The following is a 256,610-nucleotide window of genomic DNA, read 5'->3' as shown; positions in this document are numbered from 1 at the left end:
GACCAGCAGAGATATGAGGCCCTGGTTCCACCTGTCTCTGTTTCCATGAGCCATCCCTGTCATTTCTACAGTTTGGTCATTGAGCCATTGAGTTCCTCGTTCTGTCTAAACTGCTTTAAGTTGGGCTTCTGACACTTAAAACCAAGAGCTCTGAGCAGTATAACCTATAAATACTTGACACCTTTACAGATAATCAAACAAATGGCTGTGATTGGAAGTTTTATGGTAACATGCATGTTTCAGGGTCGGCTGGGCAGGAGCTGCCCTTCCCCTGACTCAGGACTGTGAAGTTCGAGCCTCCTCTCTCTGCAAGGAGCCATTTGTATCTGCTGATTGGCACTGAAACGGAGATGAAGCCCAAGAAAATGCTTTGAACCCTGTCCACTGTTGGGTTCAGGTGTTTCAGGTGGTGGAGGTGGGGGGACTTTGGAGGCCAGGCTGTGTGCATCTGTGTGTGTGTGTGTGATATGCGGACACCCAAGAGGGCTTCCTGAGAACTCACCATAAAAGAAGGAGACAGGCAGAGTGGGCTGGGCTTTGCAAGGGCCTCATACCAGAGAGGCTAGTGGCTGTGATCTGATGTGGGAGCTCATCCTGACTGAGACCCCCTCCCAAATGCGTGCACTCCTGGGGAACTAAAAATGCTCTGACATGAAACACTGTTATAGCACTCCTGCTGTGAAGCCTCCTTGCTAAGCATGTCCTCACTTCCATAACTGATGACATATTCTGGAGCCTGATTGCTGGGTTCTGGCTCTGACACTGCCACTTCCAAGCTGGATGACTTAGGGTAAGTTATTCAACCTCTCTGTGCCTCACCTTTTTCACCTGTAACCTAGTTTATTTTAATGATTAGGTGAATTAAAATATATGAAGTAGGACTCCCCTGGTGGCACAGTGGTTAAGAATCCACCTGCCAATGCAGGGGACAAGGGTTCAAGCCCTGGTCCAGGAAGATCCGACATGCCACGGAGCAACTAAGCCCATGTGCCACAACTACTGAGCCTGTGCTCTACAGCCCACTAACCACAATTACTAAGCCCGCGTGCCGCAACTACTGAAGCCCGCGCGCCTAGAGCCCATGCTCTGCAACGAGAGAAGCCACTGCAACAAGAAGCCCACGCACCACAACAAAGAGTAGCCCCTGCTCGCCACAACTAGAGAAAGCCCGCGCACAGCAACCAAGACCGAGCGCAGCCAAAAAATATAAATTTATTAAAATATATATATATATATATATGAAGTGTTTGAACAGTGTCTGGCACATAGTAAACATTAAATAAATTAGCTCCCACCACCACCCCTTCTCTCTCTCACCAAGTGATTGAGGCCTGTGACTGACAGACCCAGACCACACTCTAGTCAAGCTCCTCTGATCTGTTGCACCTGATACCTGGACATATAATCTGGGCATGGACTCCTGTCTTTGCATCACAGCATCACTTCTACCTTCGAGATTTCAGAAGATATCAGGGCCCTGCAGAGTTACCCAGCCTGACCCCTTAATTTTTGCAGATGAAGAAACTGATGCCCAGAGAAGAGTCCTGGAGGAAAAGTGGAAACAGCGAGAGTGTGTCATGGTGGGGAGGATTCCTTCCAGAGAGGGAGCAGCATGCAAAAAGGAACCTGGGGAGAGGGTACAGTGGGGACTGTCCTTTTTCTGCTGCTCTGATCCCAACTCTGTGAGCCTGGATAGTGGAATTACCTTGAGAACAGAGGAGAAAGGACCCACGCCTTGGAGAACTCTCCCTGCCTGTGGTCATTTGGAGAATTCCCAGGCTACTTCTAGAGCAGCCACAGATCTTAGCCTCCCTCAGAACTCTGAGCAAGGATCTCCAGGGCTCAGAATGTGGGCACCAGGCTGATTTACTAACCCAGTGCACTCCTGTCAGTCCTTCTCTCTCTAGGGGGAGAACATAAAGTGATGGCACCTCCTTACCTTTGAAATGCATCTTCTCACTCTCTGAAGCAATGTCCTCAGCGTCATCACTGTACAACTATGATTAGAAGCCAAGCTTGATTAGACATCCATGTCGACCTTCTAATAAAGGATGGAGCTTATCTATCAGTGAAAAGTTAGCACATTTCTGGTCCTGCTTAAGGACCTTAAAATTCCTTTCACCCCCATATATCTACCATCAGCAATGTTCTTCCCAATCGCTCTTCTCTCCTGCTATAATTTTGGGTCCAGGGAAGGTTGGAGGCAAATATATTAACTGTATATTCCCAACCTGTCTATCATAACCTGTAGTCTCTTGTTCATCTCTCTGTTATGGGGAAAACCCTTACTGACTATTTTTTTTCTTCCCACCACTACCTTAAGTTACCCGGTCTTCTATTAATTTCCACTTTTATTTTTAGCTTCTAGCATTAGGCCTTTCCAGGGATCCTAAACATCTAAAATGTTCAGTTCTCAGAGATCGCTGAAGAGTGAGAAGAGATCTTAACTCAGTTCTACAACTATTTCTTGAGTGTCTGATCTATGATGGAATCATGGGGCAGTCGACACATGGGGATAAATTAATCCTGGTTGCTTTCTTTAAGGATCTTCCGATCTGGTGGGCACATAGGCACTTAACTTATGGGGAGGCTCTCCTAACAATGTTTTAGTTGTCTGGGCAAGAGAATGGTACATAGAAGATGAGACAAGATGGCTCTTTTTTTAAAAAGGGAAGGGGGAAAAAAGGGTTTGATCCTACCAAACATGCCATACATTGATAAGCTTATTCAAGCTTTTGTGCATGAGAAAGGACTTGCCTCAGGGCCACCATCATGGACATCTGTAGTGTGGTTAGCCCAGCACAACTTTTCTCTTGGGAACTGTCTCCTCCATCCAAACATCCTCCTCCAAACATGGCTACCCACGGAACCATTGTTCTTACATAATCCTACCCTCAGCCATAACTGGTCCAGGTGTGGGTACCTGTTTGAAGATGGGTCAATAAAACCCTTTCTCATCATTTTTTTCTTATTTGAATTGAGAAACCAGTCATTCTCTTTTGAATGGTGAAAACTATAAATGTAAAGCTCAGGAAATATTTGCAGCCATGTTCCCCAACATGAAGAGAAGGAAGGTGGTTGGAGTGAAGAAAGAATAAATAAGAAGCTGAGGCAAAAGATATAGAGACTTATGTTAGAATTTAAGAGCCTAGTTCCAGTTATTCCTGAGACATCCTTACTCTTTTTGCAAATTAGTTCTTCAGCCCTTTATTGAATTTTGTTACCCAATACAGTCTTCTTTATGTTTAATCTATTTCAAGTTGGATTTCTGTCACTTCCAAACAAAGAGATTCAAATAAAAAATAGGTATAAGGTATGCAGTGATGCAAACAGCAGACCCTAAAAAAGGAACTGGCCTTGTTGATATAGGGTGGGATGCAATGAGAATCCCTCCATTCTGAGCCTGGAAATGAGATGTCCTTGTTAGGTGATAATGAAGTAACTGGGAAAACTACTGCATGTTGTCTCTTAGAGCTTGACCTCAACTTTCCCCATTGCCCTGTGGTTGTAACTGCAGAGGATTAAGTAGAAAAGTGGTAAAATAATTCACATCTGGCAACCTTGGGAAGGGGTTTAAGAGGGGACAAGCAGATGAGGAACAGCATGACAATTTGTAACTCTGGTAAGGAAGCCTCTGCCCACGGCCAGCAATCTGAGGCTGCCGCAGGATGATAGCCATGTGGTCTGCAGATTGGTTATAGCCAAGTTCTCTGCCACATTCTAGAGTGAATGCATTGATTAGGAAACATTGACTGTTTGACAGGTGATAATGGGAATATTTTGGAAGATCTAGAGAAATTAGGAAAGTGTGATTCTCCCAGTCCTTCTTGGCACCCTGGCCTGAGAGTAGGAAAAAGTTGGCATTTTTTTTGACATCTGGCATCTGAAACCACTTCCTATGTTAGGGGAATTCCCTACCTAATAGATGCCAGATACTCTCTGAACTTCCCTTAAACCAGAGTGCAGACACCTGACCTATTCTCAGCCAAGCATGTACCTTGATCACAGCCTAAGCTAATGACTCTGTAGCTAAGGAAGTGAGCACTCAGTGACCAAAAGAATTCTCTCCAGGGGAAATGGCTTTACAGCAAGATCTAGTTCTAGGTGCAGCAGGGCCCCGACATAGCTTGTTTTGGGCAGCATTGAGGGTTCAGTGCCAACCATGCCAGCTGTGCAAGGGGCAGTGGTGATGGGGCTGTCCTCATGGAGACAACAATGCAGCTTAATTTAGGGCATTGTTTCTAGTTGTGTGGCTCTGTATTTGGTCCTCCAGTCATTTCAGCAATCCCCTGAGATATGCTTTATAAATGTAATATGTTTAACATAAAATTTTATTTTGCTTAAATAAGATGAAGTTAGTTTCTGTTGCTTGTAACTAATGACTGATTGATAAAGAAATTGGTACTAGATTGGCTGAGGGCATCAAACTCTCAGGGTACTAGTTGGAATCTGGGAATAGTTGTGTGGCTTTTTTGGGACTAGAGTTAGTGGAAATCCAGAGATGGAGTGGCATTCAGGGGCAAAACAGCTCATCAGTTTATTACTAGTGGCACCTGGAATGAAGTGTCCATTGAGAGCACAGACTTGGGGGACTGTCAGAGATCAGTATAAAGAGGATGAGGAATGCAAGGATTGTGAGGAGGTGTGGAAAGCTTAAAGAGATTGAAAAATGTAAAAATCAAACTCAAAGATTGCTCCTGTGTGAGAGTTTGAGTATTGTTTGGAAGAGGGACATGGGTTGGTGATAAATGAGAGGATGTGCATGGCTAAGAGAGCCCTGAGTCCTCTACGAGTTAGGGTTATTTTGGGTGCACATAAGGGAAAATCCAAAATAACAATAGTGTAAACAAGATAACAGATTATTTCTTCTTCACTTAAAGTAAGTCTGGAGGTAAGGAGTCCAGTGTTGATATGGCTGCTGAGTGCACATCAGGGACTCATATTCCTTCTTCCTTTCTGTTTCCTAGAGTATGATTTCTAACCTCAAAGTTACTTCATGTTCTAAGATGGCTGCAGGAATTCCAGTCATCACATCCACCTTCTAGGCGGCAAGAATGAGGAAGAAGGAAAACAAAAGGTACATTTCTCAGTGAGATATCTCCCTATAAGGAACGTTCCAGAAGTTCCATGCAACACTTCTGCTTACTTCTTTTCTGCCTGAACTCAGTCATATGGTCACATCAGACTTAATGAGAGATTAGAAACAGCATGATTTTAGCTGGGCATGTTAGTATCCCAAATAAAATAGAGTCTCTGTTGCTGAGGAATAAGGAGAGAATGGATATTAGGCAAGTGTATTAGTTATCCATTGCTGCATAACAAATTACCCCAAACTTACTAGCTTAAAACAACACACACTTGGCTTCCCTGGTGGCGCAGTGGTTGAGAGTCCGCCTGCCGATGCATGGGACATGGGTTCGTGCCCGGGTCCGGGAGGATCCCACATGCCGCGGAGCGGCTAGGCCCGTGAGCCATGGCCGCTGAGCTTGCGCGTCCGGAGCCTGTGCTCTGCAACGGGAGAGGCCACAACAGTGAGAGGCCCGCGTACCGCAAAGCAAAACAAAAAAACCCCAAAGAAACCACATACTTATAAAGTCACAGTTTCTGTGGGTAAGAAATCTGGGTGTGGCTAACCTGAGTCTTCTGCTTCAAGGGCCTCGCCCAAGGATGCAATCGAGGTGCTAGTTCTGCAGTCTCAAATGAAGGCTTGACTAAGGAATGATTTCCCCCAAGCTCACTCACATGGTTGTTGCCAGGACTCAGTTCCTCCAGGGCTGTTAGTCTGAAAGGCTCAGTCCTTATCAGATGTTTGCCAGTGGTTACCCTCATTCCCTTGGCCTATGGGCCTCTCCATCAGGGCAAGCATGTAGGAAGAGCCAGAGAGAATGCCAGCAAGACTGAAGTCAGCCTTTTATAACCTATCCTTGGAAATGACATTCTGTCACTTTTGCCATTTCTATTCCTTAGAAGCAAGTTACTATGTCTTCCTGCTCACACCCAGGGAGAGGGGATTACACAGGGCATGAGCATCAGGAGGCAGGGATCTCTGGGAGTCATGTCAGAAGCTGTCTACCACAGCAGGCAATTGGTGATCTCTCTTACAACCCCAACCTACCACTGAAAATAGCCAGAGACTATAGCACCCTCTCCCTGTCCAATGGGGTTGCTTCCCTCTGGTGTGAAGACTATATGTAGACTTCCCAGGGGGAATTATGTGGCAAGAGGAAGCCAAGTCTCCTCATGCCCCATCCCACTGACTTAATCGTCTCCATACTCATTATCAAAATCAGACCCCAACATGCATCAGGGTCAAATAGGAGCTCAAATTCACAAGAAGGCCTTCTCACTAAAAGAATTAAAAGATTTTTCAAATTTATATCAATAAAATTTGGCAAATATATGTGGGAATGGATTCTGAGGGTTCAGGACTAAGGAGGAGGAACATAATTTAAAATTAGAATGAAATGACCAATATGAGTGCACTTACCAGAGAGCCTGGATTCCATGTGCCGATTTTAAGAGCTGGGAGTTCTAATCACCTTTTTGTACAAAAGAGATGAGTTTATTTTTTCTTAGAGTCTAACATCTTATTATATTCACTTGATCACATATCCACCCATCTATGCATTTTTCTGTCAATTCATTGTATTTTTTTTCAGATTATTTTTTTAATTAATAGATTTTAGTATTTAGGACAATTTTGGATTAACATAGAAAACGAGCAGATAATAGAGAAAGTTCTCATATACTCCCCTCCCCCACCCTAGTCTCTCCTATTATCAACATCTTACATTAGTGTTGTATATCTGTTACTATTAATGAACCAGTATTGATATATTATTATTAACTAAAGTCCATAGTTTACATTAAGGTTTACTCTTTGTGTTATATGTTTCTATAGTTTTTGACAAATACATGTCTTTATTCACCATTACAGTGTCATACAGAATAGTTTCACTGCCCCTGTGTTTCAACTATTAATCCCTCTCCCCTTTCCAATACTGTCTCTATATTTTTGCCTTTTCCAGAATAGAATCACAGAGCATGTAGATTTTTCAGACTGTATTTTTGATGCATTCACAGTAAGTTGCAGACATCCATACACTTGGCCCCTAACACTTCAGTGTGCATATCATTAAGTAGAGAAAATTATTGTTAATTTTTCAGGTAAAATTTTCATATAGTGAAATGAATAAATCTAAGTGTACCATTCAATGAGTTTGACACATGCATATATCTGTGCAACCCTACCCCTTACCATCACCCCAGAAAGTTCTTTCATGCCTCTTCCCAATCAATCCCAAGCCCGCTCCCTCAGAGGCAACCACTCTTCTGATTCTTTTCCACTACAGACTAATGTTGCCTGTTCTTGAATTCCTCTGAGTACTCTTTGTGTAAGCCTTCTTTTTTACTCAGCATAATATTTTTGAGATTCATCCATGTTGTGTGTATCAATAGTTCACTACTTTTTATTGCTGAGTAGTGTTTCAGTGAATGAATATACCTGTGTAGGCAGAATTCTAAGATGTCCCCCAAGATTCCTGCTTCCTGGTGCACATGGCCTGTACAATCCCCAATTCTGTGAATATGATGGGATAGCACTCCCATGATTAGGTTATGTCATATAGCACAGGGGTCCCCAGCCCCCAGGCCACGGACTGGTACCGGTCTGTGGCCTGTTAGCAACTGGGCCACACAGCAGGAGGTGAGAGGCAGGTGAGGGAGCGAAGCTTCATCTGTATTTACAGCCACTCCCCATCACTTGCATTACTGCCTGAGCTCTGCCTTCTGTCAGATCAGCGGTGGCATTAGATTCTCATAGGAGTGCGAACCTTACTGTGAACTGTGCATGCGAGGGATCCAGGTTGTGCACTCCTTATGAGAATCTAATGCTGGATGATCTGAGGTGGAGCTGAGGTGGTGATGCCAGCGCTGGGGAGCGGCTGCAAATACAGATTATTATTAGCAGAGAGGTTTGACTGCACAGAAACCATAATAAATCAATGCGCTTGAATCATCCCCAAACCATCCTCCCTGCCTCCAGTCCGTGGAAAAATTGTCTTCCATGAAACTAGTCCCTGGTGTCAAAAAGTTGGGGACCACTTATATAGCACATTTGACTTTAAAAAAAAATTTTTTTTTCTGTTTTTTAATTATTTTTTGGCTGCACTGGGTCTTTGTTGCTGGGCACGGGCTTTCTCTAGTTGCAGCGAGCAGGGGCTACTCTTCATTGTGGTGCTCAGGCTTCTCATTGTGGTGGCTTCTCTTGTTGTGGAGCACAGGCTCTAGGTGCGCGGGCTTCAGTAGTTGTGGCACGTGGGCTCAGTAGTTGTGGCTCACAGGCTCTAGAGCGCAGGCTCGGTAGTTGTGGCACATGGGCTTCGTTGCTCCGCGGCATGTGGGAACTTCCCGGACCAGGGCTTGAACCCGCATCCCCTGACTCGGCAGGCGGATTCTTAACCACAGCGCCACCAGGGAAGTCCCACACATTTGACTTTTAGAAAGGGGCATTATCTGGGTGGATCTAACCTAATGACATGAACCGTTTACATTTGGTTCAAGAGGTCATAAACAGTGAAGTCAGAGAGATGTGAAGCATGAGAGACACTCAACAGGAGGATGATTCTTCATTGCTGGATGGAGAGGCCACATTGCAAAGAATGTGGGTGACCTCTAGGAGTTGAAAGTGATTTCCAGCTGACAGCCAGTAAGAAAACAGGACCTCAGTCCTACAGCCACAAGGATCTGAAGTCAGCTAAGAACCTGAATAAACCTAAGAGTGGATTCTTCCTCAGAGCCCCCAGAAAGGAATGCAGCTCAACTGACACCCTGAGATCCAGAGCAGATGATAGTCCAGCCATGTTCTGAGTAGATGAGAACTGTGCCAGACTTTGAAATACAAACTTGTGAGCTGAAATGAACATTGTTTTCAGCTGCTAAGTTGTGGGGTTATTTGTTACACAGCAATAACAAACTAATATAATACCGCAGTTTGCTTAGCCATTCTCTTTTGATGGACATATGGGTTATTTCTAGTTTTAGACTATTATCAATCATGCTGCTATGAACATTTATGTACAAGACTTTTTTTTGTGGTTATATGTTTTCATTTCTCTTGGGTCATAGGGTAGATGTGTATTTAGTTTTCTAAGAAACTGCCAGAGCTTTTCCTAAAGTAGTTGTGCCATTTTACACTCTCACCAATAACGTATGTGAACTCTGGTTGTTCCACATACTCTTGAAAGTCAAATAGTGTCAGTCTTTTTAATATTTTCCATCCTGGTGGGTGTATAATAGATTTAATTGCCTTTTTTTTCAGTTGGTTGACTGACACCTGGATTCACTGATGAAGTTAAATGAAATTGAGAATCCTTTGGTATAATGAAGAAGAAATAATTAAAACACTTAAGGAGATGAGAATGTTGGTTTATAAACCTCTCCTTCTAGGTTTATAAGTGTGATTCATCTACACCCAATTCCACCCCCTGAGAGGGCCCAGATGACATTCTCTTCACCAAGGTGTTGAGAAATACATTTGTGAGAGGGTGATGGCATTTTTGGAAAGTGCTGTAGCAACTGGTTTCTGCAGGCCAGTGATGCTGGAGGAAGACACTACAGATGGGACTAAAGAATATGGGTAGTTCACTAATATCCTAATTTGTAAAACCAAAGTCCTCTGGAACTGGTGAACAGAGGGTGAACTTAAGACAAGATAGTTATGATATTTAACCCAATTTCCAGGCCTGGGTTAGTTCACAGATTTCAAGTACCTTGAATGAAGTGAAAGCAAGTACACTTATGGAAGATGTATATAAATATCTGTCTATATATTCCTTGTAGATTTCCCTGATGGGACCTGTAGTCATTTCTCAGGGTAAATTATGGGTTGAATTATGTCTCCCAAAAAGATATGTTGAAGTCCTCACCCAGGTACCTTTGGAATAGGTGACCTTATTTGGAAATATGTTCTTTACAGATGTAATCAAGTTAAGATGAGGTCATATGGAATTAGTGTGGGTCCTAATCCAATGACTGATGTCCTTATAAGAAGAGGGAATTTTGGACACACACACAGAGAACACCATGTGAGGATGGAGGCAGAGGTTGGAGTGATGCAACTGCAAGGCGAGGAATGCCAAGGTCTGCTGGTAACCACCAGAAGCTAGGAGAGAGGCATGGAATAGATGCCCCTCAAAGCCTCAGAAGGAACCAGCCGTGGCAACACTTTGACTTTGGACTTCTGTTCTCCAGAACCGCAAGAGAATAAACTTCTGTTGTTTTAAGTCACCCAGTTTGTGGTACTTTGTTATGGCAGCCCTGGAAAATGAATAGAATAACTGTGATACTGGGATTGTTGACACTGGCTGTAATGCTAATTGGGGCTGTAGTTGGCACAGTGGTCCACCATTCAGAGTGGAGTCAAGTGATAAATTGACTTGATTCTAATCTACTTCAACATCAGTCCAGTCCTTAAACCTCTTTCCCCATGATTTCTCTAGTTCCAGAGTGTATAGACTAGGGATAGTAAGCAGTTGGCAGAATATGTCTCTCTAATACAGGGAATACAGCTATTATGGTTGAAAGGGCTAAGTGGAAGCCCTAGGGCTTCCTTCCTATCAAAATTATAAACAACAAATAATAACACATCATTGGGGGGAAATGCAAGACTTGGTAACCATCAAATACCTGAAAATTCAGAGGTGGTGATTCCTGTTACTTACCCACTTGACTCACCTCTCTGGCTCATGATGAAGTCAGAAGAGCCTTGGAGAATGACAGTGGATTATTGAAAGGTTAAGACAGGTGATGACTCCAATTGTACTGCTGTTCCAGATATGGTTTCTTTACTAGAGCAAAACAATAGAGCCTCTGCCACCTATAATAAAGTTATTAACTTGTGACTGTTTTTTCTTTATTTCAATAGCAAAGAAGGCCAAAAGTAGTTTTGTTTAACCTGTCAAGGGCAGAAGTACATCTTCACCATTTTGCTTCAGGACCAAGTTAACTTTGCCTCTGGGCCACAATTTAGTCCACAGGGACTTTGATCACCTTAGCATCCCATAAGACAACACATTGGTCCACTATGATTATGACAAAATGCTGATAAAACCTAAATAGCAGGAAGTATCAGGTACCCTGCATGTCTTAGTGAGTTGGTGTTGTCAGTGTTTGGAATTTTAGTCATTCTAGTAAGTGTGTAGTGGTGTCTCATCGTTTTACACTGCAATTCTCTGATAACATATTATGTGGAACATTTTTTCATGTGCTTATTTGATATCTGTATATCATTTTGGTGAGGCGCTGTTCAGATCTTTTGCCTATTTTAAAATGAGGTGTTTTTTTTTTTTATTGTTGAGTTTTAAGGGTTCTTCGTGTATGTTGAATACTAGTCAGATATGTGTTTCGCAAATATTTTCTCCCAGGCTGTGGCTTGTTCTTCCATTCTCTTAACAGTGTCTTTTGCAGAACAGAAGTTTCTAATTTTAATCAAGTCCTACTTATCTGTTTCTTCTTTCATGGATCTTGCTTTTGGTGTTATATCTAAAGAGCTATTTGGGAGTTCCCTGGTGGTCCAGTGGTTAGGACTCGGCACTTTCACTGCCGGGGCCCAGGTTCAATCCCTGGTCAGAAAACTAAGATCCTGCAAGCCCTGCAGCATGGCCAAAAACAGACAAACAGCCATTGCTAAACCAAAGATCACCTCAGTTTTCTCCTATGTTATCTTCTATGAGTTTTATAGTTTTGCATTTTACATTTAGGTCTATGACCCACTAACATGTGTATTTTATTATTATTGTTTTAAATTAATTAATTTTTGGCTGTGTCGGGTCTTCATTGCTGTGTGTGGGCTTTCTCTAGTTGTGGCGAGCGGGGGCTACTCTTCATTGTGGTGCGTGGGCTTCTCATGTGGTGGCTTCTCTTGTTGTGGAGCACGGGCTCTAGGCGCGCGGGCTTCAGTAGTTGTGGCACGCGGGCTCAGTAGTTGTGGTGCACGGGCTTAGTTGCTCTGCAGCATGTGGGATCTTCCCGGACCAGGACTCGAACCTGTGTCTCCTGCACTGGCAGGTAGATTCTTAACCACTGCACCACCAGGGAAGTCCCTACGTGTGTATTTTAAATAATTATTTTATCAAAAAGAAACAAATAAAAAAAGAAAAATTTTAAATCAAATTAAAAGTACAGAATTTAAAAACAATCAAGACATAATGAAAAACATCAGTCCTCTTCTCTCCCCACTTTTATTCTCAGAACCCAGAACCTACTCTCTAAACCATTCTAGCTGTTTCTTTTGGTATTTATCTCCATACATTTAGATAAATCATAATTTTAGGTAACATTTACAATGTGTCAGGCTCTATCTTAAGTGCTTTGCATGCATTGTCTAATCCTCTCAATCACCTTATATTGTAGGCACTATTTCTATTCCTATTTTAGAGATGAGAAAAATCGAGTCACAGAGGGATCAAGTAATTACGTAAAGTCACATTGTTAGCAAATGGCAGAGCTGGGATTTAATCTCAGGCAGTGTATTATTCTTCCAGTATAATGTTTACCCTGTGATTTCTTGATTGACTGATTTTAGACTCCTGGCATCCTAATATGAATAATTATAACTCACACCACCCAAGGCCCCGCCGTGTCTCTATTATCTCAATATTCCACATTTCATTGATCTAAGACATCACTGATTGTAAGCCACACTTCTGTATACCGCTAAAAAAGAAAAAAATAACCAAAATAACCACAATGCTTTCTTATCCCTTAGCATTTTTATATTTATTGAAATAGATCCTTTATACTTTAGATGTATAATTTATTATATACTTTGGTGCTTGCAAGCAATAAAAAGAAAAATATAAGGGACTTCCCTGGCTGTCCAGTGGTTAAGACTCCGCACTTCCACTGCAAGGGGCATGGGTTCGATCCCTGGTTGGAGAGCTAAGATCCCGCATGCAGTGCTGAGCGGCCAAAAAATTCAAAAGAAAGAAAAAGAAAAAGAAAAATATAAGCAAATAAGTTGGTTTAAGTATTTCTAAAACTTCTTTATATTCAGAGTCCCATTTTTTGAATCATTTTTTGCCTCAAAGATGTCAATGCCCACATTTAATTAATTTAAACACAATATCATACTCTGAAACTTCAAAAGTATTGGTGATACAGCATTTTAAAAAAGAGGGATCTGATCTGCAATCATGAATAGAATTTTCTTCCAAACCATTGATATTCATTCTGCGAGTTTTGATACTAGCACTTCCTTGTTTTTTCCAGAAAGTATAAATGAAAACTTCTTAGACAAAACCTGGACTTATATTCATTCCTCAAATGACACTTAAATGGTTTGTGGACTGAAATCTCCAGGAGTGGCAGTTATCCAGTCATGCCAATAGAAATAGCAATCATGTTTGCACATGGCAGTTGCATCTATGTCACAACCATTGCCTGGCTGACGATGATTGTGATGGATCTTGATTTCACATTTTCAGATTCCAGTTTTTTTTTTTTGGCTGTGTTGGGTCTTCGTTTTTTTTTTTTTTTTTTTTTTTTTTGTGGTACGCAGGCCTCTCACTGCTGTAGCCTCTCCCGCTGCAGAGCACAGGCTCCGGAGGCGCAGGCTCAGTGGCCATGGCTTACGGGCCCAGCTGCTCTGCGGCATGTGGGATCTTCCCGGACCGGGGCACGAACCCGCGTCCCCTGCATCAGCAGGCGGACTCTCAACCACTGCGCCACCAGGGAAGCCCGGGTCTTCGTTTTTGCACGTGGGCTTTCTCTAGTTGCATCGAGTGGGGGCTATTCCTCTTTGCAGTGCACGGGCTTCTCATTGCGGTGGCTTCTCTTTTGCAGAACACGGGCTCTAGGCGAGCGGGCTTCAGTAGTTGTGGTGCGTGGGCTCAGTAGTTGTGGCTCATGGGCTCTAGAGTGCAGGCTCAGTAGTTGTGGCGCACGGGCTTAGTTGCTCCGTGGCATGTGGGATCTTCCCGGACCAGGGCTCGCACCCGTGTCCCCTGCCTTGCCAGGCGGATTCTTAACCACTGTGCCACCAGGGAAGTCCTTAATTTCCTTGTATGAATTTTCATAGAAGTAATAATTACCTATTTTTCATTTGCTTAGTTTCCTAAGCCTCTATCACTGTCACTCTCCTAAGGAACTGTAAAATTCTTGGAGATAGTCTTTTCCACACAGTCGGATATATCAAGTCTTCTATCAGTCCCATATTTTTTTTCCTGGAGACATCTTTCCTGGAGCTTTCTGGGGTAGATTGGATTATTGTTCCCAGTGCTTCACTTCTTTCCAGTTAAGAGAATTATACACCCCTGATTTTTGCCATGTGACTTTGCAGTATCTCTCCCTAGAGTAGGGGGAGTATATTTTCCTGTCCCACTGATGTTGAGCATGGCCCTGTGACCTGCTTTGGCTCAAGAATTTTAACAGACGTGAGAGGAAAAGAGATTTCAATGTGCTTGTGTAATCTGGCTTGCTTCTTGAGCCTCTGCAATCCACCGTGAAAAGGACATGGCTTGGATAGCTGTTGGTTCAAGGAGAACGAGAAAACATGGGGAGAAGACCTGAACTGAAACCTCAGTCTAGAGGCAAGTCCAGCTGAGTGCAGCTGTATTGATTGAACTCTAGCCCGTATGCAGACCCATGAACATGAAAAATATTGTTGTAAGCTCCCGAGGTTTTGAGATTTTCTTTTATTACACAGAAAATACTAATATACCTTCTGTCCTCCTTCATGAATCTGGACTAGCTGTTGCTCTATAGAGCTATTGTCCTGGGATATGCCTTTGTGTATCTATTGGGCCAGATACCCCATTTATTGAATTCTGTGACTTTCTTTTTCTTGGTTTATTTCCTTGTTTTAAAGGAGCACATCCTCAAGTAGCTACCTGAGAATGGGCGCAAGATAGGAATATCTTTTGAGACCCATGCATATCTGAACACATTTATTGGGCCATTACATTTGATTAATAATTTGGCTAGGTTTGTATTTCTAGGTTGAAAATAATTTTCTCTCATAATTTCACCATTTTCTTTCAGCTTCCTATGTTGCTTTTGAGGGATATCATTATGACTCCTTATTCTTTGTACATGACTTTAGTTTTCCTTTGGAAGCTTTTAGAATCTTCTTTACATCCTGAGGGTTTTGATATTTCAATATGATATGACTGGGTAGGAATCTGCTTTCAACCAATGGGCATTTGGTGGGTCCTTTCAGTCTGAAAAATTCATGTCCTTTAGCGATGGAAAATTTCTTCTATACTAATTATTTGATAATATTTTCTGCCTCACTTAATCCTTTTTTTTTTTTTTCTGGCTGCATGGCTTGCAGGATCTTAGCTCCCTGACCAGGGATTGAACCCGGGCCCTCAGCAGTGAAAGCGTGGAGTCCTAACCACTGGACAACCCAGGGAGTTACCTCTTCTTTCTTTTAAAAACCCCTACTAGGTGGATGTTGGGCATTCTTAATTGATTTTTCTAACTTTATCTGGTCTCTCACATTTTTCATTTCTTTTTGTTTTACTTCTTGGGAGATTTTCTCAAGTTTATCTTCCAATTATTTTATGGATTAAAAAAATTAACTACCATATCTTAAAATTCTAAAAGTTATTCTCTTCTGTTATTACTTTTTTTAATATAAATTTATTTAATTTATTTATCTTTGGCTGCGTTGGGTCTTCGTTGCTGCGTGCAGGCTTTCTCTGGTTGTGGCGAGCGGGGGCTACTCTTCGTTGCGGTGCACAGGCTTCTCATTGTGGTGGCTTCTCTTGTTGTGGAGCATGGGCTCTAGGCACGTGGGCTCAGTAGTTGTGGCTCGAGGGCTCTAGAGTGCGCGGGCTTCAGTAGTTGTGGCACACAGGCTTAGTTGCTCCGCAGCATGTGGGATCTTCCGGACCAGGGCTCGAACCTATGTCCCCTGCACTGGTAGGCAGATTCTTAACCCCTGCTCCACCAGGGAAGCCCCTCTGTTATTACTTTTAAAAGAAGGATCTTGTTTTTCTTTCATGGCTATATTATTTTCTCTTTTTTCTCTATGGATATCATAGATTTGGGGGGAAGTTTTCCTGTATTGCTTCTGCTTCTTCTAGGGGTCTGCCATTACTGAATCTTTTAATTCTTTGATGAGACTTCCTGGAAGGGGTAAGATTTCAGTGATGCCGTCATTCAAAGGGAATTCAAGTCCTTAGAGAAGCTTTTATAATGACCATGCCAAAGGTTCCCTGGGTCACAGAGAAGAGATCCTACCCAATCAAAGATGCCTTTACCAGTTTGGAACCCATCAGCACAACCTTCTCTTTGGGCCTCCAAAGCTGTGTGGTCCTTTCAAGCGAAAGTGAAAAGCAGTAGTAATTATTGTTCAAACAAGGCCAGGACTTGCCTACAAAAGTCTTCATTTTAACCATTTATGGAGATATACATTTCTTTATGTAGATCCAAGTTTCTCTCTGATATCACATTCCATCATCCTGAAGGAGTTTCTGTAATATTTCTTGTAATGCATGTCTGATGAAAATGAATTCTCTCAACTTGTATTTGTCTGAAAAAGTACTTAATTTTTATTTTTGAAATATTTTCATTGGGTTTAGAATGCTGAGTTGACAGTTTCTTCCTTTAGCACTTCAAAGATGTCACTCTACTGTCTTCTAGCTTACAGAGTTTCTGGTGAGAAGTGTGCTTTTTTCCTCTGTATAATGTCTTTTTTCTCTGGCTGCTTTCAAGATTGTCTCTTTATCTTTGGTTTTTGGAATCTAAATATAAGTCCAGGCGTGTGTAGTAGTTTAAAAATATGCATACAGGTCTTCCCTGGTGGTGCAGTGGTTGAGAATCTGCCTGCCAATGCAGGGGACAGGGGTTCGAGCCCTGGTCTGGGAAGATCCCACATGCCGCGGAGCAACTAGGCCCATGAGCCACAACTACTGAGCCTGCGCGTCTGGAGCTTGTGCTACGCAACAAGAGAGGCCACGACAGTGAGAGGCCCGCGCACCGCGATGAAGAGTGGCCCCCGCTCGCCGCAACTAGAGAAAGCCCACGCACAGAAACGAAGACCCAACACAGCCAAAAATAAATAAATAAATAAAAAAAATATGCATACAAAGTCTTTGATGTTTTAGAAGGTGGAGCTTAATTCCCCTCCTCTTAAGTTTGGGATGGACTTAGAGACTTGCTTCTTTTTTTCCAGGTATAAGGTGGAATTTTTAAAATTTCTGTCTTTTTTTTTTGGATTGAGATTTAATTGACATATAACATTGTGTTAGTTTCAGGTGTGCAACATGATTCAATTGTATGTATTGCAGAAGTGATCAATGTCTCGTTAATTGTCACCATACATAGTTCCAATTTTTTTTTTTCATATTACATCCCTATGACTTATTTTATAACCTGAACCTTACTTTGTTCCTTTTGACCCCCTTAACCCATTTCACCCACCTCCCCACCTGGCCCTGCCTCTGGCAACAACCAAATTATTTTCTGTAGCTATAGCTTTTTTTTTTTTTTTTTAAGATTCCACATATAAGTGTGATCCTCAAGGTCCATCCATGTCCCAAACGGCAAGATTTCATTTTTTTAATGGCTGAATAATATTCCAGTGTGTGTTTATATCTCACATTTTCTTTACCCATTCATCCATCAATGGACTCTTAGGTTGTTTCCAAACTTTGGCTATTGTAAATAATGTTGCAATGAACATGGGGATGCATATATCTTTCTGAGTTAGTGTTTTCATTTTCTTCGGATAAATACCCAGAAGTGGAACTGCTGGATCATAGGTAGTTCTATTTTTAATTTTTTGAGGCAACTCCATATTGTTTTCCATAGGAAACTCACTTTTAATGGAGAGACTATGGTGGGAATAATGGTGTGGTACCTCTGAGACCTAGATCATACAAGACAGTGCTGCTTCTGCCTGACTCTAAGATTGCTCTGGGAATGCTAACTGCCACATTGTGAGGACTTTAAGCTGGTATGCTTTAGTCATCAGGAAATTATAATTATTTTATATATTTAATTGTCAGAAAAAGGCAGCTGGATGAGGAGTTACTGTAATGGGAAGAAACTGTCAAAGATAAAATTCCAAATCATGAAATTATGCCATAGAAAGCATATTGAGGAATTTGCTCTTCCAGCAAGCACTAGGTAAGCATCTACTCTGTGTCTGAGTATGCCCAGAGAAGCCACAGAAATCAAGCAGAGGAAGACCCTAAGACAGTTTTGTAATTTTAACCTGTTAAAATATGAACCTTGACTTCTTTGATACAGCTCTATTAAAATGTAGTTTTACTTTTTAAAATTGATAAGACTTTTTTAGAGCAGCTTTAGGTTCACAGCAAAACTGGGTGGAAAATATAGAGTTCCCGTATTTCACACCTGCCCCAAAGTCTCCCCACTATCAACATCAGCATCGGAATGGCACCTTTATTACAACTGATGAACCAATATTGACACATCATTATCAACCGAATTCCATAGTTTACATTAGGGTTCACTGTTGTCCATTCCATGGGTTTTGACAAATGTATAATGTCACATACCCACCATTATCATACAGAATAGTTTCACTGTTCTAAAAATCCCCTGTTCTCTACCTGTTCATCTCTGCCCCCCACTCAAGTTCCTAGCAACCACTGATGTTTCTTACTCTCTCCATAGTTTTGCCTTTTCCAGAATGGAATCATATAGTATGTAGCCTTTGTAGATTGGTTTCTTTCACTTATGGTTTCTCCATGTCTTTTTCTAGCTTGATAGCTTATTTCTTTTTAGTGCTAAATAATATTCCATTGTCTGGATGTACCAGAGTTTGCTTATGCACTTGCTAATCAAAGAATATCTTGGTTGTTTCCAAGTTTTGGCAACTTGAATGTGAATAAAGCTGCTACAAACATTTGTGTATAGGTTTTTGTGTGGACATCCATTTTCAGCTTCTTTGGGCAAATGCCAATGAGTACGATTACAGGATTGCATGGTAAGAGTATATTTAGTTTTTTAAGAAACCGTCAAATTGTCTTCCAGTTTGTGCATTCCCACCAGCAATGAATGAAAGTGCCTGTTGCTCTGTGTCAGCATTTCTTGCTGTCAGTGTTCCAGATTTTGGCCATTCTAATAGGTGTGTAGTGGTATCTCGTTTGTTAATCTGTATTTCCCTGATGACATATGATGTTGAACATCTTTTCATATGCTTATTTGCCATCTGTAGGTCTTCTTTGGAGAAGTTATCTGTTCAGATCTTTTGCCCAGTTTGTAATCTGGTTGTTCATTTTGTTATTGTTGAGTTTTAAGAGTTCTTTGTATATTTTGGCTATCAGTCCTTCATCAGATACTATGTTTTTGCAAATATTTTCTCTCAGTCTATGGCTTGTCTTCCCATTCTCTTGATATTTAACTTCGATACATTAAAAAAAAAGCCTTATTTTTAAAGAAAATTTTCTTACATTTGATGTATAATTTTTTGATATAAAAAATTGAGGTAACTCACATCATAAAATTTACCCTTTGAAGTACAATTGCGTGACTGCACAAAGTTGTGCAACCATCACCACTATGTAATTCTATAACATTTTCATCATTCCAAAAGAAGCCCATTATCAGTTGTTCCCATTCCCCTCTTCCCTCAGCCGCTGACAACCACTAATCTACTTTCTGTCTCTATTGATTTGCCTATCTAGACATTTCCATATAAAAGGAATCATAATATGTATTCTTTTGTAACTGGCTTCTTTCATTTAGCATGTTTTCAAGGTTCATCCATGTTGTAGCATGAGTCATTACTTCATTCTTTTTATGGATAAATAATATTCTATTGTATGGATATACCAAGTTTTGTTTATTCATTCATTAGTTTGATGGGCATTTGGGTTGTTTCTACTTTCTGAACATTTGTGCAACAAGTTTTTGTGTGGGTGTATGTTTTCATGTCTCTTAGATATACTTAGGAATGGAATTGCTGGGACATGGAAATGCTATGTTTAATCTTTTAAGGGACTGCTAGACTCTTTTCCAAAGTGGTTGCATCATTTTACACTCCCAGTTTCTCAGCATCCTCACCAACACTTGCTATTGTCTATCTTTTTGATTATAGCCATTCTAGTGGGTGTGCAGTTTTGGTTTGCATTTCCCTGATGGCTAAGGATGTGCTTATTGGCCATTTGTATACCTTCTTTGGAGATATGTTTACTCAGATGCTTTTCCTATTTAAATTGTCTTTTTATTGTTGAATTGTAAAAGTTTTTCATTTACTCAGTATACTAGACTGGCCAGAGAAGGATCGGGGTTTTGGAGGAAGTACAGTTATTGTTGATAAAATTTAGATGTGACCATGATACAGGTGGCTAAGGTGGGCAGGGACATAAAAAGGTCACTAAATGTAAGCAAAGTAGGGTATTGGATAAGTCATTCATGGGAAGTTGAAGCCACCAAGAATGATGGCATGTGTTGAGGAAGGGAGAAAGTGATATGGGGCCTAAGATCTTCCTTGTGTGAGGGAAGTTGCTGAGAGATCAGTAGATAGGGCAATGACAGAGGGCTGGAATAGTCAAACTGCTGAACTTAAAAAAGCTAAGAGGAAAGATGAGCAATAATCACAGAGAAGCAGTGGGGGCTCACTTCCTGGGTCTGACAATAAAAGCAGCTGCCACCTAAGAGGACTACAGGGGAAGAAGCATCTTAAGGGACAGCCAGAGTAAACGATACCTTCAGGAGACAGTTAAGGTGAAAAATATTCTCTAACATAAATCATAGCAATGTTTTCTTAGGTCAGTCTCCCAACACAATAGAAATAAAAGCAAAAATAAACAAATGGGACCTAATCAATCTTATAAGCTTTTGCACAGCAAAGGAAACCATAAACAAAATGAAAAGACAACCTATGGACTGGGAGAAAATATTTGCAAATCATGTGACTGACAAGGGCTTAACTTCCAAAATATACAAACGGCTCATATAATGCAATAACAAAAAAACAATCAAAAAATGGGCAGAAGACTGAAATAGATATTCCTCCAAAGACATACAGATGGCCAACAAGCACATGAAAGGATGCTCAACATCACTAATTATTAGAGAAAAGCAAATCAAAACTACAATAAGGTATCACCTCACACCAGTCACAATGGGCAACATCAAAAAGTCTACAAATAACAAACGCTGGAGAGGGTGTGGAGAAAAGGGATCCCTCCTACACTGCTGGGGGGAACGTAAATTGGTACAGCCACTATGGAGAACAGTATGGAGGTTCCTTAAAAAACTAAAAATAGAACTACCATATGATCCATCAATCCCACTACTGGGCATATATGCAAAAAAGACGAAAGCTCTAATTCCAAAAGACACATGCACCCCAATGTTCATAGCAGCATTATTTACAATAGCCAAGACATGGAAGAAACCTAAGGGTCCATGAACAGATGAATGGATAAAGAAGATGTGGTATATATACACAATAAAATATTACTCAGCCATAAAAAAAATGAAGTAATGTCATTTGCAGCAACATGGATGGACCTAGAGATCATCATACTAAGTAAGAAAGAGAAAGACAAATATTATATCACTCATATGTGTAATCTAAAAAGCAGTACAAACGAATTTACAAAACAAAAACAGGCTCATGGACATAGAAAATAAACTCATGGTTACCAAAAGGTAAGAGGTGGGGAGGGATAAATTGGGGAGTATGGGATTAACAGATGCATACTACCATATATAAAATAAACAACAAGGATTTACTGTATAGCACAGAGAACTATATTCAAAATCTTGTAATAAACTATAATGGAAAAGAATTGGAAAATAAGAATATACATATCTACACATATAACCGGATCACTTTGCTGTACACTTGAAACTAACACAATATTGTAAATCAACTATACTTCAGTAACAGAAAAAAAAAAGAAAAAAATGGTGAAGAGATGGAGCAAACATTCCAACAAGATGCTTATATAGAAAAATTTGTTGATTATTGAAGGAAGAACTGGGGGCACAGGGAAGTGTTGGGAACACTATGTGATGAGGCGATGGTAGATGACCACTGACGTTCAGACCTCTTGAAATTACTTTGACAAACCTGTGAGGAATGCTGGGATTAGACTGGAATGACTCTTGCAGGATGGTGGGCAAAGAGTTCCAGGATTGTGCTGGCAGGTACATTCCTTATTTCTGCAACTGATCATGGCCCTGGGGGTGGCACACTGGTGACTGCCCTCTTCCCCCAACCCTAGGGGGTATTTCCCTTGTCCTAGGTCAGCTCCTTGGAGCCCAGTGGGTGACCCAAATCTTTATCCTTTAAAGAATACGAGTACTTAGTGGTTCTGTTATTTAATACCTAAATCAGTTAAGACCACAGTAGAGAAAATTGTTCAGGGGAAAAAAAAAAAAAAGGAAATAAATCTAAAGAAACCACCTAGAACAAAGGTTCTTTTTTCAAGTTCACCTATTCTTTTTTCATACTGTCCTTTCTTGCCTTATGGTTTCTAGTCCTCCCTTTATTTCTCTGAATATTTTAAACATACTTTATTTTTCATTTATTAAAATTTATTTATTTTTGGCTGTGTTGGGTCTTTGCTGCTGCGTGCGGGCTTTCTCTAGTTGTGCCGAGTGGGGGCTACTCTTCCTTGTGGTACATGGGCTTCTCTTGTTGCAGAGCACAGGCTCTAGGCACGTGGGCTTCAGTAGTTTTAGCATGTGGGCTCAGTAGTTGTGGCTCACGGGCTCTAGAGCACAGGCTCAGTAGTTGTGGTGCACAGGATTACTTGCTCCGCGGCATGCAGGATCCTCCCAGACCAGGGCTCGAACCCATGTCCCCTGCATTGGCAGGCAGATTCTTAACCACTGCACCACCAGGTAAGTCCCTAAACATACTTTTATTTTTAATTTTTAAAAAATTTATTTATTTATTTATGGCTGCATTTGGTCTTCGCTGCTGTGTGTGGGCTTTCTCTAGTTGCGGCGAGTGGGGGCTACTCTTTGTTGCAGTACGTGAGCTTCTCATTGCAGTGGCTTCTCTTGTTGCGGAGGACAGGCTCTAGGTGCACAGGCTTCAGTAGTTGTGGCACGTGGGCTCAGTAGTTGTGGCTCACGGGCTCCAGAGCACAGGCTCAGTAGTTGTGGCGCACGGGCTTAGTTGCTCCACGGCATGTGGGATCTTCCCGGACCAGGGATCGAACCCGTGTCCCCTGCATTGGCAGGCGGATTCTTAACCACTGCACCACCAGGGAAGTGCCAACATACTTCTTTTAAATTCAGATTCTTCTACTACAATTCTTGGAGTGCAAATTCTCCCACTTGTTGCATCTGCTGAGTTTGCTCTCCTTCATGGTGGTTTGCTGCTTCTTCTTTCGTTTTCTCTTCTCCTCCTCCTTTATTTAGGGTAAGTTTTCCTGTAAGCTCATTTCAATAGGACTTGTTTTTCCAAAGGTTCCTTTGTGAAAACTTGGTTACAAGAATATCCTTACAGAACAGTTTTGTGTTTGCTTCTAAGGGATCCTACGGCCCAGGACCAGTTTTTTGTTAGTTTTTCATCTTGACATTCCAGTAACATTTGGGTACTGTGAATTTAGACCACACTCTCACAAACAGCAAATGTCTTAGTTTCTTTGTAGCTGACTCTTTCTACTTACATCTCTCAGTGATGTTAGACTTTTTTGTATTTCCCTACTGATTCCCAGGTTAAGGAGCAGTGTTTTTCTAGTCTTCATTTCACAAGGAAGTAGTCCTTTGAGACTCCTGTTTCAGTGTTGAAGGCCTAGCACTCAGCCATTAGGCCTGTATCTGAGTCCCAAGTCTCCATGAACTCTTTGACCTCCACTCTCACAAACCCTCTGACTTTTGGGTTCCCATTCATTTCTGGAACCCTGGGATTTCCCATTTTTAGGTTTAAGTCCAGTTGTGTGTCAAACTTTTTTTTTTGGCTACATAATATTCAATATTTCTATATTTGAGGTAGGAAGTGAGTTTGCCCGGAACTACTGTCTGTTGTATTGATATATTGGTCAGAAGTCACCCCCAAACATTCTGCATATTGCAATCAAGGGGCTTTTTTTTTTTTTTGGCGGTACGCGGGCCTCTCACTGTTCTGGCCTCTCCTGTTGCGGAGCACAGGCTCCGGACGCGCAGGCTCAGCGGCCATGGCTCACGGGCCCAGCCGCTCCGTGGCATATGGGATCTTCCTGGACCGGGGCAGAACCCGTGTCCCCTGCATCGGCAGGCAGACTCTCAACCACTGTGCCACCAGGGAAGCCCCAAAGGGTCTTTTAAAGACACAAATATGGCCATTTCATCCTCTCACCATGGCATTCAAGACACTATGAAGTACAGAAACTCACCTCTCTAGCTTCATTTCGCACCACTTTCTCCTCTTCTTCACACTCACATACACTCTCTACACTCCAGTCACAGACATTAATTCTTCTCTTTCTATTCTCTCATAATTTTATTTAGGGTGTACATTGATAGTAGTTACATTTACTTATTCTCTAGTTTGCGTGCTATCAAGATGGAATTGTAGTAACTGACAGCAGTAGTAACTCATTATCTCCCTAACCCAGAAAACAGTAGCTCCGTATGGTGAAGCTACTAGACACTTCAGTATAACATGATTTTAATTTTATTAAATTAAAGATGTTCGAGTCTAACTATGCTTGCACTGAATTGTATATTAAAGAATTGACACTTTAATGATATCAAGTCACCCTTCCAAGAACCTGGTATGTCTTTTCACTTGTCAGATCTTGTTCTATGCCCTTCAATATGATTTTTTGTTTATTCTTAGTATTTTATAATTTTGAATAGGTATCACATTAATATGGTTCAAAACTTTAAATTATAAAAATGAATACAGTGAATTTACCCTTCCATTGCAGTCTCCTCTCTGCCCAATTCTTCTCTCTTCCAGAGATATTTTATATTTATATGAGCAAATACATACACCTATTTATTTCAATTGTGAATGGAATACTTTTGTTATTGTTTCTAGCTGATTATTGCTGGAATAGAAAAAAGCAACTGATTTTTGTACATTTATCTTTTACTCACTTACCAAATTTCCTTATTAATGCTAATAGGTTTTACTTATAGCCTCTTAGATCTCCTAAAAGCACAGTCACATATCAACAAAACAAGATCATTTATTATTTTCCAATAGATACCAATTACTCACTTTTCTTGCCTAATTATTTACACCTAAATTTTCAAAGGAGTGTTGACTCTTGTCTTATTTCAGACTTTAACAGAAGTAGCTTTAGTATTTATAATTAAAAATGTTTGCTATTGGCTTTTGATGGTTTCTTTTACTTGGAGTTTATCAAATCATACTTAAAGCTGTAATATTTTATCAAATGCTTTTTCAGCATATACTGATAAAATGTTCATCTCCTTTCATTAAAAAAACTTTATTCTGAAATAATTTTAGACTTACAGAAAAGTTGCAAAAACAATACAAAGAGTTCCTGTATACCCTTCACTCAGATTTCCTCCATGTAAATACTTTACTTTTGTTTTATCATTCTGTATGTATACTTTTGTATGTGTGTGTATGTATAATTTAGCTTCCTGAAACATTTGCCAACTGTCTTTATCTTTAAATATTTCAATGTATATTTTCTAAAAACAAGGATATTCTCTTACATAATCATAAGAACTATTATCAAAATAAGAAAATTAATATTAATCTATAGACATATAAATAATCTTCAAGTTCTTGATGTAATGGATTATATTAATAAATTTCCTGATACTGAGGCTTGTATTGCTGAAATAAAACTTACGTAATTATGTTGTATAATTCAACTTAGTTTTATTTGGAAGTTTTGCCTCTATAGTCGTAGATGAGATTAAGCTATGGCATTCTTTTTGGCAGTTTAGCAGGTTTGAGTATTAATCTTACGCTGGCCTTTAAAAATCAACTGAGCATCTTTCCATCTTTTCCCATGATCTGAATCAGTTTTTATAGTAATTAAAAATTACTCTGGTCTATTTTTTGGGCTGGATGATGGCTATTCACTTTGTGGATTCACTTTGTGGATATTCACTTTGTGGTATTCACTTTGTGGTATTCACTTTGTGGATAACTCATTGAATTGTATACTTGTGATTTGTGTACTTTTCCATGTATATGTCAATTTAAAAAGTTTAAAGAAAACAATCTTTTAAAAAGATAAAATTTTAATGACCTTTCCAATCTCTTCTTTTGGTAACTAATTGGCGTATTCAAACCACTGACTTGGGTCAGTGTTTGCTAGGAAACGATCTATCTGCTCTGTTTTCAAAATTGTGGCCACAGACTTCTCCTAAAATTATTTTAAATACTTTCATATATGTGGTTATGTCTGATTTCTCATTCCTAATCTTGGTTTTTTTTTTTTTGTTTTTTTTTTTTTGCTTTTTCCCTATATCAGGCTGAGGAGATTTTATCTATTTTATTGGTGTTTTCAAAAAGAATAGTTTTCTTATCCTTTCTCCTTTTTTTGTTTTTTGAATTCCTACTTAACTTCAGGTTTTATCTTTAATTGATCCATTTTCTATTTTCCTATGCTTTAAATGTGTTTTTTTCTAAATTCCTAAAACTATCACTACATATCTTTGAATTTTTCCTTTTGAACAATAAAGATATTACATTTTCATTTGCAAGTCCAGCCTCATGTATTTCTGGATACTCAGTAAGTATCTGGGGTCTTACTTTGCCCCATTCACTAAGGGTCTAGCAGGTTCTACTGCCTGGCCACAAACACATGACAAATGTGTGCTCCATGAACATATGATACTGTTCTGTCCTGGGACTCACTATGAAGGTCTATGCTTGCTGCAGGGCCCACCCATCCATCCAAATACCTGGAGCAGCCATCATGTGATGGCTCTGTGCCAGCTTCTATGAATAGGATAGTGAGTGGAATAACTGGGTATCTGCCCTCTTGGATCTTACACTCTATTTGTTCTTACATAGAACAAATAATGCAAGTGAGCTGAATACTGCCTAGGATGCTATGGTCCAACATCACCTATGAGGTCTAGCTAAGATTCCCTACAAGTGATACTTCAGTTCCTCAGAATCTGAGGGTCTACCCTGTCCCCTACCCTCTTCTCAGAAAGGTGGCCATTGGGTTTTCTTGTACAAAAATTATCTGGTTTTGAGTTATATGTCTGCTGCTCCTGGCCGCAGCTGACTAAACCAAGGGACTGACAGCCAAGCATAAGAACTTTATCCAATAGGAATGTTCCATATAGGATGGTCACCGACTGACTTAATTAGAGCCTCTAAGGGAAGTCTGAACAAAAAACAGAGTGAGAGGAGAAGAAACAGAGATAGCAGGAGAGGAAGAAGCAGAAAAAGAATAGTAAAGTCATAATAATAAGGGCAAATTGCAAACCTTGTGGTGTTGGATTAGAACTGTAGGCATCAATACGGACTCAGTTTTTAATAATATACAGATGGACAGATACAGTAATAAATTCAGTTGTGTGTGATACATGTGTTAACATACACACATATATTTCCTAGCTTTGTGTGCTGAAAAGGCCTAGAAGCAACAACACTCCAGTAGCAATGAATATACCACCTTAGTTTCTAAGTACCATTCTCAAATAAAAGGAACCAGGAGCTGCTTAGAGAAATGGCTGATGCCAGGGCTGGGACAAGAAAAGTGTGAGTGAGCCTGGAATATCCTGTGGTACCAGAAAGTACGGCAATACTAAAAAAAATGATGGGGCAATGTTGAAACAACACAGGAGCCAATTTAGGAGCTACCAATGGCCAAATCTAGGCCAAATGAGCAAAAAAAAAAACTATGTTAGTATTAGGTTATAACCCATAGACTAAAACAAATATCCATTAGTTTATACTAATATAAATAAATTACTGAATAAATAAATGGGGGAAAAGAGACAGCTGTTCCTTACAGTAGAATACCAATTAATAAACATAGATGGAATAAGAAAAGAGAAAGTCATCATTAGGCAAATACAATATTAATGCTTGTTATAAGTAAGAACCATTGATGGATGCTAAAAATCAATAGGCAAAATTCTAAGGATAAATAAGACATCTATACAGCTCCTATCTTTCCATGAGATTCTTATTAATTTCAAAAGGGAAATTAGTAAACCTACAGTGGAGAAACTGGCACACACAACCTCAGCCATGTGCTGCCACTATGAGGCACTAAGAAGGGCACAGCATCACTTGTGGGCTAGTCTTGCCCAAAATGTAGACCCTCGATCTAATCATGTGAAAACAGCAGGCAAACCCAAATTAAGGGACATTCTACAAATTAACTGATCTGGACATTTCAAAAGTGTCAAGGTCATAAAAGGCAAAGAAAGCCAGAGGAACTGTCACAGGCTGAAGGAGATGAAGAAAACATAACAAAATGCAATGTGGGCTCCTCGATTGGATTCTGGACCAGAAAAAGGACATCAGTGGGGAACATGGCAAAATTTGAATGTCTACAGATTAGTTAGTAGTACTGTATCATGTTAATTTCCTGGTTTTACTAATTATACTGTAATTTAATAATTTTTAAAGATGTTAATATTAGGAGAAGCTGGTGAAGGGTGCATGGGAACTCTATTATTTTGGCAACTACCTGTAAGTCTAAAATTATTTCAGAGCAAGAAGTAAAATAATAATAATAATAATAACACACAAAAAAGAATGGCACGTGAGCTACAACTACTGAGCCCACGTGCCACAACTACTGAAGCCTGTGCACCTAGAGCTCATGCTCTGCAACAAGAGAAGCCACAGCAATGAGAAGCCCACACACCGCAACGAAGAGTAGCCCCCACTCGCTGCAACTACAGAAAGCCCGCGTGCAGCAACAAAGACCCAACGCAGCCAAAAATAAGTAAATAAAATAAATTAAAAAAAAAAAGAATGGCAGTCACTGAGGTTAAGAAGCAGCAGACAACTCCTTGAGGGGCTGGACAGTGATTGCTGGAGCATCTGCTGGAGCCCACGTTCTGGCTTCTGACTGCCTCACACCCGCCATGTTGTCATCACCCAAGGGATTTTGATTCCTGTCCCCATTTTCTGCTTCCTGAAAGAGACTTTGTAACACCAAAGGAAGGTTCCAAAATGGCCCTGCAGGGGGAGGGTGATGACATGGTCATTGATGGTGGCTATTGCAGATGGTTCCCAAGGTGTACCAAGCCTTGCTGTGCCCTGCTAAGCTGAGGCTGGAACATGTCTGGTCTGTGGAATGCCTTGGGGGATGGTGTGCAGTCCCTCTGCTTAGTGACTAACATGCAGACTGCAGAGGGGAGCTGTTTATTCCAGGTTCACTTAGCTGGGACCATAGTATAGACGGGGCTGAGGCAGGCTCCATGGCCATATGGGCAGAGCCCGACCCCATGATTCTTCCTCCTGCAGTTCCCCAATGTCTACGTAGTTGGTCTCCTGAAGGAGGCCCTGTAGAGCTGACCTTGCTTGGTCATTTGGTAACTTCTGTCCAGTCTCCGTGTAGGGCAGGGTAGTGCCCAGTCAGCCTTCCTCCTAAAGATGCCCTATGCTGGCTTAGTTCCAAGGCTGGAGAGACATGCTCTGGTCTGACCTCTGAACATGGGGTGGGGAGCAACAGTAGCTATGACACAGTAGTGTCCCTGAGAGTCCCTTTCCCTTGGAATTTTAGAGCTTGGGAAAGAGGAAGCTACGGCCTAAATGCAGAACCTCTGTGCCTGGGCCCCTGCATTCTTCTCCATTCCCAGTGGAGACATTCTGGGGACTCAGCTGCATGAGAGCCAGTAAAGGGTGGCAGGTCACAGCCTGGTCCCTGTCTCTTTCCAGCCAGATCTGTTCTCAGCTGCCATACTTCTGAGTTTCCAGGAAACATGATAAAGTTCCAGAGACGCTGGGACATGGGGATCACGCTGAAGGACAGAGATAAGAGACCTCCCTCTTCCCCCTGCCTTGAAGGGGATGGAGGAGCAGCTCCTCTCCCAGAGACCTGTTAGCACATGTGGGGCCCACAGGAAGGGATCAGGGTAGGGCAAAATTCCTGCTTTTGACTTTGGAGAGGAGTGAGAGGCAGGAGGAGAAGGTAGGTCGTTACCATGCCACAGCCAAGGGGGCTTTATTAGGTGTTCAGGGCACGTATAGGCAGGTAGGTAGACACTAGAGGGTGTGGCACACCTTCTCAGGGTTTAGTGGTGCCTGGATGTCCAATCTGTGGGTCTTGCTGTCCTTATCGATGATCTCCAGCCGCAGCTTGGGTGGACGCTTCTCAGCCTGGGGTGAGGGCAGTTCAGGACTCTTGAGTAGCTGCTTGTCTGAGTCCTCCACAGTGATGCGCAGAGTGCAGCCCCCTGGCAGCAGGTCCTGCTCGTAGGCGGCCGCCAGCTGGTTTACCACACGGCGCTCCACCTGCAGGTGGTAGGTGAAGTGGTTGGTCTTCACTGCCAAAGCCTGGAGTCCTGGCTCTATCACTTACTGCTCAGGCAAGTACTTACTCAAAGCTTCAGCTTTTTCATCTGCAAAAGGCTAACAACGCAAGCTTGCAGGACAGTGCTAATGACACAGTAATGTCAGTTTCTGAGGTTCTCAGCCCAGTTTCTCACACTGGTAGGGGTTCAAACTCAGTTACCCTTTAGGATAGGGGTTTTACTTGATTATATTGTTTTTGGTTCTGAAGAGGCATCTGCTCTAAGAACAATTCCTGCCTGTCTGGACAGACTGGGAGCCCAGGGAATGCGTCTGGGGGCACCAGGGAGGGAGGTGTGGAGGTGCCTCACTTCTCTCAGGCTCCTGTGCTCACCTCATGCTTAATGGAGCGGGCGCCATAGTGCACGTTGTAGCCGTCAACCAACACGTCTGCCACCTCACGGTCCCAGAGCAGTGTGATGTTGTGCCTTTGCTTGGCCTGGGACAGGTCAGATAGGAGCATGCCTGAATGTGGGCCAGGGCTTTCTATCTCTCAGCGCTCTGGCCTGAGGCCTGGGCCTGTGAGAGACTGTGTGCCCTATAGCCACTGGACCCCTCTGTGCTCCTTCTTCTGGGGGTGGCGCTCCCAGCCCAGTGTTCCCTGACTTCCAGTGGGCATATATCCCACCCCCACCCACAGGCAGTCCCCGCTCTTACTCTCTTGGCCCAGAAATTCAGCTCCTTGTTGACGAGTTGGATGAGCTCCGAGTGGCAGAAGGGGAGGAAGTAGACGATCTCATTGATTCGTCCCAGAAACTCATCTCTCCTGAAGTGAGCCTATAGGGCCAGGTTAGGGATGGGGTGAACTCAGTGACCCAGAGGGTATAAAGGAATTACTGGACCCTACTGGGGAAGATGGGTGTGGGAGGGTTTCCGTATCTTCACGATGGCTAAGGGGATCCCCCCCAACCCGAGGCTCCAGCAGGAATGACAAAGAACTCTTACTTTTAGGATGGGGCGAATCACATTTTCCTTGAAGTTCTTAGAGATGGTGATCTTGTCACTAGTCTGGACATCCCCTGTAGAGACAGAATCATAAACCCAGGACCTTTGGGAGCTGTGCCTGCTCCTTCGCTCTATCCATGAAAAAAGCCCTGGTCCTGACCCTTATGGTCTGTGTGTTCCTGGTCAAGGTCTCAGGCTGTCTGGGCCTCAGCCTTCTCCTCACCTGCACAATGAGAGGCCTGGACTGGGTACCTCCTAGGCCCTTCCACTGCTCATGTACTGGTAGGAACTGTATGAAGGAGGGGAGGGGAGAGGAGAAGAGTCAGGACCAAGACTGGGCTGGAGAGTTCAATCCTAAATAGAAAGGTGACAGATGTGGCCTCCTGCCTGACATGCTCCTCCTTTCCTCCTATGCAGGAAGGCTCCCTGGCTGAAAAAGGCTGTGTCACCTCCATACGGTTTCTGATCTGCTATCCCCTCATTGCACCGAAGTGTCTCCATCTGTTGAGTGTGCATCCCTTTAGTCCCCTTAGGCCCTGGCCTCTTCCTGGCCCCATGCCCTGGTGTGGCTCTGTCTATTACTCTGTCTGGAGCCCTCCTGTCACCCAAGAGACTTGGGGATTTCTTGAGGAAGTAGGGGCACCGTCTGTCTGCCTCCCTCCACTATCTAGTAGGGTGCTTGGTGTCTGGTCAGGACCAGCTAGGAACAAAGATGCTACCAGGGCCCTCATCTGGCCCCAGGACACCAATGCCATCCTGCCATCCTTGCCCCCAGGAGATGCGCTGGCAGCCTGGTCACTTGACCAGTTGCCCAGAGAGCTCGGGCCACGTGCTGTACCAAGGTTCTCGGCGATCCGGTTATGGCTCATCTCCAAAGCTTCCTGCCTCAGCTGCAGCGCGTGCTGTGCTATCTCGTCACTGCCCACGTTGGAGGTCATGATGAAGATGGCGTCCTTGCAGTCGATGGTCTTCCCTTTTCCATCTGTCAGCCGGCCCTGGGAAGGAACCGTGACTGCATGGTCAGGGAGTGGTAAGGCTGGGCCCCTCTCCCAGGAGCTCTCTCCAGAACCCCTGTGCCTCCCCCTCCTCCAGCAGAGTCAGCACTCCCTCCTCTGGGGTCTCTGAGCACTGTTCTCACACCTCGGCTACAGTGCTCACCTGCTGGGAGTGCCCCAGGTTGAGACTGCACCTGCTGTCTGGCATCTCTGAGGGCACCCAGAAGCCAGCCTGACTGTACATGCATCCATCCAACACACTCTCCTGGAGGCCCAGTCTGGGCCAGGCTCTGTGTTGGGGCACTGGGGACTCACTGAGCCTCTGACATGCTCCCAGTCTAGAGAAGGAGTGAGGTCAGGAAACAAGGAGTCACAGTTCAGTGGTTAAATGTTATGATAAAGGGAAGGCCACGCTGCTGTAGGAGGTCAGAGGAGGGTATTCTACAGGGTCATTGTGAGGACCAGGTAAATGAACTGAAACAGGTATAATCTCTGCATCTTTAGAGCCATCCTCTGGCCTGGTTAATGTCCCTCCTTTAACCAACTTGGGAAATTGCCTTGGAATCTTTAGCTTTTTCTAGAGGTGACACAGAAGAAAGCATCTTTACTAGAAACAGATGCACAAGGAAAGAGAAAAGGGGCAACAGTAGAGGGAGGAGACAGAAGAATGAGAAAATTGTAGCTGTCCAGGGCCATTCAGTTCAAGGGCAAGGAACTCTGCCCACTCAGCAAACCTCAAGGCTAGCATGGTACAACAGCACTTTGCAGTCATTTATAAAAAAGCACTAATCAGGGTCCCATTGAGAGGAACTGATGGAGTCTGACTTTGATGGGCACATCTACTTCCACTGCCGGTGCCCTGCTTAGTGCTTTCCGTGCACTGTTGCACTCTGCCCACTAGAAGGTCGCTTTATGAGGGCAGAGGCTGGGTCTTGCTCTCACTGGGTCCTAGAACAGTGTCTGGCATATAGCATGTGCTCAACACTTGCTTGCTGAATGCTTGAATCCTCACCACCCCTACAAAGAAGCTGAGGCTCAGAGAGGTTAAGTAATTTGTACAAGGTCTCACAGCTAGAATACAGTAGAGCTGAGGCTCTATTGAACTGTCTGACCCCAGAACCCATATCCTTCACTGTACACCAGGCTACTGGGGTCATACCAACAGTGTGGGATAAAATGAGGCCTCATGCAATTTTCTTTCCCTAAATAAAAATTTCTCAGAATTCTGCCAAATTCAGTTTGCATCCTTTGATCCTGACAGGAAACAAGCTACCGGGACAGGTGTGGGGAGAGGCAGACCTTCCTGGGAACTCATCTGGGTTGCAGGCAAAAGCATAACTCCTGCCAAGTTTGAGAACATGGCTTTGGGGAAAGGCCACTGACCTCAGCCTGTTGGCACCTGCCCAAGCCAGTGATGCTGGGCCCTGCCCCAGCCTCAGGTTAACCAATCCTCCTCAAGTGTTCCCCTTTCCCTGGTGGCGAGGGCCTCACTCAAGGTCAGCCCTTGGTTCTAAAGCCAATGCAAAGGCAGACCAGCCCTGGCCCTCAGAGGTAAAAAAGGAATGTGCATTAACTGAGCGCCTACTGTGTACTGGGCACAGTACCAAGTGCTTTTCTGCCTCACTTTACATGGGACCTTGGCACAGGCCTCAGAAAGTGTTAGTTCCAAGGGGGTCTATTTAACGGGGGTCTCGAGATCCAAATCCTGGTCACTCTCCCGTCCCAGCCTTGGGAGGGACGAAGAGAAGGCAAGGGTGCAAGCAGATGTTCCTGAGCTTGGCCATTAGCTTCCTACTTCACCCCCTGCTTATGGGTTACAACACGACAGAATCCACTAAGGGCAACTCTAGTTTTGGGGACCATGTCTGCGTGCATGTGTGATGTGCCCAAGTGCGTGCAGATCACCCTGTGTGTGTTCGCAGAGCTCATCCCTGAGGACTGAGCACACACACTGCTGTACTGGCCAGAGCAATAACCAGTGGCCATTTCTTTCTGAGAGATCAAAGCTCTGCTCATAACTGGGCCTGAGGATGGGTCCCAGGTGGGTGAGGGGAGCAGGTGCAGTGTATTACTGACCCAAGGGATGACCTTCACACTGTTCACGTCTCCTTCTCCTCAGAGTCCCTGGCAAGAAAATGTGTCCCAAAGAGGGAGCTGTTGCTGTCCTGCCTCTCAGCAACGACTGGAGTGCACGCATCCTGGGTGCCGCGTGAATGCTCACCTCAGGGTTATAGGGGCTGCTTTCCCCCGTTTCTGTCCTTGAAGGGAGGAGCAGTGGGTGGGCTTCCTAGGACTTCTGCCCTGTGCTACAGACTCTGGGGTCAACAGAGAAGTGACCTGCTTTAGCTCTGCTTGGTGTTTTGGTGAGAGCATTAGGGCTTCTGCTTTTCTGGGTCCAAGCTTGGGAGGTCTGGGCTGGGTGGATATGGGGGTGGGGGCTTCCCTATTCCCCCAGACTGGATCAGGTGCCCTTATAACTCCTCCTTATCCTAGCACACCACTCACCACAGTGGCTGGACTGCTCTTTGCTGCCTGTCTCCCCCTCGCTCAGAAACACTGAGGCAGGGACTGTCTGTTCTCCCTCTGTCCTCTCTGCCCCGCACTGAACCACCTTCTCCTGGTTTGCCTCTTACTCTCTGGCAATTCTGCCTTTGACTCTTTTTGGAGAGGTTGCAAGGCTGTTCTTACCTCTCTTCTCTGCACACCATACTCTCACTAGGTCAGAGATCTCACCCCTTCCTGTGGCTTCTGGTACTCTCTCTGTGCTGAAGCATTCCTGAGTCTCTGCTTCCGGTGCAGGCCTCTCTTACACTCCAGACCGCTCAAACTGATGAGCGACTTCTTGGACATACCCATCTGGCTGTGGCATTTCATTTTCAACAATTTCAAACCTTAGCTCCTTACCTTCCTCATCAATCTGTTGCTCATCCCCTTGTGTTCCCTGCCGCAGGTTGATGGCAGCAGCACCCATGGGTCACCCAGGCCAGAAATCCTGCCGCTGGTCATCCTTGGTCCCTCCCTCTCTCCCTCACATCCAACCACCGAGCCCTGCACAGCGGACTTCCCGGGAGCTCTCCCCATCTCACAGCCCTGCTTGAGAGCAGGCCTCCCAAGCTCTCGCCTGGACTCTTCAACAGTCTCCTCACTGGTCTCTCTTCTTCCTTCTAGTCCATTTGCTCACTGCTGCCTATAGGATCTTTATAAAGTGAAAACCTGATCATATTTCTCTCTTGCCTGAAGTCTTTAAAGGCTTCTTACTATTCACCAAAAAAGTCCACACTCCTCTGCCTGGCATTCTAACCTGCCCCTGTCTACCTTATCCACCTATCTCCACCATTCTCTCCCTTTCCCTCTGCAGTCGATCAATACTGAACAGCTGTAGTTCTCTGCATATACCAGGCTGCCTCATGCCCCTGTGCTTCTGCACACTGGGTGTCTACTGCCAGCCCTTCTCCACTCTGTTCACCTGGCAAATACTTATTCATCCTTGGAAGGTTTGCTGAATTACTACTGAATTAAGTTAGTCAACAGGGCATTTCTCCTGGCGCTGTGGGTTCTGGGAATGGTTGGAGTGAGACAAGGTCTCTGTCCTCAAGAAGCAAACATGCATAAATCTGGCTAAGTAAGCTCAGATGGCAGCTTTGGTCAATGGAAGCAAGGGCATAAACATCAGAAACTGTAGCAGGTTGTCGGGAGCTGTAGGAAGGAGTTATTATCAACTCCCCAAGGTAGTCAGTGGAGTGACAGCAGCAGTGGGTGGGGTGGACAGGGCTTACACACGGGAGTGGTAAGCATTTTCCAGGTGGGGTTGGTTGTATTTCAGTCAGCAGTTGCCTTCCCTCTTTCTGGACCTCTCCAGGAAAGTGAGAGGCCAACCAGGCTGCTGTGCTCACCTTCCCTAAGCCGGCTCTCCCTTCCTGTGAATGCTTCATTCCAGATCTACTGTTCTCTTTTGGCCTTGGCTGCATGGTAGTTACTATTTTAGCTGCAGGCTCTGGAACTGGACTGCCTGGGTTCAAATCCTGGATTTCCTCTTCCCAACTGTGTGACCATGGGTGAATAAATCGTCTCACTTTACTTCAGTTTCTACATTTGTTACATGGAGTCAGTAATAATAACCATCTTCTGGGAACCAATCCTCCTTCTGGGAGGATTAAAGGAGTTCATACATGCAATAACAGTGCCCTGCACACAAAGTACAAAAATGTCAACTTTATCATATCTCCTTTCTGCTGTCTACTAGGTAGGGAGTTCCCAGAGGGCAGGTTTGGGTCTGGTCCACAGCTGTGTACCTGAATCCCATCAAGAGGCTAGAAGGCGGCAGCGGGGGTCGGGGTTGGGGTGGTCTCAGAGCACAGGTGCAGGAAACAGAATATGTGACCTTTGAAGGCTTGGCCTTCATTCCTCAGTGGGGGTGGGGGGTGGGTCTCGAGACAGGGAGCAGATGAGAGCCTAGGAAGAGAGCAATAAACTGGGGCAGGGGCAAGGATGCTGGGCCAGGTGGGACAGGCAGTGGGCAGCTGTGAGGACATTTGGATCTGGTTCTTCCTGGCTTGGTACCTGATGTGCTATTTGGTCCACGGGTATCCATTCCTGCATTTTGTTAGTGCACTTTGACATGGGCAGCAAACCTCTTTCCATTTTCCCAGGGCTGGAGGGAAAATGGGGCTGGACATTTTCCCTGGACTGGACTCCATCCGGCCATGTGCTGGCTAATATAGTCCCTGCATGGGAGCAGATGGGAGGCCTCATCCCCAGTTCTGCAGGACCCCTGGAAAAGGTGGATGGCAGCCCCTCCCACGATCATAAGCTCTCCCTCCGCTGCTCAAGATAAGGACTGGTACAGATGGGGAGAACTGGGGCTCTGGGACCAGATGTATCTGCAGCCCATTTCTGGCTCTTCCACACAGTAGCTCTGTGGCCTTGGGCAAGTCATTTATAACCTTGCTGAACCTCAGTTTCTTCATCTGTAACAAATGATTGGTACCTTGCCTGGCTATTGTGATGATTAGCAAGAACATCTGTAAAGTCTTTAGCACAGGCCTATTACATAGACTGTGCTGAAAAAGAGGAAGTTGTTCTCATTTAGAGCTCATTTCACCAGTTAAGAGGGAGACTGTCCTTGCTTGTGACCAGCCTGGAGCTCCTCAGGAGAAGACGGTTCCATGAACCAGGGCACCACCATTCCATCATCATGGTCACCATCACAGACAGCAGCAACGTCCCTGGCGTTTTAAAGAACTGGTGAAAATGATGGCTGACATGGGGAGGAGCAGGAGCTGTCTGAGCCAGAAAGGTTCTTGGAGCTTACTGGATCCAGCCTCCTTGTTTGTCAAACGAGGTCCCTGATGCCGAGAGATGGGGCAGAGCTAGAACTAAAAATTCAGCTCTCTCTCTCTCTCTCCCCCCTGGCACCCCTGTCCCATTCTGTCCCTTTCGAAGGTAGTCTGGACAGCCACAACATTTCAACTGTTGGGCAGTGCTGGTCTTCCTTGGGTGCCCAGTCTGGGCCCCGGTCCAGAGAGGGGGTGAAGCCACACCTGCTAAGTGACTGAACGTACACACGAGGAAGCAGCAACTTGAGGAATGATCGATTCTGGGCCCCTGGGTCCTGCTGTTCACAGCCCCCCATACCTACAGGTGTCCCCAACTCCATCCCGGCCCAAGCTGACTGGCACCTCATCAAACAGCTGCAGCATGATGGTGAGCACATCCGGATGGGCTTTGTCCACCTCATCGAAGAGCACCACAGCGTTGGGGCACTGCTTCAGCTTCTTGGTCAGCTGGCCACCCTCCTCATGGCCGATGTAGCCTGGTGGGGACCCAATAAATTTGGCCACCTGATGGAAGGAAGGAAATAAGTTAGGAAGGCCTTTCTATGCTTTTAGTTTCCAATATGGGACATGCAACGGTAAGATGGCTTTATATACTGTGTTAAGATTGCCTGTCTCAACAAGGACAATCAGGTTGTCTCTTCGGGTGGAAGGAATCCTGCTGTGATGGGAGAGCAGATGATCTTTTCTGTGTTTACTCTTCAGAGCAAATCGTATGCAAAACAGATCAGTGACCCTGCTGTGTACATATGCTCCCCACAAAGGACAAATCCCAAGGCTCTGGAATTATCTCAGGCCTAATCGACAAGTCACATCAAAATAGCCAGGCAGAGCCCTGTTGACAGGCTCTCCAAACCACACTTCACCAAGGACTCTCACTCACCTCATGCCTCTCCTGGAACTCAGACATGTCAAGCCTGATGAAACCCTGTGTGGAAACAAGCAGGAGTCCATTTGAAGAAGGCAGGGGGAAGGGTTAAGGAGGAGAGATCTCAAATATATTTCGGCTTTTAAGCCACACCAAGCCAAGATTTTCTATCCCATTTTCATGATATAGTTTTTTCTGGCTCCTTGCCTCCTTTTTCTGTCCACTCATCCCCCACGATTCCCTCATGCCCTACCTTAATAAACCCAAGTCGTGTTCCTGCCTTAAATCTGGCTTGGAATGTCTCTTTTTTCAGGCTTCTACTGGGTCTGATCACCACATCATCCACTCATCCCACATTTCCTGAGGGCATACTGTGTGTGCCAAGCACTGGAGCTATGTCTCTGGTCTCTAGCAGCACCTGAGTGGGGCAGGCTGACATGGACAAAGTCAGTCACCATCAGCGTGGGATCATGATGAGATGGAGGGGAGCAACAAGCACCCAGACAGCTCCATGGTGCCCTCAACCTTGCAAGTCTATGTGGGCACATGCCCCTTTTTCTTTTTTTTTAAGTATAGTTGATTTACAAAGTTGTGTTAGTTTCAGGTGTACAGCAAAGTGATTCAGTTATACATACACACACCCACATATATACATATATATATTCTTTTTCAGATTCTTTTCCATTATAGATTATTACAAGATATTGAATACAGTTCCCCGTGCTATAAGTAGGTCCTTATTACTTACCTTTTTAATATATAGTAGTGTGTATATGTTAATCCCAAACTACTAACTTATCCTCTCCCCCTTCTCCCTTTGTTAACCATGAGTTTGTTTTCTACGTCTGAGAGTCTATTTCTGTTTCATAAATAAGTTCATCTGTATCATTCTTTTAGTGTCCACATATAAGTGTACGATACAATATTTGTCTTTCTCTGTCTTACTTCACTTAGTATGATAATCTCTAGGTCCATCCATGTTGCTGCAAATGGCATTATTTCATTCTTTTTTTATGGCTGAGTAGTATTCCATTGTATATATGTACCACATTTTCTTTATCCATTCATCTGTCGATGGACATTTAGGTTGTTTCCATGTCCTGGCTATTGTAAATAGTGCTGCAATGATCACTGGGCTGCATGTATCTTTTCAAATTGGAGTTTTCATCTTTTCTGGATATGTGCCCAGGAGAGGGATTGCTGCGACATACGGTAACTCTATTTTTAGTTTTTCAAGGAACCTCCATACTGCTCTCCACAGTGGCTGCACCAATTTATTTTTATATTATTTATTAAAAAATTTTTTATCACAGTTTTTTAAAAAAAATAAATTTATTTTATTTATTTTTTGGCTGCGTTGGGCCTTCGTTGCTGTGCGCAGGCTTTCTCTAGTTGCAGCGAGCAGGGGCTACTCTGTTGCGGTGTGCAGGTTTCTTATTGCAGTGGCTTCTCTTGTTGTGGAGCATGGGCTCTAGGCACATGGGCTTCAGTAGTTGTGGCTCGTGGCCTCTAGAGTGCAGGCTAATTGTGGCACACGGGCCCAGGTGCTCCGCGGCATGTGGGATCTTCCCAGGCCAGGGATCAAACCCGTGTCCCCTGCATTGGCAGGCGGATTCTTAACCACTGCGCCACCAGGGAAGTCCCTACTTTTCTTTTTTTCTTCTTTTTTTTTTTTTTGCGGTACGCGGGCCTCTCAGTGTTGTGGCCTCTCCCGTTGCGGAGCACAGGCTCCGGACGCACAGGCTCAGCGGCCATGGCTCATGGGCCCAGCCGCTCTGTGGCATGTGGGATCTTCCCGGACCGGGGCACGAACCCGTGTCCCCTGCATTGGCAGGCAGACTCTCAACCACTGCGCCACCAGGGAAGCCCCCTACTTTTCTTTTAAACTAATAAATCTTTCTCATTTATTTATATGTTTTCACTTAAGAGCTATCTAGAATGTAGCTTGCAGCCCTTCTCTCTCCATGGTTGGGCCTAGGGCTGATTTCCAGGGAACTGGCCCCCTGGGGTGAGGCCCGACCATAATTAGCCCCAGGGGAAGAGCACACCCTCTGGAGTGGGATTTGCGAGTTAAAACAAGCAGAATGCCCATGACTTTTCATGAAGAATTTAGGGATTTAGGGCATTATAAGGGCATTCAGAGGCCCTGTCTCTCCACCCAGATCAGGGTTCCCCAGAGACTCCTCAGGCTCCTCTCCTACTGGCACATGCTTCCATCTAAGAGAATGCACCCACTGCCTATGCTTCTCCTGAGAGCTGGGGTTGAGGGAGGGCGTGCCAAGACCCTGAGAGGGAGGTAGCTATGTCTGAAATCCAGGCTATACTCTAGTTCGGTTGCTGGCCAGAAATTCAGTCTGTGATGTATTCTATTTTTTTCTCTGTCCTGTCACTCTGTACGTGAGGTATAGGGTGGCAGAAAGAGCCCAAGGCTTGGCTTCCAGCCCCACTTCTCCACTATCTGTGTGGCCTTGGCTGCTTTCCCTTTTGGAGCTGCAGTTTCTTCCTATATACTCAGGCCCTTATGCCCTCTCGCTGTTTCTCCTTTATGTTATGGCCTGAGGAGAGGACCTAATCCAAGAGGTTGGAAAGGCCTTGGAGAAGTTCTTAAGGTCATGAGGGTGTGTTATCAGAGGACATGGAGCATTAGCCAGCAAGCATCTTCAGAGGGACCCAGGCAGCTTGGCCAAGAGAAACACTGGCTTCAGGAAGTGTGGGAAGATAGACATGGGGAAGCTGGGAGTGCTGCCCAGAGGGAGCAATGAGCTGGAAGCCACGAGATGGGTATCTGGATAATAGGTGACACTCACTGGGCGCTTACTATGTGTCTGGCGATGTTCTAAATAAGCTATAAAGGGCTTAGAATGTGTGTAAGTCTATGAGATAAAAGTAGTATTATCATTCCCACCTTACAGATGAGAAAACCGAGCCACAGATTAAAGTAACTTGCCCAAGGTCACTCAAGCTTGACAATCTGGCTCCAAGCCTGTGCTCTTAGCCACTCTACCCTCCTGCCTCATATTTCCCACTCCATCAATCAGCTGGGCTCTTGGCATCTTCATTTGAAGGGTTCTGAGCTTTGTGTCCAGAACCAGTGTCAATCAATGCCCCAAGATAACAAGGAGTACAGACTTCAGTGCTCACTTACGCTTATGTCAAATTACCTGGGTTCTTATCCTAGTCCTACTGATTTGTTGAGTAACTCTCAACAAATCTAAGGGCTTGATTTTCTTGGCTAGAATAATTTTGGTTTCAAATGATCTTACCTTAGGGTTATCTAGAAGTGAGGCAACAATAATAACAATTATATCTAACATGTACTGATTGCTTACTATGTGCCAAGAATGGTGTTTAGCATTTTACATCATTATCTCACTTAACCTTCATAACAATCCAGTGAGACAGGCACCATTATTGAATCCATTTTACAGATGAGAAAACTGATGTAAACAGAGATCTCAGCCAACTCCACAGAGTAGTTTAGCATTGGACCCAGAGCCCTGCTCTTGATCCCTTCATCATACTGCCACTATAACTGCAGTCGTTAGGGCTTCACCACCCTACTTCAGGATGAAATCACGGAATGCCATTAAGGTTTCTTCTCAAGGATTATTAACCCTAATAATGGGAGTTAAAGCTGCTCAATTTGGGAGAAATAGTAGAGGTTAATGAGAGAAAAATAATAAGCTCACAAGTCTGTTAAACAAATTACAGGACTTCCCTGGTGGCGCAGTGGTTAAGAATCCACCTGCCAAGGCAGGGGACACAGGTTTGAGCCCTGGTCTGGGAACATCTCACATGCCATGGAGCAACTGAGCCCATATGCCACAACTACTGAGCCTTCGAGCCACAACTACTGAGCCCGTGTGCCACAACTACTGAAGCCCGCGTGCCTAGAGCCCGTGCTCCGCAACAAGAGAAGCCACCGCGATGAGAAGCCCGCACACTGCAACGAAGAGTAGGCCCCGCACGCAGCAATGAAGACCCAACACAGCCAAACATAAATAAATTAATAATAAAAAAGAAATTATAAAAATGTGCAAACAAGTCCTTGAGAGGCAGCCAGGTCTGGAGGTATTGTGACTCTTTACAAATGAGGAAACTAAGGATCAGAGAGCCAGAACTTGAATTCAAGTCACCAACTCCCAGGTCAGTGCTCAGTCCTCCTTTACACTGGGCCCTGTACATGACACTTCCCACACATCACTCCGTGGGTCCTGGTGATGTCAGGTACCCTGGTTAGACAGCTTACAGTCCAGAACCCTCAGATTTTGTTTTATTTTTCAATTTTATTTATTTATTTATTTATTTTTGGCTGCGTTGGGTCTTCCCTGCTGCGTGCATGCTTTCTCTAGTTGCCGTGAGCGGGGGCTACTCTTGGTTGCGGTACGTGGGCTTCTCATTGCGGTGGCTTCTCTTGTTGCGGAGCACAGGCTCCAGGCACGTGGGCTTCCATAGTTGTGGCTCGTGGGCTCCAGAGTGCAGGACCAGTAGTTGTGGCGCACGGGTGTCGCTGCTCTGCGGCGTGTGGGAACCTCCTGGACCAGGGCTTGAACCCTTGTCTCCTGCATTGGCAGGCGGATCCCCAACCACTGTGCCACCAGGGAAGCCCAGAACCCTCAGATTTTGAAGGCAGGTTTCAAACATGCCTGTTACATGTCCAGAGAATGTCTATGCTAGACATAGATGCTGTAATGAGTTGGTCCTCAGGGCTGGTGAAGGTAGAAGTTTTATAGAAGCAACAATTATGATTTAAAAATAAAATACATGGTTATATTGGGCTTCTCATGCCTCTCATCTCCCTATGTGACATGGGGACAAATGGACAAGTTTATAATCTAGCCTCCTCTTGTGGCTGAGAACAACAGTTCTGAGAGAAGAGTTGAGAGACTGGATTCTGATTTTACTTCTTCCCCTAACAGGTGACTCTGGATGCTTAACGCTGTAGGGTCTCAGTTCTCTCATCTAAAAAGTGGGTCTAATTTAGCATTTATGCTATCTTCCTTATAGGATCAAATAAGACAATGGATGGGAGTACTGCTGTGGAAAGTACAGAGTGATGAATAAATATAAGACAAGGGATCAGGCACTTACTGGGTGGTAGAACCTGTGTTCTCTGTGATTCATAGTATCTCACTTGATGCTCACGACAACCTTAGACACAGGACTGATTAGCTTCACTTTGAGGCAAGAGCTGAAACTTAAGAGGGGTAAAGCAACCCGACTAGGACCAGTAGAACCTGTGCCAAGGAATGGCTGACTCCAGAGCCTGGATCATCCAGGCCACTGACTCCAAGTGGTGACGGTGTTAACTCCGTCTCCTAGGTGAGGCATGTACTGAAGGATGCTATCATCAGCTTTCAGGACACACTGCACTGATGGAAATCTGCCTCTTGTTTAGATGCTCCAACTGAAAAATGACCTGCATCATCAGTCTTTTATCAAGCCCCTTCTCCTTTCTACACCAGCAAGTCAGCAGATACCTTCCTTCTACTTCCACTGTGTATGAAGACATATTAAGACAGCTTGGATAAGGAGATTATGATTTGTAATTAAATATTAACCTTTCTGACAGTATTAAAATTAAACCACTCGGAATTCTTCATCCCTAATCAGGTGGTTCCTGCCCATAACTGCATCTTCCCTAATAGTCTTGCTAGTTTATGGCCCTTTCCAGAGTGCTAATTGTTTCAATCGCTGCCAACCTGATGAATTGTCTTAAAAACGCTATTTCGGTTGGAGCATATTAGCATGCCATGTGCTGCTTCTTGCCTGCCTGCCTGCCTGCCTGTTGAGTGGGTCTGCTCTAGCTTTGGTTGAGACAGCTCACAGACAGCTACTGGCAGAGTCAGTAGAAGGGGGCTATGAATGCAGCTCAGAAGGACACAGCCTGAGCTACCTTGTTTCTGTGGCTGCCAGGCCCTCAGGGAGGTGGTGAAGGGGGAGCTAGGCAAAAGCAGGAAAGGAGGTGGCCAGGACTCTGTTGCTGGCAGTTTGGCTGGCGGAGGCCTGGGCAATTCCTCATCACCTCAGCTGGGGAGGCTTTCCACAGAAAGTAGGCAAGGGCATCCAGGGTCATGGGCAACCTGTGATGCCTCCACACTGGGAAGGCCAGTAGGAAGAAGAATGTGTGGCTTTAAGTTGAAATGTTTCTGCAATCTCCAAGGACTGCTCTGACATTTCTGTCTGTGTGAAAGTATTTCCTGTCAGTCTAGAAAGTCAAACTGAGCAGGCCTTGGAAAGCCAGAGTCTGAATAAGGGGATGGGCACAGCCCTGTCCTATGGAGAATCCAGGCCTCTGGGTCATGGGAAAAAGGAGACTGACCACCTCATAGCTTAGGGCATTAAGAAATCATGTTTAAAAGCTCATGTAGAATGGGGCTTCCCTGGTGGCGCAGTGGTTGAGAGTCCGCATGCCGATGTGGGGGACGCGGGTTTGTGTCCCGGTCCGGGAGGATCCCACATGCCGCGGAGCGGCTGGGCCCGTGAGCCATGGCCGCTGGGCCTGCGCGTCCGGAGCCTGTGCTCCGCAACGGGAGAGGCCCCAGCAGTGAGAGGGCCGCATACCGCAAAAAAAAAAAAAAAAAAAAAAAAAAAGCTCATGTAGAAAAGCAAATCCTCTTATTTCTACTTTTCTCCTACAGGTCTGAGACTCCCTCTAGCATGGCCTTGATGGCACTGGACAGTAGTGATATGTTTCTAAAGCTGTCTCCCCCTCAATACTGAGCTCCTCAGGGCAGGGGAGTGTCTTAATGAACGCTGTATTATCAGGATCTAGTACAATACCCGGCACAGAGTAGATGCTTAGAAATGTTGTATAAATGAATCTCACTGGGTTCTCCCAAGTGCCTCAAGAGTCAGGCAGGGCAAGGATTATTCATCCTATTTCACAGATGAAGAAATTGAGGCACAAAGAGGTTGAATAACTTGCCCAAATTCCTGGAGCAACTGGTGGCCAAGTTGGGGCCATAGCTGAGGCCTGCTTCCTGGGCCAGGGCCCATCTTTTTGATTGGCTATTGCCAGATTCAGGGAGCCTAGGATTTTTTGGGCTAGCAGGAGTGGTGAGCTCTCCATGGCCTGCCAATTGGGCGTAGATCCCAGCCCTTACCTTTTTGGCATCTTTGTGCATATATTTGGCTGTCTGCTTGGCCAGTTCTGTTTTTCCTAATAAGAAGGAAAAGAGAAGTGTTGGGTTAGGACCAGATGACTATCTCCTGTGATGAAAGCATATTAGAAATGCATGGATGCTGGAAATAATGTATGTTATGGATGGGAATGTTGAGGCTCAGAGAGGGTCAGTGACTCTCTCAAAGTCACCAAGGGAATTAATGGTAAAACTGGGACCAGAAACAAAGTCTGCATTGCATCTTGATTTTTTGTGGATGGGGATTGAAGCCTTTTCTCTACAGCAGCATCCTAAGAGTGAGAGGTTGACTCCTACAATCCAGAGCCATCCTGTCCTTTGAAGCCCAGCATAAACCTTGCCTGTCCTAGGAGCACCCTGACTTCCTGGCTCACTGCACTGTATCTCTCTGGACACCCAAGGTCTTGCCATCCAGCCAGGCCCTGGAGCCACAGGCCAAATAGAGGCTGGGAGAGGATAAAAAGCACCTCTCCTTGGCTTCACAGCCTTGCTTTGTAACATAAAGAAGGAATGATAATACCGAAGTGGTGGCTCTGAAGGGCCATTTGGCATGATGGTCAAGCCTTTGGAAGTCACTATCCGGTATGGGTCAAGTTCTATAGTATCATGTGAGGTAATGGTAACCCTTTGGGACCCTACATCTGAGGGAGCACCCATGAAGATGCTGAGAGGGGAAGAGGAGGCAACAGATGCATGAAATTCCCTATCAAGACAATGGGAGAGAGAAAAACAAAAAGACAACGGGAGGTGGTGGTGGTGTGGTGGTGGCAGTGGGAAGTATCTGTGAGGGCAGAGAGTGAGGGGGTGAGAATGCCTCAGATAATCCAGCCCAAATGGCTATAAAAATCCCCGACCCATTTCACTGCAACCAATTTTGCTATGCACTTAGCACTGTGCTGGCCATCAAGGGCTTTCTTTAGCTTCCTAGAGGGTTATGTCCCAGGCTACACTAGATAAGGCTGGTGCACTGGGCAGTGGAGGTGGTTCAGTTCCTAAAGGGCAGCCTCTGGGGTTGCAGAGTGGCTGGACCAGGACTCACAGGACCCCAAGGGCCTGGCCTTCCAGGTGAAGTAGGTCCTGCACCACAGCTTCCAGAGGGAGGGGCATAATTCCAGCTGTTCCTAATGTGACAGATGATCCTCTTGCTGGCTCTGTAATTTGGAGGAAGTTGTTCTGGGAGCTAGATTTGAATGAGAGGTGGGTCGTGTGACTCTGGCCCATAGCAGCTGGGGCTCCCCCAGCTCTCCTTCCCCACAGGCTGATCTACTTCCAGTTACCTATTCCAGATGATCCCAGGAAGAGGAAGACCAGAGGGTGTTCTTCGTCGTACCAGCCATTCTCCTTCCTCCGGATCGCTATGGCCAAACACATAAGACGGGAGGACAGGGAGGGAGGCAGATAAATCAATGACACAAAAGGCAGGATAATTATCACTAAGTATACAATATGTTTTACTGCTCTGCGCCCACTCAAAGTCCTCACTACCATTAGTGCTGCCTAATCTGATTAGCTGGCAAGGCCCCTAGAGACACCTAATCAGGTTAGCATGGATTTGGAAAGCTGCCCAGAGCAGATTTCGGATAAAGTTTTCCAGGATGAGCACTCAGCGTTGCCAAGGAAACTGAAAGGCGGGTGGATGGTGAATGGAGGTGAAGGGGGTGGGGGGGTGGTGAAGGAGAATTCGAGAGGAACTTTAGCTCTCCACTGGTAACCCATCTACTCACCACTGGCAGGAGTCTGAGCCTGCCCCTATGCAAATAGGAGAGGCAGAAGCCCATGTCAGGCCCTTGGGGATCTGGGGTGTGAGCTCTGAACTCTTTCCCATTTGGGGGAACTAAGGTCTCATCTGCTGTTAGGAAATACAGCCAAATGCACTTTCTGGAAGCCAATGAAGGGTAGTGTGGAGCTCAGGGCATGGAAGGGTGAGCCACCTGGTTAGCACCTCCACCAACATGGCCTCCACTGGGCAGAGGTAGGGGAACGGGAATAAACATGTACTAGGTTCCCCAGGGCTCAGCTCTGCTAGAGTGAGTGCTAACCTCTCCTCTTCAAGGGTTCTATGTGCAAGATGAGGAAATTAAGTGCCCAACCACAGAGTGGGAGAGTCAGGCTCAGAAGCATCACTCAAGTGTAAGAGTAGGAACAGAATGAGGCAGAACAATCAGAAGAATCATTTATTAAACATGCTATCTGCTAGGCCCAATGGAAAAATCGCCAACATTTTATTACTCAAGACCCATACCCTGAGTGGAAAATATTATTTTCAACTCCATCATACTGAACAGGAAACTGAAACAAGAGATAAAGAGATCTGCCCAAGTCACACAACTAGTAGATTACCAGCTGACTGGTGGAGATGTTAGAGTTGCATCTCTAAATGTGTCTTCTTTTTTTGTCACATATGGTTACTTACAAAAGCTAGTATCAATTTGGGTTGCCATAAACGGAAACACGGCCGTCAGAAGAAGGAAGGAGAGAGACCATTGTGCAATGTCAAGGTCATCCTGCAGATGGAACAGCATATATGGTCTGGTCCCCAGAGCGTTAAGGGGAGATGAGCAAAAGGATATATGTCAGAGGACAAGGCATGGAAACCAAGTCAATGGAGGAAGAGTTGACAGTCTTAGGGAAGCATCGTCCATTCTTGAGGTGCAAAGATCCTAAATGCTATACTGTGTGGTATAATCTGTGTGGTTGGGTTTCAAAGAAGCGGCTGGAGAGATCAGGGAAGGCTTTTGGAAGAAGTGGGACTGATGACAGATCACAGAGACTGGGTGGGATCTGGAGGGGGCAAATGCAGCAGCATGACAGAGGTGGAGAGACAGGAATGAACATGAGTACTTGTGGGTGGGATCAGATCAAAGAGGTCTCGAATCCCTGTCTTAGGAGTTCAGGTCCACACTGTGGGCTTTGTCACCTCAATCTCTAATGCTTCTACCTAAGATACTTTCTAGTTCTGGCCTCAGCAGAAAAAAAAAACTGTGCAACCTCATGGACACCAGACTAGCCACTCTGCCTGCTCGGGAGATACTCCCTGAGACTCCTGAGAGGGGCCTGAGAAAACACTGTCTAACCTCTCCCTTGGGCTAGGTCTCAGATCATCTCTAAACTGACTGGCTTGGTCCTCTGGAAGGCCTGGCCATGATGGGAATCCACAGACCTCATAGGTATCTGAAGGCTGGGGATGAAGATGGAGAAGTCCCAGCCTGGTGAGAGGGAGCCCCCAGTGTCCTGACAGAAACAAGACCCTGTGGGTGAGGGTATTTGGGGAGGTGGAGATACTGTAAAATGGCAAAGGCTAGACTTCTGTGAACATTATGTGTGGATGTGTGTTGAGGCAAGGGTGACAGAAGGGGTTATATGAAAGGAGTCACACTCTTCCAAAAGTTGGCTAAGTTGAGAATCTAGGTTGGAAAGAAGCTGAGCAAAAACTGGATTCAGGCTTCATGGGGGTATTTGGGGAGGCAAAAGTATCCAGGCATCACTCAGACAGGTGGCCTGGGGGACCAGGGTTCCCCAGGTGTCATGAACCTGAGGTTCTGATCTTGACTTCTCTTTCAGGAAGCTTCCCAGCCCACCAAGAGCTGCATGCCTCTGGGCTATGCAGTTCAAAAACACCATGGAGAATGCGGAATTGGATTACGCCAGGGGCCATCTTTTCCCCCTTCTTTTCTAATAATGCACCTGGGAGAGAGCTCTTTATAATGCCAAGCAGACTCCACTGCACAGCTGTCCCTGGTCAATTCTGCCAGACCCAGGGCATGAGTCTGGGGTGGGCTTGATCTGGGCTCCCCGTGAAACAGGCAAAATGCCAACCATTAAACAATTACAACTCTGGATATTTCTAATAATATCTGAAGAGAAAAATGGCCAAGCAGATGGCGTCCGACAGAATGAAAAATGGAAGCAGCTACGAAAGACCGGGGAAGGCGGGCCCTGGGGTGTGTGGTTGGCAGGGTGGGTGAGGACCAAGGCTGGGTGCCTCAGGGTTCTGTCAGGCTGGGGCAGAGGCTGGGACAGACAGAGACCTGGATAGGCCCATTTGGGATGTGGCCACAGGTATTGGTGCTCTGTGGACAAGCAAATGCAGCAACTTCCTCTGCTAGCACTTCAGAGTCTGTAAAGAACTTCTGTAGACATAACTTCATTTGAGGCTGGTTATGAACCCATGAGGTTGGCAGGGCAGGTAACCTGATTCCCATTTTACAGACGAGGAAATATATATAAAGAAGTTAGGTGACCTGCTCAAGACTACACAGGTAAATAAATGAACCTGGGCTTTAACCCTGGCTCTGGCTAGCTCCTGAGCATGAACTGGTGCTTCAGGAGTTTAGAGAAAGGAGTTGGCTCTCCCCTACCACAACATCTCCTCATTCCCTCGCCTCACCTGGAAAGCCACCGCACTGCAGTCTTCCAGTCTGGCTGTCTCAGCCATTCCATACATGGTCTCAGGAGCCCCTGCCCCTGACCATATCCTGACCACTGCTCTCTGGGCTTGAGATGGTGTCAGGTTCCCTGAGCAGGCAGCTCAGCCCCTTCTCTGGCCAGTCCCATCTCTGAAAGCTCCAACAGGTTTGGCAGCCTCTCCACATGCTGAGCCAGCTCCAGGGCCTCCTTGCTGGGTTCTTCCCCTTACCAGAACGTCTTCTCCTAACCATGTCAACCACTACCAGACCATCCTAAGTCTCACCTGCAACAACTCTTTCCTGTTTATTCCACCACATCACATCTGTTCCATTAACTCCTATGTTCATCTATGGGGCAGTATGATGGAGAGGGCAGGAGTTACAGGACCTAGTTTGGAGTCCTGGCTCTGCCACTTATTAGTTGATTGACTTTGAGTAAAACACTTACTGATTTAGAGGCTTGGTTTCTTCATTTATAAAATGGGAAGAGCCATACATGCTCAGTCAGCCCCACGTGAAGATTAAAATGAGTTAATGGCTATAGTATAGTATAGTTAATGGCTATAAGTTGCAAAGAATGGAATAATAATAAAAATAATGGTAGTCATAGCAGCAGTAGTGGCAGCTGCCATTAGCTTTGCTATTTTACAGATCTCTCTTTCATCCTTACAATAATTCAGAGAAGCAGACATTACCTCCATTTTACAGAAGAAGAGACTGAGGCTCAAAGGGGGGCAGTGGAACAGGTTTCATCTGTCTCTGCCCTCGTATCAGGGGGAGGGTGTGCCTCAACCTGTGTATTCCGTGGGTGCATGTGCTAGGCATTCTATTTCCTGAGGGACTCTTGCCCATCACTGGTTTAATGTGTGCTGACTAAATGAATTAATTCTTGGTTTTTCTGGAATCACAAGGGGAAAAGAACAGACACTTCAACTCCCAATTTACAGAGAAGAGTGAGGCCTGGACCCAACAGTCTCTTATGGCTTCAACTGGTTACTACTACTACTACTACTACTACTACTACTACTACTACTACTACCCTTGGGTGAATAAGGTTTCCACTCTCTTCTTAACCTCTCTCCAGGGAGCCTTATTCATTTGCTCAGCAAAAAAGCTCTGTGTTGAGTGCTGGGGCACCTACAAAGAAGCCTAAAACAAGGTTTGTGCCTTTTGGTTGAACGCTGCTATGAAAACTGTGGGTTCCAAGTGGGATGGGAGCAACTGGGAGAAGTGTGGGAAGAGCCATTTGTGCCTGAAGTATGAGGGAGAGATGGCCAGGCAGTCTGGGTATGAAGGGACATTCCAGAGGAAAGCCCTGGTGTGTGCAAAACCAAAGTGAGACAAAAGTACTGCCTCCTCCTCCCATGCCAGGCCTCTGCCTCCATCTAGCTCAAGGTTCTGGGGGAGTCTGGGCAGGCTGACTCTTCTTTCCTGTAAGTTCTGGTGATGCAGTGGGAGAGATTTTTTTAACCTAACTGGAACATGTTTGTTCCATGCTTGTGCCACCTCCTAGGGAAACCTGTCCTTCAGAGGGACTCCACGGCTGAGTCATCTAAATGTCTATTAGCAATTTCCTAGCTAAGCTTATAGGTTCGAGGAGCACAGCTCAAGAAGTATCTGCTGACTGAGTGGATACTGGTGCCTTGGGTTTGGTGGATGATGAGAGAGAGTTCTCTTCTTAGTCTGTAAGGATTAGTCTTTCTGAAGACAAACTATTGCTACTAAGGGGTTACGTATTAAAATTGCAAAAAACAGCTTTTGTGGAGCCCACCCATTCTATGTGCCTATGTGCATGCTGTGAGGTAAGGGATCCCTGAAGGGAAGATTGACACCCTTCCAGAAAGAGGCTGAGATCAGAATTTGTGCTGAGGAGAGGTAGAACGTCAAGATGGTCTCAGACTTTGTTCATTTGAGTTCACTTGAGTTCAACCTTTTACACACCTGTGTACCAACCCTGGGGAAACAGACCTGAATGAGAGGTAGTTCCTGACCTTGGGAGGGAGAAAGACCACTGATGCCATGTGGTAAGTTCAGTTTTAAAACATGTCCACGGGAAGCCCAGAGAAAGGGCCCTGCACCCAGGTGGAGGGCTAAGGAAGGCTTCCTGGAGAAGGCCTCGGTGTTGAGGGTCCCGGCAGGTGAGTGGAAGGGCAGGGCAGTCCAGACAATAAGAATGGCAGGCGCACAGGAGGGACACCTGAAGTGGTGAGGTGGGGAAGTGGAACTGTAAGAAGTTTTCTAAATCAGTCACTGCCTCTCTACAACTCAGGGATGACCTGGATGCATTTCTCAGATTAGAAACAGGACTCCAAGGGAGGGTCCAGAAAGGTGCAGTGCTTAGGAAGATTACATTTTTGGATTAGTCAAAGAGGGACGTGGAGCACAAGACAGGATGGTGCGCCTACTGTGTGCACATGGCTGATGTTGAGATTCTGAATTCGGGACAGACCTTGGAAGAGCAGTCAAGGTGGTAGAGCTTCTCGGGGGAGTTCATGGGCTTGAGTCAACTGGGACCAGATGCAATGGGTTCTGGGGACAGGCCCCTGGTCAGAGGGAGCGACAGGGTGTGCAGGATGACCTGCTGCCCAGAAAAAGCTTCTTGGAGCAGGTCTGGGGAAAAGGGGTCAAAGGCTGAGTAGTATGGGTGTTGTAATTAACTATTTCGCTACAGTCACATTCCTAGTATGCTTGTGAACAACTAGAAAGCAGGCTTACAGCTTCTCTTCTTTCCTCAGAGCACATCAGAGATGGACAAAGGGCCATACCAAAATAATTAATCTGACAAACTTCACTAAGCATCTACTTCGAGCAGAGCGCTGTGCCAGGACATGGGAAAACAAAAATGATTCAGTCATGGTCTCTGCCCTCAGGAGTCTACAGTCTATTGCTCCTGAACTGAGTTAGGCTAAGTAAAAACCAGCCCGAGTATGGGAGGCGGGCAGGGCTGGGGTGGGGAAGGGGCCAGAAGAAAGGGAATTACAAGTAGAGGGGGCAGAATCAACAAATGCAGGCAGGAGATCAACACAGCACATGCGGGGTAGCAGAAGCAGCCGTTTTGTGCAGTGCCAGGTGGGGATGGGTGGGGGCAACCTAGGAGGGGGAGCAGCAGGGGTAGGCCCTGTGTGCCAGGCTAGGGCAGCCACTCAAAGATTTTAAATGGGTTTTTTTTTTCCCCCCTACACTTTACAAAGCTCACTCTAGCTGGGGAGAAGTGATTACAGGGAAAGAAAAGGAGGCAGAGACACCAGTGAGGAGGCCACTGCTTGGTTCACATGGGAGATACTGAGGTCCTGAGCTGGGGCAGCAGTATTAGGAACAGAGGGGAGAAGAACAGAGAGTTACAATGATAGAACTTGATGGGCTGTGAGGGGTGAGGGGGAGGGAAGGACCAAGGAAACACCTAAGTTTCTATTTAGGAGACCAGGGAACGGTAGTGCCTTTACTGAGACAGGAACATGGGAGGAGGGTGGGTTGGAGGAGGGGGGCGGAGTCTAGCTCTGAATGGGCTGAATAGACAACTGCTTGCGTTTCTGAGGATGGTGGGACACAGAGGCTCTGAGCTCCCAGGAGGTCTGCCCAGTAGAACAGGCATCCTCCCCTTCCCCATGTTCAAGAACGGCTCTGCATTCTGGATAGAGAGCCTCACTTTCAATGTCAGTGCTCTGGCTTGTGGTCTGTAGGTTGGTCCTGCTTTGGCTCCAGTGACCCCAGAAGACCAGAGAGGCCATGGGGGCCTGGGCTGTGGGGCTGGTGCTTTATCTCCTCCATTTGTAAGGCGGTAACTGTGCGCCAGCCTTGCTAGAAGCCCTGCAGCTGGGGATCACACTGATAAATTCACTGTATTACTTTGCACAAATCAATATCCCAGCACTTACCAGGGGTTGATGTGACCGAAATTGGTTTCAGTCAATTCGTGAGGGTAATAAATGGCCATTTATCAAATCAATTCATTCTGCGGCACTTCTCTGCCTGCCCATCCTCGTGGTACCCCTGGGGTGCCAGGCTCCATCCATCCAGCCCCCAGCACATATCTGACACTAGCCTAGAGGACTCAGGGAGGTCTGGCCTACCCTCTAGATCCGCCTCCCTCTCCTGCACCTACTTCAGTCTTGAGGTCCTGAGGCACTGGCTGCTGCTTACCTGCCACAAATTCCAACCCAAAGAGTGCCTCATGCTTCACCTGAGTTTGTAGCTGAACACAATCTATTATCAGTGTGATCCTGGCTGCAGGGCCTCTAGCAAGGTGGGTGCACAGTTACTGCTTTACAAATGGAAGAGAACATACCAACCCCTCAGCCCAGGCCATCCACGGCCTCTGTATCTTTTCCAGCATCACTGGAGCCATAGCAGGGTCAACCTACATACCACAGGACAAAGATCTGCCTCCAGATCTGAGGCAGTTCGGGTGACAGAATGGAGCTTTGGATAGAAGGAAGCACTCGGGGCAGACATTTTGACAGGTCCTAGGAGGTGGGGAGTGGAATCATCTACTCCTGCTCTGGGCCAAGGGCAGGGACAGACAAGGTGATGTAGGACCTGGGGAAGAGACCAGTCTGGGGCTGGGACTAGGGATAAGTCCCGGGTTGAAGGAAATAACTGTGGGCCTGACCTGTAGAGCACAGTACCCAACCCTAGGTGGTAAACATCTTGAGGAAGGGGACTAGATTTTGTTGAGTGCTATCTGGTACACGCTGGAAGAAGCATGTGCTTTACAGTCCGACAGTCCTGGATTTGGCTCCCCGGTACAGAGATGAGGAAACTGATGCTCAAAGAAGCTGAATGACCAGCCTGAGCTGCACAGCTGGTAAGTGGCCCACCTATGATTTGAGCCCTGGTTGATCCTCCCTCTCCCCCCAGCTACTTCTGGGAGCTTCATAGCTTATGGGCTTGAGAAGCTGGTGAGTAGCAGGAGGTAAGAGGAGCAGGCAACCTGCTGGGAAAGGGCTGTGTAAGAAGTGGGGGGAAAATATCATGATGGCAGCTGCAGTTCTGGCCCAAGTGGACATGGGACTCCAGCAGGATATGCTTTCTCAGATCTCTGCTAGGTCACCTGTCTCTCCCATGGGCTCCTCCTCCTCTCTTCTTCAACTCAAGAGTTCCCAGGTCTCCTTCCCCTCCACCTCAGACACAGAGTGCGGTGTTGCCACCTCCAAGGTGGTGGCTGAGGGTGGCTGTCTGTATCCAGACCCAAAAGGGCAGCCTGGTGTGGTCTGGGCCTGAGTAGCAGGAACTTGTGTATTCATAAAAGCTTTCCCTGGCTCCTGTGTGTGCCTGCAGGCAGCTTTCTGACCTCTAGCTGGTGAGGCAGCTCTGGTCTATGGGCTCCTCTTTTTTTTTTTTTTAAATTAATTAATTAATTTTGGTTGTACTGGGTCTTCTTAGTTGCGGCAGGTGGGCTCCTTAGTTGCAGCTCGCCAGCTCCTTAGTTGCAGCATGTGGACTCCTTAGTTGTGGCAGGCATGCTCCTTAGTTGCAGCTCCAGGGCTCCTTAGTTGCAGCTTGCTGGCTCCTTAGTTGTGGCAAGTGTGCTCCTTAGTTGCGGCATGTGAATTCTTAGTTGCGGCATGCATGTGGGCTCTAGTTCCCTGACCAGGGATTGAACCTGGGCCCCCTGCATTGGGAGCGCGGAGTCTTACCCACTGTGCCACCAGGGAAGTCCCTATGGGCTCCTCTTATTCACTGATGGTCAGGCCCCTGATGAGGGGCTCACGAGCCTACTGGTGTGTGAGGCATCTGGTGAATACTTGCAAAAACGACGTTGATGACAGATATAATGAGAAATTAACAGTCCCACTGGTGTGTGAGGATGATGGAGATTGGGCTGGGCTTAGTGTGTCACAGGGGTGACTGCCTTCATTGTTCAATGACTCCTCTAATAGGTTTCCTAGGGCTGACAAAGCCACTCCAGAATGTTCCAGAGGGGCACCACAATTTCAGACTCATTTCTCCTTTTACTGGCGAGAACTGGTGCTGGCCTTGGCAGTCGCTGGGCTGCATCTGGTGGGACTAGATGCAGCATCAGATGCAACATGTGAGTGGGACTGACCACGACATCACAGGGAAGAGGTTTTTAATTTTCTTTTTTTTTTTTTTGGCCAAGCCACGTGGCACGCGGGATCCCAGTCCCTGACCAGGGATTGAACCTGCACCCTCTGCAGTGGAAGCGCAGAGTCCTAACCACTGGACCTCCAGGGAAGTACCGGAAAGAAGTTTTTAAACTTGAGCTGAGCATCAGATTGCCTGCAGGGCCTGTTAAAACACAGATTTCTGGGGAATTCCCTGGGGGCCCAGTGGTTAGGACTCTGCTTTCACTGCCGAGGGCATGGGTTCAATCCTTGGTTGGAGAACTAAGATCCCATAAGCTGCATGGCATGGCCAAAAAAATAAATTAAAAAATAACCCCCAAAAACAAAACCCACAGATTTCTGGGGCCCCCTGCGAGAACTTCTTATTCCATAGGTCTGGGCTGAGGCCTCAGATCTACATTTCCAACGAGTTCCCAGAGGATGCTGGTGCTGCTGGTCCAGAGAGCACTTTGAGAACCAATGCCCTGGGGGATACCCCTTGTCTAGGCCAGGCATAGAGTTCCACTGACCTTACCTCACCTGTCTGAGGTCACCCTCAGGGAGTCATGCACCTGAGTAGAGGAACAATAGTGAGGCCACCATCCTGAGCAGAATCTCAGTTTGATATATCTCTCTAGTGGGATCTGCATGGGGAGGAGGGCCATTAGATTAGGAGTTACACCAGCAGGCAGTGTAGCTCCCAGGGGTCAAAGTATCGGACATAAAGAACTTCTGAGGTGGAGAAGAAGGCACTCAAGACTTGTTCAGAATATTTTCCCCAAAATTGAACCAGCTGCTGACAAATTATACTGAAGTGTGGCAGAGTCCTGTGCTGGGAGACAGAAGATAAAAGTTCTAGTTCTGGCTCAACTGCTACATTACTAGTGATGGACAAACTCTTGTTCCTCTCTGGGTCTCAGTTTCCCTACCTGAAAAATGGGGGTGGGGTGGGGGCAGTAGACCAGATGAAGGTTAGAGTTAAATTCAAAGCATACGAAGGCAGCCTTGAGCAAATTACTGAAGTGCTCTGTCTCAGCTTCCTCATCTGTAAAAGAGGAATTTAATGGCACCAACCTCATAGGGTTGCTGTAAAGATTAAATGACACAACATATGCAGAGAGCTTAGAACACTGCCTGGAACATAGGAAGTATTCAACAAATGTTATGTTGTAATATTATTAGCCACTTCTCCCCAGCATGGAGACAGCAGGACTACAGCTCACTAGGGCAGACCGCGAGCTTCCTTGCCCTTTTGGTGCAGGCCAGCATCTCGCATACTCACCAGCACCTACTGTGGCGATGGCACTCTCCTGGCCAATGATGTGCTCCTTCAGCCGCTGCTCCAGGGGAAAGCGGCGCCGTTCCTCGGCCTCACGTTTCCGCTGCTTCTCTTGGTACTGTGGGGAGAGAGGGAAGCTGGCTCAGGAGTGCTGGGCCCAGGAGGATCCTAGTTTCATTCTATCCTCCAACCCAGGAGGGAAAAACACAGGGTTTTTTCTCTGAGGGTCCTGATGCACAGCTCTGGCTCATGACCACTGGAGGCTGGCCCAGTCCTCCCCCTGCCCCTCGACCTAGGCCTCACCTCATCTCCCTACCTCGGGTGGCCACTGCTCAGGGGTCCTGCCTCACCCTGCTAGTAAGTACTGCTAGTAAATTAACCCTTGACTCTGGCGTCTGACAGAAGATTTGGTTCGAATCTCACCTCTATCACTTACAAGATGTGCTCATTACCTGGGGCAAGTTACTTTGCCCCAGTTTTCTCCTCCGTAAATTGGGGATTAAATATGATAATGTATATAGAATGTGCCTAGCATCATGGCTGATGTGCACTGAGTGCTTACAAATATAGGTTCCTTTCCTTTTCCACTTATCCTCTTTTTCTATAAATTTATTTATTTATTTATTTTATTTTTGGCTGTGTTGGGTCCTTGTTGCTGCACGCGGGCTTTCTTTTAGTTGTGGTGAGTGAGGGCTACTCTTTGTTGCGGTGCGTGGGCTTCTCACTGTGGTGGCTTCTCTTGTTGCAGAGCACGGGCTCTAGGCGTGCAGGCTTCAGTAGTTGTGGTCCACGGGCTCTAGAGTGCAGGCTCAGTAGTGGTGGCGCACAGGCTTAGTTGTTCCACGACATGTGGGATCTTTCCAGACCAGGGATGGACCCGTGTCCCCTGCATTGGCAGGCGGATTCTTAACCACTGCACCACCAGGGAAGTCCTCCACTTAACCTCTTGGAAACCATTTTGGTTTTTAAACCAGAGCTACGAACACCCTCTACTTCAATGATACTGCATTTCAATTAAACACAACTATTCAGCAATTGCTGTGTGCCTGGCCCTGTGCATGCAATGATGGAAAGGTGGGGCAGGGGGAAGGAGGAGGATTATACCCTGCCCCCTGGGAGGTTTAGATGATGCTGAGTGCCTGGCATGTGTCTGGCCTCCGGCTTGGTCCATTTCAGAAAAGGCAGATGGAGGAGGCCCGAGCTTGGTCCTGCTGCGAGGGAGAAGAGAAGAGCCAGGCCTTGCTCTCAGGAAGCTCAAAGTTGTGCAGGGGAGGTGAGGCAGGGTCTGTACACAAATACTACTCAGGCAGAATTAGCCATTTCCCTCATGGTTCCAAAGCATGTGTGCCTATTTCTAGTCTTGTACCTATCACTAAAAAAAAAAAATTACTTGAAAACCAGTTTGTTGCATGTGTGTGATTCTGTCTTCCAAATCAATTATGAGCCCCCTGAGGGTAGGCACTGCCTTTTACTCACTGCTATTCCCGGCACGGGTCCTGGCACAGTGGAGGCATCTGGTGAATATTTGCAAAAATGAAGTTGATGACAGATATAAAGAGAAATTAACAGCTAGACTGGGTGATGTAGGAGTACAGAGAAGGGAAGGATACATAAAGCACGGAATAATTCTGGGAGACAGGAGGCTTGAAGGAGCTGGAATACTGGGCTAGGTGGGAGCTGTGGGACTATCTGGAGACTGGGCAAGGAGGGGTGAGTGTGTGGGTCTGATGATAAAGCATTTATGGAGGCCAGGGGATGGAGGGTGGGGGAAGGAAACAGGTCTTGAAGTGGGATGGAAAGACCTGGGTCTTCAGGAGGCTTCTTTCCCCTAGGGGCCCTGTAATACTGACAGCTTTCTAGAAAGCGAGCTGCCAAGGTATGGCCCTGTCACAAAAGTTGTGGCTGCAGATTGCTCTTGCAGGGAGAGTGGATGAAAAATACCTGCTGCTTGGGCAGTGTTTTCCTGTTAAGGTAGTGACCTTGACAGAAGTTAAAAAAAATAAATAGCAAACAATCCAATTTCGGCTGTTGCTATCAGTCTGTAACTGAAAGCTCCCATCAGTTCCGGGGTTTCATACGGAGCAATAATTCGGCGCTGATCCCAGCGGAGCAACACTTGCTGGTTGGAATCCAGCGTGTCATCGTGCAGCTCCCTCAGGCGCCACATACATCACCTGGCTCTGCCGACTCCAGGCATATATCTGCTTCCTCCTCCCTGTCCACTCAGCCCCTCTCAGCACTCGAGTCCACTGGGGTGGAAGGCTCTGATGGTGAGATGCACACATACCTGCTGGTACAGCACTGGCCAGCGGCCTGGCCAGCTCACAGTCAGTCTGGCTGCAGAAGGAAGTTGGCCTCGGAGGGTTTGTTAGGTCTGTTTCGTCACTTCCCCTCAGGGATGGGTATTCCTGCCTCTGGGCCTTTTGCTCACACTGCTCCCTCAGCACAAAAGTCTTCTCTATTCCCACCTACCTCTAAGTGATCTCAGTTTAAATACCAAATTGCCTAAGGAGCCTGTTGCCCTGGCCCCGGGACCTCCAGAGCACTTATTTAACTGACTGTTTATGTCTCCTTACTCCACACATGAGGTCCGTAGTGACAAAGCCCATGTTTTATTCATTGCTATAGCTCCAGTGCCTAGCATAGGGCCCTACTCACAGAAGAAGTCAATACATGTTGCTAACCGAATGAGGTAACTACCGTTTGTGGAACAGCTGCTGTGTGAAAGGCACGGTACACAGCACTTTATATGTAGTGTCTCACTGAATTCTTATAGTAGTCCCCATCTGGAGTTTGACTCCTCTTCTGGCTCACAGTGGGGCACACAGTGTGGCAGAAAGAAGCAGCTTTGCTCCACAAAGATGTGAATTTAGACCTCGCCTAATCCAGTTACTAGTTAGCTGACCTTGGGGAAGTTAATTCACCTCCCTGAATTTCAGTTTCCGCATCTCTAACACAGTGATGGTACTCACACCTACCTTGCAGGATCCTTGTGAGGATTAAGTGAGGTGATGTATATGAAACAACTGATAGGTCTCTGGCATACAACAAATGTGTACGTAGAAGTCGCTATGTGAGAGACTCAAGTGGCCAGCATAGTACCTGGCCCGTGGCAGGCCTCTGATAAATGTAACTTCTCCTTTGCTGCATTTTGATAACTGATTATCTAAACCAGTGCCTTTTTTGTTTGTTTGTTTTTGTTTTGGTGCTGGAACCCTTTTAACTAATTTAATCTGCACGGAGCCCACAGATAAGGGGAACAGTTGCTCCGGCTTAAGCAGAAGCCAGAGGCCAAGTCCACGTGGATGCCCCCACTTGCCCCAGTGTGGCTCCTGAGGCTTCTCCTCCTAGGAACCCTGGGTCTGCAGGGTACAGTCTCAACACCAACTGAGTTCTCAGGACGCCTCTACTGTCTGGGGTGGCTCAGCTCTGCCTGTCAATTTTCCTTACGCGGTAGAGAACTCCATATCTAGGTACTTTTCATCTATTAGTTTGTGGGGCCTCACAAAACATATCTTCTTTCCTTTGCTACAGGCAAAGCCTAACATGACATTTCCCGCCACTTTGTTGGTTTGGGTACGGCCACCATGGCCTCCTTAAGTCTTTTTCAGGGAAATATTTCTACCTCCTATAACTCGACTTCACTGTCATGATTTTAGGTTATCTTAGTATTCCTATTATTTTCTTGGGCAATGGGAAAGGGTTCTTGACTTTTATGGGGGTGAGCATGGGGGAAAGGTTGCACTGTGATCTGGCTGGTTTCTCAGGAGCTTTCTAGATGGTACTGGGAAAGATTCAACCTATGGCTTAAATCTGAGCACATCCTGATTCTAGCATACTCCCTCCCAGCCTGAAGCCCTATATATCTCCTCAGAGAAACTTCTGAAACTGGATCAGACTTTTTGATAAAAATGTACAGGACAATGGGATTAAACCAGGTAGAAGGTTACTGCTTCATGCTCTTTTCCTAATGCTTATTAGCACAGAGTTTATATTAAAAAATATGCTGAATGAATGAATGACTTTTTAAGGCATGAGCTATGAGTTCAGGCTTGTGGAAAACTAACCAGTGGAAGAACCTAGGAAAGGAAAACATTTGGTCTGTATATATTCTATTTGGGGGAGAGGAGAGAGAAGGATGGGAGAAGGCACTTGGTAAGGGTCTATGAATGTGGGCTACTGCTGTTCCCGGCTTTCTGAGGAAATGGGGAGGAAGGCTACAGGGACTGAGGTCAAGGCCCTGCTTTGACAGGATTCCACTGGAGGAGAAGACAGGTTAGATGACCCAGCCTGCAAAAGTAGGGGGCACTGGGCTGAGAGGCCCAAGAAGCTACCCAGGAGAGCAAGAGCGGGGGAGTGATCATCTTCTTAATAAAAGCCACATGCAATTAGCTTCAGAAGCCCTCACCTGGAGCTAGCAGCAACCAGCTCCCAATGCTTCATCTCAGCTGGATAATCATGGCCACTGGTTTCCATCATTCTTGATTTAATATGGCACCCCTCCTGGCTCTGAGTGCATTTACAGGAAAGGCCTGGGAGGCCGAGGCGAAGCCTAGCTGGGCTCTCGCTAGGAAGTGGGTGGCTGGGCAGAGAGGATCTGTGGAGGAGGGTTACAGGGAGAAGGGGTATGGCAGCACACCTACTGTTGGGCATTCCTCAGGAACAGGTCTGATAATAAACCTGGTAGTACATTCACTGAGAGAGGAGCTAGGTTAGGGGTGGTAGGCAGAATGAGACCCTGGACAAGAACAGGATAAGCATGGAAGAGGGAAGAGAAGAGAGGCCAAGCTGCAGTTTGTCTCTTGTGGGAGGTCAGGGCAGAGCCCACTGGCTGCTCACACACTCAGATATGCCCCATCCTCCTGACTCCCTGATCCAACCCCAACTTACATCACAGTCAGGGCTTCTACCATGCCCTGAAGCTGTGGGGGACAGAGAGGACTGGGTGCAGAGGCCAACAAAGGGGACCATGGGGCAACAGATGAGACTGGAGGGGTGTGGGATGATGGAAAGAGTCCTGAGAAGGGGGGTGATGACAAGAGGAGCCTAGGGGTCCAACAAAGGAGCCTGGGAAATACAGCACAGACAGGAGAGGAGACTGGGGGACAAGAGGGGCATCTAAGGGACTTCAAAGTCTCTTGAACTAGCTCAGAATCCACATCCTTGTAGAGGAAAGCTGGGTACAGAGCAGGCATCAGTCCCATCAGACTTGAGAACCACTATGTCAGCATCCCAGATTCCATTCTCCTCTCCTCCAGTCGATCCTCCTTTTGCTGCCAGAGCCATATTTTTAACATGTAAATCAGATCATGTCATTCCTTTGCAAATAGCTGGGTTAATCCAGAGACAAGAGTGGTGAGAGAAGGTTAAGAGGCGCAAGGAGTGGCTAAGGTGAGAAAATGGGTTATGTTCTCCTCAGTCCATCACATCAGGAGGCACGTGATGCTCCTGTACCTGTGGCTGGGGATGTTAATTTTGATCACTTGGTTAAGGTGGTCTGTGCTAAGTTTCTCCAAAATTTTTCCCTTTGTAATTAATAAGTACCTTGTGGGGTGGGACTCAGTGACTGTGAAAATATCCTGTTACTCCTCAAACTTCCACTCACTAGTTTGAACATGGACTGATGAGTCTTGCTTGATTTAGAACCAACTGTTCTAAGTCTCACAGCCCTGTGGAGTTCAGAGGATCTCCTCCTTCCTCACTGTTCAGAGATGAAGTAATTAAAGCAGGGTCCCACTGGTAGCAAGTAATAAAGGCAGAACACTAACCCTTGTAGTCTAACTCCAGTGCCTGCACTTTCCACCCTGGAGATAAGAAAAGACCTGTTCTTGCCTTCAGGAAGTTCAGAGCCTGTTTAGGAAGATGAGACTTAAAACACAAATTTCATATTCCTACTTTTAGCATGGGGTTACCTAACGAATTTATTGAAAATAAGCACCAGAGGGTGTTCTTGCCAGAAATGCATAATCTGAGTTGAATCATAGGAAACATTAGACAAACCCAAATTGAGGACGGTCTACAAAATAACCAGCTTGTACTCCTTAGAATGTCAAGGTCATGAAAGACAGACTGAGGAATTGTTCCAGATTAAAGGAGATCAGGGCTTCCCTGGTGGCGCAGTTGTTAAGAATCTGTCTGCCAATGCAGGAGACACGGGTTCGAGCCCTGGTCCGGGAAGATCCCACATGCCGCGGAGCAATGAAGCCCGTGTGCCACAACTACTGAGCCTGCGCTCTAGAGCCCGTGAACCGCAAAACTACTGAGGCTGTGTGCCACAACTACTGTAGCTAGCGCACCTAGAGCCCATGCTCCACAGCAAGAGAAGCCACCGCAATGAGAAGCCCCGCGCACCGCAACGAAGAGTAGCTCCCGCTCGCTGCAACTAGAGAAAGCCACGTGCGACAACAAAGACCCAACACAGCCAAAAAAAAAAAAAAAAAAAAAAATTAAAAATAATTAAAAAATAAAGGAGACCAAAGAGACATGAAAACTGAATCTAGCTTCAGATCCAGAATTTTCTTTTCTTGTAAAGAGAATTATTGGGACAACTGGTGAAATCTGAATAACATCTATAGACTAGTTAATATCAATATTAATGCTCTGATTTTAAGGATTATACTGAGATTATATAAGAAAATTGCCCTTTATTTTTTAGGAAATTCATACAAGTATTTAGGGGTAAAGGGGTATCGAGTATATAACTTAACCCTCAAATGGTTCAGAAAAAATTATACATATCTCTCTCTATATATTATTTATATATACATAAGTAATAAAGCAAGTGCAATAAAATGTTAACAATTGGTATTATGGGTGAAGGTTTATGGGAATTTGCTGTACTATCTTTGAAATTATGTAAAAGTAAAAGTGAAACAAATCAGGACAATGCTTACCCTTAGGGATGGGTAGTGACTGGAGGGGAGTATGATGCAAATGAGTACTTGTAATAGTCTATTTCTTGATCAGGTATATTCAGCTTGTAAAAATACAGTGAGCTGTATACTTATGCATACTTTATACAAATATGTTTCAACAAACAGTTTTTGAGAAGTTAAAAGAAGGGACTTCCCTGGTGGCGCAGTTGTTAAGAATCCGCCTGCCAATGCAGGCGACACGGGTTCGAGCCCTGGTCCGGGAAGATCCCATATGCAGCAGAGCAACTAAGCCCTGTGTGCCACAATGTGCGCCTGCGCTCTAGAGCCCGCGAGCCACAACTACTGAGCCCACGTGCCACAACTACTGAAGCCCATGCACATAGAGCCTGTGCTCTGCAACAAGAGAAGCCACCGTAATGAGAAGCCCGCGCACCACAATGAAGAGTAGCCCCTGCTCACCGCAACTAGAGAAAGCCTGCGCGCAGCAACGAAGACCCAACGCAGCCACACACACAAAAAAAAGAAGCAAAAAGAAAAAGAAAGAAAGCAAAAGCCTGTCCCTGTAAAGCATGGAGTGCTGTTCTTGGCCCATGGAGAACCTGTAACGAAGGTCAGATGGTGCTGTCTGGGCCATCTGGGCCAAGCACAGAGCCAGGCATGCGGCACAGTGGCTCTCGAAATGAGATGCGAAGCAGGGAGCAGGTTGAGCAAGGCAGGGAAGGGATAGCTCTTCACCCTAAGCCAGGAGGAACATAACTCTCTTACCCTCCTGTATACCTCACCTGTTCTCTCCTGATAGCTTCCTTCAGATCTGACGGGAGCACCCAGGCTTGCAGCCCAGAATGAGGGGCTCAGGGGAGCACTGCATCCCCAGCTACCCCTGAAGCAAATGAAAAAATACAGAGATAGGAAATGTGCTTGTGATTCTGTCACTGGGATATGCAAATAAAATATATATGATAGGCCTATCTGCCTAATATTCCTGCCAATTCATTCTCTGGATGTGATTAAAATGAGCAATAAATTCCTCGTGAGTCTCGGTGGAGTGAGGATCTGGGAGTGGAGATGTCCCCCTCAGCTGAATATTCATCATGGAATAGCTCCCTATATTTTTGTTTTATCTGCCATCGTGTGCACAGAGATAGATTTCTACCTCTCCTTCATCTCTTACTTAAGATGTGGAAATGGTCTAAGCTTTAAGTATTAAACTCTCCAGCTACTGAAATCCTTCAAAGTGAGATCACAGTTATCTTCTCTATGAAGCCTGCCCTGCTTATTCTGTCTGGAGGTGATCCATGCTTTCCTGGGGCCCCCACAAACTCTGTATGGACCCCTCCTAAGGCACAAGTCAGTCTGTGCGTATCAGAGCTAAGAGCGCCTGCCTCTCCCCATCTTCCTCTCCCAACAGCCAGCTCAGGAGACAGGAGCTGGGCTTCATCCACCTCTGGATCTTCTCAGGGGGCCCAAGGGGGCTTCTGCACACAGAGAATGCTGAGAGAACTGAGCAAACCAGCCATGAGGAGAAACTTATTTAAGCCACCTAAGGTGACAGAGATTCTTAGATAAGTGAGTGACACATTTTAAAAGGCAGAAGAAAATTAAAAATTAGGCTTATGGATAATTCTAAAATGAGAAAATCATCAAGAAATAATAAGTGAAAAAAGCAGATTCCAAATATGGAACTAGGATCATAACTCACAACACCTTCAGGACCAAGTAGGAAATACAAATGTCTGACAGGCAAGCACATAATAGGAAATAGGTGCCTGTGGCTGGACAGTCCACGCTCCAACCTCTAAGGCATTATACTCACATTTAAAAAGAAAAAAAGTTGGCAAAATAAAACATGGCTGCCAGTTTGAGACCCCCTGGGGTTTATACAGTAGGCTACTAACCAGGTTAAAAAAAAAAGACCACTTATATAAATATATATAGATATGGTTCAGAAAAGGCAAATGTAGTATCATAAGAAGAAATCTCTGATTCCTATCCCAATAGTTGCTAATAATAGCTTGATTTTCTAAAGTCACATGCTTTATTTCAGCTTCAGATTTCTCATTTGTAAAATGTGGGGAATAAGAGCTACTTCATGGCTTTGTTACAGGATTAGAAAAAATATATATTAGAACACCTGGCAGAGTGCCTAGATGCACTTGATAAATGGTACCTACAATTATTATAAATAATTAAAAACATTAATAGCAATTATGTACAGGTAGTCAAGCTATCAGGCTAAAACGTTTTTAACTGAGATTCAGTTCAGTTGACATCTCTTCCAGGAAGCCTTCCTTGATCTCCCAGGCAGTATTAGAAGCCACCTTGGCTTTCCATAGTCCCTGTCCCTGGCCTTCCCTGGGACTGATGAGTTGGTGGTATCATGCTTTACTTGCCTGTCTCCTCACCAGAGTGGGACTTCCTTGAGGGTTTCACCCAGCTGTCTTCTTCCCATCTAGCTGAGAGCCTGGCACACAGATGTCATTCATAAATATGTACTGACTTATTTAATTCTCTTCATTTTACTCTCCAAATTTTCCATAATGGGAAAGATGACTTTTATAATTACAAATTTTCTATAAAGAGCCCATAACTGACTATAGAGGTAGGTGAAGGTGGAACAGGCTGAGCTGGGTGGCAGGGGGATGCCGGATGGAAAGCAGGGGAGGAAGATAAGATCAGAGTGGTGGTAACCTATGTCTAGACAAAGAGCCAGGAGATGAGGTCTCAGGTTGGAGCCTCAGCACCCTCCAGGCCTGAATCATTATGTTACTGACATGGGGCCTGAACTCAGAAAGGAGCAGCTGCTGCTTACTTACTGGCAGAGGGAGACAGAACCCAGTCTAAAGCAGTGTTCTTCCCCTGAAACTCTTCAGCACAATTTTGAAAAGGCAGTTTTTTGCAGCTTGGAGGAAAAAAGCAGAGCGGAAAGAATGGGTGACCATGGAGATGCTGAGCAACTAAGAGAAAGACAACGCTGCTGACATCCAGGGAGAGGAGAGGGTGGTTCACGTGGGTAGAATTTGAGGGGACTGCAGAGCAATCAAGTGGAAGTGCTCAGCAGACAGGTGAACATTTCGGAAGGAGGAAATCCAGACTGGGTAAAGGGGTCAAGTGCAGAGAGATGACGACAGAGAAAGTCTTCCAGCTGAGAGGTGACAGAACCCCTGGGCTGGCTCTGAGTGGTCTTCTAGCCTCTAAAGGCAGTCCCTGCCTGGGGTCACAGCTCTGTGAGGAAGCTCCTCCTGCAGCAGCCATCCGTTAGGCCTGGCTCTGTCCTAGTCCTAATACTGAATTAATTTCCTCTCCTCCCATCCCGCCCCCCCCAGTCGTCCCTGTGTCTACGTGCATCTCTCCTTTCCGGGCCAGACGCCCCATTGCCTTCGGCCTTTTCTCATGGCACAGTTCTGCTTGCCTCCTTACTGCCCCCCTCTGCACAGATTCTAAGAGCTCAGTCTACTCAGAAGGTAGCATCTCCAATTGCCCTCTGTGGTCCAGAAGGATCTGACTGGCACAGAGGACGCAACTGCCACGTATTCACTCGGGACACCAGCTTTGTACTGATGTGGCTGACATCAGGCCATTTCTTGGGCAGCCAAATTTTGTTAAGGGTCCCTCTGCAGCCCTAACCCTTCCACCCTCTCTGGCACTAAGTGGCCTGTTCTCCTGCTTTACGTGACTAGACCAGGGCCTGCCCTATGTCACACCACCTGACAAATATGGGTACTTTTGGCCAAGTGCAGCGCTTGCTCTCAGGGGACAGTGGTTTGGCCTGAAAAGGGAGACAATGATGGGGAGGCAGTCCCTGAGGTGACTTGAAACAGTGCTCAGGGAGTTCCTTATGGCATGGGGGAAGCTGACCCAACTACAGGACAGGAACATGGGATTAGTTCCAGTGAGCTGTGAGTGGAAGTAAAGGGTCCTACTTCCAGGCCGAGCAGTTAGCTGCAGATGCAAGGCCCTTCAGAGCACTCTCTCCTCTCTGTAAGCAAGCAGCAGTATTTCACAGGGTGGCTGCTCTGCCAGTCAGGTCCCTGAGGACCTAGGATGAGCACAACCCGCCTCTGCTGACGTTCATGTGTAGCATGAGGTAAAAATGAATCTTTGCTGTTTTAAGCCTCCGAAATTGTGGGTTGTTACAATACCATGACCTAGTTTATCCTGACTGCTACACAGACAATGGTATTTTGAATGGAACCTTAGAAACCACTTAGTCACAATGTTTTCATAAAGGTAAACTGATCTTCAAGAGGGGAAGCGCTCACCCGAGGTCACCCAGTCAGTGAGTGGGGGAGCTGGGATCACAACCCCTGTCTTGTCTGTCTTAGTCCGGTGACCTAAGTGCGCTTACTCAAGACACAGAGAATATGTGCCACTAGGTGGGACCTGTCACTCTTAATCATCTCAAAGCACTTCGGCCAGTTTGCCAATGAGAGACTCCACGATGCTGGAAAGAGCTCAAGACTGAGAGTCAGAAACCAAGCCTTCCAGTTCCAGTCCTGCCAGTGAACCTACTATATGACCCCCTGTCCAAGTCTTAGTTACGGTTTTGACAGTAACTCACTCTGGGACCAAATGCAAGTCACACCACATCCCTGGGGTCCAGTCTCCCCAGGAGGAAAAGAAGTCATTTGATTTAGGTTTCAGAGATTTAAAATGTGTGCCCACAGCACAGCCTTCAGGGAGGTTACCTGGGGGGTAGGGACAGTCCGGTGGGCGGGGCACTGGGCCACCTCTCCTTCAACAAGAACAGCTCTCTTTTCCTCTGACTTATTTGTTTAGACTTCGATAAGATTTCCCATCACCAGACTTGATGACTTCTCAGGTCCCTGCCAGCTCTGAGATTTGTGATTCTAGTTCTTGGATTCTGCCAAGCACTTTCTGAGATATAATTGGGTGGCTGAGAGGAGCAGAAGGCAGCCTGTTTTCAGAAGGTTCAAAAGTCTGGTTGAGAAGATCAAATGAAGATGGAGATTGTTTTGGCTCAGATTCCATACAAGGCTCTCTGGAGTGTGTGTGGAGGGAAGAGGTCAGGGAATAGCTCTAGAAGGAGTGATGATGGGAAAGGATTACTTGATGAGGCTAAAGAATACATGAGGCCTGAGGAAATAGTACTTAGGCTGAGATTTATGTCTTGCTGTCCTTCCTCCTATGAAAAGGAGCTGGAAGGTCCATTACCTCAAAAACTGAATTTGAAAGTCCTCAGAAGACAGAAGTGGCCCAGGCCTCTTCCTGGTCAGGAAGAGGGGCGGCTTCCTATTCTTGATGAGAGTGGGGGTTGGATTTCAATTTAAATAGACAATAATCCCCTAAGGAGAAGTGGCCCTTGGTGTGGAGCCTGACATAATTTAATGAGTGAAAGACCAAATGCAGCATGGAGTGCCCACTGGCCTTCTCCTTTCTTTGAGACTTACCTTGGCCTCAGAAGTCCTTAAGAGCTTCATCACCTCCCCTTCTCGAGCATAATCCAAGGGTGTGTGTCCCATTTCATTCCTCTGCAGGGGGTTAGCTCCTGGCAGGAGGAGAAGGAGAAATAGAGCCTCTATGAGTGATCAGTGGGCTCTCGGCCTTCCCTCAGAGGTGGCTTGTGCCTTGATTTCAGTGTAAGGAATGCCCACAGAAATATGGAGCAACAGAAACCTAAGAGATTGAAATACATGTTAAGCTACTCTGAGAGAGGAGTTCTCAGTCCTCTCTGACACAGTGGTCAGGGTACTGAGGCTCCTACATGGGCATGCACACGTGCAGAAACACACCACCCATGCAGAGAGGTGCCACCCACACAGATATGCTATACACACACACAGGTGTACTGTGCATACAAAAATACACACAGCCAAACATGCTAAAAAATACACCAAACACGCACATAGATTAATACACCCCAACACCAATGCGTTATTCATTAAAATGCCCGCATTATCAAATTCGTTTGTACACAGATGAATATTCATTCATCAAAATCATATAAAAATCTAAAGCACAGAATATACGAAATAACCGTGAAAAGGCCCCCTTCTTTCTGCTCTCTGCCTCTCCCTCTCCTTTAATGCTCTCTTCCTTCTGGACACTTCCTGCCTACCAGAGTCAGCTGAGTCCTCTGGTCATCATCAGCAACCTGGCTGTGCCAGCCCTCACCGGTGCTACTTGTTGGTGAGTTTGTGCACTCAGGCAGGCATTTCCTCCAATCATTAGTTCCTATGATTTGAAGACAAAGAACTTTAAGTATAACAAAAAGAAGAGGCTTGCTGGGGGCCATGCATCTACCTTCTCTCACTTTTAAGTGCCGGCAGCTGATGAGCCCTGAATAAAGTGTCCACTTGGTGCAAAGCCTTGTGGACAGGCAGTCGTGGAGGAAAGGCTACTCTAACCCCCATGCTATCAGAATCTCCTTCCCAAAGCCTAGGTCTGAGCACCTCACTCTCCTCTTCAAAAACTGTCCATTCCATTCAATTTGCCAAATCTTGAATGAGTGGGGCCTGGGAACATGGAAGACTCAGATCTGGCCCTGCTCTAAAAGCACTTCTCTCAAGAACTATGTGTTAAATGGAACATTAAGGTAGTGGTCAACTAGTATTCCTTGATCTTCTTTTTTGCTAGGGAAGTGTTGTCTAGAAGTAAAGAAGGGTTAAGACACAGTCCCTGCCACAGGATATAATAAGTTGGCTGGGGACACTAAATACACAGGTAAGGCCGTGTCACCACGAGGCCTGGCTCGGGGGGATGTCCAGCCACTGTTTGTTGATGGACAGTAAAAATCAGTGTTTCTCAATCCCAGGCTGAGGAAACATTTATATCATGATATAAAATCATTCCTATAGAAACTCTCTGCTTCTTCTTTTTTTTTTTTTTGCGGTATGCGGGCCTCTCACTGTTGTGGCCTCTCCCGTTGCGGAGCACAGGCTCCGGATGCGCAGGCTCAGCGGCCATGGCTCACGGGCCCAGCCGCTCCGTGGCATGTGGGATCTTCCCGGACCAGGGCACGAACCCGTGTCCCCTGCATCGGCAGGCAGACTCTCAACCACTGCGCCACCAGGGAAGCCCAACTCTCTGCTTCTTAAAGGACTATATACTTACTGACAATGGCAAACATTCATTAAGCTTACAAGTGGCTGTCTGCCTGCGCTGCAGAGAAGAGGTGTGGGAGGATGAGGGGAAAGGAACAGAGAGCAGAAAGTATGATCCAGGCCAAGGAAACTTACTGTCAATAAGAAAAATTAATACTTTTATATACGATCCTATTTTCTAATAGAAATCTGGTATAAAATATTAATATAAATAATCTTTACTACAATATAATTCACATACCATTTAAAGTATATAATTCAAAAAAATAAATATACAATTCAGTGGTTTTAAATGCACTTACAACATCATACATCATCAGCACTATCTAATTCCAGATCACTTTCATCATCCTGAAAGGAAACCCCGTCACCATTATCAGAGACACTCCTCATTCCCCTCAACCCCAGCAACCATTAGCCTACTTTCTGTTCCTGTATTTGCCTACACTTGACATTTCATATAAATGGCATCATACAACATGTGGTCTTTTCAGTCTGGCTTTTTAAATTTAGCATGTTTTCAAGGTTCATCCATGTTGCAGCACATGTCATTCATGCTACAACATGAATGTAGGAATATAGCACGTACTTCTTTCTTTTATGGTTGGATAATATTCCATTCTATGGACGTACCCCATTTTGTTTACCTATTCACCAGCTGATGAACATTTGAGTTGTTCCCCCCTTTTGGCTATTATGAATATGCTGCTACGAACATCTGTGTACAAGTCTTTGCATGGACGTATGTTTTCATGTCTCGGGTATATATCTAGAAGTGGTGATGATAATAAGAATAATAGCCACGGGTATTTACTTACTATGTGCTAGGCACGGCACTCTGTACTTTATATACGTTATATCATTAAATCCTTACAACCATCCTGAGGGGCAGGAATTAAATTACCATGCTACAGACATGGAAACTGGGCTCAGAGGAGTGAGACAACTAGCCAAGGTCACAAAGTCATTTGTTTGGAGCAGGAGTCGAACTCTGGTCGACTACAATTCTCCACACTCCCACCAGGACAGCCATGACACACCACTGGTGAAAAATCATTCTGTGGTTTTTTACTGTTTACAGGATAAAATACAACCTTCCTAATAAGGAGGGTGCCTGGGTTCTTCCTAACTAGCAGGCAAGTCCTCAGATGCTCAGTTGGAGCCTCCTTTTTTCTTTCAATTCTGTTGGTGCTTACTGGGCACTGTGTATCAGGGCCCTGTATATAGGAAGATGGGGGACTGCCAAAGCCAATGAAGAGTTTTCTTTTTTACATTTCTTGACCACTCTGTAGAAACTGATACCTTGGCCACTCTCTCCTTTGAGTTCTAAAAACCACTTTTCAGGTTTTCCTCACACCCTGTGACTGTTCCTTCTCTCTTCTGCAGGCTCCTCTTCCTGTCTTTAAGATGAGGTCGGGCTTCCCTGGTGGCGCGGTGGATAAGAATCTGCCTGCCAATGCAGGGGACACGGGTTCGATCCCTGGTCTGGGAAGATCCCACATGCTGTGGAGCAACTAAGCCCGTGCGCCACAACTACTGAGCCTGCACTCTAGAGTTCACAATCCACAACCACTGAAGCCCGCACGCCTAGAGCCCATGCTCCGCAACAAGGGAAGACACCGCAATGAGAAGCCTGTGCACTGCAACAGAGTAGCCCCCGCTCGCTGCAACTAGAGAAAGCCCGCGCTCAGCAACGAATACCCAACACAGCCAAAAATTAAAAAAAAAAAAAAAAAAAAAGATTAGGTGCCATCTAGAGTTCGAGTCTAGGCACAATTCCAGCTCTCCAGAAGCTAACGGGGACCAGAGGTGACCATGCAACTACAACTCAGGCCAAGTGTGATCAGTGTGCTGAAGGAGGGATAGCAGGACTGTGGAGGCTCAGGAAGGAACACAGCGCTAAGGGGCTTGTTCGCCTGGCCCAGTTTTCCCAGCCCAGCCCTGTTCTCTCTGGTGCTCAGCACTGAGAACTCGACGGGCAGTGGCAGACATCATCTTCCCCTTTCCCAAAGCTCCTGGACCACAGTTAGGGAGGGCCGAAAGAGAGCTACAGTCATGCAGTGGAAAGGCCTCTCCTTTCTCAGGTAGCCTCAGGGGGAGCTCTGTCACTAAATATGGGCTAGAGTGGAAGGGGGATGAGGGAGAGACCTCTGGAAGGGAAAGAAGAGAAGAACAAAGAGAAAAGATAAATGGTTAAGAGAGGAAAAAAAAATTGGGAGAGAGAAGGGGAGGGGGAGAGGAAGAGAGGTGAGAGAAGAAGATAGTGGAAGACCAGAGGGTGAGATTAGAAGCTTCAAACAAGTGCTGTCAGTGATCTATATTTGCTTACAGAATGAAAAATGTGTGCCATAAACACTGGCCACTGAGTAGTTTCTAGTAGGAGTCATGTCACTTCTCATAAAGGATGGGATGGGGATAGGTAGGGCATCTCTGCACCGGGGCCAGCCAGCACAGGGATGCCTTTTAAAGTAGGGCTGGGCCTGTCACCAGCCCAGGAGGCTCTCAGCTAGGCCCCACCCCAGCCACCCCGAGCGGGAAAGCCAGCCAGGCTCCCCAAGGTTCTGGAGCCTCAGGGCAGCACGGCTGCTCCCACTTTAGGAAGGCTGAGGCAGGGGCATCATGGATAATGTCCATCTAATATTAGTCCCCCAGCCCCTGCACCCTCGCTCTGATGCTCTGGCTTGACTAATTGCTGTAATAATTGATGGAACCTGACTTCTACAACTGATCGATTTCACCTCCACGACCAACGGCCACAAACCATTACACTCCAATAAATAACCACGTTGGGCCTCACCCGCCTGCCCTCTCCAGGGGCATCAGGATGGCCCATGCCCTGGCCTGACCTCCCCTTGCCTCCCACCCAGGGCCCCTCCGGGCCAAGCAGCTGGTCTAGAGGGTCAGGCTTCTGGAAGTAAGTCAGAGGGCTGGGCGGAGGTGGGGAGCGCTAATCGCAGGCCATCCGTCACCTCCCACTGGCTGTCTGGGGCTCAGGCCAACACCTGGAGCACCCCAGGCAGTATAGTGCAGGACCCCTCCCCTCCTCTCCCTGCTTCAGATTAGTGTGTCCCAGCTTATAATATTTGATAAACAGCAGATTGGCTCCCTGGCAGCACTGCTGCGGCTGCGCCTGCCCCCTACAGCTGTGGAAGGTCACTCATTGGGGAAATATGTTTCTGTCAGTGGTATTGAAAAAAGTTTAGTGGAGTGACAGGCCTCAATTTTTCAAATTTTATTAACTCCATCCTCTTAACCATTTGTCTTGAATTCCTTCAGATTCTGGGGGATCTGTCAATAGGGCTCAGGCCAGGAAAGTAGGATGGGGGTGGATGGTCCTGGACCGGTCCTGGCTGGTGCCAAGAACAGGCTTGGGTCTCAACACCCAGGGCAGGATAAGGTAGTGGAAATGGTATTCATGGGAGAGGAGGCCTGGCCCACGGGGGCTCAGGGAGCCTGCTGCTCTTCTCTGGTACAGCACCTGCTTTAGGTTTGACATAATCATAGGCTTTCTGAGTGGAAAAAGACCTTAATGATGAGCTCTTCCAATTCCTTAAGAAGAGACTCCCCTCTACTACATTCGAAATAGGTGGGTCATTCTGGCTTCCCTGAACATGCCCAGAACCCAGTCCCAAGCTCATGGCCTACCAAGGGGTTCCTGCCACTAAACTGAGGGAAGATTCTTTTCACATGAGCCCCAACCTCTCTTTCCAACCCCACTCCCACCTTGGACTTCCTGTAAACACCTGTTCATCTTTTAAGACTCAGTTCAGGCTTCTTCTCCAGGAAATCTTCCTTGTTTCCCTACCACCCCAGGCTTGGTACCATCCTTTGTGCTCCCACAGGCCCATCTGCTTCTATCTTACTACACTGATCCCTGTGTTAAAACAGTCTGTCTCCATCCAAGATTGAGAACCCTCAGAAGTCAGGGACCATGGCTGATCCACTGCTATATCCTGACTACCCAGCACAGGGCCCGGCACAGAACAGGTGTTCAATGAGATTTACCAAATGAACGGACTTCTTTCCATGTGCTATCTTCTGAGGGCACACACAACATGGCTGTTCTTCCTGACCCAGAAAAGCCCTTCTCACAGCAAGTGTGTGACCATGTTCTTTGCTCCTGTGGGCCAAAGCCCCCAGTCTCTTTGCTGGTTCTAGACACCTCTTTGTCTGGGTGACAGATCAGGTCAGGTCAGGCTCCGACACCCTCAGTGCTCTGTGGGTGGGAAGTGGGGAGGAAGTGGTTGGAGAGAGAGGCCCACTTGCCCTTCCTGGGGAGAGTGCTAAAATCAGAGTGGGAGATGGGATTCAGATCTTCTCTGTGCTGACAGCAAGCCTAAGGTGGGGAGGGGAGGAGGCATGTTACTCCCTCCTCCCTTGACACCACTCTGTTCTGGCCCTCTGCTATCTCTGTGACTATCTAAGAAGATGATGCGTATGAGACAGCTTAAAAAAACCCCAGTAACTGTCCTATACAAATGTGTGAGGCTATATTATCAATAATATTGACATGCTCACCCACTCCCTCCCACCCCCCACAGTTCTATCAGCTGTTGGGGCCTTCTAGTGACCCAGATCTACCACCACTGCAGTTTCCATGATTCACCCCTTCCCCTAACTGCAGCTGGCTCCCTGCCCCCTAAAAGGGCACACAGCCTGGGAGCCAGTAGGGATGGGGATCACCACTCCCTGGCTGTATGACTGGGGTCCTGCTTCATTTCTCTGGTGGTAATGACTGCTGCCCTGCCTACCTCTAGGGGTTCTGTTTGAACTAAATAAGATAAAAAGCTTGAAAACTATTGGTGGGGAGAAAGATTGTACTGGCTGTACAATGCTCTTTGTAATAACTTCTGCATTCACTCTTCCTTTCCATTTTTACTGCTGGCTCCTTTAGCACCTTCATCCTGATTTTCACTATTTTAACAGTCTGTTTACTATTTCCAGTTAGAAGGTTTTGTTGAATATAAGGGAAATCTTTCCCATGATCAGAGACATCAATATGGAGCCATCCATTCTTTTTGGTTGCGAGCTCCCCATCAAGGAAGCGCTCCAAGAGAGACAGGACGACCACATGAGAGATGCCGTGCACCTGTCCCATCTCCACACTCACCTTCACTCACCTCCACACTGTTGTCTGGGACACTCCTCATGCCTGGAACCCCACTCCTTGTCTCCCTGACTATCCAGACCCTACCCCCTTTTCAAGGGCCCTTCTCTGGGAAGCCTCCTCGCCCTTCCAGTTCTCAATGCTCATCATCTATGGGCTCCTATTATCCTCCCACTCCTCCCTTTTCTGGGAGTCCATCTCTATTTAATCTTCAGAGTTAGTCTGTGTGTAGCTCCTCAGGTCAGAGATGGACTGATTCTTCTGTGTGTTCCCAGAGGCTGAAGGTGAGAGAGAGGAGCCCTGTCCAGAATGCTGCAGGCAGCACAGCAGCACTGGGAACAGAGCTGAGGTTCCTGAGCTTTTCCCCTAAACCAACCACTGAGCATTCTCAAGAGAATGCATACACCCGCGTACATGTGCACCTGCAGATCAGCCTCCCTGGTAACCGAGAACATTTACTGAGTTCTTATTATGTGCCATACCCTGTGCCAACTACTTCCTTCTATTTAATTCTTAATAAGAATTTGATGAAGAAAGAGGAGAGGTATAATTTTTTTCCATTTCACAGATAACTGAGTCCAGTGGAAGAGCAAGGTGAAAGGAGACTGGCTAACATTTGTTGGGTGTTACGGCCTTTATATACAGTTTTCATCATACAAAGACTGAGAAAACAGAAGCGGGGAGAACTGAAATAATCTGCCCACAGTCATGGGACTTATTATACTATTTTTCTCTTTTGTATATGTTTGAAATTTTCCATAATAAAAATTTTTTTTTTTTTTAAAGAAGACAGGTCTGGTTTTCCACCACACAGTGCTACCTTCCAAAGGCCTGATGACTCAAAAAGAGCTAAAAATCATCTTTCCTCTTCCCTTCCAATGTGTTCAGATGATCCAAAACCAAGATGGGGGTGGGTCTCCAGAGGCAGGTTTGGGACAGGCAGGTTTGGGACAGACAGCTTTGTAGAAGGGTACGAAATGGAACTCCTTTTCCTCCCATTCAGGGCTCCCCTGTCTGGGGTGACAGGGGAGCCCCCAAACAGGTCATTTAGAAGTCCTGGCTGGCCCCCAGAATGTCATTTGGAAGTCCTAATTCTCTGACACACACAGTCTGGTTGGGAACCCTTGCCTTCAGGGAGGTGGATTTCTAAAATTCATGGAACAGAGAGCTACTGCCTCATGGCTCCATCATTAAAATTCACTGAGTACTGACTTTGGGCCAGGAGCTGGGCACGCAGTGGAATCAAACTTGTTCTTGCCCTGGGGGAGAACCCAGACTGGTAGGAGACAGACAGGTACAGAAACAATGACAATATAGTGTGGTGTCAGGATGAGAAGAGGATGATGAATCCCTCCCCCGACTCAGAGGGAGCCATACACAGTGTAGCTGGGGAGATGGAAAAAAAGAGTACCAGCTTTAGAGCAGAAGGTGCTATAATAAGAACTAAGGGAAAAAAAGACTGGAGAAAGCCTGGAGAGGGGAAAGTCAGAGCTCAAGGTCATGGAGAATGAGTGGGAGAGTGTAAGCTAGAACCCAGGCCTTCCAGTCCAGGGCTCCTTCTGCTTGCCTCGAGCCCTACCCCATGAGCTTTCAGTTCCAGCACTGATCAGAGGGACTAGACTACACTGGGTTTTCACCATTCTCTTCAGTGTGTCAAACGCCTCTTTGCCTACCACTCAGACCCAACATTCTGCAAAGACCAGCTCCATCTCCCCTGCCTTGAAGCCTTCTCAGACCACTGCAGCCTACATGGACAACTTCCTCCTTTGAAGCCCTAGAGTACTTATCTGATCACACACTTTTCACCCATATGTGTCTTGTCTCCAGAAGCAGATGCATTACTAAAGGGATGCTTTGTGACGGCCTAGAAAAGGAAATGGTGATGATCCCTAGGCATCAGGATGGGTTCACAGAAACCCAGTCATGCCAGACTAACCTCATTTCCTTTCTTCACCAGGATTACATGTGTTTGCTTAAGCAGGTACAGTTAGGGCATATGTAGACTTCTTCAGACACGTGCTGGGGTGTCTCAGGACAACACTGAGGACACAATGCAGAAATGTGTGCTCCATGTCACTACAGTGTGGAGGGTTAGTCAGTGACTGGTGGACTAACCAGACGCAAGCAGCAGGGTGGAGTGACTGACAGATCAGAGGTGAAGAAAAAGCAAGTTTCCAGTGGCAGCAAAAAGGCTTGGTCCTGGTTCAGCATGTTGACCCCTGACATGGGGATGGCCTGTTCATCATATCTATGGATGTCAGATTAGGGTGGGAAGAGTACCAAATACATGTGTGGAAGATGGACATTAAGAGCTAAAACACATGAGATGAAAATTAATGGAGATAAATGGGAAGTCATGGGTTTTGGATGACAGACAAAGTGGAGACTGTTCTGGGAAGAGTGATCAAGATAAGAAAGGGTTTAGAAGCCAAGTGAGAAACACGGTTTAAGGAATTGGAGGTTTAGGCTGGAGGAAAGATAGCTCAGGAGAACATGCCTGAATTTTCAGGTATTTGAAGGGCCATCATGTGGAACAGGAATTAGATTTATTCTACATGAACCCAACAGTAAAATTAAGACCCTTGGAAGCAGATTTTGGCTCAATATTAGAAAATTCTAACCATCAGAAAATCCAAAGATAGAATGTGAGCAGCCTCAGGAACAAATGAGTTCCCCAGCACTGGAGATGTTCAAGCTCTGAATGGGTAACAATGTGGTAGGTCTGCTACCTACACATCAGTTGACAGAGGTTTTTTTTTTCGAGATTGTTAATTTGTGTTTATTCATTCATTCAGAGATATCTTCGGAGAGCCTTCTATGCATCTGGCACCATGCCGGTGCCAGGGACAGAAAGGTGAATAAGAAGACACTGTCCTTGCTCTCAGGGAGCTCTTGATCCTGCTGAAAGCAGATGGACAAGTTTATTTCAATAGTATCTTATGCCTTGATTACAGGCCTCAGGACAGGGAAGGCTGACTTCAGCTCAGGTTAATTCAAAGAGTTCCTATGGAAATTCAAACACACGTTTGGTTACTAAAGGTCATAGTTTAATCAAGGCCAAATCATTTGTGTAAACCAACTACTGGCTGTGGGAATAGAAGTGTACACTGAAGCACAATTTGTGAATTTTTGTGCATGGTATTTTGCTCTTACAGTCCAAATTGGTCTTTGGCTGGGACTTGTTTATGTATCTACAGATTGTCTTACAAGTGGCTGTGGTGTCAGGGCAAAGTGATTTAGCCAGCGGGGCTACCCAACTTTCCATTTCTTACCCACCCTATGGGGACTGCTTCAGCACAGACATAAACATGCTCCTGCTGTTACCTTATTGCACTCATCACATGGGGAGGCTAGAAGGCTTGATTCAGGGATATGATTGGATTTTAAATCCCAGTCTCCCAGGATTTTAATTACTGGTCTGGGGCAGCAGGGCTAGGCACTGGCTGCCTTTGGATGGAGGAGGTCGATACGCCACTCCACAACATATTGAGCCACAATGCCTGAAGACTCTATTTCTCTATTTAATCATCTTTTGCAAAATTTACAGTGGAACAGGAGGGATCAATACTGAATTTATCACATTCTCTTGTAAATATGAGCCAGGAAAGAGTTCCAGGCAGTTTGTTACTGAATGGGAGGGAACACGTCTGTGTATAGCTGGGCATTAGGAAATGAGACAAAAATCCATACTTCTTGGCATAAGCTACAGATGCTCAGCCAGTCTCTAAAAGCCTGAAGACAAGTTCAATGGGAAGAACACTGATCCATTCATTCATGTGATCAACCAACCAACATTCCAGAGCACCTATTTTATGCTGAACCCTGTATACTCTCCAGGAACATAACTGGAGCTCTGCTCTTGAGATCATAATCACAGATACCACAGTGGCTCTGCCACTTACTAGTGGTGGAGCTTGGGCAAGTTACTTAACAGCCTAATGCCTTTGAGTATGCATATGGAAAATGTAGGTAATAAGAGTATTAAACTTGCAAAGATATTTTAAGTACTGAAAGAGAGAAAAGCCTTAGTCTAGAGCTTGGTACAAAGTAAGAACTCAATAAATGACAGCTATTGTTATTTTTACTACAATTACCATTATTAAGCATTCCTTCCTATAATATTTCTCACTAATGGTGTATGTGTAGAGATGGAGGTGTCGAGGAGGGAGCCAGCCACCCCAACTCTTTAGCAGATGGAAGGGAGACTGAGTGGCCTTCCACAGGTTAGAGACCTACTCAGGGCTACTGGCAGCAGAATCAGAGGAACAGAAGGAAGAGGATATATGAGGAGACACATGCTGAGCTCTGTTTTTTCAAACTTCAGTTGTAATCTTTAAAGCAATAAAATTCCCTGGCTGTCCAGCGGTAGGGGCTCCATGCTTCCAATGCAGGGGGCAGGGGTTCAATCCCTGGTTGGGGAACTAAGACCCCACATGCCACGCGGCTCGGCCAAAAATAAGCTTCCTAAAATTGCTGTGGGGTAATAGAGTGAGAAGTGATTCACTTCAGGTAGGCGAACCAGGAAAAGTGACAAAAAGAGACATAAATGAGTTGGCTCTTGAAGGCTAAGTAGGGGTTTGATAGGTGGTGAAGTGGGGAAAGGGCATCCCAGGCACAGAAAAGGTGAATGAGCAAAGGTTTGGAGGCAGGAAAGACTCCATGCTAGGGAATGAGTAGTTGAATGGGCCTATGGCAGAGACAGTTCCTGTGTCCCCAGGCCCACCTGGCTGCAGGCATGCCCCTGGTAAGCCTATCAAGCTCTGGTCCCAATCCTGAAGCAAACAACTGTCCCCTGCCCCTCTTGGAGATAGGGTGGTAGAAGATTCCTGGTGGACTGCAGAAAGACTTGCAGGCTGGGTTAGGCATGTGAGCTTAACTCACAAGCATTAGAAATTACTGAAGGTTTCAAAACAGGGGAGTGGTAGGGTTTTGCAGGGTAAAGGTTTGGAAAGGAGCCTAGAGGTAGGGAGACCAACAAAAAGTCTCTTACAATAGTCCAGGTGAGAGTGATGAAGTCTGAACTAGGATAGTGGGGACAGAGGAGAGAGGACAAACTTGAGAGAAAACTCTAAGAAAGATGGGCTTGGTGGAAAGTGAGGGTGAAGTCATCAGACACTTATAAACACTTTCTTGTTTGGGTGACCAGTAATGATGATGCCATTCACCAACTAGGGAATACAGAAGAAAGTATGAGGAGGGCTGGGTTTGGATACATTGAGCATGAGATGTCTACAGAATATGAAGCATCAGCAGAGCTACTAGAGACATGAAAATGCCTGATGTGTTCTAAGGAAGGCAAATATGCAGGTTGGTCTGGTTAGAAAAGAGGTGATACAAAAGCATGGAAATGAACACTCAAACATATCGAATATTTCACATACAGAGTTAGGTGAGGAAAAGGGCAAAAGCAAAAACTCCTGCCAAAGATTTCTGTTCAAGGCAAACCTAAGGTAGGGGTTTTCTAGATGAGGGATAATGCTCTGAATAGCATGTGACATATACGTTGGAAGTATGGGGATCCTTAGTTCATTTTCATTTGGGGCAAGTTTCCTGTATGTTGTGGGCTTTCAGTAGGCCAGCCCCTGTGCTCCCTACAATCCAGCACAGACTATGCTCAGAAGTGGCAGCAGGCTCTGTGACCAGAAAGCAGCTGGGAGCAATTGTCAGTAAGGAGGGAGAGACTCTGGATAAAGCAGAGTTCAAAGTGAACTATAATAAGAGCCTGGGTCCCCGGGCTTCAGCGCCCCTCCTCCCCTTCCTGCAAATGACAGCTGAGACCAAGGCAGCCAAGCCTGGGGTCTGGGCTGAATTTAGCAGTCATAATTATACTGCTGACGTCTGGGGCAGAGCCACAGTCTCTGCAGAAGGCAGCAGCTTTTGTTCGTGCGCTAAAAGCACACCATCTTCAAACATGCTAATCGCATGTCTGCTTCCATCTAACAACACTGAAGGAGGCTGAGGAAAGGGCACACAATGCCCACACATCTGGCTAATTCAGTTACGAGGCCAATCAATCTTGATGGGTTGTCTATAAAATACCAACCACCCCAAAGGACTGAGCTGACCAGATGTTTAAGCTTCTGTTGACCAATCCCAGCCTAATGTCCATAGCAGGGAAGAGGGGGTTATCAAGAGATGGCTTAGGCTTCCACTCACATGTCTATTCCCAAAGCTAAGTAAAGCCTTCTGCTTGAATGAGAAGTACCAGCATGTCAGAGTGGTGACTGAGCCAGGCTAACTGGAATGAAGTATACTCAAATATACAGACTTTCACTCAGACCTTAAAGGAAGACAGGAGGCCCTATTTACAGTTGTCTTTGAGAAGAGCGACAGAAACAGAAACCGATGAAATAGTTTTGCTAACTGCACTTCCCAGAATGGAGAGAATCAGGAATACAGAGGCAAGTATCTTTAACTATGATATTAAATGCCACAGGCTGCAGTTCTGGGCACAGGAACTGTTCACCACTGATGTCTATTTTTCAACCCCCCATCAAGGTTGAAAGGAATTACTCATCTCCCTCATAAAACTGTTGCCAAAAAAATCTGAAACAAACAAACAAACAAAAAACCAGGAGCCACTGCCAAACGGACTCTTCCAGTTAATACTCCTTCCTTCATACCCAACCACAGTCACCAGGCAATAGTCACTGAAAGTATAAGTGGAAGGGTAGTGGGGAGATTAGGAAAAGGAGAAGATGGGGAATAGACTTGAAATCTATACCAAGAGGACCATTTTCAACCCAGAGCTTCTTGCTGGTGCTAATGATTCCACTGTTTCTCAAAAGTGCTTTTCCCTAATTAATTCTAAGGACTTTACCAAGTCTGTCTCAGAGTTGAAGCTTCATGACAAACCAGATGGATGGACTTGGGGAAAGGAAACCTCCAACTTTTTAGAAAGTGGTGAGAGAGAAGCACATTAAAAATGAGGGTTTATTGTGATAGCCCATGCCCAGAACAGTACCTGGCACTCAGTGGGAATTTAATAAATATTTGCTGACTGAATAATTATGCCCTAGTTATGATGCAACTGAGCTATGTTCCTTCAATGTGTTTGTCAGGAGAGGCCTCCTGTAGTCCCTGGTAATGCTGAACAAAATCACTCACAGAGATCCGGGGCATCTTCTCTCAGCCTGAACGAGAAGGGATGAAGTGGTATTGGGAGGTAAGGGTATGGACCTCATTACCACCCACACCCAGAAACCTCTTCTTCCTCTGCCCATGGCTGTAGTAACCAATGATGCTGACCAATCCTGCCCCCTTTGGATTCTTTTCTACCTTGATTTATATGATACACAATACCTAAATCTTTGTCTCCTTTGCAGGTTCCTGTCCATTCTTCTATCCCAAGTCATGGGTGACACCCAAGGCTGAGTCCTCAGCCCCTGTCCCTTTCTCTCTGTATCCATTCTCCTTTAAAAAGAAATAGTTCCAATTTGCACAAACTATCCCAGTGGTTCTCAGTCCTGGCTGTACATTTAGGACTATATGAGAAGTATTAAAACCATATCAATCCAAAATGGGAGAAAATATCTGCAATATATATCACAGATAAATAGCTAATATTCTTAACATACAAAGAACTTTTAAAAATCAAGAGGAAAACAAAGACCAAAAGTCCTAGAGAAAAATGGGCAAAAGACATGAATAGGCAATTGACAAATGGAGAAAAAATGGCTCTTAAACATTTGAAATGATGCTCACTTCAGTCATAATAAGAGAATCAAACTAAAACTATACCAAAATACTGTATCTCACCTATTAGACTGGCAAAAATTCAAAAGCTTGGCAATATACGATGTTGACAAGGCTGTGAGAAAACAGCCACTTTCATACATTACTAGTGGGAATGCAAAATGGCACAACTTCTATGGAGGAGAATTTGCAATATTAACCAAGGGCATACATTTATCCTTTGACCCAGCAATACCACTTCTAGAACTTTACTGTAGAGACGCACCTCCCACAATCCCCAAATGTATGTGCAAGAGGTTATTCACATAGCATTATTTGTAATTGTAAAATAATGGAAATCAAGCATAGGATATATAGCACATACACACAATGGGTTACTACGCAGCTGTAAAAAATAAGGAAGATTTCTGTGAAATGATACCGAGTGAATTTTAGGAAATATGGTTAAGTAAAAAAAAGCAAACTTCAGAAGAGCATATATAGTATGCTTTTATGTAGGAAAAAGGAGAAACAAGAAAACACACATATATTTGCTTATACGAAGAAATACAGGAAGAATAAACCAGAAAACAATCAAAACTGGTTATCTACAAGGGCTCAGGGCTTACTAAGGAGAGCAGAAAAAAGTTGAAAGGGACACAGGAGGGAGTTTTACTTCTCTGAGTATACCTTTTTGTACAGTTTTTAGAAAAACGTTAATGTTCTACATGTTCAAACAACAAAATTAAAACAAGGAGAGGTAGAGGAGAAAAATCCTAAAACTGAAAGAATATTGAAAAAATTAACCCAACTGTATTTCAAACGAACAACATAAACACCCTGAAGGGTAAAACACCCACCTAAGTAACTGAGGAACCAGTATTTGACTATATACCCTTAGCCTTGGATGGAGTAGCTGTGAGAACTGTAAACAAATTCTGACCTGAACTCTTTTAGTAGTTTGTTTCCTATAGTGGTTTAGCTGAAGTAGGTCTAAAGATTGTTTTAGATGTATTATAGGATTAAGCAAATGAGTACATGTACCAGTGCTGTTTGCAGCCAGAATTCTCACTACAGAAGAAGGGGCATAGAAATATGAAATGTGTGAAGACAAGGAAGAATGCTGTAACAATGGACTGGAATGGGAGGCATCAGTGTTCTCAGGACCTCTAAAACAGGTATGTGCATATGCATATATGTGTGTATATGTCTATGCATGTGTGTAATAAGCACACCTATTACTCATGTTTCAGTCTCTAATACAACTGCCCACTAAAAAGTTGTAGGGCTTTCAGAGAAATGGCTGATTCCAGGGCAATGGCAAGGTGGATCCAAGGTAAGACTGAAACATCTTGCTATGCCAGAAAATATGGAAATTAAAAAAAAAAAAGATGGGGGTATGGCACCCTGGCCAAATCTGAGACAATTTTAGCACCAATTTAACAACTAAGGTCAGTAATTAATTCTAGAACATTAAAGCAAGAGTATCCACAAGCACATTTTGACAATAAAGAGATAAATGGGAGAAAAGGGGTTCTTGTTGACCATAGAATGCCAGGTGCTGACTCGTCAACTGTGGAGTGAGCACTGGAGTTGGGAAAGATGTAAAATATTCATTTTGCAACCATCATATAACCATCATTATTCAGGAAAGAACCATCAGTGGATGCTAAGTCTAGGGGGGAAATTTTGATGAAAAGGATAGTTGCATGGCCTTCAAAATGTCTCCCCATAGACTTTATTAATTTCAAGGGAAAAACTAATAATGATACAGTGGAGAAACTGGACAATACTTGGGTTAGAGATGGGGTGTGAGTAAGACTTTTCACTGAAAACCCTTTTGAATTTGGTACTGTGTACAAGTTAACTATTCAAAACTATTAACTATTCAAAAACAGGAAGAAAAATAAAACATTTATAAAATATCTCTGATAGTGTGGTAGGTAAAATAATGGCCCCCAATTATGTCCACATTCTAATCCCTGGAACCTGTGAATATATAAAGTTAACTTGGCAACGGGGAATTAAGGTTTCTTATCAGTGACTTTGAGATGGAAAGAGTAGCCTGGATTATCCAGGTGGGCCCAATGTAATCACAAGGGTCCTTTACAAGTAAAAGAGGGAAGCAGAAGAGTCACTGTCAGCGTGATGAAATGTGAGAAAGACTCGAGGGACTGTGGCTGGCTTGAGGATGGAAGGGGACTGAGACAAGGAATGTGGGCTGCCTCAAGAAGCTGGAAAAGGCAAGAAAACAGATTCTGAGTCTCCAAAAAGGAACGCAACTCTGCTGACACCTTGATTTTCGTCCAGTGAGATTCATTTCAGACTTATCTCCAGGACTATAAGATAATAAATTTGGTTTGTTTTAAGCTGCTAAATTTGTGATAATCTGTTTACAGCAGCATTAAGGAGGATACATAGGAAAAGCTACAGTGGTTGCCTCTGAGGAGGAAGACCAGGCATGTGGAAGGCAGACTTCCTTCTCACTATACATCCTCTGGTACTTCTTGAAATTTTTATTTTCTACCTTATTTTGAAGTAAAAATCACTACAGTTGCTAAACCAGCCAACAATAGACAATCACTTCAGGGGCTATCCACTGACTTCAAAGTTGAGTACAAGTCCTCTGGCTCACCCGCAAGGCCCTCCACACTCAGGCCTCCCTACCCACCATCCGATAGGTGGCCAGTTTCTTCCAGGTCTTGAACATGCAAGGCTCATCTCTGCACATCCCACACCTGACAAGCTTCCCTCCTCCCCCCGCTGGTTTGAATTCTGCCTGTCCTTCAGGATCTGCCTCTAGGCGCCCTCCTCCATGAAGCTTTCTACAATGCCAACACTCATCATTCCCCTCCTCACCTCATTCATTATACTGTTTTTTCTGACCTTTGCTTACATTTAATTTAGTCCTGTTACCTACTGTCATGGTGTTTTCAGTGTGCTTTGTGTCTGGGCCTTTTCACCAAACCAGCACTCTACAGGGTGTGTAGTCTGAAGGAAGGGCCTGTATCTTTTCTTTCTATTCCTGTAATGCCTAGTGCCCATTTATACATGAACTTAGCAAACATTCAGTGAGCATCTACATGTGCTAAGGACAGTGCGAGGTGCTGGGGATGTAAGCCCTGCAGATCCAGACCCTACCTTGTGTAATGAAGGTGAGATCTATTAATCAGATAACTGAATAGCTACATGCTGTGGTAAGTGAGATAAAGAAATTATACAGGCTGCTTTAAGAGCAGAGGAACCTAGAAGAGGGATGCCAGTGGTCACCTGCAGGAAAATAATTAATAGTTGCTGAATAAATATGAATACTTAGAGTTGCAGTTAGATAAATCAAAGAGCAATTATTCATCAGAATCACAAAATTTGAAAACGGAAGGGAGCTTTGAGATCGCCAACTAATAATCACCAACTTAGACCAACTAATTTTATAGATGGGGATAATGAGGCCCAGTGAGGGGAAAGGGACTTATTCAAGGGCCCACCACAAGGTCAAGTTAGTGCAGGTCACCGGACGCCCAGTCAGCACTTCCCACTGCACAGGGTTCATTACTTCAAAGGGAGTTTCTGAAGGATTCCTGAAGTGGCAGGCTCCTTTCTTCTGCTACACTTATAAGAATTCATTTCCAAAATGATGTTCAGGAAGGAGTCTGTAGGATCAACCTACAGAGAGCACCTCTGCTGTGTTCTCCCTGGGACACTTCTAGGCCTCTGTGTAGAGGAAGAGAGCATGTGAATACTAGAAGCAAACTCTTTTTGGGAAGGGGACCTCAGTTCTGACCCATCTGACCCTGGGATGGGCCTCTGTTGCTATTTTGCAGGCTCTGACCTTCAGACTGATGTTCCCCTTCTTAAAACACAGTGCTGCCCTTTCTCTGTGCATTCTGCCCAAGAGCACAATCACTGGAGGGGCACGAGTGGGCTGGCAAAGGGCAGTTGGCCCTGCCTTGGGAAATCGGAATCCTACTCAGATGTTTCCAGGCCCAGTGCAGGTGGAGGAAAGCACAGAACGCAGAACAGACCTGGCCCAACTGACGCTGACCTCTCCCTCACCCAAGGGAGTCTTGGCCTCCAGCTGCCACTGTTGGCGGTGATGAGCTCATGCCGGATACCAGCCAGGCTCATCTGAGGACTGCTTGGAGCCGATTAAAGCCTTGATGAAATGCGGGTGCCTGGATGGCAGGTGGCTCTGGAGAGCTTGGGGCTCTGGTGCCCAGGCGCTCTCATCTCTAACTCAACTATGCAGTGACTCCTCTGTGTCCATAGGATCTGGGATACAGAAACACCTTTCCCTGGGGACAGCAAGGACAGTTCATCATTCTGCACTGAATAGGCCAAGGGCAGAGGACAGGACTCAGGGTCATTGAGGGCCCCTTTTAGCCCTGACCTACCATATGAACTGCAGTAATACCACAGAATTCCTCCATTCCCCAAAATGCTCCTGACTGGACTGCTGGGTCCTTCTGGATGACTAATGGCCATCACTCTCCACAGGCTTTTCTCAAGTCAAGTGACAGGCTAACATCTACACTTCAGGTCTCCATGTATATGCTATTTGCTCAGGGAAGACCTCCCTCACCTTCTTCAGACTAGATTAGGTCTCCATTACACTCTCCTAGTACCCTTTACTTTTCATTAATACTACTTCTCTCCGTGGTAATTACCTAATAATTTTGTGATTATTTGCCTAATGTCTATACTCTGCCAGACTTAAAGCTTCATAAGAATGGGGAGTGCAGGAATTCCCTGGCAGTCCAGTGGTTAGGATTCCACACTTTCACTGCCAAGGGCACAGGTTCGATCCCTGGTCAGGGAACTAAGATCTCGCAAGCTGCGTGAAGCGGCCAAAAAAAAAAAAAAAAAAAAAAGGGGGGGGAGTGCTATACTTGTTAAGGTAATAACTGGAAATCAATAAAAAAGACCAGTATGGGCAAGAGAAAGTTTTACAGGTAAGTTTTTTTTTTTGTATTTATATTTATTTTTTTTTTTGCGGTACATGGGCCTCTCACTGTTGTGGCCTCTCCCGTTGCGGAGCACAGGCTCCGGACGCGCAGGCTCAGCGGCCATGGCTCACGGGCCTAGCCGCTCCGTGGCATGTGGGATCTTCCCGGACCGGGGCACGAACCTGTGTCCCCTGCATCGGCAGGCAGACTCTCAACCACTGCGCCACCAGGGAAGCCCTACAGGTAAGTTTTTAATAGTATTCTTTAAAAAGAAACTTTTATATACAACAGAGGGGCCCCTCCTATACACCACATTAGCTATGGGACCAACTGGCTTTACAGCCTGCAACCAGTTACCCATCTAAGCCAATCTTTTCTGGTTTTGAGTGGCATGGAGGATTTTCTTTCTTTTTGTTTAAAATAGCATTATATACTATAAAGCTCACCTATTTAAAGTATACAATTTAATGGGTTTTTTTTAAAGTATATTTACAGAGTTGTGCGACCATCACCATAATCTGATTTTAGAATACCTTCATCACCCCCAAAAGAAACCCTGCACCCATTAGAAGTCACTCCCCAACGCTCCCACAGAAAACTGCTGGCATGGAGGGTTTTTAGCTCTGTGTCCAAACAACCAGAAGAAAACTTATCATCCAATCATCTGACATGATTTCTTCACCATACAGATGAAAAAAGTGATGCTACAGAGGGGCTGTGATCTGCCAGAGGCCCTACAAGGGTGAGATGGTGGCAGAGCTGGGGCAGATCATGGTCCCCAGTGCCTGCATCCTAATGGCATTGCTTTGATATCTCTGCCATGCAGTGTGTCTGTCTATCCCAAACTGTTTACCCCACTGGACTTTAAGCTACTTGAGGGCAGAGGCTATGTTCTGTTCATTTGTCTTCCCCTCCTGCCCAGGAGTACCATTAGAGCAATGATGCTTAAAGTGTAGTCCACATACTTGTGCTGGTCTGTGAACTTGGTTATTAGTCATCGGTGAGACAAGCACAGTAAGTAAGAGTAAGTGTCTGGAAACTTTTATAGCAACTTAAGAGTAATTTTGTCTGTTGAACCTAATGACAAATTTGGGCCTGTATTTTATATGCCTTTTCAAAATATATTTTTTCTAATAATTTGTTTTAATCATATTTTACAAAAAAGAAAACCTGCAGAAGACAGGTTTTTCAGATAGTTTGAGAAGCACTGCCTTAAAGCAACCCCTTCCCCACTCTCCTCTGCTTCTCCTTTTCCCTGTTTCCTTGAATCTCTTGCACTGGCTCCTCTTCTCATGCTCACATCTGAAATGTAGGTTCTCTCAGTTGTGTCCTTGGGCCTCTTTAGCTCTACAACTTTCCATGGACAACTCAGACTAAGCCAGCTTCTACCACCCCCAAGAGACTGACAACTCTCGAATCTTCTCGCCCAACTTACAGTCCTTTCTCTCCTGACCTTCAGACTCATTGTCCAACTGCCTGCCTCACATCTCTACAAGAGTGTCCCACAGGTTCCCCGGCTGGTCAACAGCTATTTATTAGTCACCTACTATATGCCAGCTGTGAGGTTTTTTCCTAGGAGCCGTGAATATGGCAGTGAAATAAAGAGACAAGGTCTTTGTGATTACAAGGCTTACATCCTAGTGGTGGGGAGAGACAGATGATAAACATGCAAACAAACATGATCATTTTAGGGACTGATAAGTACCATGAAGAAGATAAAATAAGGTAATATGACAGAAAGTGACTGAGGGGGATTCCCTGGTGGTGCAATGGTTAAGAATCCTCCTGCCAATGCAGGGGACACGGATTCGAGCCCTGGTCCGGGAAGATCCCACATGCTGCAGAGCAACTAAGCCCGTGCGCCACAACTACTGAGCCTACGTGTCACAACAACTGAAGCCCGGGCGCCTAGAGCCCGTGCTCCGCAACAAGAGAAGCCACCGCAATGAAAAGCCCGCACACCACAACGAAGAGGAGCCCCCGCTCGCTGCAGCTAGAGAAAGCTCGCGCACAGCAACAAAGACCCAACGCAGCCAAAAATAAAATAAATTAATTTAAAAAAAAAAAGTGACTGGGGGAGCTATTTTACTAGGGTGGTCAGGAAGGCCTCTCTGAGGAAGGGGCATTTGAGTTGAGATCTGAATTCCCAAGGGGGAGAGTGTTCCCATCACTGGGAGAGGTTGGTACAGAGGCCCCGAGATGGAAAGGAGCTCAGTGTGCCTGAAGGGCGAAAGAAGGTCAGTGTCACTGAAGAACCGTGAACAAGCGGGGTGAGGGAGTGGCTAGAGATGAGGTCACAGAGACAGGAAGGGTCTAGATAACATAGAGCCTTGTAGGCTCTGGTAAAGGATTTGGATTTCATTTTGATTTCACTGGTATGCCAACAGAAGATTTTAAATAGCAGAAAGACAGGGTTTATATTTTAAAAAGATCCTCCTGGCAGTTTTGTGGAGGATGGATTCATGGAGACACAAGTGGAAATGGTGAGACTAGCCAGGAAGCTGTGGTGATCATCCAGGAGAACTGCATCGTGGTCCTGAACTGGGACTAGAGTTTGACTAGAGGCAAAAAAGGGATGGTTCAAGATGTACTTTAGAGGTACAGCTGACAGGACTTACTGAAGGACTTGATAGGCAGTGTAAGGGAGAAAGAGAATTCAAGGATAACTCTAAGATTTGTGGCCCGAAAACTAGGTAAATGACAGTTATCATTTATTGAGATGGAGAAGACTTGGGGGATACCAATTTTGGGAGAAAAATAGAAGTATATTTTGGCCATGATGGCACTGAGACTGAGGAAACAACTGGAGCCGGAGAAGTGAATTAAGTGGCTAGCTATCATTTCTTTTTGAGGACTTTTAACCATGAAGGGATGCAGAGAAATGAGGTGGCAGCTGGAGGTAGATATGGGGGTCAAGGGAAGTTTTTAGTTTGCTTTGTTGTTTAAGATGGGTGATATTAAGGCATATTTTTATGCCGATGGGAATGAGCCAGCAGAAAGGAGAAAAACGATAATGTAGGAAAGACGGGATCACCGGAGGAGCAAAGTAATTGAGAAAGAGAGAGGAAATAGGAGTCTGAGACCAAAAGCAGAGGTGATCTTAGGAACTTCTTCCATTGCAGAGAAGGAAGGCAGCATACAGGAGTATAGATGCAGGTAGGCTGGTGGAAGTGGTGGTGGGAAGATAAGGTAGTTTCCTTATGACTGCAATTTATTTTCTCTATGAAGTGTGAAGTGAGATCATTAGTTTGGGAGTTGGGGAAGGCGAGTGCTAGAGGTTTGAGGAGAAAGAAGGTATATAAAAGTGTTCATGATCCAGAACAAGACTGTGATTTTACTCAAGAAGTGTAGTGGGGTGGCTGGCAGTATTGAGTGTCTGAAATTCATGGACATAAATGTAAAGTGAGTCAAGTTAGCATGGTTGTGTGATATTTTTTCCTCCAGCAATATTCAGCTCTTCAGATACAGACATGAAGTAAAAAGAAATGGGGTTTAACTAGGGCTAGTGTTTCATCAGGTGGTTACAAAGAAGGGAGAGAGAAGCAAGGGAATAGTTAGAACACTGGACCATGGAATCTAAAAGTGGGAAGGAGGGAGGAAGAAAATGTTCAAAACCGAACTGGTCATTCCTCTGCACATCCAATCCACCCATACCTCCTTCCAGTATTCCTTACCTCAGTACAAGCACATAGCATCTACTCGGCCATCCAGTCCAGGATCTGGACCTGATCTTGACTACTCCTTCTCTCTCACCATCTGATCCTAATGATTCTACTCCTAAATCTTTCTGGGATCAATCTTTCTCTCCTTTCTCACTGCAACTGCCTTGCTGTAGGTCTCACCTAGACAATTAAAATAGCTTTCAAATGAAATATTTTCCCTTTCTCCAATCATGCCCCTCCTAATATATTTTTCCCCTATTTTCTCTAATCTTTCTTTCAAGTATAACATATATACAGAAAAGTACAAAGAAGGCATAAGGATACAGCTCAAAGAATTTTCACAAGGTGGATGCATAACTAGCACCTAGATAAAGAAGCAGAACATTATGCACCTCTGAAGCCCTCATGTGCCCTTCCCCAGTCACTACCTACCCTCTTGAGGGTAACCACCATCCTGACTTCTTACACATTGGGTGATTTGTCTATTTTGAACTTTATATATTACAGTCCAGTCATATAGTTAGTACTCTTCCATGTCTGGCTTGTGTCCAGAAATGTTAGGTTGTTGAGATTCATCCAAGTCTTGTATACAGCAAGAGTTCATTCGTTCGTTTGTTCATTCTATTATTCCATTGCGTGTCCATAATTTATTTATCCATTCAACTACTGATACACATTTTTGAAACTTCTAAACCATCTTTCACATTAAACATAAATCTGATCCTTCCCTACCCTTAATCTTAATGGTTTCTCACTGGAGGATAAAGTTTTATGTCCTTAGCAGATCTTATGTTACAGGCCTTCATTATTGGTTCCTGCTTTCCATCCTTCAATTCATACCCCATAAATTCAGCTCTTCTGAACTACCTGCCGTGTACTGAATAAAGTATGCTGCTTTCTACTCCATACCTCTGAACATGCTGTTTCCTCTGCCTTTCTTCCTCATCCACCCAGTAAACTCACATGCATCCTTTAAGACTTAGTATAAACACCATCTCCTATACCATGCTTTCCCTGCTCTCCCCAGAGATTTAAAAGGTCTTTTCTTTGTGATCCATCAGCACCTTCTATACATCTCCATTAATACATCAGATAGCAATTTTTTGCTAAAATGTCTGATTTCCTCACTGACCTATGAGTTCCTTAAGGGTAAAGACCATGTCTGGATCATCTTTTATTACCCAGGTGCCTAGGCACATGGGTGCCTATGACAGGAGAGATGCTCAATAAGTGCTTGAAAAATAAGTAAGAAGACTCGCCCAGGGGTTACATAGTACCGTATGCGGGAGCTGGAAGGGGTCCTTGGAATCAGCCACACAATTTCTCCATTTTACTATGGAGGAGAAAGGTTTTGCCTAAAGCAGATAGGGTTTGCTGGTGGCAGAGCCAGAAGGTCTGATCTTCAGCCCAGGGCTCATCCCCCTTCCCTGCACTGCTGGCAAGAATCAGAGGGTGACATTTCCATAGAGGACAGCCTGGGGCAAAACCAATCCCCTCAACATCTGGCAGTGCAGCCAGATGGGCAGACAGTGAAGTGGAACAAGGAATGGAGCTCTAAGTTTCTAGCCCCGACAACAAAATAACAGGCTGTTAAAGGGAAGATATCAGCACTGGAAAGCTTCCTTGCCTCAGGCAGCAATGGTTGGGAATTTAAGGACAGCTGGTTAACACTGACAACTGAGCCCTGTACTTGGGCAGAGGGACATGGAAGGGCAAGAAAGTAGGTAGGAAAGAGGCTAAGGGAAGCCCTGGGGAAGATGCTATTAGGTTTCATAAAGCCCAGTGTTTCTGAGGTGATGAGCACTAGTGGCTGAAAAGGCAGGGGCACTGTGACTAAAAGAAGGAAGATAGCTTCATACATGAAGCTCTAAAAAGCCAGATATATTATGACACTCAGAGCAAGTGGGCCAGGAAGCAAAGACACCACATCTCCAGTGGCATCCAAATCTACAGTGGCTCTGGAGATTCCGGCACATCCAAATATGTACTAAACTATGTGCAGGGCATTGTGGCAAAGGAGGCAGGGAAAGTAAGGCCCTCAAATGACCTCAGTCTAGCAGTGGGGACTGGACCCAAATCACAGGGAACAGGGAAGACTTTAGAAGGGAGGTGGCATGAGAGCTGCGGACTGGCTGGTAGAAAGCATTCCACTAGGCTGAGAAACAAAGTCTTGAAGGGAAATGAGAGGCAGAAAGACCTGCATGAGTAAAGGCACTGAGGTAGGAACACAGAAGCGACGTTACGCTGTAGCTGGAGTATTAGGGCAGCAGTGGGAAAAAAAAGCTAAGTGAGGGTCAGACTAGAACAACTCTAAAACCAGGTTAATAAATTAGGATGGGTAGGATTCCTTTTTTTAAAAAAAAAATACATGAGCACTGGGTGCTTTTCAAGTTAATAACAGATATTATATGTAGAGTGCTTACTCTGTAGAACCTACACACGCCCATTCCTACAAAACCTTAGATGGTAGGTGGCATGCTCCCATTTCCATATGAGGAAAGAGAACTGCAGAGCGGTCACAGCTTAGCCAGGACACACAGCTATTAAGGGCAAGGCTGGATTCAGATCCTAACTCCACAGTTTATGCTCCCTCTTTGTGGTCTTTCTCACCTGGGGTTTCTCCTTTGAACCACAACTGGGAAATTATTTGAGTAATGATTTTCTCAATTCTCTCAAGAATGGTACATAACTCGTACCACTTTAGATGCCTGGGAGAGAAGTTAATTCCTTGTGTGCAACAGACGCCTTAAAACATTAGAGCTTAATTTTCCAAGGAACCCTGGTTGAGACAGGCTGCGTGACAAGAGATATGTTTTAGGAAAATCAATCTGGCAGTGGGATCACATCCCTGGGAGGAAAAAGCTGCAAAAGCACCTAAACAGCCTCGGAACTACTGGGATGAGTCAGCTCCAGGGGCTTGAGGAAGGAGGCCCCCATCTTCTCTAATTACTTGTCTTCTCAGTTGTCCTGCCCTTCCTTCATTCCTCCAACCTTTTCTTGTACTTGGCAGTCAAGTACTGAAGCAGAGCCTTCCTGCTCATAAGCCAGCAACCCAGGCAGAAGCAGCATCTTCAGAGATGAAAACCACAGAAGCCAGTGCACCCACTTTTCTGTGGAGGCTGGGGGTAGAAAACTGGCACTACTGAACTCAGAACTCTTCCACAGAAATCCATCTGGCAAACTCCTATTACTCTCCCTGATAAGGCTGAAGCACGCCATCCTCTGGGAAGCTTTCTGTAACTGATTCCACCTCCCTGCTCACCAGGCAGAAGCAGGTATTTCCTCCTTGGTATCCCCACAGCCCCTTGTCCAGGACCCTGCTCGAGCATCTGCCTGCTGTCACTGCCTGTTTCCATTTCTGTCTCCTCTACCAGTCTGAGACTCTCTCAGGGTCAGGGACAGTTTGCCAGATCCATCTTAGGATGCCCTGAGGTCCATGGTCTCAAAGATGGCAACTGGCTTACCCAGAGTCACACTACAGAGCTGAGATCAGACACACTACAGGTCTGTCTGATCCCCAAGACTGTGTTCTTTTCACTATGTTTCAGGGTCTCCCAAAGATGAAGAAGGGCCTTTCTGTGCTAAGCACCCAGCTCAACACTGAAGAGTTCAGAGGTGGTGCTATCAGAGTAGACCAGACCACCTGGAGAGGCTTCCTTAGAGGTAGATCCTTGAAGAGTCTGAGGATCTAGCTGAGAAGAGAGGGAACATGATGGTGTTTTAGGCAAGGTGGGGAAGTTGAGGGGCAGAAACAGAATTAAGAAGCCGTTAGGTAGGAGTACAGGTTTCACGGGGGAGGAATGGGATTACAGCTGCCAGGTGAGAGTTTGATTTCTTTATACAATCGTGGAGCACCTACCTGTACTAGGAGCTTTTATAGATGTCATCACTAATCCTTATGCCCACTAATCACTGTGATATTTCCCAGGTGTTACTTTACAGACAAGAAAACTGAGGCTTAGAGAGTTAAAGTAACATGTCCAAGCCAACAGAGCTAGTAGCTGGGGAAGCTGGGATTCAAACCCAGGTTGGTCTGACTCTGAAGCCTAAAGTCCTTTTTATTACTCCATGCTGCCTCTTAAGAGGTCAGAGAACTTCCCACATTACCAGACTGATGCTGCTGCCTGGACCACCCCCCACCCCCAGCTCTCACGTGGGGACTGCTGATTAGAGGGCGAGCGCGGTTGCCCCCTCCAGCTCTAACCCTCTAAGATCTGGGGGCCCTAAATCCCTGTGGACTAAGCAATTTCAAGGACAAGGGTTCGGTGTTGACCTCGTGAGCACAGGCTGGCCCTGTGTCTAAACCTGCCTTGGATCTCACAGAGAAAGCCTCTAAGGTGCTGTAGCAAAGCCGGTGGCAAATATAGGCTAAAAAAACTGGATGGTCAGGAAGGCAGGGCCTGTATTCCCTGAAACCTTCTGGACGAGGTCAGCTGAGGTCAGAAAACTTCGGAAATGTCACTGACAAGAGCCCCTAGGACAAGGGAGCAGGATCCTGCCTCTCGGTTGGCTGGTCACACACACAGGCAGACCAAGAGAGGTCAAGGGGGGAGGGAGGTCAGAAGTTGGCAAGCCTGCAGGCCCTGAGTGATGGCCACTTGTTCAGGTCAGGAAGGGAGAAATAAGTGGGTTAATGGTTTTGGCCCTTGAGGCTGGGAGGCTAGGGCAGGGGGTGTAAATGGATTCTGGGTAAAAAGGCAGGTGGGTGAACTGTAAAGGTGGGGGCTAAGGGCATCTGTTCCAAGTCAACAAGCAAGAACCATGTCCCTGGAATGGCTCAAAGGGCCAGCCTTGGCCTGGGGGGTGAGGGTGGAGGGGTGCTTCATAAAAGGCCTGTGTTTCTTCATTTCAAAGGTGTTCGATCTGGAAGGCTGGGGAGAAGGACTCTTTTTAGAGTGAATTCCCTGTCTGCTTAGGGGCTGAGGGGAAGCAGGGAATGTAAACCACTGGACAATAGCTGGGGGTATTGATTGATTTTAAGGCATGGCAGAGAGAAGCTCCATGGTGAACACTGCAATTCCTAGCTACAGATGTCTCATCGGAGAGCTTTCCAAAGGACAAAGTGAGTAGCATCTTGCTTGGGGACATTTTCTAAGTCTCTGCTTCTGAGAGCAATGAGTTCTTGCTCCAAAAGCATCAGTCATCCCAGGCGCCGTCACCACATCTGTGAGCAGTCCTGCGCCTCACAATGTACATGCCCCAGATCAAGGCACACTCTGGCTGCTCTGGGGCAGGTAGGTCCCTTGTAGGCTGGGGATATGGGCCAGGCCTGAGTCTTAAGTGAGTGTGGCTGGGGCTGATGGAAGGTGGCAGGATTTGAGGGTTACTGAGAAATCCTTCCAGTCCAATCACATGACAAGGACTAGAAAATGATCTGGGGAGGTTGGGCCAGGGAGGCAAAGGCTCTGGGACTTAAAGAACTTTCGTTGAAGACTGGGTTTTGAAAAAGTGATTGGCTGCAAAGGACAGGTGGCAGAAGATACAGAGAAGAAAATCACACCTCATTTAAAAGAATCTATTTCAACCAGTCAGAGAAGAACTAAAATGGAATGGACTCCTAGGGAAGAAGTAGGATTCCCTGAGTCCCTGAGAGAATCCAAGGAAATGCCAGTCAGCCAGCTGTTGGAGAGGTTTCTGCCAGGAGAAGAGAAGTCAGGCAATCAGGGTAACCCAGAGGACTTCTGAGGATCCTTCTAGCTCCCAGGTTCTATGAAGAATGACCACTGACAAGGAATACCCTGGCGTCCAGGCCCAAGTGAGGTTCCCTAAACCTTTAAGAAGTGTAAGTGAGGGCATAAACAGGCAGTCAATGCCTTACTCACTCTGGGGCCTGGGCACCACACATCCTGGCAAGATGCTTCCCTCCCTATTCCAAGGAGAGGCTGGAGTGGGATGAGGGAAAGTGACTGCGTGGGAGGCATCTGACAGGGTGGCAGGTAACTCTGTAGCGGGCCTGGACAGGACCAGACTAGCCTGAGTCTGGGGATGGTATGTATTATTCCTCCAATTAAATCAATGCTCTCTAAAGGAAGGGTATTCAATCATTCAACAAAGAGTTACTGAGTGCTTACTGTGTGCCAGGTACTTTACCAGGTGCTGGGAATGAATCAGCCATGGTTCTTGCCTTTGCTTTCAGGGAGCTCAGAGTCAGGTTAGAGAAAAGGCTACTGAACACACAAAAATAATTCCAGATTGCAACAAGTGCGATGACAGAAAAGAGTAGGGTACCATGACCCAGAGTAACAGAAGGAGCCTAATTTAGACTGGGGTGGAGGTGGGATCAAGGAAGATGTCTTTGAGACTGGGGTTAGTAGAGATTTGAAGGGTCTCCCCCTTGGTCCACCAGCCCTGCTCTGGAGGTCACAGGGAAGAAGACAGGACACTTTGGAGGAGAGCAACAATCAAGAAAACTCTCAGAGCATGTGCAGACAGGCAGGATGGCATGGTACCTCACACAATCACAGGCAAAGAATGCACTCCAGCCACATGAGGGCATATCACACATGCACACGGCCACTCTCATGAAGTGCAGGCATCCTCGAGGCATTTCCAGCTCTAAGAGGGTAACAAGGCTCTGGGGAAGCATGGCATTTCCAGGGTAGAAAGGTTGCTAAGTCCTTACCCTCTTTCCCTGTCCCCCCGCCCCGCCCCATTCACCCATGACCTCACCTCCACCAAGCAGCTCCCTGACGGTGCGGTAGTCGTCGGCAAGGACAGCATAGTGCAGGGCTGTGCAGCCCTTGAAGCTGGCACGGTTGTTCAGCCGGTTGTTGAAGTCATCCTCTCGGGTGACCAGGACTAGAGGGACAGCAACACAAATCCTTCCATTAGCAACAAATGCCATGAGCTGCCAACCTCGTCTTCTTTCTCTTGGCATTTTAATTCCCTCATTCACTAATCTACCTACTTACTAAACATATAATGGCACCTACTATGTGCCTGGCCATCTGTGCTGGGAAAGAGGAGGTAAAACAGAGCCCATCCACAAATGTTTACTGACATCCATTATGTTGATAGGATTCACTTGGGGACACGGAAATGAATCAGACATGGTCCCTGACCTAATCTGACAAAGGAGGCAGACAGTAGACAGATGTTTACAGTATTGAGATAAATGCCATTATAGGTATAACGGGATGATATAGAAAGCCAGAAGGGAGCTTAGCTCAATTTGGGCATGGAGAGGATCTCAAAAGAGGACAGTCTTGAAGGGTGAAGAGAAGTTATCCAGGTGAAGAAAAGAAGGCTAGGGTAAGACTCGGGACAAGGGACTTCCCTGGTGGCACAGTGGTTAAGAATCCGCCTACCAATGCAGGGGACATGGGTTCGAGCCCTGGTCCGGGAAGATCACACATACTGCAGAGCAGCTGGGCCCGTGCACCGCAACTACTGAGCCCATGGCGCTGGAGCCCGTGAGCCACAAGTACTGAGCCTGCGTGCTGCAACTACTGAAGCCTGCGCACCTAGAGCCCATGCTCTGCAATGGGAGAAGCCACTGCAATGAGAAGCCCGTGCACCACAACGAAGAGCAGCCCCCACTCGCTGCAACTAGAGAAAGCTCACGCACAGCAGCAAAGACCAAATGCAGCCAAAAATAAATTAAAAAAAAAAAAGAAAAAAGACATGGGACAAGTCAGGAAAGAGACAGAGGCTGTTCTTAGCAGAACAGTAACATACCTCCTCTGTGCTCTAAAGACGTCTACAATCTAGTGAGTATTTAATATTTCGTAAAGAACTTTTAAAATTTATAAAAGCCATTAAAAATTTGAAAGTACAAAGAAGAAAAAGCATCATTATCTCTGCAACTTGAGAAACTGCATTTAGTATTTTGGTACATGTCCTCTGATATCTATATCTACATCTATATCTATAGGTATAGCTATACCTGCATATATATCCTACAAAACTGGAATTTACTATATTGCAATTTTGTAATCTGCTTTTTTTCCCTTAATAAATGTACTGTGAACATTGTTTTTGAAGGTAGGAAGAATAAGCATTTCATGTGTCAAAGAACCAAAAACCCCCAGGCTCACTCTAGTGCTAATATTAGTGACTCTCTCTCTCCAAATTGATACAAAAGAACCTAAAACCAGTTGCATCACTCTAGGTTAGGTGACCACACACGTCCTTGTTCACCTGGGACAGTCATGACTTATGCTTTTTGTCCTGAATGGTCCCACTCTGGACAATATTTGGAAGGCTACCCAACCTCTGGGTCCTCCCTTGGGAACTGAGCCCCCGTGGAACGATACCTATGCTGCTTAGGTGATGGGGTTTCTTTCTGCCTCATGCAGAAATTATTGGAGTTCTTGCCTTATGTTCCCTCCTGAGCTTAGTTCATTGGAGGAGGAATTTGGTTCCTACCTACCTGTACCCACTCCTCCCCGAGTCCAGGGCATAGGGCCTGCAGAGGGCAGGCTCCTCCTACCTCCCACTGGATAAAGGCGTGTAATTCATAACCTTGCCTATGTAGTCAAAAGCACCAGACAATTCTGAAACCATTCTTTTCCAACCTGTCTTGGAATGGAATCTATGCATTTTCCCCTCCTACAAAACTGAACTTGCTATTTAAAGTCCCAAAAGCCAGAAGACTGTCATGCCTTTTCCTAATCCTAATAGATTTCACTTACTGACCTTCCTCTACTCTGGCTGACATGGTCATTTCACACAATCTATTTAATTCTCCTAACTACCTTATATAGTAGGTATTATAATTCCCATTTTATAGATGAAAGCTAAAGCACAGAGATCATAGAGCTAATAAGTGGTTAAGTGAGGATTAGAACCCAGGTCTAATCTGAGTCCTCACCCTTTTTCCCCATCACAGCATGCTGTCACTCTCATTTTGCAAATGAGGGAATCAGAGCCCAGATCCCAGATGTTCTGGTCCCAGCCTTGGCTCCTACTCCCTCTTCTTTCCCTGCTCAAGTGAAGGTGCCAGCACACTCTCTGTGGAACTTGCCCTAACAAAGATCAGCCTGAGGTTTGTAGCTAATACCGGATAAGCTTACTTAGGTGGAAGCATTTCAAATGTTTGGTCAAAATGAAGTTGTTGGAGTGTGTAACTGGGGAACAGACCACACTTTCTTGTGGTCTGGTGAATCAATGGTCCATCAGCTCTTCTGTAGCAGTCAGAGGCTCTCCTGACTGATGACCCCCACCCCTGGAGTGTTATCTGACCTTTCCTGGAGCAGGGAAAACAGGAAGAAGGCCTCTGATTAGCTAACGTGTAAGTCTGTTGTGCAATGGCATCTGCATTTTTCTCATAAGAGCCCTTTAGGATCTAACTCAGAGATTAACTCTTGGTCACGAACAGTCTCATCAAATCATGGTAAGGGATCTTGTTTCCAGCCCACTGCAGATTAGAAGAAGCAAACTAGAAGGCTAGGGAGAAGTCTTCAGAATCAAGTACGCTGATTACAATCAAGTGCTGACCTGGCAGGGAGGGAAAAGAACAGCACAATATAAAGCTGAAAGAGGAAGCCACAGAATACAGTGCCTCAAGAGCCCCTAGGGCACCACTGAATTGCCACGTAGGACATTAACTGCTAGATATAATGATGAACCTGACGAAAAGTGATAGCTGGTTCAAGAAAGCAGGAAGGGTATAATCCATTTTACAAAGAAAATATATCATTCATTCAAAATATATCATTAATGAACACCAATGCATGGTAGCTTCTAGAGATATACTAATAAGACACACTTCTTGACTCTAAGAAGTTAACAGTCTAATGCAAGAATCAGACCACTGAATGGACAAATTATAACACTGTTTCACGAGTGCAAGACAGAGCTATACACAGGGTGCCTACCATAAAAAAGTAGATGAACTCAAGGGACACAGCTGGTCTATTTGGTTCAGGGACAAACATCAGCAGAGTGGCAGTGTCACAGCCCAGCTAATAAGGAATGTCCATGAAGAGGGCCCCTGCTCCCCTCTGAGGTCTCATCACTTACCATCCCCTTCCTAATGCTCTTTCTTGCCTCTTGGATTTTGCAAATACTATTCCACACCCTGGAACATTTCCCCCTCTCCCATGCCTTCAACTGACTAACTCCAATTCACTTTTAGGCCTCTGATTAAAAGTCATTTCCTCTAGTGATTCTTGTTGAGTTTGAGGTAGTTACTCCTCCCAAGAGCTTCCCTAGCACTTTAGGCATCTCCCAATTATGGTATTTATTACCCACTCCACTGCAATCATCTGTTTACTTGACTACATTCCCCACTAGACCAAAAGCACAATAAGGACAGGAAGTGTGACTGTCTTCCCCACAGTTGTATCCCAGTGCCCAGTACGGTGTCTGACCATAATTATGTGCTTAACAAATACTTGTTGAATCAGCAAATGCATACCTAATACATAAATAAGGCCCTAATATTACCTTGTTTTGGGAATAATAATAATAATGCCAGCCAGCAGTATTTAGTAGAGGAAGTAGAGTGCAGCTGTTAAAAAAGTGAGCTCTGGAGCCAGACCACTTGTGTTTGGGTCCCAGTTCTGAATTTACTGACTGTGTAATCTTGGGTAACTCACCTAACCTCTCCATGCCAAGTTTCTTTACCTGTATGCAGAGACGATAACAGTGCCCTCTCATGGGATATTGTAAGGACTGAATGAGACACTGTGAGTAAAGGGGCTTGGAACAGGGCCTAACAGTACCTCTTAGTCAATGTCGGCTATTATCCTTACTGTCTAGTCTTGTGCTTCCAAAAGTGTATTCTCTCTGTGAAAAGAGGTTTGGGGAACCCTGCATGCACTTTTCCCCTCCAAAACGCACAGTTGTGAGTAAGAACCATCGTTTAATTTGGCATTACTCAGCAGTTTTATGTCTGACAGCCTCTTTCCACCCAATCCTTGTTAAAATCCTGCAGTACTGGTGTTCCATGGAACACTCTTTGGAACTGGGTTGTGCATAACAATCTGTAAAGCACTTCATTTACTTATTTATTTCAGAACGACCCTGTGAGGTGGAAGTTCACTCTCCCCATTTTATAGATGGGAAAGCTGAAGTTCAGCAGGGTGCCACAGTCAGTCAGCGGTGGAGCTAGGACCCAGTCCAGGTCAGCTAGGCCCATTTCATGCTCTTAACAGTAAGCTGTTTTCCCCTCATCGCCCAGTTTTAGAAGCCCTGACCCAGGATATCTTGCTGAACTCCCCAGATCATTAGATCTCATACTCTTCTCTTTAAAAAAAAAAAAAAAAAAAAAGACTAAAGGTGGGAAGGAGGTGTGTGCAGCATGCACCCTCATGTTCTCACTTGCTCTCACAGAGAAAGCAGAAGCAAACCCACAGAAGCTAAAGTGACTCATCCAAGGCTGGCTCACCAGCTGGCCACCACCGTGGTCTTTTGAGGCCCGGCGTTTACAGCTGGTCCTCAGCCAGTGAACCATCCCCTCCCCAAAGACATCTACCAGCCTGTCTCCAGCACAGGGGGAGATGGGCTCAGGCTCCTGCTTCCCCTCCAGGCCAGCCATTCCTGTCCCTTCACCCTTGTGGCCACAGGAAGAATGACAAAGCATTACTTTGTTATCCTTCTGCTCCCACCTCTGCCTTTTGATGTTGCAAAGTCTATGGCACGGCGCCGTGGCCAGGGTCAGTCTGAGTGCCGAGGCAGGTGTGCACCTGATGTACACTCTGCAGGATTCCCTGCACTTAGCAGTGCCAAGGAGTTAGCAGAGGTGAAAGTTGTCCCCAAAGCCCTTCCTATAGCTTGGCCACTACTCAGCACTGCTGAAACTGCAGAACAAAACTAAACAAAACAAAACAAACCACTGCCTCCCACAATAAGAAACAGTAATTTAAGGTAAAGGAGTCACACAGTCCTGAATCTTAGCTCTGCCACTTACTAAGTTCTTCTATCTGTAAAATGGGCACAACAAGCAGTAATTTAAGGAATACTAAATATTTAATTATTATGAGAATAAAATCTGATAACAGATTTTTAAAAACATTACCACAAACATTCAGTAATGCTGTTTTCTCCCCTGGGGTAGGCACTGGGGATGCAGAAGTGAATCAGACATGGCTTCTGTCCTCATATTGCTAAGACTACTGGAGGAGACTGAAAAAAGGCATGTGGGGCAAAATGGGTGGTCTCCAGATAACAAAAGCTTTATTATCATTGCCTTGTGTGGAGGAAAGGTAACCCTAGCTAAAAGTCTCTCCTTCAGGCTCAGCCTCTACCCGCCACGCCCAGGAACTTATGCCATCTAATGTCATGGAGTGTGTAGCAGTGCCTTTAAAAACATGAGCATGTCTCCATGAGAGGGAACCTTTAGGACTAACCTGACAAACACAAGGATAACCTCTTACATTTGTGCAGCACTTTACGGTTTAGAGAGCGCTTCAATGCAATTGTTTCCTCACCCCAGGTCAACCTAGGACAGATAGGTCAAATATTATTCTATTGAACAGAGGAGACAGAGGTAAAGAGGTTGGATGGCCTGCCCAACTTGGATTGCTAATTGGTGGTGGACCAGGACTAGGTCCTGAGCCCATTTGGCTCCATCATCCATATTGCACAGCTTCGCCAGTGCCCACAGGCTCAAGCCTCACATACCCCAGCATCAGCGGACCTGGCTTGAATCTCAGGGACTAAGCTAAATTCTTACCAAGAGTCTCCAGGAAGAAGCCTCTGGGCTCACAGCTCCCTCCCCACAAGGTGTTGTGTATCTACCACCTCGTTAAATCCTCACTCCTACTGCCAGCATCGGCAAGCTGCCTCAAATTCTGCGGGCACTGTCGGCTCTGCCTCTTGTGTTTATCTTCAGCCAAGGGATGGGGCAAGAGGGAGACTCTCTGTGCTGGGTCACCAAGAGACCATCTCTGGGGAGGGCAAGGCTCTTTATTTCCTTCCACAGCCTGGATGATCCTCCTTCCTCTCCAAATCCTAACTGTTCTTTAAAGCCCAATTCAAGGCCTCCTCTTCTAGGAAGTCCTTTCCTCCCTGCTCTGCCCTGGATGCCTATCATGTTGATTGTGTGTATCCATTTACCACTTACTTATTGATCGTCTTATAACAGCTTTTGTAATACTTTCTTGTGTTAAAATTTCCCTTCTGACTCCCTAATTTCCTCATGGATGACAGAAACTAGTTCATAACATTTTCTGTATGTATCTCACCCAGCATCACTTCAGTATTTCACTTATCTTTAGCAATGAGCACACAGGAGCCTTCATTCACCCCCTGCCCTGGAGCACACCACTACTGAGCACCTCAGCACAGTGAGTGCTATGAAAGGCATGTGCGCAAACTGTCTGATGGCAGCAAAGACAGGGCACATGTCATGTGGCTTGGGGAGGAATCTCCCAGAAAAACTATCTGGAAGATGAGGTAGAGAAGAGTGTTCCAGGAAAGGAAGTGGTGCTTGCAAAGGACAGAGGGTGAAGGCTGCATTACCTGCCCATACAAGAAACTGGGAGTCCTTCAGCAAACTTGGAATGCTGAGTGAAGGCAGGTGGAGCAGTGGGCACAGATGAGGTTGCCCAGGCAGGCAGAGGCCTGATCCTGAGAGGGGTTTGGACTGTATCCTGAAAGCTATGCGCAGGCAGTGGTTTTTGTTGATGAATTAAGCAGCATGGGGAGCAGCAAAAACAACAGACCAGGAGAAAAGTGAACTGGGTTCAAAAATGGCTTTCACTAAACTTGATATGTATCTCAATCCCTCCATGTCCCAGATCCCTTATTTTTTTTTTTTTTTTTTTGCGGTACATGGGCCTCTCACTGTTGTGGCCTCTCCCGTTGTGGAGCACAGGCTCCGGACGCGCAGGCCCAGCGGCCATGGCTCACGGGCCCAGCCTCTCCGCAGCATGTGGGATCTTCCCGGACCGGGGCACGAACCCGTGTCCTCTGCATCGGCAGGCGGACTCTCAACCACTGCGCCACCAGGGAAGCCCCTCAGATCCCCTATTTTTAAAGTAGAGGAGTTTCTTCACATCAGTGGCTCTTAAACTTTAATGGCAACAGAATCACATGGGTAACTTGTAAGAAAAAAAAAAAAAAACAGTTGATTCTTGGGCCCTCGCTTCAGCAATTTAGATTCAATAGGCAGGGCCTGGAAATGCACAGCTGAAAAAGCCCTTTGTGTTGTTCCTCACAGAAAACTCTGAGCAGCACTGGACTAGTCTCTGAGGGTCTGGTCTCTGAGGGTCCTTCCCATTCTAATCTTGTCATGAACACAAGAAAGATGCAAGGCTGGCCAAACCCATCCCACTTCCAAATGCCTGATCTGCTCTAGGGAAGCCAAGGATGTCTAGGCACCAGAATGTTCTTCCCAAGGCCCATGTTTAGAAAGTTAGAGCAAAGCCCCCAGGACACCAAGTCTTGGGATACTGGAGACATCCAATATCTCACTCAAACCTCCTCTCCCTGCCAAAATCCAACTGGAATTAGGTCTTTCTATAGCATATACTCTAGTCTTTTTCCTTGTTTATCCAGCAAAGTGTTACGTACTTTCCATGGGCTGGGCCATGGCAATATGAACAGGCTCTGCCCTCAAGATCTTATAAATGCTACAAATAACATCAAAAGAATCTATCTTTTACCAAGTATCTCTGAAAGGAAAGAGTTCAGAATATTGAGCTGGAAAGACCTGGATTCTAATCCTGGTGACTCTAGAAAATTATTTCATCCCTCTGAGCTTCAAATTGCTCACTGGTAAAATAGAAGCATTAATATCTTTGCATTGGGTTGTTGTGAAAATTGAAATGATGTGATATAGTGAAGGGCACAGGAAATGGCTGCATCTAGGAAATGGTGATTTTTAAATTAACATGTCCTCTGCTGTCCTGGAACTTGTAATATATCCATATTCCTCTGTTTGACTTTCAGAGGCTCTCCTACCTGGTCCTAATGTCTCCAAATAGACTTCCAACTCCTCCCTTCCTGCTGGAGAGACCCCCCTCCATGAGATGACCCTGGTGATCCTACCATGAATCCTCAGTAGGCAGCACTGTGTATTAGGAAGAGCATAAAGGTCAGAGCCAGTCAGACTGGTAAGCAAAACTCACTGTATGACTTTGATCAAATTAACATCTCTGAGAATCTGTTTTCTCATCTGCAAGATAGATATCATCACCTATCTCACAAGAGTCAATGGCAAATCCAATTAAAAAATGGACAAAGAATCTGAGTAGATATTTCTCCAAAGAAGACACACAATGGCCTAAAAGCACATGAAAAGATGCTCAACATCATTAGCCATCAAATGCAAATCAAAACCACAATGAGATACCACTTCATATCCACTAGGATGGCTAAAGTGAAAAAGACAGGCAATAATAAGTGTTGGTGAGGATGAAGAGAACCTGGAACCCTCATACATGGCTGGTGGCAATTTAAAATGATGCAGCCTCTTTGGAAAAGCCTGGTAGTTCCTCAAAAGGTTAAACATAGAGTTACTATATGACCCAGGAATTCTATTCCTAGATATAAACCCAAGAAAACTGAAAACATTATGTTCACACAAAAACTTGTACACAAACATTCACAGCAGCATTATTCATGACAGCAAAAGTTGAAACAACTGAAATGACTCTCAATTGATGAACGGATAAACTAAATGTAGTATAGCCATCAATGGAATATTATTCAGCTAAGAAAAAGGAATGAAGTATTGATACATGCTACAACTTGAATGAACCCTGAAAACATGCTAAGTCAAAAAGAATTCAGCCACAAAAAAAAGATCACATATTGTATGATTCCATTTATATGAAGTGTCCAGAATGGGCAAACCTATGGAAACAGAAAGTAGATTAGTGGTTGTCTAGAGCTAGGGAGAGTTGAGAGATGTGGAGAATGATTGATAATGGGTATGGGGTTTCTTTACAGGGTGATGAAAATGTTCTAAAATTGATTGTGGTGATGGTGGCACAAATCTTGTGAATATACTATAAACCACTGAATTACGCACTTTAAATGAGTAAACTGTATAGTATGCAAATTAAATCTCAATAAAACTGTTACACTAAAAAATGTAAAGAACTGAGCACATTGCCTGATGTAGTAAGGATGCAATAAATGGTAATAAATTTATTATTGTGTCCTTTCCTCTTCTTGATGCCACTCTAACCATGGCCAGAATCACCTCTTACACTAATACTGAAGAATATGTCTAGCTCACTGAAAGGAGCCCATTTCATACTCAGTGAAGGGTCACAGGTGAGTTCTGAAGGCTAATATCCCAGGACGAAGAGTCTTACATAAATATATAACTCTTGGGGGACTTCCCAAGAGTGAAGTTCTTTAGTGAATGGATGTTACGCTTGTCTCTCCAAGCAGAAACCACTGGGGGTACAGTGGTTAAGACTCTGTGCTTCCACTGCAGGGGGCATGGGTTCAATCCCTTGTTCAGGAACTATGATCTCACGTGCCGTGCAATGCAGCAAAAAATTAAAAAATATATTAAAAAAATATATTTATATACATATTAATATAATACACACACATATATATATATAAAAAAAACTCTTTAAGTAATAAGAAAATAATGGCTTCCATTTACTGAGCACTTACTATGTGCCAGGTACTGTGCAAGGAACTTTACAATTATTTTCCTTGAAAGAATCATACAGGGCTGTTATTATTATTATTCTTATTTACTAAATGAAGCAGCTGGCACTTAGGTTATGTAGCTTGTTTCAGGTCATACTGGTAGTCAATGACTGAGCTAGTCTGTTCAACTCCAAGGCTTTTACTCTCTTCTCTATGTGATATCATGGCTTCACTATTTCTTCCTTTTATTTATCTATGTTTTACCCATTCTTTACAACTCAAGAAGTCTGATTTTCACTGATCTCCCTTTCCTCTCTGCATTCTAGTACTGTCTAGTCCACATCAAAATTAGTTAACATTTTCTCTTACATAGTCTTTTGTGTTCTCAGATTGCTTCATGCATACACTCTTGAGCACTGCAGGTGTTCCATAAATACTTCTTTAGTGAATGGATGTTACGCTTGTCTCTCCAAGCAGAAAACAGGTTCTTGAAGGACAGATACTGTGTCTTATAGATCTCTTTAACCTTCATGTAGAGAACGGTCATCTAGGCTGGCCTATGGCTGGAGGGTTAGACCCCGCTTAAAAATGGTTCTCACAAACACCATGCTCTCTGCCCATAGACTGGAAGGTTTCTCCTTAAGAAGAGGACCCTGGCTCACCTTATTATACCTTATCATAGTGTAGCATGAGCACTGGCATTTTCTGTAGTAGGAGCTCAGAAAGGTTTGATGAATTAAAGAGAAGACTGGGCTAGCACTTAGTCTACTGGAGACACATCAAGGGCAGCCTTCCCATTGGGATCCCAAGTCCATCTTCTCTCACTCCAAGAAAGAGAAATGGAAGAGCAGGAAGGTTGGCCTGGAACCTTAAGACAATAGGTTGTTCACCCTGCCTGTGGCCCTAGAAGCATCCTCTCTGGCCCAGGACCCTCCTCTGACCACAGACCCAGGTAGAGCTTTCCAGAGCCCATGTCTCACCTGCACACCATCAAAATCAAAGAGCTGGACAAACTCTTAAGAATCTGTAACTTGTTCTGTTATCTTTTACTCTGTTATCTACAGACCCATCAACAGTCTGTTTGAACTTCCACTACTTCCCATCTCTCCTAACTCTCAGGGGAATAACATGCTCACAGGTATCTAGAGTCCCTTTGATCTGTCCTATAATTACCCTGATCTCACCTTCTCCTACTCCCCTGCCCCCACCCTGATCCTAACCAAAGCAGTATTCTTTCAGGTCCAGGGATCCTCTGGGCAGGGCTGGCAACAAGAGGAAGGAGTCTGACCTCTCTGCCTCTCAGCAAGCCATGCTACTTGGTTGGCTAAACTTGGTCCCTCTGTGCTCCCCATCTCTACACCTGCTTGCCTCTCCTCTGCCTTTTCTTTAAGATGTTAAAAGCCCGCAATAAAAAACAAATACAAAATGCTGTAATTAATAGCCAATTCCAAGCCAACCCAGCATCTCTACTAATAAACCTCAACACTTGCAAAAAGAACAATAAATTCTGCCCCTCTCTGGTTCTGGGGTGGTCTCTTATATATACTCTGTGTGTGTGTATGTATGTGGGTAAGTGTGTCTACATATATATTTATTTTCCTTTATTTCCCATCCAGGGAGGGGCAGAATAATGAACTGCGTGCGTCAGGGAAGATGAATCTGAGATACTAGGGAGCAGTGTGGTAAAAAGATTAAAGTGTTATTATTGTTGGTTTTTTTTCCCCCATGGTCCATTGTGACAGCTCGACCGTCATCTGTAAAAAATGTCTCAGTGAGAGATAATCATCGGAAACTCAATAAAGCGTCAGGGGGAGCCTCAGCCCCCATCAATCACTGGGTGCCTGGAAAATTTCAGCCCTCTGTCTCCCTTCCTGCTATCCATATAAATGTCTCTAATATATTTTGTGTGGTGTGTGGGACCCATCCCTGATTTGGAACTTTTGATGAAAAAATATTTATACACAAAATATGTAAATCAGTTAAAAATCATAAGACTAGTTCTTTGACACCCCATCCCACTTTTTTCTTATTTTCATAAATGTATCGAATTTATTCTTTTTAATAAAACATGTCAACTAGTCTATCTCCCTCTCTTAGTTAAATGTATATATAGATTTGGAGGGCTAAAAGGATGGAAACAATTAACCTAACTGGCTGCTACACTTAATCTTGAAGTTGACCAAAAGTCCTGATGGATAGACAGTGCATTGTCCATCCTAGTGACTCTGTAGTGGCTGACACTGCTGAGAAATGACATGTAGAACCACTGGCACTGAAGGTGTGACAAGGCTCTGACAATGATGAGGAAGAGGCAGGGACATTATTAAAAATAATAGCTTGCCCAAACAGCTTTTGGCCTGGCAGATCCCCAAGCCTCCCAAGACTTCGGACAAGTCAGAGGTTCTGAGCTAAGTGTGGGGCACATACAAGCTGATATGGTTGCTGGGTTCCTACAAGGGCAGGAGACAGTTCTGCTGGCATTTGGCATCATCTCTCTGCCTCAGTTTCCTTTAGTGCCTACATCACAGGGTTGCTGTGAGCACACAGTAAGTATCAATAAACATAACCTGCTGCTGTAGCTATCGTCATCATCATTATCTTACCTATTATTATTACCACTTCCCCCTGCTTCTCTACTCTGGAAGGAATCAGTTCCTGCAGTACCTTCTCCTCTAGGACCTTCAAGACTCCTCTCTGCCTAAAGGATAAGGTCCAAGAATCCTGATTTGGCCCCAGCCTACTCTCTTTAAAGCAGCACCTTTACTGCTCATTACCCTCTAAAATGAATCTTCTGCTGTACAGATGCTTCACCCTAACCAGTTTTACTTGCTGCCCTGAAGTATGTTTTTTCTGTTTTCCACCCCTGAATATTTTGGACATAACCTACCCCTTCTCTGATCACACCCAATTCACATTTAGTTGCAGGCCCTTCCATAAAACCTTATACTTTGAGGCTCAAATATCATTTTACTTCCTGATGTTTCAGACAGATTCTCTTCTCTGAGCTCTGATAGTCCTTGTTATCTGCACCTCTGACTGGACCCTTGTCAAACACTGTCTTGGTCATGTCGTCAATCTTTATTGTTATTAATTATCATTCTTGCTGATACCTTATATGTGCATGATACCTTGTATTTTCTCAAATATTTCATAAGTACTTCAATTTGATCTTTATAATAAACCTATGGTATAAAAAGTATTATTCTCTACAGATGAGAAAATCAAGGCTTAGAGAGCTAAAGAGAACTGCCCAAGGTCACACAGTTAGGTGATAGCCAAGCCATTCCTTGAACTCTGAGATAATGTTTGGTTCTTTGCAGATAACAGTTTGCTACTGCTGAAAAGCATTTGGAAGGCTGTGACAGAGACTCTGAATGAAGTTTTATATAAGAGTATGATGAGGACAAAGATGATGATATAAAAACAGAAATTTACATTAATGGAATTCCTTCTATGTTCTATGTTTTAGGCTAGGGATAAATATACTACCCCTAACTCTCCCAATAACCTTTATTTTACAAATAAGGAGATGCAGCCTCTGAGAGGTACAGAAAATTGTTCCAGGTGTCATAGCTACTAAGTGTTCTGTACACCCATAATACCATGGCTTAAGCACACAGATGCTCTAGGAATGAAACTTAAAGTGGCAATAAAAAAGGTCTCTTCCAGGGAGGAGAAGGTCCAGATGAGTTTTTTTTAAAGCAGTTCAAGCACAAGTAGCCTAGATCATCAACTCAAGAGTGGGAGCCTGTTAGAAATGCAGAAATGCAAAATATCAGGTCCTATACCTCAGGCATACTGAATCAGAATCTTGGGAGTCGGGGTGTGGCAGGAATCTGTGTTTTAACAAGCTCTCTAGGTGATTCTTAGGTCCTTGGGAGCCTTATTACTCCCATTTGAGTTTGTCTCCAAGGGCGCAGATTCTCTCTGCTTTACCTGGGTAGGTCTGGACATGCAGTGGGTGCTAGGTGTTAACTTACAGTGAACAGATGAGCTAGGGTAAGACTACTCCTTAGCATGTCCTGGGGAGACGGAGAAATTTTATAGAGAGCAGTTCCATTACCGCTGGCGGGGACTCCTAGCCATCTCCTGAACTCCAGGGCACTTGTCCACTGGTTTGTGATGTACCAGCTTGCATCATCCTGTCCCCCATCTGAAGATACAGAGATGGGGAAGTCAGCTGGAGCAGGTCAGGACCTGCAGCCCCTGGAGCTGTGGGAAGAGGGCCAACTGGGCTGGTGGGGTTGGCCTTGGCAGGTTCAGCCAGGAAAGCCAGGCCCTCTACCCCCAGAAGGGCCCTGTGCCAACCCAGCTTCTGTACAACTCATCTTTATACAGCCGCCACTTGGAGCTGAGAAGAGAAGCTGATTTACAGCCTGCTCTGGCCACGTTTCTGCCGTGTTTTATTGTTTTAATTGTCTATGTGGGAGGAGCTCAGAGGGCTCACTTGCATTTCTGACAGCCCCAGACACCCAATGTTTATAACAGTTACTTACAAGCAGCCAGCAGCATCCCTGACTGGGTGACTTGTTTACTGTTACGTCTAATCTACTGCCTCCTCCACCTGAGGATTGGGGCCCACCACCCATCAGCCAGCCACAAGTGGAACTCTCCTAGAGTGGGCATGGGTGGGGCTCAAGGCACTGAATGGAATGTGGTCAAGATCAGGGAGTGAGTTGGTAGAGAAGCAGCCGTGATCTCTTAAGCTCCCCTCCACATGTCCCCTCTAAGTGCCTTGCTCAAGCTGTGCTCCCTGCTAAGAAAATCTTTTCTTTTTTTTCCCCTCCTCTTCACTCTCCAAAGTCCAGCTCAAATCCTACTTCTTCTAAGTACATTACTTGCTCTGACGATGAGCCTCAAGTTTCTAGAACCTTAGAAATCACATGGCTGACAGGAACCTTGGAGGCTATATAATCTAATGACCCTTTACAAAATCCCTGATGGGTGGACAGCCAGCCTCTGTCAGTGCCCCTTGAGTGGTGAGTTGCCCAGTACCTCCAAGGCAGGTTTCCTGCCTTACACTGATCCAAGACCCAACTCTGTACAGAAATTCTTCATCACATGCTACTGTGCTTTACATGTATTTATTTCTAGTCATCCAAACAACCCTTTAAGATGGGTATTGTTATCCCTATGTTACAGATGAGAAAACCTAAATTCAAGGACCTTAAGCCACTTGCTTAAGATCACACAGCTGGTGACAGAGCTTAGAGGACCCATTACTTCCTGGCACTGAAGACTGACCTTTCTCCAGGATACCGCTGTGCCTCTGAAGATGCCATTCTGAGAACTGGAGAGAATGGACAGAACAGTCAGACCAATAAGGCCAAGCATCCCTACATCACCTGCACCAGCAGACTTGCTCTCTACCCAGAAACACCAACCTTGACAAGAGCTGAAGATACAGTAATGTGCCAGTTGAGCAGGCTTCTTGCTAGAGCAATGCCAAATGTCAAACAGGAGAAGGGTTTCACTAGAAATGGGGCAACCGATAGCCAAGTCTCAGCAAAGAGGTTTCTTTCCTCTCTAGGCTGTGCCCATTCTGAGCAGGCAGAACGGATATAGAGCCTCTCTGAGAGAAACTTCTCTGATACCTTTTGGTCTCCTTGCCTGGATCCTCTTTCCTCCCCACACCTTAAATGCTGATACCCTGAGTGAAGGACTTGTCCTCTTATCCCTTCCCTTTAACTCTTTTCCTTAGGCAGTTTCAGTCACGTTCATTGTTTTAACTACCAAGCAAATGCTGCCAGACTTCTCTGAACTACAGACCCACTCATCTAACAGTTCACCGAAAGCAGAACCCGAGGTGACAGATGGGTGCCTCCTTTTCCATCAATTCCCACATTCCACTGAATACTCCACCTCCTCCTAATATTTTTCTAATACCTATTCTCTCCATTCCCAAAGATTTCTTTTAGAAATCCCCAGAAATGAGAAATGCATTTTGAGGGAGAGGAGCATGACTTCTCATCCAATTCTCAAAGGGATCCATCATCCCCCAAACATTGCTAATCTCTCCTCTCCAATTCATCCCCACCCCATCAGAATGGTCCGTCTAAAATGCTAATGTAAACTGAGCATTCTCCTACTTAAAATCCTTTGATGGCCTTCAGAAAACACTATGAGCTCCCTAGAATTGCCTTTCAGGGTCCTTCCCACATAGAACCCTGCCTCCCTCTCTGGTCTTACTTCTTGCTATTCTCAGTACTGTGGCAGATGATTCCAGTGGCTGTCACCTATCCCATGTCTCTGCATGTGTTATCCCTTCTACCTGGAAAGTCCACCCCTCTTAGTCTGCCTGGCAGTCTCTGACACATCCTTAAGACCCAGTTCAAAGTCACTTACCCTGTGACACTTCCCAGATATCAGTCTGCCTTCAGATAGAGGGCATCACTACCTATACCAGTGCTACCTATATCCTTTGTACATCTATCAACCTTTGCATTTATCATTCTGCACTGTGGTGCCTGTTCACAGGTCTGTCTTCTTACTTGACTGGGAGCAGATCATATATATTGAGGGGCTAGATCATATATATCCATTTTTATTTATTCCCAGCATCTGGCAGAGTGCCTGACACTCAGTAAGTGCATGCTCAATTATAAATAAACAAAACTAATAAGCAATTACAACCGTAGAGTACTCTACAATTCACACATCACATATTTTATCTCTTCATCTTCACATAATACTGATAAGGTAGACAAGGGATATATTATGGGGGTTTAGGGAGGTCTTGCCAAAGTCACAAACTACAACTCACTCTTCCCTTCAGTACTGAGCACAGGCTGAACCCCACAGAAATATCTATTAGAAATTTAGTGAACTTGATGGACTTTGGCACTGACTTTATGCTTTGCTTGTGTTTTGAAGAACTTTGCTGAGCTTGTGACTTTCCTGTGAATTTGCCTAGACACTCTCTGGACAAGAGGCTTGTACCTCGTCTTCTACTTAACCTCCTCACACATCCCCAAGTCAGGTAGCTTCCCATGAAAAAGTCAGTCCAATCCAAAGAAAAAAAGAACCACAGGATTCTTTTGTTTCTGTCTACTTCAGCAGTGAGAATGACCCCGAGCTGGGTACAGTAACTTGCATACAGTGGGCAATCAATAAATACTGGTTGAATGGATAAATGAATGAGGTATCTTTAAATGTTAAAAGGAAAGAAAAATATGTTTAAGAAGGAGTTAAAGGCTTAGACTGGTAAGGAGAGGAGAACCCTGAGACGATTTTAAAGAACTGTCACTCTCCAGGCCCGGAGTCAGAAAGCAGAGCGTATGAAGTCAGAGAGCAGAGTACATCCACACTGATACATCAGGGAAAATCGGCTGAGCTGCCAGAAAACTGTGGCCGGCAAAGGCAGTCTGAAATTCAAAAAAGAGAAAAAGCTACAGAGAGAGTTAGATCTCACAAGCCACAGAGCAGTGAGTTTATTAATGATTGTTGATAAAATTTATTATTTCAATCTAGAATTTATTTTTAATGGTTCTGAAACACTTAGGTGATTACTGGGTACCAGTATGGGTTCGCTAAGGATAAGACAAAACCATGCCAGAATAACCTAATATCCTTTTGGGAAAGGATTACTGAGCAACAAATTAAGACAAATGTTAAACATGTTTTTATTTCAGCAATAAATCAGAGAAAATCTCTTAAAATTTTGTGGACAGGATGAAGAAATGGAGGCTAGAAAAGAATGAAGTTTGGTGGATCTACAGCTGTGACTGTTGAGTAATGCTTCTAAATTGTTCTGATCATGAGCTCCAGGGCTCTGTACTTAATAGAGTCCTGTAAACATTTTAATCAAAGACTAGCACATGAAGTACATGATGGCAGGGATCTTGTCTAACTCACCAGTACCTAGATCAATGCCTGCTAGATAGGAATGTGATCAATAAAATTTTGTAAAATGATTGCTGAATAAGTAACTGAATCCATAGAAAGCCTATTTGCTAACTTTGCAGATCATATAAAATAAGAAGAGATAGTTAATATTTTTATCTTTATTTCATGAGAGATACGCTAGCCTATTCCAATATTTCTGTTGTCTACCTACCTAGAATATAGGCTGGCTAGCAAAAGCTAAAAAAAATTCAGAGGAGGTTGATGAAAACAGGCAAAGAAATGGAAAGGAAGCAAGGAAGGGAGGGAAGGAGGGAGGAAGGGAGGGAGGGAGGGAAGAAGAAAGGAAGGAAAGAAAGAAAAAAGGAAATATCTAAAACATGGCTGGCAAACTACAGCCTATGGGCCAAATCCAGCCTGCTGCCAATATTTGTAAATAAAGTTTTACTGGAACACATCCACACACTCTCATTTGTGTATTGTGTTCTGCGCTACAGTGGCCAAGCTGAGTAGTCACAGCTAAGACCAACTGGCCCACAAGGCTTAAAATGTTTACTATCTGGCACTTTCCAGAAGAAGTCTGCTGACCACTGATCTAGAATGTTGAATATGAGCATCAACCTGGAAAGCTGAACTATTAGAACACAAAGGTACAAAACTTGAAAGGCACGGGTGGGGACTGGTGTGACAGCAGAGGTTGGATTAGACGGCTTCACAGTTCTGAGATTCTGTGAAATCAAAAATGCTTACTGGACCCTGTTGGGATCCCAAGAACGATAAGAAGGCACTCAAATAATCCCTTCCCTTCTACCTGGCCCTGCCCTCTCAGCAAATGCTCCTCCTTGCTTTTTGGTGAGAGCACCTGAACAGAAGACAGAGCTGAGGGTGGCAATGCTATGTCTTAGTGAGGAGAGGACAGCCTATAAGGTGAGTCCCCACACATCAGGCTGCAAATATAGGGCAAGTTTGGTACTCATGAAATTCTCCTCTGTTGGAAACAAAGTGAACATGATTCCCCCAGCTCAGTGGGGAATCCAAGGAGGCATAGGTCAAGGCCTGAACATGGAACTGTCAGCTGACGAGGAAAGAAAAGACATATGAGCAGATCAGAGTTCAAATAACCACATAAAGGGCCAAGATTTAGAGAACATTCAAAAGAGCAGCTGAGGGCAGGTTGCAGCAAAGGTTCCATGGAGGATCTAGTCACAGCAAGCGAGCTTGATAAAAGGAGCAGGTTCAGAGAGGTGGAGAGGCAGGGGGAGGGCAACTTCACACTGCAACTGGGTAGCAATGCTCTGATGCTCTTGACATTTCTCTCAGGCTGCTGATTTGAGAAACCTTGCTGGGGCAGCAATGACACCTCTGCCCTAGGCTACCACACCCACGTCAGTCTGGTAGCCTTGCTGACAGCTCTGAGGGCTGAGCACACTGCTTCCCTCTGCTGAACCTTCCCTCAGGTCAATGTTCTGACCCTTAGGCAATCAGCAAGGCTGTCTGTCCTCCTGGCATTACTGCCAACCCTAAAGTAGCCACTGCTCATCTGCCCTGCTGCTGGAAAGGGAGGGGAATCTCAGCCTCTGTGAGTGATCCAGGATAATGGGCGGGCAGCAGAGCCAATCTGGACAAGCAAAGCTCAAACGTAAAATATTCATCTCTGTCTGCAGTCAAAGCAACCTACCCTCTTCTCAACCCTACTTTTGAAAAACTCACCAGAGGCAATAACGGACTAACTTGCCCAGGTACCCTTCAACGGACACCTGACCAAGCCCTGGTAGGTGCACACCGCCTCCTTCCTCTGAGAAGTCCAAGCAACCACGCACACAACACCCCAGGGAGACACTGATGACCACCCCATTTTATAAGCACAGACAAGGTCCACTCTTTGTCCTGGGTCATTCAGCAAGTTGAGGGGCCAGTCCAGAGAGAGGATTGTATTTCACACAGAAGAGGGGAAAAAAACAGTTGAGGGACTTCTGAGGCTGAGGAAACCAGTGAGGCTGCTTTCTAGTTCTGGGGCAGGGCTGGGACAGGGTAAGTCTGAAGAAAGTAGAGGAAGAATAAATCCACATTCCACACAGTTGCCTTAATTATTTTATGGAAACCTGCTCCACTGTCCACTCATCTGAGACTCCACAGATTGAGGCTCTTTTGGGAGAACACCAGTTAAAAGGTTCTTCTACCCCTCCACCCCGGTTATGAAATTGGGCCTCTATTTTATTCCCCAAGACTTGAAGTGACATAAATTATAGAGCCAGAGGGGACTGTGAAGGGCATCTGTTCCAAGCCTTCTGCGCTCTCTATGAGTTCCTAGAGGATGAGGGACTTGCAGGCTCTCACCCTGAGTTGCTGGTAGAGCTGGCACAGAGCTGGCACAGAGCACGGCTGCCTGGAAGCCACAGGGAGGAGAGATCTCAGAACAGCAGGGTAGCCCACACTTACCTTCTAAAGAATGGATTCCCTGCTCCTTGGCAGTCTTGTAAACACTGCTGAAATCATCCCCGAGGTTTGGGTCAGCACCAGCTGCAAGCAGGACCTGCACCACACTGGAAGAAATCAAAAAGACACCAAGTGTCAAAAACAGGAAAGGCTGAGGAAGTAGACACTCAGATTCTGAGGCATGTTTGGGGACTGGATCTGCCTCTGCTCATGTGAGTGGTACAGTGGAGAGAACATGAACTTTACGAGCATCAAAGACAAGGGTAGGAAAGTTGGCTCTGAAACTTTACTGGCTGAAAGGCTCTGGACACGTTATCTAACGCCTCTCTAAGGCTCAGTGTCCAAGACTATAAAATACGAAGTGTTTATTCATCAATTACTTACCAAATGCTTACTATGTTCTAGTCACTGTTCTAGGTGCTAGTGTCCATGCCCTCAAGGAGCTTACAGTCTCTTCTGGGAAGGACAATAAATTAGCATAAAATTACAGCGAAGTGTGATAAAGGCTACGATGGGAGAAGTACCATGTATGGTGGGAAACCAAGGGAGGGGATCAAGAAAGGCCTCCCAGAGGACGTGGTATTTAAGGTGTTAAAGACTTGGAAGGCTGAGAAGCCAGATCTGGGTTGGTGAAGTGGGAGGACCCAATGCATTTACAAATCGGAGGCAAAAGAGCACGAAGCTTCACCTGAAGAAAGCAGAATTGGGGATTTCCCTGGTGGTGCAGTGGTTAAGAATCCACCTGCTGATGCAGGGGACACAGGTTCCATCCCTGGTCCAGGAAGATCCCACATTCCACGGAGCAACTAAGCCCATGTGCCAAAACTACTGAGCCTGTGCTCTAGAGCCCGTGAGCCACAACTACTGAGCCCGAGCGCCCAGAGCCTGTGCTCTGCAACAAGAGAAGCCACTGCAATAAGAAGCCCGCGCACCGCAATAAAGAGTAGCCCCCACGGAATTCCCTGGTGGCACAGTGGATAGGAGTCCGCCTGCCAATGCAGGGGGCGCGGGTTCATGCCCCGGTCCGGGAGGATCCCACATGCCGGAGCGGCTGGGCCCGTGAGCAGTGGCTGCTGAGCCCACGCGTCTGGAGCCTGTGCTCCATGACGGGAGAAGCCACAGCGGTGAGAGGCCCGCGTACCGCAAAAAAAAAAAAACCCAAAAAACAAAAAAGAGTAGCTCCCTGCTCGCCGCAACTAGAGAAAGCCCACGCGCAGCAACGAAGACCCAATGCAGCCAAAAAAAATAACATTAAAAAAAAAAAGGTAGAATTGGAGTAGAGGGTGTAAGGGGAAGAAAAGTGGGGAATGAGATAAGCCACTGAAGGGATTAAAAGGGAAGTGACGTGGCAACACATGCTTTTCCTCCCCACTTCAAGATATATACATTAAAAAAAATACAAATCATATAGAAATATTAAATTGAAAAATGAAAGTCTTCCCTTATGGCCATCTCCTTAATCTAAATTCTAAGAGTAACCACTATTTATAGTTTGGTGTGTTTCCTTCCAAATCTTTGCGATTAGAAGAATCACTCCTATAGCTGTGTGAGAATGAACTGGAGGGAGTAGGACAAGAGGCAGGAGCCTCCACAGTGAGGTTAAATTAGGTGAATTTATATAGCACCAAGTACAGTGCCTGACCCAGGAATACTCCATATGTTAGCTTCCCTTCTATCATGTAATGTTCCTGCTAATACTTTCCTTTTTTTTCCCTAATAAAAAAAGGTTCGTGTTCACTATAAAAAAAACTCAGAAGATATAGCTAATCAAAAAGAAAAAAGTTTTAGAATATATAACATCTTTCCATTTTTTTCAATGTATGCACATTTTTATTTACCAAAAATTGGATCATATATAAACTCTCCCTAAACACACACATACCTCACCCCCTTCCATGTCTTAAATATCTGTCTATCACATTGTTTTTAATGACTGCACAGTATTCTACTAAAAGGCTAGTCTATATTTAGCTAATTCCCAATGGTAAAACAATTAGATTATTCTTAATATTTCAATAACAATCTCTATTTCCTTTGCATAAATTCCTAATAGATGAATTTCTAGATCAAAAGTATAAGCATTTTTAAGGATTTTGATAAATGTTACTAAATTACCTTTCAGAAAGATTGTACCGATTTTTATTTTTACTATCAAAGGAAGAAGGATGAGAGCAACCGCTGTGCCTTTCTTTCACCAAAGCTTTTTCATTATGTGTTAATCTGGACACAGAAAATGGAATCACACTGCTGTTTCAACTTGCATTTCCTTGATTACTAGTGAGGCTGGACTTAAAAAAAAGTTTAGCAATCAGTTGTGTTTCCTTTTTCATGAATCACAATTATCAATTTTGTTTTTATTTTCAGGCATAATGTCCTTTGCCTATTTTTCTCTTAGCATGTTCATCTTTTGCTCACTGGCCTTCAAAACTATTAATGCTTTTGAAGGCATAAATGGCAAGCATTAAAAAAAATTACTCTAGGGAATTCGCTGGTGGTCCAGTGGTTAGGACTTGGCACTTTCACTGTCAGGGCCCGGGTTCAATCCCTGGCTGGGGAACTAAGATTCTGGAAGCCTTGTGGCCCAGCCAAAAATAAAAATAAATAAAAATTTAAAAATCACTCTATCATAAATATTAAAAAGCCAACCTACAATTTTAGTTTCTCTCCTTTGTTAGTTTTTCAATATCTGTAGCCAGCAGTATTGCTGGCTTTCCCTGTATCAACTGGTTTGAGTTTCATAACCTTCAACAGGCACAGGACCTGCCCAATTATTTGCTGAACGGATGAATGAATTTCAATAACTCCCATGCACACAAACACACAGTCCTCATAGGTAAGTCAAAGAACCAGAATCTATCTCCCACATAGATGGGGTTCTTCTACATCTGATCTAACATGGTCAAGTGAGCCTCCTGTGCCTATTCTCCTCACCTAAAAGGATCTTAAGAATTACCTTTTACAGGTAATTTATCTAGGATATGAATTATGATCCCAAAGAGAAATAAGAAGGGTCTCTAAGCACCTAAAATCCATGTCTAAAACTCAGATATTTAACTCACAGCAGAGTCTGTCAGGTTTTCACTTGGAGACTATTTGCTCATAGTTTACACATAATTTGGATTAAGACTGGCATTAGTCTTCCTGCTTGCCAGAAGATTAAAAGTTAAGAGGGTTCAAAAAGGCTGTTAGAGATGGGCAACTATCTGCAGGCAGTGAGAAAAATATCTGATAGAAAGGGATGTAGTATGGTACAGAGGTTAAGAACGCTGGCTTTAAAATCAGAGACAATATGAACATCAACATGAATAAAGACATTAATGGATTATCACCCATTGGGTACACTAAGATTCCAAGAGTACGTATTGAAAATAAATGAATAAGTCAATGGGAGAGACGGGAAAGCTCTTCTTTATTGTAGAATGACAAATAATAAATGTAGAACAAATGATGAAATTAGAAAATCATTTTGCAATCACAATTATCAGGGATATTAAGAGTATGTAGCTCAGACTTCCCTGGTGGCGCAGTGGTTGAGAACCCGCCTGCCAGTGTAGGGGACACGGGTTCAAGCCCTGGTCCAGGAAGATCCCACATGCCATGGAGCAACTGGGCCCGTGCACCACAACTACTGAGCCCGTGCTCTGGAGCCTGCAAGCCACAACTACTGAAGCCCGCACGCCTGGAGCCTGTGCTCCGTAACAAGAGAAGCCACTGCAATGAGAAGACCACGCGCTGCAACAAAGGGTAGCCCCCACTTGCTGCAACTAGAGAAAGCCCGTGCGCAGCAACGGAGACCCAACGCAGCCTGCCCAAGTAAATAAATACATACATACATACATAAATGCTAATGAGTACTGTGATACTCCTAAAGAAGGTTATGGTATGCAGCACCCCCAAATTAAAAAAAAAGGAGGAGTATCTAGCTCATATAACTCTGTTAGTGTATGTAATGTGCTTGTACAGTGCCTGACATATAATAAGTGCTCAAAGAACATTAGTTATCATTACTATGTACCTGACTCCATAGCTGGGCTGTGGGAAAGTCAAGAGAAGTTTGAACTAAGACACAAATTGGGAAGACAGCATGAAATTTTATAACAAGTATAGGGAGACGTGGGTTCAAATCAAAGCTCTATCATTTACTGACTGTGATCTTGGACAAGTTACTATACCTCTGGGACTCCATTTCCTTACTGGAATAACAGATAATGATGCCTCCCTTGTAGGGTATAAGTATGTAAAACCACAGTGCCTAGCACATCAAAAGAGATCCACAAATATGAGCTCTCTTCTCTGTGTCCATATAATCTTAGTGATAATAACACAAATCTGGGCTGAAGTGGGCTCTAGATATATACCTAATCACCCCCAGGACTCATGCTGGCATAGCCCTGTGTTAAGAAGGCAGCTCTTGGGCTTCCCTGGTGGCGCAGTGGTTGAGAGTCCGCCTGCCGATGCAGGGGACGTGGGGTCGTGCCCTGGTCTGGGAAGATCCCACATGCCGTGGAGCGGCTGGGCCTGTGAGCCGTGGCCGCTGAGCCTGCATGTTCGGAGCCTGTGCTCCACAACGGGAGAGGCCACAACAGTGAGAGGCCCGCGTACCGCAAAAACAAAAACAAAAAAAAAAAAAGAAGGCAGCTCTTCTAGTCATGTACCAAAATGTTCATTGCAGCACTATTTACAATAGCCAGGACACGGAAGCAACCTAAAAGTCCATTGACAGATGAATGGATAAAGAAGATGTGGCACATATATACAATGGAATATTACTCAGCCATAAAAAGAAATGAAATTGAGTTATTTGTAGTGAGGTGGATGGACCTAGAGTCTGTCATACAGAGTGAAGTAAGTCAGAAAGAGAAAAACAAATACTGTATGCTAACACATACATATGGAATCTAAAAAAAAAAAAAAAAAGGTTCTGAAGAACCTAGGGGCAGGACAGGAATAAAGACGCAGACATAGAGAATGGACTTGAGGACACGGGGAGGGGGAAGGGTAAGCTGGGATGAAGTGAGAGAGTGGCATGGACATATATACACTACCAAATGTAAAATAGATAGCTAGTGGGAAGCAGCTGCATGGCACAGGGAGATCAGTTCAGTGCTTTGTGACCACCTAGAGGGGTGGGATAGGGAGGGTGGGAGGGAGACGCAAGAGGGAGGGGATATGGGGATATATGTATACGTAAAGCTGATTCACTTTGTGATACAGCAGAAACTAACACACCATTGTAAAGCAATTATACTCCAATAAAGATGTTAAAAAAATAAGGCAGCTCTTCTATATTCTGCACAAGTTGGCTTGTTTTAAAATCTAAGTGAGAAGGGTTTGTCGATCTAAACTCAAAGGGACATAATTTGGTTAATCCTCAGCTGCTGTGTCCAATCACCATTCAATCACACCCCCTCCCATGGCAAGCTGTCCCTCCAGGCAGCTAGTGTCACTAACTGTGCTACCTGGGCCTCTCCAGGTTCCTGAGTATTGATTCCATCTGTCCAATTTGCAGGCTGCAAGACGTGTCCAAGCAACCAAGTATGCTGCCCTTCGCCCCAAAGGGCAGACAGTGGTCTGGCAGGATGGGGAGAGGAAAGTGACTAGGCTAAGCCCTGGGGCTGCTAACCCAATCAAAAGGAATGGGCAATTCACTTCACAAACTTGGAGGACAAAGAGGGTGAGCATCCAAGCTAGTGACTCATTCTGCAATCCTGGAGAAGACTCCTTTCACTTTTAATTAACTCAAAAGGCAGCAGCCCCACTGTGGGGTATACCTAGGACTAAAGGAACTGTGGCTGCTCAGGCCGAGTGGCACCAAACACCTTACCAGATAGCTAGTAAGCTTTTTTTGCCCAAGAGCTATCTCATACTTAAAAAGCATCTAACCCAGAGTTCCACAGGGATCAGGCCCTTTTTGGAGAAGCCAGCCCAGATCAGGCTAAAGGACTACATGACTATGGTTAGCTCTGATGATGAAAAGAACTTCGTGGACCAATGGGATGTAGGAGGGTAGAAACAGAGTAGGAGGCTAGCCAGGTAAGAGAAAGCTAAGGCAAGGCTCGTGAGAACAGGCTTAGCAGCAGGCCAGGCCCAGGGAGTGTCAAGAAGTTCATAGTCAAAACAGAGCCAAGGGCCAGAGACCAGGCAGCAGAGACGTGAGGCAGAGAGTAAAAAGCCAGGTCAGATGTCAAGGACTAGAGGCAGAGGGAAACAGCAGACCACAAAACAAGTAAGCAACCAGAAACGAAGAAACACACTGGTATCAGAGGTCAAGACAAGGCAAAAGAAGCAGACACCAGGGGCAGCAGTGAGGAGACTTCGCAAATGAAGAGATTTCTGCCTCTTTGACATTTTTTGCTGAAGCAGAAACAAATCCCCCAATTCAGAACTATATCTGGGAGAAGGTTACGTACACAAGATGGTGAGTTGGCCCACCTGGCTGACAAGGGGACTACAGGATCTGACGGCACAAAGGGAGGCAGGTACTGCTATCGGAGGTGATCCACCAAAGGAAAACTAGAGCCGCCCCTCTGTTCTGGCATTGGCATACTGGCTGTCACTTGGGAGGTTTGGGTTTAGGTATCACTATCTTAAATTGGAGTAGCTGGTGCTAAATGGGCAGTGAAGTGTATGGGCTAGGCCTTCATGGTCTTAATAGCTGGGTTAAAGGGGACAGAGTACACCATCCCACTCACTTACGTTTTTCTATAACACACTCAAAGGAACTATGCTGACTACTCCAGAGGTTCTCACCAGACAAAGGCTTACAAACATCAGCAATTCTCCCAGCCACCTCAGGACTTGGCCTCTGGTGGTCTGTGGAAAGATATGCCTACCAATGTCAGTATCAACCTCAAAGGCTAGAGATAATCTCCAGATACCCTACTTCCAATACTAATCTGGAGAGTCAGAGAATGTCTACAGCCCAGGAGGATGGTGGTTTAGAGTTGGCCTTTAGTGACTTGGCTCTGGTAGCAGTACTTGCCTTCCTGTGTGTCCATCAGAATCTACTCTGGTCTTATCTCTGCCCAAGTGAGCTGACTCACCAAAAAGATCGGGCTTTGTGAATACTGAAGGTGAAGGTTGTGAGGGATAGTATCCAGCTGACAGGTTGGCAGAGAAGCAGCAATAGGGCCGAGCTAGCCAGGCCAGGGATGGGGGGCACTGCAGGCCTGGAAATCTGGCTAATCAGAAATGGTCAGGTCTTAAAGATTGGCCTTAGATAGGGAGCAGAATGCAGGTCTAGAGCCCGAGACCTTGGTAAGAGTTACACATGTGAGTAGGAGTGGTGAGCTCTGAGCCTAGGCTGAGAGCTGTTTTCTTTCTGCTTATTTTACTGCCTGCTGATACAAGTATCTATTTTCTCAAGGGTACAGTAGGGCTAAGTAGGAGGAAGATAGCAGTCTAATAATAAGAGCTAGCATTTGTATATACCTCCTACATGCTAGGCACTATTTTAAATACTTTATATATACTAACATCTAATCTTCACAACAACCCTATGAAGGAGGTTAAACAGAAACTGAGGGATAAGTAACTTGTCCAAGGTCACTCAGCTGTAAGGAGCAGAGGTGGGATTCAAACCAGGGCAGTCTGGCTACCAAGCCCATGTCCTTATCACTCTGCTACATGGCCTCTCACTTCCCTGTGTTGACTCCCAGGTAGCTAACAGTCTGTAGAAGCACTTCGCCTCAACTCAAGTTTTAGCAACAAGGCTAGGATCAGGAAGCCCAACAGAAAAATGAGGCAAGGATATGAACAGTCAATGCCCAGAGGAGGAAAAAAACAAACAAACAAGATGATTAAGTATATGAAGAGATCCTCAAGCTTGTGTGTGATTAGAGAAAGGAAAATTTTTAAAAATGAGATAGCATTTTATTGGGAATTTGGGACTGACATGTACACACTGCTATATTTAAAAGAGACAACCAACAAGGACTTACTGTAAATTAATTAATTAATTAAAAAAAATGAGATAGAACTTCAAGTTAACACACTGGCAAAAAGTGAGAACGCTGAAAAATGCCCAGTGTTGGTGAAGACATGCAGATCTCAGATTCTTCATGCACTGCCAGGGGACAGACTGGAGCAGCCATTCTGGAAGCCAATCTTGTAATATCTGTCATGTTAAAGTACCTTACCCTATGACCCAGCACTTTGCTCGTGAGGATATGTATCTCAGAGAGATTCTTACACAGGTCTATAGAGGGCAACATGGGAGATGTTCACCACATATTTTGTGGCAGTGGGGAGTTGAGGCAATCAAATGTCCATCACTGGGGGAACAGGTAAGTTAAATGTGGTAGACACATGCTATGAAACATGATGCAGCAGTCAGAAGCAACAGGCTGGATACACGTGCAGCAACATGAATAGATGATTTTTAAAAAGGGGTTGATTCCCTGCCACCTACTATTATTCATTAATTGAACTTGACCATCTCTTCTAAAAATTTATTCCTTCAGGGAGTCTCTCAATTGCAGAACTCTAATTCCCATGCTGATCTAGTGATCTTGGGGGCTGAAGAATTAAGGACCCAGTGAAAACAATTAACTCCCCGAAGTACACCAAAGGCCATCACGCAGGCCCCTCCTACTGGTTCAACTGGTTAGTGCTCATTCACCTTTAGGGCTCCTCAGTGACATAGTCACCAACTCAACTGAGGCTTCTCCGACTCCCAGCCCGGGTCACACCCTCCCTCTTTGCACAGAATCCAGTACTTACTCCTGTGGAAGGTGGCCCTCACCATGTTATGTCGTTATTGCCTGTCTACTTTTACTTGCCTTTCCCAGTAGATCACGGGGCAAGAGCCATGTCTCAACCTTCTTTCACAGCTCCTTGCCCAGTGCCTGGATCACAATAAGTGGTCAACAGATGATTTCTGAATGACTGCACGAAAAAATGAAGAATGAATAAATGAAATAATTATTTTATTTGGTGAGAGATGGGGGAGAAAGGTGGAACGCAACTGTCTCAGCCCTGCCCAGCCTTCCCCCACCTGAGGGTCCGAACTGGGCTGCAGGCAGCTTAGCTGTGGAAAACTTCCATCTTCCTCTCCTCAGCACTAGGCCCTTCCTGCCCTCCACTAGGCAGTTCCCAAACAAAGCTGAGGAAAAGAACGGGAGGGTGGTCCCTAAGAAGCAGCTCCTGGGACTCACAGAACTCCCTTTGGAGCAACAGCCCCCACCAGGCGAGTTTTAACTTTCCGATCAGGTTTGTAATTAGATTAGATGTGGGAGCACACGTAGGAAGTTGGCTCACATGGACCTTGATGAGCACCTGCTTTCAGGACAGTGGGGCGTCACAATGCACAGGAGGACAGTTACATCAATTGGCTTTCTGCTCTCAGTGGCCGGAGGGGCTTTGGATCATCACATTGTTTAGGAAAGAGGGAGGAAACCTGTGGTGTGAGCTGAGGCCTAAGCTGGGCGAGGCGCGTGTCAAAGGCGGCTGGCGAGCAGCTGGAGTTGGTGAAGCAAGAAGGGCAGTGATCCCAGCTCCAGGTCGTCCCCACACAATGTGGAGCTTCAGAAGAAGCTCCTCCGACTCCTCCTCCCCTCTACCCCCCCCACGCAAGCATAGGGTCACTGTGTCCCAAGGAAAAGACAAAGAGTTGACCTATTCTCAACCCAGAGCACACCTCGATGAGGGGAGAAAGCAAAGAGGTCACAGGTCAGGAGGTTTGCTGGAAAGTCAAATGAGCTATGGATCATTCAGTCTACTGGTTGGTCTACAGGCGGTCGGGAAAGCGGGGAGGCCCGACCAAAGGAACTGGCCTGTGTTGAATCTAGAGGTCCTGTGGTGTAGAGGCATGAGCTTGGTGGGCGGCAGGATGGGAAGGCAGTTTTCTTTTCTTTTTTTGGGGGGTGGGGTGCAGTTTTCTTTTTAAAGCCAGCTTCCTTGGGAAACAAACTAAAGATTAGGGAGGAAGCAAGGAAAGTACCTGTGTAGAAAATGTGCCCCAGTTTCCTCGAATGAGGATGTTATTTTGTTTACTTCCCTCAAAAGGTAAAGATCAATAATCATAATAAAGCAGCCACGGTGGGTTGAGCACTTTACATTTACTATTCCAGATCCTTATAACCACTTGCAATGAGGTACTAGTCAATTTTACAAATGAATAAACTGAGGCTCAGCGAGATAACATGAGTTATCCAAGTATACACATTAAATAAGTACAGGAATCACGATTCAAATCCATGTGTCTGTCTGGGGCCAAACCCAGTGCACACTCCCCTAAACCACACTGGTTCTCACCCATCTGACCATCCATTAGTCTGTCATAATATCCCATAGTCGCTGGGCCCTTACTATGTACCAGGGACAGTGATATTTTCAGATGGTCATAACAGCTAGCTGGGATAAGAGGGAGTCTGATTCAGAGGGACAAGGGTCAAAATCAGTAGAGGGCTCAGACCAGGTGAGATAATTTGGGCAAGGCTTAAGGAAGACATGGCACGTTAAGCAGAGGGCCAAGGAATTGAGATTACCCATCACAGGATTTCCAGGACAATCCCAATTTCATATACTTAGCCTAGTTCTAAATACACTTCCATATCTTTCAATCTGTGGCTCATAACACACAGTCGCCAAACCGATGGGGCAGTGTGGTCAAGCCCTGGTTATTAGGGATTCTTTCCACAGTATAGGCTAGACTAGGCTCTCTCCAGGCAAATGATCCGTAAGAGCATGTTGAGGCTGGTACATCTCCTAGATGTACTATGCACTAGGCATTGCAGTAAGCAGTCTTACATGCATGTTAATCTTCGCAACCACCCTATGCTGAGGTAGATGCTATTGTTCCTACTTTGCAGATGAGGAAACAGCTGTTCAGAGGTAGAGCTAGGTTTTAAACTCAGGCCCTCTTTCCAGAGCTCTTGTTCCTCACCACTCTGCCACACACAACTAGACTGTGCTCCCCAAAGTAAGGACCTTGCCTGGCCATCTGTTCCCTTGCACATAGGCCGCAGTACGGGCCAGTAAATATTCGTTGAATCAATTCACTTCTAAGGCCTTAACACTGCACTGTTGATGCACACATTGAGTTTTCAGTCAGCTCCTGGGCTTTACTTGCTAGTATTGCTAAAGTGGGCCTCCTTGGATTTTACAGTTGGTTTTTGGTTTTAACTGTAGACTGAAACACTTGTCCCTATTAATTTTTATCACCACAGATTTAACCATTGCTCTAGCCCACGGAGTTCTTTTTTCACATCCCTGACTCTTTCACCTAACATATCAACTACCTCTAAGCTTCATTTAATCTGCCCATTTGGTTGGCATTTATCAATGGTCTCACTAGAATCAGTGATATGACTAGTGAATAGGACAGACCCCTGTGGCTCACCAGTACAGTCTGCTTTCCAGTCTGATATCCATTCACATATAAACAATGAACCAGATCATTCACCATTCATTAGTTTGACCAAACTATTTGCCACATCATATTTTATTAATGTGGATATTATAAGAGACAGCCAAATACCCTGCTGCAACCCAGACACACCTACCATATTTACTGTATATTCCTGACCCACCAAGCTGGCACCCCTATTTATTTATTTATTTTAAACATCTTTATTGGGGTATAATTGCTTTACAATGGTGTGTTAGTTTCTGCTTTATAACAAAGTGAATCAGTTATACATATACATGTTCCCATATCTCTTCCCTCTTGCGTCTCCCTCCCTCCCACCCTCCCTATCCCACCCCTCCAGGCGGTCACAAAGCACCGAGCCGATATCCCTGTGGCACCCCTATTTAAATAAGCACAGAGTGGGTCTGATGTCTTTAAAGAGGAGGTGCAGGAGTGGACCATACCACAGTCCCTAGAAATGGAACACCCTTCCCCAGGCTGCTGAACTGGATGAGTACTGGATGCTCTTTTCATCCCAACTGATCTTCTCCATGAAGACAGCACTGAACACAGAACCCCAGGATGGGATATAGTGCTGGAGAAGGGGGTGGGTACCCTGAGACTGTCAGTTTAGGCAAATGAGCTGACATCACTTTCCAGGGAGCAGTGTCTGGGTGGCCTGAGGTCAAGGCATGTGTCTGCCAAACTAGAAACGGGTGCATGCTGGGCTTGGAATATCATTACTACGAAACAGGATTATCTTGAGCAATGATTCTAAATGGGATTAGAAATGACTCTCTGTTACTCAGAGATAATCAACCACAGCAGCGGTGGGAGAGACATCAAGCTCGGCACACTTTTCTGGGGGCATGGTGCTGGCATTCCGGGCACCTGGCCAGCACGCTCACCCGCCCTTTCTTGCTGGGAAATACTGGGAACTGCTCTTCACTAGGCAGCTGCGGCCACCTGGGATGAGAGCAAGCTCCACATCAAAGTGCCCTGCTTTGGGGTCCCATGTTCTAGGCCCAGATTCTTAGATGAAAAGGAGTGGAAAAAGAATCTCCAAAGCCCTACTGCTTCTGCATCACCCATCAGATACTGGTGAGAGGCAAGTAATACCCCCACCTCCATCAAAGATAGGCTTACCTGCAGGAAATTCACTAACTTCCTGAGGTCACCAATCAGCAGCAGCAGTGTTAGTCATAATAATAATTAAGACACTACCACTACTACTATACTACTATTAACTAAAGTAGCAAACTCTTATCAAGTGCTTACTATGTGGCAGGCATTATTCTAAACACTATACATATATTTACACATTTAAAGTAGCTCAGCTTATTATCTCCATTTTATGGCTGAGGAAACAATCACAGATAAGTGAAAGAACTTGCCAAGGTAGATGACTAGTAAGAGGAAGAGACAGCTTGGATGTGAATCCAGGTCGTCCAGCTCTAGAGCTCACAGCTCTACCACATGCTAGACAGTTACAGCCTGAGAGGACCATGGTCCGTGCTGGATAAGGCTTTCCTTTACCCTCACTGGTCTCCAGACCCTGCCAGTGCCCCCTACTAACTCTGGTACATCCCTACTTTCTTACTTTTATGAGCCTATGCTCACAATGGTGCTTATTCCAGAAATGCTGTCTTTCTGCTCTCCACCTCTACCAACCAAAATCCTGTCTGTCTTTCAAGGCCCACCTCATGTGAAAGGGCCTCCTTTCATGATTAACCCCTACCCCAGCACTCTAGGCTGGTCTTCTCTGGGTACTGACCACATTCTGCCTCAATCTGCCATTAAAAGTAGGCTTGTTTTATCCCTTTTCTGAAAGCTTTTTTGAAGACAAGGAGAGTAGTTTGTCGGTTTTTAGATTTCTCAAAAAATCATCCAGCATATAGTGGGTCATCAAGAAACCCTGCCTGAATTGACTTGACTCCTGGTCTTGGCACCCCTTGATTCACTGCATGGCTTTGCTCCCTGCATCTTCCCTACCCAGGTAGTATAATCCAGTGGAGAGAATAAGGGTTTGGAGTTCAGAGGGACCTGACTTCAAATCCTGGCTCCCCCTTTCACTTACTGGACAACCTTAGGCAGCTCTGAGCTTCATTTTCCCTATCTGTAAAATAGGGATAATAATCCCCCCATTTTAGGATTGCAGTGAGGATTAGAGCCAACATGGGAAGTATTCGACATGGGCCTGGCACACAGAAGACACTCAGTCAACCACAGCCATCATCACCACTATAGTCAGGAGATCAGATAGCACAAAGCCAGCCTCCTCCGGCCAACGGAAGCACCACTCTGCAGCAAGCAGCCAGGCTGAGAACAGGCTGAGGACCTTGGGAAGAGACTATAGGCCTCCAAAGCAGGATAGACGTCCATGTTGTCAGGTCCCCTGGTACCTACATTAAAGCACAGGTACTGGGGTTCTCTACATGCTCTGCCCCTGGCCAGCCAGCAAGGAAGAAGAGCCTCCCATGGAGGCTGCCCCAGTCCAGCTGCAAGAGAAGCATCAGCTCTTTGCTCTAAGAACACTTGTGGAGCTGTCGGCCACACAGAGAGGCCTGTAAAACCTCTCCTGCAGGTCAGCGATCTGGCTTGGGCTGCTGGGTTCTTAAAGATAGGATTTAATGCCCCCCCCCCTTAGTAAGGTGGAGGGAAAATAAGCAAATGCTAAAAATAAATGACTGCTATGAGAGGGAATTAAATGGTCTTCAGCCAAGGATGGCGGCATTTTAAAATTAACAAAGCCCAGGTACCACATCCAGGAAGGCCTTGGCAAATGCGTGTTATCCACTCATTAGCTCAGCTCCTCAGGGACTCCAGCCAAGCAGGGAAGGCAGTGCCGGGAAGCAGTCCTTCCGATGCTGATGAAATGCACTCCGGGAGAAAAAGAAGAAGGAGGGAGGGAGACTCTTGTGGGGAATTTCAAACAGTTCTGCTGGAGCTTCCTTCTCTGCCTGGCAGTCTCACTTCTCTGAGGCAGGGGCTTTCAAGGCAACCAGCAAGCCCAAGTGGACTCAAATCTGAACCTCCCCCCACCACCCCACTGTTTCAGGATCTTTGGTTCCTGAAGCTCCACAATGGCCATGCTATTTAGGTGGTCCTCCCTGCGTGGCAGTCCAGGGACAAGGAAACCAAGAATGATGTGGGATGAGAGGCAAGCTCCCAGTCCTGAACCCTGCACTTTCTCCTCGCCATAAAGAACCATATGACACTTTGTGAGCCCACTGTATACCACTCATAAGGTGAATTTATCACTCTTCATTAGTAACTGTACTTCATGACATCACGAACCGTGTGAATCCACAAATCTTTATTCTCTACTAACAATCAGAATATATAGTACTCCAATGTAAGATACCATCAACTATAAGAATTCAAAACATTCCAGGTGACTATAAACAGTATGAATTCATTTTAACTCTACTAACAGGAATTCTCAGTACACCAAAGGTCACAATTAACAGTGAAAATGTAGAGAGATATGGTGGTTTTTTGAAAACTTTTTAAAAGTCTGTTTATTGAAGTATCATTTATGCATAGTAAAATTCATCCTTTTAAATTGTACAGTTTGATGAGTTCTATGACCACCACTATAAGCAACACTTAGAGTATTTCCATCACCCCAAAAGTTCCATTGGGCCCTTCCTCCCACTCCTAAACCCTAGCAGCCACTAACCTGATTTCTGTCCCTGTAGTACTGCCTTTTCCAGACTGTCATATAAATGGAATTATACAGCAGGTAGCTTTTCATGTCTGGCTTTAACTTAGCATAAGGCTTTAAAGATTTGACCATGTTGTTACCTGTACAAGAAGTTTGTTCTTTTTTTACTGCTGAGTAGTCCACTGTATGGATGTACCATAATTTGTCCATTCACCAGATGATGGACATTTGGGTGATTTCAAGTTTTTGGTGATTATGAATAAAGCTACTATAAATATTTGCATACAGGTCTTGTTGTAGATGTATGTTTTTATTTCTCATGGATAAATATCTAGGAGTTGGTATTGCTGGGCTGTAGCAGCAATGATAAATGTATGTTTTACCTTTATAAGAAACTGCTGAAGTATATTCCAAAGTGGCTATACCATTATGAATTCCTATCAGCAGGGATGACAACTGTTCTGCATCCTTATCAGCACTTGGTATTGTCAGTTTTAAAAATGTTGGCCATTGGTATAGGTGTGTAGTGGTATCTCATTGTGATTTTAACTTGCATTCCCCTAAATGCTGAGTATCTTTCATGTGCTTATTTGCCATCAATCTCTTCTTTGGTGAAGTGTCTGCTCAAATCTTTTGCCTATTTTTTAAAAATTGGGCTATTGGGACTTCCCTGGTGGCGCAGTGGTTAAGAATCCACCTGCCAATGTAAGGGACATGGATTCGATCCCTGGTCTGGGAATATCCCACGTGCCGTGGAGCAACTAAGCCCATGCGCCACAACTACTGAGCCTGCGCTCTAGAGCCTGTGAGCCACAACTACTGAGCCCGCATGCCACAACTACTGAAGCCTACACACCTAGAGCCCATGCTCCACAACAAGAGAAGCCACCACAATGAGAAGCCCGCGCACCACAACAAAGAGTAGCCCCCACTCGCCGCAACTAGAGAAACCTGCGCGCAGCAACGAAGACCCAGTGCAGCCAAAAATAAATAAATAAATTTATTTAAAAAAAAATTGGGCTACCTTTTAATTACTGATTTGTAAGAGTTCTTTATATCTTCTGGATACTATTCTTTTATCAGACGTGTTTTGACAGCTTCTTTTTTGAGGAATTAGAATACCATTTTTCTTCCAAACCACTATCCCCTGCATATACATGCTGATGAAGAAAACAGGACAGACTTAAATTTTCAATTTACAAATACCTTAGTGTCATTGGACAAAAGGTCAAGCAGTACTCAGTACTTGTTAAAACTCATGAGACTATTTTTACCTCTATCATGAGCGCCCAACCACCATTAGGCTTTAAAGAAAGCTACATCTGGAGAAATGGCTGTCCTATAAATAGCTTTTGCCCCCCAGGCTCTGCACCTCCCAAAGCCCTGTTCTGGTCCGCCAGGCTCTTGGAATGGTCAACAGTCGTCACACTCCATTGCTGGCCATTGTCCACTGGGAAAGGTAGGAGGCTCCCAATCCACCCCTCAGTGAAAGAGCAAACAGTGCGGCCTGTGGCTGCCTGGACATCAAAGTAGAGCAAACAGGCCCAGCAGGCCCTGCCTCTCCGCCTACACATCCTGCAAATGCCATCTGAAGGAGCATCCCTGAGGGGGTCATGACTTTCAGCTTGTCACAGCACACATCAAAGTTTGCACCACACACGAACTGGGTGCATGGGTTCGAATCAAGTTGCCCAAGAGCGGATACTCAGCCATTGTGTCCAGTTTTAATCCCGTGTTTTCCCAAGTAATTAAGCCTTCTTGCTTATGAACTTGTGACTAAGTAAAGCATCACTGAGAGGTTGTAACATCAAAGTGCCTTCCACCGTCTGTCCATGTTTAGTAAAATTGGATTTCTTTCCCTTCTTAAAGAAAACCTAATTGAATTTAGCTGAAGGCTGGGTATATTTGCACGAGCCAGTAGAGGCTGTGCTAAGTCACAGTGGTCATCCTGGGACCCTGTGGCTTAGCGTTTAGCTGGGCTGGGTCCGAGTGCAACACGGAATGAGGCACCCAGACTCAGGCTAAACAAGTGCCTGTGGCATGAGGCTTATGGAGGGCTCACTGTGGAGAAGGGGCCAGCCCCCGCCAACTACTCCTCAAGTCAACACTACACCCAAGCTGTTACTAGGCTGGCAAAAGGATTGTCCTAGCAGAATGTTGGTAAATCTTTGGCAGGAGGGCTACTGAAGACAATGGCCATCACAATGCTCAAGTCCTTGATGTCAGCAGTCCAAGTAAGCTTCTTAAGGCAAAGGCTGTGATGCTTACTTAGTATCTGAATCCCCTTTAGCCTAGCATATCAGCACCTGACACAGTCTAGTTTTTAAAAAAGTCTGCTGGATGCATAACATGATAACATAAAGGTATGTCAGCACAAAGTTCCTCTCTCCTGAAGAACCAAAACTCTCTGTATCCCTTTTTTGCCCTGCTTGTCAGGAAACTTCAAATTAAATTCATACTCCATTCCACTAATTACCTGATTTACAGTGAGTACAGCCTGGTCCCATTTATGTAAAATTAGACACATAGATATAGATATAGATATAGTGATCAGTCTCTAGGTAGAGGGGATTCAGTTGACGGCTACTTTCTTCTCTATATTTTCTTTACAAAAACAATAAACTATTTTTGGAAAAGAAAATCTCTAGTTCAATCCTGATAGAATTATCTTTCCTTTTACCAATATGATTTCTGATCTTGATCCAGTTTTAACTCTCCTGTGTACATTTATATTTGTATTTTGATTTAAGTCACCTTAAACCCTTTTTGTAAATAAAAGGAGGGAATAAATTATAAATAAGTTCCCATGCATATTTTTAACATTTTGTTCTATAACACTGTATTTTCTGTTCAAAATTAAATAAAATGGCACTCTCTTTACTATTCAAAATTAAATAAAATAATAAATACATATATAAATAAAGGTTCACAAAAAGATAATCTCCTTAAGTATAGAGACTACTGTGTTCATATCCCCAAGGACTTAACACATTAAGCAGCCAGGCACTAAAGGCAGTTGAGGGTGAAATGACTGGGCTTCTCTCAGGATATCTCCTTCGAGCTTGTGGGCTGCCAACATTCTAAAGGAGGTGAAGGTTCTCTACTTTCAGCCTTGAATCACGGGGTGCTGTCCCTCTACTCGCCCTTGACCCAACCCATTTCAAAGGTGGTGGCATTTCAGGCCTGGCCAGTATGATTCCAGAAGGGTTTGGTGACTGATGAGATGAGAATCAGCACACTTCTAATACAGAAAAACTTACTGGCAGATTGTGCTGGGATGGACACGATAATCCTTCAAGACCACTCCCATGGCACCTTACCAATGAGGCCTACCCACCCTGGCATTCCCTTTTACCAGATTCTACTTTTCCTTTTTTTCCATTAGCACTTCTTATCTTCTAATATATAGTTTACTTATGCATTGTATTTATTGTTTATTGTCTGTCCCTGCCTCTCTCTACCCAGGGACCACCACTTGTACAGAAATAAGCTCTTTGAGGATAGGGATATTTGTCTGTCAAGAACAGTGCCTGGCAAACAGTAGGTGCCAAACAATTTTTGTGATATGAATAAATAAAGCCAACCTGAGAGTATGCTATTTTCTATAAAAATCTGTCCTCACTGGGTACCGGAAGGAAGAGGAGGGCACGAAATAGAAGCTTAAAACACCAATAATTAGTTCTAGGAACCGAGTACATACAAGCCAACACTCTCACTTTGCTCAATGAGCATCACTGATTTGCTAATGGCCCTGGATAAAGACAGAGCAATCAGTTAAACCAACAACTCATTAGATTCAGAGAGAAGTGTCCTCAAAGCACATCTACTAGCTATGTGCTCACTGACTGGCAGTACTCTTAAGTATAGTGTTAATTCCTATTCTGTCTCAATGCTGATAAAACCAAACATAGAAGGGCACATACCCCCTCCCTTTTCTCCACCACGGGTTACCTCTTGCAGATGAAGATACCTGCAAGCTGGGAAAGACTGATGGGTGGGGGTGGAGGCAGGGGAGGGGGGTTATAAGTGGTAGAATAAGCACGTGTGTTTGTGTGTAGAGGTCTAACGTGAGCAGCAGAGAATAACATCTCACCATTTGTAACCTGTAGCATATACATTATCTCATTTGATTCTCACAAGAATATAGTAAGAATCTATCTGCTCTGTGGTGAGATTCAGTCCCCTCACCCCCTCTGCTTTGATACTATCCTGTCCACACTGCTCTGATACCACTGATTACACTATACTCTGTTTCTCTACCTGCCTGTCTTTTCCACATTAGACCACGAGCTCCCAAGGCCTCTGATTCCCCAGTGATTAACATAAAGCCTGGTTCAGAGTAGATATCTACCAAATGTTTGTAGAAATAGTTGATGTCAGGTGAAGAAACAAGGTGTTCATAGAATTTTGAAATTCAGCTAAGGGTCAGAGCCAGGACTGGATTCCAGGCTCTCAACTGTGGAACCTATTTACATTAATTTTTCTTTTAAAGACTATGTGCTTAGAGCTAAAGAGGCAAATAAGGAGAAAGAGTGCTGAGATCAAGTTCACAACAGAGCAGCAGAGAAGAGAGAACTCTCAGTACAGCTAAGTCTCTCAGCCAGTCTGAGGCAGTGCCTCCCCGACATTATAAAATACCTGTTTGGTTGATTTCCACCACATTTATGACCCTTCCAAAGGTGGCCAGTACTGGCAGATAAAATCCTTAAAGATCTGCTTGAAGGGAAAATGAAAACTTCCACCTCCCACCATCAATGTCAGTGGCTGTTACTAAAGCACCCAGTCTGCCTTCTTTGAAAGCATCTCTTTTTGCTCTTTTTCAATCAATTCTTTTGCATAATCACAGCTAGAGACTGCGACGTAATGGCAGCATCCAGCCCAAGCCCTGGATCTGGCAGTGGGAGGCAGCAGTGAGGTACAGTAAAACACACAAACTCTGCAGGCAGTCAGATCAGGTTCTAAATTCTATCTGTGTGACCTTAGACAAATCACTTTACCTCTTTGGGCTTCAGTTTTCTCAGCTGCAAAATGAAAAATAATAATATGTATCTTGTGGGTGGTTGTAAGAAGTAGAGATAACTATATACAAAGTAGACTGTTTCAATCTTTACACAACAGCTGCATGCTGGGGGAATGGGGAAGCATATAGGAAAACAGCAGGGCCTCCAATGAGAGGGAAGGAACACCCCCACCTGCCCTAGTTTATACCAGAACTTCCAAAGGAACAGCCCAATGGAGCCCTTGCTGGGGCAGTGACTGCAGACTGCTCAACATGGATAATGATAACGTAATCATAATGATAACTTACACATGTACACTTAATCACTTACAACAGGCTTTCAAACATTTTGTTGCTTCAATAAAGCAAATGACTCGCCTAAGGTCACAAAGTCAATGAAGGATGGAGCTGCGATCCAGAGCTACATCTTCCCTCTCCACATCTCCTATACTTTCCATTGCACCAGGTGTAGACCAGTTCCTTAGGCTGAGTCCATTTCCCTGCCTTTCAAGAAGACAGCAGGGGGACAGGCAAGGGTGGGAGAGGGTTCAGGATCGTGGTCTGCAGAGCTCTGGCAAAGGGAGCCCCATGTGGAAGGAGATCTCTCACCTGTCGTTTCGGTTGATGGCTGCCACCATGAGTGCTGTCCAGCCAAGTTTGTGCCTTGCATTGACATCAGCACCTTCCGACAACAGCCTAGAAAGAGACAGATATTTTCAGTATATGGCTTATCATGGACATAAGAGTGGAAGAAATGAAAAATCAATAAACAGGGAGGCTAGATGAATTTGCAAATAGTTATAGGGCTTTGAGAACTAAATACCCATCCCAGCTCCTCTGGCCACTCTCCCTTGACCCCAGCCTTCTCCTACCTCTCTCCCTCTTCCCTTAAATGAGTTTGCCTCTGCTGTCATCCTCCCAGCCTACTGAGGAAAGAATGTGCCTTCCCCCCCTGTCCAGAATGCTCTCTCCCTGCCTCTCTGCCTATTCTAAACCTACTTTCATATAATGGGATACAACCCTGGCTTGAGGACTCTCTCCCAAGTAGGCTTTCCTGACTCATCCAGTCCACAGATCTCTCCTCCTTCCTTAGAATTCCTCCATGCTTAGCACCAAATGCCCAATGACACTTCTCATCTATGTAGCTCCCGGTTTACGGAAGAATCCCACTTCTCAAGTTTATTTGTATGGTCGCTGTCTGGAAATTGGAACTCTGAATGCAAGGGAAGATGGAAAGAATGTTAGAAATGCTAGATTAGGTTTCTAGAAAAGTCCATATGAGCCTATTTGACTCTAGATGCCAGTGCCTAGTACACAGTAGGAGCTCAGTAGCTGTTAACAAAAGTTTTTAAGTATACCACTAAAAGCCTGAATTCTGGATCCCAGTAGCAGGGGGCCCTATAATGTGGGGGTGGATAGAGAGGAGAATGAAGAGAACCAACTCTTACTGAGCACCTCCTACAAGCAGGAACTGCCCCAGAACTTTACATACACGCTCTCATTCACTCTTCACACAAGCTTAAGGAGCTGGTATTAATCTCCTCTTTTCATGGATGAGGTAATAAGTTCAGCGAGGGGAAATGACTTGCTGAAGGTCACAAAGCTAGTTAAGGGGCAGTACAGTGACTGGAACCCAAGTTAATAATGGCTCTGCAGCCTGAATCCTTCTCACCTCACCAACCTTCCTCTACACTGAACCTGACTCCATGTAACATGGAAGAGAAAAGACTAAATGGACTCCAGCAAATCAGCATGACATATGCTTGGCCCTGTGCTGAATTCTGGGATGGGAGTGTGGAGAAGACATGGGGTTTGCCCTAAGGAATTTAGTTGTGGAGGGAGGACTCAGGATAGCAGGAAACCAAAGGCTGTCGTGTGTGGTTTCCCACCATAAGTGCTGTAGGAGGCCAGGAAACAGGGAGACCAAAAGTCAAGAGTGTTTCACCAACAAGGCAGGAGCTGCTTATGAGGAATGGGCATTAGGGGGAACTGGGAAGCTGTCTACTCTTCAGTGCGTTCTAGACAAAAGGGCACTGGCAGAGTCCAGAGGCTTGCGGTTGAGTCCTAGCACCATTCTTATGCCATAATCTGTAGTAAATGCCCCTCTGGACCAAGCCAAGTCTAACCTCTGTGCTGCTGAAGTAAGCAGGTGATAAAGGCTTGGGAGGATGAAGAGACACATCATGTACTCATTCGTTCACTCAGCCTGTGCTGATGCAGGGAATGAGACAGGCACTGTCAAAGCCTGAGGGGAAGACAGACCAGCAAGCACGTCGCTACACATCAGACGAGTGCTAGGAAGGGGGCCTCAAGTTGCAAATGTACAACCAGGGAACCTAACCTAGCCTTAATGACCCAGAAGGCCTCTCAGAGGAAGTGATGATAGAGAGTTAGCAAGACAAAAGGGGGCAAGGGAGGGAAGGAGTGTTCCAGGCAGAGGTAAAGCCTCTCATCAGAGTAGAAGGCAGCATGGGGTATATGAAGCCCTGAAAGAGGTCTGGCACGACTCAGGCACGAAGTGCGAGGGGAAAGTGTTGAGAGAGGAGGTTGGGAAACCCTCTTCTCTCACCTCTAGTTTGAAAGGTTTCTTCTGGTCAAAGTCCTGGGCCTCTTCCTCTTACCACATACACTGTTAAGCATCCTTTATGCAGAAACAACTGTTCATAGCCAAAGGTGTTAAAGAGGCTAAGAACCCTGGGGATAATTTTCTGAGACAGAAATCTCTCTTTGCACAAAACCTTCCCTTGTTTAGCAGGCCAAGTGGTGCTGTGGAGAGCGCAAGTTTCTGAGAACTGAGAGACTGGAGTCTGATTTTAACTGTGATTCTGGTTGGATGGCTTCACTTCTCTGGCCCTCAGTCTGTAAGACCAGAAAATCAGGAAGGGCTGATGAGAGGTGTCTGAGGGAAAAGACTTGAACTATGCCTTGAAGAATAGGAACAATTTACAGAAGAGGGAGGAAGTGCATGCCAGTCAAGACAAAAGACACAAGATACTATTCAGAAGCAGGGAAGGGATGAGAAAGTATACTCAGAGACCATCAGGTAGATCCATCTGTGTGACAGTTAGCAGCACAGAAACAGGCAGCTGCCAAGGTAGGCAGGGCCTACCACAGGGCCTCAAAAGCCAAGCTAGGAGGCCAAGGCAGTAGGCATAAACCTTTTTTAAGCCATGGACTCCTCTGAGGATAAATCATCAAAGCTGATGATTCTTTCCAGAAAAGTGCACAGGCACACACACACTCAAAAAAAAAAAAAAAAATCTTTCTTTACATACAATGCCCAGGGGTTCGTAGGTCCCCATGAAATCAATAGTGGACCCTAGGTTAAAAACCCAATCTAAAGGGTTGACAAATGCCTGGCATGTGTGTGCTATGGTCCTGCCCTCCTGTATCTCAGTCAGAAATCATGACTCTCTCTCAGCAGTTCTTTCCTATGGAGCCTTTGAAAGAGCCTCAGAATCCTTCTCAACACTGGTTCCAATCAGCTACCATCAATAAGAAGAAACCTATTTGCCATTCCTTGGACTCTCACCATAGGCAAGTGGGGTTGTCACTGAAGGTTTGGGGCAAAAGAACTTATAGAATTAACCTAATAGCTTAAGCAGGCTGAATTTGAAAGGAGACAGAATAGAAAATGGGGACAAGGAGACCAATTTGGAGGTTGCTGTAACACAGACCAAGGGAGATGAGCTAGGGCAGGGAAATGAGAAAGTGCGCATGAACAGAAGAAACGCAGTGCAGCCAGAATCCTTTATGCCTTTAGTGGGTCAGTGACCTGTGTTCCCCTGCCTGGGCCCTGAGAATTCTAGAAGCAGCACTCCTCTGGAGGCAGTACTGAAGAAAGAAGATTGAGATGCCTCCTCTTCCTGCCCCTTAAGGGCTGAGGGTAGTGTAATAAAAAGAAAAAGATGAATAAAAGCCTCTGGAGCAAGTCAGATGTGGATTCAAATTCTGGTTCAGCTAGATAATGCTGAGCAAATCAATTCTGAGTCTCAGTTTTCTCACCTATCAAATAGGGACAGTAATCTCTAATTTGCAGGGATCCCAGCCCAGTCCCTGGCACATAGCAAGTACTCAGTACAAAGTGGTTTTTGCCTGCCACGCTACCCTGTTTCTATCTCTTTGAAGGAACAAAGCGATCTGGCCTCAAGTTGGTAGTGGCAGGTTGGCAAGTACCCTGGGATTCTAACACAGGGTCACATGGGATGACCTGGGTAGTTCAGCCAGGCTGGCTTCACGCACTCCTTTGTTCATTTATTCAACAAACATGCACACACTCACTCTGTGCCTGGCCGCATACTGGCTACTGAGGAGGAGACGACTGAAGTTCTTGCTTTCCAGAACCTAAGCCAAGCAGGGTTTTCTTTTTTCTTATATATATATATATATATATATATATATATATATATATATATATAATGTGCATGTGTGTATTTATTACTTTTTTCCACAAATAATTGCATTTTTAAATTATTTATTTATTTATGGCCGTGTTGGGTCTTCACTGCTGCGTGCAGGCTTTCTCTAGTTGCAGCGAGCAAGGGCTACTGTCGGTTGCGGTGCACGGGCTTCTCATTCAGTGGCTTCTCTTGTTTCAGAGCACGGGCTCTAGGTGTGTGGGCTCAGTAGTTGTGGCTCGTGGGCTCTAGAGTGCAGGCTCAGTAGTTGTGGCGCACAGGCTTAGTTACTCCGCAGCATGTGGGATCTTCCCGGACTAGGGATTGAACCCCTGTCCCCTGCATTGGCAGGTGGATTCTTAACCACTGAGCCACCAGGGAAGTCCATAATTGCATTTTAAGATATGTTCATACTGCTAATTCATACAATAATTCCACTTTTAAGTTGCTACTTAATGCTCTATGGCACATCCACCAGATTTTCCCTCTCTGCTCTCCCAGGGATACCCACCCAGCTAACCTCCATCTCTCAGCCACCAAAAGCAATGCTCAAAGAACATCCTCTTACATATACCCTTTTGGACCTATGTGAGTATTTTCCCAGGGCATGTACTCAGAGTGCAATCCCTGGGTTACAGGGTTTATATCACTTGATTCAACTAAATAGTGCCAGGGTCCTACAGGACAACTGCTCCATCTACCCTCCCACCAGCAGGACAGGGGTGTTCCTGTGTACCACGGACACTTGGCAGTAGCCAACTTCCTAATCACTGCAAGTTCAATAGGTGTAAAGGGATCTCACATTGTTGTTTTAATTTGCATGTCTCTGATTACCAATAATTTTGAGCTACTTATTATATGCACATTAGCATGCTGAGGTTTCCTTTTCTGTACACTGCAGGGTTTTCTTTTAAGAGGAGGAACTGCTGGGAGAGAAGGCTTCTCCAAACTTGCTATCCTTTCAATGAACAGTGTAGAAGGAGCACAGGGCAGAAGCAAGAGACCTGCATTCTAGTTCCAGTTCTGCCACCTCCTACTCTGACACCCCACAGAAGGTATATTATCTCTCTGAGATTTAGTCTCTTTATAGGTCCACTAGGGTTTTAAGAGGTGACACTGAAATCTGAAGGAAAGGGCTCTGCAAACCTGAAGGGATCATTCCTAGGAGGCAAATCTTAGTGTTTTTTAGTGAGACACCAGCTCTTAAGCCCTGCCCAGCATACTGGCTATCATTCTTTGCTGCCTCCTGAGGCTGAGGTGTAAAGGAGAAAGCAATGGCCCTGGAGTCCAAAGGCTGGAGTTCAAATTCTGGCTCTGTCACTTATTAGCTGTGACATGGCGGCTATTAATCCCTATTGTGCAAGGTAGTTGTAAGGATTAAAAGAGACACCACATGGCAGAATTCCATAAGGAGTGGTGGCACCTAGTAAATCAAGGAAGGACCAGAACAAACAAAAACCTCAGTGACCCCAACTCCAAACAACTTCTCCTCTTTCAGAGCTGGGTGGGCCTCTCCCCCACTTCCCCTCTGTGTGCAGAGCAGTCCCAAAAGTTAGGATTTCACAAACCCAGGTCTCCTCCATTTCATTTTGTTGCTTTGCAAGTGAATGCCCAGCGGGCAGTCATTTCAAAGTCCTGGGCCAGCTGGGCGGGTGGATGCCTGCTGAGAGCAGCTGAAAGGGCCTCTGAGGCCTGAGAAAGCCACCCTTGCTCTCCCCTGTGATTTTCACCAATGGACAAAATGCGGCAAGTGAATTAATCTCTTTTAAAAAGAGCAATGCTTGTGACAGAGCATGGTGTCTCCGAAAAGGTTAGGATTCCATCATCCCTGAGATGATGAGTGAAAGGCTTAATGCAGGTTGCCACTCAGGGCAGAGCTGCCTGTGGCCAGGGGCTGAGAAGTGAGGGTGGGCACTGCAGGCCTTTCTGGACTCACTCCAGACTTGTGGAAGCCCCTTCCCTAATGAACTAGGTCTCCTGCTTGGCAGGGCAGTGGTGGGTGACACTAAACCCAGGGCAGATGATGGAGAGGAGACCACACTAGCAGTCCAGAGTTGAATCCCAGCTCATGTACAACTCTCAGGCAGTAGAGAGGGGCAGGAAAATAAGCGAGAGAGACCTTGGTTCAAATGCAGGCTCTGGCACTTACTGGGTGGGTAGTCATGGACGAACCAGTGACTCAACCTCTCTCAATCTCGCTTGGTCTCCTCACCTGAATAACAGCTCCTGCTCTCAGAGCCTGTTCCAAAACTGTTAAAAAAAGGGAGAGGACTCCACCAGCCCTACTCCATATGTCATTCAGGGGCACCACGAAGAAACGAGACAAAATATAAAAGCACTTGGTATGCGATAAAAGTGCTATACAAATGGAAGAGTCTATTTCATTACTATCATCATTTTCCAATTAGTGTCTACCTCATTTTAAGGAAGCAACAGAGCAAACTAGGATGATATATCCAAGGTGTACACAGAACTTGGAATATAAGTGCTCCAAATTTTCTGTGGATTGATAAATGGATGGTCTCAAATCCCCAGGCAAGGGCAGTGGTAGAATAAGGGTTCTCCAGCCCAAGAGCTGAAGATTTCCACATGAGAGTAACTAATCAAGGGAAGAAAAGCTGCTCCCATCTATCAGGGACCCAGGAGAGTCCTGAAGGCTACGGACCAAACAGGCAGCAGTGGTTACCTCTTTTGGGGAAGTGGGGGTAAGGGATTCAAACTTTCACTTCCTGCTATGAACTCTTCTGTATTGTTTGAAGTTCTGTTGCTGTTTTTTTGTAACAATAAGCATACTATTACTCTTAAAAAAAAATTTCTTAGGAAAAGAAGAACCTTGGACCTAGAGCTTATACTGAGTGAAGTCAGTCAGACAGAGAAAGACAAATATCATATGATATCGCTTATATGTGGAATCTAAAAAAAAGGTACAAATGAACCAACTGACAAAACAGAAACTGAGTCACAGATGTATAAAACAACTTACGGTTACCAAGGGGGAAAGGCAGTGTGGGGAGGGGTGCAGGGGAGGGGTAAACTGGGACAGTGGGCTTGACAGAGACACACTACTACATATGAAAGAGACAACTAATAAGCACCTACTGGATAGCACAGGGAACTCTACTCAATACTCTGTAATGACCTATATGGGAATAGAATCTAAAAAAGAGTGGATATAGGTATACGTATAACTGACTCACTTTGCTGTACAGCAGAAACTAACACACTGTAAATCCACTATACTCCAATTAAAAAAAAAAAAAAAAAAAAACGAGAAAGAAAAACTTACCCTTTCTTCCTCCCAGAAGCCTTCCCTAAGACAGCCTTGGTGCAGCCATGGTGCCCTGTGCTAGCCTGTGTCAACAGCTGTCATACAGTTTCCTTGTCCTACTTTCCCAGTAGTCAGCATGGCCCCCTAGAAATGAGGACATGCCTTGTTTCTTGACTTCTGGTGCTGGCACAGCAGCCCACGCCAGAGGGCTCAGAGGTTGAACAAATGAATGCCTGTAGCACTTCGCTATACAAATCTCTCACCTATACTCATGTGCCTGTCTTCTTCCAAGAACTTAGGCTCCTGTGTATATGTGGAAGATGTGGGTGAGGAAAATGTCCTCATTCTCAGGGCTGAGGATGCTTAGACACAGGCCTGGGGCTGAAGGCCATGGGTTCTAGTCATGGCTCGCTCAGTAACTAGCTGTGTGATCTGGATAAATCTGTCTCACTTTTCTCTGCAATAAAATAAGGGAACTGAATTAAATGATTTCTCAAGTCCCTGCCAGTTCTAAAATCTTAGGATTCTAAATATGTACAGCATCAAAACAGAAGTGAACTCCTGGCAGACACGGGCACCAGCATGACTTCCAAAGAAAAGTCAACTCCTCAGGCTTGCTGTTTATAGGAGGGAGGGAGTCCCAGACAGGGATACAGGACAGTTTTGAGTTATTATGGCTAACAGCTCTTCCACTCAGGGGAGGGAGGTAACACTTGGTTTTTCTTCCTTCTTCTTTATGACCAATCAATATAAAGCGGCCACTGAACTTCAATCGTGCATTGTTCCAACTGATTTCCGGACTCTTCACATGAACTGCCCTCAGCTGCAGCTGGGGAGGGGGCTGAAGGGTGGGAGCCCTGTCCCACCTGCATTAGAGGCCTGGAAGCAGTGAGCCATGCAGACTCAATCATAATTGCTATCTGGGCAACAGGGCCCTGGCTGGAGCCTCGCAGAAGGTCCTGTTTACAGTAATAACAGCACCAGGCCCTGCTGTCTGAGCAGAGGCAAGGCGCCTGGGGCTAGAATCCACACACTGCCTCCATCTGTGCCTTATCTACCCGGTGGGTCTGGGCTGGGAAGGGTGGGGCAAGGGAGGAAATGCTGCTCTCAGACCCCAGCCTCGGCCAGCTGACTTCAGGCAGGTCCAGGTGCTCCAACTCCACAGACATGAGGCCTCCCTGGCATCTTTTGCTTTCACTGCTTGGACTGAGCACTCTCATTCAAGGGCTGGCTCAGGGCCCTGCCCCTAGGAATCTCTCCAGATGCTCTCATTCCCAGTGAGGTAGCCCATCCCAGCGCGGCCATATCTGGACTACTCCAAGGGGCAGTGCGTGGGCAGTGAGGGAGGAGGACTGGCACTTAGGCAGCACCAACAACAAATGAGGTGTGCTGTGTAATGTGCCTGCATGCTTCATAACCAGTTACCTCCTATTGTATAAAGTTTTAAAATTTCTAGATGTAAAGAAGGATCTACTGAGATCAATCTGTCCAATCCTTCCTTTTATACATACAGATATGGAGGCTCAGAAAGCATCAGCCTTGGAACAGACTGATGCGGATATAAGCCTGCACCTGTCTCTTCCAGGCTGTGTGACTTTGGGCAGGTCATGTTTACCTCTCGGAACCTCAGCCATCCTACTTTATCAGTCTGCTAGACCTACCTAACAAGGGTGCTGAGATGACCAAAGGAAATAATGTATGCGTAAGCACTTCCAAGTGTTAGCTATCATCATTACCATTGTTTTATGTGTTCAAAAGCATACAGCAGATGGGACTTCCCTAGTGGCACAGTGGTTAAGAATCTGCCTGTCAATGCTGGGGACTAAGGGTTCAAGCCCTGGTCTGGGAAGATCCCACATACCGCGGAGCAACTAAGCCTGTGCGCCACAACTACTAAGCCTGCACTCTAGAGCCCGCGAGCCACAACTACTGAGCCTGAGTGCCACAACTACTGAAGCCTGCATGCCTAAAGCCCGTGCTCCACAACAAGAGAAGCCACCGCAATGAGAAGCCCGCGCACCACAACCAAGAGCAGCCCGCGCACCACAACCAAGAGCAGCCCCCGCTCGCTGCAACTAGAGGAAGCCCGCACCGCAGCAACGAATACCCAACGCAGCATAAAATAAATAAATAAATTTATTATTTAAAAAAAGGCATACAGTGGAGGTGCTGTATCAGAACTTTACTGAATACTGCTGGATTAAACAGAATAAAAGCCAAAGATGGGACCATTCTTTGTCCCATCTTTCTTACAGTTTCTAGGAGGAACTTGGCACACATTAAAGTGCATAGATTATTATTATTTTTAACTTTTTATTTTGAAATGATTTCAAACTTACCGAGCAGTTAAAAAATAGCACAAACGCACAAAACTCAGGTATATCCTTTACTTGGATTCTCATTACATTTTGCCTCATGTGCCTTACCACTCCACTCCTTTTCTTTCTCTCTTTTTTCCTAGACCATGTGAGAGTTAGTTTCAGACATTATACCCCTTTATTCCCAAATACTTCAGCACGTATTTCCTAGTATAAGGACACTCTCTTACATAACCACTAACCAATAATGATTGAATTCAGAACACTTAGCATTGATAAAATATTTTTATCTAATATATATCCCATACTCAAATTTCTTCAATTATCCAAATAATTTTTTTAGCAATTTTTTTATAGGGGATTTTATAGGGGATTGCTTTATAGCAATCCCCTCTCTGCCCCAGATCCAGCTATAATCCAGGATCAAAACTCGAATCAGGGACTTCCCTGGTGGCGCAGTGATTAAGAACCTGCCTGCCAATGCAGGGGACACAGGTTCGATCCCTGGTCTGGGAAGATCCCACATGCCGTGGAGCAACTAAGCCCGTGCGCCACAACTACTGAGCCTGTGCTCTAGAGCCCACAAGCCACCACTACTGAAGCCCACGCTCCACAACTACTGAAGCCCATGTGTCTAGAGCCCATGCTCCACAATAAGAGAAGCCACCGCAATGAGCAGCCCGCGCACCACAACGAAGAGTAGCCCCCCACTCACCACAACTAGAGAAAGCCTGCGTGCAGCAATGAAGACCCAATGCAGCCATAAATAAATAAATAAATTTATTTTTTAAAAAAACTGGAATCAAGCATTGCATGTACCTTCAGTTTCCTTTCATCTAGAACAGTTCCTCAACTTTTCTTTGATATATATTCATGATATAGACATTTCTGCAGAGTCAGGCTAGTTTGTAGATTGTCCTTCAATTTGGATAACAATTTTTTTGAGGAACCACGGCCTATTATTCAACTATTCATTCCACAAACTTTTCATGAAACTGGTTATTATAGGACTCTGAGCAGGATACTGAGGGCAGTTTGATGAATTACGCAGTGTTCTTGTTTTCAAGGTGTTCACTGGATAGCTACACACCCGCCAAACAGCTAAAATACAAGCAAGGCACCATGTGAGTGTAGGGCAGAGCAAGAGCCACAGGGATGACTTCTTGGAGGCAGAGGCATGAGCTGTGCCACAAAGGATGGGCAGAAGCACAGATTCCCTTAATGAATTCCTGGGATCTTCTATGGGAAACATCTGTACTTCCTCAAGCAGTGTGTGCCATGGCTGGGACTCAATAAAACAGAAAAACCAACAAGGCCAGAAAGGGGAGGGGGCGGTCCAGGGCACTCTCATCTGGGTACCTCACTCTCATCTGGGTACCTCTGGGCTCTAAGCTATGTCCCAGTCAGCAGCTGCCTTGGTGACAAGAAGGCAAAGTCTGTCTAGGCAGTGAAGTGTGGGAAAGGGCCATGAGCGCCACCTACTGGCACCACGGCAGGCCTCTAGGCTGCCACAGAGGGCAGTAGGGCAGCTGGGCAGTTGGCTGGTTGATAGGAAGCTTGTCATACTATGGCAACGAGACACAGAAGTGGCTCAAATTTCTTAAACTGGGTTGGCACTTGGCCCACTACTGCTAAGCTCCAGAACCCTATGAGATTTTCAGTAAAGAATGGACTGTGCAAAGCCAACCACAGTACCTGGCCCTCTAGATGGGGAGGGACAAAATCTGGACTTCATTAATTCAGGTTTGTCCCAGTAACAAAACTTTAGTAGCCCCTTCTCCAACCAGGCTCTGTGCTGGGCACTGAGGGTACAGATGAATCAGACACAGATCCTGCCCACAAGGAGCTCGCAGTCTGAACTGTGGGTGGGGAAATGGAACAAGTAAGTACACAAATAAGTGCTTAAAGGAACACAGGTGTTCTGAGAGCTGTTTGTACAGGGTCAGTGAGCACACTGCATGCTTGGCTCTTCTGGTCTTGCAAAGCTCTTGAATGGTGGAGTTCAAAAGTGCTCATGTTTCTTGAGCAGCCTACTATGCATCAGGCACTTGACATTTATAATCTTAACTGGTCCTGTGATTAGAGGAAGAGCCTGAGTCATATAGAGAGAGGGTAACTGACTTGCTTAAGATCACATGGTCAGTTAAGTGGCAGCTTGGGACTGGACCCCATGCTCTCTCTACTGAACCACACTGCCTTCCAGGGCACATATTCCATCTTCTTCCCTTTTTTCCCACATTTAGCCTGGGGCCAGCACAAGTATCTGATGGGACTAACCAATTGACAGAAAATGATAAAGTAGGAAAAGCCTTAAGTGAAAAGGAGGTTATCTGAGGGATAGAGATACTCTGATTAGTTCTGCTGTCTAGAACCTTCTCCCCTGGAAGAGACCCCTTCTCTTAGACTGAAGATGAGAAAGGCCAGATCCATCCCTTCTTCTTCGTGGTAGTCTCCATACTACCACCACCACTTTCACAGCTGCATGGCAATACAATACTTTAAAGTCGTCTTGGTTAAAACAAACTTGGCAAACAAATCTAATTGGTAGGTTATAGAAGTACAGGAAGCCCCAACATCACTAATCATTAGAGAAATGCAAATCAAAACTACAATGAGGTATCCCCTCACACTGGTCAGAATGCCCATCATCAAAAAATCTACAAACAATAAATGCTGGAGAGGGTGTGGAGAAGAGGGAACCCTCCTGCACTGTTGGTGGGAATGTAAATTGATACAGCCACTACAGAGAACAGTATGGAAGTTCCTTAAAAAACTAAAAACAGAACTACCATATGACCTAGCAATCCCACTACTGGGGATATACCCTGAGAAAACCATAATTCAAAAAGACACATGCACCCCAATGTTCATTGCTGCACTATTTACAATAGCCAGAACATGGAAGCAACCTAAGTTTCCATCTACAGATGAATGGATAAAGAGGATGTGGCACATATATACAATGGAATATTACTCAGCCACAAAAAGAAACGAAATTGAGTTATTTGCAGTGAGGTGGATGGACCTAGAGACTGTCATACAGAGTGAAGGCAGAAAGAGAAAAACAAATACCGTATGCTAACACATATATATGGAATCTATAAAAAAAAACCTAGGGGAAGGACAGCGATAAAAATGCAGATGTAGAGAATGGACTTGAGGACACGGGGAAGGGTAAGGGTAAGCTGGGACGAAGTGAGAGTGGCATGGACATATATACACTACCAAATGTAAAATAGATAGCTAGTGGGAAGCAGCTGCATGGCACAGGAAGATCAGCTCAGTGCTTTGTGACCACCTAGAGGGGTGGGATAGGGAGGGTGGGAGGGAGACGCAAAAGGGAGGAGAAATGGGAATATATGTATATGTACAGCTGATTCACTTTGTTATACAGCAGAAACTAACACACCACTGTAAAGCAATTATACTCCAATAAAGATATTAAAACAAAAAAAAAGAAGTACAGGAAGCCCTAGTTTTCTGTAGACTGGGCTGACTGCAAGCTTAACAGACTCTAGGAGTATAATGCAGCTGCCAAGAAAGCTAATGCAAGCTCAGGCCATGTTAATAGATTCTTAAAATCTCTAAAAAGGGGATCACTGCCCTGCTCCTCCCAATAATGGTCATGCCACACTGGAATTCAGAAGGGGCACCAAAAACTTTGTGGCCACTTCATTAGAAAATGACTAGGATGAGGACAAGACTCGAAATCACAATTTAGAGAACCAAGGGTTATTTGGCTTGGAGTTCTGTCTCTTAATATTTAAAAGTCTGGAACAGGAAAAGGGAGCTGTGTAGTCCTAGAAGACAGAGCAGGGACCAAAGAGGGGAGCAGTAGAGAGCGCTAACTCCATAACAGCAGCCCACCATGTGTCAAGTGCTATGCCAGGTGCTTTCACAGTATTACGTCAGAATTCACCACGACATAAAATATAATACTTTTCTAATTACAAAGTGCTTAAGCTTACATTATTCCAACTGCCCAGAATGTCTTTCCACTGAGCTCCTTGTATCCAAATACTACCCATCTCCAGGCCCAGACTAAATGCCCCCTTGTCTATGGAGCCTTAACTTTTCGTATGTACTAATTACAATTCTCTTACCAGACTGAAAGTTCTTTGAAAGGCAAAGGTCATGAGGATACATCTTTATGGTCCTCCTCAATGCCAAATGGGGCATACTGCTCATGATGGGCCTTAAGAATGAATAAATGGCAAAGAAAATGTACAAATGGCCAAAAAACTTATTAAAAGATGCTATCAAGGAAATGCAAACCAAAACCACAACTAGATATCACTACACACATACTAAAGATGGCTCTAATAAAAATGACAACGAATGTTGGCAAAGATGTGGAGAAATCAGAACCCTCATATTCTATATTGCTGGTGAGAATGTTAAAATGGTTTAGTTACTTTGGAAACTAGTGTGACAGTTTCTCAAAATGTTAAACATAGAGTTACCATATGACCTGACAGTTCCACTCCTAGGTATAGATATAAAAACATACGTTCACACGAAACCTGTACACAAATGTTCATAGTAGTGTTATTCATAATAGTCAAAAAGTGAAAACACAAATGTCCATCAACTGATGAATGTATAAATAAAATGTAGTATATCTATACATGGAATATTATTCAGTCATTAAAAGGAACAAAGTACTGATACATGCTACAACAGAGATGAACCCTGAAAACATATTAAGTGAAAGAAGCCAGTGACAAGGCGCCACATATTGTATGAGTCCATTTATTTGAAATACCCATATAGGGAAATCCATCGAGACAGAATGTCAATTAGCAGTTGCCAGGGTCTGGGAGAAGGGGGAATGGGGAGTGACTGCTAATGGGACTGGGTTTTTTGGGGGGTAATGGTGATGAAAATGTTCTGGAATTAGAGAGCAGCGATGGTTGCATAATCTTACAACTATATTAAAAAACCACTGAACTGTATACTTTAAAAGGGTGAATTTTATGATATGCGAATTATATCTCAAAAGGAAAAATAAAATGAATGAGTAAATGTTTGACCAATCAGTCTGCTTATCATTCAGGAGGGAGAGTGTGCCTCATACCTAGAGGTGCCTAACTGAAGGCTGGATGTTGCCCATCAGAGAACCTAAAGAGGAGACATGAATACTGGACAGGAAGTGAGGCTGGAGACAAAAGTGCCTTGGGTCCTAACAGACCCATTCGGGGGCTGTACCTGAGTCCCAGTTGGCCCTGGGAAGGATACTGCTCTGCCTGCTGGACTCTGAACCCCTGGGAATTTCAGGGGCCTCCTCCAATTGTTTGTGCTTTACATTCGGTCCCTGCTCACTATCTGCAAAAGCTGGTCAAATACACAGACTTCCCGGGAGGCCTGGGTGCTATCCTTGCAAACAAAAGGGCATTGAGATGGAAGCCTCAGCTCAGCCTCAGAGAGGGATTCTTATGCAGCCTTCCTGGGCCTCCCATCCACATGAATGGAGGATCCTGGAGACCAGTCAGCCTGCCCAGCTGCTGTACCCTCCTGCTGGGTAGACTCTGGAGAATAAACAAGGTTTTATTCAACCAGTCAATCAACTGGCCAGACTCTATCTGTACTGTGTGCTTTCTGAGTGCCCAGTCAGCCTTGTGTGACTAGGGATGGTGAAGGCAGGAGGAGATGCCATCTACCTGGCTGTGACAGCATGGCCTGGGTGAGGAGACACACACATGAAGCAACTGAGGAGAAAGACAATGAGGTGAAAACTAAACATGATACCATTTGGCTCAGACTTTAAGGCTGTGGAAATGTTGATAAGAAAGATCAACATGGGCTGGAACTAGCAGTGAACTGCAGTGAGAAAAGCACATACTTTGCATTCACATGGGACTCGGTTTAAATCACAGCTCTACTCCTTACAAGCTGTAGGGTAGTAAGCACTAAATCTGTCTGAGCTTCAAGTGGAAAATGATTATAACGCAATCTGTTTTGCAATACTGCAGCAAAGAATGAAGGTAATACATATACAGTATCTGGTACTCTGCCTCACACAGAGTGGGTATCTAATAAATGGCAGCTATTATTATTAGGGAGGGTGAGCTTTCTGGAAAAGGAAGGGCTTGAAGGGGGCAATGAACCACAAACAGGATCTAGATAGGGGTGTGAGGAGAACAGGGGTAGAGTTGGAAGTGCTACAAAGGCTCACAGGTAGGAAGAAGTAAGCTGTGTGCTTAGGGCTAGAGAAGCCAGTTCTGACTGGAATGGGGGTTCTTGGGACAGAGGGGAGCCGGCTTGGCTGGGAGGAATGCAGGGGTGGGGTGGGGCCTGTCAATGAAGAGCAGAGTTGAGGGCAGGACAGATAAGGGATCTAGATTTGACATTTATCTTCAGGAACCTTATAGACTCCCAGTAAGGCAGACTGAAATGGTTCTCCGTTGAGCAACAAAATATCTCCCTGAGCCTGGAAAAGTGCTGGGAGGAAACTGTGACCCAGGCAAGCTCCATTCTGCTTCCGGCCTCATGGCCTCCTCATCTGTAAAATGAAGTGGTGGGTCACTTCCAAGGGGGCGACTTTGGGTAAATTACTCAAACAATCCAAATTTCTGTTTCATCATCTATGAAATGGGGCTATACTACTTACACAGTTTTAAGGATTTAGTGATTTAAGTCTCACGTAATGCCTATCTCTAAAAAGGCATTCAATAAACATTGGTCACTATTAGTAATAGTTAACAATGTTATTAAAATATTATTATTTTATGTGCTTTATAATATACATATACAATGAATATATGTAAAAAATATACAAAAGTATGCTGTCAAAGTAATATGCTACAAACATTAAACAAAACTCTGAATATACATGGGTTCTAAAAAAATGTAGTAAAACTAAGCATGATAGGCTGGGTGCCTTTCTGCTCCACCTTAATATCCATTTACCTTGTGTTCATTCGCTGGGGTCTCTGAATGCACACTAGGAGCTTAAGAAAAATGAAGAGGGTAAAAATAGATTATCCAGAAAATCCTACCCATTATCTTAATTTATTTTGCTAGTTCAGGGGCGAACACTTAGTGTAATTAACAACACTCAAAAACAACACCTACTATGTATTGAGCACCTGATATGTGCCAGGCACAGCACTCACTGGTTTTTCTCATTTAATACTCACAGCAAAGGTGTGAGGTAGGTCAATCATCATCCCACTTTGCAGATGAAAAATCTAAGGCTAGAGAGGTTAGGCTACTTTCCCAAGGTCACAGAGCTAACAAATGGCACAGCTGGGATCCAAACCTTGTTTTCTCAGACTGACAGCTGGGAGTCAAACCTTGTTTTCTCAGATTCTGAATTCCTTACTGACAGGATTCCTGCCGGTGATATGAAAACCTCTCCAGCAAACCCACTGACAGAGTCACAAGAAGAGAACCACTTATGGCCTTAGGAGGACTTTGGGCCTGGGACCACTGCTCCAAAGAGAGGAGAGGGAAGGAAGCAGGATGTAGAAGAGCCTTAAAGTTCGAAAGTCAGATTTTCTGAGGAGGCTTTTCAAACAGGACAGAGAGAGCAGAACTGTGAGGTAAATTGCTACAGTGAATATGGTAAGCCCAGTAACATATTAGTTTGACTATTTTTAATATTCTTAGATTTCTCTATGTTCCTCAGTTTCCAGGAAAACTCCACGGGAAAATATCCAACTGGTTCCAGTCATGCTGACAGGATTTGTGCTATGACCATGACTGAGCTGGGACTTTGGAGAAGAAGCACTTGGGCCACAGCAATGGTGGTGGGGAGATACAGCCTGACAGCTGCCCCTGCTGGGGAGCCCTGGGGCACAGCAGTTTTGTGGTCTCACTGCCTCCATGGCTAGATCAGTGCCCAAGAAGACGCTGGCACACACAAGCTGGTAGGCACTCAGATTGGCTCCTAATGTTTCTCAGCAATCAGAATGGTTGCTGAAGAGGGCAGACAGCAGAAGCAAGAAGAACTACAATCCTGCAGCCTGTGGAATGAAAACCACATTGACAGAAAGACAGACAAAATGAAAAGGCAGAGGACTATTTACCAGATGAAGGAACAAGATAAAACCCCAGAAAAACAACTAAATGAAGTGGAGACAGGCAACCTTCCAGGAAAAGAATTCAGATGATCCAGGACCTCGGAAAAAGAATGGAGGCAAAGATCGAGAAGATGCAAGAAATGTTTAACAAAGACCTAGAAGAATTAAAGAACAAACACCTAGAAGAATTAAAGAACAAACAGAGATGAACAACACAACAACTGAAAACAAAAATACACTAGAAAGAATCAACAGCAGAATAACTGAGGCAGAAGAATGGATAAGTGACCTGGAAGACAGAATGGTGGAATTCACTGCTGCAGAACAGAATAAAGAAAAAAGAATGAAAAGAAATGAAGACAGCCTAAGAGACCTCTGGGACAACATTAAACACACCAACATTCGCATTATAGGGGTCCCCGAAGGAGAAGAGAGAGAGAAAGAACCCAAGAAAATATTTGAAGAGATTATGGTCGAAAACTTCCCTAACATGGGAAAGGAAATGGGCACCCAACTCCAGGAAGCACAGAAAGTCCCAGGCAGGATAAACCCAAGGAGAAACACACCGAGACACATAGTAATCAAATTGAACAAAATTAAAGACAAAGAAAAATTATTAAAAGCAACAAGGGAAAAACAACAAATAATATACAAGGGAACTCCCATAAGGTTAACAACTGATTTCTCAGCAGAAACTCTACAAGCCAGAAGGGAATGGCATGATATATTTAAAGTGATGAAAGGGAAGAACCTACAACCAAGATTACTCTACCCAGCAAAGATCTCATTCAGATTCGACAGAGAAATCAAAACCTTTACAGGTAAGCGAAAGCTAAGAGAATTCAGCACCACCAAACCAGCTCTACAACAAATGCTAAAGGAACTTCTCTAAGTGGGAAACACAAGAGAAGAAAAGTACCTACAAAAACAAACCCAAGACAATTAAGAAAATGGTAATAGGAACATACATATCGATAATTACCTTAAATGTGAATGGATTAAATGCTCCAACCAAAAGACAAAGGCTCGCTGAATGGATACAAAAACAAGACCCATAAATATGCTGTGTACCAGAGACCCACTTCAGACCTAGGGACATATACAGACTGAAAGTTAGGGGAAGGAAAAATATATTCCATGCAAGTGGAAATCAAGAGAAAGCTGGAGTAGCAATACTCATATCAGATATAATAGACTTTAAAATAAAGACTATTACAAGCGACAAGGAAGGACACTACATAATGATCAAGGGATCAATCCAGGAAGAAGATATAACAATTATAAATATATATGCACCCGACAAAGGAGCACCTCAATACATAAGACAAATGCTAACAGCTATAAAAGAGGAAACCGACACAGCAGCACCTCAGTGCATAAGACAAATGCTAACAGCTATAAAAGAGGAAATCGACAGTAACACAATAATAGTGGGGGACTTTAACACCTCACTTACACCAATGGACAGATCATCCAAACAGAAAATTAATAAGGAAACACAAGCTTTAAATGACACAATAGATGAGATAGATTTAATTGATATTTATAGGACATTCCATCCAAAACCAGCAGATTACACTTTCTTCTCAAGTGCACACGGAACATTCTCCAGGACAGATCATATCTTGGGTCACAAATCAAGCCTCGGTAAATTTAAGAAACTTGAAATCATAGTAAGCATCTTTTCCGACCACAACACTATGAGATTAGAAATTACAGGGAAAAAAAACGTAAAAAACACAAACACATGGAGGCTAAAAAATATGTTACTAAATAACCAAGAGATCACTGAAGAAATCAAAGAGGAAATAAAAAAATACCTAGAGACAAATGACAAAAAAAACATGACGATCCAAAAACCTATGGGATGCAGCAAAAGCAGTTGTAAGAGGGAAGTTTATAGCAATACAATCCTACCTCAAGAAACAAGAAAAATCTCAAATAAACAACCTAACCTTACACCTAATGGAACTAGAGAAAGAAGAACAAACAAAACCCAAAGTTAGTAGAAGGAAAGAAAGATCAGAGCAGAAATAAATGAAATAGAAACAAAGAAAACAACAGCAAAGATCAATAAAACTAAAAGCTGGTTCTCTGAGAAGATAAACAAAATTGATAAACCTTTAGCCAGACTCATCAAGAAAAAGAGGGAGAGGACTCAAACCAATAAAATTAGAAAAAGGAGAAGTTACAACGGACACCGCAGAAATACAAAGCATCATAAGAGACTACTACAAGCAACTTTATGCCAATAAAATGGACAACCTGGAAGAAATGGACAAATTCTTAGAAAGGTATAACCCTCCAAGACTGAACCAGGAAGAAATAGAAAATATGAACAGACCAATCACAAGTAATGAAATTGAAAATGATTAAAAATCTTCCAACAAACAGAAGTCCAGGACCAGATGGCTTCACAGGTGAATTCTACCAAACATTTAGAGAAGAGCTAACACCCTTCCTTCTCAAACTCTTCCAAAAATTTGCAGAGGAAGGAACACTCCCAAACTCATTCTATGAGGCCACCATCACCCTGATGCCAAAACCAGACAAACATTACCACAAAAAAAGAAAATTACAGACCAATATCCCTGATGAATATAGATGCAAAAATCCTCAACAAAATCCTAGCGAACAGAATCCAGCAACACATTAAAAGGATCATACACCACGATCGAGTGGGATTTATCCCAGGGATGCAAGGATTCTTCAGTATATGCAAGTCAATCAATGTGATACACCATGTTAACAAATTGAAGAAGAAAAACCATATGATCATCTCAATAGATGCAGAAAAAGCTTTTGACAAAATTCAACACCCATTTATGATAAAAACTCTCCAGAAAGTGGGCATAGAGGGAACCTACCTCAACATAATGAAGGCCATATATGACAAACGCACAGCAAACATCATTCTCAATGGTGAAAAACTGAAAGCATTTCCTCTAAGATCAGGAAAAAGACAAGGATGTCCACTCTCACCACTATTACTCAACACAGCTTTGGAAGTCCTAGCCACGGCAGTCAGAGAAGAAAAAGAAATAAAAGGGATACAAATTGGAAAAGAAGTAAAACTGTCACTGTTTGCAGATGACATGATACTATACATAGAGAATCCTAAAGATGCCAGCAGAAAACTACTAGAGCTAATCATTGAATTTGGTGAAGTTGCAGGACACAAAATTAATGCACAAAAATCTCGTGCATTCCTATACACTAACAACGAAAGATCAGAAAGAGAAATTAAGGAAACAATCCCATTCACCATTGCAACAAAAAGAATAAAATACCTAGGAATTAAAAAGAAAAAAAAAGAATGGTTGCTGAGCAGCTGAGCACATCAATCCCCTCTCAACCACCCCTGCCCCGCCCCCAACTCAGCTGTCATTGCTGTTAGAATAAGACAAAGCTCCTTACTATAGACAGCCTCCAATGCCTTGCAAGACCTGCTTATTCTCCAAGCTCCTGGCACCCCCCTCTGAGCTGCAGTCCCATCAGCCTTTTTCAGTCCTTCACACCTGCTGTTGTTCCTCCTGCCACGGGGCCTCTATAAACAAAAGTTCCTTCTGCCAGGAAAGCTCTTTTTATCCTTCTTCACCTAGGTTAATTCTTCCTCTCCTTCACTTCGGACTCAAGCTTCCTCTGGGAAGCTTTCCCTGACCAGAGTAAATCTCTCAGAGGCACTCAGGATTCTCCATACCATTCCTTTGCAGCATTTGTCACAGTTGTAATTTCATATTTGCACGATTAACGTCTGACTAGGCTTTAAGTTTCATGAGGTGAGGTCTGTACATTTCTGGCTTACCACTGATCCATCAGGGCCTAGCACAGTGCCAGCACACAGTAGGCACTATTTGTTGAATGAATAAATGACTGAACTAATTCATCATTTTTATTTTTTTCCTAGGGGATGTCAGTTCCTCCATTTACAGGTTTATTATGACTATAAATAACTGTTAACATCTGCCTAACTCTTACCATTCACCAAACACTTTTACAATTCTCAATAAGTATTTGTTAACTGTTTACATGAACAGAGATGAACACCACAGCAATGGTCTCCCACCTCCAAAACTCACAGTACTGTGAGAGAGACACACACAGAGAGAGAGAGAGAGAGAGACAGAGAGAGAGGAAGAAGGAAACAGATGACCCATCCCAAAAGAGGGTGATAAGTGCTACCTGGAGGGCTAGGGAAGGCTTCCCTGAAGACGTGACACTGATGAACCAAAGGATGGGTAATTTTCTAGACCACAAGAGTTCACCTGCCTGGAACTCTCACGAGATCCTGGGAGGGTGGCCTGTGAAGTTATCTTACAGTCGAAGTCACTGAGGAAGTTAAGGGACTACCAGCTCAAGGCCATACAGCCAAGGACCAGTGGGGCCAGCACTAGAGGCTCAATCCCAGGGCTGGGCTCCCCTTCAGGGGCATCCCTCCTTCCCCCAAGCCACCCCAGTAAGCCCTGGCTGTTCTCTGCTCCTCGGCTTGGCCAACCACCTGACTCTGCTGGGGTTCTCAGCAGCTGACTGGCTGTTTCCACAACTCACCTACTCTCGAAGTTCATAAAAAGCTGCTAACCCAATCTTCCCCAGTTGCTTTCCATCACCAGGGAGCAAGCAACCAGAGACTCAGTAAGTCCACACCTCAGAAAAGGTGCCAGGCCCTGGACCACTCTGCAAAATTGCTTGTTTGGTGAAGGCCCACTTGAGCAAGCCCTGGTGTTTTAGTGTGTGATTTGGACCCTCCCCAAAGGGCTCAGTTTTTTCTGTAGAGCTTAACCCTGAGAATTATATTTCAGAGTTCTCAGTGGGAAGCCCATTAACAAGATTTGGAAACTAAGATTCAAAAAGGGAGGGTCTATTACCTACTAAGGGTCATAGAGACAGTTACTGTGACAGAAGTGGAACCCAGGTCTTGTTTTCTTTATTTAATAATCTTCACTTTAATGCCAATTATTTATATAAGAGAACCACTGAGAATTAATTTCTGACAGTATTATTTTAAATAAAAAATATCATCTTTAAAGTTATGTGACGATGTTAACAGATGAGGTTTGTAATATATTTTAAATACATACTGCTCTTCTCTCTAAAATCCAAGCCAGGTATTTAGTGACAAATTCAGTGGCAAACTTTAATAACTTCAGTCAAACTTTAGTAACTTTTCTATCAGCGACTCATTCTGTCTCCTGAATAATAATGAACTTAGTAATTCCAGGGTAATACAGCAACTAGAATGGTCTAGGTTTAAATCCTGTCTCTGCTGGCCTTCTTCCTGACTCTCTGTCCTTGTTTCCTTATCTATAAAGTGGAGGTAATGATATCTATCTCTTGGGATTGTTATAAGCATATACTTAAAAAGCTTAGAATTGTGCCTGGCACATTACAAGTATTCAATTACTGCTAGCTGTTATTTTTTTAAACATCTTTATTGGAGTATAATTGCTTTACAATGTTGTGTTAGTTTCTGCTGCATAACAAAGTGAATCAGCTATACGTATACATATATCCCCATATCCCCTCCCTCTTGCGTCTCCCTCCCACCCTCCCTATGCCGCCCCTCTAGGTGGTCACAAAGCACAGAGCTGATCTCCCTGTGCTATGTGGCTGCTTCCCACTAGCTATCTATTTTATATTTGGTAGTGTATATATATATGCCTGCCACTCTCTCACTTTGTCCCAGCTTACCCTTCCCCCTCCCTGTATCCTCAAGTCCATTCTCTACATCTGCGTCTTTATTCCTGTCCTGTCCCTAGGTTCTTCAGAACCTTTTTTTTTCTTCTTAGATTCCATATATATGTGTTAGCATACGGTATTTGTTTTTCTCTTTCTGACTTCACTCTGTATGACAGTCTCTAGGTCCATCCACCTCACTGCAAATAACTCAATTTCGTTTCTTTTTATGGCTGAGTAATATTCCATTGTATATATGTACCACATCTTCTTTACCCATTCATCTGTCGATGGATACTTAGGTTGCTTCCATGTCCTGGCTACTGTAAATAGTGCTGCAATGAACATTGTGGTACATGACTCTTTTCGAATTATGGGAACCCAGGTCTTCTAATCCTAAAAACCTTGTATTCTTTCTGTAACATTATGCTGCCTTCCAACATCCCAGAATTCAAAACAACCTGTGTGGGTTATACCCTAGCATTCAAAAAATGCTCTCAAAAAGCATCAAATTACAAGAGTGATGCCAGTTAGGCCTTGACCTTTGGCCTAGGATAAAGCTTTTGTTTCAACCTATTGCAAGCCACAAGAACATTTACATATTTACTGGTTAAGAGAGTCAGATGTTTTGGTTGCTCTGATGCCATCATTAATATCTTCCCATCAAGCCAAAATGATACAACAATCAATAGACAGACAGCCTCCCTGAGGCCCCGAGACAGCCAAATGTATTTACCAGCCAGGGTTTTTGTTAATTAGATAAAATCCCTGGATCAATATGCAGAACATTTACCTATACTGTAGCTAAGCACATTCTGGACACCTTAATCCTGGCACGTGGACAGCAAGCGCCTCAAGCCCCAAGCTGGGGCATCTGGGGACAAGAACCAAACCAAGCCATCAATGCAGAGCTAGAATAAATGTGTTTAGCCTTCAACAAAACCCAACCCTTTCTTCTTTCCTGTGTTGCAAATCAAACCAGACTTTTTCCCAAAGGTATCTAGTAAAAAACTTTTAACTGGTATGAAGTACTTTATTGCCTAAAACCATCAAACCAGAAATCAAAACAAGATGTCAAAACAATCTCTAAACCAATCATTGAGGCAGCATGCTATATATAGCGGGAAGAGTCAGAAAGACCCATTCAACTGCCTAGTTGACCTCTCCACTTGAATATCTCACTGAAACGTTAAACGCAGCATGTTCAAAACTGAACTCATCATTTTCTTCCAATCCAGTCCTCCTCTAGGATCTTCATCTCAGCGAATGGTAACAGCATCTCCACAGCGGATCAAGCCAGAAAACAGAAATTCATTCTTAATACCTTCTTCTCCTTAATCAACCATATCCAATTCTATTCATTCATTCATTCATTCATTCATTCAAGATTCACATATTGAGTACCTACTACATACCAGGTACTGACACTGTTCTACACAACACCAAGTCCTGTCTAGCTTACCTCCTCCATCTCTGCTACTGACATCTTACTTCAAGTCACCACCTGCCATCATCCTCTCTGGTCTGCACTACTCCAGTCACTTTCAACCGGTCTTCTCCATCCACCACAGCTCTATCAATCTATTCTCCACAGAGCAGCCAGAGTGATCTTTTAAAATTACAGATCTAGATCATGTCACCATGTATGTGTCTTTTTCTCTCACATACACACACCTTAAAATTCTTCAATGGCTGCCCACTGTTCTTAGTAAAAATAAAAATCATTAACTTGGCCAACAGATCCAGTGTGATATGGTCCTTGCTTAACTTTCCAACTTTACTTCACACCCTCTCCCACTTACTCTCTAGAGTCCAGTCATACTGGCCTTCTCTAATTCCTTCACATCTCTGCTTGACTCAAGGCCTTCTACCTACTGCCCTTCTAACACAGTGTTCTAGTTTTCTCTTCATCCTTCAGAGTTCACTTCAATCTCACTCAGATGGTTTGCCTTACTGACCACATACCCCCACCCCTAACCCCTCCTATACTCAAGGTTAGATTCCCAAGTGTCTTGTACTTCATTTTTTAAAGAGTTTTATTAAGATATAATCCACAGGACTTCCCTGGCAGTCCAGTGGTTAGGATTCCGTGCTTCCACTGCAGGGGGCACAGGTTCAATCCCTGGTTGGGGATCTAAGATCCCACATGCCGTGAGGCACAGCCAAAAAATAAATTAAATAAATATTTAAAAAATTCTCCTTTAGGGCTTCCCTGGTGGCGCAGTGGTTGAGAGTCCGCCTGCCAATGCAGGGGACACGGGTTCATGCCCCAGTCCGGGAAGATCCCACATGCCGTGGAGCGCCTGGGCCCGTGAGCCATGGCCGCTGAGCCTGCGCGTCCGGAGCCTGTGCTCCGCAACGGGAGAGGCCATAACAGTGAAAGGCCTGCGTACCGCAACAAAACAAAACAAAACAAAACAACAACAACAATAAAAACTCTCCTCTATAAAAAAAAAAGGAGAAATAAAAAGGATATAATTCACATACCATAAAATCCATCCATTAAAAGTACACAACTCAATTGCTCTTAGTAGATTCAGAGTTGTGTGATCTTGACTACTAACCTCAGAACATTTTCATTAGCCCAGAAAGAAACTCTGGACCCACTAGCAGTCACTCCCTGTGCCCTCCCAACCCCAGCCTCTCCAGTCCTTGGCAATCACCAATCTACTTTGTCTCTATGGATTTGTCTGTTCTGGACATTTTATGTAAATTGAATCATATAATATGTGGTCTTTTGTGTCTGGCTTCTTTCACTTAGCATAATGCTTCCAAGGTCATGTTGTAGCATATACCTAGCAGTACTTCATTTCTTTGTACTGATAAATAATATTCCACTGTATGGCTATACTATATTTTTATTTATCCATTGATCAGTTAATAGACTTTGGAGTTGTTTCCCTCTTTAGGCTACTATGAATAACGCTGCTGTGAACGTTCATGTACAAGTACATTAATATACATGTTTTCATTTCTCTGCAGTACATACCTAGGAGTAGACTTGCTGGATCATAAGGTAACTCTATCTTTAATATTTTGAAGAATTGCCAACTGTTTTCCAAAGCAGTTACACCATTTCACATTCCCACCAGTAATATATGAGGATTCCAATTTCCCCACATTCTTACCAACACTTGCTATTATGTCTTTCTGATTACAGTCACCCTAATGGGTGAGAAGCAGTATCTCATTGTGGCTTTGATTAGCATCACCCTAATGCTAATGATGTTTGGCATCTTTTCACACGCTTATCGGTCATTTGAAAATCTTTTTCAGAAAAATGTCTATTCAGATCCTTTGTCCATTTTTAAATTGGGTTAACTTTTTTATTCTTGAGTTGTAAGAGTTCTTTACATATTCTGGATGCAAATCTCATATAATTTGCAAATATTTTCTCCTTTTCTGTGGGAGAGTCTTTTCACCTTCTTAAAAGTGTCCTTTGAACACAAATGTTTTTAATTTCCATGAAGTCCAATTTACCTAATTTTTTCTTTGGTTTCCTATGCTTTTGGTGCCATATCTAAGAAGGCTTTGCCTAGCCCACAGTCACAAAGATTTAATCCTATGTTTTCTTCTAAGAGTTTTATAGTTTTAGCTCTTACATTTAGGTCTATGATCCATTTTGAGTTAATTTTTGTGTATAGGTGAGGGAGGACTCCAACTGCATTTTTTTGCATGTGGATATCCAGTTGTCCCAGCACCATCTGTTGAAGAGACAAACTGTTCATCACTTTGAAGTACATAATTATAATTGCATAATTAGTCACCTGGCCCCCGGTTAGACTGTAAGTACCAAGAGGGCAGGAACTGTGCCAATCTTGTTCACCACTCTACCTCCAGCACTCAGTCCAACGCCTAGTTCCTAATAAGCAGTCATATATATTGGTTGAATTAAGTAATAATTCTATTATTAATAATGAACACTCAACAACTCTGTAAGTTATAGGTACTATCATTTCCATGTTACTTAGTCTTACAGAAGTTAGGCAACTTGTGCCTTGTTTTGCTGGTTCTCGATTTTTGACTTAATGTGCTCCCTCTTCACCTGAGAAGAGGGTCAGTGAGCTCCTCCAGAGCGAGGACTGCTTCCCCTTCCTCATTTTGTTGCCACCAACACAAATTCAGCTCAGGGCTAGGCACAATGGACAGGCTGGACAGATGAGTGACTGAGGGACAAATGGACAATGCCCTCCATGACCAGGTCCCTTCCTATCTCCAGTCTCTCCTGGCCTCAGGCTGTGATCCAGCAACACCAAACAGTAATTTCCCCTCCTCACCACACACTCTAGGCTGTTTCTTGCCTCAGTGCTATCACTTACACTGTTCCCTTTGCCTGGAACGCCTTCTCCTTCTATTTGCTAAGCCCTCCTGACATTTTAAGACTCTAATCTTTTTCACTAGGAAATGTCTGAGAGGTGTCATTTCCTCTAGGACATCTTCTCTGGTCCCCCAGGTTGATTAGTGGTATATCCTGGCCTCCTGTCTCAGCACTGATCACACTGTGTTACCACAGTCTTCCCCAGACTCCTTCACTGAGGGCAGGAATCATGAGTGGTCAGATGTCCCCTGTGCCAAGTATGCAACCCAGCATATGACAGGTGCTCAGTAAAATTTTGTCAAATGAACAAATGAATCCTGGAGAGAAAGGGTAGGCAGTCTGCAGTCCAAGATTGACACCATCAGACTTCCTTCTTTTAAAAAGCGCTTGGGCGGATGGAAACAACTGAGTTAAGCACTCAGCAGAGGGCTTTCCTGGTGGCACAGTGGTTAAGAATCTGCCTGCCAATGCAGGGGACATGGGTTCAAGCCCTGGTCTGGGAAGATCCCACATGCCGCAGAGCAACTAAGCCTGTGCGCCACAACTACTGAGCCTGCGCTCTAGAGCCCGCGAGCCACAACTACTGAAGCCCGCGCGTCTACAGCCTGTGCTCCGCAACAAGAGAAGCCATCGCAATGAGAAGCCAGCGCACCGCAACAAAGAGTAGCCCCGCTCGCCGCAACCAGAGAAAAGCCTGCGCGCAGCAACAAAGACCCAACGCAGCCAAAAATAAAATAAATAAATTTAAAAAAAACTAACAGAAAAAGCACTCAGCAAAGGCCCAGCTCCCTGCCGGGAGAAGGGAAGTGGGTAGGGGTATAGTCTTTCACCCAAGTTTGTTCGAAAGGAAATGTGATCTCCACTGGGAGAACAGGAGGCCTCACTTCTGCCAGTCCCGACAGCTCTTCACATGGCTCAGCTCGAGGCTGGACAGATGTGCCTTCAGACTGCCCTGTGCCCTAGGTTTCGGGTGAGTGGATCCTGAGTCCAGAAGCCAGGCTTGGGTTTGGGCTAAGCCCAGAAGCAGGGCCACCTGCTCATGCTGCTGACAGGTGGGACAGGGGCCTCAGGACTGGGCTTCCACTCCTGAAGAGCGAGACCTGAACTTGCTAACAAGGTTTAAGTGCCTTGGGGGAGGAAGGAAACAGTTGCCACACAGGGAGAAAGGAGGAGAGGACAATGGGAAGAAAAAGGGACCCAGCCCTCCTCTGATATAGCCAATGGGATTATGGAAATAAGACTCTGGATTGTCTACTTCAGGTTTGCTGAAAAGTCAGTAAAAAGCAGCTTTCCCCAACTTTCACTGTGCTGGAGAAGAGGATAAGACATGTGGGAAACCAGACCTTGTCCCTGCCCTGGGGAGGCACACAATCCAGTGGTTTAAGGTGAAGTCTAGCCCAAACCTTCTTAATATAAAAAACAGTGTGGCGAGTGGCAGAACCTTCCCTGCCCCTTTAGCCAGGCAGGCCCATACCACAAACGATTAGCCAGCTCTACATAAAACAGGTCAACAGTGCCCACACTTCAGGTGGCTGTCCAGAGCTGTTGGCTTGCTGCGTGAGGATTCCTCATCTGTTCCTGATTTGGGCAGCATGGGAACCTCACTGGTTTTCCTGTTCATGGGCTGAGTGCCTCCTCAGTCCTGATGTTCAGCCCTGCTTCTCCTACCTGACCTCCAACCTCTCTTCTAGCAAAGGATTCCTCTCCTGCCATGGCTAACACGGCTCTTCCTAGATGACCCACATACCTTCCCAGACCAGCAGGCAGGTGTGGGGCAACGGGCAGATCACACGCAGCTGGGAGGAGTCAAGGAAGTCTTCACAAGGGCTGTAGGACTTGAGCTGACGCTGGGAGGCTTTAAGCAGAGGGTAATGAACACTGTGTACAGAGAGCCATCTGTGTGGAGGGTCCACACCTAGAACCTAGGAACTGCAGATTCCAGAGTATCCTTAAAGAGGATGATGAAATTTCCCGCCTCTGAGCAGAAGAGCTTCAGATCGCTGCCCTTCACTATCCAGAGCTCTCCCAAGGCTCTGGGGCCAGCGGAAGGTAGGGGGCCATCAAGGCAGAGACACACACAGCATAGAATCCAGAGAGGGCAAGAAGGAAAGGAGGGTAGAGGACAATATTATTACCAGGTCTCAGTTTTATTCCAAATACTGATTTAACCACACATCATACACATGGTGACCCAACCACGTATAAACTATAGTAAATATCTTTTAAAAATTGAGAATGGAATTCTATCCTGGTATCGGCAGGTCTGTTGGGCAGAACTAAAGGCCAGGACACACAGAGGAAGAAATTAGGAGTAGCGTTAAGCACCTGTGCAGAGTCTAGGGCGTAAAAAGGCTAAACAAGGACCTGCAGTAGGAATTCAAGAAAGCTTCCTTCTAGCAAGGGTGGTCGGGCTCTCCCCACTCCTACCTGTAGGTCTAGCTCTCTGAGTGGGAAGAACTGTGATTGGTAGGTTACATGTTTGTTTCCTTGAGACCAGGTGGTGGTGGAGGGGGGAGACTGTCAATTCTGAGGGGCAGGGTCTGTGCCTTGCTCATCTCTGACCCCCTCACGAGGGGTGAAGGGAGATTCTGATTGAGTCATCATGACCAAGAGAGATAGGACAAGAGGAGGCAGGAGAAAGGCAGGTTAGAGACTGGTGACACACAGGAAAGTCCCTACAGACCCTATCCACACAGGCAAGCATGAATGTTGTCAATCACACACACAACATAAATTCAATCACTTCCTGTAATTTTGTGGCAGGGGTTTACCTGCTAATGAGAAAAATGTGTATTTGAAAGAGCTAAATCAATCAACCCTTGGGGGCTCAATGGAACAGGGTAAACTCAGCCTCCCCTAGGTGATGGAAAGGTGGATTCACAGCACTGCTGCTCTGTAAATGCACTGCCTATACTGGCTCGCCAGAGGAAAGCAGCAGTTACCTCAGCAGTCATCAACAGGTGATTAAAGGGTCAGTAAAAGCCTTAAAGCACAGGGCACAGCCACTTTCCACCCCCTCATGCCATCATACTGCAGCAGAAGGAAATGAGGCTCATCTGTTTCTGGCCACGCACTGCCTGGAGTTATGAATGGCTCCTATAACAACAAGCTGACATCTGTGCTTGGTTTTAAAGATGCATCATCGCATGTTTATTAAACTATTGCTCCATAATATTTATTTGGCTACGAAACAACTCCCAGCCCATACTTCCAAAAGTGGCTTATTAGAAACTAAGCCTTGAACATTAATACTCAAAAGCACCCTTGAGAATCAATAATAATGCTGCAGATAAAATGCAAGGGAATCAAAGCAGTAAGTCTTGATGGGGGCTGTGACTGCCTTTCAACACTTTCTTGTATGTTCAGGCAACTGGAGTGAGGGAGCGCACCAACGGGTGTGCAGCGCTGGGCGCAGTGACAGCCTCTCCAAACACCTGACTTCCTGTTTAAAATGTGGACATAGTGGCAGGGAAGGGAGGATGTCCTATGGCCACCTAGCTCTATACAAAAGGCAAAAAATGGTCAAAGTTAGGCCTAATGCGGGCCACTAGTTTCACAAAGAATGAAGCCTCTGCCCCTGAATAACAGCCCCATACTGATGCCCTATGTCTGAGCATCCGTCCAAGACACAGACTCTGCCCTGCCCTGGGCACCAGGTGGAGGCCCGAGTGAAGTCCTGTCCCTGAGCAAGAACAAGTCTCAGATCTAACTGACCAGTGGTCACTAGGGGAACAGCTGAGCCAGGGAGGCTAGAAATGCAGTCAGCCCCTGGGCAGGAGCCCAGCATGTGCACCCAGCCCTGCAGGCAGGCTGCTCTGGCAGAAAGGTCTCTTCCAGCTCCCTCTCAAATCTCCAAGCCTCTCCACTGGTGCCCACCTGCACCCCATCCAGGCAACAAGCAATTACAAGTGACCGATCCCACAGAGAAACAAGAACAAACTGGAAGATTCACTGAAGAACCTACAGGATGCAGAGGAACTCCAAACCACATCCTTCAAAGAACAGAACAGCCAAAGGATCCGGGGATGTTTGGGGCCAGAAAGAAGACACAGGGACTGATTCTCTACCTTAAAATATCTAAGGGTTGACCTGGGCCAAAGGAGCCCAAGTGACTCGGTGACTACAAGGAAGTCACAGCGTTCAGTTCCCAGCTCACTGTGAGGATTTCCTCCAAGGCAGAGCCACCGCCAGAGCAAGGGGCCCATCCCGCTCAGCCCTCCTGCACGGGAGAGCAAGGCCTGGGGTATGACACTCACCTGTTGACTTCTTGGACATTGTTGGCTCGAACAGCTTCCACCAGGGCTGCATCTGAAGAGAGAGGGGGCACTGGTCAAATCCCTGGCCAGGACCTACCCCTCAGGGCTGCTTGGAGGGCCCAGTAAGACAGTGGAAATGGAGGCACTTCAGAAACATGGGCTTTAGCAAGTGAAAGGGCGCCAAGATATACAAAGAGAAAGCTAGTCATCCCCTGCCTACGTGGTAGCCTCTGTTAACAACTTGTCTTCCACATCTTTCTATTAGAGCCCAAACACTTCACTCTCATCACAAAGGTGATCCAAATAACGTGTTAGTACCACGTGTGGCCTACAGTAAACACTCAGTGTGTGAACTCCTTCACTCTTCATTAGCTATAAAGCTCTGCAGGTTTATGTGATTATCATTGTTGTTATTAACCATCCCCCTACCTTGCCCCACTTTCTCCTCCCACTTCAGTTTCTCAGCCTAGTCTTGAATCTTGATGTCACAGGTCACAAGCCCAACAAGAGGGACAGGATAGGGAGGAGCAGGCAGGGATATGGACCCCTCTGAGAGTGGAGACAGCCTCGACCAGGAGGCCAGGCTCCAATACACTCTGCCCGCTATTCACCATGTGCTATGGCAGCCCCTCTCCCTCTCAACCCCAGCTTCCCTGACTATAAAGCAGAGACAGTAATCCCTGCCCTGATGGCCTCACAAGGATGGTAAAGAAATGAAATAATGGCTGAAAAATCTGCAAACACCCAAGTGCCAAGCCCAACAAAGGGAGATCCAAAGCAGAGGGTTCCAATCAATCCTTTAGGAATCACCAGGCCTAGCAGAAAGGCAATGTTAAGTCTGGCCTGGCCTGGGCAGCCTGTAGGCTGTTGGCACCACCTTGTGGCCATAGGAAAAGCTGCCTGGCTCGAAAAAACTCAAAAGTCAGCAGAGGCACAATTCTTTCCTGGGCCGGTGCAACACTTTGAGCCCAGCTGGTCCTGAGCTCCACTGATGGGCACTGGACAGACTCATACCCATCCCTGCCTCAAGGAGCTCTCAGTCCAGCCAAGAGAGTCACCCAGTAAAACATGAGAGGAAGCACTGGAGCCGGGTGGAAGTAGCAGACTCGGGCTCCAGTCCTAGCTCTGCCACTTACTTTCTGTATGAGCTAGCTAACTTACCTAACCTCCGGAGCCTCAGTTTCCTCATGTGTACAAAATCCACCTTATCATGCATATGCAAACCAGTCCTGTGGTTCAGACCTATGCATATGCCTCCACCTCACCTCCTGGCCTAGACTGCAGGGCCAGGTCTTCCTTGGTTACCTTCCCCAGTTGTTCTTCCAACACACACCCAGGCATGCTTGGGCAGCCCCTAGCTAGAAGGGAAACAAGCCTTCCTCAGATATTGCTGTATCCACTCTCCCCTCAGTCTTCAAAAAGAAGTGGCCTCTGCAAGGTCACAGAGGGAGTGAGGTATGAGCTGAGATTAGAACCAGGGCCTCCTGGCTCCTAAAGGGCAGTAATGACTGTGCTGCACTGAGGGTCTCAGCTTACAACTCAAAGTAAGGAGACAGGGTAACTGGCAGGTCAGAAAGGTTGAACTGGTCATGGTTTTGGTCATTATCTATTTTGGTGAACAGACCCTAGGCTCTTTGCTAGGGTTCATATGCCACAAAGTCCAATCTGGAGCCTCCCAAAAGCTCTAAGGCACGACCTTGGACACCTTCCCCCAGTCCTTCTAAACATACTGGCCTCGGAACATTCCCTGCTCATCAACTTTCCATTGCCTACAGGAGAATTCCAACCTTTCCAAACCCTTGTGCCTGATATCCAGACCCCACTCCATCTGCTCTCACCTCATTCCAAAGACCCCCTGTCCTCTAACCAGGCTGGACATTCTGCTAGCCTCTATACATGCCATGCTGACCTGCGACTACTTTATCTTTGTTCCCGGAAACCTCTGCGTAGAATACAAACCATCTCAAGGTACATTTACTAAGTACCTATACTAAATACCAGAGACTATGGTGGACAAACAACGTGAAAGTATTAGGGAAAGGAGCTGGCATCAACCTGAAAATATCAAGATGCACTTGCTGCTCTCATGGAACTCACAATATTCACTCTCCTTTTCATCTTTGCCTTATCCTTCGGAACTCAAGTTCAAATTCCCCATCCTCCAGGAAAGTCTCCAATCATTCGGGAAGGCTTTCCTGACCCTGCTGGCCTTCTGATCCCCCAACAACACACTGTCAAACCACTCACCAGACCTACAGGTCTAACTGCCTGCACTGTCCCCTTAACTGGCATTGTGTTAAGTTAGGAGTTCTACATTGAGCGCCAAAGTAGGCACACACAGAGTATAAAAATATTGGAAGTAATAGAATCATAAAAATATAATTTAATTTTTAATATTATAAAAATATTGGAAGTAATAGAATCATAGCATGCCCAAGCTAGAAGAGCCCTTAGGGGTTCTATTTCAACACCCTCATTTTGTAGATGAGAAAACAGAGGACCACTGAGGAGGAACAAAACTCCAAAGTCACAATGGGAGTTAGAGGCAGAACCAAAACAAGATCCCAGGTGTCCTTACTCCCCATCTAAGGCCCTTCCTTTATAGCTGGTCACATCTGTTGAATAAACAAATGAATGTCAAGGGAGTCCCTCCTCTTGGTCCAAAATCTCAGAGCTTGGGATGCATGGAATCTAGGAACACCATGCCTTAGTCTTCTCTCTTGAGGAAAAGCTGAGAACCTGAGTAGCTGGACTCACGTAGGCCAGAAGTCTAGCTCTCTGCCTGCTCTCCCAGTGCCTGCTCGGCTCCATGCACCCAGGGGGGATGCCAACCTGGGTCAGCCAGCCCCCATGGTTGCTCTGGGGCTCTACAGAGCCACTTCCTTGTCTTCCTTCTCCTGCCAACTGCCCCACATAGCAAGATCACCTCACGCCTGAGACCAGGCACAGCAAAACCTTAGGAGTCTCCCTGATGGATACACCCACGCTGCTGAACTCCAAGAGGAGTCAAAATAACAGCACTGTAAGCGTACTGAGAAGTCATCCTTCACTGTATAAATGGGGAAACTGAAGCTAGAGAGCAGCAAGGGGCGAGCAGGGCCAAAGCTGGCATTGAAACCAAGTCTCCTCTTCCTTTCTCAGGCCACCTTAGGGAGGGCAACTTCTCTAAACCATCTAATGGTTGCCCTTAAAACACGCGCGGTTCCTTGGAGACCTCTTAAAAGAGGAATTGAACCAGGCGATACGGTAGAGAAAATGCTCCCATTGTACAGATGGACAAAGTGATGCTCAAAGAAGGGAGGCTGACCTGTAATAACTGTATTATTATACAATAATAGTTGTACAATTTGGGAAATTATACAACGCAGAGACACTGAACTCTTCGGCCTGCTCTATGACCTGATGATGTCTAGGTTCTACAAGGACTGAGGCTCCGGTGGTCTAAATCTATATGCAACTCCCACCCTCCAAAGATACGCAGTCAGGACACTCCTCCGGCCTCTCACTTCCACAAACCCATACTGTCCCGATAATCACCCTTGTTTGACGGGCTCTTGCTGTAACAATGTACCACCAGCACCGTTGCCAGCGCCCACACGCCCATTCCGGCCCTGCTGAGGGCCCCGTTCCAGCTGTCCTGTCCAGGTAGAGTGTCTTCGGGGCTAGGAAGGCGTCCCCACGTGGCGGCTGCGAGGCAGGGGGTCTCGGTACCTCCCCTCTGGCGCCCCCCAGTGGCTGTCCCTTCTCTTGTGAGTAAGGCCGGCGATGTTCCAGGGCGCCCCCCGATGGCTGCCCTCAGCCATTGAGGCTCCCCGCGTCCCCCGGTGGTCACACTCCGGTCGGTGGCACTCCCACGGCTCCGGAGCGATGGGGACCTAAGCAGCTGGAGAAGCAGCCGCGGCGCCGGCGCTGTTCTCCTCAACACCAGGGACCCCAGCATCGTGACAGCCTCTTCGATAACCCCCTGGTGCCGGCCCCTGTACTGGCCACGTCCAACATGGCTGCCGCGGCGCGTTCGAAGACGCCGCGTAGTGGAATTACGCACTACTTCACGGGAGTGGTAGTCCACAGCCCTAGATCTTGACGCAGCGGAGGAAAAAATAAACTACACTTCCCAGAAGGCTCTGGAACTTGCGCCAGAATGACTGCCGGCTTACGGGAGCCCGAGGCATGTTGGGAAATGGAGATAGGGCGGGGGGGCGTGGCAAGGAGGGAAACAACCAAGTAGGGGCGCCGCGATCAAGAGTTAAGGTTGAAAAAAAAAAAGCAATTTCTAACGATTGTAAATTAAACAGGAATCTTCAGTGAAGGCCAATTATGAAACTTATGTTTATTTCTTTTAGCCTATATCTCTTTTCAGCCTGGGACTGCTTTTCAAAAAGATATCTAGGTAACTGGAATAGAAATTCCTTTTCTTTTCCTACACAGGCTTCCTTTCGGTTGAAAAGCTGACGCCTAATCTTGCTTGTCTTATTTTCAAAGGGCTTTCACATGGGCTATCTCATCTCATCCTTATGGTAGCTGCATGTGGGAACCTGGGCAAGGACTATAATTCCCGTATACAGGGAAGGAAATTTAGGCTCAAAAGTGAAATGATTTGTCAATAAATCAATAAATAAAGCTCAAGTCTTCTGACTCTCCATTAACACCTGCACCCCCAACCTGCCCTCTCTTCTCCAGAGTGAACCCACAGGTAGGCAAAGGAGGAAGCTCTTCTTTATGCCAGTTCCAGCTCCTGCTCCTGCACTTACTTCACAGTATCAGAGCCTTCCCAGATGACTCTATTTAAATTAATAATCTTCCTTCCCCGTCTTTCTTATCCTGCCTACTTTTTCTTCATAGCACTTACCACCTGACATACTAAATACTTATTTGTTTATTGTCTTTCTCCAGTAGACGTGAGACCCACGACACAAGGACTTTATTATTTTTTTCACTTTCACACATCACTAGCACCCAGAACAATATCTGGAACAAAAAGAGGTACTCAATAAATATTTGTTCAGTGAATGGCTTACTCTCACTTTATTAGTGTGGGGGAATGACTATGAGCTTTAGAGTCCAGGCAGACCTGGATTTCAATTATGACTCTTGTATTTACTACATGTGTGACTTTGGACAAATTTATTTGCCTCTCTGATATTTAATTTCCTCATTTTTATCAAAGATAATAATACCTACCTTCAAGACAATCAGTTGTATTAAATGAGATAATATGTAGACCACCACCATTCCTGGCTCACAGTAGGTCTTCAAGAAATGGCAGCTCTTGTATTGCCTGCACTAGGGGTTTATTGGATTCCCTACTCTAAACTTCTTGTGGGCAGAGATGGGATTTCTCATCTCCCCATCCCTTAGCAAAGGCACTCAGCAAATAGCTGTTGAATGAATGAATGAATGTTTTAAAAGTACAATAGTTAAAGCATTTTGACCTCCCTATTTTAGGAGATTCCCAGGATATCCTGTCTTTTTAGCCACTCTATTCACTATAGCAGCTTCACCCTCCCTGTTTTCTTAGAGGACTTCTGACTCCCAACTAGGGTTGGTCACAGCAGGAAGGGCGGTCTCTGAGCTCCCATTACCAGGTGGGTCACAAGATGGAGAGCATCTGAGTGTGCAGAATTCAACCCCCCTGCTGCAGACACTTTCCAGGGCCCTTCAGTATACTTAGAACTGCATAACTTTACAAGCACATATCCATTGATTCTCTCATTTGATTTTCACAAATAACATCTATGAAGGGAAAAAGGCAGTGTTGAATAACTATCAGCATTTGGTAGGGAGTACTGAGAGTGTTAAATGATCAATGTTTGGCTGAGTGAGAAGTAGTGAGGGAGCATGGGGGAATCACCCATTAGAATCAGCCAGGACTCAATGAATTCTAGATCTTCCAATAACCAATTCAAACCCCCCTAGGTCTCATTGATAACATTTTAAAAGATCTTCAATTCAGGAAGACGTCCTTTTGGTCTGCTCAGAAAGCAAGGATTTATATCAGGTTCTAGTTACCCTACCTGGGCCCCGAGCTTCTAGCTCTTGGGTTGGGGCACAGAGGACTCCAGTTTCATTTAATTTGTAATTAGGTTAGTAGAGATATTGGAGTGGGGTTTAGGAGGAGGCGGAAAGTGAAGGACCAATGCAGTTGCTGGGGTCACCTACTGATGGAGTAGAGTTGGAGACCATTCTATAGGTTTCTAAAGAAAAAACTTTTCCTGAAAAACAACAACACACACACTCATTTTTAAACAAATAATTAAATATATGGTTGATAATGAAAGCTGGATTTTTCACTGTTAGAGAAAGAAGTTATAAGTAAGGAAAGAGAGAAAGCTAAAATGAACCTTGTGACATTGGATTGGAATTAGGGGTATCAGTATAAACTCATGGTTTTAAAATATATACAAAATAAAATAAAATAAAACAAAATATATACAGATAGGGAATTCCCTGGCGGTCCAGTGGTTAGGACTCTGCGCTTTCACTGCTGAGAGTGCAGGTTCAATCCCTGGTCAGGGAACTAAGATCCTGCTAGCTGCATGGCTCGGCCAAAAATAAAAAATAAATAAATAAATAGATAAAATATATACAGATACATCAATACAGAAATATAGATATGTAAGTATGTATGGTTTAGTATAGCCCATATATTCCCTCTCTGTGTCTCCTGAGAAGGTCTAGAAGCAATGACACCTTAAACACTGAATACACCATACCACCCAGATCTAAACACTATCCTCCAATGAAAGGAACCAGTTCTCTTTGGAGAAATGGTTATTTTCAGAACTGAGGTAGGGAAAATACAAGATGACCCAGGACTATCTTGTGGGCCAGAAAGTAAGGAAAGAAAAACCAGATACAGGCTTGTCAAAAGAACACAGGAGTCAATGTGAAGGTCCACCCAGGTAATATCTCTTTTGATAAATCAATGTCAAATGATAAGTAATATAATCACAGGAGTGATAGTTTATCATATTCATAGGTTCTTCTTTCTCTCAATGTGTGCACAAGGCATGTACACCCAGAGGTGGGAATCTTAGAGGTCACCTTAGAATTCTGACTACTGTGGTACTCTTCAAAAGTGTCAAGGTCATGGGACTTCCCTGGTGATCTAGTGGTTAAGACTCTGTGCTTCCACTGCAGGGGGCACGAGTTAGATCCCTGGTTGGGGAACTAAGATCCCACATGCCACACGGCACAGCCAAAAAAAAAAAAAAAAAAAAAAAGTCAAGGTCACGAAAGATAAGGAAAGACTGAGGAGCTGCTACAGACTGGAAGAGATGAAAGGAAATGAAAACTAAATACCTTGTGTGATCATGGATAGGATCTGGGGACAAATAAAGGACATTAGTGGGAATACTGGTGAATTTCAAGTAAATTCTATAGTTAGTAATATTGTACAAATGTTGATTTCCTGTTCTTGATCACTATACTGTGGTTATTTAAGATGTTAACATTGAGAAAGTGAGGTGGGGGATATAAAGAAACTCTTTGTACTATTTTTGCAACCTTTCTGTAAGTCTAAAATTAATTCAAAATAAAATGTTTTTAAGGGAAATGTACTTTAGTCTATTTTCTCCCTCAAATCAGTTGGTAGTTGGGATAGGCAGGGGAAATAAAGAAGAAACTGACATGTATTAAGGGTCTGCTATTCATTTATTAGTCCTTTCAACAAAGTATTTGTTGAGCACCTAATATATGCTGGATACCATGTTAAGTGATTTATTAGAGTCAACTCCTTGAGGATAGAGTCCATGTCTTACTCATTTATGTATCCCAAGCACTTTGCACAGTGGCTGGCACAGAGAAGGCATGTATGTTCTTATTTAATTCTGACAGTAACTATGAGGTAGGATTTTGCCCCCATTTTTCAGATGGAGAAACAGGTTCAGTGACTTGTCCATGTCATAAACTAGTGAGTAATGGCTCTAGGATGCCAGCCCAGGTCTGTGTGATTCCAAAGCCTCCTTCCACCACATCATGCTGCTCTCCATCTTGGATAGGCATCATTCAGTTCAAAGAGCATTCAATGGTATGAATTCAAATACAAAATTTACATGATTTTTTTGAAGGTAAAATATGTGAGTTCTCAAAGAATCTTCATGCTTGCATGGAAGATGATGGCTAGAGCCCCAGATCCTCTCATGGCATTCCAGTGGAAACCTTTGAAAACAACTTTTTTCTACAAGTTATATGGTCAGTTAATAGAAGCAAAAGATATAATTTTAAAATAAGGTATTCTTCCAAATATCAAGAGTGGCTGATAAGTAGTTCATTTTGGTTAGCCTTCATTACTCAAAGATATTTTAAAGTATATTTAGCACCATACCTAGAGGTTAATGAATAGGGTCTGGAAACAGAATTCACTTCCTGCGGATCCTGCTGGATACTATCATACCCCTACCTCAGTGCCCACTCTCCCACAGCTCTTTGGAATAAGTGATATGAATGGATTTTTTAGTAATAATAGAAGCTAAGTTTTATTAACTATTTACTATGTTCCAGCCACTGTGCTAAGTAACCTACCTGCATCTATTATTTATATAAATACTCAGATATGTTTCTCCCAGGTTTTGCTGAATATGTTTTTTTCATGTGATCTCTCTAGTCAATGAAGGTACAATACCCCAACGATAACAAGTAAACTACATCTGAGAAATCTTGGAGAAACTTACCTAAGCATCTTACAAAAACAGAAGAAGTGAATAGGTACTGAATGCTGAGATTTATTCTGAGTCAGTCAGTGCTAATAAACACTTTATATGAGCAAACTCTCTTAATTGCCTGCATTAACCCTATGAGTTAGATACTATTAATATTCCCAGATTTGCCCGACTCAGAGTCCAAACTCTTAGCCATTACACCATTCTGAGGAAGGAAATGTGTGAGCGTGTTTGTGTGTGTGTTTTCTATCTATGTTTGTAGGGGTGTGTGTGAAAAATATTCTGCATTATTTTTTTCTCAAATACAATACATTGCCCACTTTCCTGTATTAACAAATAGCAGATAGTGAATATAATTTAACCTTTTCCTGATCAAGGTTATTGCTATAACAACAGATTTTTTTTTGTACCGTGTTGTAAATGTAGAAATCTTGAGCATTAACCCAAACCACGCAGAATAAATCTCTTGTATCACCTCCTTTACTTCTCATCTGCCTCTTTACCACAGAATCAGAGTGTAGCATGTGGCCTCTGGGCAGAGTAACATGGCTACTTTTTACACTAAAGATGAGAATTTTGTTTATGAAAACCTGAAGATGAATTATTTAGTAAATGGTGTTGGGACAACTGGGGAGCCAATTGGAAAAAAATTGGATTACTATCTTACCTCTTCCACCAAAATAAATGCCTACTGAATCAAAATGTTGAAATGTGAAAAAAGAAACCATAAAAATGTTAGAAAAAGCATAAAGTATTTTTTTGAAATGAATTTGAAGTAGAGAAACTTTCTAAGCATGACACAAAACTCAGAATCCACAATAGAAAAGACTGATACATTTGACTCTGTAAAATGCAATCCTGATGGAAAAATACCATAAACAGTGAAAAATATAAATGACAGTCTGGGAAAAATATATTTGCACCACAATGATGAAGGGCTAAGTAATACAAAGAACGCCTACAAGAGATAAATAAATGGACAGGGTCAATGCTTGTGCTAGCTTATACCACTCCTGTGCAAAGTGAAGGCAGGGTCTTCCTGGGGGTGAATTATGGAAAGGGGTTCAGTGAGCAGTGTGCTGCCAGGTTTCTGCTTCCATTAGTCCTGTTGGCTTAGGCTTTTGAGCAGCACATGAACTGCACATCCAACCATGGCAGCCTGGAACAAAGGACTTGACTGAAGAGTTCACAAGAAGAAAAAATTATATTTAAACATGTGAGAATATAATCAATACCTGTGATAAGAAACATACAAATCAAAACTATAATGATCCACATCCTGTACTATATACAAAAATGATCTCAAAATGGGTTAAGGTAAAACCTAAACTCTAAAACCTCTAGAAGAAAACAGAGAGAAAATCTTTGTGACTTTGAGTAAGGCAAAGATTTCTTAGATAAAACACAAAAAACATTCATTTGCAAAAAAGAGATAAATTAGATTTCATCAAAATTGAGAAACTTTGCTCCTCAAAAGCCACTGTTGAGAGAATGAACAGACAAGCCACAAAAGGGGAGAAAATATTTGAAAATCATATATCAAAGACTGGTACCAGAATATAAAAAGAACTCTCAAGACTCCATAATAAGAAAACAGCCCGATTTTAAAATGGTAGAAATATTTGAACAGACCCTTCATCAGAGTGAAATGAAAAGACCCTCAACATCATTACTCATTAGGAAAATGAAAATTAAAATCACAATGAATTACCATTACACATCTATTAGAATGTCTAAAATTAAAAAGGCTGACCCCCAAATATGGTGAGAATATGGAGCAACCACACACTCATTCACTGCTGATAGGAACACAAGATGGTACAATCACTTTAGAAAACAGTTTGGCAGTTTCTTTAAAAGTTAAACATACACCTACCGTGTGATCCAGCCATTCCACTTTCAGGTATTTACCTAAGAGAAACAGAAACACCTGGCTTCTAAGTGACTGTCTTATTTGTGATAGTTACAAACTGGAAACAATCTAAATGTCTATCAACACAAGAATGGATAAACAAATTGTGGTGTGTCCATACAACCTAGTACTACTCACTGATAAAAAGGAATGAACTACTGATAGACGCAATGACATGGATGAATTTCAAAATAATTATGCTGAGTGAAAGTAAGATTAAAAAAAAAGACTGCATACTGTATTACCCTATTTATATAAGATTCTAGAAAATAAAAACTATAGTAACACAAAGCACACCAGTGGTTGCATGGGGGAATGGTGAGGAAGGCTGGTAGGAGGGAGGGATTGCAAAGGAGCACAAGGAAACCTTTGAGGGTGATGGATAGGTTTATTATCTTGATTGTGGTGATGGTTTCACATGGGTAAACAGGTCAAAATTGACTAAATTTACGTTTTAAACATGTGCAGTTTACTGTATGTCAATTACACTCCAGTAAGGCATTTTTTAAAACTGTAATGAGATATGAGTCACCTATCAGATCAGCAAATATATTTTAAATATATTTTACAGTATATATATATATATATATATATATATACACACACACACTTAAGTTATATATTAAGTTTTATATATATAACTATATATATATTATGTATAACTGTGGCAAGTTTGTGAAGAAAAAGACACTCATATTGTTGGTGGGAGTGTAAATGTGTACAGTCTCAATGGAGGGCTGACAACATCTCAATATTGGAATTTAAAATATAGATATACTTGCACATATGTAAGATGAGGCCTGTTGTTTGGGGATATTTGTAATAGCAAGAGATTGGTAACAGCCTGAATATCCATAATAGGAGGTTTAGTAAATATGTTAGTACAGGTAAAAATATTATTATTTTAATACTAATATATAAATAATAAAGTATAAATAATAATAAGATATAAATAATATTATCTCTTTTAATATGAAAACTCTGAGGTATTTTAAGTGGAAAAAACCAAGGCACAGAACACTTGTATACAATCATTGGTGTTATTTAGAAAAAAATACATTTATATGATTATACACTTAGGATATCTCTGGAAGGATAATAAAAATAGTTGCCCTTGGGGTAGACAAAATGGGGCGGGGGATCAGGGAAAGAAGTAGGGAGGGAGGAAGAGTTTACTTTCCACGTATACACTTTGAATTTTGTAGCATGGACATATATTGCTTATTCAATTAAATAAATCTATTATTTCTATACCAATATTCACTTTAAATTAATTTCTGGCATCAGTGAGAGTGTTCTTTATCTCAGACTATTGCATTCTTTTTTCTCAGGTAGAAACCCTGACATCTTGTGGACTATTTTTTTTTCCACCTTCTGTTCAATTTTTTTTTTTTTAATTGGGGTATGGTTGTTTTACAAGGTTGTGTTGACATCTTGCGGACTTTTAAGATAATGCTGCTAAATATCATAATCAGAGTTTTCACCACTCCATTCAACTTCACTCCATCCCCCTCCGTTCCTCTTTGTTGAATGCTTATGGATAAGCTGACCCAACAAACCAACCCATTAAAGTTGACACAGTTTCAATAATACTCAACCTCACTTAACTGAACAGCGGTGAGGCACCAGGTACTGAAATGGCAGTCAAGGTATGGAACTCTGGACGGCCTGCAGTCAACAGGAAACATCAGTGCGGAATGGCAAGTGCTCTAACAGAGACAACTCAGGTGTCCCTGGGAGCACACAGCAGGCTGAGTAGTGGGTCAGGGAAGACCTCAAGGAAGTGACACCTGAGCTGAGTTCGGCAGTAGAGCAGATTTGCCTTGCCTGCTTGCTTGGTTGGCCAAAAAGGGCGTATGCGTTTTTTCCTGAATATATTCAGGAAAAAACGCATACGCCCTTTTTGGCCAACTGCATCATTGTTGAAGTTCTGCCACTTTTCATGTGCTTTAAAGGCGAGTCAAATCTACCTCTTGAAATCTGTTTCCTGCAATTCTGCCTTGCTTTCAAATCCTCTTCTTTGCCTTTCCTCAATATATTGTTGGACTATAGTTGTCATTTATAACTCTGCAGGTTTGTGAATTGCAGTGCCCCTGAGCTCCATTTTTCAACTCGCTTTTTTGTGGGCTGGCGGCAAAACCTCAGGATTGCTTCAGGCCCTATTCTGGTTCTGGGGCCGCAGGCTGAGCCTTTGGTCAATTCCTCTTCCTGATGGGAAATTAGAGTGATATGTGCCTGTCCAAACACCTACAGCTAGTCTCTCATTGGTTCCCCTCTTCCCATTCATCCTCCGGACAAATTGCAAACTGTGCGAAACAGGAGGTTAAAGGTGCTGATTCTCCAAGTGGGGAGATTGTTAGTAAAGCAGCTGGAATGGCGAACCCGAGCACCAGGAGAGGAAAAATGAGGTGCGTTTTAGAGACCTTTCCCGATCACACGGTGTACCATCTTCTGGGTTTCCCGTGCATCTTGTAGCTGTAGGAAGATTCCCTTGAACCTAGAGAGTTGGGACCCATGGAATGGGTAGCACACAATATTACTTTAAAGGGTCTGCATTTGCTCACCCAACCTCACCAATCCTCTCAGCCCCAAGAGTGTCCAGCCTTATGTCTCATCCAGCTGTGGGTGTAGATGTGGTCAGTCCAGGTTGAATCACAGCCCCTGAACGAATTTTGTAAAAATTTCTCTCTCTTTCACTGTCTTTGAAATTTATTTTTAAAATGGGTTTTAGCTGAGTTTCACTGCTGTGTTTATGCTGCTTTACAAACAGTTGATTCAGTTACAGAGAGATATCAATACATACGTTTTAAGATTCTTACTAGTGAGATATGTTCTTCTGTGGTGAATAGGGGGTGTTGAGTCCAGTTCATTGAGCAAGGAGTAGGTCTTGTCTATTACATATTTGGTTTATGGAACGGTATCTGTGCTAATTTCAAACTCTTGTGTTATGCATCACCACACCTCACTTTTCCCCTTAAGCAGGCATAAGTGTGTTTTCTAAATGTGTGACTGTGGTCTGTTTTGTAATTCAGTTCATGTGTAGCGATGTTTACCTTCCCTCTTTAAGTGATATCTTATGATAAGTCTCATTTTCTGTGTGACTTCTTTCACTTAGAATCATCATACCTAAATCCACTCATTATGCTGCTACTAGCCTTCTGACATTGATTTCATGGCTGTGTAATATCCCATTGTACATAAGTACCACAACGTCTTTATACTATTTTCTCTTTCCTGGGATATTTAAGCTGTACCAGATCGAGGTTCTTATAAATGGAGCAGCCCTAAACTTTGGGGTGCCTTGTCTTGTTGATTTTTAGTCTTCCCAAGATATATGCCCGTGAGTGGAAGTGCCCTATGCTCTGTAGCTCTCTTTTTTAGATGTTTTAGGAAACAACATACACTTCTCCAGAGTGGTTGTTGGCAATTTATATCCCCCATCAGCGTAACAAGGCTCCCTGTTCTCCATGGTCTGTCCTGCATTTCTGGATTTTACAGTTTGTTCGGATGGCGCTTTTCACCGGTGGGAAGTGAGACTTCTTTGTAGTGCAGATTTGCCTTGCCTGCTTGCTTGGTTGGCCAAAAAGGGCGTATGCGTTTTTTCCTGAATATATGCAGGAAAAAACGCATACGCCCTTTTTGGCCAACTGCATCATTGTCGAAGTTCTGCCGCTTTTCATGTGCTTTAAAGGCGAGTCCAATCTACCTCTTGAAATCTGTTTCCTGCAATTCTGCCTTGCGTTCAAATCCTCTTCGTTGCCTTACCTCAATATATTGTTGGACGATAGTTGTCATTTATAACTCTGCAGGTTTGTGAATTGCAGTGCCCCTGAGCTCCATTTTTCAACTCGCTTTTTTGTGAGCTGGCCGCAAAACCGCAGGATTGCTTCAGGCCCTATTCTGGTTCTGGGGCCGCAGGCTGAGTCTTTGGTTAATTCTTCTTCCTGATGGGAAATTAGAGTGACATGTGCCTGTCGAAACGCCTACAGCTAGTCTCTCATTGGTTCTCCCTCTTCCCGTTCATCCTCTGGACAAATTACAAACTGCTAAACACGAGGTTAAAAGTGCTGATTCTCCAAGTGGGGAGATTGTTAATAAAGTGGCTGGAATGGCGAACCCAAGCAGCAGGAGATGAAAAATGAGGTACAGTTTAGAGACCTTTCCCGATCACACGGTGTACCATCCCCTGGGTTTCCTGTGCATCTTGTAGCTGTAGGAAGATTCCCTTGAACCTGGAGAGCTGGGATCCATGGACTGGGAAGCACACAGTATTAATGTAAAGGGTCTGCATTTGCTCACCCAACCTCACCAATCCTCTCAACCCCAAGAGTGTCCAGCCTTATGTCTCATCCAGCTGTGGGTATAGATGTCAGTCCAGGTTGCATCACAGCTCCTGAACGAATTTTGTAAAAATTTCTCTCTCTTTCACTGTCCTTGTGTTTTGTGTTTGAAATTTATTTTTATAATGGGGTTTAGCTGAGTTTCACTGCTGTGTTTATGCCACTTTACACACACTTGATTCACTTACAGAGAGATATCAATACATAAGTTTTAAGATTCTTACTAGTGAGATATGTTCTTCTGTGGTGAATAGGGGGTGTTGAGTCCAGTTCATTGAGCAAGGAGTAGGTCTTGTCTATTACATATTTGGTTTATGGAACGGTATCTGTGCTAATTTCAAACTCTTGTTTTATGCACCGCCCCACCTCATCTTTCCCCTTAAGCAGGCATAAGTGTGTTTTCTAAATGTTTGACGCTGGTCTGTTTTGTAATTCAGTTCATGTGTAGCGATGTTTACATTCCCTCTATAAGTGATATATTATGATAAGTTTCCTTTTCTGTGTGACTTATTTCACTTAGAATCATCGTACCTAAATTCGCTCCTTATGCTGCTACTAGCCTTATGACATTGATTTCATGGCTGAGTGATATTCCATTGTACATAAGTACCACAACTTCTTTATCCATTTTTCTCTTTCCTGGGATATTTAAGGTGTACTGAAGTCGAGGTTCTTGAATCAGAGCAGCCCTAAACTTTGGGGTGCCTTGTCTTGTGGATTTTTAGTCTTCCCACGATATAGCGCTGTGAGTGGAAGTGCCCTATGCTCCGTAGCTCTGTTTTTTAGATGTTTTAGGAAACACCATACACTTCTCCAGAGTGGCTCTCGGCAATTTACACCCCGCACATCAGCGTAACAAGGCTCCCTGTTCTCCATGGTCTGTCCTGCATTTCTGGATTTTACAGTTTGTTCGGATGGCGCTTTTCACCGGTGGGAAGTGAGACTTCTTTGTAGTGCAGATTTGCCTTGCCTGCTTGCTTGGTTGGCCAAAAAGGGCGTATGCGTTTTTTCCTGAATATATGCAGGAAAAAACGCATACGCCCTTTTTGGCCAACTGCATCATTGTCGAAGTTCTGCCGCTTTTCATGTGCTTTAAAGGCGAGTCCAATCTACCTCTTGAAATCTGTTTCCTGCAATTCTGCCTTGCGTTCAAATCCTCTTCGTTGCCTTACCTCAATATATTGTTGGACGATAGTTGTCATTTATAACTCTGCAGGTTTGTGAATTGCAGTGCCCCTGAGCTCCATTTTTCAACTCGCTTTTTTGTGAGCTGGCCGCAAAACCGCAGGATTGCTTCAGGCCCTATTCTGGTTCTGGGGAGGCAGGCTGAGCCTTTGGTCAATTCCTCTTCCCGATGGGAAATTAGAGTGACATGTGCCTGTCGAAACGCCTACAGCTAGTCTCTCATTGGTTCTCCCTCTTCCCGTTCATCCTCCGGACAAATTGCAAACTGTGCGAAACAGAAGTTTAAAGGTGCTGATTCTTCAAGTGGGGAGATTGTTAGTAACGTGGCTGGAATGGTGAACCCGAGCACCAGGAGAGGATAAATAAGTTGCATTTTAGACACATCTCCCCATCACACGGTGTACAGTCCTCTGGGTTTCCCATGCATGTTTTAGCTGTAAGAAGATTCCCTTGAACCTGCAGATTTGGGACCCATGGAATGGGTACCAGGCAGTATTACTTTAAAGGGTCTGCATTTCGTCATCCAATCTTACTAATTTCTTAGCGCGAACAGTTTCCAGCCTTATGTCTCATCCTGCTGTGGGTCTAGATGTGTTCAATCCATGTTGCATCACAGCCCCTGAGAAAAAGTTGTAAGAAGTTTTCTGTGTCTCATTGTCTTTTATTTTTTTAATTTATTATTATATTGGTTACAGCTGATTTTCAAAGCTCTGTTTCTTGCTGCTGTACATCCACTTGATTCACGTACAGAGAGACATCAATAAATTCTTTTTCAGATTCTTACCAGTCGTATATATTCTTTTCCGGTGACTTGAGTGTGCTGAGTGCAGTTCTTTGAGCTACCGTGTAGGCCTTGTTGATTATCAATTTGGTATTTGGAATGGTATCTTTGCTAATTTCAACCTCCTGGATAATGCCTCACCCCTCCCCACCTTTCCCCTTTAGCAGCCTTACACGTGTTTTCTACATATTTGACTCTGTTTCTGTTTTGTAATTTATTTCATGTGTAGCCATTTTTGATTCCACCCTTAAGTGATATCTTATGATATGTGTCTTTTTCTTTCTGACTTATGTCACTTAGAATGATCGTACGTAACTCCTCTGGAGTTGTTGCAACTGGCCTTATTTCATTGATTTCCGGACTGAGTAATATTCCACTCTACATGAGTACCATATCTCTTTTATCCATTTTTTCCTTCCAGGGACATTTAGGTTATATCCAAGTTGAGGCTCTTTTAAACACAGAGGCGGTAAATGTTGGGGTGCCTGTGTCCTGTTGGTTTCTGTTTTTCCCAAGATATATGCCCATGAGTGAAAGTGCCCTATGCTCTGTAGCTCATTTTTTAGATGCTTTAGTAAACACAATACACTTCTCCAGTGTGGCCGTTGGCAATTTATATTTACACTATCAGCCTCACAGGGCTCCCTTTTCTCCTCGCCCTGTCCTGCATTTCTGGTGTTTACACTTTATGAGGATGGCTCTTCTGACTGATGCGAAGTGATACCTTTTGTAGTATTGATTTCCAGTGCCCACCTGTTTTGTTGGCTAAAAAGGGTGTATGCCCTTTTCTTGAATATATTCAGAAAAAATGCATATGCCTTTTTTGGCCAACTGCATCGTAGGCGATGTTCAGCCTCTTTTCTTGTGCTTTAGTGGCGAGTCCATTCTACCTCTTCAAATCCCTTTCCTGCCATTCTCCCTTGCTTACAAGTCCTTTTCGGTGACTTACCTCAAGACATTTTTTCGGAGATAGATATTTTCCACTCTGCAGTTTCGTGAATTTTAGTGTCCCTGAGTTTCATTTTTCAACTTGTGTTTTTGGGAACTGGCCACAAGAGAGCGGGATTTCCTCAAGCCTTTTCTGTTTCCGTGGGCAATCCTAGCCTTTGGTCAATTCGTCTTCCTGATTGGAAATTAGAGTGACATGTGCCTGTCCGAACACCTAGGACTTGTCTCTCATTGTTTCTTCTCCTTACACTTCATCCTCTGGACAAATTCCAAACTGTGTGCAACAGGATGTTGACGGTGCTGACATCCCCAAGTGGGGAGATTGTTAGGAAAGATGCTGGAGGGGTGAACCCGAGCACCAGGAGATGAGGAGATGAGATGCCTTTTCCAAACTCTTCCCGATCAAACGGTGTACCATCCTCTGGGTGTGACAGGAATGTTTTAGCTGTAGGAAGGGTCCCGTGCATGTAAGGAGAACACCAGGGATTTTTCCAAATCAGTGTCTCCCCGAACCCCAAACTGGGGAACTTTTTAAGCTACGGCTACACGTATGTTCATTAAGAGCCTTGGGAGTAGGCAGAGTCCAAACTTTAGATGATTGAAGTCTTCAGGGTCAGAAGCGCTCACCATCGGCTTCCCTTAGGTTACATTTTATCTGTCGTTGATAGATGATGTCGATAAAAATATCTATTCTTTTTCAGATTATTTCCCCTTATAGGTTATTGAAAAATATTGAGTGTAGTTCCCTGTGCTATACAGTAGTTCCTTGTTGATGATCTATTTTATACATAGCAGTGTATATGTGTTAATCCCAAACTGTTAATTTATCCCTCCTCCCACCTTTCCCCTTTGGTAATAATAAATTATAAGATTTTATACTTCTCAAAAATGGGGGAGCTGAAAGAGAGGTATCATTTTCAATGGAAAAACATTCAAAACAAGATTGAAGCTTTAGCCAAGATTATTAGATGTACATCCTTGGAAAGAAATCACTTCATTTCTCTAATGTTGACCTGACAAATAAGACAAACCTCTTGAACTTGCTTATAATAAAGTGATGGAAATATCCAATGGAAGTGTTACAAACATCTTATTTTACCCGAGCCTTATACACTGCTCTATGTTAATTACAGTTTGGCTCACACATCTGTTCATTGAAGTTACAATATTCTCAATTTCTGTTACTGATCCTCCAGAGTGGGCCCCAACAAGGGTCCCCCTGCCCAGTATCATTGGAGCCAACAGATCGAGACTGAGTTTGGTTCAGAAGCAAAGGAAACTTTATATTTTGATCAGAAAATGGAGAGGTGAGAGCGTGCACTCCCCTGCGGGCTGTGGGCGGGGCTGTTGTGTAGGGATCCCGGCAGCGTCAGCGGGAGGGAAGGGGCGGAGCTCTCGAGGGCCGGGTTGGCTGCAGCTCAGGCTCTATGTCGCGGAGTCTGCACGGGGCCCCGCGAGCTGAGGTGTCGGCCCAGCCGTTCTGCACTAGGAAATTGGGTCTGAAGTGCCGGGTGTGGGACCTCTGCATGCGGAACCCTAGGAGGATGTGAAATTAGACAAAGCACAAAGGAAAAAAAGGTTAGACTTTATTTTATTGCCCAGATTCTATTTTTATCTCCCAGGAATTTTTCATGGGCTTTGCCGGTGACAAACCCCTCCTCTGCCTTTTGTCCCGTTCCTCATTCTTGGGGTGCTGAGGTTGCAGACCCCTCTTCTGTAACTGCTTCGTGCTGAGTTAGGAGTCCTCATACCCGGGGGGGAGGGGCAGAACTTCTCCCCCCAGCAGCCTCCAGGTGAGGTTGATTGTCCCCAGGCCTCCTGCCTCACTGCTTGTCCGCCTGGGCACCAGCATTGGAAGTGTTAGAAATTCTAATGACCTTTAAGGGTCCAGGAAAGAGATGCGCAGAGACGCTGGGGGGGGGGGCCGGTTTTACCCCGCCCCACATTTGTTCGGCCACCTTACTTAGGCTGACGTTTTCTGCCAGCCTAGATGCTCTGACCTGTAGTCTGTGCTTTCTTCAATTAGGCCCCTGAATTAACGTACAAACAGCACCAGGTGTCAGAGCCCTGCCTACTCAACTCCCAGACAATCCAGGGTCGGTGGTGATCCAGGACCATGATGGCCACTGAATCAACGTCCTTTTGAAGTAGCCAGGAGTCCAGCCGGTCTTACTGGCCGCCGTCACTGCGGTGTCTGTAGGTTTTTCTATCGTGACAGCGTGATAAACGGTTCCCCCGCCAAGCTTATTAGCTCCCCTCTGGGTGCAGTACGTCCTGCAAGCAGTAGTCTGCTCTTTTGGGGCACACTCTTGTTTTCTGAGAGAAACTCCAGGTCAAGTGATGGTCACACGAGTCGTCATGGGGGCCCGTTGCTCCCGGTTGTCTCTGGAGGTTGGAGCTGGAGGGCCTCCTCACTCGAGGTCAGTGTGCCCACGGAGCGACCCCTGCAACTTCAGGGCATGGTGGGTGGTTAGGATCACCACGTGGGGTTCTTTTCCCTTAGGAGGCAGCTGGCCTTGCGGGCTGCTGATTTCCAGGTTTTTAGATACCCCCAGTATCCTGGCCAGATGGGGCGGCGGGCCAAGCCCTTGGTGACCGTAACTTCTCCTACCTGGAGGGCATTCTTGCGTTGTTCCATTTCAAGTGGTCCCAGTTTTTTTTTTTTTTTTTTAAATATTTTATTGGAATAATTATTCAATTGTTAGCATGATATTCACGATAACATTATTCATAGGGTGATTCTTTCCACTTTAAGGAGATCTATTTTTATTTTATTTATTTATTTTTGGCTGTGTTGGGTCTTCGTTTCTGTGCGAGGGCTTTCTCTAGTTGTGGCAAGCGGGGGCCACTCTTCATCGCGGTGCGCGGGCCTCTCACTATCGCGGCCTCTCTTGTTGTGGAGCACAAGCTCCAGACGCGCAGGCTCAGTAGTTGTGGCTCACGGGCCTAGTTGCTCCGCGGCATGTGGGATCTTCCCAGACCAGGGCTCGAACCCGTGTCCCCTGCATTGGCAGGCAGATTCTCAACCACTGCGCCACCAGGGAAGCCCATGGTCCCAGTTTTTGCACTAATACTCCAAGGGCGATTCACCTTCTATGGAGATGTAAAGGTCAAAGGGTTTAGCTAAATTAGGGAGGTCCAGGGCAAGTGTCTGAATTGACTGCTCTTTCCATTCTTGAAAGGCCGCTTCTGGATTCTATTCAAAAGGATCATCATCTTTTCCTTTCAGTGTTTCATATAGAGGCCCAGCTATTAGACTGTAGTTAGGGATCCAGATGCAGCAAACCCCGGCCTCCCCAGGAACCCCTAAGCTGTCTTCTAGTTTTAGAAGGGGTAAGGCTGCAAATGGCTTCTTCCCTGTCCTGGGATGGGCTTCTCTGACCTTCTCTGAGAATGAAGCCCAGGCAGGTCACCTTAGTCTGTGATATTTGAGCCTTTTTATTGGACACCTTCTATCCTTTATTGGCTAGGTAGTTCAGAGACCTCCTTAGTAGGGCTGGAAATCAGAATGTCATCTGCATATTGAAGGAGGGTTCCCTTTTCCAGAGGTAGAACTTTTAGGTCTTTAGCTAACGTTTCCCCAAAGATGGTGTGGGAATTTTTGAACCCTTGGGGCAGGACGACCTAACAGTATTGTTTTTGTTGTATGTTGAGTCTTGCCACTCACAAGCCAAAATTTCTTGTGACTCTGGGACTAATGGAATACAGAAGAAGGCATCATTGAAGTCTAATACAGAATACCATGTTCTGGTGGATGGTAGAATGTCCAGTAGTGTGTAGGAATTAGGAATTACTGGATGTATATCCTTGGTGACTTCACTGACTCTCCTGACATCCTTTACCAGATCCCCAGCAGCCCACGGGGCTCTCGTGGTCAGGCCAATCCCAGGATATGGAGCTCACCTGGGCAGGTCCCCCCCCCCACCACGCAGCCCATGGGGCTCTAATGGTCAGGCCCCTCCCAGGATATGGAGCTCACCTGGGCAGGTTCCCAGCAGCCCACGGGGCTCTCGTGGTCACGCCCCTCCCAGGATATGGAGCTCACCTGGGCAGGTTGCCAGCAGCCCATGGGGCTCTTGTGGTCAGGCCCCTCCCAGGTTACAGAGCTCCCCTGGGCAGGTACCCTGGCAGGGATGGGCACACAGGAACCGTGCACATAGCCCTCATTGAAGAGCACCCCCAGCTCACCTGTCGCTCAGAGCTGACACAGAGCACCTCAGAGCAGGACTTGAACTAACAAACAGCAGCTCTGACAGGTCTGTGGCCCTGGGCATCACTCTGTGCGGCCTCCCTCCGTTTGGTCTTCCAGAGACTTCCACTGCAGTTGGGGCACCAGGCCTCTGTCTCCACCCACCACCCCTCCTCTCCCTGACTCTTGGGTTCCTCTCATTAGGAGAGGGTCTTCTTGAAGTTGTCTCCCACTCATGGGCCAGATAAAATGATTAGAGAACAGAGCTGCAGCCCCTTGTCTATCCTGACTCTCAGGAGCCCACACCTGTTCCTTGGACCTGGCCTGTTCAGCAAGGTCCATTTTCTGCAACTGTGAGCCCCTGAGGGGTGAGGATTGGCTGACCTGGGCAGCCTGACCCTGCCGGCCAGCCCTCCCCAGGTGTGCCTGGGTTGAGGTCAATATAAACACTGCTCCAGGAAGCAAGAGCCCCTGCAGCTGTGCCTGACGCCATATTCTCTGCCCTGTCAGCAGTGTCGGGGCTGGGCTGGTGGGAGGGAGTGAGGGGCCACGGCTTTGTGGGTGGCCCGGTGTGAGTGGGGCTCTGCTTGACTTTCTGCAGGAGTTGCCAAGCTGCCACCTGCTAAAGAAGAGGATGTGTCACCCATACCTGCCGCTGGAATTTCTCCCTGGGCAGAGGTGAGGAAGGAAAAAAGCAGTGGGGGCCGGGACAGGAGGGGTATCTCAGGAAGGGAAATGGAAACCTTCCAGAAGAGCGCCTGGGGCCAGGACCATCCTGGCTGGCCTGCAGGCACCAAGTCGGCCTGTGTGCTGTCGCTGGTGTGGCTGCATGGCCCTTCCTATAGGCTTTCAAGTCCTTGTACCTATTCAGGTGTTTTACCTGGGAAGGGTGGGAACGGTTCAGCAGCAGCTGGCCTGGGGCTCAGCTCACGTTTACTCACAGACGTCTCGGCACAGTCCCCCAGCTTTGCAATGAGGACGCTCCTTGCGGGGGGGTTGCTGGCTGCATGGGAGACGATTCCCCACCTCTGACCAACTTCAGAATTGTTTACCACTGGAGCAAGTGCCCTGATAGGGTTTTCCTCTGTATAACTGGTGGGTTCTGTTTTTTTTTTCTTTTTTGGTTCAAGGTAGATTTTATTCCTCTTTTTTGTATTTATAGATATAAGCATGGAAATCATTCATTCATATAAATACATGAATGTGAAGAGAAGAACTTTTTTTCTGTTTTATTATTTTTAATTTCATTTTTAAAAATTTTTTAATTTTATTTTATTTATTTTTTATACAGCAGGTTCTTATTGGTTATCTATTTTATACATATAAATGTATACATGTCAATCCCAATCTCCCAACTCATTCCCCCCCCACCCATGGCTTTCCCCCCTTGGTGTCCATACGTTTGTTCTCTACATCTGTGTCTCTATTTCTGCCCTGAAAACCGGTTCATCTGTACCATTTTTCTAGGTTCCACATATATGCATTAATATACGATATTTGTTTTTCTCTTTCTGACTTACTTCACTCTGTATGACAGTCTCTAGGTCCATCAATGTCTCTACAAATGACCCAATTTCATTCCTTTTTATGGCTGAGTAATATTCCATTTTATATATGTACCACATCTTTATCCATTCCTCTGTCTGTGGGCATTTAGGTTGCTTCCATTACCTGGCTATTGTAAATAGTGCTGCAGTGAACACTGGGGTGCATGTGTCTTTCTGAATTATGGTTTTCTCTGGGTATATGCCCAGTAGTGGGCTTGCTGGATCATATGGTAATTCTATTTTTAGTTTTTAAGGAACCTCCATACTGTTCTCCATAGTGACTGTTTCAATTCACATTCCCACCAATAGTGGAAGAGGGTTCCTTTTCTCCACACCCTCTCCAGCATTTGTTGTTTGTAGATTTTCTTATGATGCCCATTCTAACAGGTGTGAGGTGATACCTCATTGTAGTTTTGATTTGCATTTCTCTAATAATTAGTGATGTTGAGCAGCTTTTCATGTGCGTCTTGGCCATCTCTATGTCTTCTTGGAAGTAATGTCTATTTAGATCTTCTGCCCATTTTTGTATTGGGTTGTTTGTTTTTTTAATATTGAGCTGCATGAGCTGTTTATATATATTGGAGATTAATCCTTTGTCCATTGATTCATTTGCAAATACTTTCTCCCATTCTGAGGGTTGTCTTTTCATCTTGTTTGTAGTTTCCATTGCTTTGCAAAAGCTTTTACGTTTCATTAGGTCCCATTTGTTTAGTTTTCTTTTTTATTGCATTACTCTAGGAGGTGGATCAAAACAGATGTTGCTGTGATTTATGTCAGAGTATTCTTCCTATGTTTTCCTCTAAGAGTTTTATAGTGTCCGGTCTTACATTAAGGTCTCTAATCCATTTTGAATTTATATTTGTGTATGGTGTTAGGGAGTGTTCTAATTTCATTCTTTTACATGTAGCTGTCCATTTTTCCCAGCACCACTGATTGAAGAGACTGTCTTTTCTCCATTGTATAGTCTTGCCTCCTTTGTCATAGATTAGTTGACCATAGGTGTGTAGGTTTATCTCTGGGCTTTCTTTCTTTCTTTCTTTTTTTCTTTTACACCTTTATTGGATTATAATTGCTTTACAATGGAATGTTATTGTCTGCTGTATAACAAAGTGAATCAGCTATACATATACATATATCACCATATCCCCTCCCTCCTGCATCTCCCTCCTACTCTCCATATCCCACCCCTTTAGGTGGTCACAAAGCACCGAGCTGATCTCCCTGTGCTATGTGTCTGCTTCCCAGTAGCTATCGATGTTACATTTGGTAATGTATATATGTTCATGCCACTCTCTCACTTTGTCCCAGGTTAACCTTCCTCCTCCCTGTGTCCTCAAGTCCTTTCTCTACGTCTGTGTCCTTAATCCTGTCCTGCCCCTAGGTTCTTCATAAACTTATTTTCTTTTGATTCCATATATCTCTGTTAGCATATGGTATTTGTTTTTCTCTTTCTGACTTACTTCACTGTGTAGGACAGACTCTAAGTCCATCCACCTCACTACAAAGAACTCAGTTTTGTTTCTTTTTATGGCTGAGTAATATTCCATTGTATATATGTGCCAGATCTTCTTTATCCATTCATCTGTGCATGGACATTTAGGTTGCTCCCATGTCCTGGCTATTGTAAATAGAGCTGCAATGAACATTGTTGTACATAACTCTTTTTGAATTATGGTTTTCTCAGGGTAAATGCCCAGTAGTTGGATTGATGGGTTGTATGGTACTTCTACTTTTAGTTTCTTAAGGGACCTCTATACTGTTCTCCCTAGTGGCTATATCAATTTACATTCCCACCAATAGTGCAAGAGCGTTCCCTTTTGTCCAATAAATGCCTCTCCAGCATTTATTGTTTGTAGATTTTTTGATGATTGCCATTCTGACTGCTGTGAGGTGATACCTCACTGTAGTTTTTTTTTTTTTTTTTTTTTTTTTTTGCGGTACGCGGGCGTCTCACCGTTGTGACCTCTCCCGCTACGGAGCACAGGCTCCGGACGCACAGGCCCAGCGGCCATGGCCTACGGGCCCCGCCGCTCCACGGCACGCGGGATCCCCCCAGACCGGGGCACAAACCCGCGTCCCCTACATCGGCAGGCGGACCCTCAACAACTGCACCACCAGGGAAGCCCTCTCACTGTAGTTTTGATTTGCATTTCTCTAATGATTAGTGATGTTCAGCATCCTTTCATGTGTTTGTTGGCAATCTGTATATCTTCTTTGGAGAAATGTCTATTTAGGTCTTCTGCCCATTTTTGGATTAGGTTGTTTGTTTTTGTGATATTGAGCTACATGAGCTGCTTGTAAATTTTGGAGATTAATCCTTTGTCATTTGCTTCATTTGAAAACATTTTCTCCCATTCTGAGGGTTGTCTTTTTCTCTTGTTTATGATTTCCTTTGCTGTGCAAAAGCTTTGATGTTTCATTAGGTGCCATTTGTTTATTTTTGTTTTTATTTCCACTTCTCTAGGAGGTGGGTCAAAAAGGATCTTGCTGTGATTTATGTCATAGAGTGTTCTTCCTATGTTTTCCTCTAAGAGTTTGATAGTGTCTGGTCTTACATTTAGATCTCTAATCCATTTTGGGTTTATTTTTTGTGTATGGTGTTATGGAGCATTCTAATTTCATTCTTTTACATGTAGTTGTCCAGTTTTCCCAGCACCACTTACTGAAGAGGCTGTCTTTTCTCCATTGTATATCCTTGCCTCCTTTGTCATAGATGAGTTAGCCATAGGTACGTAGGTTTATCTCTGGGCTTTCTTTCCTGTTCCATTGATCTATATTTCTGTTTTTGTGCCAATACCATATATTCTTGATTACTGTAGCTTTGTAGTATAGTCTGAAGTCAGGATGTCTCATTCCTCCAGCTCTTTTAATTTCCCTCAAGACTGCTTTGGCTATTCGGGGTCTTTTGTGTCTGCATACAAATTTTAAGATTTTTTTTGTTCTAGTTCTGTAGAAAATGCCACTGGTAATTTGATAGGGATTGCATTGAATCTGTAGATTGCTTTGGGTAGTATAGTCATTTTCACAATATTGATCCTTCTCATCCAAGAACATGGTTTATACCTCCATCTGTTTATATCATCTTTGATTTCTTTCAGCAGTGTCTTATAGTTTTCTGAGTACAGGTCTTTTACCTCCTTAGGTAGGTTCATTCCTACGTATTTTATTCTTTTTGTTGCAGTGGTGAATGGGACTGTTTCCTTAATTTCTCTTTCTGACCTTTCATTGTTAGTGTATAGGAATGCAAGAGATTTCTGTGCATTAATTTTGTATCCTGCGACTTTACCAAATTCATTGATTAGCTCTAGTAGTTTTCTTGTGGCATCTTTAGGATTCACTATGTGTAGTATCATGTCATTTGCAAACAGTGACAATTTTACTTCTTCTTTTCCAATTTGTATTCCTTTTATTTCTTCTCTGATTGCTGTGTCTAGGACTTCCAAAACTATGTTGAGAAATAGTGGTGAGAGTGGAAATTCTTGTCTTGTTCCTGATCTTAGAGGAAATGCTTTTAGCTTTTCACCATTGAAAATGATGTTTGCTGTGGGTTTGTCATATACCGCCTTTATTATGTTGAGGTAGATTCCCTCTATGCCCACTTTTTGGAGACGTTTTATTATAAATGGGTGTTGAATTTTGTCAACAGCTTTTCCTGCATCTATTGGGATGATCATATTTTTATTCTACAATTTGTTAATATGGTGTATCACATTGATTGATTTGTGTATATTGAAGAATCCTTGCATCCCTGGGATAAACCCCACCTGTTCATGGTGTATGATCCTTTTAATATGTTGTTGGATTCTGTTCGCTAGGATTGTGTTGAGGATTTTTGCATCTATATTCATCAGTGATATTGGTCCGTAATTTTCTTTTTTTGTGGTAATGTTTGTCTGGTTTTGGCATCAGGGTGATGGTGGCCTCATAGAATGAGTTTGGGAGTGTTCCTTCCCTGAAAATTTCTGAAGAGTTTGAGAAGGTTGGGTGTTAGCTCTTGTCTAAGTGTTTGATAGAATTCACCTCTGATGCCATCTGGTTCTGGACTTTTGTTTGTTGGAAGATTTTTAATCAGTTTCAATTGCATTACTTGTGATTGGTCTGTTCATATTTTCTATTTCTTCCTGATTCAGTCTTGGAAGGTTATACCTTTCTAAGAATTTGTCCATTTCTTCAAAGTTGTCCATTTTATTGGCATAGAGTTGCTTGTAGTAGTCTCTTAGGATGCTTTGTATTTCTGTAGTGTCTGTTACAACTTCTCCTTTTTCATTTCTAATTTTATTGATTTGAGTCCTCTCCCTCTTTTTCTTGAGTCTGGCTAAAGGTTTATCATTTTGTTTATCTTCTCAAAGAACCAGCATTTAGTTTTATTGATCTCTGCTATTGTTTTTATTTCATTTATTTCTGCTCTGATCTTTATGATTTCTTTCCTGCTACTAACTTTGGGTTTTGTTCTTCTTTCTCTAGTTCCTTTAGGTGTAAGTTTAGATTGTTTATTTGAGATTTTTCTTGTTTCTTGAGGTAGGCTTGTATTGCTATAAACTTCCCTCTTAGAACTGCTTTTGCTGCATCCCATAGGTTTTGGATCATCGTGTTTTTGTTGTCATATTTCTCTAGGTAGTTTTTGATTTACTCTTTTATTTCTTCAGTGATCTCTTGGTTATTTAGTAACGTATTGTTTAGCCTCCATGTGTTTGTGTTTTTTACATTTTTTTCCCTGTAATTGATTTCTAATCTCGTAGCATTTTGGTTGGAACAGCTGCTTGATATGATTTAAGTTTTCTTAAATTTACTGAGGCTTTATTTGTGACCTAAGATGTGATCTATCCTGGAGAATGTTCCGTGTGCCGTTGAGAAGAATGTGTAATCTGCTGTTTTTGGATGGAATGTCCTATAAATATCCATTAAATCTATTTGGTCTATTGTGTCATTTAAAGCTTGTGTTTCCTTATTAATTTTCTGTCTGGATGACCTCCATTGGTGTAAGTGAGGTGTTAAAGTCCCCCGCTACTATTGTGTTACTGTCGATTTCCTCTTTTATAGCTGTTAGCAGTTGCCTTATATATTGAGGTGCTCCTATGTTGGGTACATATATATTTATAATTGTTATACCTTCTTGGATTGATCCCTTGATCATTATGTAGTGTCGTTCCTTGTCTCTTGTAACATTCTTTATTTTAAAATCTATTTTATCTGATATGAGTATTGCTACTCCAGCTTTCTTTTGATTTTCATTTGCATGGAATATATTTTTCCATCCCCTCACTTTCAGTCTGTATGTGTCCCTAGGTCTGAAATGGGCCTCTTGTAGACAGCATATATATGAGTCTTGTTTTTGTATTCATTCAGTGAGCCTGGGTCTTTTGGTTGGAGCATTTAATCCATTCACGTTTAAGGTAATTATCAATATGTATGTTCTTATTACTGTTTTCTTAATTGTTATGGGTTTGTCTTGGTGGGTCCTTTTCTTCTCTTGTGTTTCCCACTTAGAGAAGTTCCTTTAGCATTTGTTCTAGAGCTGGTTTCGTGGTGCTGAATTCTCTTAGCTTTTGCTTGTCTGTAAAACTTTTGATTTCTCCGTTGAATCTGAATGAGATCCTTGCTGGGTGGAGTACTCTTGGTTGCAGGTTCTTCCCTTTCATCACTTTAAATTTATCATGCCACTCCCTTCTTGCTTGTAGACTTTCTGTGGAGAAATCAGCTGGTAACCTTACGGGAGTTCCCTTGTATGTGATTTGTCATTTTTCCCTTGTTGCTTTCAATAATTTTTCTTTGTCTCTAATTTTTGTCAATTTGATTACTCTGTGTCTCGGCATTTTTCTCCTTTGGTTTATCCTGCCTGGGACTCTCTGTGCTTCCTGGATTTGGGTGGCTATTTCTTTTCCCATACTAGGGAATTTTTCGACTATAATCTCTTCAAATATTTTCTTGGGTCCTTTCTCTCTCTCTTCTCCATCTGGGACCCCTATAATGCGAATGTTGTTGTGTTTAATGTTGTCCCAGAGGTCTCTTAGGGTGTCTTCATTTATTTTCATTCTTTTTCTTTATTCTGTTCCATGGCAGTGATTTCCACCTTTCTGTCTTCCAGGTCACTTATCCGTTCTTCTGCCACAGTTATTCTGCTACTGATTCCTTCTAGTGTATTTTTCATTTCAGTTATTGTATTGTTCATCTGTTTGTTATTTAATTCTTATAGGTGTTTGTTCCTTAATTCTTCTAGGTCTTTGTTAAGCATTTCTTGCATCTTCTCGATCTTTTCCTCCATTCTTTTTCCAAGGTCTTGGATCATCTTCCCTATCATTATCCCGAATTCTTTTACTGGAAGGTTGCATATCCCCACCTCATTTCGTTGTTTTTCTGGGGATTTATCTTGTTCCTTGATCTGGTATAAAGTCCTCTGCCTTTTCATTTTCTCTATCTTTCTGTGAATGTGTTTTTCATTCCACAGGCTGCAGAATTGTAGTTCTTCTTGCTTCTGCTGTCTGCTCTCCGGTGATTGAGTCTATCTTAGAGGCTTGTGCAGGCTTCCTTATGGGAGGGACTGGTGGTGGGTAGAGCTGGGTGTTGCTCTGGTGGGCCGAGCTTTAATCTGCTTGTCTGTGGATTAAATAAAAGTTTAATAAGAAGCTTAATCCGCTTGTCTGCTGATGCATGGGGCTGGGTTCCTTCCCTGTTGGTTGTTTGGCCTGAGGCGACCCAGCACTGGAGCCTACCTTGCTCCTGGAAGGGCTAATGGCAGACTCTGGGAGGACTCACGCCAAGGAGTATTTCCCAAAACTTCTGCTACCAGTGTCGTTGTCCCCACAGTGAGCCACAGCCACTCCCCGCCTCTGCAGGAGACCCTCTAAAACTAGCAGGTAGGTCCGGTCATTCATCTACGGGGTCACTGCTCCTTCCCCTGGGTCCTGATGTGCACACTACTTTGTGTGTGCCCTCCAAGAGTGGAGTCTCTGTTGAGACTGAGTCTCTGAGTGCAGTTGAGACTCTGAGACTCTGAATGGAGTCACACAGACTCTGGGTCCTGTGAAGCTTCGATGCTTTGTGGTTCTAGATATCCTATAGGAGATGGTCCACAGCAGGTGAAGCTAACACTGTCAGTAGAGGTGGTGAAGCCAATGATCTGCAGTTCCGACTAGAGGTGCGATGTACATAGAGGACAAAATCATCTCATGTGAATGTAGTTAAGGCACGTTTAAGATGAATGCAGTAATGTTAATGCCTAACATCTTCTCTCTTGTGCCTCCTGTCAGGGACTCCATCCTCAGTTCCTGAGGCTCCTTGTAAGTCATGTACAGGGGAATGGAGAGAGGGCTCTGTCCAATCTGAGCCCTGAGTTAACCTGTGTGTATCTTAGGATAGTTTGTGTGTCTGTGGTGTCTGTTGTAACATCATCTCTTTCATTTCTGATTTATTTGGGCCCTCTCTTTTTTTTAAAAAACATACTACTGTTGTCTTTTATTCTTTACAGAAGTTTAATAAGTGTTTGATCTACTACCCTTACTCTATGTATACTTTTTGCAGTGAGATTTTTACTTTTGTTTGTTTTCTTGTTACTATCAATAGTTAGTGAGACTTCTTTTAAGCTACCTTCAACATTGCTTATAAAGCTGCTTTATTAGTGATGACAGAGGCTTAATGGAAGTTGTGTTCTGGTTGTAAATTAGAATGCAGTGTGCCAGCAAAAAGCCCCTTAAGTTTATGTCTCATTGCTTCTTGTTCTCTTTTTAATTTAATTTTTATTTTTTATCACAGAAAATTTGATTATAATGTTTTGTTTGTTCTAAGTGTGCAAGATGTGGTTCTTTCACAAATATACATGTATCTATTCTTCTTCAGATCCTTTTCCCATGTATGTTATGACACAATGTTGAGTAGTCTTCTCTTGGTATTCCGTATGTCTTTGGTGATTATATATTTCACATGTGTTTGTATATCTCTGTTAACCACAATATCCTAATGTATCCAATCCTCACACCTGTCCATTTGGTGAACCATAAGTTTGTTTAAGGAATCTGTGATTGCCTTTCTCTGTGGAAATATATTCATTAGTATCAATTTTTAGCTAATGCATATAAGTGATATAATAGGATATGTGTCTTTTATTGTTTGATTTAGTACGATTTGCCTGATTACCTCTAGACTCATCTATGGTGCTGCAAATGGCATTGTTTTATTTTTTTCCCTAGCTAGTATTCCATCTGTACATGTACCAGTTCTTCTTTGTCCACTCACTTCTTGATGAACTTTTTGGTTGCCTCCATGTCTTGGCTATTGTAATACTGCTGCAATGTACATTTGTCTGCCGGTGTCTTTCCAATTCTGTCTTCTTAGCTTATAGGCTCAGGAGTGGTCCTCCTGTATCATATGTTAGCTCAATGTTTACCTTTTAAAGACATCTCCATTCTCTTCTCATTAGTGGCTCTTTGCAGGTTACATCCCACTTAAAGTTGAGGGTATGCATTTCTCCACAACACCTTCAGCATTTATTGTTTGTAGTTTTCTTGTGGATGGATATTATGACTGGTGTGAGCTGATACCTTTTTGTGGTTGAATTTGCATGTGTCTCATAATCCGTTGAAATTGAGCTTTAAGGCATGTCCTTTTTATTTTTCAAACTGATTAGAGCTTAGTTCTTCAAAGTGTTTTCTTAAAGTATGAGTCACATTTTGAAATTTTTTGGCCATTACCTCCCTCAAGACATTTTGAGGGCAGGATTCATTTACACCCCTGCAGTACTTGTACACATGAAGTGACCATTAGCACAGGCTTTAAAGCTGCTTTTGCAGGTAATGACCAGAGGGCGGCAGCCTTTCTACGTTCCCCATGCTGGTACTAGGGAAACAGACCTTCCGGTCAGTGGTGTTCCTCAGTTATAAATTAGAGTGGAATGTGCCCGGATTAACCCACCAAAGCTGATGTTTCCTAACTTATGTTTGTTTTTGAAATTTAATTTATATTTTTTATTGAAGTAATATTCCATTGTGTACATGGACCACTTCTTCTTGGTGCATTCCTCTGTTGATGGACTTTTTCATTGCTTCCAAGTGTTGGCCATGGTAAATATTACTGGAGTGCAGGATTGCCAGCCAGTGACTTTTTGATTCTCATTTTCTCAGGTGATAGGCCGAGCAGTGGGTGTGACTGATTGACTGGTAGCTCAATGTTTCCCTTTTCAAAGCACCTCCACTGTGTTTTCATTAGTGGCTCTTACCACGTCCCCCTTAGAACCGAGGGTACGCATTTCTCCACAATCCCTTCAGCATTTCTTGTTTGCCGCATTTTTGCTAATGGCCATTCTGACTTCTGTGAGCTGATAGGTTTTTGTAATTTGGGTTTGCATGTCTTTAAAAATTCCTAAAATTCATCATTTTCCCACACCTTTTTATTCTCTGTTAAAAAAACAAAGAAAAAAGTGTGAGTACAATATACGTCTTTAAATTGTCTTCTTGGAAGGTTGCCCTCTTTTGAATTTTTGGTCGATTTTTGCCCCCAGGATTTTTTTGGAGTGCAGGTGTAATTTACAGGCCTGCGAGTTTGGTGAATATTTAGTGACCATTAGTACTGGGTTTAAAGCTGCTTTTTTGGGGAACGGCTACAAGGAGGCAGCATTTCTCCATTACCAAATCTGGGTACTAGGGCAGCAGAGCCTTTCTGGAAGTCGTGTTCCTAGGCTGTAAATTAGAATGGAATGTGCCAGGAGAAACGCCCATAAGTTTGTCTCATTACTTCTTGGTTTCTAAAATTTTTTAAATCGGAGTAATGATTAGAATATTGTTTGTCCTAGGTGTACACAACCTGGTTCATTTGTACATTATATACGTCTATTCATGTACAGATCCTCTTCCCGTGTTAAATATTACAGAGTGTTCCGTACACCTCCCTTGCTATATGGTCGGTCTTTTTGATATATGTATATAATATGTATGTGTATACGTATTGGAACGCTAATCTTAATTTATCCATTCTGCCCACCTTTCCGTTTAGATAAGCATAGTTTTTTTCTACATCTGTGCGTGTCTTTCTCTGTGGAAATATGTTCATTTGTGGCAGTTATTAGATAACGCCTATAAGTGATATCATAGGATATAGGTCTTTTGCTTTCCGACTTACCCCATGTTCTGTGATTATCTCCAAGCTCATCTATGGTGCCTCAAAGAGCAGTGTTTCATTGTTTTCCATGGCTAATATTCCATTGTGTACATGGACCACTTCTTCTTTATCCATTCATCTGTTGATGCAAATTGGTAACTTCACTGTCTTGGCTATTGTGAATAGGCTGCAGTGTAGCTTTTGCAGCCCGGGTCTTCTAGCTTCTGGTCTTCTCAGGTGAGAGGCCCAGTGGTGTGACTGCTGGATTGAGTGGTACCTCAATTTTTACTTTTAAAGGCAGCTCCTTTCTGTTCTCATTATTGGCTGTTACCACTTTACATCTCACCAGCAGCTAGAGGGTACACATTTCTCTAAAACCCCTTCCGTATTTATTGTTTGTAGACTTTTTGCTGATCGTTAGTTGACAGTTATGAGTTGAAAACTTTTTGTAGATTAGATGTTCATGAGTGTAATAATTCCTGAGATTGAGCTTTTATCCATTTTCCTTTTTTTTTAAAAAGAGAGTGAGTAAAAGTTACCTCTTCATACTATCTTCTTGAAACATTTGCCTGTTTTGAATTTTTTTTCCCTACCTCAGCACAGTTTTTTAGGGCAGGTGTCCTTTACAGCCCTGAGTCCTTGTGAATGTTAAGTGACCATTAGCTGTGGGCTTAAAGCCGCTCTTGCGGGAAATGGCCACAAGGCGGCAGCATTTCTACCTTTCCAACTCTGGGTTCTTGGGCAAGAGAGCTTCCCTGGAAATCGTGTTAGTAGGTTGAGAATTAGAGTGGAATGTGCCAGGGCAAACCCCCAAGAGCTTATATCTCCTTCTTGTTTGTTTTTTAAATTTAATTTTTATTAGTTATCAGAGCAAAGTTGATAAAAAATATTTTCTTTCTCCTAGGTGTACAGAATGTGGTTCATTATATCAATGTATCTGTCTATTCATGTTTGGATCCTTTCCCATGTCGGTTATTACAGAGTGTTGAGTAGACCTTTCTTGGTATTCCATAGGTATTTTGTGATTATATATTTCATATGTATTAGCACATGTCTCTTAACCCCCATATCCTAATTCATCCATTCCTTACACCTTTCCATTTGGTTAAACGTAATATTGTTTTCTTAATCCATGCTTTTCCTTGTTTTGGAAATAAGTTTGTGGGTATCAATTTTTTGGTAACACCTATAAGTGATGTCATAGGATATCTGTCTTTCAGTTTCTTTCGTATTTCAAGTTGGGTGATGATCTTTAGGTCCTTCTATGGTGGTGCAAACGGCACAGTTTCATTCTTTTCCATGGCTAATATTCCATTGTGTACATGGACCACTTCTTTTACATTTTTCTGTTGCTGGACATTTTGGATTCTTCCAAGTCTTATCTATGGTAAATGTTCCTGCAGTGTAGGATTGCCAGCCTGTGTCTTTTCCATTCTGCTCTGCTCAGGTGATAGGTGCATCAAAGGACCTACCAGATCACATGGTAGCTCAATTTTTACCCTTAAAGGGACTTCCATTATGTTCTCACTACTGGCTGTTACCAGTTTACATCCTCCCAGCAGCTAGAGAGTACACAGTTCTCTGAAACCCCTTCAGCATTTATTCTTTGTAGACTTTTTGCTGAAGATCATTCTGATGGCTATGAGGGGAACATTTCTGTAGATTGGATTTGTCTGGCTTTATTAATTGCAGATGTTGAGCATTTTTCAATTCCCTTTTATTTTAAAGAAAAAAAAAGACAAAATGTGCGTAAAATATGCCTCTTAAAATTAGCTTCTTGAAATGTTGACGTCTTTTGAATTTTCTGGTCAATATACGACCCCAGGATTTTTTTTGATGGCAGGTGTCATTTACAGGCGTGCAATTACTTTGAATATTAAGTGACCATTAGCGCTGCTGTATGAAACGGCCAGAAGGCAGCAGCACTTCTCCTTACCAAATCTTGTTACTAGGGAAACAGAGCCATAATGGAAGTTGTGTTGTAGGTTGTAAATTAGAATAGAATGTGCCAGGAAAAAGCCCCTTAAGTTTATGTCTCATTACTTGCTGTTCGTTTTTTTAATTTAATTTTTATTTTGTATCAGAGCAAATTTGATTACAATGTTTGGTGTGTTCTGGCTGTGCAAGATGTGATTCTTTTACACATACACATATGTCTATTTTTCTTCGGATCCTTTTCCCATGTAGGTTATGACAGAATGTTGAGTAGTCTTCTTTTGGTATGCCATAGGTCTTTGGTGATTACATATTTCACATGTGTTTGCATATCTCTGTTAAACCCAATATCCTAATGTATCCAATCCTCACACCTTTCCGTTTGGTGACCCATAAGTTTGCTTAATGAATCTGTGATTGCATTTCTCTGTGGAAATATCTTCATTGGTATAAATTTTTAGGTAACACCTATAAGTCATATCATAGGATATGTGTCTTTCGCTTTCTCACTTACTACCAGTTGCTGATTACCTCTGGACTCATCTATGGTGCTTCAAATGTCATTGTTTCATTTTTCTTCGTGGCTAATACTTCCATCTTTACATGTACCAGTTCTTCTTTGTCCACTCATCTCTTGATGGACTTTTTGGTTGCTTCCATGTCTTGGCTATTGTAATACTGCTGCAGTGCAGTTTTGCTTGCCTGTGTCTTTCCAATTCTGTCTTCTTAGGTTATAGGCTGGGGAGTGGGCCTGCTGGATCATATAGTAGCTCAATGTTTACCTTTTAAAGGCACTTCCATTCTGTTCCCATTAGTGGCTCTTACCAGGTTACATCCCACTTCAAATTGAGGGTATGCATTTCTCCACAACCTCTTCAGCATTGATCATTTGTAGTTTCTTTGCTGATGGTTATTCTGAGTGGTGTAAGCTGATATCTCTTTGTGGTTGGATTTGCATGTGTCTCATAATCCTTTGAAATTGAGCTTTCAGGCATGTCCTTTAATTTTTCAAACTGTTATTACAGCTTACTTCTTCAAATTGTTTTCTTGAAATATGTGCCACATTTTGAAATTCTTTGGCCTTTAACTGCATCAAGACAGTTTGAGTGCAGGTTTCATTTACAGCCCTGAAGTACTTGTGCATATGAAGTGACCATTAGCACAGATTTCAAAGGTGCTGTTGCAGGTATTGGCCAGAGGTCGGCAGCATTTCTACGGTCCCCACTCTGGTACCTAGGGAAACAGACATTCCTGCCAGTGGTGTTCTTCACTTATAAATTAGAGTGCAATGTACCCTGATAAACCCCCAAAAGCTTATGTCTCCTTACTTATGTTTGTTTTTTAAATTTAATTCATATTTTTTAGGGACTAATATTCCATTGTGTACATGGACCTCTTCTTTGTGCATTTCTCTGTTGATGAACATTTTTGTTGCTTCCAAGTGTTGGCTATGGTAAATATTGCTGGAGTGCAGTATTGCCAGCCTGTGACTTGATTCTCCTTTTCTCAGGTGATAGGCCCAGCAGTGGGTTTGCTTCATTGACTGGTAGCTCAATGTTTACCTTTTCAAAGCACCCCCATTGTGTTTTCATTAGTGGCTCTTACCTTGTCCCAATTAGTACCGAGGGTACGCATTTCTCCACAACCCCGTCAGCATTTATTGTTTGCAGAATGTTTGCTCGTGGCTATTCTGACTGGTGTGAGCTGATAGGTTTTTGTAATTTGTATTTGCATGTCCTTAATAATTCCTAATGTTCAGCATCTTTCCACACCTTTCTCTTTAATTTGGGGGAAAAAAAAGAAAAATGTGTGAGTACAATATACCTCCTGAAATTGTCTTCTTAGAAGGTTTCCCTCTTTTGAATTTTGTGGTCGATTTTCGACCCCAGGATTTTTTTGAGAGCAGGTGTCATTTACAGGCCTGCAATGATTGTGAATATTTAGTGACCATTAACACAGGGTTTAAAGCTGCTGTTGTGGGAAACGGCCACAAGCGGCAGCATTTCTCCATTCCCAAATCTGGTTACTAGGGCAGCAGAGCCTTTCTGGAAGTCATGTTCCTAGGTTGTAAATTAGAATGGAATGTGCCAGGAAAAAACCCTGAAGTTTATGTCTCATTACTTATTGTTCCTTGTTTTAATTGTTTTAATCAGGGTAAAGATTAGAATACAGTTTGTCCTAGGTGTACATAATCTGGTTCATTTGTACATGATATATATCTACTCATGTACAGATCCTTTTCCCATGTAAAAGATAATAGAGTGTTTTGTAGACCTCCCTTGCTATGTGCTCGGGCTTTTTGATATATGTACTTAATCTGTATTTGTATAGGTATGGTAAACCTAATCTTAATTTATCCATTGCCACCTTTTCCTTTTAGTTATGCATAGTTTGTTTTTAAGTCTTTGTGTGTCTTTCTCTGTGGAAATATGTCCATTTTTGTCAGTTGATAGGTAACACCTATAAGTGATATCATAGGATATCTGTCTTTTGCTTACCAACTTACCTCATGTTCTGTGATTATCTCTAGGCTCATCTATGGTGCCTCAAAGAGCAGTGTTTCATTGTTTTCCATGGCTAATATTCCATTGTGTACATGGACCACTTCCTCTTTATCCATTCATCTGTTGACGGACATTTAGGTTGCTCCCATGTCTTGGCTATTGTGAATAAGGCTGCAGTGCAGATTTTTCAGCCTTTGTCTTCTGGATTCTGGTCTTGTCACGTGAGAGGCCCAGTGGTGAGCCTGCTGCATCGAATGGTAGCTCAATTTTTACTTTTAAATGCAGCTCCTTTCTGTTCTCTTTATTGGCTGTTACCACTTTACATCTCACCAGCAAGAGTGTTGAGTAGACATTTTTTGGTATTCCATAGGTATTTTGTGATTATATATTTCATTTGTGTTAGTACATGTCTGTTAACCCCCATACCCTAATTCATTCATTCCTTACACCTTTCCATTTGGTTAAAAATAATTTTGTTTTCTTAATCCATACGTGTCCTTCTCTTGGAAATATGTTCGTGGGTATCAATTTTTAGGTAACACCTATAAGTGATGTCATAGGATATCTGTCTTTCGGTTTCTTTCTTACTTCAAGTTGGATGATTATGTCTAGGTCCTTCTATGGTGGTACAAACGGCACTGTTTTATTCTTTCCATGGCTAATATTCCATTGTGTACCTGGACCACTTCTTCCTTGTGCATTCATCTGTTGATGGACATTTTGGTTGCTTCCAAGTCTTGGCTATGGTAAATATTGCTGTAGTGCAGGATTCCCAGCCTGTGTCTTTTTGACTCTTGTGTTCTCAGGTGATAGGCCCAGCAGTTGGGCTGTCAGATCATTTGGTAGCTCAATTTTTTATTTTAAACGCACCGCCATTCTCTTCTCACTACTGGCTGTTACCAGTTTACGTCCCACCAGCAGATAGAGGGTACACAGTTCTCTAAAAGCTTTTCAGCATTAATTCTTTGTAGACTAGTTTGCTGATGTTCATTCTGACGGCTCTGAGGTGAACGTTTTTGTAGATTGGATTTGCATGGCTTTATTAGTTCCTGATATTGAGCATTTCTCCATGCATTTTTTTTAAACAAAAAGAAAGAAAAGACAAAATGTGCATAAAATATGCCTCTTGCTATTGTCTTTTTGAAATGTTGACGTCTTTTGAATTTTCTGGTCGATTTACGACCCCAGGATTTTGTCTGAGCCCGGTGTCCTTTACAGTCCTGCAAATATTTTCAATATTCAGTGACCGTTAATGCTGGGTTTAAAGCTGCTGTTTTGGGAAACGGCCACAAGGAGGCAGCATTTCTCCTTTACCAAATCTGGTTACTAGGGCAACAGAGCCTTAATGAAAGTCGTGTTCTAGGTTGTAAATTAGAATGGAATGTGCAAGGAAATGCCCTTTACGTTTATGTCTCATTACTTCTTGTTCGTTTTTTTTTTTTTTTTTTTTTTTTGCCGTTTGCGGGCCTCTCACTGTTGTGGCCTCTCTCGTTGCGGAGCACAGGCTCCAGACATGCAGGCTCAGCGGCCATGGCTCACGAGCCCAGCCGCTCCGCGGCATGTGGGATCCTCTCGGACCGGGGCATGAACCCGTGTCCCTGCATTGGCAGGCACACCCTCAACCAGTGCACCACCAGGGAAGCCCACTTGTTTGTATTTTTAATTTAATTTTTATTTTTTATCACAGCAAATTTGATTACAGTGTTTTGTTTGTTCAAGGCATGCAAAATGTGGTTCTTTCACACATGTACATATATATCTATTCTTCTTCAGATCCTTTTACCAGACTACACCACGTTGAGTAGTCTTCTCTTGGTGTTCCGTAGGTCTTTGGTGATTATATATTTCACATGTGTTTGTATATCTCTGTTAACTCCAATATCATAATGTATCCAATCCTCACACTTTACCATTTGGTGAACCATAAGTTTGTTTAATGAATCTGTGATTGCCTTTCTGTGTGGAAATATCTTCACTGGTATCAATAATTAGGGAACACCTATAAGTCATATCATAGGATATGTGTCTTTCGCTTTCTCACTTACTACCAGTTGCATGATCACCTCTAGACTCATCTATGGTGCTGCAAATGTCATTGTTTCATTTTTTTCCTTGGCTAATATTCCATCTTTACATGTACCAGTTCTTCTTTGTCCACTCGTCTCTTGATGGACTTTTTGGTTGCTTCCATGTCTTGGCTATTGTAATTCTGCTGCAGTGCAGTTTTGCTTGCCTATGTCTTTCCAATTCTGTCTTCTTAGGTTGTAGGCTGAGGAGTAGGCCTGCTGGATCATACAGTAGCTCAATGTTTACCTTTTAAAGGCACCTCCATTCTGTTCCCATTATTGGCTCTTGCCAGGTTACGTCCCACTTCAAATCGAAGATATGCATTTCTACACAACCTCTTCAGCATTGATCGTTTGTAGTTTCTTTGCTGATAGTAATTCTGAGTGGTGTGAGCTGATACCTCATTGTGGTTGGATTTGCATACGTCTCATAGTCCTTTGAAATTGAGCTTTCAGGCATGTCCTTTTATTTTTCAAACTGTTATTACAGCTTACTTCTTCAAATTGTTTTCTTCAAATATGTGCCATATTTTGAAAGTTTTTGGCCTTTACCTGCATGAAGATATTTTGAGGGCAGGTTTCATTTACAACCATGCAGTACTTGTGCATATGAAGTGACCATTAGCACAGGTTTCAAAGGTGCTGTTGCAGGTATTGGCCAGAGGTCGGCAGCATTTCTACGTTCCCCAACCTGGTACCTAGGGAAACGTGCTAAGTGATATCTGGAGAGTGGGAGAGGATTAATAAATACCCTACCCTAAAGCGTACCCTAATACTAACCCTATTCCTAACCCATACACTAAGCTTAACTGAAACGCTAACTGTAACCCATACCCTAACCCTATCCTGTACTCTAACCCTAACCCATAACCGTACCCTAACCAGTAGCCTAAACAGTACCTGTTCCATAACCCTAACCCAACCCTGTTACCTTAACAAGTACACTAACCCTAAGCCGTACACTAACACTAACCCATACAGTAAGACGTACCCTAACCCTAACACGTAGCCATAACCTAAACTGTACCCTAACCCTCTCCTGTACCCTAACCCTAACCATAAACTGTACTCTAACCCATACCCTAATCCTAACCCGTACCCTAACACTAACCGGTACACTAACCCATACTCTAACCTTAAACCGTAACCATACCACAAAATGTACCCTAAACCTAACCCATACCGTAATGCTAAACTTAACTCTAAACCATACTCTAACCTGTACCCTAATCCTAACCCATACCCTAACACTACACCATACACGAACGCGGACACTAACCCTAAACTCTAGCCATACCCTAAACTGTACCCTAAACCTAAACTGTACCGTACCACTAATCCTAACCCTATCCTGTACCATAAACCATTCCCTAATCCTAACCCGTACACTAACACTAACCCATACGCTAACACGTACCCTAAACCTAACCCGTTACCATACACTAAACTGTACCCTAAACCATACATGTTCCCTAATCCAATCCCTAACCCTAACCCTTACCCTAAGCCTTAGCCTAACACGTACCCTTATCCTAACCCGTACATTAACACTAACCCGTAACCTAACATGAACCGTAATCCTAACCCGTTGTCGTACCCTAACCTGTACCCTAAACCGTACCCGTTCCCAATCCCTAAACCTAAACCTAACCATTACCCTAAGCCTAACCATAACCTGTACCCTAAACCTAACCCGTACACTAACACAAAACCATACCCAAACCCGTATCCTAACCACAATCCGTTGTGGTACCCCAACCTGTAAACTAAAACATACCCGTTCCCTAACCCTACCCGTAATCCTAACACTAACCCTTACTCTAACCCGTAACCTAACCTGTACATTAACACTAACCCGTACACTAAAAGGTACCCTAACCCTAACTCGTTGTCATACCATAACTGGTACCCTAAACCATACCTGTATGCTAAACCTAACCCTAATCCTAACCCTAACCTTAACACTTAACCTTACCCTAACCCGTACCCTAATCCTAACCTGTACACTAACATTAACCTGTACCCTAAACCGAAACCATTGTCATACCCTAACCTGTATCCTAAACCATATATTTTCCCTAACCCTAAACCTAACCCTAATCATTATTCTAAGCTTTATCCTAACAAGTACCCTAACTCTAACACGTTTTCATACCCTAATCTGTTCCCTAAACTGTACCCGTTCCATATCCCTAACCATAACCCTAACTCTAACCCTAAGCCTTACACTAAACCGTACCCTAATCTGAACCCATACACTAACAATAACCCGGACCCTAACACGTACCCTAACATTTTGTCGTACCCTAACCTGTACCCTAAATCGTACCTGATCCCTAATTGTAACCCTAACCCTAACCCTTACCCTAAGCCTTACCATAACCCGTAACCTAATCCTAAACCATACACTAACACTAACCCATACCCTAACACGTACCCTAACCCTAAACCATTCCCTAACTATATGCTAAACCATTCCCTAACTATAACCCTAACTCTAACCCTAACACTTACCCTAAGCCTTACACTAAACCGTACCCTAATCCTAACCTGTATGCTAACACTAAACCGTACCCTAACACGTACCCTAACCCTAAAGCGTTGTCGTACCCTAAAATATACCATAAACTGTACCCGATCCCTAACCTATACCTAACCGTAACTGTACACTAACCCTTACCCTAAGCCTTACCAAACCCATACAATAATCCTAAACTGTACACTAACAATAACCCGTACCCTAACACGTACCCTAAATCTAACCCGTTGTTGTACACTAACCTGTACCCTAAACTGTACCCATACCCTAATCCTATACTTAACCCAAACCCTAAACCTTACCCTAAGCCTTACCCTAAAGTGTACCCTAATCCTAACCCATACACTAACACTAACCAGGACCCTATATGAACCCTAAACCTAACCCTTTGTCGTACCCTAACCTGTACCCTAAACCATAGCCGTACCCTAACACAAAACCTAACCCTTACCCTAAACCTTACCCTAACCCTTACGCTAATCCTAGCCCAGACAATAACACTAACCCATACCCTAACACGTACCCTAAAACTAACCTGTTTCTGTACCCTAAACTGTACCCTAAACCGTACCCGTTCCCTAACCCTAACCCTTACTGAAATACTTACACTAACCCGTAACCTAATACTAACCCGTATGCTAAACTTAACCCATACATTAACACTAAACCTTTCCCTAACACGTACCCTAACCCTAACCCGTTGTCGAACCCTAACCTGTAACCTAAACCGTACCCGTTCCCTAACCCTAACCCAAACTGTAACACTTACCCTAAGCCTTACCCTAACACGTATCCTAATCCTAACCCATACACTAACACTAACCCGTACCCTATCACGTACCCTAACCACAATTCGCTATTGTGCCCTAACCTGTAACCTAAAATGAACCCATTCACTAAAACTAACCATAACCCTAAACCTAACCCTTACCCTAACACGTACATTAACACTAACACATACAGTAACGTACCCTAACCCTAACTCATGGTTGTACCATAACCTGTACCCTAAACGGTACCTGTAAGCTAACCCTAACGCTAATCCTAACCCTAACCCTAACACTAAATGTAAACCTTACACTAACCCTTACCCTAACTGGTACCCTAATGCTAACCCATACACTAATACTAACCCTTATGCTAACACGTACATTAACCCTAACTCGTTGTCGTACACTAACGTGTACCCTAAAATGTACTCGTTCCCTAACCCTAACCCTTACCCGAAGCCTTACCCAAACACGTACTCTCATCCTAACCCAGACACTAACACTAACCCGTACCCTAACATGTACGCTAACCCTAAACTGTTGCATACCCTAACCTGTACCCTAAACCATACCCATTCCCTAGTGCTAACCCTAAACTTAACACTTACCGAAGCATTAACCTAACCCATACCCTAATCCTAACCTTTACACTAACACTAAGCCGTACAATAACACGTACGCTAACCCTAAACAGTTGTCGTACCCTAAACTGTACCCTAAACCGTACCCGTTCCATAACCCTAACCATAACCCTAAACCTTACCCAAAGCCTTACCCTAAACTGAACCCTAATCCTATCTCGGACACTAACACTAACCCATACCCTAACACGTACGCTAACACTGAACCGTTGTTGGACCCAAACCTGTACGCTAAACCGTACCCGTTCCCTAGCCCTAACCCTAACACTAACCCTAACCCTTACCCTTACCCGAAGCCTTAAACTAACCTGTACCATAATCCTAACCCGAACACTAACACTAACCCGTACCATAACACGTACGCTAACACTAAACTGTTGTCGTACCCTAACCTGTACCTTAAACCGTCCCTGTTCCCTAACCATAAACCTAACCCTAACCCTAAACCTTACCCGAAGCCTTACCCTAAACGTAACCCGTACACTAACACTAACCAGTACCCTAACACGTATGCTAATCTTAAACCGTTGGCCTACCCTACCCTGTACCCTAAACCATCCCACTTCCCTAAACCTAACCCTAACCCTAAAACTTAACTGAAGCCTTTGCCTAACTTGTATGCTAATCCTAACCCGTACACTAACACTAACCTGTACCCTAACACGTACGCTAACCCTAAAACTTTTTTGTATCGTCATCTGTACACTAAACCATCCCCCTTCCGTAAACCTAACCCTAACCCTAAACCTAACACTTACCGAAGCCTTACCCTAACCTGTACCATAATCCTAACCCACACACTAACACGAACATGTACTTTAACACGTACACTAAGCCTAAATCATTGTCATAAACTAACCTGTACACTAAACTTTCCCTGTTCCTTAACACTAACCCTAACCTTTACCCGAAGCCTTACCCTAACCGGTCACCTAATCCTAACCCGTACACTAACACTAACCCATACTCTAGCACGTACGCTCACCCTAAACAATTGTCATACCCTAGCCTGTACCCTAAACTGTCCCCATCTCCTAACCCTAAACCTTACCCGAAGACTTACCCTAACACGTCCCCTAATCCTAACCCGTACACTAACACTAACCCGTACCCTAACACGTACGCTCACCCTAAACTGTTGTCGTACACTAACCTGTACCCTAAACCATCCCCTAACCCTAATCCTAACCCTAACCCTTACCCGAAGACTTACCCTAACTCGTCCCCTAATCCTAACATGTACGCTAACACTAACCCATACCCTAACACGTATGCTCACCCTAAACTTTTGTCGTACCCTAAAGTGTACCCTAAACCATCCCCGTCCCCTAACTCTAACATTAAACCTAACCCTAGCCGTTACCCGAAGGCTTACCCTAATCCGTCCCCTAATCCTAACCTGTACGCTAACACTAAACCATGCCGTAACACGTAGGCTCACCCTAAACCGTTGTAGTACCATAACATGTACCCTAAACCGTCCCCGTCCCCTAACCCTAACCCTTACCTGAAGCTTTACCCAAACCCGTCCCCTAATCCTAACCCGTACGCTAACACTAACCCATACCCTAACACGTATGCTCACCCTAAATCGTTGTCGTACCCTAACCTGTACCCTAAATCGTCCCCTAACCCTAACCCTAACTCTTACTTGAATCCTTACCCTTACCTGTCCCCTAATCCTAACCCGTACGCTAATACTAACCCATTCGCTAACACATGCGCTCACCCTAAAAAATTGTCGTACCCTAACCTGGACGCTAAACCGTCTCCGACACCAAACCCTAACCCTAACCCTAAATCTAACCGTTACCTGAAGCCTTACCCTAACCGGTCCCCAATCCTAACATGTACACTAACACTAACCCGTACCCTAACACGTACGCTCACCCTAAAATTAGTCGTACCCTAACCTGTACCGTAAACCATCAAGGTCCCCTCAACCTAACCCTAATCATTACCCAAAGACTTACCCTAAACCGTCCCCAATCCTAAAACGTACACTAACACTAACCTGTACCCTAACATGTACGCTCACCCTAACCCATTGTTGTACCGTAACCTGTACCCTAAACCACCCCCATCCCCGTCCCCTAACCCTAACACTAACCCTTACCCGAAGACTTACACTAACCAGGCCCCTAATCCTAACCCGTACGTTAACACCCGTACCCTAACACATACGCTCACCCTATACCATTGTTGTACCCTAACCTATACCCTAAACCGTCCCCGAACCCTAACCCTAACCATAGCACTAACACTTACCAGAAGCCTTACCCGATCCCGTCACCTAATCCTAACCTGTATGCTAACACTAAACCATAACCTAACACGTACGCTCACCCTAAACAGTTATCATACACTAACCTGTACCCAAAACCGTCCTCCTCCCCTAAACCTAACCCTTACCCGAAGCCTTGCCCTAACCCTTCCCCTAATCCTAATCCGTATGCTAACACTAACCCGTACCCTAACAAGTACACTCACATTAAACCGTTGTCGTACCCTAACCTGTACCCTAAACCATCCCCGTCCCGTAACCCTAACCCTAAGCCTAAGCCTTACCCGAAGCCTTACCCTAACCCATCACCTTATCCTGACCCGTACGCTAACACTAACACGAACCCTAACACGTACGCTCACCCTAAACACTTGTAGAACCCTAACCTGTACCCTAAACAGTCCTTGTCTCCGTCCCCTAATCCTAACTTTAACCCTAACCCTTACCCGAAGCCTTACCCTAACCCGTCCCCTAAACCTAACCCGTATGCTAACACTAACCCGTACCCTAACACATACGCTCACCCTAAACCATTGTCGTACCCTAACCTGTACCCTAAACCGTCCCTGTCCCCGGGCACTAACCCTAACCCTAAACCTAATCCTTACCCGAAGCCTTACCGTAACCCGTCCCCTAATCCTAACCCGTACGCTAACACTAACCCATACCATAACACGTACCCTCACCCCTCACCCTAAACCGTTGTCATACCCTAACCTGTACCCTAAACCGTCCCCTAACCCTAACACTAACCCTAACCCAAACACTTACCCGAAGCCTTACCCTAACCCGTCCCCTAATCCTAACCCGTACGCTAACACTAACCCGTAGACTAACACGTACGCTCCCCCTAAACCGTTGTAGTACCCTAACCTGTACCCTGAACCGTGCCCGTCCCCTAACCCTAACCCTAACCTGTACTCTAAACCATACCTGTCCCCTAACTTTAACCCTAACACAAACCCTAACCCTTACCCGAAGCCTTACCCTAACCCGTCCCCTAATCCTAACCTGCACGGTAACATTAACCCGTACCGTAACACGTACGCTCACCCTAAACCGTTGTCATACCCTAACCTGTACCTTAAACTGTCCCCGTCCGCTAACCCTAACCCTTACCGAAGCCTTACCCTAACCCGTCCCCTAATCCTAACCTGTACGCTAACACTACCCGTACCCTAACACATATGCTTACCCTAAACAGTTGTCGTACCCTAACCTGTACCCTAAACCATCCCTGTCCGCTTACCCTAACCCTAACCCTTACCCGAAGGCTTACCCTAACCCGTCCCCTAATCCTAACCCGTACGCTAAAACTAACCCGGGCCCTCACACGTACGCTCACCCTAAACCATTGTTGTACACTAACCTGTACCCTAAACCGTCCCCGTCCCGTAACACTAACCCTAACCCTAACCCTTACCCGAAGCCTTACCCTAACCCGTCCCCTAATCCTAACCCGTACGCTAACACTAACCCGTACCTTCACACGTACGCTCACGCTAAACCGTTGTCGTACCCTAAACCATCCCTGTCCCCAACCCTAAGCCTAACCCTCTTTCCCGAATCCTTACCCTAACCCGTCCCCAATCCTAACCCGTACGCTAACACTAACCTGTACCCTAACACGTACACTCACACTAAACCGTTGTCATACCCTAACCTGCACCCTAAACCGTCCCTGTCCCCTAACCCTAACCCTAACCCTAACCCTTACCCGAAGCCTTACCCTAACCCGTCCTCTAATCCTAAACCGTACGCTAACACTAAGCCGTACCCTAAAATGTACGCTCACCCTAAACTGTTGTCGTACCCTAACCTGTACCCTAAATTGTCCCCGTCCCCTAACCCTAACTGTAATCCTAACCCTAACCGTAACCCTAACCCGAAGCCTTACCCTAATCCGTGCCGTAATCCTATCTCGTACGCTAACACTAATCTGTACCGTAACACGTACGCTCACCCATAAACGTTGTCGTACCCTAACCTGTACCCTAAACCGTCCCCGTCCCCTAACTCTAACTCTAACCCTAACCCTTACCCAAAGCCTTACCCTAACCCGTCCCCTAATCCTAACCCGTACGCTAACAGTAACCCGTAGCCTAACACGTATGCTCACCCTAAACTGTTGTCGTACCCTAACGTGTACCCTAAACCGACCTCATACCCGAACCATAACCCTAACCCTAACCCTAGCCCTAACCCATACCCGAAGCCTTACCCTAACCCGTCCCCTAATCCTAAACCATCCCCTAATCCTAACCCGTACGCTAACACTAACCCGTACCCTAACATGGATGCTCACACTAAACCGTGGTTGTACCCAAACCTGTACCCTAAAGCGTCCCCGTCCCCTAACCCTAACCCTAACCCTATCCCTTACCCTAAGCCTTACCCTAACCCGTCCCCTAATCCTAACCCGTACGCCAACACTAACACGTGCCCTCACACATACGCTCACCCTAAACTGTTGTACCCTAACCTGTACCCTAAACCGTCCCCGTCCCCTAACCCTAACCCTAACCCTAACCCTTACCCGAAGCCTTACCCTAACCCATCCCTTAATCCTAACGTGTACGCTAACACTAACCAGTGCCCTCACATGTACGCTCACACTAAACAGTTGTCATACCCTAACCTGTACACTAAACTGTCCCCGTCCCCTAACCCTAACCCTAACCCTTACCTGAAGCCTTACCCTAACCTGTCCCCTAATCCTAACCCGTACACTAACACTAACCCATGCCCTCACACGTACGCTCACCCTAAACCATTGTCGTACCCAAACCTGTACCCTAAACCGTCCCCATACCCTAAACCTAACCCTAACCCTAACCCTTACCTGAAGCCTTACCCTAACACGTCCCCAATCCTAACCCGTAAGCTAACACTAACCCGTGCCCTCACACGTACGCTCACCCTAAACCATTGTCGTACCCTAACTTGTACTCTAACCCGTCCCCATCCCATAACCCTAACCCTAACCCTAACCCTAACCCTAACCCTTTCCCGAAGCCTTACCCTAACCCGTCCGCTAATCTAACCCGTACGCTAACACTAAACCATGCCCTCACACGTACGCTCACCCTAAACCGTTGTCATACCATAACCGGTACCCTAAACCATCCCCTAAACCTAACCCTAACCCTAACCCTAACCCTAACACTTACCCGAAGCCTTATGCTAACACGTCCACTAATCCTAACCCGTATGCTAACACTAAACCGTGCCCTCACACATACGCTCACCCCAAACCGTTGTCGTACCCTAACCTGTACCCTAAACCGTCCCCTAACCCTAACACTAACCCTAACCCAAACACTTACCCGAAGCCTTACCCTAACCCGTCCCCTAATCCTAACCCGTACGCTAACACTAACCCGTAGACTAACACGTACGCTCCCCCTAAACCGTTGTAGTACCCTAACCTGTACCCTGAACCGTGCCCGTCCCCTAACCCTAACCTGTACTCTAAACCATACCTGTCCCCTAACTTTAACCCTAACACAAACCCTAACCCTTACCCGAAGCCTTACCCTAACCCGTCCCCTAATCCTAACCTGCACGGTAACATTAACCCGTACCGTAACACGTACGCTCACCCTAAACCGTTGTCATACCCTAACCTGTACCTTAAACTGTCCCCGTCCGCTAACCCTAACCCTTACCGAAGCCTTACCCTAACCCGTCCCCTAATCCTAACCTGTACGCTAACACTACCCGTACCCTAACACATATGCTTACCCTAAACAGTTGTCGTACCCTAACCTGTACCCTAAACCATCCCTGTCCGCTTACCCTAACCCTAACCCTTACCCGAAGGCTTACCCTAACCCGTCCCCTAATCCTAACCCGTACGCTAAAACTAACCCGGGCCCTCACACGTACGCTCACCCTAAACCATTGTTGTACACTAACCTGTACCCTAAACCGTCCCCGTCCCGTAACACTAACCCTAACCCTAACCCTTACCCGAAGCCTTACCCTAACCCGTCCCCTAATCCTAACCCGTACGCTAACACTAACCCGTACCTTCACACGTACGCTCACGCTAAACCGTTGTCGTACCCTAAACCATCCCTGTCCCCTAACCCTAAGCCTAACCCTCTTTCCCGAATCCTTACCCTAACCCGTCCCCTAATCCTAACCCGTACGCTAACACTAACCTGTACCCTAACACGTACACTCACACTAAACCGTTGTCATACCCTAACCTGCACCCTAAACCGTCCCTGTCCCCTAACCCTAACCCTAACCCTAACCCTTACCCGAAGCCTTACCCTAACCCGTCCTCTAATCCTAAACCGTACGCTAACACTAAGCCGTACCCTAAAATGTACGCTCACCCTAAACTGTTGTCGTACCCTAACCTGTACCCTAAATTGTCCCCGTCCCCTAACCCTAACTGTAATCCTAACCCTAACCGTAACCCTAACCCGAAGCCTTACCCTAATCCGTGCCGTAATCCTATCTCGTACGCTAACACTAATCTGTACCGTAACACGTATGCTCACCCATAAACGTTGTCGTACCCTAACCTGTACCCTAAACCGTCCCCGTCCCCTAACTCTAACTCTAACCCTAACCCTTACCCAAAGCCTTACCCTAACCCGTCCCCTAATCCTAACCCGTACGCTAACAGTAACCCGTAGCCTAACACGTATGCTCACCCTAAACTGTTGTCGTACCCTAACGTGTACCCTAAACCGACCTCATACCCGAACCATAACCCTAACCCTAACCCTAGCCCTAACCCATACCCGAAGCCTTACCCTAACCCGTCCCCTAATCCTAAACCATCCCCTAATCCTAACCCGTACGCTAACACTAACCCGTACCCTAACATGGATGCTCACACTAAACCGTGGTTGTACCCAAACCTGTACCCTAAACCGTCCCCGTCCCCTAACCCTAACCCTAACCCTATCCCTTACCCTAAGCCTTACCCTAACCCGTCCCCTAATCCTAACCCGTACGCCAACACTAACACGTGCCCTCACACATACGCTCACCCTAAACTGTTGTACCCTAACCTGTACCCTAAACCGTCCCCGTCCCCTAACCCTAACCCTAACCCTAACGCTTACCCGAAGCCTTACCCTAACCCATCCCTTAATCCTAACGTGTACGCTAACACTAACCCGTGCCCTCACATGTACGCTCACACTAAACAGTTGTCATACCCTAACCTGTACACTAAACTGTCCCCATCCCCTAACCCTAACCCTAACCCTTACCTGAAGCCTTACCCTAACCTGTCCCCTAATCCTAACCTGTACACTAACACTAACCCATGCCCTCACACGTACGCTCACCCTAAACCATTGTCGTACCCAAACCTGTACCCTAAACCGTCCCCATACCCTAAACCTAACCCTAACCCTAACCCTTACCTGAAGCCTTACCCTAACACGTCCCCAATCCTAACCCGTAAGCTAACACTAACCCGTGCCCTCACACGTACGCTCACCCTAAACCATTGTCGTACCCTAACTTGTACTCTAACCCGTCCCCATCCCATAACCCTAACCCTAACCCTAACCCTAACCCTAACCCTAACCCTTTCCCGAAGCCTTACCCTAACCCGTCCGCTAATCTAACCCGTACGCTAACACTAAACCATGCCCTCACACGTACGCTCACCCTAAACCCTTGTCATACCATAACCGGTACCCTAAACCATCCCCTAAACCTAACCCTAACCCTAACCCTAACCCTAACACTTACCCGAAGCCTTATGCTAACACGTCCACTAATCCTAACCCGTATGCTAACACTAAACCGTGCCCTCACACATACGCTCACCCCAAACCGTTGTCGTACCCTAAACCGTCCCCATCTCCGAACCCTAACCCTAACCCTTACACGAAGCCTTACCCTAACCCGACCTCTAATCGTAACCCCTAAGCTAACACTAAACCGTGCCCTAACAAGTACGCTCACCCTAAACCGTTGTCGTACCCTAACCTGTACCCTAAACCGTCCCTGTCCCCTAACCCTAACCCTAACCCTAACCCTTACCCGAAGCCTTACACTAACCCGTCCCCTAATCCTAACCCGTACGCTAACACTAACCCATGCCCTCACACGTATGCTCACCCTAAACTGTTGTCGTACCCTAACATGAACCCTAAACCGTCCCCGTCCCCTAACCCTAACCCTAACCGTAACACTTACCTGAAGCCTTACCCTAAACTGTCCCCTAATCCTAAACCGTACGCTAACACTAACCTGTGCCCTCACACGTACGCTCACCCTAAACCTTTGTCGTACACTAACCTGTACCCTAAACCATCCCCGTCCCCTAACCCTAACCCTAACCCTTACCCGAAGCCTTACCCTAACCCATTCCCTAATCCTAACCCATACGCTAACACTAACCCGTGCCCTCACACGTACTCTCACCCTAAACAGTTGTCGTACACTAACCTGTAACCTAACCGTCCCTGTCCCCTAACCCTAAACCTTACCCGAAGCATTACCCTAACTCGTCCCCTAATCCTAACCCGTACACTAACACTAACACGTGCCCTCACACGTACGCTCACGCTAAACCGTTGTCGTACCCTAACCTGTACCCTAAACCATCCCCATGCCCTATCCCTAACCTTAACCCTAACCCTAACCGTAACCATTACCCGAAGCCCTACCCTAACCCCTCCCCTAATCCTAACCCGTACGCTAACACTAACCCTTGCCCTCACACGTACATTCAACCTAAACTGTTGTCGTACACTAACCCTTATCCTAAACCGCCCCGTCCCCTAACCCTAACCCGTTCCCTAACACTTACCCGAAGCCTTACCCTAACCCGTTCCCTAATCCTAACCCGTACGCGAACACTAACCCGTGCCCTCACAGGTACGCTCACCCTAAACCGTTGTCGTACCGTTACCTGTACCCTAAACTGTCCCTGTCCCCTAACACTAACCCTAACCCTAGCCCTAACACTTACCCGAATCCTTACCCTAACCCATCCCTTAATCCTAACCCGTACGCGAAAACTAACCCGTGCCCTCACACATACGCTCACCCTAAAACATTGTCGTACCCTAACCTGTACCCTAAACCATCCCTGTCCCCATCCCGTAACCCTAACCCTAACCCTAACACTTACCCGAAGCCTTACCGTAACCCGTCCCCTAATCCTAAGCCGTACGCTAACACTAAACCGTGCCCTCACACGTACGCTCACCCTAAACAGTTGTCGTACCCTAACCTGTACCCTAAACCGTCCCCATACACTAACCCTAACGCTAACCATAACCCTAAGCCTAACCCTTACCTGAAGCCTTACCCTAACCCATGCCCTAATCCTAACCCGTACGCCAACACTAACCCGTGCCCTCCACGTACGCTCACCCTAAACCGTTGTCGTACCGTTACCTGTACCCTAAACTGTCCCTGTCCCCTAACACTAACCCTAACCCTAGCCCTAACACTTACCCGAATCCTTACCCTAACCCGTCCCTTAATCCTAACCCGTACGCGAAAACTAACCCGTGCCCTCACATGTACGCTCACACTTAACCGTTGTTGTACCCTAACCTGTACCCTAAACCGTCCCCATCCCCGTCCCCTAGCACTAACCCTAACCCTAACTCTTACCCGAAGCCTTACACTGACCCGTCCCGTAATCCTAATCCGTACGCTAACACTAACCCATGCCCTGACACGTACGCTCACCCTAAACCGTTGTCGTACCCTAACCTGTACCTTAAACCATCCCCGTCCCCTAACCCTAACCCAAAACCTAACCCTAACCCTAAACCTTACCCGAAGCCTTACCCTAACCCATCCCATAATCCTAACCCGTACGCTAACACTAACCCGTGCCCTCCACGTACGCTCACCCTAAACCATTGTCATACACTAACCTGTACCCTAAACCGTCCCCGTCTCCTAACCCTAACCCAAAACCTAACACTAACCCTAACCCTTACCTGAAGCCTTACCCTAACCGTCCCCTAATCCTAACCCGTAATATAACACTAAACCATGCCCTCACACGTACGCTCACCCTAAACCGTTGTGTCACCCTAACCTGTACCCTAAACTGGACCCGTCCCCTAACCCTAACCCTAAACCTTACCCGAAGCCCTACCCTAACCCGTCCACTAAACCTAACCCGTACGCTAACACTTACACGTGCCCTAACACGTACGCTCACCCTAAACCATTGTCGTACCCTAACCTGTACCCTAAACCGTCCCCGTCCCCTAAACCTAACCCTAACCCTAACCCTAACCCTTACCCGAAGCCTTACCTTAACCCGTCCCCTAATCCTAACCCGTACGCTAACACTAAACTGTGCCCTCACACGTATGCTCACCCTAAACCATTGTCGTACCCTAACCTGTACCCTAAACCGTCCCCGTCCCCGTCCCCTAACCCTAACCCTAACACTTACCCGAAGCCTTACCCTAACCCGTCCCGTAATCCTAACCCGTACGCCAACACTAACCCATGCCCTCACACGTACGTTCACCCTAAACCATTGTCGTACCCTAACCTGTACCCTAAACCGTCCCCGTCCCCTAAACCCTAACCCTAACCCTAAATCTTACTCGAAGCCTTACTCTAACCCGTCCCCTAATCCTAACCCTAACCCGTACGCTAACACTAACCCGTGCCCTCACACATATGCTCACCCTAAACAGATGTCGTACCCTAACCTGTACCCTAAACCGTCCCCGTCCCCTAACCCTAACCCTTACCCGAAGCCTTACCCTAACCCGTCCCCTAACCCTAAGCCGTACGCTAACACTAACCCGTGCCCTCACACGTACGCTCACCCTAAACCGTTGTCTTACCCGAAACTGTACCCTACACCATCCCCGTCCCCTAACCCTAACCCTAACCCTAACCCTAACTCTAAACCTTACCCGAAGCCCTACCCTAAACCGTCCCCTAATCTTAACCTGTACGCTAACACTAACCCATGCCCTCACACGTATGCTCACCCGAAACCGTTGTCGTTCCCTAACCTGTACCCTAAACCGTCCCCGTCACTGTCCCCTAACCCTAACCCTAACACTAACCCTAACCCTTACCCGAAGCCCTACCCTAAACCGTCACCTAATATTAAAACGTACGCTAACACTAACCCGTGCCCTCACACATAAGCTCACCCTAAACCGTTGTCGTACCCTAACCTGTACCCTAAACCATCCCCATCACCTAACCCTAAGCCTAACCCTAACCCTTACCCGAAGCCTTACCCTAACCTCTCCCCTAATCCTAACCCGTATGCTAACACTAACCCGTGCCCTCACACGTATGCTCTCCCTAAACCATTGTCGTACCCTAACCTGTACCCTAAACCAACCCCATACCCTAACCCTAAACCTGACACTTACCCGAAGCCTTACCCTAAGCCGTCCCATAAGCCTAACCCGTACGCTAACACTAACCCGTGCCCTCACACGTACGCTCACCCAAAACAGTTGTTGTACCCTAAAATGTACCCTAAACCGTCCCAATCCCCATTCCTAACCCTAACCCTAACCCTAACTCTTACTCGAAGCCTTACCCTAACCCGTCCCCTAATCCGAATCTGTACGCTAAAACTATCCCGTGACCTCACACATACGCTCACCCTAAACCGTTGTCGTACACTAACCTGTACCCTAAACCGTCACAGTGCCCTAACACTAACGGTAACCCTAACCCTAAACCTTACCCGAAACCTCACACTAACCCGTCCCCTAATCCTAACCCGTACGTTAACACTAAACCGTGCCCTCACACGTACGCTCACCCTAAACCGTTGTTGTACCCTAATCTGTACCCTAAACCGTCCCTGTCCCCTAACCCTAACCCTAACCCTTACCCGAAGCCTTACCCTAACCCGTCCCCTAATCCTAACCTGTACGCCAACACTAACCCATGCCCTCACACGTACGCTCACCCTAAACCTTTCTCAAACCCTAAACTGTACCCTAAACCGTCCCCGTCCCCTAACCCTAACCCTAACCCGTATGCTAACACTAACCCGTGCCCTAGCACGTACGCTCACCTAAACTGTTGTCGTACCCTAACCTGTACCCTAAACCGTCCCCGTCCCCTAACCCTAAACCTATCCCTTACCCGAAGCCTCACGCTAACCCTTCCCCCAATCCTAACCCGTATGCTAACACTAACCCATGCCCTCACACGTATGCTCACGCTAAACCGTTGTTGTACCCTAACCTGTACCCTGAACCGTCCCCATCCCCTAACCCTAACATTAACCCTAACCCTAACCCTTACCTGAAGCCTTACATTAACCCGTCCCCTAATCCTAACTCGTACGCTAACACTAACCCATGCCCTCACACGTACGCTCACCCTAAACCCTTGTCATACCATAACCGGTACCCTAAACCATCCCCTAAACCTAACCCTAACCCTAACCCTAACCCTAACACTTACCCGAAGCCTTATGCTAACACGTCCACTAATCCTAACCCGTATGCTAATACTAAACCGTGCCCTCACACATACGCTCACCCCAAACCGTTGTCGTACCCTAACCTGTACCCTAAACCGTCCCCATCTCCGAACCCTAACCCTAACCGTAACCCTTACACGAAGCCTTACCCTAACCCGACCCCTAATCGTAACCCCTAAGCTAACACTAAACCGTGCCCTAACAAGTACGCTCACCCTAAACCGTTGTCGTACCCTAACCTGTACCCTAAACCGTCCCTGTCCCCTAACCCTAACCCTAACCCTAACCCTTACCCGAAGCCTTACACTAACCCGTCCCCTAATCCTAACCCGTACGCTAACACTAACCCATGCCCTCACACGTATGCTCACCCTAAACTGTTGTCGTACCCTAACATGAACCCTAAACCGTCCCCGTCCCCTAACCCTAACCCTAACCGTAACACTTACCTGAAGCCTTACCCTAAACTGTCCCCTAATCCTAAACCGTACGCTAACACTAACCTGTGCCCTCACACGTACGCTCACCCTAAACCTTTGTCGTACACTAACCTGTACCCTAAACCATCCCCGTCCCCTAACCCTAACCCTAACCCTTACCCGAAGCCTTACCCTAACCCATTCCCTAATCCTAACCCATACGCTAACACTAACCCGTGCCCTCACACGTACTCTCACCCTAAACAGTTGTCGTACACTAACCTGTAACCTAACCGTCCCTGTCCCCTAACCCTAAACCTTACCCGAAGCATTACCCTAACTCGTCCCCTAATCCTAACCCGTACACTAACACTAACACGTGCCCTCACACGTACGCTCACGCTAAACCGTTGTCGTACCCTAACCTGTACCCTAAACCATCCCCATGCCCTATCCCTAACCTTAACCCTAACCCTAACCGTAACCATTACCCGAAGCCCTACCCTAACCCCTCCCCTAATCCTAACCCGTACGCTAACACTAACCCTTGCCCTCACACGTACATTCAACCTAAACTGTTGTCGTACACTAACCCTTATCCTAAACCGCCCCGTCCCCTAACCCTAACCCGTTCCCTAACACTTACCCGAAGCCTTACCCTAACCCGTTCCCTAATCCTAACCCGTACGCGAACACTAACCCGTGCCCTCACAGGTACGCTCACCCTAAACCGTTGTCGTACCGTTACCTGTACCCTAAACTGTCCCTGTCCCCTAACACTAACCCTAACCCTAGCCCTAACACTTACCCGAATCCTTACCCTAACCCATCCCTTAATCCTAACCCGTACGCGAAAACTAACCCGTGCCCTCACACATACGCTCACCCTAAAACATTGTCGTACCCTAACCTGTACCCTAAACCGTCCCTGTCCCCATCCCGTAACCCTAACCCTAACCCTAACACTTACCCGAAGCCTTACCGTAACCCGTCCCCTAATCCTAAGCCGTACGCTAACACTAAACCGTGCCCTCACACGTACGCTCACCCTAAACAGTTGTCGTACCCTAACCTGTACCCTAAACCGTCCCCATACACTAACCCTAACGCTAACCATAACCCTAAGCCTAACCCTTACCTGAAGCCTTACCCTAACCCATGCCCTAATCCTAACCCGTACGCCAACACTAACCCGTGCCCTCCACGTACGCTCACCCTAAACCGTTGTCGTACCGTTACCTGTACCCTAAACTGTCCCTGTCCCCTAACACTAACCCTAACCCTAGCCCTAACACTTACCCGAATCCTTACCCTAACCCGTCCCTTAATCCTAACCCGTACGCGAAAACTAACCCGTGCCCTCACATGTACGCTCACACTTAACCGTTGTCGTACCCTAACCTGTACCCTAAACCGTCCCCATCCCCGTCCCCTAGCACTAACCCTAACCCTAACTCTTACCCGAAGCCTTACACTGACCCGTCCCGTAATCCTAATCCGTACGCTAACACTAACCCATGCCCTGACACGTACGCTCACCCTAAACCGTTGTCGTAACCTAACCTGTACCTTAAACCATCCCCGTCCCCTAACCCTAACCCTAAACCTAACCCTAACCCTAAACCTTACCCGAAGCCTTACCCTAACCCATCCCATAATCCTAACCCGTACGCTAACACTAACCCGTGCCCTCCACGTACGCTCACCCTAAACCATTGTCATACACTAACCTGTACCCTAAACCGTCCCCGTCTCCTAACCCTAACCCAAAACCTAACACTAACCCTAACCCTTACCTGAAGCCTTACCCTAACCGTCCCCTAATCCTAACCCGTAATATAACACTAAACCATGCCCTCACACGTACGCTCACCCTAAACCGTTGTGTCACCCTAACCTGTACCCTAAACCGGACCCGTCCCCTAACCCTAACCCTAAACCTTACCCGAAGCCCTACCCTAACCCGTCCACTAAACCTAACCCGTACGCTAACACTTACACGTGCCCTAACACGTACGCTCACCCTAAACCATTGTCGTACCCTAACCTGTACCCTAAACCGTCCCCGTCCCCTAAACCTAACCCTAACCCTAACCCTAACCCTTACCCGAAGCCTTACCTTAACCCGTCCCCTAATCCTAACCCGTACGCTAACACTAAACTGTGCCCTCACACGTATGATCACCCTAAACCATTGTCGTACCCTAACCTGTACCCTAAACCGTCCCCGTCCCCGTCCCCTAACCCTAACCCTAACACTTACCCGAAGCCTTACCCTAACCCGTCCCGTAATCCTAACCCGTACGCCAACACTAACCCATGCCCTCACACGTACGTTCACCCTAAACCATTGTCGTACCCTAACCTGTACCCTAAACCGTCCCCGTCCCCTAAACCCTAACCCTAACCCTAAATCTTACTCGAAGCCTTACTCTAACCCATCCCCTAATCCTAACCCTAACCCGTACGCTAACACTAACCCGTGCCCTCACACATATGCTCACCCTAAACAGATGTCGTACCCTAACCTGTACCCTAAACCGTCCCCGTCCCCTAACCCTAACCCTTACCCGAAGCCTTACCCTAACCCGTCCCCTAACCCTAAGCCGTACGCTAACACTAACCCGTGCCCTCACACGTACGCTCACCCTAAACCGTTGTCTTACCCGAAACTGTACCCTACACCATCCCCGTCCCCTAACCCTAACCCTAACCCTAACCCTAACTCTAAACCTTACCCGAAGCCCTACCCTAAACCGTCCCCTAATCCTAAACCGTACGCTAACACTAACCTGTGCCCTCACACGTACGCTCACCCTAAACCTTTGTCGTACACTAACCTGTACCCTAAACCATCCCCGTCCCCTAACCCTAACCCTAACCCTTACCCGAAGCCTTACCCTAACCCGTTCCCTAATCCTAACCCATACGCTAACACTAACCCGTGCCCTCACACGTACTCTCACCCTAAACAGTTGTCGTACACTAACCTGTAACCTAACCGTCCCTGTCCCCTAACCCTAAACCTTACCCGAAGCATTACCCTAACTCGTCCCCTAATCCTAACCCGTACACTAACACTAACACGTGCCCTCACACGTACGCTCAGCCTAAACCGTTGTCGTACCCTAACCTGTACCCTAAACCATCCCCATGCCCTATCCCTAACCTTAACCCTAACCCTAACCGTAACCATTACCCGAAGCCCTACCCTAACCCCTCCCCTAATCCTAACCCGTACGCTAACACTAACCCTTGCCCTCACACGTACATTCAACCTAAACTGTTGTCGTACACTAACCCTTATCCTAAACCGCCCCGTCCCCTAACCCTAACCCGTTCCCTAACACTTACCCGAAGCCTTACCCTAACCCGTTCCCTAATCCTAACCCGTACGCGAACACTAACCCGTGCCCTCACAGGTACGCTCACCCTAAACCGTTGTCGTACCGTTACCTGTACCCTAAACTGTCCCTGTCCCCTAACACTAACCCTAACCCTAGCCCTAACACTTACCCGAATCCTTACCCTAACCCGTCCCTTAATCCTAACCCGTACGCGAAAACTAACCCGTGCCCTCACACATACGCTCACCCTAAAACATTGTCGTACCCTAACCTGTACCCTAAACCGTCCCTGTCCCCATCCCGTAACCCTAACCCTAACCCTAACACTTACCCGAAGCCTTACCGTAACCCGTCCCCTAATCCTAAGCCGTACGCTAACACTAAACCGTGCCCTCACACGTACGCTCACCCTAAACAGTTGTCGTACCCTAACCTGTACCCTAAACCGTCCCCATACACTAACCCTAACGCTAACCATAACCCTAAGCCTAACCCTTACCTGAAGCCTTACCCTAACCCATGCCCTAATCCTAACCCGTACGCCAACACTAACCCGTGCCCTCCACGTACGCTCACCCTAAACCGTTGTCGTACCGTTACCTGTACCCTAAACTGTCCCTGTCCCCTAACACTAACCCTAACCCTAGCCCTAACACTTACCCGAATCCTTACCCTAACCCGTCCCTTAATCCTAACCCGTACGCGAAAACTAACCCGTGCCCTCACATGTACGCTCACACTTAACCGTTGTCGTACCCTAACCTGTACCCTAAACCGTCCCCATCCCCGTCCCCTAGCCCTAACCTTAACCCTAACTCTTACCCGAAGCCTTACACTGACCCGTCCCGTAATCCTAATCCGTACGCTAACACTAACCCATGCCCTGACACGTACGCTCACCCTAAACCGTTGTCGTACCCTAACCTGTACCTTAAACCGTCCCCGTCCCCTAACCCTAACCCTAAACCTAACCCTAACCCTAAACCTTACCCGAAGCCTTACCCTAACCCATCCCATAATCCTAACCCGTACGCTAACACTAACCCGTGCCCTCCACGTACGCTCACCCTAAACCATTGTCATACACTAACCTGTACCCTAAACCGTCCCCGTCTCCTAACCCTAACCCAAAACCTAACACTAACCCTAACCCTTACCTGAAGCCTTACCCTAACCGTCCCCTAATCCTAACCCGTAATATAACACTAAACCATGCCCTCACACGTACGCTCACCCTAAACCGTTGTGTCACCCTAACCTGTACCCTAAACCGGACCCGTCCCCTAACCCTAACCCTAAACCTTACCCGAAGCCCTACCCTAACCCGTCCCCTAAACCTAACCCGTACGCTAACACTTACACGTGCCCTAACACGTACGCTCACCCTAAACCATTGTCGTACCCTAACCTGTACCCTAAACCTAACCCTAACCCTAACCCTAACCCTTACCCGAAGCCTTACCTTAACCCGTCCCCTAATCCTAACCCGTACGCTAACACTAAACTGTGCCCTCACACGTATGCTCACCCTAAACCATTGTCGTACCCTAACCTGTACCCTAAACCGTCCCCGTCCCCGTCCCCTAACCCTAACCCTAACACTTACCCGAAGCCTTACCCTAACCCGTCCCGTAATCCTAACCCGTACGCCAACACTAACCCATGCCCTCACACGTACGTTCACCCTAAACCATTGTCGTACCCTAACCTGTACCCTAAACCGTCCCCATCCCCGTCCCCTAAACCCTAACCCTAACCCTAAATCTTACTCGAAGCCTTACTCTAACCCGTCCCCTAATCCTAACCCTAACCTGTACGCTAACACTAACCCGTGCCCTCACACATATGCTCACCCTAAACAGATGTCGTACCCTAACCTGTACCCTAAACCATCCCCGTCCCCTAACCCTAACCCTTACCCGAAGCCTTACCCTAACCCGTCCCCTAACCCTAAGCCGTACGCTAACACTAACCCGTGCCCTCACACGTACGCTCACCCTAAACCGTTGTCTTACCCGAAACTGTACCCTACACCATCCCCGTCCCCTAACCCTAACCCTAACCCTAACCCTAACTCTAAACCTTACCCGAAGCCCTACCCTAAACCGTCCCCTAATCTTAACCCGTACGCTAACACTAACCCATGCCCTCACACGTATGCTCACCCGAAACCGTTGTCGTTCCCTAACCTGTACCCTAAACCGTCCCCGTCACTGTCCCCTAACCCTAACCCTAACACTAACCCTAACCCTTACCCGAAGCCCTACCCTAAACTGTCACCTAATATTAAAACGTACGCTAACACTAACCCGTGCCCTCACCCTAAACCGTTGTCGTACCCTAACCTGTACCCTAAACCATCCCCATCACCTAACCCTAAGCCTAACCCTAACCCTTACCCGAAGCCTTACCCTAACCTCTCCCCTAATCCTAACCCGTATGCTAACACTAACCCGTGCCCTCACACGTATGCTCTCCCTAAACCATTGTCGTACCCTAACCTGTACCCTAAACCAACCCCATACCCTAACCCTAAACCTGACACTTACCCAAAGCCTTACCCTAAGCCGTCCCATAAGCCTAACCCGTATGCTAACACTAACCCGTGCCCTCACACGTACGCTCACCCTAAACAGTTGTCGTACCCTAACCTGTACCCTAAACCGTCCCTGTCCCCTTACCCTAACCCTAACACTTACCCAAAGCCTTACCCTAACCAGTCCCCTAATCCTAACCCGTACGCTAACACTAACCCGTTCCCTCACACGTACGCTCACCCTAAACCGTTGTCATACCCTAACCTGTACCCTAAACCGTCCCCGTCCCCTAACCCTAATCCTAACACTTACCCGAATCCTTACCCTAACCCGTCCCTTAATCCTAACCCGTACGCGAAAACTAACCCGTGCCCTCACATGTACGCTCACACTTAACCGTTGTCGTACCCTAACCTGTACCCTAAACCGTCCCCATCCCCGTCCCCTAGCCCTAACCCTAACCCTAACTCTTACCCGAAGCCTTACACTGACCCGTCCCGTAATCCTAATCCGTACGCTAACACTAACCCATGCCCTGACACGTACGCTCACCCTAAACCGTTGTCGTACCCTAACCTGTACCTTAAACCGTCCCCGTCCCCTAACCCTAACCCTAAACCTAACCCTAACCCTAAACCTTACCCGAAGCCTTACCCTAACCCATCCCATAATCCTAACCCGTACGCTAACACTAACCCGTGCCCTCCACGTACGCTCACCCTAAACCATTGTCATACACTAACCTGTACCCTAAACCGTCCCCGTCTCCTAACCCTAACCCAAAACCTAACACTAACCCTAACCCTTACCTGAAGCCTTACCCTAACCGTCCCCTAATCCTAACCCGTAATATAACACTAAACCATGCCCTCACACGTACGCTCACCCTAAACCGTTGTGTCACCCTAACCTGTACCCTAAACCGGACCCGTCCCCTAACCCTAACCCTAACCCTAAACCTTACCCGAAGCCCTACCCTAACCCGTCCCCTAAACCTAACCCGTACGCTAACACTTACACGTGCCCTAACACGTATGCTCACCCTAAACCATTGTCGTACCCTAACCTGTACCCTAAACCGTCCCCGTCCCCTAAACCTAACCCTAACCCTAACCCTAACCCTTACCCGAAGCCTTACCTTAACCCGTCCCCTAATCCTAACCCGTACGCTAACACTAAACTGTGCCCTCACACGTATGCTCACCCTAAACCATTGTCGTACCCTAACCTGTACCCTAAACCGTCCCCGTCCCCGTCCCCTAACCCTAACCCTAACACTTACCCGAAGCCTTACCCTAACCCGTCCCGTAATCCTAACCCGTACGCCAACACTAACCCATGCCCTCACACGTACGTTCACCCTAAACCATTGTCGTACCCTAACCTGTACCCTAAACCGTCCCCATCCCCGTCCCCTAAACCCTAACCCTAACCCTAAATCTTACTCGAAGCCTTACTCTAACCCGTCCCCTAATCCTAACCCTAACCTGTACGCTAACACTAACCCGTGCCCTCACACATATGCTCACCCTAAACAGATGTCGTACCCTAACCTGTACCCTAAACCATCCCCGTCCCCTAACCCTAACCCTTACCCGAAGCCTTACCCTAACCCGTCCCCTAACCCTAAGCCGTACGCTAACACTAACCCGTGCCCTCACACGTACGCTCACCCTAAACCGTTGTCTTACCCGAAACTGTACCCTACACCATCCCCATCCCCTAACCCTAACCCTAACCCTAACCCTAACTCTAAACCTTACCCGAAGCCCTACCCTAAACCGTCCCCTAATCTTAACCCGTACGCTAACACTAACCCATGCCCTCACACGTATGCTCACCCGAAACCGTTGTCGTTCCCTAACCTGTACCCTAAACCGTCCCCGTCACTGTCCCCTAACCCTAACCCTAACACTAACCCTAACCCTTACCCGAAGCCCTACCCTAAACTGTCACCTAATATTAAAACGTACGCTAACACTAACCCGTGCCCTCACCCTAAACCGTTGTCGTACCCTAACCTGTACCCTAAACCATCCCCATCACCTAACCCTAAGCCTAACCCTAACCCTTACCCGAAGCCTTACCCTAACCTCTCCCCTAATCCTAACCCGTATGCTAACACTAACCCGTGCCCTCACACGTATGCTCTCCCTAAACCATTGTCGTACCCTAACCTGTACCCTAAACCAACCCCATACCCTAACCCTAAACCTGACACTTACCCGAAGCCTTACCCTAAGCCGTCCCATAAGCCTAACCCGTACGCTAACAGTAACCCGTGCCCTCACACGTACGCTCACCCTAAACAGTTGTCGTACCCTAACCTGTACCCTAAACCGTCCCTGTCCCCTTACCCTAACCCTAACACTTACCCAAAGCCTTACCCTAACCAGTCCCCTAATCCTAACCCGTACGCTAACACTAACCCGTGCCCTCACACGTACGCTCACCCTAAACCGTTGTCATACCCTAACCTGTACCCTAAACCGTCCCCGTCCCCTAACCCTAATCCTAACACTTACCCGAATCCTTACCCTAACCCGTCCCTTAATCCTAACCCGTACGCGAAAACTAACCCGTGCCCTCACATGTACGCTCACACTTAACCGTTGTCGTACCCTAACCTGTACCCTAAACCGTCCCCATCCCCGTCCCCTAGCCCTAACCCTAACCCTAACTCTTACCCGAAGCCTTACACTGACCCGTCCCGTAATCCTAATCCGTACGCTAACACTAACCCATGCCCTGACACGTACGCTCACCCTAAACCGTTGTCGTACCCTAACCTGTACCTTAAACCGTCCCCGTCCCCTAACCCTAACCCTAAACCTAACCCTAACCCTAAACCTTACCCGAAGCCTTACCCTAACCCATCCCATAATCCTAACCCGTACGCTAACACTAACCCGTGCCCTCCACGTACGCTCACCCTAAACCATTGTCATACACTAACCTGTACCCTAAACCGTCCCCGTCTCCTAACCCTAACCCAAAACCTAACACTAACCCTAACCCTTACCTGAAGCCTTACCCTAACCGTCCCCTAATCCTAACCCGTAATATAACACTAAACCATGCCCTCACACGTACGCTCACCCTAAACCGTTGTGTCACCCTAACCTGTACCCTAAACCGGACCCGTCCCCTAACCCTAACCCTAACCCTAAACCTTACCCGAAGCCCTACCCTAACCCGTCCCCTAAACCTAACCCGTACGCTAACACTTACACGTGCCCTAACACGTATGCTCACCCTAAACCATTGTCGTACCCTAACCTGTACCCTAAACCGTCCCCGTCCCCTAAACCTAACCCTAACCCTAACCCTAACCCTTACCCGAAGCCTTACCTTAACCCGTCCCCTAATCCTAACCCGTACGCTAACACTAAACTGTGCCCTCACACGTATGCTCACCCTAAACCATTGTCGTACCCTAACCTGTACCCTAAACCGTCCCCGTCCCCGTCCCCTAACCCTAACCCTAACACTTACCCGAAGCCTTACCCTAACCCGTCCCGTAATCCTAACCCGTACGCCAACACTAACCCATGCCCTCACACGTACGTTCACCCTAAACCATTGTCGTACCCTAACCTGTACCCTAAACCGTCCCCGTCCCCGTCCCCTAAACCCTAACCCTAACCCTAAATCTTACTTGAAGCCTTACTCTAACCCGTCCCCTAATCCTAACCCTAACCCGTACGCTAACACTAACCCGTGCCCTCACACATATGCTCACCCTAAACAGATGTCGTACCCTAACCTGTACCCTAAACCGTCCCCGTCCCTTAACCCTAACCCTTACCCAAAGCCTTACCCTAACCCGTCCCTAACCCTAAGCCGTACGCTAACACTAACCCGTGCCCTCACACGTACGCTCACCCTAAACCGTTGTCTTACCCGAAACTGTACCCTACACCATCCCCGTCCCCTAACCCTAACCCTAACCCTAACCCTAACTCTAAACCTTACCCGAAGCCCTACCCTAAACCGTCCCCTAATCTTAACCCGTACGCTAACACTAACCCATGCCCTCACACGTATGCTCACCCGAAACCGTTGTCGTTCCCTAACCTGTACCCTAAACCGTCCCCGTCACTGTTCCCTAACCCTAACCCTAACACTAACCCTAACCCTTACCCGAAGCCCTACCCTAAACCGTCACCTAATATTAAAACGTACGCTAACACTAACCCGTGCCCTCACACATAAGCTCACCCTAAACCGTTGTCGTACCCTAACCTGTACCCTAAACCATCCCCATCACCTAACCCTAAGCCTAACCCTAACCCTTACCCGAAGCCTTACCCTAACCTGTCCCCTAATCCTAACCCGTATGCTAACACTAACCCGTGCCCTCACACGTATGCTCTCCCTAAACCATTGTCGTACCCTAACCTGTACCCTAAACCAACCCCATACCCTAACCCTAAACCTGACACTTACCCGAAGCCTTACCCTAAGCCGTCCCATAAGCCTAACCCGTACGCTAACACTAACCCGTGCCCTCACACGTACGCTCACCCAAAACAGTTGTTGTACCCTAAAATGTACCCTAAACCGTCCCAATCCCCATTCCTAACCCTAACCCTAACCCTAACTCTTACTCGAAGCCTTACCCTAACCCGTCCCCTAATCTGAATCTGTACGCTAAAACTATCCCGTGACCTCACACATACGCTCACCCTAAACCGTTGTCGTACACTAACCTGTACCCTAAACCGTCACAGTGCCCTAACACTAACGGTAACCCTAACCCTAAACCTTACCCGAAACCTCACACTAACCCGTCCCCTAATCCTAACCCGTACGTTAACACTAAACCGTGCCCTCACACGTACGCTCACCCTAAACCGTTGTTGTACCCTAATCTGTACCCTAAACCGTCCCTGTCCCCTAACCCTAACCCTAACCCTAACCCTTACCCGAAGCCTTACCCTAACCCGTCCCCTAATCCTAACCTGTACGCCAACACTAACCCATGCCCTCACACGTATGCTCACCCTAAACCTTTCTCAAACCCTAAACTGTACCCTAAACCGTCCCCGTCCCCTAACCCTAACCCTAATCCGTATGCTAACACTAACCCGTGCCCTAGCACGTACGCTCACCTAAACTGTTGTCGTACCCTAACCTGTACCCTAAACCGTCCCCGTCCCCTAACCCTAAACCTATCCCTTACCCGAAGCCTCACGCTAACCCTTCCCCCAATCCTAACCCGTATGCTAACACTAACCCATGCCCTCACACGTATGCTCACGCTAAACCGTTGTTGTACCCTAACCTGTACCCTGAACCGTCCCCATCCCCTAACCCTAACCCTAACCCTTACCCGAAGCCTTACATTAACCCGTCCCCTAATCCTAACTCGTACGCTAACACTAACCCATGCCCTCACACGTACGCTCACCCTAAACTGTTGTCCTACCCTAACCTGTACCATAAACTGTCCCCGTCTCCTAAACCCAACCCTAACCCTATCCCTTACCCGAAGGCTTACACTAACCCATCCCCTAATCCTAACTCGTACGCTAACACTAACCCGTGCCCTCACACATACGCTCACCCTAAACCGTTGTTGTACCCTAACCTTTATCCTAAACCGTCCCTGTCCCCTAACAATAAACCTAACCCTAACCCTTACCCCAAGCCTTACACTAACCTGTCCCCTAATCCTAACCCGTACGCTAACACTAACCCTTGCCCTCAAACGTACGCTCACCCTAAAACGTTGTCATACACTAACCTGTACCCTAAACCGTCCCTGTCCCCTAAACCTAACCCTAACCCTAACCCTAACCATTACCCGAAGCCTTACCCTAAACCGTACGCTAATCCTAACCTGTACGCTAACACTAACCCATGCCCTCACACGTACGCTCACTCTAAACTGTTGTCGTACCCTAATCTTAACTCTAAACCGTCCCCGTCCCCTAGCCCTAACCCTAACCCTAACCCTGACTCTTACCCAAAGCCTTACCCTAACCCGTCCCCTATTCCTAACCCGTACGCTAACACTAACCCGTACCCTCATTCGTACGCTCACCCTAAACCGTTGTCATACCCTAACCTGTACCCTAAACCGTCCCCGTCCCCATCCCCTAACGCTAACCATAACCCTAACCCTAACACTTACCCGAAGCCCTACCCTAACCCATCCCCTAATCCTAACCCGTACGCTAACACTAACCCGTGCCCTCACACGTACACTCACCGTAAACCGTTGTCGTACCCTAAACTGTACCGTAACCGTCCCCGTACCCGTCCCCTAACCCTAACCCTTAACCGAAGCCTTATCCTAACCTGTCCCCTAATCGTAACCCGTACACTAACACTAACCAGTGCCCTCACGAGTACGCTCACCCTGAACCGTTGTCGTACCGTAAACTGTACCCTAAACCGTCCCCATCCCCTAACCCTAACCCTAACCCAAACCCTAACACTAACCCTTACCCGAACCCTTACCCTAACCCGTCCCATAATCCTAACCCGTACGATAACACTAACCCGTGCCCTCACATGTACGCTCACCCTAAACCGTTGTCGTACCATAACCTGTACCCTAAACCGTCCCCGTCCCCTAAGCCTAACCCTAACCATAACCCTAACCCTTACCCGAAGCCTTACCCTAACCCGATCCCTAATCCTAACCCGTACGCTAACACTAACCCGTGCCCTCACACGTATGCTCACGCTAAACCGTTGTTGTACCCTAACCTGTACCCTGAACCGTCCCCATCCCCTAACCCTAACATTAACCCTAACCCTAACCCTTACCTGAAGCCTTACATTAACCCGTCCCCTAATCCTAACTCGTACGCTAACACTAACCCATGCCCTCACACGTACGCTCACCCTAAACCCTTGTCATACCATAACCGGTACCCTAAACCATCCCCTAAACCTAACCCTAACCCTAACCCTAACCCTAACACTTACCCGAAGCCTTATGCTAACACGTCCACTAATCCTAACCCGTATGCTAATACTAAACCGTGCCCTCACACATACGCTCACCCCAAACCGTTGTCGTACCCTAACCTGTACCCTAAACCGTCCCCATCTCCGAACCCTAACCCTAACCGTAACCCTTACACGAAGCCTTACCCTAACCCGACCCCTAATCGTAACCCCTAAGCTAACACTAAACCGTGCCCTAACAAGTACGCTCACCCTAAACCGTTGTCGTACCCTAACCTGTACCCTAAACCGTCCCTGTCCCCTAACCCTAACCCTAACCCTAACCCTTACCCGAAGCCTTACACTAACCCGTCCCCTAATCCTAACCCGTACGCTAACACTAACCCATGCCCTCACACGTATGCTCACCCTAAACTGTTGTCGTACCCTAACATGAACCCTAAACCGTCCCCGTCCCCTAACCCTAACCCTAACCGTAACACTTACCTGAAGCCTTACCCTAAACTGTCCCCTAATCCTAAACCGTACGCTAACACTAACCTGTGCCCTCACACGTACGCTCACCCTAAACCTTTGTCGTACACTAACCTGTACCCTAAACCATCCCCGTCCCCTAACCCTAACCCTAACCCTTACCCGAAGCCTTACCCTAACCCGTTCCCTAATCCTAACCCATACGCTAACACTAACCCGTGCCCTCACACGTACTCTCACCCTAAACAGTTGTCGTACACTAACCTGTAACCTAACCGTCCCTGTCCCCTAACCCTAAACCTTACCCGAAGCATTACCCTAACTCGTCCCCTAATCCTAACCCGTACACTAACACTAACACGTGCCCTCACACGTACGCTCAGCCTAAACCGTTGTCGTACCCTAACCTGTACCCTAAACCATCCCCATGCCCTATCCCTAACCTTAACCCTAACCCTAACCGTAACCATTACCCGAAGCCCTACCCTAACCCCTCCCCTAATCCTAACCCGTACACTAACACTAACCCTTGCCCTCACACGTACATTCAACCTAAACTGTTGTCGTACACTAACCCTTATCCTAAACCGCCCCGTCCCCTAACCCTAACCCGTTCCCTAACACTTACCCGAAGCCTTACCCTAACCCGTTCCCTAATCCTAACCCGTACGCGAACACTAACCCGTGCCCTCACAGGTACGCTCACCCTAAACCGTTGTCGTACCGTTACCTGTACCCTAAACTGTCCCTGTCCCCTAACACTAACCCTAACCCTAGCCCTAACACTTACCCGAATCCTTACCCTAACCCATCCCTTAATCCTAACCCGTACGCGAAAACTAACCCGTGCCCTCACACATACGCTCACCCTAAAACATTGTCGTACCCTAACCTGTACCCTAAACCGTCCCTGTCCCCATCCCGTAACCCTAACCCTAACCCTAACACTTACCCGAAGCCTTACCGTAACCCGTCCCCTAATCCTAAGCCGTACGCTAACACTAAACCGTGCCCTCACACGTACGCTCACCCTAAACAGTTGTCGTACCCTAACCTGTACCCTAAACCGTCCCCATACACTAACCCTAACGCTAACCATAACCCTAAGCCTAACCCTTACCTGAAGCCTTACCCTAACCCATGCCCTAATCCTAACCCGTACGCCAACACTAACCCGTGCCCTCCACGTACGCTCACCCTAAACCGTTGTCGTACCGTTACCTGTACCCTAAACTGTCCCTGTCCCCTAACACTAACCCTAACCCTAGCCCTAACACTTACCCGAATCCTTACCCTAACCCGTCCCTTAATCCTAACCCGTACGCGAAAACTAACCCGTGCCCTCACATGTACGCTCACACTTAACCGTTGTCGTACCCTAACCTGTACCCTAAACCGTCCCCATCCCCGTCCCCTAGCACTAACCCTAACCCTAACTCTTACCCGAAGCCTTACACTGACCCGTCCCGTAATCCTAATCCGTACGCTAACACTAACCCATGCCCTGACACGTACGCTCACCCTAAACCGTTGTCGTAACCTAACCTGTACCTTAAACCATCCCCGTCCCCTAACCCTAACCCTAAACCTAACCCTAACCCTAAACCTTACCCGAAGCCTTACCCTAACCCATCCCATAATCCTAACCCGTACGCTAACACTAACCCGTGCCCTCCACGTACGCTCACCCTAAACCATTGTCATACACTAACCTGTACCCTAAACCGTCCCCGTCTCCTAACCCTAACCCAAAACCTAACACTAACCCTAACCCTTACCTGAAGCCTTACCCTAACCGTCCCCTAATCCTAACCCGTAATATAACACTAAACCATGCCCTCACACGTACGCTCACCCTAAACCGTTGTGTCACCCTAACCTGTACCCTAAACCGGACCCGTCCCCTAACCCTAACCCTAAACCTTACCCGAAGCCCTACCCTAACCCGTCCACTAAACCTAACCCGTACGCTAACACTTACACGTGCCCTAACACGTACGCTCACCCTAAACCATTGTCGTACCCTAACCTGTACCCTAAACCGTCCCCGTCCCCTAAACCTAACCCTAACCCTAACCCTAACCCTTACCCGAAGCCTTACCTTAACCCGTCCCCTAATCCTAACCCGTACGCTAACACTAAACTGTGCCCTCACACGTATGATCACCCTAAACCATTGTCGTACCCTAACCTGTACCCTAAACCGTCCCCGTCCCCGTCCCCTAACCCTAACCCTAACACTTACCCGAAGCCTTACCCTAACCCGTCCCGTAATCCTAACCCGTACGCCAACACTAACCCATGCCCTCACACGTACGTTCACCCTAAACCATTGTCGTACCCTAACCTGTACCCTAAACCGTCCCCGTCCCCTAAACCCTAACCCTAACCCTAAATCTTACTCGAAGCCTTACTCTAACCCATCCCCTAATCCTAACCCTAACCCGTACGCTAACACTAACCCGTGCCCTCACACATATGCTCACCCTAAACAGATGTCGTACCCTAACCTGTACCCTAAACCGTCCCCGTCCCCTAACCCTAACCCTTACCCGAAGCCTTACCCTAACCCGTCCCCTAACCCTAAGCCGTACGCTAACACTAACCCGTGCCCTCACACGTACGCTCACCCTAAACCGTTGTCTTACCCGAAACTGTACCCTACACCATCCCCGTCCCCTAACCCTAACCCTAACCCTAACCCTAACTCTAAACCTTACCCGAAGCCCTACCCTAAACCGTCCCCTAATCCTAAACCGTACGCTAACACTAACCTGTGCCCTCACACGTACGCTCACCCTAAACCTTTGTCGTACACTAACCTGTACCCTAAACCATCCCCGTCCCCTAACCCTAACCCTAACCCTTACCCGAAGCCTTACCCTAACCCGTTCCCTAATCCTAACCCATACGCTAACACTAACCCGTGCCCTCACACGTACTCTCACCCTAAACAGTTGTCGTACACTAACCTGTAACCTAACCGTCCCTGTCCCCTAACCCTAAACCTTACCCGAAGCATTACCCTAACTCGTCCCCTAATCCTAACCCGTACACTAACACTAACACGTGCCCTCACACGTACGCTCAGCCTAAACCGTTGTCGTACCCTAACCTGTACCCTAAACCATCCCCATGCCCTATCCCTAACCTTAACCCTAACCCTAACCGTAACCATTACCCGAAGCCCTACCCTAACCCCTCCCCTAATCCTAACCCGTACGCTAACACTAACCCTTGCCCTCACACGTACATTCAACCTAAACTGTTGTCGTACACTAACCCTTATCCTAAACCGCCCCGTCCCCTAACCCTAACCCGTTCCCTAACACTTACCCGAAGCCTTACCCTAACCCGTTCCCTAATCCTAACCCGTACGCGAACACTAACCCGTGCCCTCACAGGTACGCTCACCCTAAACCGTTGTCGTACCGTTACCTGTACCCTAAACTGTCCCTGTCCCCTAACACTAACCCTAACCCTAGCCCTAACACTTACCCGAATCCTTACCCTAACCCGTCCCTTAATCCTAACCCGTACGCGAAAACTAACCCGTGCCCTCACACATACGCTCACCCTAAAACATTGTCGTACCCTAACCTGTACCCTAAACCGTCCCTGTCCCCATCCCGTAACCCTAACCCTAACCCTAACACTTACCCGAAGCCTTACCGTAACCCGTCCCCTAATCCTAAGCCGTACGCTAACACTAAACCGTGCCCTCACACGTACGCTCACCCTAAACAGTTGTCGTACCCTAACCTGTACCCTAAACCGTCCCCATACACTAACCCTAACGCTAACCATAACCCTAAGCCTAACCCTTACCTGAAGCCTTACCCTAACCCATGCCCTAATCCTAACCCGTACGCCAACACTAACCCGTGCCCTCCACGTACGCTCACCCTAAACCGTTGTCGTACCGTTACCTGTACCCTAAACTGTCCCTGTCCCCTAACACTAACCCTAACCCTAGCCCTAACACTTACCCGAATCCTTACCCTAACCCGTCCCTTAATCCTAACCCGTACGCGAAAACTAACCCGTGCCCTCACATGTACGCTCACACTTAACCGTTGTCGTACCCTAACCTGTACCCTAAACCGTCCCCATCCCCGTCCCCTAGCCCTAACCTTAACCCTAACTCTTACCCGAAGCCTTACACTGACCCGTCCCGTAATCCTAATCCGTACGCTAACACTAACCCATGCCCTGACACGTACGCTCACCCTAAACCGTTGTCGTACCCTAACCTGTACCTTAAACCGTCCCCGTCCCCTAACCCTAACCCTAAACCTAACCCTAACCCTAAACCTTACCCGAAGCCTTACCCTAACCCATCCCATAATCCTAACCCGTACGCTAACACTAACCCGTGCCCTCCACGTACGCTCACCCTAAACCATTGTCATACACTAACCTGTACCCTAAACCGTCCCCGTCTCCTAACCCTAACCCAAAACCTAACACTAACCCTAACCCTTACCTGAAGCCTTACCCTAACCGTCCCCTAATCCTAACCCGTAATATAACACTAAACCATGCCCTCACACGTACGCTCACCCTAAACCGTTGTGTCACCCTAACCTGTACCCTAAACCGGACCCGTCCCCTAACCCTAACCCTAAACCTTACCCGAAGCCCTACCCTAACCCGTCCCCTAAACCTAACCCGTACGCTAACACTTACACGTGCCCTAACACGTACGCTCACCCTAAACCATTGTCGTACCCTAACCTGTACCCTAAACCTAACCCTAACCCTAACCCTAACCCTTACCCGAAGCCTTACCTTAACCCGTCCCCTAATCCTAACCCGTACGCTAACACTAAACTGTGCCCTCACACGTATGCTCACCCTAAACCATTGTCGTACCCTAACCTGTACCCTAAACCGTCCCCGTCCCCGTCCCCTAACCCTAACCCTAACACTTACCCGAAGCCTTACCCTAACCCGTCCCGTAATCCTAACCCGTACGCCAACACTAACCCATGCCCTCACACGTACGTTCACCCTAAACCATTGTCGTACCCTAACCTGTACCCTAAACCGTCCCCATCCCCGTCCCCTAAACCCTAACCCTAACCCTAAATCTTACTCGAAGCCTTACTCTAACCCGTCCCCTAATCCTAACCCTAACCTGTACGCTAACACTAACCCGTGCCCTCACACATATGCTCACCCTAAACAGATGTCGTACCCTAACCTGTACCCTAAACCATCCCCGTCCCCTAACCCTAACCCTTACCCGAAGCCTTACCCTAACCCGTCCCCTAACCCTAAGCCGTACGCTAACACTAACCCGTGCCCTCACACGTACGCTCACCCTAAACCGTTGTCTTACCCGAAACTGTACCCTACACCATCCCCGTCCCCTAACCCTAACCCTAACCCTAACCCTAACTCTAAACCTTACCCGAAGCCCTACCCTAAACCGTCCCCTAATCTTAACCCGTACGCTAACACTAACCCATGCCCTCACACGTATGCTCACCCGAAACCGTTGTCGTTCCCTAACCTGTACCCTAAACCGTCCCCGTCACTGTCCCCTAACCCTAACCCTAACACTAACCCTAACCCTTACCCGAAGCCCTACCCTAAACTGTCACCTAATATTAAAACGTACGCTAACACTAACCCGTGCCCTCACCCTAAACCGTTGTCGTACCCTAACCTGTACCCTAAACCATCCCCATCACCTAACCCTAAGCCTAACCCTAACCCTTACCCGAAGCCTTACCCTAACCTCTCCCCTAATCCTAACCCGTATGCTAACACTAACCCGTGCCCTCACACGTATGCTCTCCCTAAACCATTGTCGTACCCTAACCTGTACCCTAAACCAACCCCATACCCTAACCCTAAACCTGACACTTACCCAAAGCCTTACCCTAAGCCGTCCCATAAGCCTAACCCGTACGCTAACACTAACCCGTGCCCTCACACGTACGCTCACCCTAAACAGTTGTCGTACCCTAACCTGTACCCTAAACCGTCCCTGTCCCCTTACCCTAACCCTAACACTTACCCAAAGCCTTACCCTAACCAGTCCCCTAATCCTAACCCGTACGCTAACACTAACCCGTGCCCTCACACGTACGCTCACCCTAAACCGTTGTCATACCCTAACCTGTACCCTAAACCGTCCCCGTCCCCTAACCCTAATCCTAACACTTACCCGAATCCTTACCCTAACCCGTCCCTTAATCCTAACCCGTACGCGAAAACTAACCCGTGCCCTCACATGTACGCTCACACTTAACCGTTGTCGTACCCTAACCTGTACCCTAAACCGTCCCCATCCCCGTCCCCTAGCCCTAACCCTAACCCTAACTCTTACCCGAAGCCTTACACTGACCCGTCCCGTAATCCTAATCCGTACGCTAACACTAACCCATGCCCTGACACGTACGCTCACCCTAAACCGTTGTCGTACCCTAACCTGTACCTTAAACCGTCCCCGTCCCCTAACCCTAACCCTAAACCTAACCCTAACCCTAAACCTTACCCGAAGCCTTACCCTAACCCATCCCATAATCCTAACCCGTACGCTAACACTAACCCGTGCCCTCCACGTACGCTCACCCTAAACCATTGTCATACACTAACCTGTACCCTAAACCGTCCCCGTCTCCTAACCCTAACCCAAAACCTAACACTAACCCTAACCCTTACCTGAAGCCTTACCCTAACCGTCCCCTAATCCTAACCCGTAATATAACACTAAACCATGCCCTCACACGTACGCTCACCCTAAACCGTTGTGTCACCCTAACCTGTACCCTAAACCGGACCCGTCCCCTAACCCTAACCCTAACCCTAAACCTTACCCGAAGCCCTACCCTAACCCGTCCCCTAAACCTAACCCGTACGCTAACACTTACACGTGCCCTAACACGTATGCTCACCCTAAACCATTGTCGTACCCTAACCTGTACCCTAAACCGTCCCCGTCCCCTAAACCTAACCCTAACCCTAACCCTAACCCTTACCCGAAGCCTTACCTTAACCCGTCCCCTAATCCTAACCCGTACGCTAACACTAAACTGTGCCCTCACACGTATGCTCACCCTAAACCATTGTCGTACCCTAACCTGTACCCTAAACCGTCCCCGTCCCCGTCCCCTAACCCTAACCCTAACACTTACCCGAAGCCTTACCCTAACCCGTCCCGTAATCCTAACCCGTACGCCAACACTAACCCATGCCCTCACACGTACGTTCACCCTAAACCATTGTCGTACCCTAACCTGTACCCTAAACCGTCCCCATCCCCGTCCCCTAAACCCTAACCCTAACCCTAAATCTTACTCGAAGCCTTACTCTAACCCGTCCCCTAATCCTAACCCTAACCTGTACGCTAACACTAACCCGTGCCCTCACACATATGCTCACCCTAAACAGATGTCGTACCCTAACCTGTACCCTAAACCATCCCCGTCCCCTAACCCTAACCCTTACCCGAAGCCTTACCCTAACCCGTCCCCTAACCCTAAGCCGTACGCTAACACTAACCCGTGCCCTCACACGTACGCTCACCCTAAACCGTTGTCTTACCCGAAACTGTACCCTACACCATCCCCATCCCCTAACCCTAACCCTAACCCTAACCCTAACTCTAAACCTTACCCGAAGCCCTACCCTAAACCGTCCCCTAATCTTAACCCGTACGCTAACACTAACCCATGCCCTCACACGTATGCTCACCCGAAACCGTTGTCGTTCCCTAACCTGTACCCTAAACCGTCCCCGTCACTGTCCCCTAACCCTAACCCTAACACTAACCCTAACCCTTACCCGAAGCCCTACCCTAAACTGTCACCTAATATTAAAACGTACGCTAACACTAACCCGTGCCCTCACCCTAAACCGTTGTCGTACCCTAACCTGTACCCTAAACCATCCCCATCACCTAACCCTAAGCCTAACCCTAACCCTTACCCGAAGCCTTACCCTAACCTCTCCCCTAATCCTAACCCGTATGCTAACACTAACCCGTGCCCTCACACGTATGCTCTCCCTAAACCATTGTCGTACCCTAACCTGTACCCTAAACCAACCCCATACCCTAACCCTAAACCTGACACTTACCCGAAGCCTTACCCTAAGCCGTCCCATAAGCCTAACCCGTACGCTAACAGTAACCCGTGCCCTCACACGTACGCTCACCCTAAACAGTTGTCGTACCCTAACCTGTACCCTAAACCGTCCCTGTCCCCTTACCCTAACCCTAACACTTACCCAAAGCCTTACCCTAACCAGTCCCCTAATCCTAACCCGTACGCTAACACTAACCCGTGCCCTCACACGTACGCTCACCCTAAACCGTTGTCATACCCTAACCTGTACCCTAAACCGTCCCCGTCCCCTAACCCTAATCCTAACACTTACCCGAATCCTTACCCTAACCCGTCCCTTAATCCTAACCCGTACGCGAAAACTAACCCGTGCCCTCACATGTACGCTCACACTTAACCGTTGTCGTACCCTAACCTGTACCCTAAACCGTCCCCATCCCCGTCCCCTAGCCCTAACCCTAACCCTAACTCTTACCCGAAGCCTTACACTGACCCGTCCCGTAATCCTAATCCGTACGCTAACACTAACCCATGCCCTGACACGTACGCTCACCCTAAACCGTTGTCGTACCCTAACCTGTACCTTAAACCGTCCCCGTCCCCTAACCCTAACCCTAAACCTAACCCTAACCCTAAACCTTACCCGAAGCCTTACCCTAACCCATCCCATAATCCTAACCCGTACGCTAACACTAACCCGTGCCCTCCACGTACGCTCACCCTAAACCATTGTCATACACTAACCTGTACCCTAAACCGTCCCCGTCTCCTAACCCTAACCCAAAACCTAACACTAACCCTAACCCTTACCTGAAGCCTTACCCTAACCGTCCCCTAATCCTAACCCGTAATATAACACTAAACCATGCCCTCACACGTACGCTCACCCTAAACCGTTGTGTCACCCTAACCTGTACCCTAAACCGGACCCGTCCCCTAACCCTAACCCTAACCCTAAACCTTACCCGAAGCCCTACCCTAACCCGTCCCCTAAACCTAACCCGTACGCTAACACTTACACGTGCCCTAACACGTATGCTCACCCTAAACCATTGTCGTACCCTAACCTGTACCCTAAACCGTCCCCGTCCCCTAAACCTAACCCTAACCCTAACCCTAACCCTTACCCGAAGCCTTACCTTAACCCGTCCCCTAATCCTAACCCGTACGCTAACACTAAACTGTGCCCTCACACGTATGCTCACCCTAAACCATTGTCGTACCCTAACCTGTACCCTAAACCGTCCCCGTCCCCGTCCCCTAACCCTAACCCTAACACTTACCCGAAGCCTTACCCTAACCCGTCCCGTAATCCTAACCCGTACGCCAACACTAACCCATGCCCTCACACGTACGTTCACCCTAAACCATTGTCGTACCCTAACCTGTACCCTAAACCGTCCCCGTCCCCGTCCCCTAAACCCTAACCCTAACCCTAAATCTTACTTGAAGCCTTACTCTAACCCGTCCCCTAATCCTAACCCTAACCCGTACGCTAACACTAACCCGTGCCCTCACACATATGCTCACCCTAAACAGATGTCGTACCCTAACCTGTACCCTAAACCGTCCCCGTCCCTTAACCCTAACCCTTACCCAAAGCCTTACCCTAACCCGTCCCTAACCCTAAGCCGTACGCTAACACTAACCCGTGCCCTCACACGTACGCTCACCCTAAACCGTTGTCTTACCCGAAACTGTACCCTACACCATCCCCGTCCCCTAACCCTAACCCTAACCCTAACCCTAACTCTAAACCTTACCCGAAGCCCTACCCTAAACCGTCCCCTAATCTTAACCCGTACGCTAACACTAACCCATGCCCTCACACGTATGCTCACCCGAAACCGTTGTCGTTCCCTAACCTGTACCCTAAACCGTCCCCGTCACTGTTCCCTAACCCTAACCCTAACACTAACCCTAACCCTTACCCGAAGCCCTACCCTAAACCGTCACCTAATATTAAAACGTACGCTAACACTAACCCGTGCCCTCACACATAAGCTCACCCTAAACCGTTGTCGTACCCTAACCTGTACCCTAAACCATCCCCATCACCTAACCCTAAGCCTAACCCTAACCCTTACCCGAAGCCTTACCCTAACCTGTCCCCTAATCCTAACCCGTATGCTAACACTAACCCGTGCCCTCACACGTATGCTCTCCCTAAACCATTGTCGTACCCTAACCTGTACCCTAAACCAACCCCATACCCTAACCCTAAACCTGACACTTACCCGAAGCCTTACCCTAAGCCGTCCCATAAGCCTAACCCGTACGCTAACACTAACCCGTGCCCTCACACGTACGCTCACCCAAAACAGTTGTTGTACCCTAAAATGTACCCTAAACCGTCCCAATCCCCATTCCTAACCCTAACCCTAACCCTAACTCTTACTCGAAGCCTTACCCTAACCCGTCCCCTAATCTGAATCTGTACGCTAAAACTATCCCGTGACCTCACACATACGCTCACCCTAAACCGTTGTCGTACACTAACCTGTACCCTAAACCGTCACAGTGCCCTAACACTAACGGTAACCCTAACCCTAAACCTTACCCGAAACCTCACACTAACCCGTCCCCTAATCCTAACCCGTACGTTAACACTAAACCGTGCCCTCACACGTACGCTCACCCTAAACCGTTGTTGTACCCTAATCTGTACCCTAAACCGTCCCTGTCCCCTAACCCTAACCCTAACCCTAACCCTTACCCGAAGCCTTACCCTAACCCGTCCCCTAATCCTAACCTGTACGCCAACACTAACCCATGCCCTCACACGTATGCTCACCCTAAACCTTTCTCAAACCCTAAACTGTACCCTAAACCGTCCCCGTCCCCTAACCCTAACCCTAATCCGTATGCTAACACTAACCCGTGCCCTAGCACGTACGCTCACCTAAACTGTTGTCGTACCCTAACCTGTACCCTAAACCGTCCCCGTCCCCTAACCCTAAACCTATCCCTTACCCGAAGCCTCACGCTAACCCTTCCCCCAATCCTAACCCGTATGCTAACACTAACCCATGCCCTCACACGTATGCTCACGCTAAACCGTTGTTGTACCCTAACCTGTACCCTGAACCGTCCCCATCCCCTAACCCTAACCCTAACCCTTACCCGAAGCCTTACATTAACCCGTCCCCTAATCCTAACTCGTACGCTAACACTAACCCATGCCCTCACACGTACGCTCACCCTAAACTGTTGTCCTACCCTAACCTGTACCATAAACTGTCCCCGTCTCCTAAACCCAACCCTAACCCTATCCCTTACCCGAAGGCTTACACTAACCCATCCCCTAATCCTAACTCGTACGCTAACACTAACCCGTGCCCTCACACATACGCTCACCCTAAACCGTTGTTGTACCCTAACCTTTATCCTAAACCGTCCCTGTCCCCTAACAATAAACCTAACCCTAACCCTTACCCCAAGCCTTACACTAACCTGTCCCCTAATCCTAACCCGTACGCTAACACTAACCCTTGCCCTCAAACGTACGCTCACCCTAAAACGTTGTCATACACTAACCTGTACCCTAAACCGTCCCTGTCCCCTAAACCTAACCCTAACCCTAACCCTAACCATTACCCGAAGCCTTACCCTAAACCGTACGCTAATCCTAACCTGTACGCTAACACTAACCCATGCCCTCACACGTACGCTCACTCTAAACTGTTGTCGTACCCTAATCTTAACTCTAAACCGTCCCCGTCCCCTAGCCCTAACCCTAACCCTAACCCTGACTCTTACCCAAAGCCTTACCCTAACCCGTCCCCTATTCCTAACCCGTACGCTAACACTAACCCGTACCCTCATTCGTACGCTCACCCTAAACCGTTGTCATACCCTAACCTGTACCCTAAACCGTCCCCGTCCCCATCCCCTAACGCTAACCATAACCCTAACCCTAACACTTACCCGAAGCCCTACCCTAACCCATCCCCTAATCCTAACCCGTACGCTAACACTAACCCGTGCCCTCACACGTACACTCACCGTAAACCGTTGTCGTACCCTAAACTGTACCGTAACCGTCCCCGTACCCGTCCCCTAACCCTAACCCTTAACCGAAGCCTTATCCTAACCTGTCCCCTAATCGTAACCCGTACACTAACACTAACCAGTGCCCTCACGAGTACGCTCACCCTGAACCGTTGTCGTACCGTAAACTGTACCCTAAACCGTCCCCATCCCCTAACCCTAACCCTAACCCAAACCCTAACACTAACCCTTACCCGAACCCTTACCCTAAACCGTCCCATAATCCTAACCCGTACGATAACACTAACCCGTGCCCTCACATGTACGCTCACCCTAAACCGTTGTCGTACCATAACCTGTACCCTAAACCGTCCCCGTCCCCTAAGCCTAACCCTAACCATAACCCTAACCCTTACCCGAAGCCTTACCCTAACCCGATCCCTAATCCTAACCCGTACGCTAACACTAACCCGTGCCCTCACACTTACGCTCACCCTAAACCATTGTCGTACCCTTACCTGTAGCCTAAACCGTCCCCGTCCCCTAACCCTAACCCTAATCCTTACCCGAAGCCTTACCCTAACCCTTCCCCTAATCTAACCTGTACGCTAACACCCGTGCCCTCACACGTACGCTCACCCTAAACCGTTGTCATACGCTAACCTGTACCCTAAACCGTCCCCGTCCCCATCCCCTAATGCTACCCATAACCGTAACCCTAACCCTTACCCGAAGCCTTACACTAACCCATCCCCTAATCCTAACCAGTACGCTAACACTAACCCGTGCCCTCACACGTACGCTCACCCTAAACTGTTGTCATACCCTAACCTGTACCCTAAACCGTCCCTGTCCCCTAACCCTAACCCTAACCCTAACCCTTACCCGAAGCCTTACCTTATCCCGTCCCCTAATCCTAACCCGTATGCTAACACTAACCCGGGCCCTCACACGTACGCTCACCGTAAACTGTTGTCGTACCCTAACTTGGACCCTAAACCATCCCCATCCCCTAACCCTAACCCTAACCCTAACCCTAACCCTTACCTGAAGCTTTACCCTAACCCGTCCCCTAATCGTAACACGTAAGCTAACACTAACCCATGCCCTCACAAGTACGCTCACCCTAAACCGTTGTCGTACCCTAACCTGTACCCTAAACCGTCCCCGTCCCGTAACCCCAACCCTAACCCTAACACTTACCCGAAGCCGTACACTAACCCGTCCCCTAATCCTAACCCGTAGGCTAACACTAACCCGTGCCCTCACACGTACACTCACACTAAACTGTTGTACCCTAACCTGTACCCTAAACCGTCCCCGTACCCTAACCCTAACCCTAACCCTAACAGTAACACTTACCCGAACCCTTACCCTAAGCCGTCCCCTAATCCTAACCCGTACGCTAACACTAACCCATGACCTCACATGTACGCTCACCCTAAACCGTTTTCGTACCCTAACCTGTACCCTAAACCGTCCCCATCCCCTGACCCTAACCCTAACCCTAACTCTAACGCTAACCCTTACCTGAAGCCCTACCCTAACCCGTCCCCTAATCCTAACCCGTATGCTAACACTAACCCGTGCCCTCACACGTACGCTCACCCTAAACAGTTGTCGTACCCTAACCTGTACCCTAAACCGTCCCCGTCCCCGTCCCCTTACCCTAATCCTATCACTTACCCGAAGCCCTACCCTAACCCGTCCCCTAATCCTAACCTGTACGCTAACACTAACCCGTGCTTTCACACGTACGCTCACCCTCAACGGTTGTCGTACCCTAACCTGTACCCTAAACCTTCCCCGTCCCCGTCCCCTAACCCTAACCCTAACACTTACCCAAAGCCTTACCCTAACCAGTCCCCTAATCCTAACCCGTACGCTAACACTAACCCGTGCCCTCACACGTACGCTCACCCTAAACCGTTGTCATACCCTAACCTGTACCCTAAACCGTCCCCGTCCCCTAACCCTAATCCTAACACTTACCCGAAGCCCTACCCTAACCCGTCCCCTAATCCTAACCCGTACGCTAACACTAACCCATGCCCTCACACGTATACTCATCCTAAACCGTTGTCGTACCCTAACCTGTACCCTAAACCGTCCCCATCCCCTAACCCTAACCCCAACCCTAACCCTAACCCTTACCCGAAGCCTTACCCTAACCCGTCCCTTAATCCTAACCCGTACGCTAACACTAACCCGTG

At 45.6% G+C, this 256,610-nt stretch overlaps 1 protein-coding gene across 2 annotated transcripts; it reads right to left on the bottom strand.

The window, feature by feature from the left end:
- Nucleotides 1-30,044: 30,044 nt before the first annotated feature.
- On the bottom strand, nucleotides 30,045-175,783 carry CLPB (ClpB family mitochondrial disaggregase). 2 transcript variants are annotated; one of them, XM_082844678.1, is made up of 17 exons: nucleotides 175,347-175,783; nucleotides 171,810-171,861; nucleotides 140,165-140,251; nucleotides 119,543-119,646; nucleotides 113,325-113,414; nucleotides 99,428-99,556; nucleotides 69,720-69,817; nucleotides 57,440-57,554; nucleotides 46,964-47,041; nucleotides 45,651-45,706; nucleotides 38,560-38,604; nucleotides 38,022-38,183; nucleotides 32,187-32,343; nucleotides 31,349-31,422; nucleotides 31,061-31,180; nucleotides 30,738-30,842; nucleotides 30,045-30,346 (listed from the first exon to the last, which is right to left on the bottom strand). In XM_082844678.1, the coding sequence occupies exons 1-17, from the start codon at nucleotides 175,747-175,749 to the stop codon at nucleotides 30,098-30,100; spliced, it is 2,124 nt and encodes a 707-aa protein (XP_082700804.1). In that variant the 5' UTR covers nucleotides 175,750-175,783; the 3' UTR covers nucleotides 30,045-30,097. The 2 variants fall into 2 exon arrangements, with proteins under 2 accessions (XP_082700804.1, XP_082700803.1); XM_082844677.1 differs by lacking the exon at nucleotides 113,325-113,414 and having other exon boundaries at nucleotides 175,347-175,767.
- Nucleotides 175,784-256,610: the final 80,827 nt, after the last annotated feature.

Source organism: Leucopleurus acutus, assembly GCF_964270905.1.
Source record: "Leucopleurus acutus genome assembly, chromosome: 8".
Classification (NCBI taxonomy): domain Eukaryota; kingdom Metazoa; phylum Chordata; class Mammalia; order Artiodactyla; family Delphinidae; genus Leucopleurus; species Leucopleurus acutus.
Note: the sequence above shows the minus strand (reverse complement) of the source record. Positions and strands in the feature narration are given on the sequence as shown.

What these genes read in the sequence shown, in the direction of transcription:
- CLPB (XM_082844678.1), bottom strand. Translation starts at nt 175,749, where the DNA reads ATGCTGGGGTCCCTGGTGTTGAGGAGAACAGCGCCGGCGCCGCGGCTG. An exon ending in GCTAGGAGTCCCCGCCAGCG is followed by an intron (nt 99,557 to 113,324) that starts GTAATGGAACTG and finishes CTGTCCCTCTAG; the next exon opens with TCCTGGTCACCCGAGAGGAT. An exon ending in CCTGGGATCATCTGGAATAG is followed by an intron (nt 45,707 to 46,963) that starts GTAACTGGAAGT and finishes CCTTCTTATTAG; the next exon opens with GAAAAACAGAACTGGCCAAG.